This window comes from Penicillium hordei (genome assembly GCF_028827395.1).
Source record: "Penicillium hordei strain IBT 12815 chromosome Unknown utg000003l_segment0_segment0, whole genome shotgun sequence".
Classification (NCBI taxonomy): domain Eukaryota; kingdom Fungi; phylum Ascomycota; class Eurotiomycetes; order Eurotiales; family Aspergillaceae; genus Penicillium; species Penicillium hordei.
In genome coordinates this window covers 3,464,047-3,727,377 of record NW_026623144.1, presented here as the reverse complement: position 1 = coordinate 3,727,377, position 263,331 = coordinate 3,464,047, and the positions used below count along the sequence as shown (strand labels likewise).

The window sequence follows — 263,331 nt, the reverse complement described above, 5'->3', positions numbered from 1 at the left end:
GGAGTGGCACTCTGTTCGTGCATATTCGGGGGCTGTGCTGATGCACGCTGTGGGGTATGTTGGCCTGATTGTCCATTATTTGCCTGTTGTTGAGCATGCTGAGCCTGCTGAGCCTGCTGAGCCTGTTGGGCCTGCTGGGCCTGCTGGATAGCGAAAAACTGCTGCTGCTGTTGAAGACTTGGCGGCTGGCCATGTGGCATTTGCTGCTGAAGGTGCATCATATTGACGGGTCGCATTCCAGGGTTCGCTTGCATTGCAGCCATTTGAGCAGCATTAAGACCTTGGGTACCATTAGGCATTGATACGGGGAGGCCCTGTTGTTGCTGTTGTTGTTGCTGTTGCTGCTGTTGCTGCTGTTGTTGCTGCTGCTGTTGTTGTTGCTGCTGATGCTGCTGGTGCTGCTGCTGTTGATGCTGCTGTTGGAGCATCATTCGTTGCCGCATTAATTGTTGTTGTTGGTGCTGGTGTAATAGATGGGGATTATTCGCGACTATATATTGATCAGGACGTAAGTATGTGATCGAGAAAAACGGCTGGAAGAGATTCAGGTATAGCGGGGGAAAGAAGTCACCGCAGAGGGCGCCGATCGCGTGTTCCATAACCTCAATCTCGCACACCAACGCGTTAAGCAATTATAAGGTTGAATACTAACAATTTTGTTGGAATTGGTTGTTCTGAAGCATATGCGCCTGCGCGGGATTCAGGTGGGAGAGGGCATGAGCATTTGGACCGGGACCACCAGGTCCACCAGGTCCAACTGTCCCAGCGCCCGGGGGCATGCCGCCCATCATCGGGCCCGGTTGGCTAACTTGGGGTCCTCCCGGCGCAGACACACCAGGATGCATTTGCTGTACCATTCCAGCGCCGGGGTGCCCATTTGGATGTTGCGCGGCCATTGGGTGGTTGGGGGGAAACCCATGTTGCGGCATGCCTTGGTGGGCAGGAAATGGCTGCGTCATCATCATTGCTGAGCGACGAAGTCACCACAAATGGGGGACTTCAAAATGACCGCTCGCGATGGCGAAAATGTGGGCGAAACGTGGCGTGGAGCGCGACTGGAACTGGAGTGGAAAGACAACAGGCCGCTTTTAGCGTTCGGGGATGGGCCAAGACGTAGCGAGCGACTTGAACCGGTATTCAGCAGACGCGAGGTGCTGAAGTATCGATCGGGGGCCTCTTGGCCAAGTCACTCACCCGCGCAATGAATCTCTTTTTTCCTTCTGAGAGAAATGGGTGGTCAGTGGGGAGTGATAAGAGGTGAAGATGTCGGGGATGAAGGGTAAGTGACGGGGCTAGGGGAGAGTGGAGGGGCTGGGCTCTCTCTCTCTCTCTCCAAACAGCCATATCCTAAAGAAACACAACTCACAAGTAGTTAGCTTTTCCCCTAAGGAATCTGAATATTAGGGGGCTAAAGGTATAACGCCCAAGTCAGGAATTAAGGATGATCGCCCGGTGGGAGAGAGAGAACTGGGGACGGAGGATCCGGGTCCGTAGGGTGGAGGATCTAACCGAGACGACAACGCGATTAATCCAAAGAGAAACAGGGATAGAGAGAAGGGGAAGGACTATAATGAAATAGGGAAATTGTATAGATCTTAAAGTATAAGCTCCATCTTTGATTTTGATTTTTTGCCCTTTTGGAGGCTTTTTTTCCCTTCTCTCTCCTCTCTCCTGCGCAAAGCCACGCTATTCCAAATTGGTAAGTCACGTGTACATTTGGCGGCTTTTTCTTCACAACTTTTTTTTTTTCTTCTCTTCTTCTTCATCTTTCCTCTTTGTCTTTCATTCTTCTTTCTAATAGTACGTGACTGGGCTCTTAGTAGTCACTCACACTCTTGACTATTTACTGCGGATTGCCCTCTTTTGAAGCCTGCAATCACTGTGAATTATATTTGCTTTCATGGTTTCATGTTCCTCAGGTTTCCGGAACTCTCTTGATGTTGATTGCACCTGACTCCTGAGGATAGCATGACCCAATGCCAATAGTACATGCACCTTACGATGCTTCAATCTCGCCACTAACCTGATAGAGATCAGGTGATTGTACCTTGTGCTTAACGTGAGTTATACTTCCTTCTGATTCCTGCATTTGCAATATCCGTTCAAAGATGAAAAAACACTTTACTTCTTTACCCTCCAAATCGACAATGCGGAGACAATACGGACCTTCCTTCCCGGTCGGTCTGCTACTTGCCAGTATATCTTGCTGAGAACTCATATATTGCAATGCATCTTTACCATGTTTTGTTTTGAACAATTGACTAATATTGTTCTCAGTTTAGTTCCAACCACAAACCACGATGCATAAAAGGATATCGCTCGTTTTAATGGCGAATTGATCAAGTGACGAAAAATTTTCGGATGTAAACTCACAGACCTGTTCTGAATGCGCAAAACCGTGTAGAGATTTCCGTTGCCTTCCTTCTGATGATCAATTCGCTATTACAACTGTGTGTTGTCTGGATATATAGTTGTGGAATACTGGAATGAATTTATATATATATCACACATCTCTCTTGTAGCTTATAGCCAATTCGTACCTGAAATATGCCTGATAAACCTAAACTAAGCCACATAACAAATCGGTGAAGTCTTGCAAAGTTTATCATGGCTGTCAACACTAGTAAACTATTTATTATGGGTGAACATCTTATTCCACACCCTAGTGTGCATACATTTCCCAGTCATTAGGTGGGCCCATCTCTTCAAACCAACGGTGAAATTATGCGGAGTACAGATTGAGCGCAGACCAAATATGTAAAGGCAGGTGAGTTTTTAGTCGCCTCAGCAGTTTCCATTTGTCAATCTAGCATAGTCTTGGTCTGTCAACCTTTCCCTAGGCTCCTTCTCTTTCTCCTGGAGCACTAGAAACGTAAGGTGGTCTTATCATGGGGTCTGGTACAGCGCACCAACCTATGCGGTTATGGTCCCATTCATCCTGCGAGGGTGTTACGACTCGGTGCACGGGATATTTGAAGTACTCCCCCGCTAGGAGCGTGAATGAGCACCCTAAAAGGACTGTGATAGGGTCAGGGAGAGCAGGTCGAACATACTACCGCTAACTATCATTTCTACGAGTCTGAAGTCTAGCGACAGGTTGATAGAACAACAGAGGCACCCATCATCAGTGCGGCTCCTTAGTTGAGGGCCAATATTGTCATGCATTTCGTGTGTTGGTTGGCCATACTTCATGTAGAGTAGGTTTCCTGGGCTGGCATATTTTAGTTGCGTAGTGTTGATCCAAAGATTGTACATAGAAAAGCCCTACATGCTTAGTTATTTACGCCTGTTGGTCAATATGTAAATAGGTCAATCCAGTTTGATGAAATATGGCTTATACACAATACAATGTATACGTCAATGCCGCTAGTGTGCGCCCCCTTCTTGGCTTCCTATAAACAGTCGCACGACAAAACAAATCTTCCAATTTCAGGCCATCCACGTCTTTCCTCAAGTTGGCCAAAGCCCTTGCGTACCGGCCCCTGGAGTTCTCCTCTTTTTTCGGCACATATTATACTGCCTTGGTGGCTATGCGTGGTCATAGTGAGGTGGCATAGGAAGATTGCGTAGTATTCAGAGGTTGGAGTAGGTTATACATGAAGTTCATACGTATACTCAATCCACTGACGTATCCATCTCGAATGGCTCTTACCATATTTGAATTAGCGGCCAAACCATCATCATCGCCGTACATATAATAACTTGGACCCGTCTACCGCCATCTTGTTCCCTTGCACACCTCTAGGTAGGCTATAGTTATGTTCCTGCGGTCTTACATCATAAACTTGATACAGCTCTATTATCATGCCATATGCATAAGGTGAATGTTTGAGGGTCCATGCTCTCGTAAGCTTTTGCTTCGAACGCAAACAGCAGACCTATATGTGACAACTCGATGTACATTACCACCTATATGTAGGTATGTATTACATAGTACTACTGGGTATCCTTACATTAATAGATGTGTACAGTACATTAATATGTACTTCTGCGAATTTCAGCTACATGATTCATGTATGGACGGATGTGCGATGTTGTTTTCAGACCCCGATAAGACATGAGTGCTTGAGATATAGGTATGTACTGAAAGGAAGGTGATGAAGGCTAAGAGGAATGCGGCAAGTGCGAATGCAAGTCGGCTCTATACTCCAGACAGAGGGGCTCGCATTTCGCACGTATGTTTGTGGCGCTGGATGGGACGCAGGCAAGGCATTTTATGGAAGGATATGGTGGTATCGTCAGGTGATGGCAGTAACTCAACTTGGATAGAACTTGGGGCATGGAGGCAAATCGGTGATTTGAATACAGATTCGGTCATCTCATAGGGTAGTGTCGGCATAGTTCGAAGCTGGCCTTAATCGTTTGATTGTAGTACTGGCGTAATCCATACTATAGGGTTGGATAGATTCATATTAGAGATGTCAAACTCGTTCGATCCCTTCATGTTTTGGTCAACTGAAGATTGACCAGAATAGAAGTACCTTTTGAGCCAACACAAAATATATTCTTTTTCCGTTAGTCGTGGTGGAGACGAAGCGGGTACTAGGATTCTCGACTGAAGAATGGATAGAGATGTGCACGTAAGCTTTTAAGAAGTTTGAGCTCAAAGTACCTTTTCTATATAGCACACGTAGTAAAGGTACTTGATAAGATACCAGGAACCTCAGGTTGCGGCGGCGAAGCAAGTAGAAAATATAAGATCACGTGACAAATCATTTCTCTTTCGTAGGGCCCGTTAGGGACCCTGCGCCACGCACGACTTGGTGCACATATCTACTACTCTCGGTGATATCACATAAAGCTCCGGTGACAGTGTCCCGGATGTATTCGTCAATTCAAAAAGTTCGGCTGTCGGTTGCACGCCCTTGTCGATTTGTTGCTCGCCGCCGCTATTCCGCACCGCTGTCCGCGCGACGATTCCATCTCTCACGAACATGGCTCGCGTCACCGTCCCAAGACCCTCACGATGCCGAGTCTACGACGCCAGGGAATGTTGTGGAAGACCCTTCCCTCAAAACTGAGAATATCTCCGACAATGGCACGCCGGCGACATCTCCCTCCCCCGAGTCGGTCAAGTCGATCACCAAAACCTACGGATCTGCCGTACGCAGAGCGATGCGAAACCGAAAGACCTCGCAGCAGACTTCACCATCAATGGCGACCGTCCCCGCGTGGTTCTACGAGCACAATAAGGTGTCTCACAGCAGCGAAGACCGCCCTATGCAATCACTACAACAGGTTCAGATAACCAAGTCACGGTCACAAAAGGAGCCGGAGGAGGTGCAAACCGAGAGTCAGGCTTCCGGGGGAGATCCCGACCCATCTGCGTCTAGTGAACCACCCACAGCACCGGAGAATCGGTATACGGTGGCCGAGGAATCATGGGAAGAGCTGCGGGCCTCCGCCAAAGCAGGGTTGCGGTTACCAGCTGCAAAATATGCCAAAGAGCCTTCGGTGAAGAAATCGCATCTGGTGCTGCACTATCCGGGTAGTGATGGAATACCATTCCTAGACGCGGTGGTGAAGAAGCTTGCCCATGAGTTGGGCACTGACCTGGTAACTCTTAATGCCCAGGACATTGCACAATTGTTCAGCGAGCAAGATCTCGCGGATGTCGGGGTAACTTCGCCCATTCGATCACTCGGCTATGATGTATACCGGCAATCCGTCCCAAGTTCATGGTCGGAACTCGAAGACCCCGAAGGTGACGGCGAGGATGATGTGACTGAAATTGCAGGTGGTCCCCGTGGCATGCGCGGCGATATTGGAACACCTAGGTTCATCACAATCGAGAGCAGCAAAGAGGCGGGTGATATCCCGCTTCCCAACTGGCTTGGGCTCAAAACCCTCCTGGGGGGATCGATCAATGGCCAAACGGATCCGGATCCCGGGGCCGGGGCCTCACGAAGTGGCCAGCGCGCTGAAACTCGGTGGATTCAACTTGTCAACGAGCTCCTGGGTTCATCAGGTCAACCAGCACTGCCAGTCCCCGTTGAAACAACAGAAATTACCGAAACGAAAGCCAGCAAGGCTTTGCCAACTCGAGACATTATTATGCATATCCAGGACTACCGTGACATTCAAAATACCCGAGAGGGTTCCAAATTCATTACACTCCTGCACAAAGTCATCCAAGATCGGAGAGCGGCAGGGTCCAAGATTCTGTTGATTGGAACTACCTCGCAGGAGATCCACCACTCGCCCTCACAAGATGGTGCTGGTCTGCTGCAAAATGTTCTCGATGATCAGTTCTCGAAGACCTTATTCATCACCCCTGCCATGAGCTCGAAAGACGCTGAAAAGGTCTTCGCAGAAGACCGAAAGAAGCGCACCATGGACATCAATATTCGCCACCTGCAGAGCATGCTTCGCTTCCGATTACATGAACAGGCTCTGCCTGTAAAAGATAACATCTTGAGCGACCGCGCTTGGCCGCTGGAACCTTCAACTATCAAAGAATCGGGAATCGAGGATCGGTACTGGTCGTACAATCAAGTGCATTGGATTTCTACCCTTACACTTGGCTGCGCTGAAGCCAACGAGCCCCTCTGCTTTGAGCACATCCGACGTGGACTCGAGCTCATGGATAAAGGCGACCGAGTCACCAATGAATGGCTGAAAGAGAAGTCACCCAAGCAGAAAGATTCGGAAGCAGGGCAGACCAGAGAGCAGCTGATCAGTTCTTTGCGCAAAACGTGCAACACACACGAGAAAAAGCTGCTTAACGGTGTAGTCGACGCAAAAAGCATCCGAACCACATTCAACGACGTGCATGTGCCTCCCGAGACCATCGACGCCCTGAAGACCCTGACTTCCCTCTCCCTCATCCGCCCTGAGGCATTTACATATGGTGTCCTCGCCACCGATAAGATCCCCGGCCTTCTCTTATATGGACCTCCAGGTACGGGTAAGACGCTCCTCGCCAAGGCCGTAGCCCGCGAGAGTGGAGCAACAGTCCTCGAAGTCAGCGGGTCTGAAGTGTACGACATGTACGTGGGCGAGGGCGAGAAGAACGTGAAAGCGATTTTTACCCTCGCCAAGAAGCTCAGCCCCTGCGTCGTCTTCATCGATGAAGCGGATGCCATCTTCTGCTCGCGCACCGGAGCCAGCAGCCGCACCTCCCACCGCGAACTGATCAACCAGTTCCTGCGCGAGTGGGACGGCATGAACGACCTCTCGGCATTCATCATGGTCGCCACAAACCGACCCTTCGATCTGGACGACGCTGTTCTCCGCCGTCTTCCTCGTCGCCTACTGGTCGACCTACCAACCGAGGAAGACCGCGAAGCAGTCTTGAAAATCCACCTGAAAGAAGAACAGCTCGAGCCCTCTGTCGACCTTGCTGAACTCGCCCGACGCACGCCATTGTATTCTGGTTCTGATTTGAAGAATTTGTCCGTGGCAGCTGCACTAGCTTGCGTTCGGGAGGAGAATGACGCAGCGGCCAAGCACACCGGTGACGAGCCTTATGCCTACCCGGAGCGTCGCATTTTGACTCGTACGCATTTCGAGCGCGGAATGGAAGAAATCAGCGCTTCGATTAGTGAGGATATGTCTTCGCTTTCCGCGATTCGGAAGTTCGACGAGCAGTACGGTGATCGGAAGGGTCGTCGCCAGAAGAGTCCTGGGTGGGGATTTATTCCTGGTGCTAGCGGTGATGCTTCGGCTGATTCGGCGCGTGTTCGGACGTGATTTTTTTGTTTCATGCGAGGTTTCTCGCTGGCTTGTATGCTGGGTTATTTTACGTGGATTGGGGGAAATTGGGAGTTTCCCTATGTACTTTTAGCGATATGATAGACCTGTACCATTACTGAAATGTATATACTGCCACCTGTTTCTTAGGCAATAAAAATTTGCATCATTTCTTATTCAGATGCTTTGAATCGGGTTACGTAGTGACTTTTGTCTGTTTTCTTCCACTTATCCCTGAAATGCTACACCCCAAATCTGCTTAGTTTGTGGATAGTACTTTCCTTTTCCTAGGATATTATTTATACCTTTATTCAATGTAGAATCACGCAAGGCGAGTGTCTGCGTGTACGTACATGTGAAGGATTTCAGATCTAGCCTTGTGCTAGACGTCTATATTGACTAGCTAGTACCTAACTAGCTATATCTGCCTAATGATATATTTCTAGCTGTAAACACAACGTATTTGAGTGCTTATTGTACACGGTCAGTTGGGGTTAATCAGTTGAAATATCCCATATCCTTTCCGGTTGGGGATTGCACAGTGAAGCAATGCTGATAGAGCCGCAGACAGAGGCATTTTATGTTACACATTCACTGGATTGTACATGATAAAGGCTTCTTTCTTTCTTTCTTTGAGATAGAGAATGTCAGAGGCAGCGTAAACAAACACATGGAATTCTTGTAGGATAGGAATATAAGGCGAGAAAAGTAGCCAATTGCTCTCCTTCCCCCCTCATTTTCCATCCACCATAATCGAGGATTCACTCCGCTCGCTCTATCTATTAGAACTGCATACATACTTCTGTTACAGGGTACTATTTACCAGACTCCAATATGTCGGTAAGTAGATCCGCTACAAGCACTGTATATAAGTGCTAACGCCTTGCTTTCTGCAGAATCGATCGAGGTAATTCTACATTCTCAACAAAATTATCCATGAAGAGCATATCAACTAACCGATATATACCAGTATACCCGTCGCAGAGGAATGCTTCTCTGCATTCAACCAGCTCCGATCCGGCCCAGAAGCTACCAGACCGAAGTTCATCATCTGCAAGATCTCCGACGACAACAAGAAGATTGTACTCGAGGAAGCATCCACAGAGAAAGATTGGGACCTCTTTCGCATGAAGCTGTATTCTGCAGTCGATAAAGATGGGGACCCGGCTCCTCGGTATGCCATCTACGACATGGAGTATGATCTTGGGAGCGAAGGGAAGCAGTAAGACATTACTCCAGTGACTTGTTGAGTGCAGTGGAATATTTTTTTCCCCGCTAATTCTAGTCGTTGGCTGTGTAGGACCACGACCGTTTTCATCGACTGGAGTCCTTCCTGCGTGCCTCTCAAGGTGATTTGTCTTTCCAACTCGTATGTCCATTGGCGTGGCTATGAAGTGCTGACAGTATTGTAGATGATCTCGCTATATCTTAACAATCGGGAGAAATTGACCATACCTTTCGATCTCAAAATATCAATTGATGCAGACTGCTTGATGGACCTCGAACGGGCGATTGTCGTGGAACAGGTCAGTGAGGATGTCCGTGGGCTGGGTACGAGGAAATGATCAGCGTTGCTCAAGCACCACGCATGAAGAGGGATTATTTCTTTACAAAGTAATATAAAGTAGGAACGGTGGGCTAGCCATTTGAGATGAAATATTGATTTTGAACTGGTCTTTAGATCCTGCTCAATTGAATTTCTTGTGCTTCCAGGGCAAATGTGAGATTGCATGATGCCACATCCAGACCTTCATCTTAACCAGCTTCCAAGGTTGGTATAGCGCGAGTCATTGGATGAATAGCACCACTAGATTGATAGCACCACTTGGCGTTGCGCCACTCCATGCGGTGGGCTGAATAGGTGAGGTCCCTTTTTTTCTTTTTTTTTTTCAATTGCCTTGAATCACTTTGTGTTACTGATTGTAGGATTATATATAAGATCAGAGTATAGAGCAAGCGACGAGTAATCCGGAAATATCCAAATCAAACTACAACATAGATAGATGAATGACGAATGAGATACATTGAAAAAAGAAAAATGTAATCAGGAAAGTTGAGGCTATCTCCGCATTCGGGCACGTGCCATATGACATGAGTCTGATCATCCCGCCACCTGACTTTACAAAAAGACTCAAGGGTTGTTTCTTTGCTTTTGCATTTCTCAATTTTGCTTTTTATTAGAGAGTGCACGGGTAAAAGAATTCGGGCAAGAAAATCTTGCTTCAAAGCTCCCCCACTTTCTCTCCCGAGCAACCCCCCACATCCACAGATCGCGAAAATGATGGCCACAGGGTCTAGGGATACCTCAGTTCGTGAGGCCAAAGTCTTCGTCAAGGAAGTCGTACGTAATGACTGGGATTTCGATGCCGGAGTTTCCTCCCCGTGTTCCGCCGACGGCGCCCTTTGCCACAACCGCGAAGTGTGCGAATGGCGAGTTCGAGAATTCGACACCCCAACCTCGGAACTTGAACCCCAGAGCTCAGATAGCGAGCAAGAATATGATCCGTCCGCCGTGCTGAAGCTCGCCCCGGGGGATGCGGGTATTGAGCGACGTCGCAAACGCCGTCGACAAATGGATGACGAAATGGCATGGAACGAAGGGCTACGCTTATGGATGGCCAGACGCGATGCGTGGTGTGGCGCGAAGACTCGGCGGCAGATTCGGGCGGAGGAGGAAAAGCGCAAGCTGGCTGGTGCACAGACGGATACAACAGACCAGTCCGATGGCGTGGAGCTGGGGGGAAATGACGCGACTTCGTCTGGTTCATCCCAATCTGCGATGCTGGCTGCTCGGGGCAGTGAGAGTATTGGCGCTTCTGATCTGGCGGTCCGGACCGACACTTCGCTTTCCATAGCGGATCGGGAGAAAAGCGAGGAGCTCCAGCAACGAGTGGATATGACTTCGGGACAACAAGATGATCAGGAGGAAGGATTGTCTACCGCACCAGACGAGGGAGCTAAACGGAAGGCTTCGTCAGAGACCAACATCACAGAGCCGGATCAGAAAGCTGCCGCAAACGGGCCTACTCAACTCACATCCTTACCGGCTGTCGAAGACCAAACAGAAGAGGAGAAGGTGGAAGAAGAGCTTGATGAACCACTGTGTCCCGTTGCCCCGCCTTTTATTTCAGACGAGAACCCAGTCCGCGCAACCATCAATCCCGCAATTTATCCTTCAATCTACACCAAGGTTATCGTGCAAGGCATGACCCCCACCGTCCCCGTCAACCTCGCTCATTTGACCAAAGCCATGGTTCAAGGGTGGAAATCAGACGGGCAGTGGCCGCCAAAGCCTGCCGTGACATCGATTGTCCTTGCCGATGATGCCTCTGTGCCCAAGAAAAATACAGATCGCTCCGCCGAGGAGGCGCCACAGGGCAGGAGAAAGAACAGCATTACCAATGCTGTGAAGAAAGTGTTCCATTTTGGATCGCACCCCTTCCATCGCCGCGGTAGCCAGGATATTGGGAATGGAGCCGGGGGCCCGACGGCTTAAGTGGATCCCTGCTATCTATCTTGTCGATCATAAGTAATTGCATGGCTATCAACCCTAGTGCGGGCCGGAATGACTTCAACTAGGTTAGGTTGCTCTGGCTTCATCGGGCGTCTACTCTGGGGGGTTCTATTTATGTTTTCTTGCGTGTTCATAATCTGAACATGCTGGTGTTTGATTTACTTTCTAGCTCTGCGCAATGAAGAAATGACATCTGACGTGTAATTTGGTTCAATCTTATACAGTAAGGAATTTCTGTTGGTTTCCTTCAATGTTCCTTTAATGTTGATAGCTTCTCTTTTTACATCTAGGTGCTTCTCGAGGTGTGTCAAACAGTCATTACCACAACCACAACACTGACATCGCCATCCCGGCAACTCCAACCTGCGGCGTGAACCTAGTCCAGAACCCCAACTTTTCCAACGCTACTCTAAGCCCATGGAAATCCAGTACCACTGGTAACGGCTGATATGCGTTCATGTCGGGCTATGACACCACCTACGCAATCCAGCTATATTCCAGTGCCAGCGGCTCCAGTACTTCCAAAATCATGCAGATATTTAATACCGTTGTCGGCAATACATACAAACTCTCAAAATTACTACAAGGTCCTGACAGGCAGAACTGCTAGCACCATGACGTGCACTTATGGTGAACGTTCTTACAGTGTCAGTTTGGGATCGTCGGTGAAGGATGCCTGGTTGGCAATCTCGATCAACTACGTTGCAACTTCGTCGTCCGTGACTCTGGTTTGTGGACTAACTTCCTCGCTATTGGCTTCCATTGCCCTAGCCGACTTTTCCTTTATGTGTGAATCTTTTCCTATCTATTTCATTTTCGCCCATACTCTTATGATCTTCTCATCAAGTGCGATTGCGCTGAACAAAATGATATAGCAAACCGCCAACCTACTGGCAATCCTACCAAGCTGGATGAATATCCAGATATTCGAGGCATTCAAGACCAGACCTGTATTGATTGGGAGAACACAGCGCTGTTGCAAGTTCCCGGGTCTATATCAAGTACCCCCCATCTGCAAGCCGGACTTCCCTTGAAAGTTCGAACCAATTAAATAACCATCCTCACTTTCAATTTATCACCCTGTACTATCTCCTCCTCCTTCGAAAGGAATTCCTCCATATCCCAAGTAACAGAAATATACCGCGCAGCCAACCACTCCCGCCTCGATTCCGTCAAAAACACAAGCGTATCCGCACAAAGTCTCGGCGTCTCCGTCAACACAACCTGCCTCTCGATAGGCAAACGCTTGCCCATATCCGTCAACACCCCACCAGGGTGCACAGCAAAAGTCAAAATACCGTCGGGTCCATGATCGACATCCAGAAACTCAGTCCAGCGCTGGAGCGCAAGCTTACTAGTCTGATACGCTGAGCCACCAGGAGAAAGAAGATGCGCCGCAATGCTACTGAGATTGACAATGATCTTCTCCCCTCCTTTCAATATCTGGGGTAGAAACGCCCGTGTCACGAGATACGGTCCACGGACATTCACATCCCAGGTCCGCCACCACTCTTCCGGGTCGCTTTCGGCGATCTTAGCTCGTTTCTCTAGATACCCCGCATTATTGATAAGGATGTCGAGACGTGGGAATGCCTCGTTGACTGTTGCAGCGGCCGCTGCGACGGATTTCTCTTCTGTCACGTCTAAGGACACGACTACTATTTGGGGAACTGGCTTCCCTGCTTCGGACGCTGCCTCGCTGAGTGATGTTGCGAGCCCGTCCAGATTGGATCTTGCACCAACTGCGATGCCGGCACACCCCGCACGACTGTAAGATAGCGCTGTTTCTCGGCCGATGCCTTTGGATGCTCCCGTGATGAAGATATACTTTGATGAGAGGTCTCGCTTGGTTGGGTCGATCGCGGGGTAAGTGTCATGATGAGAACGGGATGTGAAGTTGAATCCTATAACATAATGGAGATTAGGTTAGTTTGCGGTCTATTATTAGGTGAAGAGTTGGGAGAAAGTGCTGATCTATATATACCTGTATGGTCTGCTTTCGCCATGATTGCTAGTCTATACCTAAGAAATAATGAATGGGAATGTGGTAGGTTTTGTCTAGAGATAGGATGATGAAGACGTATATCTGAATTTCGTCATCCTATAAAATTATCACGACGTTTTAGTCCTATCTCAATGATTTCGGCGTCTTGGCGGGGCTCGTTTCGGGGTTATCGCGCTTTCGGACATTCAGCGGACGGAGTCCGAACAGCCTCACATATTATACATATTATAAGATAAAGTCCTTATATATAATAATATTGTGTTAATCAATAAAAGACATCTATAATTTATCGGGGTTTTTGGGCGCAGAAAAAACGCTTCTTGTTAAAGGGATATTGGATCTTTGTAAGTTACTGGAAATAAGCATCAACAAGGAAGAGTGAGTAGAAGACAGCGACTCGAAGCCTTATGTACGCAATATACCGATTATTGTAGCTTTCACGGCCTACATTCTACGTAGTTACAACACCATCTAAAAAATAGACATATAAAAAGAATATCTGAGAAGTCTCCGAAAAAGACTCCGAAAAAAGATATCCGGAAAGAAAACCACCGAAAAAGACGCCACGAGGCCGCAAAAGTGGCCGAATATTGTTGTGTATGTAAAAAGAAAGACTCGGAGAGGATCAATAATGGAACAAACATGCATTATGGGTATAGAAGTAGGCAATGCTACAAGGTCCTCTCGTTTTCATCCTCTCAACGGAACAGATCAATCCACGGAAGATCATCGGTGGGCAGGTCATACATATGAGTGACGAAATCTATCGCGCTATCATTAGGCGACATAAGCTGCACAGCAGCAGGCTTGTGGCTATTGTCCCGCGAATGTTTCCGAAGCCATCCGCTTGACCCTGCGCAGAGTAACCTTCGCGAACACTCAGCTCGGACTCAATGTCTTGAGAACGCCTATGGCAAGTGAGATGCGGTCGTCAAACCGGTCATGGGTGCCATACGAGCCGGTCAAACAGCATGCTGACAGCTGTACCAGGACGGCAAAACCAATGCCGCAGATGAAAAACGGCGTGTGTTTCTGCACCGGAATTTGCAAGGTAGCAAGGTTAATGATCTGCTTCGAGGCCACCAGGGCTTTGACACCGTGCATATCTCTGCTGTATACCGATAACAATTGTTGCTGCCGAATAACCTTGCTGGCACCGGGAATGGTTGCCACGAGATCGCTCCGCGGGAAATGAAGGTACATGATGCAGAACTGGATAAACATGGGTCCCTGGAAGAGCATCTCGTCCTCGCCATTACACATATCGGACTTGGCTGCATCCAGGTGGTGCGGCCATGCTGCGAGGGCGCTATCAATTATCTTGACATGGTCCTCATTCAGATCATGTGTTGTCCAGGCGATAGCGAGGACTCGCGCTAGAAGACGCACTACCCACGTTATCAATCAAGTAATTAGTTGCCAGGGAAAATTGCCAATGTATCTCAGTAGATCGACAAAGCAACCTTGGGTCAGGCAACGCTTCTGGGTATTACGAAGGATACCAACCTCACCAATGCCACATACAATAACCTGAACACAATCTTCTACACAGGTACGTTCATATGAAGAGATTTGATGCGAATTTAGTACACATTTCGCTAATAAAGCACCCAGGATACATTGTCGAACAGGCACCGGGACAATGCTTAATTCAACACTTCCCTTGAAGTAAATCCGTCAGTATTTCAATCTTCCTATGGGCAGTGATTGCATTTTGCCACGCCGCTGCAACAAATTACGCAGGCCTCATTCCTCTTCGCTTTTTCTTGGGCTTTGCCGATTCCGCATTGTTGCCTGCAATGGAAACCACCATGGGCATGTTCTTCACTCCACACGAACTGCACCATGTTCAACCCATGTTATGGATATCGTGTGTCGGCTCCAGCATTCCGGCAGCTTTCCTACGGTCTACTTTTCAGCAAATCCACCGTAAGCCCATAGAAATTCTTCATGATCACTAGCTTAACTTGATTTGTTTTTTTCCTTCCGAAAAATTCTAGAACAATCGAGTTCTGAGGTTTTAGAGTCGTCATCAATATTAACTTTCCAACACCAGAAGCTTGTTTCTATATACTAAGCCCTTTTTGTGCAAGGAGATAAAGTAAGCCACTAATGGTTCCTATTGGTCTTTTTCTACCCCCCTCCGTAAGAAGTCTGTCAATGACTTGTTAATGACTTCTTACTATACAAGAATACATCGAACTAACCACACTTTCTTCTACTTCCGCCTCTCACCATACAACATTAACCTGGTGTGATTAAATTGAGCTACCTAAATCTCATCCTCTTCCTCCTACTTCTTTATCTTCTTCTATCTAACATCCTACAGCGTTATCCTCGTGCGTACACATTGAGGTAGCCTATCTTTTCTTCTATTTCCGTTTTTCATACCGCAACGCTATCATTTGTATCAATTGAGCTGTCTAAAACTTGTTCTTCTACACAAAATCTTGCAGTCTTACATTCATTTGCTGTGACGTTGCTTACAAAACACAAAGCATACCTCAGAACTTTACTCGAAGTGAACGTTTTCAATCTTCTCCATCTCTTGCGATCTTACACGTTACGATGGCGGAATTCATCGATATTTTACAGCAAAGGGTCAACAAACTGGCCGAAAAGGTGGCCCAGTACACCAAGAACAAGCAGATCATGGAGGAGACTCATGCAATCGCAACCCTCGTCCGAACTGAAAGCCGGAAAAGAAAAAAACTTCCAAGCAAGGCGGTGACTGAATTAGAACCATCAAAGATACCCGATTTGTTTTTCCTAAAGGAGGGTGACCCTACTGATGATGAACTTCGACCGAAAGATCACGAAATGGTCCCTCTCCCAGGCCATCTTGGTATAGTCGAGTATCTATGCATTTTTGAGGTTATATATACTAACTCAAATAGAAATCGTTCTTGACGATTATGCACTTGCAACAGGCGGATCACCCGCCAATGAAGCCATGTTGAGATCTCGAATTGACGCCATCATGCTGTGCACACTTGCTATGATGAAACGTGAGTGCGTGTATAACCCACGTCTTTCCACTGGATCTATTCAATCTACCGACAGTATCAGGTCCCTACATCTTCAGTTTGAACGGAGTATCAAAACTCCATGGAAAGTCGAGGGCACAGAATATCTACTTTCCGGCGTTGTGGACTACTCGCTCTGGTTTGGAACGCCCCAGAACTACGAAACCAACCTCGTTATGGTGGAAGCCAAGAGAGTTGGGGCCCTAGATAGCGGAATGTTCCAATGCCTTGCATTTATGGGTAACTAATCTTGAGTTACACCTTACAAACACGGATAAATATGCTGAAACAAATACATAGCCATCATTCACCACGCGAGGAAGAAGGCAAATATGAAGAACACATCCGTCTACGGCATTGTTACGGATAGTTTCCGTTGGGATTTCATTCAAATCCGAGGGAACAGCGAGGTATGAAACTGAAAACTCACGAAAAATACTACTATGTTACTAATGAATTATCTAGTACATAACCCGCCGATATAGGTGGAAGTACCGCAAGGTTCAAATTGTCTCCCTTCTTTACAAAATTTTTGAAACCACGGCACATTCCTCCTCCATCCAACCCCAACCGCAGCGCAAGAGATGGAGAGAAGGTTCTGATACCGAATTCACGGCTGAGCTGGAGCAGCCGCGGAGGGGGTAAACTCCTTGTTCCCTTTTGCTTTTCCTTCTACCACATCTCTCCTACTCCAAACTTCTCATCAACCTTCCATCTCACATATGATATGTCACGACATTGATCGCCCACCCCGCAGCAAGTTGCATCTTAAAGACCTGCTAATCTCGCTTCCTTGACCCCGTACTCTGGTAACCATGCCGCGCGCGGGTACTGTGGACTTACAGTCCATTCCCTATTTTTACATAACTGAGCTTCACCTATGCAATTAGTTCCCAATTTCCACAGAGTTGAAATGTAGTCTCTATCAGCGGGGATAGTCCGGGGCACGGAGATCAAATGAGACACGGGATCTTCGATATAAAACATTCTCTAATGATAATACCCAGTACAACATAGGTGGACGTATCCAATGTAGTTTAGCTTATGTACTAGTCCTGTGAAACAATGCCCAAGACATACTTCATAACATCAGATGTTACTGCCTATCACCCCCAGTGATCAATCCAACATAAACATTGAAGTTATACTGAATACAGCTGTCCTTAACAGCCATACCCCCCCGGCCACTCAAAATCGTCTGTCCATCGCGAGTCACCTTGAAAGACTGGGCCCCAACCCCCATAGTCACATTCGAAGTAACAATCCCCGCCGGAACATCAATGCTAACAGGAGCATTATTCCCACTCTGCACAGTCAATGAAGCCGGACTCGTCAACATAGTCGCGACAAAAATACTATCACTGAGCATGTCGGCACCCATTGGTGCTGAAAGGTTATCACCAGTGCACACGACGCCCTTGGGCGTAGGTCGGTACCAGTACACGACTTCGTCTGCTTCCACGGTAGGGGCTTTTGCTCCGGATTTGTAGGCTGCAATATACGGCTTGAATAGGTTGCGCCAGGCGTCGTGCGGCATGTTTTCTGCCCACTGGGAAGAGCCGTCGTCACTGTGGTGGACTGAGTACGGGCCGATGTAGTGGGATTCGCCGTAATCTGTATAACTGCGGTTAGGAGGGAGTTTTCTGGAGAGTTTCCCGGGGATGTGATGTTAGCTTACCATTCCACGAGATAATCTCAATCAGGTCCGGCTGAAGCGAAAGCATTTGCTCCCAACGTAGTGTTGGCAAATTCTCGCAAACGAAAACCCAGTTTTTGGTGTTGAAGTGGGTTGAGAACCAGGGTGAGACGGCTATTATCAAGTCAGTTTGCTATTCAACGCAGAAACCACAACTATATTCAAGGGTTACTAACGAGCCATATAAGTTTTCCCCGCGAGGAAATGAACAAATCTATCATCCCAGACGGTAGTCATCGGCCCTGGGATGATGCTATTTCCCCCATCTGTAGGCCAAGCCAACCACGAGAATGCACCATCAGCGCTTTTAGCAGGGCCGGTGGTAGCCTCAGCCGGATCTTGGAGATTTGGCAATGCGTAAATTGGATGTGGCGTACCCTGCTTCACTGTATCCCAGTTGAAACTGTCTCCGACAAAGGTACTTACTACCGCGCCTCCCTTATATTGCATCTGCGCTGGGTGACCTGCATATAGTTTCATATACTCTGTAATCTTTGCGGAGTCTCCGTTGGTCCAATAGGCAAAGTCGAAGGAGATGAATACTTTGAAGTTGACTTGCTGGGCTGCATCGTAGGCTAGGGCTAGTTGGGTTGGGGTGTAGCTGTCTATGCTTGCGCAGTTTAGGGCGAATGCGTCGATGCCGATGGATTGGGCTGCGGTCATGTCTTCTTTCCAGTCTGATAGCTGGTATTCTTTTACTATACCAACCTAGATCCATGGAATCTATGTCAATGATGGAGGGTGGAAAGTAGTCAGGTGCTAGAGTGCTAACCATGAAGTGGGCGAAGACATATTTGTCCGACGCCTGACTAGTCAACTCTGAATTGGGAGTTGGGTCAGCTAAAGCTGGGAGGATATGTGCTAATAAGGTCACAGCACTGAAGAGAGATTTCCAAATCATAGTCGCTAAATTTATTGCTTAGTTTTCTCAATGATGTGCATTTCCGAGATTCCCTAATAGATTATATAGTTCTTCATCAACTATATTATACAATATTATACTTCCAAATCGTACTAAACCCGAAAATAAATAAAGCGAAACAAGTGAAATTCCAATAAAAACCTTGGATAATAACTTCAACGGCGGGTATAAAACTTGTTTCCTTCCCGCAGAATATTGTAACACCCGACATTCCATCATATCCACGTGAGATTGTGTAGTATTCGCGGATTTCCCGTGTGATTCCATTCTTTGCTTTTTTGCTTTTTGCTTCTGCAGCATATGGCATCGCCGGTCTGCTTAGTGCCCGTCTATCACGCTTTAGAGAGAGATTCAATGGGGGGTTGAAATGCTACAGTAGTGCTCAGTACCACAGGCACTATGCTAAAATCAGGCTTTATACGCCAGCTGATCGAGAAAATGAATGTGTTGGGCATATGAAAATGTTGGGTACAACTTGAATCGAGGATTAACACCGATATCGCTGTTCAAGGTACTTCTGACGGATAAGGGACCCCCTTACTTGAGGCCGTCTGCTCGTGGCCCATACGCATGATTGAGTTTCGAAATGACGAAATAAACAACCACGGGGGAAATTGTCTTCCGCAGAGTGTTATTAAACTCGCTATATTATCAGAACATGATAAACGGGCTTCGTCATTGTGCTTCATTGGGGTAGCATCCGGCTTCATTGGCGCTATAAAGCTGCGCCAATCACCGTCTTTCGAAGGGTTGGTTACTACTAGGAAGGAAGATTCTCCAATTTAAAGAGAATGAATTCCCTATAGCTTCTGACTGAGAAAATGGCGTGGTGAGGATGTTCATGTTGCATTTCTCTGGCGAATATTAAAAGGTAGGAGCCAGAAAGGATATTGCAGGATCTCTGGTATTGAAACTATGGACTCGAGAGAATGATATATAACAAGTTGGATCCGAGACACTGGTAGATCAAGAGTGATCTAGATCATTACAGTCAACAGAAATTCATCGTCATCGGAGATTACATTCCACGGAGATTGCATTCCATGGTGACCTGCATCTCCAGGCTTGCCGGGTATGCAGCCCTAATTGATTCGGGGCTGTTTGCACTGGACCCGTTGGCATAGATAACCCTTGCATAATCCATGACTCGGCCCTTGCTCAACATCCATTCTCACCCAAGTCACTAAGAATACATAGTCATTATTGTTAATCTATTAGAGATACAGTAAGGCGTACAGGTGCATTGAAACCCAAGGACGATAGCCTCCATTATAACAACATTGTCAATATGGCACAAGGTGACATTACGAATTCTTTTCTAACATTCGTGACACGTTAAAGTTTCTTCCAAGAACGCCGTGTATATAAAAACCGAAAGAAAAACCACCACACGATCAAGACAGTAACTCCAGAGCCTTCGCACGATCAACGAATCCTACCGCCGCATCTTCGAAAGTCTTTTGCGCTTCGCTGTGACTAGCCACCAGAACAGCAATCTCAGGCTCGATCGTGATTTCCTGTGACTCATGACCGGGGCGAATAAAGTAGTACTTCTCCTGATGATAAGACCACTTCCTGAGATAGATCTGGAGCTCACTCGATGCGATGTTGTTGGCCGTGCCGAATAGTTCGGTTTTCCTGCTATCAGAGGATGGCGGCATCGCAGGAAATGTGATATGGGCACTGCTAGAGGACAAATCTGCGTCTGAACCTATGCTTTGTAGACATTTGCTCACGGCTTTGGTGAGATCGCAGATCCACTCAATGTGCGGGAGAATGCCATCCCCAGCACCGGTGGTTCGGTCGATGTAATCTACTACTGGTAGTGCTGAGGAGATCATGTCCAAAAAGGCGGCAAGCATAAGTAAAGTTGGAGGACTTTGAAGACGATGGCGACGGGAGGCAACCACAGCCAGTGCTTGACAGGAGGCTCGGCATACGACATCGATGATATCAATGATAGAAGCCACGCAGGCTGAATCCAGAGTGTCTATATTATACAGGAGGTTCTTGAACTCCAGCGTGATGGTCTGGATGATAGGACGGCTGAGGATCCAGGCAGCGCGGTTGAGAAGCGTCGCTTCGAGATACGCTGGGAAAACACATTGCAAGAGCACGGCGCGGAGAGTGGGTTTGTCCTTGTCCCCAGCTTCGTAGGTATTTTTCATCGATGTGTGCAACTGGTCAACCAGGTAGCTCTGTTGGCCGTCGATGGCGGCGCGCTCGGAAATGCTCTGGACGAACCCGGTCAAGGTCTGGATCTCTTTGCTGGAAGATAACTTTGACTCATATCGTTTGAGTTTCGCAACAATGTAGCGTGGGTCTGTAGATGGCAAAGGGAACGAAGCCGGGTCCGTGAAGAAGGGGTCGATGGGTTTGATGTCGCTGGTATATTGCTGAAGGAAACCGATGACCCGTTGCACGAACTCGACGTATTCTCCTTGAGCAGCCTGCGCGGTTCCATTGCCTAGTTCTTGGTAGTTGTCTTTCATGGAAGTCATCACCCGCTGAAGTATCTCGCCGTACTCTTGTTTTGTTACAGAGAAGTTCCGGCTGCCAGAAATTTCCATGCCCTGCAGCTGCTCACGCATATTAGACGATAGGCTCGAGAGGAGAGATAGTCGCCGAGAGCCAATTTCCTCCAATGTGATTGTATACCGGCCAATTTTCTTATCCTTGGAGAACGGAAGATTGACGAGCAAGGGATCTCCGGAACTTCCGTTCAAAAGCGCCTCCGTGAGACGATGTTGAAACTTCAACATCGAGGAGCGCTCGACCAGCGATGACATCCACATACTCATAACTTGGATTCGGCAATCAGAAACAATCTGCGCGTCCTTTTCGATGCATGTCGCAAGAAACAGCGGTGCGAATTTTCTTGTCTGAACTGTTTGTCGAAGCCGCGTCCAGGAATCATCGCCGAACTCACTCAGATAATTGTCCCAATTTCGGAGGCCATGGCGAATGAGAACCTGCGCGATCGACGCCCAGCATTCTACCACGCTGAGAAGAATCGCATCTTCTGGACAGTGGTCCTCGCCAAAGCAGTTCGAAACGAGACGAGATACAATCGGATGGAAAGCCTTCTCCACATGTTCAATACCCTCGCTTGGAGAAGTTTGCTGGTTCCAAACAGCCTGAATGGCATCCCAGTCACCGAACTCCTGACTGTCCTCATCAGTATTCACTGCCGCAGGAGCATCTGGTGTGGATGTAGCTGGAACATCTTTCTGGATGTACGCAACCAGGACCTGCAGTGCCTCAGATACAACGACATTCACTCGCGGGAGCTTGGGGTTGAAAAGTGCAAGGATAGACTCGAAAGGGGTTCTCAAAACAAGCCTGTGTGCATGCTCCAATCTCGGAGCCAGTTGTACAGCAATCCGCAGCCCGCTAAGCGCATTGCTCAACAAGGTCTCTATCTGCCGCTGGTTCTGGGAGATAGTGCGTTCAACAAGTTGTTGAGAAACCCGATTGTCGCCTGTGTTTTGAGCCTCAATCTCTTTGCGAGCATATGAATGCTGTTGTTGCAGTTCCGTGACAAAATAGCCGTACCAATCTCCAAACGGATCGAGGCCCGAAACCTCTTCATCTGTAGAAAGCTTGAATCGAACAAGCCTTGACCATGAGCGCAAGTTTATGCTGCACGCTTCACGATGTGAAGTGGCAGGATGGACCAGGTTGCGTATAGTCTCTAGTCGAGGGCGACACCCATCAGGCACAGCCCAGTACAGGGTACTAAGAAGATCGTGGTGATTTCTTAGTGCGTCGAGATCTTCGTGCTGCAATGGCTGCTCTTTCGGGTATACACGGCCATGGTTTGGCAGAAGACGCCAGGCAAAATTTCGAATCTTTTTCTTGTCATATCTCTTGGCCAAGAAGCGGAGGCCACTTGCTACGATCTTGAGAAATGTGTGAAAGCACGGTTCCCCTACTCGGGCATCCAGAGAAGGATTGCTATCAAGTTCGTCAAGAAATGAAGGTGAGCCATGAGCTTCCTCGAGCTTCAGGTTGTGGAGGGTGTTCTTGGCGAAGAAGTCGAATAGCGTGTCCAGGATAGGTTTGCATTCCCTCCACCCCCAGGAATTGATAAGGCGATGACATCTGAGGAACAATGTTCGGCAGTAGCTGTTGTATGAAATGGGCTGGGCCTTGGAGTTGGGCTCAAAATTATCCAGAGCTGGGGCGAGAAGCCGTTTGGCTAATTTCCAATTGTCATTGGCGGCTGTCAACTGATAACCAGGGCGCGCAATCCCAATCGGATCTATTTCGTTGAGGGGCAAGACTGTAAAAATGCCATGCCATCCATCCTCCAACCTGCCCACGTCCCTTTCATTGCGAATAAGTCCATTGTTGAAAGTCTCGAGCTGAAGATCTTCAAAGCAGCCCTTGTAGTTGTCTGAGCTGCGTAGAAGATGTTTGGTAACAACATAAGCCTCTGCCGATGGATACTCATCGCGAATCCCCGACTCGCGGCGTTCAGGCTCGTTGTTTCCCTTGAACAACGCTTTAAACTCGGAGGAACCGACTTTGGACATAATCAAACCTGCAACGTCTTTGGCGGATATTTTGACAAGATCCAAAGCTTCAGTCGCAAGGGCAGGGCTGACGAGCAGATGAGAAGCAACTTGATGGATCTGGTTCAAGAAAACCATGTTGAAGCAAGCAACCTTGACAAGTCCACTCTTGTTGTATTCGTCGCTAGTCAGAAAGGCAGCCAACGGATCTCTCACCTGGGAGACCAACCCTATAGCTCTAGTGACAAACCCCGTACGGTCAACCGGGTCGATAAAAACCAGGTTTCTCGTGATGTACTTGATCAACAACCTGTATAACCGCGATGCTACCCCTAGAGCAGCTGTAATGCCAGTCTCTGGGGTGGTAACAGCACTTCGCTCAACATTATCGATTATGACATCAAAGACCTGCCCCATCTCCGATGATACTGTATCGTTCCAGCGACTCCATTTGAATGTCTCATTTCTGAGCTCGATGAAGAATGGAGGGGCATCCCCATCGAAATCCCGTTGTGCGATTCGCAACGAGCGAGTAAATTCCCCGCTTCCTATGAATGTACTCTCATGGAAGAATGTGTTGTCCCGTAGGGATGGTACTCCGAAGTCGACTGGATAGAAGCGTTGCCAATTAAAAAGCCCGCCGACGCCAAAAGACGAAGGACGGGCATGTCCAACGTTCGTTATGGTAAGAGGTTCCGAGTCATCAGAGACTATGGTAGCAGGATCTGGATTCTGAAGGAATTCGTCGGCATCAAGATTGATTCGGTTAGGGGGACGCTTCTTCAATCGCCGTCGAGATACAGGGCGTTTGGGGGCTGGTGCTTGGGTTCGTGCTTTAGCTGAGGCGGCAGCAGCGGCGGCGGCGGCGGCAACAGAAGCATTCATGGGGGAGTTGCCTCCATTACTCAATGATGCACTGTCGGAGACATATCGATCCAAGGTCAAGCTGGGCTTGTAAGGTTGAGAAGTGCGCTGGTTTTTATAGTGCCGGTTAAGAATAGACAATGACTGGTTGAACATGGCCGGAAGCACTTTTTGGCTTTTGCCATGACCAGCCAAACTAGTTGCTGCAGGCCGAATGGTGTTCCTCTTCAAAGATGTTATGGCAACGTTCCTAGGAATAACCCATGTGTGACCGTGCTGCTCTGGTTTTCGACGGAGCGAGGACTCGGCCACTGGGGCTTGGTTTGGTGGGGCTGATACTGCGCCAGATTCAGGCGATGCCTGTTCCGGTTCCACTATGTTGGTGTTTAAAACGTCGGCATCTGCCTCTGCGTCAAGGAATTGGTTCCGTATCCGGCCGATTTTGGAATTCGATGTAGTTCGAGCACTAAGAATCGAAAGATTTGTTATCCAATGCCGGTGTTGGGGAGCACTGGGACGAGGTGGGCTAATCTTGGCCTGCCGAATAGCTCCCCTTTTCCAATCTCGTAAGGACTCATTTGCATCCACTGTGTCCTCCCTTGAGGCCAGTTTCACGAACTTCTGAGTAGGGCTTTGCCTGCCTCCATCTTTACGCGAGCGTGGTCGTCTTGTCGCTACCCTAAGCAGTCGCGATTGCTCGGTTCGAGGCTTGGTGGCAACATCTGGCGCATCCAAGATTCCTATCCCTGGTCGCTGAGCGGTTGAGGGTTTCTTGGTCCTTCGTGCTCCATACGAGGCATCGGTCATTCGGGTTTGTCGAGGTCTCTTCGGCTGTCTCTCCCCATTGAGCAAACTTTGGTTCGATTTCGGCCTTTTCAAACTGTTTGTTTTGGGCCGTGAACCTGCTGAGTTACGCGGAACAGGCCCGAACATATAGTCGATACGATTATCCTCAGAGATATCACCCCCTTCCAGCGCGAAGGGGTCTTCGATGTCAATGGCCCCAGTTAACCTCTGGCTGGAGTCGTCGGCTATGAAAGCATTTCTTGTGGCATTATCGTGGTTGTCCTCATCGTCCGAGTCAGAATCTCCAAGATCAAACAAGCCTCTTGGTTGTTGCGTTGCTGGTTGCCTTGATCGATCACCCTTTCGAATGAGCTTCCGCGCAACACCTTTTCCATCTGGCCGTTGCGAAGAAGCATGGCGATCTAGTTGCGAGGCTTTTTCTTTATCTGCATTTTTCTTCTGATCCAGCCGAGCATGTGACGCGGGGAGCGCTCCTCGAATCATTCGTTGGAATCGTCGAATTTCACGTTCTTCGGCAGCTGACTTGGTTTCTTCTTGATCACTCTGGCCGTTGGACGAGATGGTCCGTACTTCCTCATCATCATCTGTACCCGCACCAGGTGATTGGACCTGGCCGGGTTCTTCTGTTTCCTGTGCCCCCGATTTCGCAACTTCTCCCGGCGGTGACCACCCACGAGGAAACCGAAACCCTCCTTCTGATGCACGAGGGGTCCTTGAGGTTGAAGATAAACGGCCTGCGTGTGGAGGGCTAGATGATAGGTCGTATATGGAGATACCGTTTTGATCCCCAGTAGCTGTAGCTGTATTGTTGTCTCTGATGCCACGAGGTTTGGACGGTTTGTGTAAATTTCGACGTCCTTTGGGAGTTCCAGAATGAGAAGTCTTCTGTCGCTTTGCCAGATGAGCTTGCGAGGGCCGAGGATGCTCTGAGTCGTTGCGTTCCGCAGCAGATTGTGGGCCACGATGCCGTTCATGTCTTATCGGCGGAAGATACTCTTCAAGAGGTGGACTTGACGGGGGTGCATCGGGGTCATATGAATCTTGCCCTTGACTTTCATCGGTAACCTGCTGTCTTTGCTGCGCAGGTCGACCAAAAGGCTTGACGCCCCGCGATTTTAGTTGCTGGTTAAACTTCATATATTCCAGATGGTATGGGTGCAGTTGGATGGCATTGCGCTTTCGGAATGTTCTTTGCGCAGCATGCGGCATTTCTTGCAACACTTCTTCGGGGATATTGAGATGGGGCAATGCATCGTCCGGGTTGGCACCTAGTTCAACGAGCACTGCGTCCCGAAGATCTGCCTCCCTATCTGCCGGTCTTTCTGGTTCTGCCTCCATCCCACCATCTGCCTGTTTTTCCGTAGAATCGTTGACCGCCGGAGAAGCCAAGGATGACGAAGGTACAGAAGATAATGGAGAATCATCATCCGAAACCTCCTGTAGTGGTGATGGTGGTGGTAATTGTGGCGCCTCTATTGGCTGGACATGCTGGGCCACGGGCTTTTTCTTCCGAGTTGGCTGAGGTATCAACATCAGCTCATCCGGCGAGGAGCTCCGGGTGCTTGATGCTTCATCAGGTGTGCTGGCTTTTGAGATCTGCGGCTCTGCCATAACTTCTGATTGTGAAGGTCTTTGGGTCTTCAAGGGTTTCGGCGTAGACTCGCGGCTCGAGGGCTTCGATTGAGGCCTGTAATGTTCCTGCGATGACGTTGGGAAATCGTATATGCTGGCTGTATTTTTCGCGGGGGCATTGGTATTATGTTTCTCGATGCTGCGGCGATTCGTTGATTTCGTAGCCGACGATCGAAGTCCGTAGGTCTTGCGTCCTCTTCTTTGTTTTGGTGTCGTTTCGTCATGCGCGGCATTTGTCAAGTGAGGACTTGCTCCATTCGTGTGTCGACGAGCCACCTCCTCTGTATCTGAGAGCGTGATGGAGCCATTTTCAGCCCGAACGTGCTCTTGTTGCTCGTTCGTTACACTCGTCGTCCCTTCCTTCGGCGAAGATGAAGGGTTGTCGATATATTCGAAATTTTCGACAGCAGGGCTATTTTCGAAATTACCGTTCTTCGAATCTAGAGAATCGAATCCATCTTCCTCGTCCGAGTCGGGGACATATCCTCGTTGTCGCCATGATTCCATTTGCATCCTTGGCGGGGATCCCCCATGTCTCTAAAAAGTCATTGGGTGGTTTTAGGGCGACAAAAAACACGAGCAAAATAATTCTCGGATTGAAATTCGCGAAACACAAGGAGATCAAATGTCGAACAACTATTCAAACTGTCTGAAAGCAGGGAATTTAATTCCGACGCGTGCCAACGGGGCAATTTAGCAGACGCGCCGGTTGCTAATCAGCCAACTGATAACCGATTTCCCGCATCATCTCCGCAACCTCCAACTGCAAATCTCGCCGTCTACCCCCAATTCCTCCGAAATGAGTCGCAATTTCTTCCCTGCCATATTCGCTATTGGCGTGGGTATCTTCACAGGTAAATCTACTCTACAGCAAGAATAGCTCATGTCTAGTATCAACCCCTAACCTCCAATTTTTCCATCTGCTGCAGGCTACTATACCTTCCAGCCAACATTCCAGCAACTTCAATATGAGAGACAACACGCCCAGAAGACCTCAGCTCCGTCTGATCCTACTGCTTTAAAGCAGGACACCAATGCTCCCACGAAATCCGAGACTCAGCAAGATCCCAAGTCGACGACTCGATGACAATGACCAGCCTTCCTCTTGAGGTGGCATTGTGAACACTGAATTTGCCCGAGTACCACCAAGCATGATTGTGCCAGTGGCCTGTTCTCTGCGCACTATGCTCTTAGAAGTCGCGCTCTTCCAGCTCTTCCCCGCGCTCCGAAGCTCCAGCGCACACGGTACCGTACGTCTCGTTGTGCCACACTTGTCAGGTCTTTATGACCGGCCCTGGAGGCCGTTGTATATATAGAATTGGCACAATGCCCAGTTCCGAAGTAGTTGTGGGTCGAAGTACTGAATGGTAACCTAGAACAGGCTAGCCCCGCGTACTTCTAGTGAGGGTTGCCGACTAATTGAATATAAAACCCAATTTTATCGGCATATCTATGTGTACCTAGAAACCTTTGAAACAGTCGATGTATTGCATGACATTTAAACCTTGACATTTGGAAGAGGCATGTTTTGAACGCCGTTCGCAGCACACGCAGAAAATCAACCCTAGTCCCTTGCAAATGATGTAGTCCGTTTCCCGATTACCTTAGTCGAAAATCCTTCCATAAGCGCCAATCCGTTGTAGTTTCCGCATGTAACATCAAACTTCTTCGACCATTTTTCCCGTGGGAACCGTAGGTGCGCCGAAGACACGCCCAGTAGGTGTACCCAGCCATTCTTCCGGCACAGCGACTCCACAGCCATTTTGACCGCTGATCCACCGCGCCATGGTAGGGTCGGCCTTCTCAGTCTCCACGCCTTCTTGGCCGGGGGTGCCATCAGTGGCTTCGGCCGCCGCAGCTCGACCACGCCGCTTGGGGGCCTGCTTCTTTAGCAGTCGATTAATTGTGTCCATCTGTTGTTCATGTTAACGGCCGTTCTCCAGTAGATGTTTAAGGTGACTTTTTGCGTGTACCTTTTCCTCTTCATTCCGCTTCTCACTCAAGTTCTTCCTTCGCCGCGCCATCTCTGCACGGCGCATCTGACGCTCCTCGGCGGTCAAATGCTTCTTGACTTGGGGCTCTATTTCTCATTTAGCTTCAATTTCGACAAATTGTTAACATGTGGTTTCTCACCCATGGGAAGTTGCAGGAAATCATTTCCCAGATTTCCTCGCTGACGCTTGGTGGTTTTGCCACTTTGCATAGCGAGGGCATCACTATCCATGTCGTCGTCTATTTCGTCCTCTTCATCAAGTTCATCAAGTTCATCAACGTTGACGTCTGGAACTGCACTTTCATCCTGATCTTCACCCTCGGCTTCGGCATCATCATCTGTATCGGAGATAGGCTCTTCATCTTCTTCTTCTTCCTCTTCGTCTTCTTCCATTTCCATCTCCTTGGCCTCCACACTCTTGGGCTGCTTGGCGCGAGACGGAGGAGTAATCTTACCGCGCCTGGTAGGCACCTGAGGCTGGATGTCATCCATATCGATGTCGCCATCAGCATCAGCATCAGCGTCAGCATCTTCGTCATCATCGTCATCACCAGGCGCATCTTCATCGTCGACTTCATCCTCTTCTTGGTCGTCGATTTCCTCTTCGTCGCTTGTAGCAACTTCTACGATCTTCTTTCGGTTCCGACTGGAGCGGGGTCCCGAGACAATGGGATCCTCCCGGAACACATTGACTGAGCGCCGTCCAGCAGAGCGGCCAGCACCCGTAGCTTCCCGCAATTTGCTGGAGGCCATTTTGACAGTAAGACGGAGAGATCTCTTTCGATCCCCTGAATTCAATGAAGATCGAGAGACCGAGACTAAGGCAGATGCAGAAGTCGAGGCACGAGTTTGTCTCGTAGACCTGATGGTCATGTTAGCTTCTGGTTCTGGGGTGTCATCTTGTGTCTTTCGCGATCGAAGGGATCGACGGAGAGACATGGTGGCGGCTTTATGGAGTGTGACAGAAGGCTTGGGGAAAATGAAAATCCAAAATCCAAAGCAGTAAAAAGAAGCGGGACACGGAAGGACGATAGGCAAGTGTGTGGCAGTATGAACTAAGCCATTAAGCCTTTTGAGGAGGGGGGGGGGGGGGGCCAGGCTGGAGAGAGATAGAGAGAAGAAAGGAAGGACACCCAATCACTTCATCCACGGAGTGCAAAACGGAGTTGCAAACCGGGAAGAAACAGATTGCTTTTCTATACGGGAATTTTCCAATGCGAACAAAGCGCACTGTTACAGGGGATCAGGCTTTTGGGAGATTGTTTCTCCTGGCTTTCTCTTGGGGGTCTTCGGGGTCTAACCCCGGGCTTTGGGCAGATAGGAAGGAACACAAAACAACAAGATCAACGGGGGAAGCTCCATACTCACAAGTACTTTTCTCTAAAGTTTCAGTTTCTCTCAGGTGTCCAGTCGCTGACGCCGGATGAACGAATGAAGTACTGCGCGGTCCATTCTGCCGGGCGGTATCGAGTATATACGGATGCCATTTGAACTATAAATGATCATTCAATATTCAATTGATCTATTCATATAGAATATAGAAATAATTAGTGTATAGGACTCTATAGCCTCCAATGGGATCCTAGAGTCAGGTGGTATGACTTCGTCTCACATACAGGCTATTTTCGGAGAACGATGCAGGGTATCTTTTGTTTTCTATTTGGACATTTGGCATAGATACATACATACCTAAAAACAAGTAAAATGCAATGTATACAATTTATATTTGGATTGTTCTTAAGCAATATCATATTATCAGTACAGAATACAATGTGAACACATGTGAGTGTTATGGCAAAATGTACGCCAATGTTGATGCCTCAGGTGTAGACCGGCGTTGAACAGCCGAGGTCGGGCTCACATGGCCCCAAGTCCGGGGAAGGTTCCCTCTCCTCTTTACGACACCCCCAACGCCTTCGCTTTCTCATATCTCTGGCGAATGTGCCAAACACCTCATTATGCCCGACGACACATCCAAATCAGCATCTATTCCCTCATGGCAGAGGTCCAATAAAACCGCCGAGGAGTCGCCATCGCCGAACCCCGACGATGCGCCCGCAACTACAGCCTCCACATCCCGACAAGCTCTCCTAGACCAAGCATCCAAATTCTTAGAAGACGAGTCAATCCGTGATGCACCAATAGAGCGCAAAGTCTCATTCCTCGAGTCCAAAGGCCTGAGCTCAGACGATATCGAGCACGTCCTTGGTGTCTCTCGCAATGGAGAGCCGAGCGGCAGCTCAACCACAGCCGAAAACAAGACACCGGAAGAGACACCTTCTACCTCACCCACTCAATCCGAAGCCACCCCTTCTCCTCCCACCACTTCACCACCACCCTCCAACACTATGCCTCGATCACACCCAGCACCAGCGCCAACCGCGGCCCCCCGCGATGTCCCCCCAATAATCACCTACCCCGAATTCCTCTTCGAGTCATCCAAGCCGCCACCCCTCGTGACAATGCGCAGCCTCCTGTATACACTATACGGAGCCGCAGGCCTAGGAGCAAGTCTCTACGGCGCAAGCGAGTACCTTGTGAAACCCATGCTAGCGAACCTAACGAGCGCAAGACACGAGCTCGCCAGCACAGCAGAAACAAACCTGCAAAAGCTAAACGAGAAGCTGGAGAAGACCGTATCCGTGATCCCGGCGGAGTTAACAGCACGCAAGAGCAAACCCTACAGCGACGAAGAAGACGACGACGCCTCGTCAATCACCTCGGATCCAACCGAGCTGTTCCACCGGGACGTCGCAACACAGACGAGTCCAGAGCCTACTACAGTGGTCAGCACCACTGGTGCCGTCAATTCGGCAGACCTGGCGGCCGTCTCTCCATCGACGGCGGTTAATAACCACATCAGTCGCGTTGAATCTATTACCTCGAAGCTGCGTGAGATCGTCGACTCGGAGAAGGATGCGGGTACGTTGGATGACTCGATGCGAACACGTCTCACGGAGTTGCATCATTATTGTGATGGGTTGATCTATAGTGGTCCTACGTACTCTACTGGGTCGGCGTATGGGGTCTGGAATTCTAATACCTCGGGCTCGAACGATAGCTCTGGTATGCGAAAGGCGGAAGATGAGGCTATTGCTGGATTTAGGGCTGATATTCGCGGTGTGAAGGGTGCGCTGTTGAGTGCACGTAACTTTCCTGCTAGTCGGGCTGGACGACTTGGTGGTCTTCCCGTCGGTGGACGGTGATCGGCTTGGGTCGTGGGGTTTTGCCGTGATTGTATGAATGTATATAGATTGCAACGGATTCTCTAGGTGGTTTTCCTACGTTTATATGGGTTTATATATTCATTTGTTTGGTCGCATCCGCTAAATCATAGCCTAGATCCTAGAGTATATATTTTCTTGGCCTGTAAAGTTAGCCCGTAAAGAAATCCATATCCTCATTTGATTCATGCCTATCTAGCAATCTAAAAATAAGAAGACATCATGCAGTAAACACTATCAACCACACCTAAGAAACGTTGGGGAAATTTCGCTTTGCTCATGATCAGACTTATACCCCCAGAGAAGAGGAACGGAAGAAAATACGCAAGACATTAATTATAAAAATGGACAAGGAAGATGAGAAAATTTAGAGCAACGCTGAAGTATAGAGAAAACAAGGCCAGAAATACATAAGTTATACCAAGCCTTTAGCATTCCCTCCACTTGACAAGATACAAGGGTGTCATTTACGGGGTAGCGCGGCTCATGCTAATCAGTCGCTTCACGCCGACCTGTGGTTGTACTTGTTAGTAACCATTCGAAATCATAGGACCGATGTTCACTCACCATCCAGTTGCCACATTCGTCAGTCCGGTTGGTCATGATCTCAACATGAATAGCGAGGGCGGCATTGTAGTCACGTTGCTGGAGAGCGCGGGCCAAGTTCGCCATGTCCTCGACGGTGTTGGGCTTGAGCAAGTCCTCGTTGTTGAGGTGATCAAAGAGGATGTTCAAGCGGCGCTCGGCATCATCAACCTGTGCCTTGAATGCCGCAGGGGCCCGGGTCTTGACGCGCTGCATGTCTGCCGATAGAATCTCGAAGACAGGCTGTGCGTTTGCAGGGATGTGTGAACGGTCACCGGGGGCTGTAATAAGGGTCAATTGGCTAGAATCAATCATTGCTAACAGGAATTACTCACGATACTTGGGAGCCGGAGGAGTTGGCTTCTGCGATTGGGCCGTGGGAGGTCGAGATCCTTGAGTCGGCGGCGGGATGCCCTGGGCCATAGGCGGAGGCTGTGTAGCAATAGGCGTGGTGGGCCCATATGGGTTTGCCGCGGGAGGTTGTGATACTGCTTGTGGGGCGTAAGGCGAGGCAGCCTGGGGAGGCGGAGCTACAGGACCACGAGTCTGTAGTTGCGGGTTTGCAGCCTGGGCAGCCGGGCTTGGTGCATACCGGTTGGTTGGGGGTGGCATGCTGGGAGGAGCGTTGTAGGGCGATGCTCCGCGAGGGATCGATGCCGGGGGAGCCATGGTTGACCCCTGAGTCAGCGGCGGTGACTGAGGGAGAGAAGCGTATGGATTGGCAGGGGGCGGCGGGGAAGACCCAGGGATGTTAGATCCAGCCTGGCCACCAGATAGCGGCGACATCATGCGCGGCGGCGGAGGCACCGAGCCCACCTTTGGTGGGGGAGGCACGGATGGTGCGCGCGGAGCACCAACGGGAGGAGGCCCCTGGGTCAGATTCGGTGACTGGTTGGGGAAAGGAGAGGGGATGGGTGCAGAGGCTGCGGCAGGAGTTCCACGGCGAGGTGTAGGAGCCTTAGCAAAGCCTTCTGGCAAATCATTCCACGCAGGCAGGCCAGTGGCCGTGGTGTATGTTGTGATTGTGTTGGCCGGCGACTGGTTAGATGACGCACGAGGAGGGGGAGGGACACCAGCACCTGTGGGCTGTTGTCCGCCAAATGCAGACGGTGGAGTATAACTGGTAGGTCTCATTCCCTGAGTTGGCTGATACCCAGCCGCCTGTCCGTAGGCAGCGTAGGGGTTGGCAGGCTGGGCTGGCGAGGTCGTCTGAGGGCCATATGGGTTAGCCTGCTGGGGAACAGCAGGCGCAGGAGGGGCATAAATGTTAGGAGTAGCAGCTGTTGGTGGAATAGCAGCAGCGTTGTAAGCTTTCGTTGGCTGGTAAAAATTGGGCTGTTGCGGGAGGGGCTTGAGGGTAGATTTGACTGCGCCAGCGGGCTGGGCGTTCTCAGGTACCTGTCTGGTAGCAAGCTTGATGCGGTTGCGCGCCACCTCAGCTTCAGGGTGCTTCTCGGGGACAAGGTCGAGGTACTTCTGAGCAATTTGCAGGCGTCCATGGGTAGCGACAACATCGGCATATTCAATGTACTTGTCGTACAAGACGCTCAAGCGCCAATCCGAATCCTTGCTCCGCTCCGTATCCTGGAACTTGGTGACTTGGCGGAAGATGGTGACCTTCTCGATCAGGCCCTGCAGAGCACGGACGTGGATAGAGAAGGAAGAGTTGTTAGTGTTGCTCTCAATTCCTTTCTGCTCATTCTCACGGAGCTCCTCAACCCAGATGGCAACAACCTTCTCAAGCTTCGAGCCTGCCAAGAAGCAGAAAGAAGCATCCTTGCGGGCGCTCTTATCGTCGCTGTTCTGGATCTCCTCCTCCAGGCGGTCACCAAGAGCATCGCAGAGATCAGGGAATTCCTTCTCGTCGGCAAAGGTACACAAGGCAGCCATAACTTCCTTCCAGTTGGACAAGTCGGCATTGTGGACCACATCCCACAGATTCTTGCCCACAATAGACGCGAGCAAGCGCATGTAGTTCGGACCGCCAGCCTGCTTAGAGAAGTAGTACTCCTGCGCCTTCTCGATGCACTTCGGGCCACCACAGATAGCAATCATGAAAGCATCGGACATCTTATCCTCCCGGAGGGCAACATCCAGAGCTTTCTCGAACTCTCCAAGGAGCAAAGCCCGAGTAATTTGTTGCTCTGCCTGGCTTTCCGAGCCATTGAAAATTTGGAATGGGTTGTTGGTTTGGGCACCCTTAGAAGCAGCCAGTTCGGAAAGGAAGCTGTCACCTTCGGGATTGGCATCGAACATGGATTGCAAACGCTTGTGCTTCTTAGCCCCAGCAGGTTTGGCGGGAGCGCCGTTGGTGCCCTCGCCTTCCTTCTTGTCCAACCCAAGCTGCGCGAGGCTATCGGCGGCCTCGTCAACCTGATCCTGGAATCCCAGATACTCCACCAACCCCTTACGTGGGTTTTCGGAGATCAAAGCCTGCATCACCTTCCAGTCGGCCTTTTCTGCTTCATTGGAAGCACTTGAAGCGCGTGACTCACAGAGATTACTGATGTCACCCTCTTTCAATGCAGTCTCAAAGCTCTCGGTAGCATTGCCAACACTCTCATCAACCTCGAACGGTGTGATTTTGATACTGGATGTACGAGACCCCTTCTCAGTCAGACCGAAGGAAACGACCCGACCTCCGAAACCAAAAGTAGCACCACAGCGTCGCTCAAGCCAGCGAGGGGCCTTCGGGAGGGAGAACTTGGAGACTTGGGGCTGCGTTTGCGCCTTGTTGAAGAAGTCTTCGCCGTCCAGAGCTTGGTTGTGATCGGCGATGGCCTGAGCATTATCGGTCTTCGTGTTCTGCAGGGTCTGGACACAGATCTTTCCATCAAACGACGCGGTTGCGAAGAAATTCGGGTTGTGCGGGTTCCAGCGGGTTTGGAAGGTCCAGTTCGTGACAACGGGGAACTCTCCGTATGCTTGGCCCGTTTGCGGGTTCCAACAGATGTTACGGTTATCTTTGCCGGAAGACAAGAGGAGATCTGGATCATGCTCGCACCAAGAAAGTGAGAGCACGCCGGACTCGTGGCCGGTGAGTGTCTATACAAATCACATCAGTATTGAATCACACCAGGGCTCTGAAATGGTAACCTACCCGCTCCGGGGCGTGGGAGTTGCGCAGGTCCCAGACATATAGCACTGGGTCTGAGTCGAGAGGAGACGATGTAATAAGCTTTGTGGGCTAGACATAAAAATGGTTAGCAATCCTGAAATAACCATGTAGGAGATGCCAACATACCCTCTCGGGGTCCCACGCGACTGCGCTCACAGCCTTCCGGGACTTGTTGTTCAATGTCAGACTCTCCTTTTTCGTCTTGACATCCCAAACCGTCACAAAGCCAGAGCTGCTACCAGTGACCAGAATGTGAGGAACCTTTCTGTTCCAATCCAAGCAGTCGATATCATCTGTGCGGGCCGCATTGTTGCCCAACCGGAATGGGTTCTCGATGTTGTTTAGATCCCAAATGAACAGCTATCCAGTAATTAGCCACATATTCAATCCGTAATCCGCGAATAGCAGCCTACCTCTCCCTTTGCGCCACCGGTTGCCAGAAGGTTCGGGTGTTTGGGGTTGAACTGAAGGGTCTTGATGGCGCCGCTGTGTTTAGTGGTTCTTGAGATCAATGCATCACTGAAATTGAATGATCAGCAAGATATTCCGGGGAGGTAGTTTATATGTAGAGTTCAACCAACCTAGATCCAGCCAGTAGCTTATCAGCATCCCACAACTCCAGCGAGCCATTCTCCAAGCCACCCGCAATCACACCCCGTTTATTGTCTTCGGACGTTGTCCAGGCCACATCATTGAAGCTAGTTGAATTATTCAGTCAGCATGCTTATCTTCATTCAAGTTCACAAAAGACCAACTTACCCAGAGTCAGTATCGACCTTAGCTAGCGGCTGCAACTCCTCGCTCGCATCTTCGCGGTCAAGGCCAAGATCCCACAGCTCGAGGCATGTCTTGTTAGAGAAGTCGACATCGACAGCGCCAGCGCGAGTTCCAGTTGCGATCAATGGCGACGCAGCGCCAGGCGACCAGGCGAACGTGGCCGTCCTTGGGATTTCCCTTAGACGCACCATGATGATGGCAGAGGAGGTATGGTTTGGTGAGGATCGAGACCAATAGTTTGTGTGAAAGGTATCATCCAACGAACAATGAAACTCAAGCAATAGGGAAGCAGAGGAATCAAGAACCACCCCCTATGAATAATTGAGCAATGGGGTGATACTCTAGATGTTCCAAGTATAGCAGTAACCAAGTGGCCTCCTGGACTTGGAGGGACCGGGGAACGTGCGCTAGACCGCTTTGAGACTCGCCAAAACACTCCGAGGTGAACTGCACGTGATATCAATCTTCCGTTCTGGGCTGATAGCAGGATACAGCTGGGATTCAGAGTCTCGAACACAAAAGCTTTCTTTGTTGCTGTACACACTTTTATCCTCGCTTATTCTACTATTCTGTGCGATCTCGCCACATCGCCACCCAATTCAAAGACCTAGCGAATTTGGCCCGAAGCGCAACTACACATCATGAGCGAAACCACGCGACTTAAGAGCACCGTCTACGTGGGTGGTCTTGACCAGGGAGTGACCGCGCACACACTTGCGGAAGCTTTCGTTCCATTCGGTGAAGTCGTTGATATCTCGCTGCCCAAACCGGACCAACCCAACTCGGCTGAAGTTCACCGCGGATTTGGATATGTGGAATTTGACCTGCCGCAAGATGCCAAAGAGGCTATCGACAATATGGATGGTAGCGAGATCTACGGGCGCACCATTAAAGTTGCCGCTGCAAAGCCACAGAAGGATGCCAATGAGGGACTAGGCAGCAAGACTGCGATCTGGGAACAGGTGCGTTGGGTTCAATTTTATATCTGATCGCAATCTATACTAACCGCTATATTCTATAGGAGGGTTATTTGGCCAAGCATGCTGTCAGTGAGGAGGATCGGGAAGCGGCGGAGGAAGCTCAGGCTGCAAGCAGTCGTCCCCAAGATCCTATGCAGGGATTGGAACAATTGGATGTTGCTGGGCCGAAGCCCGAGTGAAGCACGCTACACTTTACGATAGCTACGACGCAGATGACAAACAAAAGCACAAGTCTCACACGACAGTACAATTTCCCAATTACACCACAGGATTCAGGCTCGGGAAGCCGGAATATGTACACGGGCGCAATCTCGAACCCGTTCCTTTTTTGCTCCACTGGTTTTTCTCAAATCATGCCCATCGGCTTCAAATTCTCCTAATCAACAATACAAGCGGCAGAGATCCAAAACTGCAGATCGCATTCTGAGAGCTCAAAGAAACATGGTGGTACATTTAGTGCTCACGGCTCTCGGGGCTGTTGCGGTAGAGACGCAGGGTCTTGTCGGTCATCAGCTTCTTGCTGCAAGAGTAGACAGCGGCGCCAATGGCAACACTAAAATCAATATAAGTTAGCATCAGGGAGATATATGAGCTTGACTGCTAGTGAAGGGAGATAGGGGGATGAAATTCCGGCATGTGTCGGGCATGTGTTCCCGGAATCATGCGGCAGATAGTATCAAACAGGGTAGAAACGTACGCAAGGACGAAGCCTAAATATCAAACAGACCATTAGCTCAACTTCCGATCGCGAAGTCTTGACTAGCACATACCGATAGGGAGCAACTCGGGGGGCACACGCTTGAGCTGGCGCAGACGCTGGGAGATAGTGTGAGCTGTAGGCGCATGGTTAGTTCAATGGCAGTCCCTATAAAAGTAGAGCCAATTTTATATGACTCTGTTGATCAACCAGATCTAGTGATCTTAGAGACTCATACCACTTTGTTGCTCCTTCTACAGACATGAGTTAGTAACCGAGAGATCGTATGATCACAAGACCATTGCCGAAGGAAAGAACATACAGGAGTAGGGAAAGCAAAGGCCCGAGTGGGCTGCATCCGCAGCATGCGAGTGGGATACATGTTGAGATCTGTGGTTCAACCCTGGAGTAACAGAAGAAGAGTGGGATAGAGGACGAGGTTGGAACACCAGCTTTCCGAGAACGTGACTGGCTCGGGTGTAAAAGCGAGACGCTCAGTGGCTCTCGCTTGACCGCCCGCGGTCATATCCGGCACTTCACAGCTTCAATCACCCAACGTCGCTCTTCCCGGCTCACTTTCTCCCCTCCTCTCTTTTCACTCCACTCCAATTCCTCCTCTCGTGTGTTGTTTCTCTTGAAGCTACACATCGCAAATATGGGTGCCATTCCGGAAGCCGACCCCGATGAGGTCCTCGAGACAAAGCCCTTCAAGTTCGTTACTGGTAAGTCCACTAACCCCCTCCCGAGAAAACCGGGGCCAGGAGCCCTATAGAGAGTCAATGGCTAATTCAAGCTAATTTATTTACAGCTGGTACGTGAACCTTGATATTTTCCCGCTTGTTTCGCTCGTCGCATGCGCGTGGACCGATTTCCTCCGATCGGCTGATGTATGGTGTAATTGACAATTTTCGATTGGATCGCAGGCTACGATGCCCGTTTCCCCCAGCAGAACCAGTACGTGATAAGCTGTTATCTTGGTGTCCTTTTTATATTTATCTAACGTTAATTTGCTCCACAGGACCAAGCACTGCTGGCAGAACTATGTCGACTACTACAAGTGTACCACTGCCAAGGGCGAGGACTTCCGTCCCTGCAAGCAGGTAATTGCGACACTCAACAATATTCTGGAATCCCACTGGCTTCTAACACCTTCTCTCGCAGTTCTACCACTCTTTCCGCTCTCTTTGCCCCAAGGCCTGGACCGATCGTTGGGACGGTCAGCGTGGTACGCATCTACAAGCATCCTCTACATATGTGTTTACTTATACTAACATGCGTTTACAGAGGCTGGCAACTTCCCTGTCCACCTTGACAAATAGATAACCAACAGCGTTTTTTGGTTGGTCAAGTGAGCCGTGTCAAATTTTATTGTATCGACAAGTTCCAATGTACTCTACTGGGTCACGCGAGGACACAACCCCTTCATTTCCTAAGTCGCCCTGTCCATATAAGGCAATAAAGGGTGCTTTTAAACGCGTCGTATTGTAAAGAGAAATGCATTGTTAGCTGGTGCTTGTTCTGACTTTTTTGAAGCATGGGTACCCAGGTAGTCCCCTATATCCTTCATGGGTAGACGCTTGCAATAATTGCGAACCATGTCTTGGAAAGACAACTTATCATGTTGAGCACATATGTAGAAACCATGTCGTCCTTGCGGAAATGTCCTGAATGCGATTCAGTGTGTATGTATCTAATTCTATGTAATCCCAGCTCTGACAAGAAAAATACATAATCCAGCACACTGTACAAGACCATAGGGCCATGTTCTAGATATGCTCCACGGCCGTCTCCGACCATCCTTCGAATCTCCGATGAAAGAAATATCTGAAAGAATGCAAGCTATATACAAGCCAAAATGAAAATGGTGCGCGTGAGTGTCGAAGCGCACAACCCAAGTAAAAAAAAAACCCCCCAGAGAAAATGACAAGAAATCGTATATACTGAGAATATGTCGGGTAGAAGGCGTAAATGCTGTTGTAAGATTGGGAGTAGGCGCAAAAAAAAAAGTCACAAAAAGGAGTGATCACTCTTTGTGTCTTTAGATACCCTTCAGCTTGCGGTATAACTTTTTGTGCTCCTCAAGGAAGAGGAAAGTGGCAATGGTATGGGGACCAAGACGGATAAAGCTAGGCACCCAGCCACGGAAAGTCCATCCCAGGCCTTCCTTGCGGCAGATATCACGCAGAAGACCAACGATAGTATGACCACCGCCCTCGGCATGCGAAGCCGTCATAATACGGGTCTTGATCACGTCCACGGGGCTGCAGACAGTAGTAGCAACGAAACCCGCCATGAACGAGGCCGTGAAGTGTGTGCCCAGATTATCAGCCATGCCGGCCTTCTCAATACACATGCGCTTAAAGGTATCGTAGGAAGCGAGCTGCGAGGCAGTCATGAGGATTGCGCGGGTGGAGTTAGGCCACACTCCGCGGAAGAGAGAACTGAATCCCTCTGTCCGGGTCATCTGGACGAGTCCGTGGATTGCGTTTCGATAGTTACGTCGCTGGGCGGGAGGGAGAGATGCGTCGTGTTGCATGCGGACGTTCATCACGTCAGCTGGGTTTCCTGCTATGCCACCGATGAATCCAGAGGCAGAGGCAATGCCGATGAGAGTGACCATGCTTGGTGCGCCGGCGGGGTTTGAGGTGGGCGAGGCAATGCGCGACTTCAATTCTTCGTAGATACCGAAGCGCGTTGTAGAGTATGTGATTTGACGTAGCATGGCGGCTGACAACTGTACCATATCCAATCCGTCCTTTGTTAGCCAACTTGTGCCCTTTTACTTTAATAGCCATGGGGCATTCGCTATCGAGTGGATAGTGGATTTTGGGATTGCACATACACCACTGTATAACCCGGTGACACCATTATTCTTCACGATGTGTACAAACGTTCCGACCATAGTCTTCGGCGCATCAAGCGCACGAGTCTGTAACCGGACCTATTATGCGACGAACAGATATCAGCGTCGGGGCTCGGTAAGTTTCGGACGGTTAGGAGCTTGCAATTACCTTAACTGTGGGCGCAAAGTCAGCATATAGTATATAATTGAGGGAAGATATAAGAACATACCTAAATCTAACGGGTGCGTCACAGATGCAGCGAAGCATGAGGCCGAACCCCCAAACCAAAACGGGTAATGCACCTGCTTCGGCTTTGACTGGGGCGTCTGAACGGGCACGACCCGGGAGTGAGGAGAACCCTCCAACATCTTACCACTGTCTGCCATCTTGCTGGATAACAAGACCCCTCAAATATACACAGTTAAAAAAAGGCGGGGAGAATGATTCACAAAATGGCTTTTTTTTTTACTGGACTTTTCTCGGCTTTTACGAACGTGACTTGACGTAATTTTGGCCCTTTAAATACCGACGGAGACAAATCAGATCTCCGAAATCACTCGGCCAGCCGCCGAACGGAGAGAAGCAGCCAATCATGTCAATTTTCTTGATGGGGGGTTCACCATTTTCTTCCAATCAGATCCTCGGTTTTGCGATCTCTCTTGTATGGAACATACAACCCTGGCCTAGAAACCCCTCAGGAACCCTGAGCGATCTGCTTCGGTCGTTGAAATAGATGCCGAGGGCATCCTTACGCCTAAAGTTATAATAATTACTTCAATAGAGCTAATATGATAAGATCGGCTATGCGGATCTTCGGGGTTTTTACGGGTATTGGGCGGTTGGCATCGGACTACCGAGGGCTGCAGGAGGGGCAAGATATCATATGCATAAAGGCTATCTGGGGAGTAACGATAGTTAGGAGTGATGTAATCGGGGTATAACAGGTATAAAATATCCTAATGACGGAATTAGGGCTACTCTGTTTCAACATATTGTTTTGCAGCTGCTTTCTCGGCGCAAATAGGATAGTATTTGTATTCAGGCGATGTTGCACATGAAATTTGAAAAGTAAAAGGCCGAAACAAGAAGCAATATCAGCTTTTGTTCTGAGCCAAGTATGCATACTAAAAGAGATATATATTTTATAGAGTGATACAAACTGCAAAGTACACAGAACGTTTAATCTATACATGTGAAAGTTGAAATGGCTTGAGCTGCCAGCTGTAGCAACCACAGAGAAAATTAAACATATTTAAATCATAAGTCTCTCTCTTCTAGAAAGAGATAAATGCTAAAGCTGTTTCTATATTTTTTTGTGGTGTGTATGTACCTCGGGGACTAATTTCCCCGATCCGAACATGTGTTGATAGCGTTGGTAGACAACATTGAATTCTCACAATGTCCAACCCAACCATGAGGCTATTCGCTACCGGTCGAGCCCTGCGTGCAAGCAGTGGCCGTTGGTCAATTGCCTCAATCAGACCCCAAACCGCCATTCCGCGCTCCCTCCAACTGACTCCCATCTTCTCTCGCAACCGCGAATGGAGCTCAACCACAGCTCGCTGGAGTGAACAAAAAGCACCCACTACCCTCCCAAACCCTCAGCAACAATCGACCCTCAAACTCGAAGGAGATACGTACCCAACCGACCAGTGGACCAACACCCCCGATACGATCCTATCCCATATCGGACGACGACTCTACCTCGACGACAACCACCCTCTCGCCATTACACGCAAACTCATCGAAAGCCAATTTCCATCCCCGAGCTTTGGAAACTACTCAGAGAAGAACCCCGTCGTCTCAACAAGAAACAATTTCGATGTCCTCGGCTTCCCCGCGGATCACCCGGGCCGCAGCCGCACAGATACCTACTACGTGAACGACAAGACAGTGCTGCGCACCCACACAAGCGCCCACCAGCAAGCGTATTTCCAGCAAATCGCCCGCAATGAACACACCCGTCCAGAGGAGACTGGATACACCGTGATCGCTGACGTCTACCGTCGCGACGCAATCGACCGCAGCCACTACCCCGTTTTCCACCAGATGGAGGGTGCGATGCTATGGAAGCGACCGGCGACGAACCCACTCGCTGCATCGGCCGAGACAGCAGCGAAGATCATGGCTGATGTGGAGAAGATCCCGCGCCACGACGTCGTGGTGGAGGACCCAAACCCGACTATCCATGCCCAGCGGAACCCGCTGCAGGATAAACACCACAGCGCCGAGGAGGTCGAGGCCGTGGCCACGCACCTGAAGCGCTCCCTCGAGCGGATGGTTATCAAGATCTTCACGGAAGCGAGCAAGGCCGCGGCGGCGAGTAGCGGTGGCGCGGAGCAAGAGCCGCTTAAGGTTCGCTGGATTGAGGCTTACTTCCCGTTCACTAGCCCTGGCTGGGAGCTGGAGGTGTTCTGGCAAGATGAGTGGCTGGAGATCCTGGGATGTGGAATCATCAAGCAGGATCTATTGATCAACTCTGACGTGCCGGACCGGATTGGCTGGGCGTTTGGACTGGGTCTTGAGCGGATTGCTATGCTTCTTTTCAATATTCCCGATATCCGGCTGTTCTGGTCGCGGGATGAGCGGTTCTTGTCGCAGTTCCGGGCTGGCCAGGTTGCTCGCTTCGAGCCTTTCTCGAAGCACCCGGCTTGCTATAAGGATGTTGCTTTCTGGTTGCCTCCTTCGGCTGTGACGGGTGGTAACAGTGCTGCTGGTGGGGGTGTGCCTTTCCATGAGAATGATGTTATGGAGATTGTTCGTGGGATTGGTGGGGATCTTGTTGAGGATGTCACTCTCATTGATGAGTTTACGCACCCCAAGACTTCGCGCAAGAGTATGTGCTACCGCATCAACTACCGGAGCTTGGAACGGACTTTGACGAATGAGGAGAGTAATGAGTTGCATCTGAAGGTCCGGGAAAAGCTGGTTGGAGAGCTTGGGGTTGAGCTGAGGTGAGTTTGGAGATTGTTGGGTTATATTTTGTACTATACTGTGATTATTATGGAGAATATGTAAGATGTAGCATTCCTCTCACTAAGCTAAGATCGATATATGGATACTATTAAGCTAAAGTTCCAATGGATATAAAACTATAGCCAGCTTCGTCTTTGATTAGAGTGTAATTTAGGGATTACCAAAGGGTTACCCAAGGCGGAAGGAGAATGAAGACACCAGAGGCTATGACAGTGCCCCGAAGAAGTGTATATTATACAGTGAGGAGGAGAGAGTTATCAGGGGGCATAGAGGTACAGACGTCACAAAACAAGTGAAAACACAACCACCAAGATGAGACAATCCGTACGCCTCCAGATACATGCAACAAGGGTGTGTATCATACAGCCGAATCCAAGAGACGAGCAGAAAGATGGCAGGGAAGAGTAATTTTCCGGGGTCCAAAAGCCAGCCGTATCCGAGCATAAAACCCTATCGTGATCATGATGTATGACATATGGTACAGAAGAAGTAAAGAAAAGTGAAAATGCGGAAAGGATCCAAGAAGGTCGAAGGATTAAGAATCGAAGTTATTGTCGACGATTTAAGCGTTCTTGACGACACCGACCTTAGCAGCCTATAAGAGAAAAGAAAGCAGTTAGTCACAATACTCTAGAATGTGTGGTTTTAGTAGGTCGAACTCACCCGCAGAACGCGGCCGTTAAGACGGAAGCCCTTGCTCTGGACGTGCATAACATCACCGTCCTCGAGACCAGCAGCCGGGGCCATGAAGGTAGCCTCGTGCAAGTTAGCGTCGAACTTCTGGGCCTTGCCGTCGACCTTCTCGGCGGGATCGAAGCGCTCGAGACCGTGCTTCTGGAGAGTGTTGAGGAGGATTTGCTGGGTCATGTTGAGACCAGCAACGAGATCGTGGAGGTCCTTGTTCTCTTCGGTCTTAGCAGCGGCGAGCTTTTCCGCGGGCACGGCCAGCAGCGCGCGGTCGAAGTTGTCGATGCTGTCGAGAAGGTCCTTGGCGAAACCCTGGATGGCGAACTTGCGGGCGGCGTCCATGTCGCGCTTGTTGCGCTCAACGAGGTTGCGGGATTCGGCGACAGAGCGGAGCCATTTGTCCTGATAGGAAATTTGGGTTAATATTCGTATGTGAAAGAGCTGCGGAGCTATCCGTAGTAGTGAGTATGGGGAAATAGCTTACCTTGAACTCAATGGATTCCTTAGTCTTCTGTTCGAGCTCCTTCTTCACGGGGTCCTCAGCCTCTGCGTTCTCTGCGTTCTCGGCTTCGGTGGCTTCCTTGGTCTCTGTTGAGTAGAGACGAGTAGACCGGGGAGCGAATGGCCGGATAGCCGGGAGACGAGCTTGTTGTGTGGTCCGTCGCAGCGCCAGCGATGCGGTGGAGGGGGAGGAGGCGGAGAGGATGGAGCGGGCGGCCTGAGCCTGTCTGAGGATGGTCCGTTGGAACATTATGAATAGTGATATGTGGAATTGAGAATGGAGACTCGGTGAACTGGGGACTCATTTGTCCTCGGACAAATTTAATCGGGAATCACCTGACCGCCTTGGCAAGGAAAAACGCTGGGCCGAGGGGACCTTCTCCTGGCTTCTCCAAGGCTATTACGTACTACGTCTGGGCATGGATGCATGGGTTTGAATCATTTCAAGATTAGTCGCATATGAACTAGCACCTTATTGGCCTGTGACTTGCAACTATTGCCCAATTGGCCGTTTGCAACCACCCCGGGTGTACAAAGGATGGAATTCTGACATCAATGTATACAAGCTGAAGTCTATTACTCAAGGCTTTGCATAAGTTGCTTCAGCATAAGCACCTGGCATCACCAGACATTGAAGCAAGAGAATGTAAGCTGTCTATACCATTCATTCCTCACCGTGACATATCGATTACTGCTTTGAGGAGCCATACAAGGCAAGTGATCCCGAGGGCGTACCCAGCTTTATTTACTCTTTTTGGGTTAGCGCCATAGGTAATTTCAACGCAGAAGGCATTTATTCTTCCAAGAAGAATTTTGGCGTATTTATGCCTAGGATATCTTTACAAGTTTAATCATCAAGCCAGTGATATACAGTTTCTTGCTATAAAACCATACTGACCGAAGCTAGCCCGGATCTATATCATCTTGCTAAGCGGGTCTACAACCTCTAGGTGCATGACCTGCGGGGGTTCTTGTTCTACATGTAGACCTGAAACCCGACTTTAGTCTGACCAATCGCCCCACGATGAATTGCCTCAGTTTATTGAGCCAGTTGCTGTGACCGAGATAGCCCTGTTAGCTAGATGATGTTAGAGAAACAGAGGCGGATAGGATATGTGATCAAAGTCATAGGCGGGTCTTTCTCATCAAATTGAAAACCTAGCAATTTCGTTCAGAGTAAAGAAAGCTATTTAGGTGGCGGCATGGTCAGCCAGGTCGGATATCTTTCATGGCAGGATCCTAACGACCTGCAGCAGCTGATTCCGACCATTATCGATCGGAGGATTACTTTGAGGCGAGGTTTATTCCATGATACTTAATTATTGGATACTGATAATTCGGACGAAATCCTCACCGACACCTGGAAAACCACCATCCAGATGCAATAGATATTGCTTCCTCTCAACAATCACGCGTGTCCCTCCGGGATGGGAAAGTTCGGTTCATTTTGAGCTTGGGACTTGAGAATTCGCATGATGGCACGGCCTTCCTCTCGATGCTGCCTCCTGTTATAGTCCAACCCGTAAGCAAGTACAATTCCCTCTTCAGACATGCGTTTCTCCCTAAACCACCGTTTTTCGGCCAGTGTCAGCTCCCCCACGCCGGAGGCTCGAATCAGACCGGATGCTTTGAAGATTTCAAATCTGCGCCGCTCATGCTCGGACCAGAATGCGTGAATCAGGTAGGTCCCGTTAGGACACAAAGGTGAGATCCCGAACTCATGGCCTGATGGAGGCTGGTGGGTCTGGACTTGGTACAACATGGGGCCTTGACCCATGGGCTTGAAGTAAGCCTGGATAGAACCATTAAAGTTCGCCACAATAATACCGGAGATATCTGGGGAACTGGGGGTGGGTATGACAGTGTAGTCTTCCATAATGGGCTTTCCGATGATGTTACAAAGCATTGCGGGGGTATGTAGCACGTTCTTCAAGCGGAGGAAGCTGTGCGAATGTGGACCGGTCTGAAATGGTGAGCCCCTGGTGGAGAGAGTGATAGTTCCCATCCCAATGACTTCGACCCAGCCTCCAGCGATATCCGTGACATACGACTTGAAGGGGATGTAGTCATCACCGAACCAACATCGATCCTTGGCGGTACTCGCTTAGTTAGATGGATGCATCCAGCTCTGCGAAGGAAGGAATACTTACTGGGTGTCGGAGGTGCTGGACCAGACCCAGGAGGGACATGGGGGAGGCGGCCTCTTGGGCTTCTTCGGCATCGACGCCATGGTAAAGCGACGGTTTATTCAAAGTTAACCCCGAGAAACTGGGAGAGTGTGTTGCGAAGTTCGGTTGTGATTCTAGCAAATACAGATACAGAGGGAGATCCGTATGCTGTATTTGCTGTGGAAAGAAGTTGAAATGGAGGAGGAAGGAGATGAGAGAGAAGCGAAAGGGAAGGGAGCAAGAGAGGAAGGAAGCAGCAAGAACGGATTGTTTGTCGTGCCTGAGAAATCACTGCCTCAGACCTTAACCACTTTCTACATGCAATACAAGCGGACAACTCATGGACATTATCCACTACCTATTGTCTTTAGAGACCAGGGGTTTCTCCCTTATAAGGAGACTCAGTATTATATGAACCAACGCTGTCTCCCAGACATAAACATAAAGGCAATGACCAATCTCATGAAGCGATCATGATATGCGTCAATGCTGTTATTTATCATATGAATGAACGAGCTTGATGATGCTAGTCCCATCGGCCAGAATCTCTTTCTCTTCCTCGAGTTGATAACCTCCCCACCGTGGGAGTAAAATTGTCCAGACATACCAGTAGAGAACACCCGAGAGTACACTGTGTCTGTTAGCGAGATAACTCTCACATAGAAAAACTGTCACTCACATTCCAATTCCGACAAGTGGATAGGTGGCATAGAATAAATTGAGATCCCGCCAATTCGCCGGCGGGATGAAAGGTGCTACTAGCAGGACTAAACACACCGCGACCCGTAACCAGACAGCCGGTAACCACGCTTTGAAGGGCCGTGGAAGATGAGGCTCCCGGTAGCGTACTACCAGCAGACCGACAGTGATTGCCAAGGCAAACATCTGTCCAGGGTATCCCTCCAAGTCGAGGATGAAGTTATAGATGTCCCCTTTGGGCGGTAGGGCGAGGACCGACATGGAAGGGATATAGTGTACAATAAGTCCACCCAGTGGAGTCCCAAATGGCCGCGAAGACCCCAGAACCTTTGGCCATGGAAGAAAGCCTTGTCGGGCTATCTCTTGACACACACGTGCCTACCAAATGTTAGTGTTTATTGGCTTTCATTTCCATGTATCCAAAAGCGTACCAGGCCGAAGGTCACCACCATCACATTCCCAGCAGCTGAAATGGCAATGGCCAGTGGGAAGAATATTCTTCCGACATGAGGTCCGAATAATCTTTCGAATAGCAGTGCGCCCACGAGTTCACCACTATTTTTGATCTCTTCGAGTGGAATTACCAGGAAGTATGAAAGATTCGCAAGGAAGTATAGACCACCAGCTGTGATGAGTGCAGTGGGACACACGGTCTTCACTATTCTCACGGGATCATGAACTTCACTGAGGACATTGTTCACATTGCTTAACCCAGCGTAGGAATAGTAGACTTTGAACAAGGCCGAAGAGAGCAAACTCCAGCTCCAGTTCGATCCTTCCCACATCGAATCCCAAGAAAACGACCCGACACCTCTTGACACTGGAGATATATTATCAGTATCTCCATACATACCAAGAAAAACCACCCAGACTCCTGTCAAGGACATCGCGGCAATGAGGAAGATCTTCACCCAGCCAAGAACATTCTGAACAAAGATGCCGGTCTTCAGGAAGCAGCCGTGGACAATCGTAATGGCAGTCAGAAGGCCAACTGCGAGCAACTTATGCTGACTCTCGGTGGGCTCAATACCAAGCGCGAAATATGTGTATTTCGAAAAGATAATGCAGTTGCTCGCCGTGAACCCCAGGAGCACTACCTGGGCAGTTATAAGGCTTGATGCGAGAAACCGCGGTCGGGGATAGGTATACTCGAGGTACACCTGCGAAAAAAGTAAATGATTTTAGCCGGGGTATTTCTGAAATCCCGCAGCAATACGCTTTACCTTTTGTCCCCCTGAGCGAGGTAGCATGCATCCGAATTCCATGAAGACGGCTAGCCCGCAAGCTGATAATATTGTCCCCACCAGCCATACTAATAGAGACAATCCGATGCTTCCGGAGGATCTGACAATTGAGCCAGGTGTTGCGAAGATACCGCTCCCAATCACTTGCGAAACGACTAATATGTATGCGCTTGACCAGTTGATGCTCTTTCTGTAGGGCGTCCCTGGGAGGGTATCGACGTATGGCGCGGGGAATTCATCGGATGAGAGGCTGAGCGGTTCTTGTTGAGGGCTATAAGATAGATTGTTGGGGTGAGCTGATGAATCTAGGAGAGGCTGTCTCTCCTGGACGTCCATATTGAGCTGTTGTAGATGGTTGTGTAGTTTGAACAACTATTTATTTGTAGCAGATCGTTGGAAATCATTCTATGATTGAAATAAATTCATCCAGAGAGGAGAATTGAGGAGATAAGGTGCTTTTACACATGGTGCTTGGAAATCATAACAGATTGGCTGGCACGTCATTCTGGCCGACTGTTGTGTATTGGATTTTTGTAGCTGGGTGGTTTACGTCATTGGAATGTGATTGTATATTCAACTCACTCACTCACATGAGATCGAAATAAGAGCCTATTACGCCTTTGGCTTTGAAATCAATGTGAAAATATGACTGGATACTCCATTCGAGGCAGATATAATGATCCGTACCTAGTGCTATATATAGCACATGATTATGTAGAGAGGAAAGAAATACCCAAAACAAGTAACAAGTAACCAAAAAGGAGCACATGAATATTCCGCCTAATATAAAGCGCAGGTGTTTACATTCTGAAAACCTAAGCTTCTAAAAACCCAGGTTAAATATAAAGAGTCTCTAACTACGTAACCCGTCAGAGTACATATCGGCTGTTTTCAAATTAGTATCAGATCCCAAGATCAAGTTAGTGAAAACTTACAAAGTCAAATTCTCCCTGTCAGTCAAATCCAGTTGACTATTATCCACTACTCGAGCGATTTTGCCCCCATCCGAATCAACCGTCTCGACAACTCCATTGCTAGTGACTTGATTAGCTTCCGCGAGCTTGTCGCGACGTTTATTTTCTCGGCTCAGGTAGATCCGGAGCACGACAACAATGATCGAAGGAAGGATTGCAGCGACCTTAAGAGTTGTAAGCTAAATGTCCCGCATGTAGATTTACCAAAACAGAGACTTACCACAAGCAAAATAATCCAAGTTGGTCTGTATCGAGGCTTTAAATCGCTGTTAGTATGACCAACCCAAGCCAACTCAAACAAAGCACTCACCTTCCATTCCGGCCGGAATAATTGCGGAGAGATAATATTTCCCAGTCCGTATCCAATATGATAAAGCGCAATGACGGTAGTTTTCTTCGTATGACCCGCCGACGCATTAGCAGCCCAGATCATCACAACGGCATATGGGATACCGGTTGTAGATCGTATCCAGATTCCAGCGATGAGACCCCATCGATTAGACCAGGGTAAAGCTGTCGGGCAATTAGCAGTGGGTTGCATTTTGAAAAGAAAACAGCTACTAACCTAGTAGAAGGATACTTGAAAGAGCGCCTGGAATGTACGCAATGAGTGATATCCATGCTCGACAGTTCTGTGATGTTCAGTCCACGTTCACATTAAATCCCCAGGCCTGGCTTACCTTGGTGTTATACAATGTGATTGCAGCTGTGATGAGAGAAACGAACGATACAGCCCCCGACACGGTTCCCAATAGTGTTGTTTGAAGGACGGTGAAACCAAATGACTTGATGATCAGTGAATATTGATTTGTTACTCCGTTTGCCATTTCCTGGGACCAGGCGTGTAGGAAGAAGAGCCATGTTTTGGGGTCTTGAATTGCTTCGATAAACCTAAGCGCTCTAGTTAGTTATTGAATCTTGAAAGTACTTCAGATAAGGAGGCCTGACTGGTATCTTTTGAAAACCTTTTGCTCGATTCCCGAATGGTTTTCTTTGATCCGTAAAATGGCCTTTGCACGCTCCTCGGGTGTCAGGAACTTGGCATGGATAGGACTATCAGGAAAGAGGAGGTAGACAAAGACACCGAAAATGACCGTGAGCAAACCAGTGATAACTGGAATATAGATCAGCAACCCGAAGGATATACCGGGGGAACAAACATACCCATGAACCATTTCCACGGAGAAAAGCTGCCGGTATCAATCCAGAGAACACCATAAGACAGCAAACCCGATGTGATAGGGCTTGCATTACCAATTGACCACATAACCGGCATCATAACGGCCTGCTCGCCATAAGTAAAGAACATGGACATGGAAAGCAGGAATGCTGGAACGATGGATGCTTCTGCTACCCCAAGGAAAAAGCGAACAACAAAAAGAGACGCAAAGCTGTTGCAAGGGATGTGCAAGAGGGTGATTCCGCCCCTTTAGATCCAGTTAGTAACTGATATACCATTATTCGAGGACCAGCGAAGAACATACCATACTATCAAATTGCCAGCCAGCCACTTCCCAACAGGAAAACGCTGCAAAGCCCAATTCTGTGGCCATTCAGCCAAAAGATACCCGAAGTAGAAAATCGAAGAGAGCCAGTTATATTGATTCGAGTTCAGATGTGCATCTTTCATTATCCCTAGGATCGCAGAACTTCCAAGCTGCTAGCATGTTATTACTGGACTCTCATATTTGGGGAATTGAATTAACATACCGTTTGCTTGTCGACATACATCAAGTGATACCCAATGCAAAGAAAGGGCAAAATCCGCCACAAGCACTTTTTGCGAATCTCTTTTGCTTCTTCGGGAGTTGGGTCTGTGACTTGAATTTTTGAGAATAGCTTGAAACTCTCATCGGCAAATTGACCGGGGAGCTTTGGCGCAGTGTTAAACTCATTATCACTTTCTTCACTGGCTTGTCTTTCCGCCACAAAGCCTGACTTATGATTTTCTACCGCCATCGTATAACGTATAAGCAATGAAGAATACAAGCAGCGCGCATAAAAGGCTTAATCAAACACAGATAATCGTAGCCCTACACAGGTACTTATGATGCTCACCGGCCTGCAGATAAAATTGCGCAATGTCCCCAACCTCCGTCGTCTTCACACCACGGAGAACTTTACCTACAGATAAGAGGAATTAGACGTGGGGTTCACAACAGTCTTCTCCTAATATGGAAGGTCGTTCACTAGTATCTTGCTTGGCAGAAGAATGCTTGGTTATCAGAACACGATCTTGACTTATACAAAACGTGAGTATGACTCCAAAGCACGCCTAAAATCGCCATTGCGGGGTTGCGTCAGCGCTGCATTTGTTGGCGTGCTTAAATACCCCGGTCATCGCCGCGATAGACCCAAACTATAAAAAAAAGTTGTTTTTGCCAGAATCCATTTTATGTCGTAGTTGATCCTTGCTTAATCGACGGAGATCTAATTATATCAACATGACAGACAAGAAAAGCCAACCTATTCGCGTCTTGATTGCGGGCGCAGGCATTGCAGGTCTTGCGACGGCTATATCGCTAACACGCATATCAACTGTTCCAAACTTGGATATCCAACTATATGAACAGGCTCCAGAGCTCTTGGAAATAGGAGCTAGCATTGCTCTCAGTCCAAATGTAGGTATCTAGCGCATTATTTTGAAATGATTAGACTATCTAACCGTGAATGTGAAAATATCAGGGCATGCGCACACTGGAGAAACTCGGCGTCCACAATGCCCTAAGCGACGAAGTCGGGTTTAGAGGCCCGAGTGGAATCCCGCAGATCTTCCGGTATAAATCCACCACATATACCCGAGTTGTGCTGCTCAGCATGTTGACTGATAGACCAACAGCCACTGGAAGACGGACCAAGTAGTGTCCACAGACACTCATAGCAACGTCTCTGATCCCCGTCACCATACTACTCGCTTCCACCGCGGCCATGTGCACTCAGCTCTGCTAGAGCATGTTCGCAAAGAGTCGATCCACTTGGGTAAGAAGATTACACGCGCGGAAGCTGATGAGGCTGGTGTTTCGTTGTATTTCGAGGATGGGACAAGTGCTCACGGAGATATCCTCATTGGGGCAGATGGGATTCGATCGGTTTGTGATATGACCTTGGTTAACAATGCGCTTTTTGCTAACTCAAGTTCAGAGTGTTAGACAATCGTTCATCCCGGATTATAAACTACGGTTTAGTGGGAAGATATTCATGAGGGCGACGTTTGATGCCTCGTTGGTAGAGGGCAAGATCCCTGATTTACCAGCTGATTCGACACATTGGGTATGTTATCTCTGTTCTCGGGTGTCAGAATGATTCCTAACAATAATGACAGTGGGGTCCAAAAGACAACTTCTTTGCGTCTCGGCTTGGTAAGTGGAAAAGAATGAACATTTCATGACGGCATAAATCTGACAAAACCCAGGCAAGAACCAGTACACCACTGTCGGTGCATACGATGACCCACGCTCGGCAGAGGAGGTGGAGAAAAGCATTGCGTGGGATCAAGATGGCAATGTGGAGTTTTTGAGAGACAGATACAAGGTATGGTCTAATGTTCCCAATTGACATGTCCGAACCCACTTGACTCACAGCTCTTAGGACTGGAACCCCACGGTCAAAGCTCTGACAGAGCTCACACCATCCACGAATCTCTATCCCAATTTCGCAGGAGATGCTCTACCAAACTGGATCTTTGGGTCACGAGTCACTCTAATCGGAGACGCAGCCCACGCTCATGGCGGTGCCTTCGCAGCCGGAGGCTCGCTGGCACTAGACGACTCTTTTGCCCTTGGCCTTGCATTCAAAGAAGTGTTCTCTTCGAAGAATGCCACGTTCTCAGCTAGAAATATCAACAAGGCATTACGGCTGTACAGTCAAACCAGGCAGCCACATACAGCTCGGTTGCTGGGGATTGTGCACAGTCAGATCGACAAGAAGAGTACTATTTTTGCGACACCCGAAGAAGAGGATGCTGCGCTTGTTGCCCGACTGACGGGTAGGCCAAATACGGAGTGGCTATCGGAACACGATGTTGAAGCTGCGTTCAACGCTGTTGTTGAACAAGAAGGGGCGCAGCGACAGGTACGCTTTGCTGAGTCGGAAACAAAGATAGGAGAGATTCAGCTCCAGGGCAGCAAGTTATAGATTAGATTCAGTGGTTGCCTCGTGGTTCATTTAGCATATAGATTAAGCTCATAGAGGGATCGTGTTTATGCTATGTGGTCTTTTGTTTCTTGGCACTTTCACTTTCAACTGATAAGACATCCCGAGACATCTGTTTCTAGGAATCCATGTATACGAATGGATTTTGTGACATTCGTCCTAAAAAAAAGGCTGGGGTCTGGTGTTCTGTACAACTGACAGGAACAAGTGATCTAAATTTTCGATCGCACGAGGCTTGTGGGCCGGGATGTGCCACGAAGATTTGTGCCAGTGCCATAGCCTGCTTTGCTTTCATCATGTCTCGGGGAGCGATAGGGTATACGATCCATGAATAATCAATTGAGTAGCCTTGCTAAAGGCAAATACGTATAGTCCTAGGCTGAGGCTTACTATTGTAAAGCACCGGGTTCGTTATTTAAGGCTTGGGGTAAAAAATGCGGGTGGCACTGCTTGATAGTGGAGGCCCTAATGGCGTAGGCAGAATGATAAAAGTACACGCCAATGGGGCTTAGGAAAGGCTAAGGATGCAAAAGATGCTAAGGATGAGCTAAGGGTGAAAGCCTCCTACAAGCAGTACTCCGCGCAACGCGGTACATCGCACTCCGTCTTCCGTCTTCGGATGTTCCGGCAGAAAAGGGGCGGAGTTTCTGTTGAGAGGTCACGGGGTTGTGGCTGGTACAGGTCAAAGGGGAAGATCAACTGAATGCAATGTGTGGCGTATGTGGCGCATGCACGGCATTCTGACTGAGAACGTTATAGTTTATTCCAGCAAATTAAACAAAATAAGAGGAAATAATAGGAAATAATAGTAAATAATAGTAAATATAGTAGATCACAGCCCTTTCAAGTCCTTTGATCTGAACGAGTTAGGCTTAGGCCGGGAACAGGTGGATCGCCAGGAACCTGGAGGAGTGGAATGTACGCGGATAGGTAGAGGCAGTGCAGATGGCAATGGCTGCGCCTCAAGACTTTATTGAAAAAATATCTGAGTATTAAAGAGAGGCAAATCCAGAGTCTTTGGTTCAAATTCAATCAATTCTAAATCATTCTCATCTAACAGACCATTGGAAATTCTAGAACATTTCTTTTTAAAAGAGTTCTTATCCGGTGGCAACCTCCTTTATCTTCTCCTTATCCAACTTCCTCCAACACTCAACCCCAATACATACAACACACATACAAAATGGCCACTTCAGCTTCACCTCTATGCTCGCTGGCTCCATCGCCCACATTTACTGGCTCATCCCACAAACCACGACCATCCCTATCTCTCGATATCGCCAATATGCCCGCACTCTCCCAACCAACACCGCCCTCCAACACCCTCCTAATCACTGATCTCCATGATCTACTGGTCTTCCAGCCCCCAGCCCTGGAAGAAATCCGCAACCAAATCACCTCCGTGGCACCCCTCAACTCCTTCTCCCCTCTCCCCTCCATGCGCCGCATCGTGTGCTCTTTCCACAACGAGTCCGACGCCACCGCCGTGCGCAAACTGCTTGACGGCAACCGTCTCCTCAACCGAGACGTCCACCCCCGGATCTACTTCGGCGAGCCGACGGCAATCCTAGACGGCGGCCGACCAAAACTCCTCGAAGCCCCGCAAGTCTCCAAGATGTTCTTCATCTCGCCGCCGCCCAGCCCCCCACATGGATGGGTCGTGCGCAACGAGGACCCGCCTAACAAGGAAGTCCACGCAACGGACCTGGCACACGCTCTGTCCATGCTAAAGACGGACCAGATGCAGCCTGAGACTTCTACAGTCGACCCCGCAACCCCGGTGTCTATCTCCTCCGACAAGCGCACGCCCAGCTGGCCGCTAGCGGGCTCCCAGCAGCGTAGCAGGAGCAGCACTATCATCTACAACCCTGAGGACCATGGTGGTAGTCCCAATCTTCCGGCTGTTATGGTTGAGGATATGACGCTGGATATCGAGGATGAGGATGTCGATATGGATGCGATGAGCCCGATTGAGATGTCGGCTAACCAAATGCCTCCTAAGACTTCTCGTCCGCCGATTGAGTTGATGGAGTAGATTGTTCTCCGGGGATGTTGCTCTTTTCTACCTTCTGCATTTTTAGCGAGGCATGCTTGTGTTTTGTGTATAGTCATTGCATTCTGTGGCATGCCAGGCGTTGGGAAAGGATGGGCATTTTAGCAGCTTTTTCGAATACGCTTGATGTTTTTTTTAATTGCTTTTTCGCAGGACTATGGTTAATAAGATCTCAAAATGAACATGTCTGATATTCATTCCTGATCTCTCCGAGTAGTAGTCAACGGGTTGCGTCTGATAATCTATACTAACACTCTAGACCTAGCCCGATAATGTAGTCATAGAAGCTAGGATGATAGGATTGAGGGATTCTGTAGTTATTCTAACCCCAAGCTGGTTATAAAGTCCGCCCAAGTCCGCCCCGTTAAGAATCAAGAGTATGCGGGTTTGTGTGCGGGTTTTCATGCTTGGTTTGTAGCCTAGGACATTGACTGAGGTTTATATTGTTGTTTCCACCCGTATGAGTGCCCTCTCTAGGAAGATATCTGGCAGTCTTAGCAAACGTTCCATGTTATTTAGTATTTTCAGGTTCACTGGACCAACGAGTAGATATTTGAAATACAGAGACCAGTCATTCTCTAGGACCAGAAGACCGTCCCCAAGAGCAAAAGATACAAAGAAACGGAAAACTCCAGAGTGCGCCCCAATTCACCAAATCAAAACTCCATTGCGCATGCTCGAGCTCTATTTTTCTTGGGTTATGAACGTTCAGAACCCGTAGCTGCTTTGTCCGTAAGGCGTAGCACCGTACGGTGTCTGTGCACTAGCGCCCCAAGCACTGGCCGCACCGTTTCCGTAGGCAGTCATGTTTCCGTCAATGCCCTCAGGAGGCTCATAAGCGTCGGGATCATTGGCACCCATCATCTCGGCATCTTCAGCGCCTCCGCCATGTCCATCCTCACCCTCACCCAAGAGGACAGAGACGGTGGTTGCGAGCTTGCGCTGGAGAGACACAATACCCTGCTGGATGATCATGTCGGGCTCAAGGTTTCCAATGCTCTCCACGTCGAAGTAGAAGCAGTTAGGCTCGGCGTCGTAGTCAAAGGGCTGGTCGGGGTTGGCAGCGGGTTCCCAGGCAGCATTTTCAGAAATAGGCCTGTAAAAAAAAAAAAGTCATTGTTAGCAGATAGGTCGAAGCAACCTTTTTAATATCAAATCAATGCTCAAAATACATACCATTCCTTCGCCGCATCCTGCTCATACCAGTAGTCCACATGGCGCAGGTTGTTGTTAGGGTCATATTCAAAGCCAACGGCAGCAGTAGGAGCCCACTTGGCATGCTCCTTAGCGGTTCCCTTCTTCGCCAGACAAGTCATCTTAATCTCCTGCCCTTTGCGCAGCTTGCAGATCAAGGGACCCTTGTTCTCCGGGTCAGTGGTAACAGGATCACCAATCTTCTCGTTGATCCGCTCGCCGACGACAATCAAATCCCGCGCGTAGACAGACATGATGCCACTACCGCAGCGCGCGTGCAGAGACAGTGTCACGCTGCAGCGCACACAGTGGTCTTCGCAGTCGCAGTCTCGTGTGTAGTCGAGGTCTTGGTCGCAGTTGTACGAGTTCAAGGGAATCATGCCGAGACGGTGGGCGAGGAACTCATCGGGAAGGACTGAGGTGTTGCTTTCGATTTCGATTAGGTCGAGTGCCAGAGTGGGCACCTCGGCGAGGATGGTTCGTCGGAGGGAGTTGGCGAATGCGAGGTCGACTGCGGTCAATCTGAAGTCGACGCGGTAGGGCTCTGCCTGTGGGATTTGTGAGTTCTTTAACCTGCTGATCTGAGGATGTCTTGGCTTACTTCGCGGACGGTCACTTGGGGTCCTGTGGGCTCGAGATCCATTTCGTAATCCATGTTGGTATGTATGCGGCAGCGCTGCTCGCCGCCACCCTTGTCTGGAGCTGGAGGTGTTTATCCGTGGGTCATAAAATTAAAAGGGTAGATTAAAAAGTGCGTGTTTCAATGGTGAATGATAGGGTAATAAGAACTGTTGTGGTAGATGATTCAGGCGCGAAGTTGTTGGCTTGAGGGCACGCGGATTTGCTCCCTCCAGGGTTCGGAGACAGCTTTTTGCGCTTTGCCTAATCGGGTCACACCCTCAGTGAAAAGCCAATATCAAGTCGTTCATTTTTTTTTTACATTTACATTTACATTTACAGTTACAATAGAATAATTTTGCTTCTCTTCTGTTTCATTTTCTTCTTCTTTTTCTCAGATTCGAGAGCGGAGGAAGTGGTTCAGAATTGATTCAGTTGGGTATAGACACTGGATCTATCCAAAAGACTTGGTTTCTAGAAAGAAGAGCTCAAGTCAAATCTGGCAATTGAAACAGTGCAAGCAATGGATTCAGATAAAATAGTCTGATATCACAGTTGTTAAAGTAAGGTATCCTCCAGTATCAATGCAAAAAGGTCCCAAAGCCTTCCTGTTTGCAAAAGGCGTCTATCATAGGGAGACAAAGCAAAACAGGCTCAGATGGTTCACTCGCAAATGAAACAACGGACGGGTAGCGGCAGCCCGTCAAAGATGCAAAAAAAAGGGGGTGAAGAGGTAAAAGGTAGGCAAAGCCAATAGTAGAAGCGACGAAGCTACCGTTTTTTTGGAGTTCATGTCAAGTCATTATCGAGGAGTAGCTCTCTCGGAATAGTGATGCACATGGAGATAGAAGAATGAGGAGGGGAGAGTGTTGGATGTGCAAGGGAACCGGATGTGCACGCGATAGGGGTTACCGCTTCAACGAGCTGCGATTCAACGCTTCAAGTAGCTCGGGTCGATTTGCGAGGGCGGTGGCAGCGTGTGCATAAGAAACCCACTGGCGTCTCCGCTTGTGCATTTCGGGCCACTCGGTTTCCTCTCGCTCGACGGTGACTTCAAAGAACTGGTATGACGCTTTGGGCGCTTGCGCGGTGAGAAGGCCGGAGGGTCTCATGTCCGGGATGAGTCCCAGATCTCTGATCACGATGCAGATGACACCAGCTTCTTCCCAGGCCTCACGACATGCAGCCTGCTCCGCGGTTTTTTCATCAAGCTCCCATCCACCCTTGGGGAGCACCCAGCCTCCGGGTCCTGCGGACTGAATCATGAGGACTTTGGTCTTGTCGGCGGAAATAGGGACAACGCCGGCTACCAGTCGCTCGCCTTTTGAGCCGTACCCTATGACAAGCCGTTAGAGTCAGGGAACACAGGGACAGTGTAGACGTAAGGGGGACGGGTTCCCCCCACGTGCGTGGCCGTAAAGCGACATCAGCGAGAACTCACGTTGGTTTTTCCGCCCAACGCGGGCTTCCATCGACCGTATTTGAGCCATTGTAATAGACAATCGGATATCTTTGGAATTACTCCAGGTTTGGGGTTTGGAAAGTTCCCAGAGAAGTGAAGAAAGAGAGAAAAGGAGTGGGAAGGCCAAGGAAATCAAAAAGGTCAAGAAAAACCCAATAGATGATGCTTTCGCAAGCTCCCTCGGAGCCTTTTAGGTCTCTGAGGTGAGAGAGAAGAAGCTCCCGGTATCTGTGGTGTAGAGAGCGGGAGCACAGCACGAAAGCGGTCGGGGGAAATTTTTTTTTTTTCTTTGGATATTGCGGAGGTGGGCAATGGATATCAGGTCTTCCCGTTCATGCCTGACGGGGGATTGGAATGGTAAGTGGAAATAGGCATGGTTTTCAAAAGAAGATCTAAGAAATGAGAGGTTATTGAGGAATGGAGAAAAGAAGAGAAGTGGGAATGGAGGGGCACGGCGGCGCAGTCCGGGAGAATAGTCAAGGTACGGGGGTTTTTTTTTCTTTTTCCTTTTTTTTTTGCCTTTCTCTTATTAATTTCTTTTCTTCTTTGCATATTTACATTCACTTGTCTGTGTTATACATGCACTGGAGTCACTGAAGTCATTATATAGCCACTATAGTCATTATAGTCACTAGACTCACTATAATGAGTAGCCAGTTCAATGACCTGGAGTTTTCTCCTTTTTTGACTCTATATATGGTCATGTGACTCACCATGAAGCACTAGAGATGTTTCTATATTTGCTATCGACTATATTTAGCTATATCCTGCCATAATCTACTAGAATCTGCCATGGTCTACGGAGTACATTAATTTTATACCTATAAGTTACCACTCCGATCTCCGATAATTCCAACCTCACCCTCTAAATGTGCGTCGGGTAACGAGCCTCTTAAAACCTACGGGATTTGCTGGTACCGAGATGGAAGAAACTCGGCCGATTTGACCAGAAACTATAAGATCGGCCCTGTGGCTGAAGAGAGATGAGATACATATACCGTTTAAAAAAAAAAAACTATAGACTTAAATAACTAGAACAAACGTACACCTAAATCAAGTCATACCCCCCCTTGCCGTATAGAACACGCGATTTACAATCCCCGCCGACTTCGCTAGCCTCATCTTTTACTCCCCATGACTACAACTCACATCCACTCCCTTCTGCACGCCTACACATATTTAATCTCACGATGCAACGGGTTGACGCCGAGCGCGCGCGAGAATTGTCGCTGTTCCGCCCACTAGGTACGTCCCACTCTCCCGCAGCGAACCACTGAGATAGATCTCTGTTACCCCGTGGCGCTTCCACTGGCCCCGGCCGCTACCACTGAAGGGAAATTGGCGAGGGTCTCAACACCAATGATCTGGCCTTTGATCGTCCAACCCCTCTTATGCAAAGACTAATGTAGTGTGATTCTCTTAGGTTACGAAAAGAACTCGTGTGGTTACTGCCAGTCCAGAGACGGAAGTTTGTTGCCCCTCCCCCTGTTCTGTTCTTTTTTTTCTTTCAGGGCTAGAATGGTTAGGCAGGGATGCTGACATGTAAAAGGTGCATCGTACTACGTCCGCTCCAATTCCGTACTCCCGGGGCATTATGAAGAGCTGATCAATGGCGGGTGGCGACGGTAAGATCCCACCAGTTGAATTTCCCTGTAACCCATCAGACCACACTAACATTTTTAGATCGGGAAATCTTTACTACAAACAAAATCTGCTTCGGTCTTGTTGTCCTCACTATACTCTGAGACTGGAGGCATCCGTTTATCGGCCCCGCCGTGATCAGCGTAAGGCCATCAACAAGTGGAACAAATTTATCCTAGGTCCGGAGTATATGCGAAAGGCAGCCCGGCTTTGTCCACAAACCCGCGAGTATGTAATCTTATATTTGTCAATTTACTATCAGATCATTTACTAATGAATGCATAGAGAGAAAAAGCACCGCAAGTGCAACTTCGACCTTCTGTCAGCTGTCCATCAAAGCGAGTACGGCCACATCAAACGGCCCATTGACCCTGCTACCAAGCATCCCATTGAACCAGCGCACCGCTTTGAAGTCACCATTGAAGGGGACTCTGTGTCTCAGGCAAAGTTTGAGCTGTTCCGCAAATACCAAACCGGCATCCACAGAGAGGATTTCTCTGAGTTGACACCTAGGGCCTTTCAACGCTTCTTATGCTCAGGTATCAAGCGAACTCCGAATCCACTGACAGCCACCAATGCCTCTGAGAAGAAACTCGGCTCATGGCATCAATGCTATCGTCTTGATGGCGAGCTCATTGCTGTTGCAGTATTGGACCTGACCCCCAACGGCGTTAGCTCCGTCTATGTTTTGTAAGCTGATGGCTGACGGTACCCCGAAATACCGATGTGACAAGCTAATGTTACGCACACAGCTATGATCCCGCCTACGAACAATGGGAGATTGGCAAGCTGAGCGCCATGCGTGAAATTGCCTTCTCGATCGAGAATCGGTATCAGTACTACTACATGGGTAGGTCGCAGTTGTGGAACTAAACCCCTGTTCACGCACCTCTAATCGAAGTATAGGGTACTATATTCACTCCTGCCAGAAGATGCGTTACAAGGCCAATTTCCGTCCCCAGTACATCCTCGGTATGTTTCCCTCGTGTCCTTGTCTTAGTACATATATTTTTTTGTACTACGTGAAAATCATGCACGGCATCTGACCCTTTTCTCTGCTACTCAGACCCTGAATCCGGCGACTGGGATCCGCTCGCTGGCGAATTGACGGAGAAGCTTAATTCCCGTTCCTATGTCTCTTTGTCTCGGGACCGAAGATCCTCCCCTGAGCCTGTGGTCCCGGAAATTGACGGGGATCTAGAAGAGGTTTCCCTCTTTGATATCGGTATGCCCGGTATTCTTACTGCCTCTCAAGTGGAAGCACTGGACCTGGATCATTGGCTGCTGTGCTTTGACGGCGGTTTTGTTCACATGAATGTAAGCACTCAATTTTTTGAGCCCCCTTGAGCGAGAGGAACATCTTTGCTAATTCCAACTAGAATCTAGTCAATTGGGAAACCATGTCAATGACTGAGCCAATGTCTATCAAGAGAATCGTCGCCGAGTTGGCCGCAGTCCTGGGCCCTAAAATTGTCCGAAACAGTGCAGTGGATTTGATTGGTTAACCAAGATCTTTCACAGGCAAGCTTTGAGCCTAGGTTTACTACCACCAGGAAAGGGGATGGAACAAAAGTAGATTAATTGTGTAGAATAGTTGATTCACACGCAATTCAGTCAAGTCCGCAAATCAAGATAGTCTCTTCTAGTTTCCTTAATTTCAGATCACGACGATGGAACCCTTAGCAGTTGACTTGGTAAGTCTATAGAAGTCTTCAAAATCAGGTAGTATCTGCTATACTCAGGGTTGATACGTGACGTGTGTACTGCCCAAACTCCAATGTCACCAATCGCGCCTTCCTCTTCCCGCGTACCTAATTAGGAACCCCTACTTTAGTATTTAATCCACTCTCCTAATCCATTCTCTTCGGCAGTAAAATATTTTCTCTCTTCTCTCTTCTCTCTTCTCTCTTCTCTCTTCTCTCGCTATCTTAATACCCATACCCTTTCGCCTGGGCCTTTGGCACCCTTAGAGCCAAAATCCCTTGACCATCATTCTTCATATACGCTAGCCCTCAAACGGGAGGTGCTTGGCCAGGTTTGATGCCACAGAGCGCAGGGCCTGTGTGAAAAAGACCCGAATTCCAGTAAGGAGCACCTTCTGGACATCGACAACTCTCTACTAACTCTACAAGTACCGATCCCAGGATGGGATTAAGTAGACATTTCCATCTATTGGACAGCTGCTGGAGGTCCTTTATGATGGGGTCGCGGTAAACCAATCGAAACGGAATTTTATGGGAGAATAATTGCAGGATTCAAGTCCAGCCATCTTTCCACGCGCTGCGAAGATTTTGGTGGTCGAAAGATTCTATCAACAAAAGCATGCCTTTCTTTTCCAACAACCCCGAATACGCTTTGGACTCTTCTTCACACTCGCAGTTCAGTATCGCTGGAACTCGGTCAATTTTCTCCACCAACCAACACAAACCCCATATACGTTTTACTTCATCTCGTTTTCCCTTCAAACGAGCAACCTTGAAAACATATTCAATCTCGTTCCAGCATACAAACACCAATGCCGTCAAGAATGGCCACAAGCTATCAAAATGAAGATAAGAGTGAATTCGAGGTGAAGGGTCACTCAAAGTGGACCTTCCTACCGGTTGAGCGCGAAGTCACTACGCTGCAACGGGCCCTTCTCGAACAGACCTGAGTGCAGAACATCAGATAGCGGAGACCTGTGATAGCCTGCGTTAAGTAATTGTATAGTACAGGCAACGAGAGAGACCATTAGCTCTATTTGACAGCAGAGACATATATATCCTCTTTTGAGAGACGAAGGTTAGAGGGCGACTTCAGGCCCTATAAATAGTCGTGGGCGTACAGAACTACTAGGCTTCCTCGCCCATAGCAGGTAATACTTTAAATTGACAGCTTAGGAAATTCCTATGCTTCCTTTTGCATCACTCCCATCTACTTGCCCTTGTCCAGCTCATTTTCCTTTTGTGCTCTTCCATCCTTCTTTCGCTGCAAGTCCATACTGGAAGTTTACTTCGCACCAGTAACATGTATCCAGTTTATTAGACCAATCATACCAAAATTGCAATATTTCTTCTCATAAGCCGGAATAGTCGGCAAGCACCAAAAAAGGAATACACCGTATAACCCAGGGACAGCACAAAGTATAACAGCATAATCTAATGTATCGCAAGCGAAATTCAGACCGGAATGTTACCGCTAGAACTAAACCGCAGCCATACCCGAGGGCAAGATGGGTAGCACTAGTGACACACCGTAATGATTGGTCGTTTTTGTAGCCTTGGACGTTATCGGTCGCTTTGACTTTTCCCTTTTGTGTATCTTCCTTGATACACATATATGCAAGTAGTCAATCCCAAAGGTTGGCATGGATCTGGGTTCTATTATAGAGCAATTTCAGTTTCAAAGACTAACAGAATTCAGAAAATGAACTGCCTGCTTCTGGATAACCTATATAGCACCCGAGAAGCTCAATTGAGATACCCAATGAGCCAAATTATAATGTATGTTCATGATAATGTTGGTACATACAAGGAATAAACAACAGTAATGTAGACATGATCGCGTACCAGAAGTCTCTACGATTGGATAATGTCAAGTATTCGGCCAATAATCACAACCATCTAAAATTAACCCTGTAGCTTGTGAGACATATTTGCGGTTCTTTCGAAAGAAGCTCGAGCTCCGTATAAATTCGACTGACTGAGATCTCTTTTCTATATTCGTTTAGTCGCCTACTCCAACATAAGATGCACATCTTCCAATCCCTCTATAAATGTCTGGAGCATGTCTGCATATATATCAACCAATTCGTCTTGGAGACCTTAGCCCAAGGTCCCATCTCATAATATATAGACAGGAAAATGTCTAACAAGTCTTGGTTTTCCTTTGCCGTTTTAGTGCTCACCCCATGCTTTTTACTCACTGAGTAGAACTGGGCATGACCTGAGCGCTCTGGTTTGCTCACTGAGCAGTCTGATCATACCATGACTTGAGCAAAGCGCGGGAGCAGCGTCAGCAGCTCACCTCAATAAAATGCACCACGCTAGCCTCATCCAAATACAGTTGGTCTCCAGAACCTTTGACCGTTGTTCCCTCAACGAAAGGCTGGCATTATCAAATTGGTGGTCGATCCCAGTTGTTTCGCCTCCAGCTGGGAATATAGTTGCAGAAAATATCTAACCCTCAATATTTGGTTCTACGATATCTAGAAATATCTCAAACTCCAACTAGATGGTTCGTAAATCCTATATAGCTTTTATTTCTTTTCTTGTCATTTCTTGTCATTTCTCTTTTTAGTTTTATTTACGCTTGAATAATATGGGCTTTGGCTTGGCACTAGCACGTATTTGGCAAAAGACTCAAGACTTACCCTTCCTCATCTCTTCTCCCCTCAACCACCAAGTCAAATTTCACACAATCGAAAATGAAAACGATCGGTTAAAGATGAACGACCTCCGAAATAGCCTTTGCACCTACCCAGACTGGGGATATGTCATCTATCGCACTTCCTACTCTGCTGAATCAGATACTCTATTCCCAGACGCTATCAGATACATTGAGGCCTGTATTAAACAAGCATTCTTCCAAGAAAACAAAGAAGATCCTACAAATGAGCCGAACGAAATTTGGGCCAAACACCGGTCGACTATCGTGCAAGACCCCGCGCAATTTAACGGGGCGTCTCTCGAGGCGATTCGCGCTCATTTTGAGGCCTGGGTGAACGCTCAAGACATGCGTGACGATTGGACCAAATGGCGAATATGCATGATTATCGATGAAGAGTCTCTGCAAACGCTAAAAGGTACATCAGTCGCGGCCCTTGAAAATGAAAGGCTAGAGAATTCCGATGATAAGCTACGATGTGTAAAGGTTCTGGAAGCATTCCCGTATACGGATCAGTATGACAGATTCCCGGGCTGGATGAAATGCTGGACATATGCGCTCTGGGATCTCTGGGCGATGATGGGAGATGGTGATGAGATGAGGCAGTTGTTTGACTGTATTGATGATTTTCCATTTGAGGGGGTGTACTGCGGAGGATTTAGTGATGTTTTGCAATTCACACGTATAAGGCAAATAGGAGTTAATATCAATGACCTGGCTTTGTCAATTAACATTTTAAAAATTCCAAGCTATCAACTGTTGCGATAGCTAACACAAACAGATCTTGGATACATGTTTCGATTGCAGAGTCAATGTTATATCCCTCTACGCCTTCAGCCTTGAAAACTTCAACAGACCTAAAGAGCAGGTCGATGTTCTTATGAAGTTGTTAGAAGGGACATTTAGAGAAATGGGCGAGAATGACTCATCAATGAAGAAACACAATCTTAGAATCCGGGTATTTGGTCGTTTGGAATTGCTAGAAGACCACGTTTTAAGGGCTATTTCCAAGACTATGAATGCTACCGAAGATAACTGGGGCAAGATTGTGAATATTTGGAAACCGGGGTATAGTTTTAATTTTGTTGAGATGGCAAAGCAGAAAAAGAGCACTGGCTTATATGTGATTTGAGCTGTTTCATACTGGCATTATGCGAGACTATTTTATCAGCCTCTTCATTTTCGTGATATCTTCCAAACGCCTTGCTCGGGCCTATGGCCTCTGTTCAAACCCGTCAACATCGCATGTACCTAGAAAGGAGCGCGATATTGACGGAATGCCTCCAGCGTCGAAGCTCCATGCAACATATTTTGCAATAGAGTAGGATAGTCCCACCCACACCCAGTCGCTGCCATGGCAGTCAGACTAGCCTGATCCTCACGACCTGGTCGACCAGGACCGGTCATGTTCTAGCAGTCGAGGTCAGCATATAAATCGCAGTCCCTATTCAAATAAAGACACATACAGGTTTCATATTGATATCAAAAATAGCAAACTCTGACCCATGCCGGAATCGTCGAACGTCAATGCGGATGGGAGCCGTTGCTTTGATGAGACTTGCCACCTCTTCGCATTGACGCATCACCTGGTCATAATGTTGGTCCCGCATCTCGTCCTTGGTGACAACGCGAGAGTTTGCAGTAACAGCCACTGTGCCATTGTACGGCGCGATACCTTGGTTGTGGTTGAATCGGGCCACAGGAGGCATACTCCAATACTCCGCTCGGTCGAGGGATGGGGGCATCACGGTGATTGTGGCTTCCTCGCCAGATAGAAATTCCTCTAGTAGGACCACGGGCGATTCTCCGAACAGGGATTCGACATGGTCTTTCAGCTCAGAAGGAGTATGGCAGACTTGCACTCCATGGCTCCCGCGACCACGAACCGGTTTCCCGACAACTGGGTAGTTGGGGATTGACTGAAGTAGGACATCTAAGTTGTCTCCTTCATTCACAACCCACGATTGAGGTAAGGTAAACCTCCCTCGCTGACGCAGTTTATCGTTCAGGTACATCTTGTCATCGAACTTCTCCACCAGACCCGGTGGTTGGCCTACGACCTGTAGAGTCGGAGCATAGCTATCCAGGCAGGATGCTGTTTGGAGAGGATGGGAGGAGAACACGATCGTATTCGCCCACAAGTATATGGCGCCTTGGCTTACTGCGGAATATATCCCTTCTTCCGAATCCGGGAAACACCAACCCTCATCATGCTGGGCAGTGGGAGGGGAGGGCTGGGGCGTGATGACATCGATTCCCTTAGAACGTAATGTGTATGCAATATCTGCGCCTGAATCCTGATATCCTGTGACAATTCAGCGCTAGCAATTATCGTCCAAGGAAATGTTTTGGGGTATCTTACCACCTGGTTTGCGTGGTTTGCGGACTCCGTTGATTGTAGGAGGGTCAATTGCTTGGAATAATACTGCGACTATAGGTTTGCTAGAAGAAGTATTCCATTCCGATCTTTGGATGACCCCTATGGACCGTGAGGCTTTCAGCATGGCGAGACAATTGAATGAGTTGTAAAGTTAGAGTAAAGCTATGTATAGGCACCCCCGCCCCCACGCTGTCTCCGAGTGTGGGGGTAACTTCTCGGACCGATCCTACTTTATATGAAGTAGGTATAGTCACCCATGGCGTTTCAAGCTATGCTTGTGTTTATAGCAAAACCCAACAGTTCTCCCAATTTCATCTTGTTCTTGAAAAAATGCCAAGAGATAGTAACACAGATTACCTAACTAGGCTACCTTTGTGCAGAACCTCTAGGCAGAAATTTGGGTGTATAGTAATGTATGGTGTGCATGAAAGATATGTATGACTCTAAAATGACAAGCCGACTAAACGTAATACACACTTTTGATATTATGTATGATAAAAAAAGGAAATCTAGCATCCACACCCAGCGAGGCAAGAATAGTCAGTGACTTATAGGGCTTTGTCAGGTCTTAGATATTAGCCTTTCGGAAATCTCTTTGATGTTTCGCTTTTTAGTAGTGAGAAATATGCACTTAAGTCTAAGAAGTGCTGTGATCACGTAGAATACTTCAGGCCTTTGCTGTCTCACTGCAAGGCTATATATTCATCCCTCTTTCCCTCTTTTCCGCTGGCTCTTCTCTTCATATAAAGAATCAGTACAAGCAGCGATGGAATAGACTACGTTCAATATATCCTTACAAAGGCCTGACATGACTCACTATATATATATGGTCAAAGTATTGTTTCTCCTGTGCCCCTTTCCTCATTGCCCTAGATCCACATTATATAAAATAGATATAAAGCGAGTACCCAGATATCCATGGTGTGTCAAATTGTGCCTACTAGATTTATAATACCGTGGAATCTAACGACTACAATATACTCATTTTGTTTGTTTCTCAGATTCCATCTTGTGTGGATGGGGGGTATTGTAAGTTCAAAAGACCTTACTTGCTTTCTAACCTTCTTTCTTTCTTTATGCCACTCCAAACAAATATCCAAACATCACCATGGCCACTTGTTCTTTTAACAGACCTGGATAAAGCTGACCAAGACAAGCTTGCTGGGGTTGTACAGTTGATGCTCGAGGATGACCTCAAATATTATCCGAAACACTACTTTAGAGCCAACGTCCAAGCCACCTCCGATATCAAAATTTGGTCGCCCTCCCGATGGTTCCTTCGCTCTATCTTTCAGCAGGGCATCAACCTGGATAGCCAAGGCAATATCCATGGTCTTGCGGTCCTAGCATTATGAGCCGGTTGCCCATGAATCATGATGAAGCAACCAAAAGCCATCTCTCCAAAGGTCGTGGCACCCGCTGTGACCCAAGAGGTGGAATCTCTGTGATTATAATATCTACAACAGATCTCCAGTCCAGGGCGATGCCGAAAATCCGGTTCTCGTATACGACTTTCAAGTGTCCTAGTTCCGATCCGCCATCAAAGACTGGGGACCCCTATGGTATTGTGGATCACAAGGAATCGGAGGCTTCATGGTACATGACAGGATGGGCTATCTTCTATGTTCTATCATGACCGGAGTATAGAGCTCGTCCCATGGGGGTAACACAGAATCAGGACTCGATAACGGCCTTTGAGTACTAGCCGCCATAGTTCCTTTGGCATCCGGACCAACCATGCTTGCCATGCTTGTCAAAGAGGCAGTATTTCCCAAGACCTGTGGGTTTGTCTGAAATCGTTTGACAGACGAAGAGGCGCAGAGAATCCAGGATATTATGTTGGGAGCACGTCATCCTTCCAAGACAAAGTCCGGTATGCCGGGGCAATTCACCTCCCACGCCCGACTCCCACGCAGATTCTCCGATATCTCCTGATCTTCGCAGGTCCTATCCGGAGGGATATGCATGCCTTGTGGCATGTTGTCAATTTGAACCATGCGGATCAGACTTGTCAGGTGGCATGACTAACCAAGCCGGTATGACTGACGATCAGTCGCAATATATATATGTATACATATATGGGACATTGGCAGCCAGATGTACATGGAGCGTTAGCCCGATGCGTACCCTACAATGGGTGTTTCTTGTTCAAAGAGCCTTGAAGACGCAATTTTCTGGAAGCAAATGCTAAAGAGATTTTTGCGTCCATAAACACTATATCAGCACTATATAGGAGGGCTCGAGATTTTGCAGCACTTTCTTACCTTGACGCCAGGCCTCCCCGGCGAAGAGGAAAGGAAAGAGATAAAGCTGTCTGACAAAGCAGCTTTGGTACAATGGCACCCCGAAACAGAGGCAATGGCAGAAATCCTAAGAAGGATAGAATCCGACAGCAAAGCCAAGATCCCAGCTTCCGAGGTGATCGATATCGACCTAGAACTTTACGTTCTTTTCCCGGGAGGTGCTCCAAATCGGCCTAGCTGATATGAAGGAAAACCAGGTGCTCGATTGTTTTCCTCGGGATAGCGAGGGGATGGTATCTTCCTCCTCGCCCCTCTCTGCACCAACTGGCAGCAAAAGGCCCAAAAAAACAGCAAGCCAAAGCCTATTTCACGCAAGATGGGGCCTCTCAATGCAAAGGAGGTGGTCAAAAAACCCCAAGAAGCGGGTATTTCAAAGAATACAATCTTCCTCTCTTGGGCATCATGGGGATTTGACTTGTCCTATTTAAGGGAATGGCTCGAGCAAGAAGGCTTTCACAACATTCTCCCCGGTAATGAGAATGTTTGCTTTACCACGAGTTCAGGGCTAACTTGAAGACGTTGACTGATACGAGCTGCTACCACGGCAAGGCATTTCCACTATCCCTGCAGTGTTGGCATGGTTGTGGTTTCTTTTTTGTCAATGAACAATTCGCGGTTGATCAAACCGCTATCCTGGTTTCGGTAAAGCAATTATCTTGGGGACTCGGCACACAACCTACTGGAGTACCTGTCATTTACATGGGTGCAGCCTTTTTTCTTACTGACATGGACTTCTTTTTGGATGTCTTTTGAAACGTCGCTTTTATATACATATCTTGGTGTTAAATCTAGAAGAATGGTCAATAGCTATAGAAGACATGCTAGACTTATTACTCTACGACAATATAACGGAAATATAAACGGTACAAAAGACTTATCTATATATAATCAGGGACTTATATAGGAAATTTGCATAAGAACAATGACTATGAACAGCAAAAAGATTCATTCATACAACCACAAAAGAACCCCATAACTGCACGGCGCCATGAAGTGAAATCAAACCAGCTGGCGCCACATATTTCTATCCCTTTTCCTTGCAAAACCTATTTCGCCACGAAACCAAGCGCAAGGGGAAAAAAACACAAAAGCAGTCATTCAAAGAGGCACAGCAGGTAAGCCACCAATTCCCACGAAAAAGACCGCAGCCGCGGATGCCCTGCCACATATGCCCTAGAACGCCAGAGAGGAGACAAAAGAGCAGAGACAAAAGAACCCAACCAAAGGATGCTATGCCAAGATAAGAAACGAGGCCAAAAGAAGAAACAAGACACTAAGACCAAGACTCAACTTAAGCCTTCACTCATCATCATCTCTCCCCTCCAAACCATCAATCATAGCCCGACTGGGCTTCCTCCCTGCCCCATAAACAAGCTCCATAAGCTTCGCTTTCTGTCTTTCCCGAACAGTCCGCAGGTAATCGTACGTCCCCTCCAACCCACGGATCTGTCCATCGATAACAGCTTCAACGGGTCCAAGCATTCGGCCTGCAGAGCCGGAATTCCCATTCCCGCTCCCCCCGCCCCCATCAACAGACCCGACAAAGCTGACAGAGTCATTCCGACGCACAAGTGGGCTGACTAACTTCCTGCGTAGTGTCTCGAGGTTAACCTTCAGTGTGAGTAGTCGGCCGCGGTGGTCAACGAGGAGGTGTTTATTAGCGACAGTGCGACTGCGCACATTCGCGAGGAGTTTCTTATTCTTCTCGTATTTGCGAACAGCCGCGGCATCCGGCCCTAGCACGCGCGTCCACAGGGAAGAGAGCATCTCGCCCTCTGCGCGTTCCTGGGCGTCTGATTCGCGGACGACCGTGCGCTGAAGATTGAGGAATTGGCGGTCGATGGACTCGAAGAGCGCGAAGAGCGCCGTTGAATGGGTGAGTTCGCTGTTTATTGATTCTTCCAACACGGAGAGGAACTCGGTGAATGTGCGGGTTAGGGTTGTGCGTGTGCGCTGCGCGGAGGTTGGCCCGAAGACAGCCATTACGAGGTGACCAAGGGGCGTTGTTGTTGTTGAGGTTGCAGAGACACCGCCGCTGTCGGAAACTTGGGCCGAGCGTTCGAGCGCGCCGAGGCGTGAGAGCATGTTGTGCATGTTGTCGAAGACTATTGTGGGGAGGGTGCTTGGGGGCTGGGCGGAGAGGGTTTCGAGCTCGCGCTTGGCCCAGTCCATTACTATTAGGATGGAGTCGATGTCTGAATCGACGTTCGCGAAGAAACGGGTTAGCTCGAGGGAGAGGGACTTGAGTGAGTCGGAGAGCTCGTCTAGTTGGCGCACGATTATGGGCGCGCTGGTCATGTTTGTGCCGCGGACGGACTCGCTCAGGTCCCAGACTGCGACGCCGGTTTCTTGCAGGGTGCCGATTTGCTGAACGCCGTTCTCTGAATAGTATATCAGTGGTTCGAAGGAGCGCGCGAAGCCGGATAGCTTTACTAGATCGGGGATCGATTGTGGGAGGCCTGGGAGGACCAGAGCGCGCATGAACGCGACTGAAAGGAGGAGGATTATGATAGATAAGGTAGTGTTAGACTTGGAGCTGGTCATGCGCTCGAACTTTGAGCGCAGATAGCCAAACAACGCGGCAATGGGTTCTCGGTGCTGGACTTCTGCACGCACTGCAAAGCGAATGTCTTTAATCATTCACAACAATCGTTAGTATACCCGCGCCTGCAACTGAAACCAGATCAGACAGGGCCTACAGTTGCTCAGATTCTCCGCACCAAAGCCCACCCCGTCGTCCTCGGGACTGTGGCGTGGTGTGCGCCCTGTACTCGGAGCCGGAGGCGGACTTGGGGATCGTCCGTGAAGGGGGGTATCTGCACCCGCCGGTAGAGGCACATTAGCCGCGACAGAGATGTCGCCCGGGGTAGCGCGATCGACCTGTCTACTCTTCGTGGGACCCTCGGATGCATCCTCATACTGTGGACTTGGCTCACGCGACTGGGACGGAGAGACGCTGAGCCCGATTGTGGGCTTGAGCTGCAGGCGATCCGTAGTGAAGTTATCCTTGCGCAGATAGGGCTGGTGGCGGTACCATCCACTGCCCTGGACGTATTCGGGTTGATGGAAGCCTGGGGGTGACCAGCGCTCCTGGGCCGGGTCCTCGATCTCTCCATCCTCCCCATCTGAGTCCTCAGACCGGAATCCGGAGTGTTGGGATGGCAGCGCGAACATTGGGGACCTATGGGGGTTGGTATTGTTCTCGAAGTCTTCGAGCGACGCGTCCAGGGATGGATGGTCGTCGAAGACGTTGTCTAACTCGTCCAGCATCCCGGACGGCGTATCGCGATAGTCGCGCCTCGGAAGAAGAGGCACTGCAATTCTCAGCGACGAAGCGCAGATCAATGCCTATGAGTGGCGATCACTTGCGGATGAACCGGTTTGACTCCTTAGGTAAAACTAGGGTGGTTAGTATATGCGCTGGGACGGTGTCTCCCTGCGCTAGCCGTTACAGAAGAGATCTGAGCAATCAACCCCACGCCAAAGATGCGATAAGGTATGATGCGATGCGATGCGACAAGGCAGGTATTGGATTCTAAGGTGCAACACAGGATATGTCTGAGATAGGCACATTCGATAGCTGATGTTGGACAAGATTGCGATCAGGAAACGCGCTGAAGATTAATATGGAACTGGGATCGAAACGCCTCGTTGAGCAATGGAGGAATCAGGAATGAGAAGACGAGAAAGCATGCATCCCCTCACTTGTATCCAAGTCGAGGAGGTTGGGCCAATCAGCCTGACCCCTGCCGGGTCATGTGCTGAGACTCGAAGCCAACACGGCGTGTACACATCAGATACCGTAAATGTACAAGGATGGTACTGCGCGAGTACTTTTAGATTGTATAGTCCCTGCAGCGACCATCAAGGTCCTCATCAAGTAACTGTCAAGTATCTCCGTGCCTGACCGCCCATGTTTGCCCAATCAGTACAGCCAGGACCATCAACCAATCATAAGACAGACCTCCTTGATCATCCGAAGAATCTCAAACACTTTGGAATAAGCGTGCATGACCCCCCCGTTTGCAGTGCGTTTGTTCTATCAAATATCAAATATCAAACCAAAAGGAACAAGAAGAGGAGAAGATCAAATCTATTTTGAGTCATGGAAATTGTAATAAAAATACAGGCCCGGTCCCTTGGGAGACCCGGTAATCAGCCCATGGCGCCATAATCCCAGACTTCTATGGGGAGAAACAGAAAAAAAGCCGGGGAATAAAAAAGAACATCAGGTCGTTTATGCGGTGTTATCCTTGAGCCAGCTGTGTGGTTGTTAGTTGAGTAGTCAAGGGGTGTGTGGGTTCGCGGGTAACGTACGTGATGAGATCGTTGCGCTCCTTGGTCTTCTTGAGACCACCGAAGGCCATCTTGGTACCGGGAATGAACTTCTTGGGGTTCTCGAGGTAGGAGAACTATGGAGATATCGTTAGCGGCCGATCGAAGCTGAGCTGAAATCGGTGGTTTGACACTTACCAGAGTGTCCTCGTTCCACTCAACACCGGCCTGCTTGTTGGCGTCGGTGTAGGCGTAGCCCTCGGAGGAGCCAGTCTTACGGCCGAAGAGACCGTGGAGGTTGGGGCCAACCTTGTGGGGACCGCCGGCCTCGGTGGTGTGGCACTGAGCGCAACGGGTCTGAAAAATAAAAGAGCTGTTAGTTTTCCGTTCCTTTCGTATGCGCGTGAAGTAATAAAGAACTCACCTGGAAGAGCTTAGCACCCTTGGCGGCGTCACCTGGAGAGAAGGTGAGATTAGCGATCCTGTCGGCTTCTTTTTTGGCTTCTTCGATGAGGGCAGCTTCTGCACGCTCGGTCTCGCGCATGTCGATGATCGTCAACGTGCAGAACACATCGAAAGTAGTCATGTTGAAAAATTGATGCGTGGTATGTTGGGAAAGGTTGCGGTGATCCGCAATTGAGTGGTTGTTAGGTTGACGAGGCGCCAATGGTAGTAAAGGCGAGGAAGTGTTGTCAATCGTCATCCCAAGGTAACAAACAGTGTTGCCATTGTGTTGCCATTTTAGGAGTTGGGATACCCTTCCTTCCTTCAACCTCGATGGCGCCTCCCCAACCTCCTTTCAGCTCAATGGGGGAATATAGATAGCTTACCAGGAGCGAAAGATTCTTGCTTCTTAGGAGGCATTGTGAAGTATTATGAAAGAATAATAAAAAGAGGTTATTATGACACTGTACTGTACAGAAAAAAAAACTGGGAAGGGGAGAAAAGAAAATCTGGTTATTTGTACTTGGCCCCGACACGCTTTCTCGTAATCTTCCGCTCCGCCAATCAGAAGTCAGATGATTCAGGTGAACGGGCGCAACCGGAAACTTCGGTGTGGCTGTTGTACACTGACGACTTACACTTCTGTTTTGTCTTGCGTTTATTGAGATTTATGCTGGGGACAACTAGCAGTTCACCTTATGGCAAAGAACCAACGTGTACCCTCTACCATCTTCCGCCCCCATGATCTCATAACTCATCATCACCTGAGTAGTCCAGAATATGGTTCCTGACTAACTCACTTGTTTTGTGGCATATGCAAGCTTCATGGAGCTTTAAAGACTGGAACATTCAATTCCTATCTGGATGCCCCATGGCGACCGAGCTCATATCTCACGCGCGTTTACCCCCTTCCTTCCACCCCCCTGGAGAACTGGAGCAATCTTCCGATCCACCGCGGCTTCGAAATGACAGGGTTCTCATTCGCCCGAACTGATGCCCCCGGTGGTCCGATGTGTGGATCCTGAGGCAGAAACGGATTATTTTCGATTCATTCTCGGTGAATGCAATTTAGCTTGTTGCCGAGGTTGCAGTAGACTTGGACAATGACCTTTCATTAGGTTGATTTATGTAAGAAGAAACAACTCTTGATTACGGAGTACTCCGTACAACCTAGAACTATTATCAGACCATTTCAATTGGTGGGAAACACAGGAAACAATGAATATTAAAACACGTGAATACTATTCCCCAAGGTCAAGTGGTCTGATAAAAAAATTTTTTCTCCCCGAAATATTTAGGGATATGCGGTTAAACCGGGTGAGAGCTTCTGGACTCAATCGGCATCCGATATCCCGGTATAGTCACGTGATATAAAACCTTCTCCAAAAATTGCATCTACGGTTCCACATCTAGATCCGTCAACAAGGCCATCCAACCCCTCCACACGAGCGAAAGGGCAGGAAATAAATCTCCAAAAAGAAATGCCAACTCCAATCCCCGGTTTCCTCCTCCCGCGAGGTCCACCTTCAGCATTGACCCTGCGCGCCCTCCAACGCCAAAGCGCGCGACGGAGCTTCACCTCGACCAGCGCTGCGTTGAAGAAAGCCAGCAAAAGCAACACCAGTGCCAATTCCAAGCCACGCGTCCTTGCAAAGCCCGATAGATTCCGTCCGCCTTCTCACCCCCAGCGTCTCACGACCCCATCTCCGAAAAACGCACCGCCAGGCCAACCATTTGAGTATGGCCCGCGCACGACAGAGAAAGAGCGCGTGCAGCAGAACAAGACGCAGTACCCGGGAATGTTCCCGCCGGAGGGAACGGTGATGTTTAAGTTCCTGACGAGCAAGTGGATCCACATTTGGATTGCGATGGTGAGTTCCCGATTAGCAAAGAGCCAAGCTCTCCAAAATCTCCAAGAAAAATCAAGTAACTAACCATTACACAGAGTGTCTTAATCTCCTGCGCAGGATTCACCTTCACAACAAACTTCAAAGCAACCTCACCGTTCGCACACCTGCTACCATCCTGGTCGAGTCTGCTGACCTCGCCCGTCGGCACGATCTCGCAGGTATTCTCTGTGTGGCGTATGCATGTGGAACACAACTCGATGCGCGTGCGGGAGCAACGACACCGTCGCGTTGAGGATGCCGAGAAGCGGAAGCAGTATCGCATTGCGCATGGGCTTGAGGAGGCGGAGCCTGAGAAGAAGAACGAAGATAGTAAGGAGATTGATTTGCAGTCTCCTGTTGCTGCTGTTGAGGGAGCGGCGGGTAACGAGTTTGTTGATTGGGAGGGGAATAAGAGGCCTGTTAAGAAGTGGTTGGGGATTTGGTGATTTATAGGCTCTAGAGCTGGTGCATTTATTTCAACAGGTGATATGGCTACGTATCTACGTATGGAGGTATGGCATAGGCCACATGTGCTGTCTATGTGGTTGGCTGTGGGTATCGATGGGCACTATCGTACATGGAGGACACCCCTCCAGCAGTGACGTTGATTAAATGGAGTTCAATCCATTTTGTACATTTTAGGGAACTGTCAATCCAGCTACAATAGGAGGATTCTCTCAACTTCAATTGAATCAACGATGAACAGAAACGATTTAATCAAAAGACAACGCTTTTCTCCAAACTCCAGATGTAGCGACCTATCAACTCAGATATGAAAGTCGCAACCTAAAGCAATGCTGTACTTTATTACTCATACATGGCCATGAGAGATGGATCAAAATAGGACATTCATTGCACCTCAACTCCCTCAAGTCCCTCAAGGACCTCCTCGCCAACACCGCCCTTGCCGAGGACAGTCTTAACCATGCGTGCAATGACACTGCGCTTGACACCACCCCTTCGGGGGCGCCAGACACCCTCGACCTCCTCCTGACCACCAGTCTCCTCGCCAGGCGCCGCAGTAGTACCCAGCATATTCACATTCTCGGAATTGGGGATACCAGGCTGAGTGAGGCGGGAGGGGGGGTCGATCGAGCGGATTGAGAGCAATTTCAAACTCTCGGAGTCACTGCTACGCGTAACTGAGATGGCCAGGACCGCGTCTGCGACTGCAATTTCTTCACGGTTGGGGTCAAAGATGACGTTGTCACCGACGGAGATCACGAGCAGCGTTACAGGTGGGCGGACGGGGTATGATGGAGCGGCAGAGAGAGGAGATTTGGAAGTATTGGAGCGGGGGTAGAGATACTCTGCAGCATCCCAGTCGTCATCGAAGAAGGGGTCTTCTTCACCCGTGGACTTGAGTTTCGGCAGCTTGGTGCTGAGGAGGGCGAGGTGGGTTGTGAGCGAGAGGAGGGGGAGGGGGTATGCGAGAGGTTGGGAGAGGAGCAGGACCTAGAGATTAACATGTTAGCAGTGATCACTTTCATGCCTTTCTTTCAAACCACGAAAAAAAAAAAAAGAAAGAAAGAAAAAGGCCATAAACCCAAACACAGAGAGCGATCGTCGAAACTCACATCAATATACAAGCGCCAATGCCACCGCTTGTTAATAACAAGTCTCCCCTTCAACCCACCAGCCATCTCCTTCGCCGCATCCCCATTACCACCAGCAACAGAACCAACCAGACTTTCCCGCATCATCTCACTCAAAAACACAGGCAGGGCATCATCGTCCCTAAACCCGGGGATCTCAATCGACATCTGCACCCACTCGCCCTGTCCCGAGACAGCAGCCGAGCCCTGCTCACCCTCACGGTTGAGTGCGTCACCATGCTGCGCCAGACTGCGCGAGTCGAGTGTGTCGGCTGCGAGAACGGTCTTCTCAACTTCTGCTTTCACGCCGACGATCGCTTGTGTGCCATCTGCGAACCCGATGCGCGCGCTGCCGTTCGTGCCGGGAAGGATTGTGGTCTCAGCGGATAGAGGGCGGAATTGTGTGGGTGAGCGGCCATCTGGCCGGATTGGGTTCTTGGGAAGGCTGAGGGAGGTGTAGAGGTAAGAGAGTTCGGCGGGTGAGAGGTGGGGGACTTGAGAGGCGGAGGAGGCTTGTCTTTGATTTGACATTTTGGCGGGCTTGACTTTGGTATGTGGCGGGGGAAATAGATTGCTATGTCTTGGAGTATAGAGCAAGAGTTCGGTTGCGCGAGGTTAAGCTTGTAGCTGTTGGCGGGCGGTTTGATTTTGTGATCGGCCCGCGATTTGTGAAAAGTGCTTGCCGGAGCGTGTGCTGGATGTGCTAAGGTATTGGTAGCCCAGATTTGAAGCTACGGCCAGTATAGTTTCGACTGGTCAGGCGGTACTGGGGAGCAATTGAGGAGAAGAAAAAAAAATGTTGGTAGAGTCGAGCAGAGCAGTCTCAATCAGGAAATCTTGATGGGCAACGGATAATCATTGTTCCGCTGATATCGATCCGTGGACGGGGTACGAGAAATGTAGATGCTCACCTTTGATTTTTTTACATTCACTATGTAATCTCAGGATAAAATGGCCTAATAATTCTACCCTCCCGCGATGTTATTCGTTTGCCACTACTAGCTCCTATACTAGCTATTCGATAGAAATTTGAAAGAAAATGTGAAAGCAAAATTTACGCAAAACAAGAAGTGTAAGGTCCTAGTATAAGGTCTTGAGTAGATTCAATGCGTATGTAGTAAGATGTATGTATGAGCATGGCACAACAGCCAAAGGCGGAGGTATATTACAAGAGTATAGAACGGACTGGATCCAAGCCAGAATACCGAGGTGGGGAGGAAATGATACAAGAAATCACAGCAGGAGAAAGGCTATGACAGGAATATGTAGATGCAGGGATAAATAAGTGAGAAAATGATAGACAAGAAGAATAAGGATGGGAATGGCTGTAGCCGACAATATACAAGCGGAGGAGAAAAGGGGGAAATTATATGGACAAAAGAAAAAGAGCGCAATATTCATCGAGAATGATGTTTAAATGTGCAAATCCGATAACAGAAATATCGGATGAAGAGAGGGTGTGGAATACCTGAGAAGGTAGAGGGAAATGCCGTGTATGATGCGACTCGCGCATGTGGTATCAAATGTCAAGGAAAGAAATCACGCCCCTGCCTGGTAAATGATAAAACGAAAGGACTCCAAAAGGAAAATGAAACGAGGCCCGGATCCATCTATAAAAAGGGCTGCAGGGGTATGAATGTGGGGGAAATGAGAAACTTGCAAAAACGGCCAAAGCCCAGTGCCTGTGGAAAAAAAAAAAAAAAAAAAAAAAAGATAGAACACCCTCCAAATGGCCAGACCTTGTAAAAATATATATAAAAAACCCAGAATCCATACGCCGTGAGCTATGTAGGTTGCTCGGTGTTTCTTCTGTCGTTGCGCAATTTTGCCAAATTTTTGTGCTTTTCGCAACTCAAAAAAATGTGATGTTGAATGTGATGGTTGGGACATTTAGATATAGTTGGATCCACGGGCGAAGTAGTCGGATCTCTTGTTGTGAAGCTCGGCCTCCTCGTAAGGAGGAGTGGGCCAATGGCGGTTTGTAGCCGCGGGATCAATCTTGTGAATGTTCAGCTTGCTAGGTGTCGACTGTTGACCAAACGTAGCACTGTCCTTGGCCGTGGGTGACGGTGTAGGATAGGGGTTCTGCGGTACAGGCGAGTTGTCTGACCGGCGAACACCACTGTGCGATTCGGCAGCCATTGATTGAGTCTGAGCCAGGCGTCTAGCCGCCTTGCTAGCAGAGTGCAATACCTCATCAAGCAGCTCGTCTTCCTCTTCAGGAGTCTCGTACCGGTGAACCGGGTGGGTAGACATCTGCATGGCACGGCGAGTCCTGCTAGAGATAGGAGCGACGTTGCTGCCGGTGGCTTGAGGCATGGACTGACGCTTGGTCTGGCCGTCAACGGAATTGTTCAAGTGCACCGGGACGTTGCTGAGTGTGGATGAGTCCAATGAGTACTTGACACATTGAAGAGCCTTGTCCAGCTCGGTCAAGTCAGAACCTTGCTTTGGTTCACTAGTAGGTCCATCAAGGGCCACTGATGAACGATTCGACCAAGGGATGCAACCTGCGTTAGCCTCGACGTCATCAGCAGGCGCTGCTTGGTTACGTCCAGACAACCTGCGGGCGCGCTTGCGCAGATGGGAGAAGAAACTCTCCTTTGTAGGTGGGGTGTTGGTCCCGGAACCATTGAGCATCCTTTCAGCCTCTTGACGATTCTGGTCCGAGTAGTGATTTCCATGGGAGTTGAGGGACAATTGACGGCCGATCTTTGAGCTAGCTGAGGTGTTGGAAGACTTGGAAGCCTCACTGTGTGCCACAGTGGCGTTCGCCTGGGCTGTAACGGAGTTGGAGAGAGGGGAGACAGGGCGGATAGAAGGAAGGATTGGCATCGGCGCACCGCTTGCCCAGGTAGCCCGCTTGGTGTTTACGGGACGCACCTTCACAGGCTGGATCTCAGGCACAGTGACTTGAGTAACAACTGGTGGCCGGGCGGTGCTGTCTTCGGCAGTGTGTACAGGGCTGTCCGACCGAACGACCAATGATCTCCGGAACCAGGAAGGCTTGGAAGACAATGTAGGAGAGTCACCAGGAGTAAGATTTGGTGACCTGAAGCTCTTCTCGGACTGTTTGCGGCCAAGCAGTCTCGACGAGGTAGAGGACTTGGGCCGTACCGGATCAACCGCATCGGCGAAGTACTCGTGGTTAAGCGCCTGGGTAGACGTTGGGCGGTTCTTAGGGTCCCACATGAGACACCATGTGACGAACTCACTGAATGCCGCGGGCCACATCGGGGGCTGGAGCACGGATTCCATCGCATGTGGTGCCATCTTGGGGAATGTGAAACCAAGCTTATGAGCCAGGCGTGATCCTTCGCGCCATTCACCACCACCAATCTTAGCGCCCGACTTGCTGTACCAGTTCCCTGGGCTACCCATAATCTCACACACACGCCAAACTTGGTCTACCTCGTTGCCTCCTGGGAATAGGGGCTTCAACGTGGCAATCTCCACTGCCATGGCGCCCATTGCCCACATATCGACTGGGGCCGAATATTCTCCTGCTCGTAGAAGGACTTCAGGTGCGCGGTACCAGCGCGTGGAGACGTACGTGGTGTATGGTTGTTTGGAGTGGGTCTCACGAGCAAGACCGAAGTCGGCGATCTTCACGGTGTAGACAGGAGGAGTAGAGGGAGGGGTGACGAGGTTAGAGTAGCGGCTGAAAGCGGAATCATTGGGGGCGGAGGTTGAGACGAGAATGTTCTCGGGCTTAATATCACGGTGGAAGAAGTGGTGTGCGTGGATGTGGTCCAGGCCGGACAAGATCTGGTAAAGAATACTCTTGACGTGCTTGCCTTCAAAGTATTTGTGATCCCGGGCCTTCATCAACTGATACAAGTTGCCATCCATGTATTCCATGCAAATGTGAAGCTTGTGGGAGAGGGGGTCGAGAAAGATGTCGAGGGCAGGGACGAGGTGGGGGTGAATGGGTAATGTTCGGAGGAAGATAACTTCCCGCAGGTCTAGACATGGGCCCAAGGAATTAAATGTCTTCTTCATCGTTTTGATCGCAACCTAACCAATAAGTCAGTGGAGGCTCAACACACCAGCAATCCTGCTATTCCATACCATAGTGCCTCTGCGAGCGATGTGAGCACCGGCGGTCCGTACACGTGCGACAGCAACACTACCAAAGCTTCCATCACCAATCTCCTTGATGACTTCGAAGCGGTCCTCGAGGGTCGCCATGGAGGTATGTGACCCCCGGGTGGGTGCATCATATGTGACGGTCATGTTTGATGTCCCTTCAAATCTGCCAGCAGATCGGGAGAGGAATGTGGAGGAGGGGTTCTAAGGAGGGTTCAAGGTCAGCTTCCCGACGTTCTCGGAAGATCAGGTGTTCTTACAATTATGTAGAGGGGAAGGTTTCGTAGTATCCCTGAGTGAGTGTGTGTATATGGGAATATCAATTGCAGCAGGTGATCATGTTCCGAGTATCAGTTCGAGCCAGACGATTGGGTTCCCATTGACGGAAAAGTAAGGAGTGACGAGGTAGTTGGAGGGGGAGTGACGGTGGTCATGTAGTGGGCGATCCGGGAGGATTGAGGACCGGGCACGATGCAATAAAAAGGAAAATCCAGAATAGGAGGAGACCCGTTCTGGTGGAAACTGGAGCGATCGGAGGACCGAGGGTGAGCCCCTGACGCGGTGACAGCTTGAGCTCCTAGACGGGGGCGTGGAGACGGTAAATTAACGACTTTAGGTCGTTGCAGATCAGTCCACCGTGGCGAAATGCTTTGAATATGAGGTCACTTGGAATATGTATAGGATGAAATAGTAGAAGATTTAGAATCAGAGTATAAGAATAATAAGAATAAAGAAAAGAGAAAAGAAAAGAAAAGAGCGCATCGCGCACATAAGTGCGCATATAGTAGAGAGAGAGAGAGGGGGGGGGGGGGGGTTCTGCGTATGGAGAATCTAGAATTACTCACAATACTCAAATTACAGAATTACTGTATCGAAAATAAAATAAATAAAATAAACTATTTACAAAAATAAACCAAACAGAAAAATCACACAAAATTATAAAATAAATCCGAAATAAACCGAAATAAATCAGCTAAAACCCCAAATAACGGGTTGATCCGTTCTCAACCAATGGGACGCTCATCGTGGAAACGGGTACCTTAATTTTCAATTTTACCATACAAGTCTCGCAAGCTAAAACAACACTTCCAATGAAAAAAAGAAAAGAGAAGAGAAGCCTTAACTATTATATTAATTAATACGGACTATTCATATTCATATTTCATATCAACTATTATCACAGTCATACTTGCATATTCTCTAATCTACCCTATATGCTTATCACATATAATTCCCTATGTATCATCTGACCGCCGATGCACGGCGCCTAATAATTAAGGAGGTTGGGCATACAATAATTGTGTGCAGCCTGTAACCGTTGCCCACGCAGCCCTAGTCTGCGTTGTTTGGGGCGTGTTAGAAGGGGTTGGGCCGTCTTGGTAATTTATTTTACTCGAGCATTAGAATTGGCTGCCTCGAACTTTCATTCCAGGACACTAACATACTTTAGTAATCTCCAGTTACAAACAAGGACATCTCATCTTGACTTTGATACAAAAGTACACCCTGATCACCTTGGTTACCCCGTCTTTGTACGAGTCACTTCCCAGCGGAGATGTACTCTGTTCTCCGTAGATGTACCGGATTTACCAGATGTACGATGTACCGGATGTACCAGATGTAAGATGTACTACACAGAGACAGCTCGCAGACTGGGCGAGAACAGCAAGGAGAATCCTTTCCCTCGACATCTCATGTTATGTCATGTCCTACCTTCGGACTTCTACTCTCTGCCAGTTGCATTCTCGCACGGATAGTAGAAACACTGGTTTTATTATTCGGCTTATAATGGACCATCCTTGTTTCAGTGCCTCGTTTACGGAGTAGTTCGTGTTGGCTTCTTAACTTGAATTAACATTGGTTGACCGGATCGTCTGTGCCTCATTTTGTTTCCGCCACCTGATCTCCTGATGCATCGGGGGACTCAGAGAGGAGAGGGATCTCGCGGTCTCTTTTCTGACTGATCCTCCGACTTGCATGAGGCCAATCATATACCGGGGTAAGATGCCGGGCCATGTGGAAGAGAATTAGTAAACTAGGTTCACGGCCGGACGGAAAGGTTCGCGGAACAGGTAGGTAGGCTTAAACCGCGGTGGGCTGGGAGTTGCATATGATGGGTTCTCTTTTCTCTTTGTTCAAAGGTACCCGGGTCTGGACCCCGTATGCTTGGGAGATCATTGACGGGTTCCTTCCCAGCCGTTTTCCCTTGGGAACAGCGTAGGATTCGCTTGTCTACTCGGGGTTTCTTTGTTGAGAGTTCCCTCTCAAAGACTTAGTGTGTCTGTTGCCATGGATGCCGGATGTGTTGTATTACAAAGTAGAGTCCAGAACGTCTTACCAGTATACTTTGTATACTCTGTATATGTTGTATGGTCTACGGAGTAAGAGACTCCAATCAAAGTGATGACAGTAAGATCAGAAACCAAGCCTGTTATATCCACTTTACGAGAAGACTCTAACCGCGTCATTCCGGTTTCTCCACTAATAAAGCGAATGGACGTTCGCGGTCCCGATAACATAGACGATGGATTCCAACTCTTACACATTACGAAAGAGATGGAATTACCTGCAGAAAGCGGATTAAAATGCACCTGTCAGATGGACGAACCCTGGGGCAACCGTTGTGGCCGAGGATCCCAGATTTATTTGGACTCTGCAAGGCTACTACATATGTAATTTGAAGGGTATTTGACTAGTCTCTTTCAACTCATCAACTCACAACATCCATTGTTTCAATGTTCGGCGTTTCGCCCCTTATCCGATCTGCTGGGATTTCAGGTACATAAAGTACGCAAATCCAAGGGCCGTACCGAAAGGGAACCAAGGTTCAAATTAGTGGGCCAACTCACTTTTCTCGATAGATTTTCCTCTAGACCGCACAATAGTATTACCATTTGGGCATGAAAACGGGAAGAGTACACACCGCGTACAATAAACGATGGAGATTGTATGTTGTACACAGAAATACCACATTTACTTTGAGAACATATTCCACTTTCTCTCACTTTCGAGTCGATGATTCGCTCGGTGGGTCATTCTACTCCACGCGAACCAACCCCGAGCCAATCACCACCGATCAAAGATCAGTAGTACGATGGAGTCTATGCGCCAACAATGCCATTGGCCCCATTATCAAAAACAGCCCACTTTATCCAGTTGTTGTGCCTATGATGACGCTCTCTTTATCCCTCACAAATGCCTAGTCACGCACCGTCGGTTCGGGGGACTACGGAATGCTCCACGGTGGGCCTCATCTAGGCCCAACCACCCGCAAAGGGCCGCTATAGGGGGGAGGGTCGCAGTGTCGCCACTTAGGAAAGGGAACTATTTGCTTCCCAAACTACCGGGAGGCGCCCGTGTTCCTTTGGCCTTCGAGAAGGTGGTTCCTGAATGTGATCTTTGAATATCCAAATTTATGGTCAACGGTCTCCGAATGATTATCTTTTACCTCCAGATAGCGTGATTATTACCTGGGCCTTCGACTCCAAAAAAACGAGAGCTTGTCGGGGGGCCAAATCCACCTCGACCTCGTTGGCCCCTCTAACATGCAACTAAAAAGGTAATCCCCCTTCTCTAGAGATTAAACAAGCCGACCAACGACCAACAGACGATCACAGGGATGTTTATCCCGGACTTCCTAGGGAACTTCCTAGGGAACTTCCTAGCGACCGTTGGCAAATTACCACAAGATTTAGATTTTCAACTCACCGCACTACCTTGGACACTAAATCACGTCGGCCCACTTCAAACGCCGAAATGTCTGTGTGTGAAGTTCCAGAATCCGTGGAAGGCACGGGAAGGTCAACCCCCTTTGATCGCTGGGACTGTCAGATCTGAGTCCCAGTACTCTGTAGATTATCCGCCCCAACTGCGCACGAGGGGCTAAATTAGCTTGGATTGGCCTTTTAAATTGTTTTCATTAAAGTGGTCCCACTGTCACTCCAGTAACCTTAGATTTTATATGAAGCTTTCGCGCATCAGGAAGGTGTCTACGGCACAATATAGCAGATCGCCTGTCACCTGTAGAGGCAACTAGCACTAGCCCTCAATTCTATCTAGCGTACGGAGTACACAATTGCGGTGCACACGAGAGCAATGCCACACTTACTGCATGCCATAGGATCTTCTTTATATTTAGATCGCCAGCTAAGGCGGCCATAATAAGTTTTGCGTACCGCGGTCATATATCGACATTGTGAAAGTGATAGATGCCCCTCCCTTGCCCCTGTCGTACTGCCCAAACTGGGTCCATATGTGTGTCATACCTGACTAGCTTATTCCATTGATCTGGGAACTAATGTCCGTGGTCCGGTTGGGTTTGAAACTAGCCCCCTGTCGAGATTGAGGATTGCCCCTATGTCGTTAGCAAGAGGCAATCAATTATGCTTTGCGCTTCTACTTGGGGATCTTGCTCCGCTTCTTCTATGGGGTTCTAGAAATAAAATGGAGTGCTTTCTTCCGGTGCCTTGGAGTGAGGTGTGAATGCTGTTCGATTAATATCTCTCCTTTTAGAATGGTTTAGAAGAGGCTTCTTTACTCCGTGCTATTTCTGTCATTGCCCTACTAAGGAATAGACTTGATAATATCCAAGTTGGTCTTGAGAATCCATAGATGATATATGTTGGATTTCTAAGATATAATACCTTCCAAGAATAGCCGCTTATGCGGCCTTGTTGTTGCCCTTCTTAGTAGTCTTTCTATGTGTCCTTTTTTTTATAGATAACCCCCTTCCCACCCCCGCCCCCTTTATTAGCATTGTAGCTACAAGGATGGGAATAGTTAGCCGCAAGATAAATAAAACATAGTGAAAAGGACGTAAAACATGGTTTCTCGAAGTGAGGTGAGAATGGTTGATTTAATGTTACTCCTTTTTGGTTTTGCTGGAAGTGCTGTTGCCCTGCACCACAATACACTTGATCTCCAAAGTGGTCTTGATTATGTTGTGTATTTGCTTTCTCCGCACAATGCCCTTCATGTTGTTTGGTTGATGGCTTTGATCGTTTGCAGTATCTGCATGATATCTACATACTCAGTTGTGTGCTTAGCTATTATATCTACTTCAGAATTGACCACCATACCCTGAACTAGCCCTCTTTTTCTAGTATCATTTTCACTTTTATATCTTCAGTCCTCGTTTATAGCCCTGAAGCCAAAAGAACAAGCAAAACCATGCCCATGATGGAAAAGCAAATTTGAGGTGATTGAATTGACCAGCTCAAAATCCTCACTTTCAGAAAGAGCAACCAGTGCAGCTTCCCTCATTGTGCCCCTGCTAATATAAATCAAACATTACTCTCTTCGTTTTCTCTTCCTCTCTCGCCTTCACTACACTCACCCTGTGTGGTCTCCTATCTATGCAATTTTTACTTGAGTCTTCTGCCTTTCTGAAATACCACCATTTGACCATGCCTCAGCGACGGAGACGGCCTGTCATGAGTCCGTTTGCGCAGGGATACACTCCACAAATGAGAGAGGCGTTAGTGGACCAAATCTCACTTTGGGAAGTACAATGGTCGCTAACAAATCGATAGCGTGGACCGAATGCCGATTCCAAACGAGTCAGTATTTTCATCCCCCTTAATCTTCACCTGCTCACTGTCACAGAATCAAATGTTGCGTCTGCAAGCGGCGTCGCCCGAAGTCCCTGTACTCGAACAATCAACTCAGCTATCTCCGCCAGGCGATGTTCGATCATGGGTACAGCAACCTTCGTGACCAGCAGGTTGCTAAGTGTGGCCCATGCACGAATGCTCAGGTTTGTGAGGAGCTGTGTCATCGTTGCGGTCACTACCGTGCCATCGACCAATTCGCTAGAAACCAACGGAATCGCGAGAATCCGGTATGTCTTTCCTGAGCTACATACTTTGACTTATTCTAACATTTGGTTGGTCTCAATAGCTCTGCCAGCCCTGCATGAACTATCAGATGTCCCTCGATCCTGCCGATCAACCTCTTGCGATCATGGACAAGGTTGTGGTTGAGGATAAGGGAGAGGATGAGGAAGACGAGGTCAACTCTGAGTCTGCGGGTGGTTCTGGATCTGTGGCTTTGTCTGGTTCCGTGGGACACTCTGACTCTGTCAAGCTCTCTGGACCTGCGTGTTGGCTGGTAAGTGATCAGAACTACATCAACTCTGGCCAAGTTTTGGTTTGACTCATGCACATATTTTTGCTGCAGGAGAGCCTAGAACAGGGCACCGAGCGAGCTCTTGTCCTGCAGAATGCTTCCACAGATAGTGAGAATAAGGATAACGGGGGCGGCTTTGCAAGAGTCAAGGTAGGTGACTTTATTCCAAGGGAGTTTTTATCGATGGACTTTTAACAAAACTTCATATCGTATAGGCGCACCGTGGTCGTCAGGAGCCTGTTCCTGACCCCGAGCCCGCCCCAGGCTGGGCACCGGGTACTCGCAAGGTCAACGATGGCACTCCTTGGAAAGGAGAAAGGTTTCTCTAATAATTTCCAACACCGTGCCAGTGCATTTTTTACGAACAAACCTCGAACTTATGATTGACGATGCTTCTCTATCTATGAGCACTTCGGCTGCTAATTTGCGCCTAGTATTGCAGTCCGCGGCTTGCTTTTCTTCTTCTTCTTCTTCCTCTTCTTCTATCTCTAGTACTCCTGGTTTCTCAGTCGCTTTTTCATACACACGGTCTTGGTTCTACCCATGATGTCTCCTATGTACCCAGAAGCGCTTTTTTTGCTCTTTCTTCGCGGAGAGCGAGTTCCCAGTGATTGCAGCCCTGTGCCTGGTGCATGTCTTACAGGCAAGCTTTTTCAATTTCTGATTGACAGTGCTCTTATTTACGGGGTGGGGTGGACTTTAAGTCCACCTCTGATATAACCCTGTCTACTAAATTTTTTATTTTATTTTTCGCTTTCTTTTCTCAACTCATAGGGTTATGTTTCATGAAGACCCAGGTATCAATCCATTACTTTGAATGTTTTTCATTTTCCCTTTTTTGAACCCCTGCATTGCCATGGTTATGACATCGGTGGTTCCGTCAACCCCACCTACTATAAATAAACCTGTAGTTCGACTTCATCATAGTTCAGGTATCAGGTATTCAGGCAAGTTCCAGCTATTTCGGGTAATTAGAATGACTATAAGGGCAGTGGCAAACTGATTAACCTGTTGAGAATTTGCGATAAACTTTTAATTTGTTCGTTCCAATAATGGTGTCAGGTACATTTTATGAGAGGGCAACCATATCGAATATATAGACAACCCTTGAACTACGAAAATAACCTGATCTATCGATCGGAGCCCTAACCGTCAGATCCCGACAGTTGGCAATGACATAGCTCAATCTTTGGAATCGTATCCTCCACAACTCTGATAGGCGTGAGAGAAACTATAATTGCACACATTGCATGAAAGATGCATGTTCTGTTAGTCTGCCGATTGTGTGGCTCTGACCCAGTCAAGCAATATGACAGAACATCTGTGGGACTTAAATATATAACAAAGGGCTAACAATATATTAAAGAGCGACCGGCATAATATGTGACGTCGAGGGAGTACAAAGAGAATGAATCTTAAATCTGTCCCTTAGTGACGATGTGATCGCCACAACGTTTCACTCGCCCCTCCCCCTCTCCACACCAGCCCCTCCATAATTTTGTGGTAATTTGTAACATCTCTTCACTTTTTCTTCCTAGAACTTCTCTTCCAAGTTGATTCATCTATTTGCAGAAGATTACACATCTTTGTGCAGAGAGCAGTTCAGCCACATCCGAACCTCCGAACCCCCCGTATGGCCTACAATGAAAGTTACGCCAGGAATACATATCAAACGGGCAAAATGAACCCAGATCCAAACGAACATAGGTACTCGCCTACACCCCCATATCCATCCTACCACGAACCAGCCCACCTGAACATGCCGCAACCACAAGTGCCGTGGACTAGCTCGCCAGCCTCAAACCCAACTCCAGAGCCCTACCATTATCCGGAATCACATCGCTCCTCCCCAAATATGAACACCGGGCACATAGACAATGCAGTGAGCTCTGCATTTCATAGCAGTGGCTCCACAGGCTACCTCTCCCCGGAAGTTCTATCGCAGATCACAGCAACAGTGATTCAGCAGCTCAAAACAACCGGGTTAGACAACCTACAAGGATCTAGTGCGCCCCCGCCTCGCTCGCAATCACAGCAGCCACCATGGCAAACAGATGACTCCTTGCGGCCGCACGCAGAGTCCCCGCCTGCCATACCCCTGCCGCGAAGCAGTTCAATCCCACCGCCTAGTTCGGCCTCTGACAATATCCATACTGGGAATTTCCAGCCACACGTCTCTCCCGGTTACACTAGTGATAGTCACCTCAGCCCCAAACCTACCCTCGATCCCCTTGCGAATAGACGGGGCTCAATATCGAGCCAGAGTAGTGATCGGAGTCATCATAGCCACCATAAAGCGGAACGTCCGAAACCTCCGGATCGGGACGCTACTGTTATGGAGATGACTACTCTAGAGCGGATTTGGGGGAGGTTGTTTGAGGATGGTAAGGCGACGAAGAGGCTTGGTCAATTCTTACGTGGGATTGCGGTTCATCTGGTATGTGGGATTTTGTCTGTTCTGTGTCCTACGGATTTTGATGGCTAACTTGACTAGATTGAGGACTATCCACCGGGAAACACTATTGTTATCCCCCCTCACAAATTGCAAAAGTTCTATCGTGATACTCATGATCCGAATGACCCTTATCCATGGCAAGGTTGGTGGTTTGATCTGTTCATCGAAATGCCATATTCTGATCAAATATCTAGATATCTTCGACGATCGTACATCTTCAATATCGAGACTCTTCCGCGAAATCAAAGTCGAACATCATCTCATTCAAGATGATATAGAAAAACGCCCAGATATCCCAGGCCTAACTCCCAAGGGCTTCGAGACCTGGGCAACCTTGATGATCCTAGCAAACCCAGGACGCGAATACGAGCGGCTCCAAAAGGCAGTTCTTAACATGCCCATCAACAACCCAGACGACAAGAAAGAGCGTTTCCCAAAAGAAATCCCGCGCAGTCTCTTCCCAGAAATCGGAGATATCGCAATAAGAGAAGACATCGAGGACCGCATGATGGTCCACTGCGGCGTCGATCTACCATACATCACCCCCGAAGAACGCAACCAATCCGCCGCCCGATCAACCCGCTCATCCACCACAACTGCATCACCCACAGAGCGAACCCACTCATACGAGCGAGGGCGACCCCGCCCCACAGCCTCGATCCCAAAACCAGCTCAACAACCACAATCAAGACCCGCCTCGACCGTCACAGATGACGGAGAAGACGAGCCCATCCCTTCAGTGCCAATCGAGCGCGAACGCAAGCCTTACAGCGCTAATCCAGGTGTCGGCAAAGTCTATGAAGAACAAGCACAAAGTCGCAACCACACGGGCTCCTTCTCCACGTCCCGGCCATCGGAATCTACTCACAAGGCACCGACATCGGGCACAAATCCAGCACACCGCATGTCCGACTCCTATGACCGCGACCCGCACTACTCACGCTCGGGATTGGGTCATTCTGCTGATAAGCGGTTCTCGAATTCGCATGACCCCCGCAGCTCGTCACTGAGTGTGAACCACCGCGGTGGTAATGGCGGTGGTGACTATAGGCATTCAGAGGGTGATTTGCATGGTCGTGATCATGCGGCTAGATATGCAGGGCTGTCGGCACATGATTTGTCGTACAGCGAGTCGCCTACTACGAATTTGCCTGAGGATGATATGCGCAGCTACCATCATGGTGGTCGGGGTAGTAATGAGGACTATTACCGGGGAAGTAGCCAGGGTGGGGGGTCTGGGTCTTGGTATGACAAGTATGACAACTATTACCGTTGAGATGGGTTACTTTATGGTTTGGTGTCTTGGTTTCTTCTTTGGTGATTGCATGTCAAGGTCATTTTTCTGCTATTCTGGCTCTCGATCTAACTTTGGTCTTGACTCTGATTCTTTTCAAGCTCGGCGTTGCATGGATACGAAGATACCCCTTCTTTCCGGGGTTGTGTATGACTGACGATATCTCATATTTCATGATTAACGTTCTGCTCTGTTCCAAATACATGTGAGATATAATAATTACATCAATAGTGGCATCAGGAATGAAAAAAAAAGTGTAGCGCATACTCAAGTCGAACCCACCTCACCCTTCCCCCCAAACCCAAACTTCCTCATAACCCTCTTCCCGTCTTCTCTAACTTTCCTAAGTTCCCTCTCCCTCTCATTCTCCTCCTTTTCATACCGACGTGCAATGGCCTTGGCATGTCTCTCCTCACGCTCAATCCTCTTCCTAGCAATCCTCTCTGCGCGCCTCTTGTCCTCCAACGCGCGCTCATCACATCTCTCAGCATCACCACGCAACGTTTCAATCTCCTCGTCAGTTAACACCCACGGCACAGACAAGACCTCAATAAGGAACCGCAAACGGGTATCCAGGAACTGCATTTCGGCGTTCGTATCACGCACGAGCCAGAACCGCTCGAGGTGTAACTGCATCTGCGAGCGGAAGGTAGACAATGTACCCTTTACTCGGACTACCGTTCCTGGTTGCAGAGCTGAGATATCTATCTCGTCGTGGTCTTTGGAGGTTACGTGTGTTTCTTGGGTGAGGTTGGTGGCTGTCGGTGTTGTGAGAGAGAATGAAGACCATGGTGTTTTTTCTTGGCTTGTGCTTGAGGTTGTCTGGCTAGTAGTGCTGGGTTTTGGTGACGTCTTCTTTAATACGGCTATGTCGATTGTGGTGCCGCTGCTGTCATCCAGTGTTAGGATTGTGCGTCGTGGGATATCAGTTCGCGCCACTATGATGCCTACTAGGCTGACGAATTGGATTGGGTGGTTGTTGTAGAAGAAGATGTTTTGGCCTGTTGGGGTCTGTTAGTTATGTGGGGATTTCAATGTATACATAGGCTTGGCTGTGTTTGGGTTGGATGGGAGGGACATATAGGGTAATAGGACGACAGAATATGTTTGGATATGTTGGGAAAATATGACAGAGCATTGGAACAAGCATAAAAAGTCCAGATATAATGAAAATGAAGCACAGACAGCCTGGTGGAACATATCAAATAGATTGCTTCACACTAACGCATCTTTTCGAGCATCCACGCCAGAGGACCCGAAAATATGCACATAGGCGCTACACGCATCGATCTCCAGGGAACACGAAGAATTGGCAGCAGGCTCGAAAAAAGAAATAACATACCTACAAAGTCACTCGACTTTCGGAGACGATGGACATCAGCTGCACCCATTTTCACCCAGGTAAAATGCGTTGGTGACGCCTTGAAGCAGAACGCGGGATAGAATATGAGGTTCTCATTGTTGACTGTTGCCATTGGTTCATCTTTTTTTTTTCTCTGGAGGTTCTTGTTTTGGAGATATCAAAAAAGATATGTTAAGAGTTGCATCCTGCACTGGAAGCTGGAACCGTTGAAAGTCAGGTTGGTGTCACGTGGTTGTATATAAATAAAGTCGTGGCTTGTGTTCTTTCCTGTTTGTTCAATGCTCAAAGGAGATCTTTTCTGGGTCTTCATGGCGTGAGCTTTAGTGTATCTCGGTGACCTCGGTGATACTCCGATTGATTTACTCATGGCCACTATTTTCACATTCTACGTCATTGTCTCAAGACGACCTTAACTAGCCCATGATGGCACTGGAGCACATAATCGCTGAATTCTGTACCACTTTTTAATACTGCTACCCCACAATCTCTATAGATAAATATGCTTATCTCCCTCCATCATCCTTTTCATCGGATTCCTCGGCATGGCCTCCTGCCTCTTCCTCTCCTCAGCACTAATATCATCAACGTTAGTCTCCTTCTCCCCCAATGCAGCTCTAACCTCCTCTGCTGCATTCTCATGTCCCGCAAAAGCAACTGTCAAAATCTCTCTCTCCAACCCACCAACATGCTCCCAGTCAATGCCCGCTTGAGTCAACATCCGACAACCCTCCGACTCTCCAACAAACGTGCCAGGCTCCTTAACCCCAAAGTAAACCTTATGGATACCTTCTCGCTCACCCTCCGCTGTCCGCGTAATGCGCTGCACACACGGCGCATTCCCAGACAGCCGCTTCCCGCACGGCTCCATCGTAACGTACATGATGAGCTTGCGGCCGGGCTCGACAGGGAGGACTTCGCCAACTTGGTCATCCGGGACTTTGTGGACTGCGGCGTAGTTGGAGAAGCAGCATTGCTCTGCATGTGTGTTGCCTGCGAGCTCCATTGTGTACCCCGTTGAGAGAATCCGGTCGTCTGTGAAGGTGGGGTCGTTGTCTTTGCGGGATAGTAGAACTGCGCCGACTCGGAAGTTCGTCGGTCTTGGGGGTGATTGCTCCGCTAGCGAGAGGCATTGTTTTAGGTAGGGGATGTGAGGGGAGGTGCTTGTCGTCATGGTGAGTGATGTCAATTGCGATTTGGTTGGGTGTGCGCGGTGTGGGAGGGGGTTTGGTAAGGTTGGTGTCTTAGATGTAGAATGTTAATTTTGGATTGGATTTAGACGGTCTCTGTAGCTCTTGAAATTCGAGGAGAGTGAAGTGGCGCTGTCGATGAGCTCGGGGTGCTTGAAAGTGGGATAGACAAGGCGGGGAGCAGCAGCAAAATGACGAAATGGCCCCGTCGCGTCTAAATCGCGTTCCATTATTTCTACGACCTACGCTACTGTAATAGCCAGTTCTATTGGTCTTTTGATCTATTAAATCCCAATTCGGTGTAATATCTAAATTTTACCCAGTTCTTCCTCTTGGTGCTCGAACAATTCAAATCCGCATATTGCGTCACCCAAGTCCTACAATGGCGAAAAACGCGAATCGCGAAAACCATGCCTCAGACGAAGAAATGCCGTCTGTCGATGAAGACCTCTATAAGATTCTAGGCGTTGCATCCGATGCAACCCCAGAAGCCATCAAAACTGCATACAAGAAGAGCGCTCTGAGAAACCATCCCGGTATGCAAACACGCCCAGTTCCCAAAATATCCAAGATACTAATCTCAGAGCAGACAAGGTGAGCGAAGAAGCCCGCGCAGACGCCAACGCAAAGTTCCAACGAATCGCACTGGCATACGGTGTACTCTCCGATGAGCGCCGACGAAACGTGTACGACCGGACTGGCAGCACAGACGAAGCCTTCGGCGAAGATGGCGACTTCAACTGGATGGATTTCTACCGCGAACAGCTGTCAGCGATGCTTGACTCGCGGGCGATCTCAGACTTCCAGAAGAAATACCAAAACTCAGACGAGGAGAGAAAGGACCTGCTCGCTGCGTATGAGACGCACGAGGGCAATATGGATGCCATCTATGACACCGTGATGTTGTCTAATGTATTAGACGACGATGAACGGTTCCGGGGTATTATCGATCAGGCCATTGCGGATGAGGAAGTGGAGGACTTCGAGCGATACTCCAAGGAGCCCGAGAAGAAGAAACAGCAGCGTGTGAAGAAGGCGCAGAAGGAGGCGCGTGAGGCGGAGAAGTTGGGAAAGGAGATTGAGGATAAGAAGAAGAAGAAAGCTGGGGGTGTGGCGAAGAGCTCGAAGGCTGCAGCGAATGAGGATGATCTCTTGGCTATTATCACTAAACGTCAGCAGGATCGTGGCGTGGGCTTCCTCGCTCGCTTGGAGGAGAAGTATGCGCAGCCTGGGAAGAAGCGTGCTGTAGATGATGAGCCTTCTGAGGAAGCATTTGCTGCTGTTGGGGCTCGGAAGGGGACAAAGCCTAAGTCGAAGAGGGCTAAGGCTTGAATTAGGGACTTTGTTTCCTGTAGGATTCATGTGTCATGTCTAAGCGTTTATCATGTGGGTTTAATAGGAGTTTTGTAATTGCATACCACGATACCTTTTCATTATTCTGGCTATAGCACTGACATGGTGAAAAAGACATAAAAAGGATATATAAGAAGACCCTACTAAAACAGCTTCAAGAGACCTCGAAAGATATCCAAAAAAATATATATACACTTGGACATGGTAGAAGAACCTGGGCATGCAGCCACTGTGGCTGCAGTAAAAAGCCTCACCTTGGGCTCCTTCTCCTAATTCTTCTTTTTCAACGTTCCTTTTAGTCCTCTCCTTTTTGTGTTCTTTATGTTCTTTCTCTTTTAATCCCAATGGTGCAGAATCCGATTGCCGAATATCATAACCATCTGTCGGCTTGATTTAAGATCTTTCTGAACTACCAGAACTGCCAGAACTGCCAAACCTACTTCCTAATCCCTAGCAGCTAAACCCCAAACCCCTTGTTAGCACCGTCATAGGGCGATCTGCTCCACATTCCTCGGTACTTGGCGGAGTTGAGTTGAGTTCCCCACAGCCCGGAGGCGGTGCCACCATGTCGTACCACACTGGTCGAACTTCTCCTGAACAACTGAAAAGCTTGGAAGGTCGATCGACAATATCAACGACCCAAATAAACGAGAAACAAACAGGTCTAAGCCGGACGCAGAACTTGCTGATTGCCCCGCAGTCTAAGGGTGCGGGCGGGACAACCTATTCGCCTAGAGGCGGAACCCGCAGTCCAGTCGAGCCACTCGTATCTTCGCCTTTGCGCATCAGTTTTTCAGATATGGCATCCGCTCCAAGTTCGCCGGAGAGGCACACCGCCGATCGCGAGGCTCTTCCTCGTAGATCATCCGACCATGTTGTTGAAACTGTCCGCTCAACTACGGGCCTTGGTATTGATGATGCAAAATCTGATGTCGCTTCGACTTCTCTAGAGCAGCCACACGTCAAAAAGCGATTTTTGCAGGCTCGAGATAGATCCCAGAGCCGCAAGGGTGTGGCCGCCATTATGTCTGGTCGTCTCTTCCCGAGAAGCTTTTCCCGTGGCAGAGACTCATCACGGGGTTCTTCCCAGCGCGGATCGTCTCTCGACTCTCACGATACGCCTTCACCTGAACGGGGTCGTCCTAGTTCCTCTGGCAGTCATTCTGTTCACGTTGAAACCTTGACTACCGCCCCTAGTAGTTCAGGAAAGGGGAAATCACTCAACATGCACGATACATTCAACAAGTCAGACGAGGTATTGACTAAACCCCATGGAAGCCTGCCTGATTATATCAAACCGACGGCCGTGGAGGAGGGAGGGGAGCGAATTGCCAAGGATGTTTTCGATCGCGACAAGAACATGATTGAAAGTAGTGAAGATGAAGCCAACGATACTTCGAGCGATGAAGACAGCACTCTGGAAGGTGTGCGAGGCCGCAAGAAAAAGAAGGACTCGGATATCACATCTATAACACCAAGCGACTTTGAAAAATCCAAGGACGATGATTCCAAGCAGCCCGAAGAACGTATGTTGTTTTCTCGGAGCTTCTATTACATAGGAAATCCAATGTACTAATCTCAAATTGTATAGAAAAAGTTCCTGAACCCCCAAGTGGACGACAGGAGAAGAAACCGCGAAAATCTGCTTTGAAAGCCGTGGTCCATCCTCAAACCAGTTTCGATATCCCCACCCCGCGTGTTCAGTCAGTGGCTGGCACACCTTACGGCTCAGAGGATGAAGCCGAAATCGGTGACATTCATCGTGCCCAGAAGCTCAGCATTTCCATGTCAGCTATTGATAACGGTGTCCACAACCGATCCATCCGAACAATTGTCCGCGGGAACTTTTCAAGTCCGCAGGATCAAGGTGATGGGAGCCGTCGCCGCCGTCGGAAGTATTTAATCGCAACCGACTTGAGTGAAGAGTCAGTCTATGCCCTCGAGTGGACTATCGGGACCGTTTTGAGAGATGGAGACACGATTTTCGCCATCTACGCCATGCATGAGGACTCCACTACTGCGTCAGCGGTGCAGGTTGGCGAGGGAGCAAAAGTGATGAAAGATGCAACGGCTGTCGTTGGCACCCAGACGAAAGAAGCCAACCAGAATTATGGATCCCGTACGATCCTGGGTCGACTTGGCCCTAGTACTGCCAGCAGGACACATTCTGCTGATTCCCGGGCCTCGTCAATCGCCGAGGCTGAACGGGTGAGGGCAGTTGAGACTGTGTCTCAGACCTGCGTGAAGCTGCTGCGGAAAACGGTCTTGCAGGTCCGTATTGCCGTAGAAGTGATCCACTGCAAGAACCCAAAGTCTATGATCACCGAAGCTGTAAGTACTTTCTCTGCTCTCAACCTCCCTATTATCTCTGATCCGTACTTACAATGACTCTCAGATTGATGAACTTGAACCTACACTTGTCATTGTCGGTGCACGGGGTCAGAGTGCACTGAAGGGGTGAGTGATTTAAATTTCTAGTTTAGTATCGTGCTGCTGGTCAATACTAACATTGCCTTTAGTGTCCTTCTCGGTTCGTTCTCAAACTATCTTCTTTCTAGTTCCTCTGTGCCGGTCATGGTCGCACGCCGAAAGCTGAAGAGGCATACGTGGAAAGACAAGCTCAAGGGCACGACGAATGTGCGTCTATCCAATAATCTAATTACTCCGAAGAGTCTTGCTCAAGCCAAAGTGGATTAATTCGGTGCACTCTGTTTCTTTTACTCTCTACCTTGCATTTCTATGGATCGGGTCATGGCGAGGCGCGCGGATTCTCACTGTCTCTATTTAACGCGTATGGATACCCTACTTTTCATGGGCCCAAGATTTCACATTATGATGACTGTCTCTCTCCTCTCTCCCGGTTTACTTCCCGTTTTTGATTCGGGCCTATGGTATTATTATTGCTTGTCGTGTTCTTAATTGCTTAGTATTGGTGTTTTAGAGGCATGGCACCTTGAACAAAAGAGGTTGCCCTACACTGGACTTGGTATAATGTAAAATATAGGTCTATTTCTATACTATTACTTCATTCATAATGTGACTATCAAATCAAAGTTTATACGTAGAAAAGTCGCTTTTTTTTTTATCGCTTTCGTATACACCGAAAAAGCTCTTAAAAACAATATCCAAAAAGACCACTGAAAAGACCTTTGAAAAGACATGATAAGGCCACCTAAACGGCCGACTATTTTTGTATTTGATAGTATAAATTGAAAATATGCTACCCAGTAGTCCGAGTTAGGCTTAGCTGAAGCGCCCAGGGGAATGGGGATGCCTAGATCCCGAAGAGCTGCTTGACGCCACAGCCCCAAGAGTCAGACATTGTCTCTGATTTACACGCATATAGAGATGATCTCCTTTGGAAATTCAACCTATCTGTTGGGATTTGGGATACGATATGCCATCTACATTGGGGCAACAACATAACAATAAATGTCTGAAGGTAAACGATACGGCCGGAAGCAAGTGCCAAACAACATTAAGTGAAAAAGTGTTGTCTCACTTTGGGAAATTCGGCTTTTTGTGGAGTTGATGCATAATATTCTGGATTGCAAATACTTTTTTTTTTTTTTTTTGCTTTTTGCGAGTTGCCAAATATGCATGCGGTTTGTTCTCATACTCTTTTGGTTTTGGTTCGATAACCTCTAACAACGATATAGTCACCACAACGAAGAGGACTTGGAGCTAGTATGAAACTACATGTACTTCAACTGGGAATATTGTCATTTCGACTAGCTGGGGTGACTGCGCAGTTTCCACCATCCCTCAGTTTAGACGACGTTGAGGTCAAACTTGTCTCATCGCCCGCCAATACCAATATCACCATTCAGTACAAATCACCACTGCCGGGTACTTGCAAAACGGCTTTTAGCTCCCAAAAGCAGTATACGGGTTATGTCAATCTCCCGCCTGCTACTCTATCTCTGGTCCAGCAGGATTACCCCATCAACACGTTCTTTTGGTTTGTGGAAGCCCGGGAGAACCCTAAGAAAGCTCCACTTACAGTCTGGCTCAATGGTGGACCTGGGTCGAGTAGCATGATCGGCATGTTTCAAGAAGTTGGACCCTGCGAGGTTGTTGAGATTGACAAGACTCGGCTGGGAACCCGAGCTAGGGCTTGGGGTTGGGATCGCAGCTCGAACATGCTATTCATTGACCAGCCAAATCAAGTTGGATTTTCATATGATACACCCACCAATGGATCCCTCAATCTTCTCTCTGGATTGCTCTATTCTCAAGCCAAATCGGTTCCGCCGAAGCAGCCACATAATACCTTTTTGAATGGTACATTCCCTTCGCATGATCATGACCATACAACCAATACCACGGCTAGCTCCTCTCAAGCAATTTGGTATGTTTTGCAGGCATTTCTGGCCGAATTTCCACAATACAACCCTAGTGGCAATGGGAATAACTCCGTTGGCATTAACTTGTTTACTGAAAGCTATGGGGGCCACTATGGGCCAGCCTTTGCGACATACTTTGAAAAGCAGAATGACTTGCTGGATCAGGGAAAGCTACAAGCAAACAAAACCTTGAAGATTGATCTCACCTCCTTGGGAATCATCCAGGGCTGCGTGGATGATACGATACAGGGGTCGTCTTACTCAGATTTTGCACATAGCAACTCATATGACATCAAAGCAGTCAGCCTCACAGATTACAAGAGCATGAAGCACTCTTTCGCAAAAAGCGGCGGGTGCCGGGAACAGATTGAGAAATGCCGCAAAGCAGTAACATCCAAAGATCGAAACAATACAGCAGCCGACGAGTGCTCATCCGCGGTAATATACTGCAACCAGTATGTGGTAAACCCGTTTGAAGCTAGCGGCCGGAGCCCTTACGACATCTCCCAGGCATCTCTAGATCCTTTTCCGTCAAATCTCTATCTAGAATATCTGAATTCTGCAGCAGTCCAGTCATCTATCAAAACACCCGTCAACTTCAGCACGTCCAACCAAGACGTGAGCTATGCCTTCACAATGACAGGTGATCGCGCCCGAGGCGGCCAAATAGCACAGCTGGCCTCGCTGCTAGCAAAGGGCGTGCGAGTCGCGCTGATATACGGCGACAGCGACTACCTCTGCAACTGGCGGGGAGGTGAAGCAGTTTCCTTCGCTGTAGCCGCAGAAGCCTCCAATTACACATCCTCTTTCAATTCTGCAGGATACATCCCCATCATCACGAACGACAGTTACATCGGCGGCGTTGTCCGACAGGCTGGGAACCTCTCCTTCTCGCGAGTCTATGACGCAGGCCATGAGGTCCCGGCTTACCAGCCGGAGACGATGTTCACGCTATTCAGTCGTATCATCCAGGGTGGGAATGACCTGTCTTCTGGAAAACCTGCGGATCTGGCTACGTTCAGGTCTAAGGGTGATGCTAACTCAACGGCAGTCAATCATGCCCCGCCCATGGCTTTGCCGACCTGTTTCTTGCGGAATGTGGTTGCCACGTGCAGTCAGGGTCAGCAGAATATGCTTCAATCTGGGAGTGGAGTTATTATTAATGGTGTCCATTATGAGAGTGAAGCACAATGGTATGCGAAAGGTACCCGGGCTGGTGATGGTATGCTATTTGGCGATGCGGGTGTTCCGGGTACAGAATCTGTGGAGATGATGGAGATGACCCCCAGTGCGAGCAAATTTAGTGAATTGCCTTCTATTGGGGTATTCACTGCGACCACCACACCGCGGATGAAAGAGCAGCGCTCGATTTCTGGGGGTGTTCTATCTAATGAGATTCCTGGAAGATTTGGATTGGTCACCATCATTGCATTATTTGTGTTTATAGTAAGAATAATTTGAATGAATGATTAGAAGATGAACATCCAAAGCTGCCAAGTAGTACGGAGTACAAGGTGCAATATAAAAAGCACTCGGATGCCAAGAAATGAAGACCCGGTCTACGCAATCTTGGACCGCATCACGTGCAACGTCACCGCCCAAGCTCCCCCCATCGAGACAGCTGGACCAACCCCCCAGTCCCACCTTTGCTCTCTTCCCCATCCTTGCCTTTTCTACTCTGAATTTCGCCCGCGGAGGATCAAATTCGCCATGGCCGACTTTATTGACCCCCGGATGTCCTCCATCAAGCCTCGGATGCGCTACAATACCATCGGAGGTATCAACGGACCGCTGGTTATCCTCGACAATGTGAGTCTATAATGTTCCGATAACATAGGGGAATTGTATACTAAATATGACATTCCAAAATAGGTCAAGTTTCCCCGTTATAACGAAATTGTCTCGTTGACGCTCCCAGATGGCACAGAGCGCAGTGGTCAAGTGCTGGAAGCCAGAGGTCTGTCCCCACATTCTGCCGTTCAGTCTAGGAGTATGAAAGCTGATATTATAACTAGGAAACCGGGCTGTTGTGCAGGTGCGGACTAAAAGCTCGGCCCCTTAATATGCAAGACATTAACTTAGCTCGTTTGTGAACTAGGTGTTCGAAGGCACTACCGGTGTCGATGTGAAGAAGGTACAACAACCAGCCTATGGAAATGATTTGAATGTTGCGCTGACATCCCGTTCAGACCAAAGTCGAGTTTAGTGGCCACAGCTTGAAGCTTGGCGTTTCCGAGGACATGTTGGGCCGAACATTCGACGGTTCGGGACGAGCTATCGACAAGGGTCCTAAGGTGTTGGCAGAGGATTACTTGGATATCAACGGCCAGCCTATCAACCCCTACTCACGAGTATGCGCACTGTCACCGTTATACAATAAAACTGGCACTACGGGAAGCTAACGGACGGACAAGGTGTACCCCGAGGAAATGATCTCGACTGGTATCTCCGCTATCGATACGATGAACTCTATTGCTCGTGGACAGAAGATCCCTATCTTCTCGGCTGCTGGTTTACCGCATAACGAAATCGCCGCGAGTATATGTCGCCAAGCGAGTCTGGCCAAGCCCACGAAGGATGTTCACGACGGCCACGAAGAGAACTTCTCTATCGTCTTCGCCGCCATGGGTGTCAATATGGAGACTGCCCGCTTCTTTAAGCGCGATTTCGAGGAGAATGGTAGTATGGAGCGTGTTACTTTGTTCCTGAACTTGGCCAACGACCCGACTATTGAGCGTATTATTACTCCTCGTCTTGCCCTGACCACTGCCGAATACTACGCCTACCAGCTCGAGAAGCATGTCCTGGTTATTATGACTGATATGTCGGCCTACTGTGATGCCCTGCGTGAAGTTTCCGCTGCCAGAGAAGAAGTCCCCGGTCGTCGCGGTTACCCCGGTTACATGTACACAGATTTGTCCACCCTGTACGAGCGTGCTGGACGAGTCCAGGGCCGCAATGGTTCTATCACACAGATTCCCATTCTGACTATGCCTAACGATGGTGCGTTGCTTAAAATTTGCTATACCCTTTTTGTCATTGCTTCTCCACTTCGGGGGTGGCGACGTTGACATGTTTACTTGTCCTAACCCGAATCATACTAACTTATACCCATCCACGCAGATATCACGCACCCTATTCCCGATTTGACCGGCTACATTACGGAGGGGCAGATCTTTATTGATCGTCAGCTCGACAACCGCGGTATCTACCCACCGATCAACGTCCTGCCCTCTCTATCCCGTCTGATGAAATCCGCAATTGGCGAGGGCCGCACTCGCAAGGATCACGGAGACGTTTCTAACCAGCTGTACGCTAAGTACGCCATTGGTCGTGATGCCGGTAAGCAATTTGCCCTAAGGAAACCCTCAATTGCATTATTTTGCTCTTTCCTAATTGGATAATATCTCTAACCAATACAATCAGCCTCCATGAAAGCCGTCGTAGGAGAAGACGCCCTCTCCTCGGAAGACAAGCTCTCTCTCGAGTTCCTCGAGAAGTTCGAGCGCACCTTCATCAGCCAGTCTCCCTACGAGGCACGCACCATCGAGGAATCCCTCGACCTTGCTTGGAACCTCCTGCGCATCTACCCCAAGGAATTGCTTAACCGCATCCCCAAGCGCACTCTCGATGAGTTCTACGCCCGCCACGCTCGTAAGATCCCTAACAAGGATACCAACGATAACTCGCATGAGAACCTGATCGACGCATGAGGTGTCGTGTGTTGAGCTGAATCCTGTGTCTTGGGCTATATTGAGGTAAACTATCGCCGTGCGAGGAGGTAGAAGTGGAAAGCTAGAGAGCCCTGGCTAGGGGATTAGTAAATCCCGTTTTTGTCGATGTCAATTGCATATACTCCTATCTTTTCAATGTTGTTCTTGTTGTGCGGCTGTTCGTATCTTTCTTGGTTGTTTTTTTTTTTGGTCTTTTCTTGCTCGAGCATGATACAATATCAAATCTATTCCAGGGGCTATTTTTGCTCTTTACAGAATTATGGGGTGATCGGGTTGTTCGTCGATTCTATGTGTATGGTGGTCTTTTTGTAGGTGGTAGATAATAGACTGCTATTGTTCCGAAGTCCAAAGATGTTGGATGCTTGATGTATTAGGCATTAGTCAGGCATCCAATGAGGACAGATCCTATTTGTATGTAGTTAGCTATATTGCTCCCTCTTCTCCCTTTCTCTCCTGATCTCCATCGTACGATCCGTAAGAAAAGCTAGGTGCGGTTGTTCGTATCTTGATTGCTCGAGCATGGTACATTATCGAATCTATCTACAAAATTATGAAATGACTGGTTTGTTCGTCGATTTTTTGCGTATAGTGAATGAGTGGTCTGTTGTAGAGTAGGAGAATAAACTGCTATTGTTCTAGAGTTTAAACCTATCTATGGTTATGACGGTCCGGAAAAATGAAAACAAAAGACCGAAAAAGGGATATCCAAGTGTTTTTTTTTTTTTTTACTATTAACCCCAAAAAAAATAAACCCCAAAATAAGGAAATGAAAGTCTGCAATAAAAACGCTTTTTTCATGACCTCCCGCAATGTAAAGCATAAAAGCACGTAGGAATCATGAAAACCTCGTCATAACGACGGCCGAAAAAAAAAAAGGAAATATGAAACAGTATTGATGGTTTATGCAAGATCAGAAAACCATTCAGAAAAGTTCGAAAGCGTCTAGAAACGCAGATCCCAGTCAATCTTAGGGCCCAGGCGGGGAAGTTCGTCGGCGACCTGCTGAACATCCTTGTCACCGCGACCACTCAGGTTGAGAACAATGTTCTGGCCCTTCTCCATTGTCTTGGCGATTTGCATGACGCCCCAGACGGCGTGCGAAGACTCCAATGCAGGGATGATACCCTCGTGTTGGGCGAGAGCACGGAAACCAGCAAGGGCCTGGCTATCGTCGGCGGTGATGAAGGTGGCACGGTTGGTATCCTTCCAGTTGCTCAGCTCGGGGCCGACACCGGGGTAATCGAGACCAGCAGAGATTGAGTGAGTATCCGAGATCTGACCGTGCTCGTTCTGTAGGACGTAGGTGCGCACACCGTGGAGGACACCGTGGGAACCGCCAGAAAGGGTAGCGGAGTGGCGGTTGGTATCGACACCATCGCCGGCAGCCTCGACACCGATGAGCTTGACACTAGGGTCATTGGAGAAGGGATAGAACATTCCGACTGCGTTGGAACCACCGCCAACACAGGCGATGACGGCATCGGGGAGTTTGCCAATCTGGGCCTGCATTTGCTCCTTGGTCTCGTTTCCGATCACGGATTGGAAGGTACGGACGATGGTAGGGAAGGGGTGAGGTCCAATGGCGGAGCCGATAATGTAGTGAGTGGTATCAAGTTCAACGACCCAGGCGCGGAGAGCTTCGTTAACTGCATCACGGAGGGTGCGGCTTCCAGCCTCAACAGCGACGACGGAGGCACCAAGGAGCTTCATACGGAAGACGTTGAGACCTTGGCGGCGTACATCTTCGGCACCCATGAAAACGGTACAGGCCATGCCAAACTTGGCGCAAACTGTGGCGGTAGCAACACCGTGCTGGCCAGCACCAGTCTCGGCAATGATGCGGGTCTTGCCCAAGCGACGGGCAATCAAAATTTGACCAAGAGCATTGTTGATCTTGTGACTTCCCGTGTGGTTAAGGTCCTCACGCTTCAACCAGATGTTGGCACCGCCAACCTGTTCAGTCAGACGTTGGGCCAGGTGAAGGCTGCTAGGACGGCCCATGTACGGATAGTAGGAACGGAATTCTTCCCAGAAATTGGGGTCGTTGTTAGCAACATCGAAGCCGCGCTCGAGCTCGCCCAAGCAATCCATAAGGGACTCAGGGACATACTGTCCACCGAACTCGCCGAAGCGCGAGGGCTGGGAGGATGCATCCTTTGTCACGTTGAGGGCCTCAATCTGATCAGCGAGACCAGGTCCGGCGGGGGTGTCGGCATCAGTAATAACTTTGGTGGCTTGAGCCTGGCTAGAAGGCTGGGCCTTCTCAATGGCCTCGAGAACGTTGATCTCGCGAGTGAAGGCGCCGGTGGCATCACGCTCACGCTTGCGTCCAGTAATGCTGGAGAGATACTCCTCGGCAGCCTTGGCGGCCTGGCCAGCAGGGGCCTTGCCAACGCACGTGATGATCTGGCTACCAATGACAACACCCTCGGCCTGCTCCTGGACAGACAAGAAGTGCTCACGGGTGCTGACGCCGAATCCCAATGCAGCAGGGACATTGCCGGAATATTCATGGACGCGGTTGAGAAGCTCGGGGATATTTGCGCTCAATGAGCCAGTGGCACCAGTCACACCCATGCGGGAAACAACGTAGATAAAGCTATCTGCGATCTTGCAGAGGAGACGCATGCGAGCATCAGAGGTGGCAGGGGCGATGAGGGGAACGTATGAGAGACTGAAGCAGTGTAAGCATGTTAGACAATCATAGACAAGTGGTAAAGATTTCAAAGAAAAAAGTAAAGATCGAGACAAACTCACCCAGCGCTTGAGCAAAGGTCGCGGAAACGGACAGCCTCCTCGGGGGGCAAGTCAACCATGATGAAACCATTGACACCAGCCTCCTTGCAGTCACGAAGCATACGCTCCTCACCATACTTGAGGACAGGGTTGAAGTAACCCATGAGCATCAGAGGGGTCTGGAGACCCCGGCTGCGGGCAGTGCGGACGAGCTCAAGGACGGTAGTAAGGGTGACACCATTCTCAAGGGCCTTTGTATTAGCAGTCTGAATGGTTGGGCCATCAGCGATGGGGTCTGTGAAAGGAATTCCAAGCTCGATAATATCTGAGATGTGAGACCAAATGTCAGTAAAGATCGTCCCTTTGAGCAACGTTCACTTGGGGTTGAATTACCAGCGCCGCCATTCTCGAGACCAAGGAGGATATCAACAGCCTCCTCGACGGTGGGATATCCTGCAGTGATGTATGCCACAAGGGCTGCACGTTTCTGTGCCTTGCACTTCGCGAAAGTCTGCTTGATAGCTTCCATGATGAAAAGCAATGCAAAAGTGGCGGGGCAAAAGAGTGTGGGGATAAGAAGAAAGGGAAAAGGAAGAGTCTAATGGGGGGCAAACAATCCCTATATATATGTGCAAGATGAAATAATCGCGCGTGAATAGTTAGTTGAGCGAGGAATGGGATAAGAGGATGTTATAAAAAAAAAGCAAATGATCTGTATGAGTCAAATGCAATTACCCTTTTTCGAGGCCGGTTTCGCCGGCCCCACATCACGTGCCATGATAAGATAGTAGGTCAGCTGACCTTATCGTCTCTACATAGAAGGAGGTGGGACTAATATAGGGTTGGCTGTTTCACGTGATACGGTTAACATCTGTCACTGATCAAGCTGTTCATCACTACCATATCATAGGGGGATATGCCATTTAAAAGGTTGTATGTACATATAAATGTCTCCTACACAATTATGCTTTCTGTACCGTTTTCGTATACACCTAAAAAATACACCGAAAAAGACATCTAAAAAGAACGTCCAAAAAGACCACTAGAAAGACAGTGTAAGGCCACATGAATAGCCGACTATTCTTCTTAGGATTATCATCGAAAATAGAAGATAGTGAAAGAGAGAGAGATCGTAATTAGTATAAAATACAGTACTCAGTTGTTAAAAAACGAAAAGAATACTATTATGAGAGGATCAGCATGATCCACATGGACAGAATTGTTACTACAACATGGGGAGGGTACATGTACGTTCTACAAGACACAAGGTTAATTAAGAAGGATTGAAGTGAAAGTAATCTGATGATCTGCAATGCAACAACTATGATTCAGAATAGGTAAAATTAAGGCAGAAAAGTAAGGATAATAAACGGTCCAACCGCTCAAGCCCCAAACTCCAGAACAATGCAGTAGGTAGTAAGTGACAACAACCCTCAGCTGAAATAACAAGTGGTAAGTACCAAACCAACTCCGAACAAAACTTTCAAACAGAGAAGTGAAAAGTAAACAGGGACCAGACGAGGGAAACCCGAGACATAGGAAGAGGGCTCCATAGTGTCAGGACGTCCTCACCCAAGTACCCCATCCAAAATGCACCAAGGAATAGGACGAAACCGCCAAGATTCCAAGAAAACAAAAACCCCAGTCTATCCCATTCCCAATCCAAAACAGAACCCGCGAATGCAAAAGGAATGACAAGCATGCGCCCGCTATGCTGAATAGTAGTACAAAAGCCCAGAATGTATGTTTTTTATGCGCAAAAAAAAAGGAGTGGAAGCCGCAATGCCCAGCATATAAAATATGCAACCCAAGGAAGGAATGAACAAGACACCGTCTAGATGCGAGGAACAGCTCTCAGAGAGGAGCAAAGTCCAAAATGTCAAAAAAAAGTCAAAAAGCAGATACGCAAAGGTCGCAAGTTTGGGTGTGTGGTGAGAGCATCAGCCATAATAATGTTGCAGTGTAAGGAGGGACGTAAAATCATAATCAATGTGCGAGATGTGAGGTCGAGTAGATACAAGGGCCCTTCCTACCTTTTCAGGTGGGAAGAGAGCTTGTCCCCAATGAGCCGGCAACCCGCTGTCTGGGGCTTGGTAAGGAGTGACAGGAAAAGTAAAATCGTATCTTCAAAAAAGGCGGAGGGGAAGTATGAAAAATATAATGGAAGGAAAACGCAGCAAGAAATCAAATAGGGGGACCAGCCGCGAGGGGGATCAATGGCCGCCGTGGGCTGTATCGTGCATGTTGTACGCGGGATCCAAGTAGGTGTAGCATCCGGCATTTCCTGGTGCGCCAGTTTGAGGAGTATTGGGGCCGAGAGGATGCATGTCCCAAGATGGTCGAGGGGCCGGGGCTGCAAGACCGTGGGCACTCTGGGGGTGACACATGGCCGGATATGAATATCCTCCAACAGATGTATACGGCTGGGTCACAGCGATCATGGATCGGAGGTCGGGTGCCGAAGACAAATGGGAGGCAGAGTGGTCGGCCTGGGAGTAGTTCTGAACTGGCATGCTAGTATAGTTATGGCCAGCACCAGCGTCGGAGATGGACTGCGGGGAGTTGGCAGTGTGAGGTTCGGTACCAGAATCGGAACCAGTGCCATGGCTAGTGTATGTGGTGGTCATTGGTGTGGGGAGAGCACCGGCGGTGGAGGAATAGCTGGCAGACTAGACAGAAGAGGAAGGTTAGTAACTTGTCAAGATGAGCTGTGAAGTTTCAGAAACATACGTATTTTCCAATGATCTTCTTCAGTGCGTGGCTCAGGACCTTCCAGGGGAAGACCTTGACATCCTTCTCGATGTTGCGAGGCTTGGGAGCAGGGAAGCCCATGATCACCTTGAAGAACTCTTCGCTGTCAACCTTGGCCTTGGAGACGGTAAGAGGGCGGAACCCCTCCAAGTTGCGACGAATACGATTCTTTTCTTCAACGGTGAAGCGCACAGCCACGAGGGACTCAAGCAAATAGATGGTATCCACGCTGGTTACGTAGCATTCATTCTTCTCCTCCCATAAAATGCAGCTGATGCAGATACTGCTCGGGGCGCGATCCTCCGGAGTAACAGCCTTGAACTCGCCCTGAATGGTGCTCCCAGTTTGCGACCGGGTGAATTGGACCAGGCGGCGTTGGGATGTGCGTTCTTCCTTCGACCAGCCTTGTGCCATAGTATCAAGATCCCCGTTGAGCTTGAGAATAGCCTTGGTGGGGTATATAGCATAAGGGTTGAAGGCTGGGTTGTGGGGCATGGAGTGCGTTTGGATGGTAGAAGTGCGGATGAGAGTGGGATTTGAAGCACCACGTTGGGTGGGAGCTTTGTGCTGAGGAAGACCATGTGTCAAGGGGACACCTGCGCTGCGAGGATCATTGCTCACGGAGGCAAAAGAGGGGCTCCAGGCTGGGGTGATAGGGGAGGGGACACGGAGGGCGGGCTGAGGAGTGGCAGAGACAGAAGAGTATTGGCCAGAGCCAGCCTGGGGAGAGGATGCAGCGTGATATGGTGCGACAAATCCGGCCATGGCGGGAAGGGGCTGCAAGTAAGGCGAGTAAGAGGCAGACACAGAGCGGCTGTGGTATCCCTCGTGGTGCTCAACCTTGGGGATCACGGATCCGGTGTGTCGTTTGGCAGATGCCACAGGAACATCGGAGTATGAGGAAAACTTCCTCTTGCGGGAATCCTCTGATGGCGAAGGGTGGGAAACTTGCTCATAAGTATATACACCAACCTGAAGAGAAGTAGCAGGACAGTCATCCTGAGTCTCCATTGAGACGGACAGAGGAACAGCAAAAGATGGGGATCCAGTAGACAAGAACGGAGGTACATCAGCCGAAAGACCGTACTGGAAGGCGGAGCCCTGGAATCCAAGGAAATGCGGGAGTGATTCACACTTCTTTGAGCCAAAAACAACATACAAAGCTGCGTATGAGGAAGCGTGGAGGTCATAGGGACACTGAATCTGGACCATCACCCTAGTTCCTTCACTACCCCGCTGGGGATTGTAAGTCACAATTTCGGGTAGCTGACGGTGGCGTGTACCCAACATGGGCGAATGAGACTCTTCGTACGAGCTAGCATATTCGTTGGGCAGATATGGAACGCAATCCGAGATCTGACTTGCCTGATCGGCCATAGGTGAGGGAACCATCGGGGTCGTCACGTAAGGTGATTGACCGTAGTTCGAGTAAGAAGCAGCATCCTGCAAAGATCGAGTGGAACCATAATCTGTGTTCAATCTTAGCACACGGGATACTCCCAAAATCCCTTCAAACCAAGTTCTTCAAAATGTAACGTACCTATTATGGCGCCGGCAACGGGCTTCTGGAAGGCAGACATTGACAAGATGGGCTCAGACTTGGCCCACGGGCCGTCTGAAAATGCACCGACAAACTGTGATTCTTCGGAGTCCGACAGATCCAACGACTCGCCGAGTATGAGAGGCGTTTGAAAATCCGGGTCAAACTGTGACGGAACAAGAGACAGGTCAGCGGGAAGGTTTCTCACACTGAAAATAGGGCAAGGATTGAGAAGATTCAAACAGAACCAAAACATGCGGTCCCTCCACAAGGGAAAGGAGAGGGAGAGAGACAAAGTCCAAAGGGTGGGAAAATCTTACCAAAACACCGTGTGTCTTCGAATAAGCCAGCTTGAAGATGTTGCAGCGAGTGCAACGAGATAGAACCTCCTGAAGCGAATGACTGGGAATTTATTCCAAACGATTGTAGGGTCGAAAAGCACAAGCAAAAAAATGGAGTGCTCTCCGAGACAGAACGAGCGACAAGATGAAGCTGCTGTCAGTCTCACAAAATTGGCAACAAAAGGCCTCGAATCACCATCCAGGAATAAACCACTAAGGCTGAGACTAGGAACGGCTGGTTGCAGAAATAGACTTAGATCTCGACCGTAGTGCCCAAAGGTTCATAAAGAGAGGTAGAAGAGCTAGTTGACCGAGATGTCCCAAGGAAAATGTCCACCGCCAATTGTGACTGACGGGAAGAGCCGAGATTGGTTGATGACGAGAGCAACGAATGTGGACTGGAGAGGTTTCGCTTTTCTTTATTTTCCTCCGCGAGGTGTTTCGGGAAAGACTTCACGAAGATTGGGCCACAATGAACAAGATCACAATGATAGGCTACTCAATTAATGAGTATACGAGAACGTTTTCAGACTATGGAAACCGGATCGGTGCATACGGGGAGGGGGGAAGGGGAAATGAACTCACCGAGATGAAGCAAGTGAAAAAATGAAAAGGTTTGATCTGAGACCAAGTTTCTGTCGTTCAACCAAGATAATATGCAAGATCCGAGGGTCGTTAAAACCTGAAGAAAGAGTCTGATGTCAACAACAAACACTTGGACAATAGCGGGACGGGGAAGCTATCCGACGGCTCTGACAACTATAGTCATTTCCTGTCGTTGGTATAGTTCAAAGAATACAAATTCCAGCTGCAAGGAGAATAACCAAAGACCAAGAGCCGAAAGAGGAAGTATGCAAGGCACGAGGGGAAACAAGTGAGACCGTGGGCAAAGGGAGGGGTGCACATTGATACTAACCTTAAGCTGATGAACCGATCTGCCTGAAAAGTTCCTTTCTTGTGTCCAATATTTCCTTAATGACCCTGAGACCCTTTCAAACAGAGGCGATTCCGGTAGATCGAGAAGTGTCTTCAGCCGAGACAATCGAACGATTGGTTGGATTTCAGTTGTCCAATATCCAGTATCAGTATCCAGTATCCAGTATAGCCTGTCGCAAGTACAAAAGCCCGAAGAGAATCCTTTTTTTTTTTTTTTCGAAGGTGGGATGTTCAACTGAGACCGCGGAGCAAACGGGGATCTACAGAGATATCGCGCAAACGCAGTGTCGGGACAAATAACACTTTGTCGACCCTTAGTTCCAAATCGGGGTTTCCAATATAAAAGTCGGAAAATCCAGGATTCCAGCAAGGCGAAAGAAAAAAAAAAAAGGATTAAATATTATAGGCGAGATATAATTCCGATAAACGTAGCGAACGTGGTTCTCGTAGCAGCGGATAAGCGAGCGTAAGAGCGAACGTGGTGAGCGAATGTGTGACTTAGAAAGTCATAATAAATTTCAAAGGGGATGGAAAGTGGGATGCAAGGAAGATGGGACCAGAAGGGTTAAAAGCAACTGATTGAGGATTATATGGATTATTATTAGCAGACAGAGCAGGTCAGAGTACAATTTACGACCTAAACTGTATAAGGCCAGCAGCTGTGGGGGTGTGATTTTTAGTTTGGTTTTTTAGTTTTTTTTTTTTTTTTTTTATATAATATATATTATATTTTTATTATATTATTATTACATTTTGGTCAGAATTCATGAAATATTAATATAAAAAATTTAATTAAATTGATCCTCTCAAAGGAGTCGGACTAAAATACTAGTGGGAAATCCTGGCGGGGGATGCACAGAGGGGGGAAACTTGGCATTGGAAGGTATTATTACCTATGACATACATACCTAGATGTAGAAAGTACTTTACCATGGTCACACAATCCAGGGTTTTTAGAATTATCGAGTATCAAAATATCAGGGCGGAGCATCGACAAACGAGGTCGGAAGCCACTAAAAGCCGACTTACTTAGGTATGCTTTCCGAGATGTCCGACCAGTCAGATCCACTTATTCTTTTCTTAGATATGATGTTAAATATGGACATATGTTGTGATATATAAATCTTCTATTTCAAACCCTCTGGAACTGATAACCAAAAACATGATATCGCGGACGAAATAAAGGAACGTGATGTTCTCGGGATAAACACCAATCTGGTAGCGCAGGTCTAGCGGCGCAAGCCGCCAGAAAAAGAAAAGTGGAGAATCATCCAGCATGTGGAAAAAAGAAAAAGTTTTTATGTCTGCAGAATAGAAATGGCCTTATTGCCATATAGAATTCAGCCCGATGGTTACCTTTGCTGTTATGTATGTGGTCTTTTGCCGGGTGACTTTACAAGCATAGCCTCTTTGTTTTTCCCAAAGGGTCGAGTACTGTAACCCTCAAACCATGTCGACAAGGTCAAGGTCGGTCCAATCAGGGATTGTGTCTATAACGAGCACTCTCTCCGAAAGGCTCCTCTCTTCACTATGTCCCTGCCAATCAAAAAGCTTCACCGGCAACCTTGTTATGTTTTTTTTTTTTTCCTTATATTTAGCTCCCCTACTTCAGTTTCGGGTACTTTTTCACAACTGTAATCAGGGTTGTTATTTTTTCCATCCAGTACTTTTCCTTACAGTGTAATAGTTATGATCTGAGGTTGACCCCTTTGTCAGCATCTCCTTACGCCGAACCTTGGATCATGTGTGCCGAATGAAAGTGGAAAAAGACCCTTCTTTCACTCTTTTCTCCAGATGCTCCACTTCCGATCTCTACATAGGGTCCGTCACGATCGTACATCTCGTGTCGTCATGTCGGTCAATATGATAATTCACTTTTTGTTTTTTTTTCTTGTTTTTGGGGGGGGGTTTTCTTTCCCCGACACGAGGCTGCATGTATGGAGTGTACTCCCACGACATAGATTCTCAGTACTCCGTACCACAGATGAGTGAAAGTAAATCCCCAGATATTTCCCGATCAAGCAAGATCGTAACCTTGCCAGGTTCCAAGGTTTTCCAGATGTATTGGGATCTTTTGGAAACTGTTAGCTTACCGTCATCTGACTTTGACACGATTACGCCGCACCTTGGTAATCCAACAGGTTTTCCAAGAACTAACTAAAAAAAAAAACCAAAAAAACACGAAGGGTCTAAGTTTAGCACACCTTGCATTTTTCAGGTGACTCGGTGGCCTGACTATGCAAGGGTCCCATTCTGTGATTGGTTGTTCCGGTCCCCTCTAGACCCGATCGGGTATCACTCTTGAACCCGGGCATCCGTGCTCCCTCGAGGTGACGGGACCGTTCCATTATCAGCTGGCCACTTGGGCACTCTGCACTGTCACCTCATCTTTTCGGTTATATATTTAGATATATATATCTTCTCTATTAGTTCAATATGATTTACAACATGCGTAAACGTTAGGAAATATATTCAGATATGCATGTACTACATGTACTAACTATATGTACACAAATTCCTATTCCAACGGCTCCCGGCCCACGGGCTCCCCAGTGTTGATCAACATCCCTATGCGTAGGAGATCATTGTTCTACAGGATAAGTACCCGATGCAGCGCATCAAGGTCTGCAGTTCCGTAAGAACGTCAACCATGTTATTGTCACAGATGCAGATGCAGACGCAGACGCAAGTCGCTGTTGAAAATAGAATCCAAAATGTCCGTAAGGATTTCTTCAATTCTTGGAATTATACGGTTTGCCTCGATGAGATCATAGAGACAAGGGTTCGATCTATTCGGAACTTTGGAACGGAAAGAAGTTTATCTCTTTCCTTTGAAAAAAAAAAAAAAATTGAAAAAACATAAATAAATTGAGAAATTGAGAAATTGAAAAATAAATGGATAAAACAGGATAAAAAAAGGATAAAAATAAATAAAAATAAAATAAAACTACGCTAAGCCCAAGAGGCGTTAACGGTTCAAATGCACAACTCCCGATTGATTATTTCGTGCAGCTCCATGTTACAAGAAAGGGATAAAAAGGGGCCACGGGGGATAAAAATGTGTTCAAGTTCCTATCGATAAGCTATGGGCTTGACTCCGCGATTTTGCCACGTTAAAGACAGTCCCGTACAAGTGGACACGAGCTTCTATGGTACGGAATACGGAGTACTACAGGCTACGGAGTATTCGGAGTACTATTTATGAAATCATAGCGACAAGTCAACACTCGAAATTCGGTAATGGGGCTCATTCGAAGACAGTGGAGCGCGCCATGATCAGCAATCTGACCAAGAAGCTTCAATCGGATCAGCGATCGCGTCCAAAACGGTCAACGGCTTCTTCAGACATCGGTTAAATGGATTATTGTTTGATACCTTCCTTCTTTCCTTGCTATTCGTTACAAGGTAGTTAATAATGTTCCCTACATGCATGTTAATCTAAATGTATTCAATGTTGATATTCATATACTCCCAACCACCCACCCAACCACCCCAGATATCAAACAGAGCAAGGAGCATCTCATGAAAGGGACCAATCTATATCAAATCCCACTTATCCCTTTATAAATTCTACAAAAACCCGCAATGAACAATCTTATTAGCTTGTACGGAGGAAGGAACGGGGGAATTTTTCCCAATCGGTGTTTACATACCTTTAATTCGGTCAATCTTCGGGAGCAATATCCAATCCCCACCTCAAAAACCGAACCTCCGCCCGAAACCTCCGAATATCCCCAAAAAGGAAAAAATAGCGAAAAAAAAGAATACAAAAAATCAAGACGGTTACCCAGAAGCAGACCTTGTAACCCCATTGATCAACCTCCATCTCCTAACTAGCGTTTCAAGCCACAAATAGTTTTCAATTCCGTTGGCTCATCCACATCCGAAGCTTCCAAAAAAAAGCGGATCACTAGAACCCAGGGCTTCGGACCTGCAACCTTGTTTGGAGCCGTCAATACTATACTGGACACTACCATTGGCAGACAAGGGCTCCATCCATATATCCATTATGATATTATTGAAAGCGGGTAAACATCACCCACTAGGGCTTCGGGCTCTCCGGTTCCTGCTTTTATCTTTTATTGTTTATCTTTCTGCCTATTGGAAAAAACCCCGCGCCTATTAAACGTTAATCTATGAATTTTCTTTATTTTTTATTTTGTATTATTTTTTGATATGCTTTGCTTCTTCAACCTTAGTCCTTTATCCGCCTTGTCCGTGCCAATTCGGGAGTAAAGGGTTACAGGTTAACTGGCTTCGCCCTTCCTAGCCAATATTTGGAATATGCAGGTACAATCACACTATTGCCTGCACGTCTACTTCGTATCCCGTCAATATTATGTACGTGATCTCGCCACTCGTGCCTGTGTGTGTGTCTGTGCCTTTCTTGCGCGTGGGGAAGGCAACAGTGCATACCGAGCACGGGTTGAGGAGGATTATTAAATTGTTGGGTAAGGATCTTCGTCGGCAATCCCTTCGAGGGATTGAAATTGAAATCCCAAGGAGAACAAGATGTCAGGGCTAAGTGAAGACCTTGCTGCATGGTGGGATGGGATTGGTGCGCGGATCATAGGGAAACAACTCCTCGGAGTGAAACATCGTCAGAGACACTCACGGCTCTTTCCCTCTCTTTGCGATGGTTCAGGTTCACCACCCTTACATTTTGTATTTCAGCTCCTCCTGGTTCTGTTCGCGAAGGGGCAAGACAAACGGAAACGATCCTCGATTTTTTTTTTTCAAAAAAAAAAAAAAAAAAAAGAAATAAAAGAAATAAAACAACCGGTGTCGTTGATGGGTTCGAAGATCACCGGCTTGCTCTCGTTCACATGAGGTTCTGTACTGCACCATAGCTCGGAGGAATGTGACATGGACCCGCTTTTCGTCTTGGGAGGTGGTCCGACTGCTCACTTACATCTCTGTCTGCTTTGGAGAGAGAAAAAGATTAATGTTAGGTATCTTTATTCTACGTGAGAAGAACCCGTCTTTCGACGTCGGGTTCGTATATTGTACCCCCTGAAATTAAACGATAGAGGGGAATCAAGTGCCACTCTACCCATGATGAATGGCTAATCAAAATCGGAAATCGTGCACGCCTCAGAATCAACTGCATGTCTTTCATGGCCTTCTTTTTTTTGACCTCCCTGCAAAGAAGATCTTCTCCCACAGGGTAGCCTCCTTCGTCGACGATCCCTCCATGGCAGAGCGAGGTGTCAATCCTCCTTATTAGCTCCATCCTCTATAGCCACTCACGAGCAGAGAATTATATAACGGTGGAAACCGCTGATGCTAGCTTTAACATACCTTCCTTAGCCCCTCGAGGAAAAAAGCGGTTATCAGTTATCAGAAGCGTACGTCCATACGAAGGACATACAGAATATACAACTTACACATACCGCCCGCGCTTCCGGGGAATGAACGTTAATGGGTTCCGCGGATTGCGGTTTCAGGCACGGAGCTAAAAGTTAGCAAGTTTCGCCCCAGCAGTCCGGTTAATACTATCGGCTATATTTGCCTGCACTATCCTCTGTTCTCCGGTGGTAGCCTTGATAATATTTGATAACAATGAAACACCGGATGAGAAACAAGATTATCGCAGGGATTTGCGGTCAAAGTTGACAGCAGGGAATCAGTTTCACCTTTCAAACCGGTGTTTGTGGATTTGTCGCGGTCATATTTTTGCGTAGAAGATTGGCTAACAGACATCTCCATATGGATCACCGATGCATCCTCCCGCCGCATCTGAATCGAAGTCACTCGAGCTGCTATGTTTTAGTGGGGAGGGCAGAATTGGAAGGATTGCCAACAGGGAGGGTTTTATCAACTTCCGTAAGCTCTTCGTTGCAGGATGTCTTTAGCATGACCAATGAAGAGATTGCGCTACTCTAAGGCTGTTGCTCTTGTACCCACTTGGGTCTTCATTGCTCTCATGGTTACTGCGTGTATAAAAAATAAATAAAATGAAAAAAACCCCCCTTATATCTGGGCGCGGTTTAAGTGTAGATCTTAGCTGATTAGCTGGTGTCGTGGATTTGATGCGAGATCCCGTGTCCTTTGAGTTTTGCTGTACTATCTTTACCTCATCCTCGTATCAAGCATATTTAGGCGAAAATATCTCAATATTATATTTCTTTAGCCGTGCGAAAAAAAAAAAACGTGGCGGCTTGGCTCGTAACGTGTAGCTCATTGGGTGCTAGATACGAGTCAGGGGCTGGGACAGAGAGATCTTCATGGCGATCCGGTTCGAATTACAACATACAAGCTTGGGCGGAATCTGGGATTGGAGAGATACTGGAGGTATGATTAGATGAATTTTCAGTGGGGTATAATAGTATATCAATTTTATCTTGGCGGCTTAAAATTTTAAAAAAGAGAATGGATTATAGTAGAAGTAAATATATGTAGGTAGGAGTATATATATCACCACATCACACCAAAAAAGAATTCGACAATTCCACCCCGCCAAACGCCGTAATGACAAGCGTTACTCAAATTCCGATCAATTCGATCCCTCAAATCAAGTCGCGGATCGAAACCATTGAAGTTGAAGTATGGTTTCAGGTTGATGGAACCCTTCGAACAATTAACTCTACCAAGCTGTCACTCCTATAGTGAACCTATTAAACTCTATTTTTCGAGCTCCATCGGGAACCAAGTTTATATCGAAGTTTCGCCCCCAAACTCTAAGTGGGAACTAAACGTTGAGCCTATAATGTACGGAGTATTCGGTAGTCTATCGGACTCCGTAGTATATATCATACGGTAGAAAGGCACTCCGTAGAAATATATCCGTGAAGTGGAGTAACGTATATAATCTCACCAATCAGAGCAAAATAAAATTTAATCCCGGGCTCCCGGACCCATTCTCCGACCTTTTGAGCACATCCAATTTTGGCAGCACTTTCGCATCAATCCAAACCATACCAAATCGAGTGCGCTGCTTCGCTGGTAGCTCCAGTCAACCACTTTTCTTTGGTCAATTGTCGCGCCCTACCCCGTTCTAGTTCGGATTCGACGCTAAATCAGACCGGGACAGAGTTCTGACTTGAGTAAAGTGCACGGTCTATGGGTTTCTCCATTTCTTTCCACTTTTTTCCATGCGCTTGTCTCCACTTCAGAAAAACGTGGATTGTTTATGTACATATTGTGTCCCGTCAATGCCAAGGTAGACGCCAAGGTAGGCAGCAACTTTTATCGGACGGTTTATTACGCCCATGAACCATTAACCTTTGTTAAGGTTAATTTATATTGGTATCAGCCTTTTTATTTCTATGGTACATTATGTACATTATACCACCTATATCTTTATTTTGGATATACAGATACAAAGTCCTGTTTTCTTTACTTCATTACTCCACCTGCATCCACTGGATTAGATTAAAAAAAAGGCGCAAAAGGGGGGGAAAGAATCGAATAGAATAGTAACCCGCACCAAACATCCATAATTCTCAAATTACACATATTTACTCCATGGAAAGAATGGAAAACATGGCAATCTATGGAGTAAACGGCATAGTACATAGTAGCGACAAGTCTAAGCCTAATTCGAAAACTGCTTAGCACCAAAGAAGAAAAAAGAACCGCACCCCCCACCCCACCCCCCCCCAAAAAAAACACACAAGACCATTCGGCACATATCCGAGTCGGGGTGAGTCGGGGAAGGCTGGTAGACCCTGAAAAGCGGTCCACGAGGTTGATCAAGTTGCCATTGAGAGCGTTGCGCTAGCTTCGCCAAGGCAAACCTTTCAGGGCGAACAAGAATATTGTACATACCGCTTTAGGGCTGTCTCACTTTTTAGTTCGCACTTAAAATTTAGTATCGTGCTTAGTATAGTGTACACCGTAAAAAAAAAGGAGCTATTATTAGCGAGCGGGAACAATTTTGTGGAGTACGGAGTACTCCGGACTGACAACGACAACTGACTATGACACTGCGTTATGCAGTAGGATGCTGGAATAGGGTTTGGAGGATCGTGACGTGGGAGTTCGTTGCAGATTGCTTATTGCTTAATGTTTATTGTTTAATGTTCGTTGTTCGTTGTTCGTTGTTCGTTCATCTACTCGAACGGATGAGACTAACTGCCCGCTGTACCAGTGATTTTAGCGCGTTTGACATTTAGACGGGTTTATTTACGTTCGGTGAACACTAGCTGTGGTTATGTGGTTATGTGGTCTAGGATTTGATGCAACGGTGGTAGTCTGTAGGTATGTGCGCTGTCGATCACTGAAGAAGGCTAAGACATCACACTAGTTATACTAGTTCATGGGACGATTAGGGTTATTTTTTAGAGTCATACCATGCGGCAGCATATGCCCCAAAAAGGCAGGCACTGTATTTGATAAGAATAGACTTGACTTTTATGTGGAGAGCTGAGATGAGACACGATGATCACAACCGCACGGGGCAGAACCAGGTCGGAACTCTACCGACCCACAAACTTCTAGAAATAGAAGATCTCCAAAGGACTATTGTATCCACTAAACAACCTCTTTCTGGATGCTTTGCCAGTAATAGAAGGCTTTGCCAAGAATAGAAGCAAACGAAACGTGAGGGATGAGGAAGTGATTCTCGGGAATCCTCTAGAAGATGGAGGCACTCTCTTGGACGGTCCGGTCGTAACAGACGGGAAAAAGTTTGGACCAAAATCCATAGAGTTCGGGTCTATCGTCCCGCACCTCAACCAGCCATTTGGCGAATGCAAACTCGGTCTGGAAAGGATTCGGGCTTCGATACGGAGCGACCTGATCCATGTTAGTGTGGGGCCCAGGTACGCTAAATCAAGATGGCAATAACTCACCTCGGAATATCGCTGTAGAGCCTGATGATACTTCTCCGAAAGACCAAGCTTACGAAGAGTCGGCATGCGGATTCCCTTCGCCGCGATGCTGTATGCATGGTTGATATTTTCTCGCTCGGCAAATGAAGACTCTCCAATCACGAGGCCCCCTGGCAGCTTCTTATGCTGATGGGCGTGGGCAACCTCGATAAGACGAGTGAGCAAGTCGGCTTCCCAGTTCTCGAAAAGAGGATGACGGAATTCTTTGATGTGTCGCTGGAGCAGCCACAGTTCACGCTTCAGTCGGACTGTATTGGCTTGCAGCTTTGCGAGTCTTCGCTCGATGTGCTTGTTGAGGGTTTGTAGGGCATAGTGAGTGGCATCAAACGACTGTATTGACTGTCAGTATCAACAGGGAACTTCATGCGGTCAATGTTTTCCCGATGTGGCAATACCTGGAAACTACCTTCATCCCACGAATCATCTAGGAAACGCTGGGAGTCCGATACATGAGGCATATGACCATTTCCGCGAGAAACGGAGCGAGAGACTCGCCGGATGGGGATGTGGTCCTTTTTGGAGTTCATGTTGGGGGTGAGATCGGAAATGAATGAAAGAATTTGTGATACAATGAGCGAGCTCGAGATTGGGTTACTCGATTGGATTCTAATAAGAGGGGATGAGAGATAAAAGCGGCGATGATATGCTGAAGATGCAGATACATTGTGATGTGGTGATGTGGTGATATGGTGGTGCGGCCCAAGAGGAAGGGACGAAGAACACTCGTAGTTGCCGCAAAATACCTCAATGGATATGTATCATATGTATAAATGGAGAGCCATGCAGGCATCATGACTTCAAGGGAATTGTAGCAAGATCATGCTCACAGCTTACTGCCCGTAGACTTGCCAAACTCAACCACCAGTTTTCCGAACTGTGTGCCCTTCTTCATGTCTTCAAACAGCTCGTTGATTGCGGCCAAGTCATCTAGCTCAGTCTGCAGAACTCGCGACACCACAGGGCGGATCTTATTAGCATTGATGAAGTCAATCATCTCTTTAAACTCCTTTCGGGAGCCCATCGTGGATCCGCGGACGTCAATATTCTTGAGGACAGCAGACATCGTAAATGTCATCTTGGGAGACACTGTCATTCCATATATAGAGAGGACACCACCAGCCTATGAATGTGAGTACTTTCATCGCTAATTGAATAATGTCCCGTGGCACTCACCTTGAGCAACTTGACAGATTTCTCAATAGAATCACCACCGGCACCATCAATGACGGCATCGAAGTTCTTCTTCCCAGCTGGGAGCATACCCAACAGCTTCTTTTCCCAACTATCTTCCTTATAACTAATACCACCGGTCGCACCTAGCTCAACGGCCTTCTGGATCTTCTCCTGGCTCGAACTCGTCACAAATACATGCGCACCTCTGGCAACCGCAAACCGCAACACCATCAGAGCCACACCGCCACCAATGCCAGTAATCAAGACAGCAGCACCATCTCCAGAGTTCTTCTCACCAGCCTTGGTAATCAGAGCTCTCCAGCCTGTCAAGCCCGTCAGGGGCAGAGCCGCAGCCTCGGCATCAGAGAGATGCTCAGGGGCCTCCTCGACTTCTGAGTACTCGATAGTAATATATTCCTGCAATGTCCCTTTATCATAAAACTTGGTGCCTCCCATAATTCGATTTCCACTTGCATCCTCCGGCCCGTCAGGCGAATCCTTCCAGCCAACACTGGGGGTCAAGATCACCCGCTTGCCTTGCCATTTTTCTGAATCGGGGACGTTCGGGCCAGTGCCGACAACGGTACCGACTCCGTCTGAAAGCAGAGGCACATCAAAGCTCAGGCCGGGGTAGAGGTGTTGGCGGAGGAAGACGTCGCGGTGGTTCAGCGCCGCAGCAGTCAGTTTCACCAGTAGCTCACCCCCTTGCGGGGAAGGCTTGGGCACGGTGCGAAGGGAGAGCGGGTAGTAGACTTGGCCTGGCTTGCCCGGCTTGCCGTCAATCGGGGATATGTAAATTGCTTTAGACATTTTTGGTGCTAGATGAAGATATGTACCAAAATAAATTGACCTTTGATGAAACCTTGAAACCTTTCGAGTCAGGGCGCTTGTGCGGGGATGCTTAAATGCTTATCGATAGCCGAGGCTAGATTTGTTGATTATGCGTTTGCCGACTGTCCGAGGCGAGACTACTTGAACAGTCGATGGAAATTGGAAACAATTGTCCATATATTCTGATATATTTCAGAATGCACAGCTCGAATTGAAATAAAATGTAACTAAAAACACCAAGATCCATAGCATGTTCGCCTTACATCAGAGCGCATGGGGTGTTCTTAGTCGCTGCTGTTTTATAGTAACCTTTGACGGTTTCTACATTGCACTTGTGTGCTGTATATCTCGCTAGTGGATCGAGGGAGCTAGTCTAGAGTTGTTTATGTCTGTTATCTGTTACTGTTTCTACATTTTCTAGTGATATATGTTCTAGCTTCGAACAGCAAAGTAACGTGTTATTCAGCATATCCATGGAAAAATCACGGACGTCAAATAGCATCTCCCATTACTTTGGTGTCTAGCCTTTTTGCAGGACCAAAAATAATGGCATTGGAACCAGTATAAACAAGACAGGCTAAGATGAAGCTCTGACCTTCAAGGCGAAGATTTAGTCATATCGAACATCACTACGCATGGTATAATTTGAGTATAGCTTATAGATTAGCTGTACCTCTATCCTAGCGACTCATAGTCTACGCCATATCAGAGCTTAGCATAGCACTGATGACTCTATAGGTGGCAGCGCATCAAACGCACTGACTCAGCAACTGCTATAAAAACACAAAAATTCACTTCGATCCTTTTCCTCTTTCAACTTTCATCCCGCTGACAGTCGTCAAGATGTCCACTTCGCATCCTCGTCATTGTTTCCACCTTTGGCTTCGTCAGTTTCTTCGGTCCCCTTTGTGTCCTCCATAGTAGTATCGACAGCGGCGGCTGTGGCAGCAATCAATCAAACTGAGTGTAGGATGGTCTTACTTCCTTGTAGTTTAGCTTCGAAAGCTTCTAAAGTAGCGTAACCTCCTCATCCCTAAGCTTATTTTCGGCAGCTGGCCGACTACGAGCGGCTGGGCAAGACTTTACCATGGCCTTTGCGGGACCATGGTTGATAGGAAGGATGGAACTTGATGGAACTTTATAGAGATGGTTGATGGGATGGATGACTGGAGTTGACTGGAGTCGGGTAGGGTTTTATGTCTCTGTCTGTGGAGCGTGCTGAGAGTTTTCGAGTTGTATTTTGTTCTTCTAAACTACAACAAAGGCTTTTTCGAAGATTGGAAATGAGATAGTAGCAAAACGAGAGTGATGTGAGAGTAAAAATGACAGAAGATGAAAACATGTAAAATGTAAAATGTAAAGGAGACGTTGGCATCGACATTTAAACACTGTCATACTCGAGGGTACTCGAGGACGTGATGTCTACGCATTAGAATCGTTCTGTATGCAACAATAAAACTCATACCATGATCGATGAAGTTATTGACCACATAAATGGATGGTATCACAACCTAACCATAAAGCATAGACTACAATAATGCCAAATGAAATATCAGATTTGAAGCCTTTATCATACTTTCTGGGCCTCTCACGGGGAAACGACAACCATTCCAACAGTTCTCTCCATATCTGGGATTGATATCCCAACTCAAAGAGGCCATAGACCAGAAAAGAGAAAAAGAGCAAGAGAAAACAGCATGGACAGTCCTTCTAATGAAATACCTCCACCGATCCACTGAAGTAAAGTCTCCTCACTTCCTGCCGCACACCCAGCCAATCCCACGCTCAAACCTCGGACGACAGCGGTGATGAAAAACACAACGTGTCTCATCCACATCCCCTGGCATGGCCTGAGTGGAGGTCTCGGTAGCAGTGTCATCTTCATAATGGGTATAATATCCGGAGTCATCCCCGTGATACCCATCCATGAAGAAGCAGATACAATGTGGAACATCAGGTCTGGTAGACTTGGATGGAGACACTGGCTTTGGATGAGGCACCTGCTTATGAGGAGAAGCGGACCGCTGGCAAGTGCATCTCGGGTCTGGTTTGACCCGCGGGCTGTGACGAGTCTTTTCACTCGACCGGGGAGAGTGAGTCGGAGTTGAATTCGATCTCGGCACCCGCGAAGGCACAGGCATCGAAGCTCGGCAAAGCTCCGGGTGGCTTTCGCAATACTCTGCCTTGCGACAGTGGTGGCGTTGGACTATCAGACCGGGGCGTGGTGCTGTCGTGAACGATGCACGGGCGGAGTTGTATCTCTGGCCTGGCATGGCAGGTGGACTGGGAGGAGGTGTGTGGGCCTCACATTGGCATATATCCACCCGCAGGTAATGTTCTGGTTCGCGCTTGGTTATGCGCTGGCCGGTGCGACGTCTTCTGGGTAGTTCGTAGTCTGAGAAATCACTGCTGTTTGGCGTGGTGGGACGTGTGTCGTTGCGCTCGCATCTTGTTGATTGACGGCTACTATAGCGTTTTGTGCCTGATTCAGAGCTAGAATATCCACTGCTGTTTGGCGTGATTGGGCGTGTGTCATGCGAGTGACATGGACATTCACACCGATTGTTGCAAGTGCAGGGTACTTTCTCCACCTGTGGAGGGGACCCAGGCTCATGTCGGATACCATGGCATCTTCCGCAGTACCTTCTGGTTGCCTCATAACCAGAGGATTCAGTGTTGCCTGGAGATTGGCCGAGTGTCCCGTGAGGGTGAACCTCGCATCTATTGCCGCAGGAGCAAGGTGCCGTTTCTGGAATGGGAGACGGCGACGGGCATCGACTGTGGACACAAAGATCCATCTCAGGTCCATAACGAACTAACCTGATCCGCCCGTTTCGAGAGTGTCTCTTGTCCATTGGCTCGCCAGCGAAGTACCAGCCATACTCCGTCTTGTTGGGTTTGAATCGGCCGGTGAATCTGGACCGGGTCATCATCTTTCATCCAACTCGATGAGCTGTTGGATATCGGAAGACACGGGAGGGAAAATGATCTTTGTTGTGCAAGAAAGTTTATAGTTCATAGAAACCTGACTGGGTTGACTTGGGGCGAAAGAACTGTGAAGAGGGAATTGCCGGAGAGGGGGATGTCCATTTTATAGAGTCTTGATAACATCTGTGAAGCTCCAAGAAAGCTCTGAGACTAAGCCCATAATATTTATTTGGGCTAAGACATTCATTTTGTTGTTTTGCGTCTCTGTGTTACTCCTAGAGCGAGCAAAAGCGATTAAATCCCAGAAAGCATTGTCTGGTGTAGAACGAAGCATCAAAGGACAAACAGGGGTAGTAGAGATATACAAAGGGCAACACGACGATCTAGCCCTATTGACAAGTACAACAAATAATGGAATTCTTAATCCAACCGGATTCCAGCCCGAATCTAAAGACATAATAAGACCGTTGAAACTTTTCAAGACAGAGCATGTTTTCCCAGCATTGCAGAGGTTGGGGAGGAAGGGATGATATTGGATGCAATCAACCCCCCTCTATTGCATCTGTGGCACGTCTAGATGCTCTCCTTTGTATTCTTTTAGACAAAGGACTAGATCCCTACATATGTAACTGTTCAACTGTTTGGAAGGTAGAACTCCCAATCAAAAGAGGAGCGTGGCTGTTGTGTGGAATACACGTCTATTCTGTTTTTTTCCACATCTCTCTGTTTGCGTCAAGCCACCTAACTGCATACGTACTTACTATCTATAATCTTTTTGGGGTAGGGGAAAAGTAGAAATCAGGCTCAAAATGCATTTTGATTATTTAAAGACATCGTTATCATTCTTTTATACAATGTCTCTTTTTCTTTGCTGCACAGGGTTGGGCACAACGGTGCAGACCAAGGTACATGGTACACTGGGCAGAGTATGGAGAGACAGTGTTGTGCGTGTATCAGATACCTACTTCTTGGCGGTATGTAATTGTGGTTTCATCAATACCCTTTACTCACCACTCTTAAACGGCAAATCACGCGATCACTAGCAAACCCATACCTGGTATTTACCATAAGGCACGCGTATTGCCACGGCCACCGCTTAATCATTTTTGCTCTAGGAAACTTCCCAAGCGAAATCGAAACTCGATCTCTCTCTTTCTCGACCTTGTTAGTCTGGCGCTCGCATATCTGCATTACCTCTCTTACAGCTCTCCGCTTTTTCGATTGACTAGCTCCTAGCTGTCATCCTCCAACTCTACACCAATTTTCCAATCTCGTGTCTTGCAACTCATCCGTTCGCATCACACATTTCTTGCAAGCCCGCCACAGGTTTCGCGATAACTATCTCAGAATCGGTTTTTACGTGGGGGATCAATATCCGACCATACAAAGCCTCTTTACAACAATGCCTACACCACTTCCATCGAGTTTCGCTTCGGCCGCTGCTGGCAACACCCAGGACCCCAGTCGGAGGGGGGACGGTTCGACTAGCGGAGAATGGTATGCAGACGCCGTTTCACCTTCCCCTAAAACCTTCCATTAGCTATTGTCTAGCAGACTCGGTCCAACATCGTTCCATGCTGCCCTGGCCGTCAATGTTTTGAGCTCGAGATATCCGATGCTAACCTTCAATGCCCACTAGGTCTCGAAACCGCATGAACGGAGCTACGCAGACCTTCCGCCGTCCTTCTGTTGCTACCAACCCTTCTCACCACCGGGATAGTAGCCAGCCTGCATCTGCTTCGACACTCTCGGCCGGCGGCGCGTACATCCCTCCACACCTGAGCTCAAATTCTTCTAGCATTGCACGGAATGGGGACGCCCGGTACTCCAAGGATCAACTTCTAGAGCTGTATAAATCGCAGCGGGAGGAGGGTACCTTGAGTAAGAACGTGGAGGGATACTTCGTGGCCGACTGGGACCCCCACACTGTGTCAGCTCCTGCTAATGGAGCATGGGGGAAGCGGGACGACCACAAGAACAACTCTGCGGGGCCTGAGGTTTGTTGGGATCACGGCGGCCAGGTCGAACCCCTCGGAATCACGGGTATGACCGAGGACGAGAGAGAGGTTCGTGTTGTGTGCTTTCGGGTCCGAGTGAGTGCTCTTACTAAAAAAAAGCTTAATAGATGTTCGCCGCTTCAGTCAACTCCCCTCTGAAGCCACCCCCTACAAACGCCGCGAAGGAAAACGTCATCCCGGGAACTGGAGGTCGCAAGTCTTCGATCTCCTATCCTCAGGGCCATATCAATAACTACACCACCTCATCCCCCACCGCCGGTCGCCCGGGTCCCCGACGCCGGGAAACGGGAGAATCGATTGGCAACCCCATGTCCCCTACCGGTTCCAACTCCCGATTTTTCCGCGATGAGGCTAACACTGCTACTCCTCCACCGGCCTTGTTGCGCCGCAAAACTGATTTCCGAGAACCCAACCCGAAGGTGGAGGAGAAAGCCAAGGATAGCAGGGAGGATCCTGCCTCTCCCTTCGGATCTCTGAAACGCAGCTCCACCAATCCCATCAATACGGGCGTTAGTGGACCGAACTCCCCCTGGGGTTCGGCTTCGCATAATGCCAATTTCTCCCCGATGGGTGCCTTTGGGGCTTTCTCTCTTGGTTCCGGCTCCGCCTCTGGTACTCCCACGGCCGAAAAGAAACCGGGCTACGGAAGTCTCCGCGGAGAGAGCAGATTCAAGGGTTTGCTGTCCAAGGATAGCTCCGAAGATATTGCCGGCTCCGCCAAGGAAAAGCCCATGGGTAACCTTGAACGTCTTGCTGAAAATGACAGTGATGGGCGCTCGCAGTCGCCCTGGGGAGATGCCGTCAAGACTCGTGTCAACCGAAGCGAAACTAATCCGTTTGATGAGCCTCGCAGTGGCAGCGCTGCTCTTGGCGGGTCTCAGGATGTTGAAGGTCCTGCTCAATCTGATCTTGGGTTTGGCGCATTCGGCATGACCTCGAGCATTCCTGGATTCCGGGAGTTGATGCAAAGCCAGGAGAACTCACGGAACCCAACTCCCAGCCTGCTCCAGGGCCACGAGCCAAATAGTCCAACCAACACTAATCCTTACCAGAGCCCGCATGGTGACCGTCATGGCGAAGGTGCGGAACCCGAAGATGTCGACACTGACGGGTCGGATATCCAGCCTGCCCAGCATCCCGGAATCAGCGGACTTCGGGATCCCTCCAACCCCTTCGGCTCGATGAGACGGGTTGGCTCAGGGATCGACCTCCCCACTGTGGACCGCAGCCAGAACTCCAGTGTCAATGCCAACCGCACTTTCTCTGGTCTCGGTGGCCTCGGTGGTCTGTCTTCCCTGGGTGGAGCTTCGACTTGGTCATCTGGTGCTGCTGTCGGGACGCCCACTCGTGAGCGTTCTGCATTTGTTGGTGGTTTCGGTGACCCCATCTTTGGTTCTATGGGCGATCTTCAATCTCCTAGCTTGTCAACCCTCGGTGGGGGTGGTTTATTCAGCCCCCACGCGGGTATGACTGGCACTGGAAGCATCGGTCGATCAAGCAAACTCGGCGCCCTCTTCTCTTCCATGCAGGACGACCAAGGAAGGCCCGACTCCGTGGGCCTAGATGGACTCGACCCCTCGCAAGGCGACAAGGCGGGTCAGGCGAGCCACCCTGGCTCAACGCCTGCATCGCAAACACCTGTCTCGGCCGTTGGGTCTATTCCAAACCTGGCTGGTCATGATATTCCTTCCAGTCAAACCCCTGGCGCAGGTATCCCTGCTTCTCAGCAGCGTACCATGGTCATGCCGGATAGGATGCGCTGGATCTACCGGGATCCGCAAGGCAATATCCAGGGCCCGTGGACTGGGCTTGAGATGCATGATTGGTTCAAGGCGGGCTTCTTCAGCCCAGACTTGCAAATCAAGAAGCTTGAGGATACCGAATTTGAGCCGTTGGCTCAGCTAGTGAGACGCATTGGAAACTCACGGGAGCCGTTCCTTGTGCCCCAGATTGGCCTTCCTCATGGCCCAGAACCGACTGTTGCCCAGTGGACTAACACGACCGCTGGATCTGCTCAGCCGCCCTTCCCGGGCAGTTTCCCAAGCTTCGGCACTACCTTGACCGCCGAGCAGCAAAATGCGCTTGAACGACGCAAGCAGGAAGAACAGTACCTGATGGCTCGACAGAAGGAGCACTTGGCTCAGCAGCAGGCAATCATGAAGCAGATGGCTCCTCCTGGTGCTCCCTCAACCTCCATGAACCCTCCGCTGCAGCACCAGTCTAGTGCACACAGCCTTCAAAGCCAGCCCAGCTTCTCAAGTATCACTTCACCCGTTGGCTACCAGCCATCCCCGATCCAGGCTCCCATGCAGCAGCAGTCCCAAGGCGTCCCCGGATTCTTCGATGGTGTTGCACCGAGACAGGGTGGTTTGAACGTGGGCCCCGGAATGCTAGGAACGGATTTCGGTAGCCAGGATCAACTTCCCGCTTTACTTGATCGCCTGAACGTCGGCCGCCAGGATCCATTCGCCTTTGGCAGTGCTGGTTCGTTCTCTGGCCGCCAGCCCGATAACTTCTTGCAGTCGCAACAGGTTAGTCAAATGCTTCAGGATCGTGCTCAGCTTCAGCAAGAGCAGGAAGACTTTGACAAGGCTCATGAAGATGATCCATTTGACCAGCACGCTCGCGAGGAGCGTCTTCGCCAGTTCCATGCCCTTCGGGCCCAGGAAGGCGAGATGGGCATGCGCACCGCCGAAGGCCTGCCTACCCACCCTGCCGCTGCATCTCAGCAACTCGAAGCGGAGGTTGCGGCCGAGATGGAGGAGGCAGCTCAGCAGTTGACCGACTCTGTTACCGGTTCCGAGCCTCTTACTCTTTCTCAGCAAGTCCATAAGGCTGCTTCTGCTCAACGCCAGCAGCAGGAACATGATCAGAGCCATGGCCCTCCTGAATCGGTCTGGGGAAACAAGGTTGACCACGCCATGCCCCAACCCTTCCCTCCCCCACCATCCGCGTCGCCTCTCCCTGCACCTACCGCCCAGCGTAACCGCCAAAATGTCGCCGAGTCTTTGGCCACTGGGTCCCGCTCCCAGACTCAGACTCCCGTTGACGCTGCGCCCACCTCTGTCGCGCCCTGGGCCAAGGAGGCAAATGATTTGCCCAAGGGTCCCTCTCTCAAGGAGATCCAGGAGGCCGAGGCTCGTACTGCCGCCCAGCGCGAGGAAGTCGCCGCTGCGGCACGCCGTGCCCAATTCCTTGCGGAGCAAGAGCGTCTCAGCCAAGCGCAGGCACAGGCAGCTCCTGGCCTTCCCTCGTCGGCCAACTGGGCTAGCGCTGGATCTCCGGCCACCCCTGCCTCGACTGGCTCCCCTTGGGCCACCAAGACCCAGCCCACACCCACCGCCACTAGCGCTAAGAAGACTCTGGCTCAGATCCAGAAAGAAGAAGAGGCCCGTAAGAACCGCGCGGCTGCTGCTGCCGCCGCCGCCATGGCTGCGACCCCCAGTCCTCCCGTTCCTTCCTCTGTTGGAAAGCGCTATGCCGATCTTGCTAGCAAGGGTCCTGCTCCTGTCGCCGCCGCTGGCCAGGGCTCCAGTGCCTGGACCACCGTCGGTGCTAGTGGCAAGGTTAAGGGCGTTGTTCCCACTGCGCCGCCCCTTGGACCCCGCACGGCCAGCGGAACTGTCCCAATTTCGCCTCTTATCGCTAAGCCTCGGCCTGTGACCACTACCCGTGCTGTGCCAAGCGGCAACGCCCCGCAGTCCAATCCCAACCAGGCCGTTGAGGAGTTCACCAAGTGGGCTACTCTGGCTCTGAGCAAGGGGTTGAACAGCAGCATCAATGGTGAGTTCTATGTTTTTATTCAATCCACACCGTGTCCATACTAACATATCCTTACTAGTTGACGATTTCGTCCAGCAATTGCTCTTCCTACCCGCCGAGGCTGAGATTATCTCCGACTCCGTCTACGCCAACTCCCAGACTCTAGACGGCCGTCGTTTCTCGGAGGAATTCATCCGCCGTCGCAAGCTTGCCGATAAGGGCATTGTTGACCCCGTCTCGCCCAGTGCTTTCGGCGAGCAGAAGAACGGCGGGGGCTGGAGCGAGGTTGCCAAGAAGGGCTCTGCTGCTACCGTTGCGGCTGCTGCTCAGCGTGAGGAAGAGGCTGCTAGCTCGGCGTTCAAGGTTGTCGCTCCTCGCAAGAAGGGCAAGCGCTAAAGGTGTGCATTGGCTTTTCTGTGCAACATGGTTTGCTCTCCTAGCCTTGCTGGATAGCTGAGTCGGATCTGTTGTTTCTACTTATGTGAGATACGTGTCCATGTTCGTTGCGTGTCTTCGCCGTGCTTGTTTTGCATCGCATCATACTCCTAGCAGCATTGATATCGGTTCTGCATTGTACTTGTTTTCCGGATGTAGAGAGTTATCTGTCTTGTAGCAATATCGTAGACCCTGGAAACCTTGGAAGCTGGTTCAGCACATTCCGGTTGTGAGAGCTGGTCTCCATGGATGTCTATGGACTTTAGTCGAGGCTACCTTCGATAATCCATCGTCTACCACTATTCGAAGTAAAATCAATAAGAATTGTAGCAATCTTTCTTCAATTATCAGCCCACACATCTATTTCTCATTCTAGGTATCCATGGATTACGCAGCCCCGCGCTAGTGGATTTCTCTTCTTCAATTACTAATTTGAGAGACAAGACTACAGTCATATATCGCATATTACTTTTCACAATGATTTCGTTACTCGAATTACCCAACGAGTTGTTCCTCCCGACAAGCAAGAAATTGAAATCCAAGGATCTCTCACACCTACTACAGGTGAACCATTGCCTATACAACCTTCTTCTTCCCGGCCACTATTAGCGAGATGTGAAGTCCTCGAAAAGCCAGGGCTTAATCAAATGCGCCGCTAATGGCAATGAAAGAGGCGTACGACGTTTTCTCTGCTGGGGGGGGGGGGAGCCTACGGGGGGGGGGGGAGCCTACGTGGATGTCAAAGCTGTATTCAACTTTCATAGACGAAGAGGGTATTACCACTTTCCACCTGAGCGTTTACCTGGTATGCCACCTAGGATTCCACCTATGCTTCCTCCTGGGCCTATGTCTAAAGGGCAAACACCCCTAAGCATAGCCGCGAGCGCTGGACATGATGCAGTAGTGAGCCTGCTCCTGGATCATGGGGCTCGCTTAAACGACCGCGAGGGGGAAGGGACCCGGAGTCAATCATACCATCCTGCGGTCGAAGCTCTTCTTGGGTGCCATGAGAGTACCCTCAGGCTTCTTATTGAACAGGGGGCTAAGACAGAAAGTCCCATGATGTTGTTCGGAGGGTTGATTAACTGTGCAGTGGCTGGTCAAATGTCGATGCTGAAGCTGCTCATCGAATTCGGTGTTGATATAAACGCCGGAATCAACGGAAATAATCCATTGCTTTGGGCAGTGTGTAGAAAGCCAAACTATGCATCCATGGTGGAGGTCCTTCTCGATAACGGAGCGAACATTGCCTTGGTTCGTGGTGACGAAGGGAGATTGCTAGGTGCGGCAATTGGCAGTGGAACCATCGAAACAGTCCATTTGCTTGTAAAGCACGGAGCAAACTATCACGAGAGCTTGTTCGATTCGGCGATAATCCGATATACTCCCGAGACAGTTCGCCTGCTTCTAGATCATGGAGCCCGGGTTGATTTCGCATCCCTAACGTCGGCTGTAAGGTCCAAAAATTGCGACATACTGGAGCTGCTTCTTGACCATGGATTTGATCTCAATCTAAGGGATTCGAAGGGATGCACTATTTTGCACCACGCCATTCGCCGCTGTGGAATACACCCCTCTATGTTCCGGGGATCATCAGCGACTATGTGCTGCTTTAGCCCGAGTCGAGTTGTTCGGTGTCCACCGGGATGTAGTCCACCGCACGTCGTAGCGTATTGCCGGGGCCCAAAAGATGATGACGGCACTGCAAAAGATATGGTGAGGTGTCTTGTTCGACGTAGCGCAGATGTGAATGCTATGGATAGGAAGAGGCAAACACCACTTTACTTTGCTTGGAAATATGCTTCACCTGGGGTGCAGCAGTTGTGGAAAATGGGGCTGGTTGGGCTGCTATGCTGACGATATACTAAGAATAGAAATAATGTATGTAAATTCTGGGTGAGGAAGACCCTTGGATGAGGATCTGTCAATGGTTCAACTTCCTTTATAATTACAGGTGAACTCTTAAACTTTTCAAGCTAGTTTATACTCATGTATCTGTATCATTCTATGTAGCAGAGAGTACGTAACCTTGAAGCGAGCTAGTCATAAGAATGACGTTAGATCTTTAATCATTGATCTTGCTTGAACTTTTATATTCGATTTCAAGAATAAGACTACTAAAACATGAACTCCATGAGATCGCTATCAAAGGGTATCGCATCCAAACACCATCACGAACTACATAGTATGGCAACATCCAAAATATCAACAATTACTCCAATCGAATGGTCTCAACTGCTTTCAGGGTGGTTATGAAAAGAAAAAGAAACGTTTCAGACCCCGATATTCACATTCGAATGTGGCTTTGCTTCTCCACCGCGACGGTGGTGCTTAAGATCGACAATACCGAAATAGCTCGTGACTGCAAAAAGTACCCTATACGCCACACATATCACAATTAGCTCTCCGTTCATGTATACTGTCATAAGACCAAAAACTAAACTAAAATCAAATCAAATCAAATCAAACCACGGATTCTCACCATTCAAAAGCCCCAAATACCGTTGCTGCCTGGAGCGAGCTGCATGCACTCCCATGACACCGTCTCGGCGGGGGTAACATCGCCCCCATAGCGATAAACCCGGCAAACCAGAAGATCATGGTGATCACTTCAACGGCAGGAATCGCATAATGGTGTGCAAGGCGAGGGAACCATATTGGTGAAAGGGCGAGGTAGGGCACTGCCACAAAGGCAGTCCAGCAACCGAGGAAGAGGAGGAAGTTGACGGTATCGAATGACCATCCATTGTAGAAGGTTGACACCACTGCAGAACTTGTTAGTTTTAAGAAATTTTCGAGACTTGGTTCTGAACGGACCATATCCTGTCAAGCCAATCACGATCACGCCAAAGAGTGCTTGCACGGCTCGGACGGGGTATATCCACGGGAAGGCCATTTTCGATGGATGTAGAGGTTGATGTGGATAAAATGTAAATTTAGGTGTGAATATTAATGGAAAGTTCGTAGATTTATCTGTAAGATTGTCAGAGAGAAAAAAAAATATCTTATAAAACAAGGTATGGCAAATGGTATAAAAAGGTCGGGCAGCCACCGGCGTCGTGCGAGCGTCATAAACATTGGCAGGCTTGGCTTTTGCAATAGGGCTGACGTAGGGGGTGTATTTCTACCTTGGAATAGATCCTTTCTTTATTTCTTTGACTGGCTATTACTGTGTTCCTATGTTTGTTTTTCTTTTATATATTGTATATAACCTCTGTCATTCAACTACTGCCTAAACACTGCCCTTGTTATTTATATACCTTTCTGCCTATCTACTGGTAAACTAGTAGAATATTATGCTTGGCTAAATCATGCATGTGAAAGCCATATGACGCCAGGCTGCCGATCACTGTGGGACTTAAGTCTATACATTTTTATAGTTAACATAGTTATAGATGTGTGTTTTGATTCGATTCTACTTGTCTCTAGGAATTCTATTAATGATAAATGGAAATTCCAGCCTAATGCCTAATGCCCAACTAAATGTTATATAAGAACACAAAGATACTCTGTTTCTCGCATCTGGGACGTGGATTCATCCCTACGGTGGCTGTGTGAGGCGCAAGGGCCGGGTTTACCCCCACCTCCGGAAACTCGAGCATCTATAACCCTAAAAGGAACAAAAACTTTACTACGTATCAGGCCCAACATATTTCTAAAGAATAGACTCGTATAACGAGCATATAGGTGTCATTTGTATCAATTCGTCGCTCATGCGCCTGTACAGATTTATGCAACCCCAATTACTTCCCAGCCTCCATGATATGAACATAGCAAATCAATAATCACGGAAAACAGCCACCATGTCATCTAGTCGAGATACCTCCGCCAGCAGCAAGGCTTCCTTGGCCTTCCAGTTGCGAAGATGTTCTAATTCCGCCTCCGAGAGGAATTCTTCCTCGTGACCCTTGACGTCCGTTCGTTCCGTCTTCTCGAGGAAATCTCTTTCACGCGTGCGTTCAAACCTGATGCGTTGCAGGCATCGTGACATGGCTTTGTATGTATCCTCCAGGATGCTGCTGCACACGCGATCTGGATCGTAGTACCACAGGTAGATTGTCTTGGAAGGCTGACGCTGCGCGTCACGCGGCACTTCCTGCAAGTCTACAAACCCACCGGTTTGCATGCTAGCAAGCGTTTGGCGTAGGTCTTTGAAGGGCAAGAGACTGATTTCCTGAAGTCGTTTCTCATCCAGCTTGCCCTTGGAATGCAGGACGCGGACCACCCGCAGTGCCACATCTCCGTACCGCGATTCGATCATGCGTTCCAGTTCTAAATGACGAAGCTTGCGGGCCAGGCTTCGGAATGCAACTCGCCACGTAGGGAGACCGGAGATGACATGTTTTGTGGTAAGGTTCAAGGGAGGTTGTGAGAGAATACCAAGATGTTGGTCGATCTCATAAGCGCGATTCTGTTCGCTCGGTTCGTCATCATGTCCATCACCATTCACACCGTTTGTATCGTCATCCAATGGTCGCTTGCCGCGTTTGTTTAACACCGTCGAGGGTTCCATCGGGCCAATACATCCTGTAAGATCCAAATGTGGGTCAACGTCTTCCACGATTGAGCTCAATTGGATTGGAGCAGAGTATTGTTCGCCTTCTTCTCCTTCGCGGGGGATCTCATAGGAGTCTCGGCAGCGGGCTGTTTGGTATTCAATGCGCCGAAGCAGACAGTCGTAAATCTCGACTGAGGCAGAAGGTGCGTCTTGCTCAGCAAGCTCAAGGAACCGCGTGTTTCGAAGCGCCACGTCAAGTTTCTCGTAGTTCACCCGAACGATAAGGTTGGACTGTAGTAAATGTTAATGGTTGTTTCGAGGCCGCGGCAAGGAAGAACAAAACGAGCTTACATCCATTGGGATTGAATCAACGCCGTCTTCATCTTCGGACCAATCATTATCCTCTTCCTCCTCGTCCTCTACATGGTCCCCGTTGACACCGTTGGTGCCATTCGGGGCCTGCTTGTTAGACTCCGAGTTGCCGTGATCGCGTTTTCTTTTGGCGCCTTGGGGGACACCGTTGTATATTAGGCCCCGGGTCAGATCTCCTTCAGTTCTTTCCTTGACCATATCCTTCGCCTTCTCCTCAATCTCCGCCGCTTGTTGCTTGCCCTTCATCAATTTGACATCTGGCCTTGATGCGATGATCCGGGAAGCATCTAGCCAGTTGTCGTTCGGGCTTTGGAAGTGTGCCTCTCGAAGGCGATGAATATACCCGTGCGAGGCGAGACTCTTCAAGGTGGGGTGAAGGCGCACGGGTTTCTCGCTTACATGATCGCCGTTAGGAGCCGCGGAATCCTCTTCATTTTCCCCGTCTTGCTCGGTGTTAATTTCATCGTGGCTGGCGCCATTCAGAATGCGCTGCCTCTTGGATTTAAGTTCGGGAAGTGTCTCGAGGTGGGCGATGGAGGAGTGACCGAGCATCATGATCGCTTCCAACACCTGCGCAGCGTATTCCCCTAGTCGACTTTCAACAAGCTGGAGAATCTTTCCAGATCGCACGAGGGAGTACGCGGCTTGCGGATTAGCTTCGTAGTAGGTATTGCCGTCATCGAGGGAAGTGAAGTGATAGATCAAGTGGTGCTGGATCATGGCGGAGAGGCCATGGTGCAATTGGCGATCTGTCAGGCGAGCATAGAATTTCAATCGAGGAAGAGTCAGTCTTTCGTAACGTTGGAGTACGGTAAAGATGCGCTGCGAAAGGTTGACTAGTTAGTCCGGTTCCTTCCCCGCTGTGGCAAGTGAAGCATGACAGCCCCAGAGTCTGCACAAGATGACTCACAGCAAAGAGCTCTCCAAAATTGTCTTCGATCAAAAGCATACAGAGCTCGGCAGAGCACTAAGTTCATATCAGTAAGTAGAGCTCTCTCGAGGTTAGCGGGACAGTCGCATACCTGGGATATCATGGTGGGCTAAAGATATTAAAAGATTCACCAAGCCTCGAGAGGGGGCAATTAGGGTCACCGAGGGTTCATGAAGATTTCCAAGCTAGCAGAGATCTGCAAGTCCAAAAATCCAATGCGCGATGAGATGCTGGTCCCTCCGTCCTTTTGTTCTTTTTTTGCTTATCGGTATATTCACGTGATAGGATCAATCAGGTGATCCAACTTCATTTGGAAGAAACGTGTTCAGGGAGACTATGGGAACAATAAAAAGAGATTCAAGTCAATTTGAATACAAATTATATCAATTATTCAAATATACTCAATTAGAGACTATAAACAATTATATCTAAGACAATAGAATAACTCCTTATATACTCGCAACAAAAGTAACTCCGGTTCCGTCCGGGCTTTTGATTACTTGAACGCTGATTGGCTGGAGTGACGAGTCGGGATCTTGAAGCTTTTCGTGACCTCCCAAACTGCCTCTTCCCTCTTGCTCTCTCCGCATCCCACCTCCTTCCCCGCCTCATTTGCGCCTCTTTACAAACCCAATTCGGGTTTATATCTTTTCTTCTTCTCTCACATCTTCTCGGCACAGGCGACGATGCTGTCGCGGTCTTCCCTCAGCCGAAATGCGCCGCGTGCGTTCGCCGCCGGCCGTCGGTCCATGGCCTCCGCTGTCAACCCGGCCTTCCAGTACGATGTCTCCGAAGCTTCCGGTGTGAAGGTCGCCAACCGTGAGGTTGAGGGCCCTACTGGCACCCTGGCTCTGGTTGCAAAGGCTGGCTCCCGTTACCAGCCCTTCCCTGGTTTCTCCGATGCTCTCGACCGATTCGCTTTCAAGGTTGGTCCCATGACATCAATTGATTTATCTCAAGCATATTTGACAATACTAATCACTCAATTCCTCAACAGACTACCCTCAAGCGGTCTGCATTGCGGATTACCCGGGAGACTGAGCTGCTGGGCGGTGAAATCTCGTCGACACACTCGCGCGAAAACATTGTCCTCCGCACCAAGTTCCTCTCCAAGGATCTCCCCTACTTCACAGAGTTGCTTGCCGAGGTCGCTTCCCAGACCAAGTTCGCAGGTGAGTCCATCCCTTTTTGATGAATGATGCTTGGTGGAGCGCAATTATAAGAGTACCCTTTGCTGACTCGAGCCCCCTCGGATGATATCAGACCACGAATTGAACGAGGTTGTCAGCAAGCTCCTCAAGTACAAGCAGCAGGCCGTCCACTCCAACCCGGAGACCGTTGCTGTCGATGCCGCCCACGGTGTTGCTTTCCACCGCGGTCTGGGCGCCTCCATCACCCCCTCCCAGTCTTCCCCCTACGAGAAGTACGTCTCCGGCGATGCCCTGGCCGAGTTCGCTCAGAGTGCCTACTCCAAGTCCAACATCGCTCTTGTCGCCAGCGGCCCCAACTCCGCTGAGGTCTCCAAGTGGGTTGGCCAGTTCTTCAAGGACACCCCCACCGTCAACGCCTCCAGCAAATACAACGTTCTGCCTTCCGTCGCCTCCAAGTACTATGGTGGTGAGCAGCGCATTGCCTCCAAGATCGGCAACGCTGTTGTGATCGCCTTCCCCGGTTCTAGCGCTTTCGGCACCGCAGGCTACAAGGCCGAGGCCTCCGTTCTCGCTGCTCTTCTGGGCGGCGAGTCCACTATCAAGTGGACCCCCGGCTTCTCCCTTCTGTCCCAGGCCACCAAGGGCTTCAGCCAACTCCGCGTTTCCACCCAGAACAACGCCTACTCCGATGCCGGTCTTTTCACCGTCACCCTGTCCGGCCAGGCCGACCAGGTCGGTGCCGCCAGCAAGAACGTCGTCGACGCCCTCAAGAAGGCCGCCGCCGGTGAGGTCGCCTCCGAGGACATCAAGAAGGCCATTGCCCTCGCCAAGTTCCGCGCTCTGGAGTCCGTCCAGACCCTCGAGACCGGTCTTGAGGCTACCGGCTCCGGCCTCGTCCACGGCAACAAGCCCTACCAGATCAACGAGATTGCTCAGGCTCTCGAGAAGGTCTCCGACCAGCAAGTCAAGGAGGTATGTTATTTCTCTCTCCGCATTCCGCATTGTTGATGTCTTGATGCTAACAGTTACCCGTAGGTCGCCAACACTTTCCTCACTGGCAAGGCCACCCTCGTCAGCGTGGGTGACATCCACCAGCTCCCCTTCGCCGAGGACCTCGGTCTGACCGTTTAAAATCCCTGTATACATTACACCGTAGAGAGGGAAGAGTCTGTTTCCCTTCAATTTGGATTTGATGTGACCACTTGTGCCTAGATTCATTGCCGATATCTCCTTTGTTCTTTTAAGGGTGTAGTTGACTGTAATACAATTGTACCTTATCCTTTGTTCCTATTTTCTTCGGTAGACCTACGGATTTCCTTGGCTCGTGAGAGTCATGACTCCCGGGGTGAGGTATAATGTCATGGCAAGGATCGATCATTACTCGCTGCTCTATGTATCTATACCCTTTCGTTAATTCCCCATGTTTCCACTTTTATAGCAAAAATACCTAAATTGCGACCTAATTATTCCACCAAAGTAGATGAAGGTCTAGTTTATATATATATAGATATATATTCGCTCAACACACTATCAACCTTCCGGTTCTCGTAATCCTCTCTTACGTAGAAGAGTTCTCATACCACCCGAATGACCGAGGCTGCGGATATATATTGATTTCTTCCTCACGTCTATTGCATCTATACCATGCAACGGCAGCACAAGCACATTATTCCACGTATACGTAAATCATTCCTAGCATTGCCTATAAACGCTGAGCTAGCAATATGAGTTCTGGAATTCGGAGAATCACTGATTCTATTGATATAGGTAGAAGTTTATTGGGCTACATCACTTGTCTAACTAACAAAAATCAACAACTATAGTCCACCACAAATCCTATGTATGGTTCTACTACTATATATATTATATAACAAAAAACAAAAAGATATGATAAGAGTGGGATTTGAACCCACGCCCCTTTCGAGACACGGAGACAGTTGTGTACCATCGGGATCAGGTGGACCTGAACCGTGCGCCTTAGACCAACTCGGCCATCTTACCAATTGGATGAAGTGTTTCTGTACTTTTGGATTTATAAAGGGAAAAGGTCGATATATTACAGTGGAAGACAACTAGTTCGGCATACCAAAGGCTAACGTTAGAGCTTGTTTTTTTTTTTTTTGCGTTTTTATTTATTCAATGAAAAAAGTTAAATATTGACACTAGACCCTACATATTTAACCCTAATATTCTGTTAGATGACAAAAAAAGTAAGACAAATCAGTCATAAAAATCAAATTTATCATTTTCATGCAAAGCTACCCCTGTCCGACAATGCTACGTGACCCAGAACCGCAAAGAGAATTGTCTCAGAGTCGTAAGACACCATAAGACGCCATAAGACGCCGAAGATGGGAAAAATGATCACCAGAGAACCCAACAACACAAGAGTGGACCCATCCAGTAGGGACACCCCAGACAAACTAGAAAACCATAACTCCATGAAAGCCCATATCACATATCCATACCCTCATTATACCAGAGTCATCTCATCCACTTACCGTTCCATAGTGCCACACCAGTAATCAACCCGCAAATCCGAAAGACTGCGCGTCGGCAAACCCCAAGTGCGCGCAAGCCAGAGTGCTAATCCACCAACCACCCCTACACTCCCAACAATCTGAACAAGCATCCAGCTCCGGTGGCCAAGCTCGTCAATCCAGCCAACCACGCCGAGCGGGTCATGCGGACTGAAATTCGTGAAGCGATATGCCCCGGAACCAGCATGTGATCGCATGACCTGGAACCCACCACTCTTCTCCCGGATAGGGCCATGCAGCCCGCAGAAGCCCGGGGTCTGCGAAAGAGGCACTAACGAGCCGTCCACAACACACTCGCCCAGCCGCTCGGTGAGCCATACAGCGCGCTCACCGCGAGCCAGCGAGGTATATCGATCGCGCTCGTTCTGTAAGCTGCGCTGCAGATCGGTCGCCCACTGGGCGAGGCGGACCTGCGCCATACGCTCCTCATTCTGGGTGTGGTCTGCGATGCGGGCCATGGCATAGCCGGGTGGGGAGTCGAGGGAGATGGAGGTTCCCGAGACGGAACGCCAGCTGCTAGATGCATATGCGGACCCACTGGCGGCAGGCATTGAGGGTGGGAATGAATACGAGTCCATGCGTTGCTGAAGGAGTTTCTTTGCAGCGGAATGGCGCATCCAGGCTAGGTTATCGCGATCGAACATTTTGTTGACTAGGGCGTCTAGTTCGGAGGGCACGAGTGGTTGAACATAGTCTGGACTCATTAGGGTGCTTGCATCCATTGTTTCAGTGTCGATTGTTTTCTCGGAGGAGACCGCATATGGGGGTTGGGATTCGAGCCCGTCTGGACCGTTCGGGGGGTCACCGAATAGGAATGGTTTGATTCCGGCCTCACGAGCTTCTTCGTGGAATCGGAATTTCAAGTGGGTGATTTGAGTTTGGGTGAGGGTGTCTGCTTTGGATATTATTGGGATTACATTGCTTAGCTCACAGAGCTTGCGGATGCATTCCACGTCTGTTGAGAGGGTGTCTATACGTAGAAACGTTAGCGACCGGGTTAATTTTGCAACTTTTCCTCGGAAATAGAAAATAAAGAAACCCTACCTCTAGAAATCAAATATAAGATGGCATCCACCTGGGATCCACCATTCCCGGCTAATAAGTTTTGGAAATCAACACTAGACCCACTGAGTGCATTGGTGGCACGGAAGAATTGTTGTCTCATGTACTGCTCGATAGCGTCGCTTTGGCCTGCCCGGCTTAAGTTTGTTGCAGGTGTGTCCACGAAACAGAGGTTCCTCTCTAGTACAATTTCCCCGATGCTCTTTCGACGCTGGAGCACGCGCGAATCTTCCAGATCCGACCACCATGACGGATAAGGTTTGGTGCTAGCATAAATTTCTGCGGTAGCAGTCAATGTCCCCCGAGATCGGGGCCGGGAAAGTCTGCGGCGTCCCAAAGAGGCCACCTGCGGGATGGTGTCGACATGTACGATATCGTCGCATGTCTGCACAATAGACTTGATCAATGAGGTCTTACCGGAACCTAAATTTTTTTTTGGAAACAATTAGCTTGTGTGAATTTCTCTGAAAGTGTTGCAACCTACCGGGAGCACCAGCTAGAAGAACCTTGAATCGGCCCATGGCTTTTCCTCGCTCAGTAAACGGTCGTCGACTTGGCATTTTGATGCTTGGCATGATAAGCTGGGAGGCCCCACCTGGAGCCAAAAATGGAGACCCATGGAGCATTTCGTCCTCATCTTCGGATCCGATCGCCTGACTATTGATTTCATCCGTGATAGAAATATCATCGAGTGGCCGCAAGGACTGGTTGGATATAGACTTAGGGCTGCTGGGCAGTGAGGATGGGTCATCGGGGATGCCCAATGTAAGCGGAGTCAAGGGCCGAGACATTGCATGAATGGGAGATGCATGTACAGAGGATTCCCCGGTGTCTGAGTTTAACGGCTTCAGCGTTGACCGGCGCTGTGCGAGGTGGGATTCTAAATCGTCGGTTGCCTGCTTCAAGCTGTCTGCAGAGTGATCGCGGGGCAAGGATGTGAATTCTGATTGGGACAGAGAGGCATCTAGGCTTTGTACTCCATACACATTCTCTTTGACGTCTTCAGGGCTATCTAACGATATAGTGGAATCATGATCCGCGATATTTGGACTGCGCGATAAGAAGAAAGTCGCAGGGGTGGCAGTGCGGGGATCGAGGGATGGAGAGGAGGGATGGTCGGAGGATTTGCGAGAGAATGGGAGGTCCGGAATAGGTCTCATTATGAAGGCATTTCCCATGGGAAAGATACTGAACAATCTTGAAAGAGTCAACAAAGGTCAAGCTCTCTAGGACCGGAAGTTTAAAGGTGATCATGTCATGGTCAGTCATGTCACTTGCTCAGGTAAGCCAACATCACGAGGTGATAAACCCCTCTTGATTCATGCCTGAGGCATCCATGCATGGATTTATACTGGGAAGTTGCTTAATACATTTACTTTGCATATATATATATATAATTTAATGGACTTCAAATGTAGATTATTAGTTAGTAGTTATTAGTTAGATATAAAATGTAAAATATAAAATATAAAATCAATATACCAATTTATCAATATAATGTCCCCCGGAACGTCCTCCGTACTCCGTATCTCCACTGTGGGTTAAAGAAGGGAAATTGGACTACGAAATACTTACACGGAATACTCCGTACATATATGTACTTATGTAGTAATCAAGCTAGTACTTTTTTTTTAATCAAGGTTCTCTGCACCTATTAGCACACGCGCATCTAGCGCAGAAATAAGACTAAAAGGGCGCAAAGGCAACGCCCCGTCTCAAGATCTAACACAGTGGCAAGGTCTCATTGCCGACCACGGAGTACTGTCTCCGCCCCGAGTTGATTCTCCACTTCATCTCTCATTTGAATTTCCTCGGATTCTCCTTTTCTCCGATCTTCTCTTGTGAAGGTTTCTACTTCAGCACCTTCTTTCTTGGCCTCATTGGCCTGCCTACCCGGATATCTCTCTTTTTACACCAAAATGGAACAACCAGCCATGTCATGGCCGGAGCAGCTACATGAGAATAATCTCATCACTGCGCCTGGTGAAGAAGAATTCTCCAACTTGTTCGAGTTCAACATGCCTTTTCCCGAAATCGAGCACGGACCAGGGAATATGCAACATTCCCATTCCCTACCGACCACCACCGGCCCGGACTCAGATATGGCTCACCTACGATCGCATGCCGTGCAATACTCGGGCCAGATGGAGGGCCTCATGGATTTCAATGATAACACACAGTCGCACACCCAAGGCCACCCAATGCCTTACTCAACTCCCCACATGACCCCGGGCTTTTGCGCGCAGCAATCACCCATGTCGCAACCGCCTTCGCACCAACAATACATGCAGGGCCACAACATGGTCCCTCCTACCCCGAACAGTATTGAGATGCATGGCAACACTGCCCGATACCCCCAGCGCGTGGATGAAACCCCGGATATGTACGATGGCTATTCACGCATCAACGAGGAACAGGTTAGTTCAGACAAAAATACCAAGATGAATCTGCTGGCTAACGAGTAAGGCCCTCTACACTCCTCTTATCTCACCGGCTATGACGCCTCTGGAGAACCAATTTCGACTCCCCGAATACACAATCCCCGGCGAATACTTCACACCTCTCACCTCTCCCGCCCTGGAGGCCCAAAATGCCGAATCCAGCAGTTACCAGTATCATGCAAGACAGGTATCGGATATGGGCTTCGTTCCCACTACTGCGGAGGTCAACCCCCTCCCCGGAACCTCGGCTCCACCTTCTCCTAGCATCATTCGGAAGCCCAACACTCGTCACCGGCCATCACCGGCCACTACCCGACTCAATAACACACGGAAGGTCAAGCAATCACCTATTATTCGGGCGCAGCGCAAACGCAGCACTTTGGCAACCAATTCGGAGGAGTTCTACAATAGCCTTACCCAGGAGATGAACTCCACAAAGCCGCAAAACCAGGATATCCGCTCACTTCAGCTCAGCAGCAACGAGGGTTCTGGCCAGGACTCAGTATCCCCCGAGCCATTATCAGAACCGATGATGCCCCCTCCCGCTCTTCCTCCCCCTCGGATGTCCCCTGCAATTGCTCCCCATGTTAAATCTTCCTCGCCCGGTACTGCTGCCACCCCTGCGCTTTTGATGCGCATCCAGCGGAATCAGCATTCGCAAGACCCCGCAGGACAGTTCCGCGGTCAAGCGCAGCTCGCAGAGCCTCCAGCCGAGTTCCCAGATGACATAATGGAAGATATATCACTTCCAGAGGCGGCCGCTCCTTCGCAGCTGCGTCCGAAACCCAACCGCATCGATACAGCCGTACGGACTCCGTCGATCCCCTCGAATGGGACACCTTTCTTGGATCCTTTGTCCGCGACGTACGATAAACCTCCCAGCGCTTCTCTTGCTCCCAGTCCACGCACAAGTGCAATGCCATCTCCTAGTGGGCCGGTCCCTCGAAAAGATTCCAGGTCCGCGTCTAGTCGGAAACGACCTAGTATGAGTTCCACCCAGGCCAGCCCACAGTTGCGGCCCAAGATTAGTCCCAGCATCCAGCCACTTATGAAAGGTAGCGAGGGTGAGTCTTGATCCGAATTGTATTCCATGACTGTCATACTAACCGTATCCTAGGCATGTCACAAGATGCGCTTTACCTCGCATCAAAGTCCAACTACCAACACATCCTCGACGGCACTTTGCCATCGGGTGTGAGCTACCCAGAGGCTCTGGCAGAGAACCTAAGCTCTAAGCGGACGAATCACAAGCTTGCAGAGCAGGGACGCCGGAATCGAATCAACAATGCGCTCAAGGAGATTGAACTTCTTATTCCGCAGGAGTTCATTGATGCCCGCAACGCCAAGGAAGCTGCAGAATCCGGTGGCAAGGCCAACGAGAAGGAAAAAGAGAAAGAAAAGGCCAACCAGGCCATCAGCAAGGCCACCGCCGTCGAGATGGCCATTGATTACATCAAAGCTTTGAAGACAACTTTGGACACAACCACTGCCAAGTTGGCCGCCGCCGAGGCCAAGCTGTCGGGCGAGCCCTCTAAGGAAAGCTCAACGTCAACTTCCACTCAATCTGAGAAGACCCCAAATGATGTTGCCGACTCAGAGACGAAGAGTCCGGCGTGATCAGACCGTATTAACTAATATGACCAAGTCTTCTACTTGCCTACATAGTGACGCAATCTATGGACTGGTGGAAGATCAGAAAACAGGATAATCCCTATCCGCGGGTGGAGGTTTCGCGCAATTATGTTATGGATCTATGATCTATGTTTTAATGTGATTTGATAGCGTCGGGGTTTGAACTACAAGGGTGGCTCGTCTTTGCTTGTACCATCTATTTTTTACTATTTCTACCTACCCGGTAACCTCTGCGGGTCCTTTGATTTTCTCTTCATTTCCGCTGTAATGCCCATCGTATTTTGTTCAGTAAATAGAGACAAGCATCTGGGAGCTACCCCAATAAGGAACAGCACACTAGTTCCGTCCACGTGTAACCCTGCCCTGTACCCCTCTAGATTGTCCCCCTCTAGATTGTCCCCCCCTAAATGTACCGACGATCAATGCGACGGTTCATTGTAATATATTCGCTACTTTATAACTACGTGGCAAATACTAAATGGAACCTACTCTGATTGACCACCCAATATTACCTTTTAAGCTATAGGTATGGCCGCTTCGGTTACTACACGTACTTTTGTATGTCACCTCCTAGGTACCCGCCAAACTGGATAAGGATCTTGCTCATAAGTAGGAGGCTATTACTGCAATATTAGAAAACTATATACTAGGATCTAGCTCGTGGTTATCAAAAACATGCTAAAGATGTGGCACCGGAGTGAACACGAAGCCTTGAACTGAACTGAGTGTCAAAATCATATTTCCTGTCTGACCTGTTTAAAATTAAGTGCATATATATTTTACATTATGATGATGGTGATGATGGTGATGTCTTCCTAGTGGTAGACTTGCTAGTATCCCCTGTAATAATGGCCTATGTATAGGTTAAGTGCAGCAAAAGTATCTGCTATGCACATATACTGAGGAGAAAGCTTGCAACGTGTACTCGAGGACTTAATAGTCTCCAAAAATAAAATTCTCCTGAGCTAACACGCCACAGAAGCTAACAAAAGCATATCTCATTCCCGTATATCGCCATTCCTTATTCGTTATCCCTAACATCAATAACGGTCGACTTGAATTTCCGAGCAGAAATCTTGCGATTGAACAAGATATCACTTTCACGGTAAGAGCGACCCTTGAGCTCAGGAAGGAAGAAGTAGGCCGACACAAAGCAGACACAAGCAGTGCCTCCCCAGACGTAACCACACTTTCCAGCGAGATTCCATCCAGTAGGGTTGAGCATTTGTGAGGCAAGGTAGATCATGGGGATCTCGGCGACATAGTACGCGGCACGACCCACACCGGTACTCAAAGCGCGAAGACGGACGGATGACGTCTCGGCAATGATGGTGTATGAGATGGGTCCGAGACTGCCGGCAAACACGAAGGAGATGATGATTCCCAAAATGGCCTGCGCGTAGTTGGTCGCATGATTCTGGTGAATAGAGGCGCAGACGCCGAGAAGCATAAGAAGTGTGATGTTGGTAGCTGTGCCCCAGAGATAGATAGTTCGGCGACCAAATGAGGAGGCTAGAGGCAAAGAGATTATGTTGGCAACCAATTGAAGACACGAGTTGATCAGATTAAGTTGGAATGAACGGTCAGGACCCATGCCGGCCTCTAATATGGAGTCAGCCATCCACTGCGGGTTGAAACTTGGTCAGAGAGGGAAAGAAGTCACTCACGCTCGAAGAAGTAAGTTGCCTGGTTGGCAATCAAGTTACCGGCGAAGTTCTGTGACGCGTAAATCAAGCAGGTAATGATTGTTCGTCTTAAATCGGTTCCCTTGAGAAGGTCAAGGAGAGTTGGGGAACCACCCATTTGAGCTTCGATCTCAACGGTTCGCTCTATCATGGCGAGTTTCTGCTGAGCATGCTCGTGAGAGTCACTACCAAGACGCTTGAGGGAACGAAGGGCTTCATCTTTGCGTCCGCGGCGAATCAGCCACCAAGGTGACTCGGGGGCGAAGAAGAGGAGGACCAAAAGGGGGGTCTAGAAGGAGTCAGCGCCTGTAAACACGTGATTTCAAAAGGAGAGGACTGACAGGGAAAATCCACTGCAAGGCAAGAGGCACACGCCAAGCCCACTGATCATTGCGCTTATTGTAGCCGTAGGTTGCGGCGGCGACAATGATTGAACCAATGGACCAACTCATTTGCAGAGTAGCCGTGCAGGCACCTCTCAGGGAGAGAGGCACAATCTCACTGGCATAAGCAGGGGAGTTTGCAATAAAGAATCCCCAAGGGACACCTTCTAAGGCTTGGCCGACCACAAGGAGGGTGAGCGAATTGGCCTAAACGGCGTTAGGGAATGAGCTCAGCAATTGGAAGGGGGTGGCTTGCTCACAAAGAAGGAAACAAAAATTGTGGCGTTCATGAGGAGCAAAGCGAAGATGGTAGTCTAAAGAAAGTTAGGAAATGCCCCGAAGAAAGGTTATCGACTAGAGTATTGTGGCTCACCAGGCGATATCCAAACTTGTTTGTTATAGGACCAGCTAAAAAAACGCCGACGAAAGCGCCGCACTGGCCGGCCTGAAAGAGGCTGCTCTGCCATTTGGTTGGGATAGTTTTACCGTGTCCCTCGACGTCGACACCATAATGATCTTTGAAAGCGGTAAGCGCGACAAAGTTACCATTCAGGAACATATCGAACGACTCCATAACCTGATTGGGGATACATCAGCTGATACGATCTTGAGATCTGGAGATATGGGGGGATCTGGGGATCTGGGGAACCCGAAATGCGGGGAAATCAATAAAAAAATTAATACAAAAAACTCACGATAGTGAAGCACATGGTAAATGCCCATAAGCAAGCCCAGGGATGGCTCTTAATGGCCTCCCACGTAGACATCTCATGTTCGCGGTTCTCGCCATCGAAGGCATCGTTCATGAGATCCGACTTGACCAAGATCTCAGATTGCTCAACGGCGGCCTTCTCGCCGTGCACTTCATCGCTTTTGTCGAGATCCGACGCCATTTTTGGAAATATTTGCTATCTCCAGGCCAAAAAGGGGATGGAAATCAAAAGCTCGGAGAAAAAGAAAAATAAGGATGAGCTGGGGGTCTTATATTCTTTGATCCATATGCGCGTCTCTTGAGCTGCACGGTATGCGCGTGATACGTGGATTAATTATGCCACCTGAGACCTGGTTAAACAAGTCAGCGATCGAATAGACAAGCAGGGGTGCAACCTCGTCCCGCCGGGGTTTTACCCATTTCCCGAAACCGAGCACCACGGTCACAGAAGCAATTTACCCGAACCTGGGCAGGCGCCGAACCTAATGTGTTGGAGGCTTAGTTGCGACTAGAAAAGGTTAGCCATCGCCGAGGGCGTTGGGAATCGGCTGACCAGAGAGTTGGTGGCGTTTGCGAGTAACCGGCTTGGGAGGGAAGGCCGGAGGAAGTTTAAAATACAGTGAGCCTAGGCGTTTGACTGGTCAAAGTATGGGGGGCCCTATGTCTGGGGAATCCCCGTGAAATTTGGATGCGGGGCCCCGGAGAGGGAGAAATAAAGAGAAAGACAGGTTCATGGTGATGATTGGTTCAGAGAAAACATACAGGGGGCGGATACGACATGGCAGGATGTAAACGACTTGGTCTCAACCCACTTATAGACTAACGGGAAACGCCACAGTCTAATCGGCTAAATGACTGCATATGGTTACATCTCACCGCTAAAACATCTCAGTCTGACCCATCCTCACCTGACTATTTTCATGGGCATTCCATTTCACCATTTGTGGGTCAGTTTGTGGTGGCGGTTTGGGTTATGGGGTGTTAAGAACAGGTCAGAGATCTGCCTGAAAAGCTCGGACTCCCTGGGAAAGCCGAGGTGCTACACTTCCATGTCGGACTGGGGTTTGTTTTGCTAGGGCTCTAGCGTCTAAACAGTTATGTACTGTTTCTTTGTTGGTTCCATAATAAATAACCATTGAAACACCAGACGAAAGAAATTATCACAATAAGAGCAAATCAGGTCGAATTGAGTACTCGAAAATAGTCCTTTGCCTTAAAAACGACCTATATAAACACGGCCGTTCTTACCACCACACAGCACGCTTCACTGCCGCACGTACAGCATAAACCAACAAACTCATCCGATCTGGCCATTTAACTCATCCAAGCCGTCAATTTACATAGCCAGGCCGCACGTCATGCCGTACGCACCTGGCGTATTCAGGGAGAATGGTCGAGCCATCCTCGAGCCTTATCAATCAGGCCCAGGGTTGCAGTGGATCACAGTCAAGCTTTTCGATGGAGACCGCTACCTTTGCGATGCAGTTTTCATGCACAGGGTGATTGAACGCCTCCAGGGTGAAGAAGTCGTGGTCAACTCGGAATCTAACAAGCAGGCGAAGAAGCCATTCAAAATGTCATTTCCGGTCGTGAATTCCAGCCCTCGCTGTCAGCAATGGATTGACAGTGTTGTAGAGATTGCTAAGAGCTATAAGGATGGTTTTGTAGCTGGGTGCATTTTTGTGGATTATGACTATGTTTTCGGTCTTGCGACTCCTAACACTGCTTCACTGCCTCGGCGAGGGACGGTACTTATAGATAGCTGTTTGCTGTTCTATCGAGTTTTCTACTTCACATACCCATGCTTTTAACCTAAATCAAATGACATCAATTAATTCAAGGCATTATTAAGAGTACAAAGCGTCATTTTTAGGGATTAATATTGATAAAGACCAAGATAACTATGCACAGAGATGTACATCTTGAAGACGAGTTTATTGTATCTGCATAATTGACAAGGTTACAACCAATTCCAAGAACCTAAGAAAAGTGATAAAAATAATATACCAAGTGGCAAGATGCTCTGTTGGATCCTGTTTGGGATTCAGCTATGCCGTATGTAGGGTAGGGTTTAAGCCCCACACGTGACCCACTTAGATCAACCGAATTTTACTTTATCTAATTTTATTTTCTCCTCCATGACTTTTAAATAATGCAATGTTCTGGTGTCCTGGAGTCGAATTCTTCATTCATTAGACTGATGTGGTTTGAACAGAGGCGAGGATAGTGGTACTTGCACATCTAATCAGGTGCCCCAAGCTGAGACAGGCTTTACGTTGAGACCAGGCACTGTGAGAAGGAAATCATATAATGTGGGTCGTCATCGACGGAGTTGCGACATAGGACCTGTGGCCCAATGGTTAAGGCGCCGAGCTTATGTAAACATCCCTCCTGGGAGTTTTCATGCCTGTTCCTCGGAGATTCGTGGTTCAATCCCGCGCAGGTCCACTTTTTTTTAATCCATAGATGGAGTCGTATGGAGTAAGTTTAATAAACTAAAATATAACATGGATGGAAATGGATGGAAATGAAAACTGATGGTTTTATATGAATCTATGTTGTACATATTTAACATATTTGCATAATCTTAACCTATAAAACCTAGTAAATGTTACTAAATGCAAGATTATAAAGTGCCACCTTTATGAGGGTAGAGGTTTTTGGTTGTGCTTTGTTAATAGAGAGAGGTCTTGAGAATGGAGACGTCAAGGTGCCTGATTGATTGAGAGCAATGAAATCTATGGCCGTAGATGTTAATTCTATGCAGAGTATGAAATTCCAAAAAGTTGTATGGTATAGCTACTGCTTACGAAGGGAATGCCTATTTAGCATTTGGTCTAACTAGTAGATTGCTACTATCTTAGGTGCCCAAGCTCCAAACTCCAGTCATTCTCATCTATCCGAAATACCCCAAAACTACACATTAATACTCATGCTAGTTTCTTGTATCAGCACCCCAAAGCGTAGTAGAGCCATTACTATTCGTCGATGCGAGCATAGTACCATCAGGCGAGAAGGCCAATGATCGGATCCGATCATTGGGTACAATCTCTGAGAGTTTCTTTGCTGTTTCAATGTCCCACAAACTGAGATTGCCAAGTGAAAAAGAGTGACTGAGAGATACTGCAAGTAGTTTGCTGTTAGGGGAGAAGGCCAAGCCCGTGGGGTTCTGTGTGCCGGTCTCGATCTTCAGCACAACATCTTTCGTAGAAAGTTCCAGTATACAGATATGCGCTTTTTTCGCATTATCTAGATATGCCAAATATTTCCCGTCGGTGGACAGACCTATGGTTTTGCCCAGAACAGGTAGCCTGAAAGTACGGCTGGTGAGATCCTGGTCAATATCTAGCATCTGGTATTTGTACAAACACGCAAACCAGACAGACTTTGAATCAGGAGAGAAGCTGAGATAGCTTGGTGAGTCTTTATCTCGAAAACCAAAGTTGCAATTGGCTATGCGACGTTTCGATCCCCCGGAGACCTCTTGCACAACTACTTTGTGATTGATCGCATAGGCGATCATCCTGCTGTCTGGAGAGAACACGACAGTATGAGGGTAATCGGAGAGGTTGGTATGCCCGACCTCTGTGAAGGTGACGGCATCCCACAGCTGTATGTAGGTAAAAATTCCACATGTTGCGATCAATTTTCCGTCCGGCGAGAAGGCAATACACAGTTTCCCCTTTAACCCAGGTAGCTGGGAATATGATGAGGTATTCCAGAGTCTGATAATCCCCTTGTTCCCGGCCATAGCAAAAACTCTGCTGTCGGCTGAAAATGAAATTTTCCCTGCGAAGCCTCGGTGAATAAATTTGTTCATCGGTCGGACCACGCCGCCGCAACCACTAATTGTCTGACGGTGCACTGCAACATCCCAGCTTTCCGTAGTTAGAGCACTCGGCTGATCATTGGGTTTTTGATGAAGGGAGTCACCCAGCGTAAGCAAAGGTCCTGTATCCCACGACCCAAATTCCGACTCAAAATCTTCAGCCATTTGTTCAATTGGCGACTGAGGGCTTGGCTGTGTAAAGCCGGGCATCTGCGAGCTCGAAAGATGATCGTACATCGGTCTGAGGCATTCATGCAATATTGCCATATCAGCCGAGGGCCTGTCCTTCGGTCTCGCACGCATCAGCGAGGATATAAATTCAATGCTGAGATCAGTTGTGCCAACCTCAGCAAGCAACTGAGTTGGAAAATCCTCGGTTCTTGTCGCATATTCGAAAAGATGCCCCAAGACCTCGAAGGCAGGTCTTTTGAGAAGCATGAAAAACAGCATCGCACCAACAGCCCAAATGTCAGGAGCATAAGCAGTCCCCCGCTCGGTGAACTTATAGAGCTCTGGAGCTATATACCCAGGTGTACCCTTTAGAGTAGAAGCTCCCGATGCTTCTTCGACACGCTTACTTAACCCAAAGTCCGAGAGTTTGACCCACCACATGTTTGGTGGGTATGACTTGATCAGGATATTCTAGGACATGAATGTCAGAAGAGAAGAGGGAGAAAACCTTTCCTGTAGAAAGAGGTATCGGCGAGTACTTACGTTTGGTTTCAAATCTCCATGAACAAACTCATTGCCATGCATCATAGTGAGTCCTTCCAAAATCTGAAAAGCAATCACTTTTGCCTCGGTTTCTGGAAGTGGCGGTCTGTTATTTAAATAGACCAGCAGATCTCCATGTTCAAGATATTCCATAGCGATAAAGAGATAGGTAGGGCTTTTAAACCACCCGAAAGACGTGGTAAAACATCGTTCATACTATATATCTTTAGACCCAATTTTGAAAATTTCTTTCAGAGTCTGGGGGAGATACTTTTGGATGTGAAAACCTAGTTATAGCTTCCAACTCACGATGATAGTTGATATCACTATAAGCCGTTGGAAGCTGCTTGACTGCTCGAACTTTCACGCCGGAACGACCCCCTTCGATGCATCTCTCAAGCCATACGTTTCCATATGTACCGCTTCCAATCTCCCGTTGCCGTTGCCAGTGTTCCGCTCGAACCACAAGCCGGCGTCCAGAAGCCAGGTCGGATTCATGGTAGGTATGAATGGTATCACTGCAACCAGGCAGAAAGCGCGTTTCTAGCTCAAAATCGCGAACTATATCAGGAATCCGAGCCATCTGGACCTTTGGAGTTTTCAACTTTACAGAACTTGAGCCTCAAGCCCAATAAACCCCTGGCCCCCCGCATTTCATATTACGTCAGACGAATTTCAGCAAGGAGAGCCCCATCACCTCTTTACATATCACATTTGTTTCGTTTCGAAGCCAAGAGCGCCAAAACCTATCCTATAGTCCAATGTTGAAGAGTATACAATTCTGGTCCCGGCCCGGCCTGACCGTAGCTAAGCCACACTACGACAACGTTGCTTAAAATCTAAGGGATATTGTGAAAGAAAGTGTTATCATCATTGTATTGATGCTATTGTAGATTTTGTTTCGATAACTTCTCCAATCTTCCGTCTCCATTGGCAGAAGTGGACCTTTTCTGTCAACTTACGGTGATTCTCACCCTTCTGACTAGGGTGACCCTGACCTTAATTCACCGTGACACGATTGCTTTCTATATTAACCTTCTGCATATCATTGCCTTCCATTGTTTTGATCCTATTTCATCTTCTATATGGTCAGGTTGGGGTTATGTTTTACTACTTCAATTTGTCTTTGGGGTTTTACAATATATATTTATGTTACAAGGAGTGCATTCCTATATCGCACAGTCACCTTCTTGAAAAGATATTATAAATATAAATACATGTGGTATAACAATATTGACATCAAGTTTTCTTCTCATCCTCACACTCCGCATCCGCTCCCACCACATTTTGTGTCGCAGTGTTCTTACCATTCAAGAAACTCACTGCACCAGGTCCCGAGAATTGCTTGCGACCTGTTGTGATCCAAGTGATACCGCTGATGAGAGCAACAACACCAATTGCGGCGCTAGTATAGTTCATTGATTCGTGAGTAACCGGATTTTCGCTGGGGAAGTTGAAGGTGATTGCTGCGAAGAGAAGAAAGAGGAGTCCGATGATATTAAGCGCAATGGAGACCGGGACAGAGAATGAGTATGGACCGTCGAGCTTGGTTACATGACCGGTATAGTAGCCAGCTAGGCGGCTGAAAAGGGCCATTGCGTATGACAAGTCTGTGAATTTTTTTTATTAATAAAGAAAGCATCGAATGCAGGGAATCAAACTTACAGAAGCCTTCAGTTGAGATGGCGATGACTGTCTCGAAGCCAGTGGTAGTACCGAATTCGATGGCATCGAGAGCAAGTTGTACAACGAGAGTGAGAAGCACGGCGTTGACAGGCACGTGGGTTTTGCTCTCCACCTTGCTGAAGAACTTGGAGAATGGCAAGCCATTATCTCTGGCAAATGCGTAGACGGATCGCGAGCCTTCGGCAAGAATGTTGTTTCCTGCGACGATCACAATCACAGAGATCAAACTCGACAGAATACAAGTAGCCACCTTACTTCCAGTGGAGTCGTAAATAATTTGAATCACAGGCACCCCGGTGCTTGTGTTGGCAGTGGCCTCAATATCGCCAATACAGAAGCAAAGAGTCACTAGGAAAGCGAATCCAGTCACGGCACCCAGAATAACAGCGAGAACGATAGCCTTGGGTGCCTCTTTCGACGCGGACTTCATCTCCTCGGTCATATGAGAAGGGGCATCATAACAACACATGCCAAAGCAAGCTTGGAGAACACCGATAATCGCAGCCATTCCAGTGCTAAAGCCAGTTCCGTTTTGGAAATCCTGGAATACGAAAGAAGCGGGCTGCTTGTGGTCGTTCATGGCAAGAATTGTGGCAGTGACGATGACGAAGGAGGCGACGTTCCAGATAAGAATTGCTTTCGAGATCCGATGCAAGAAGTGTGAGCCCCAGAGGTTGACAGCGGCAGAGAGGAATGCGACAAGGTAGGCAACAAGCACGGTTTGCCATCTTTGAATCTCGAATTCGGGGAACACGAGGTTTGCCATCCCCAAGACGAAGTTGGACGCAATTGAGTTGTTCGTAGCACCCATAGCCAAGAGACCTATTTCCAAATCAGTACCCATAGGTAGGTGTTGGCGCACCTTAAGAAACAAGCTTACCGATTAGCATGAACCATCCTGTCACGTACGAAAGGCCTCGAGCGATTTTCGGTGGAGCGAGTGCCGCAACCCAGGAATATTGACCACCTGCTACCGGATACATCGAACACATCTCTGCCATAGGGATTGCGACGGCTAGAGTCAACAGACTAACGCCGAGAAAACTGAAGACCATAACCGGAGGACCGCCGGAGGTTACTCCAACGATGAACACACCACTCAGTGCCGTCCATCTAGGAATCGATTAGTGTAAACTTATGCTAGGTCATGAGCGATGAACTCACGATGTTACAACACTGAAACTAAAGCCAATCATCCCCACCAAACCGAAAGAGCGTTTGAGCTCTGCGCTGGTTAGCCTCGCAACACAAAGTATCTCTCCTCTTTAGACATACCCTGCTCATATCCCAAATTCTCCAGACGAACATCTTCACTCGGTGTGCCTTGAAACACTTTTTGATTCTCGTCTTCAATTGACATGACTGCGAGTGGCAAAAACAATAAGCTAGAATGAAGCCCAGCAAAGGGGGGTTGAGACAACTTATCAACGAGGAACATCCAGGAACACCCAGATCACACCCCATACTTTTTGTCATAACCCCAGAGTAACCAAACCGACAATGTGATAAGATAAATGTTCTTGACTTCCTAATTGAGAAGGTCTGCGCGATGACTGTGGGGCCCGGCTGCCAACCAGCTTCTTTGCGGGGAGAGAAGCGCCTAGGGACTTGATAAGCCTTGGAGGCATTGGGTAATTGGAAGAAACATTATCATTTATTATGTGGCGTTGCTTAGTTTTTAGCTGTTGTTGTACTTTGTAAATGTATACACCCTCTTATCTTCCACTTCCCTCTTCTATAGGCTGTCTCCATTATTGCCCCCATCCAGACCCATTCTTCTTAGCGTGATCTCCTGCCCTTTTGAAAACATATATCAAAATAAAATGTATTATAGGTCCAAGATATAACTATTTTCTAGAGCTTTGTATTACTTTTAAACTTAAGGCACCTTTGCCAAAAGGCCCCTTAACTCCTAATATGTATCATACAAAGCCACCGGAAGGCTCCGAGAAGGAATATTCTGTAAGGATCACTGAATGAATTCAATATCCCTATAACCACCTCTCTGAGGCTAAATCTATATCAAAATCTGTTGCACAAAGTATACTTTTTTTTTTTTACCGCCTTGGTATACACATCTAAAAAGATATGACAAAACCGCATAAGTGGCCGACTATTCTTATTTTGACTTATGAAGAATCTCAAAGAATATACTAATTGCACATACAACAAGATGAAACAGTTATCTGGAAAAATGGATCGTCGGCCGAAACCCCTCTTATGGGATTTGATTGGCTCTAAGGCTCAATCTAAACCTGCATCTCACCTAACTAGGGCACCCGAAACGCAAAGATTCGGCAGCTAGGCAAGTTCTCCGAGGTTGGCCAATAGTTGCAGATTGCATGAGAGTTTGAGAACGGGCAAAAGGGCCAAGTTTGATCGTGATGGGTAATGTGTAGTTTTATAAAACCGAGACACGTGAGCAAAAACTATATCCAAATGACATTTGGTGATCCCTCGTAAATCTTGGCGATGGTGTCACATTAGCGGAACGCTTCCGCACGTTACCAAAGACCTGAACTGAACTGAACATTCATACCTAGACAACTTAACACTTCCCAAATTATCTGTGCCGACATTTGAACCCAATTTCTCAGTTATATCGACAGCCATGACATTCCAAACCTCAACCCACGACCCCGCAACTGCTGACGGCTGGCATGGCGTCATCCCGAGTGAGCAATTCCCCGCCGAGAAAGGCCGTTACCACCTCTATATCGGTCTCTTCTGTCCCTTCGCCCATCGCGTAAATTTTGTCCGTCATCTAAAAGGCTTGACCGAATTCATTGACATCAGCATTGTCAAGCCGTACCCAAAGGGTGACGCCAAAGGTTGGCCAGGATGGCGGTTCCCAGCCTCTGATGATGAGTATCCTGGTGCGACAGTTGATCACCTGTTTGGTGAAGACTACATGCACAAAATCTATTTCCGAGCCGATCCGGATTACAAGGGACGGTATTCGGTACCGTTGCTGTGGGATAAGAAGACGGGAACGGCGGTTTGCAATGTATAACACTTGGCGAAGTCTGGGCCAGTAAATCTGTACTGATCGGATATCGTCGTTAGGAAAGTGCTGAACTTCTTCGATGGCTCCCCACGGCGTTCAATGAGCTACTCCCACCATCGCTCGCTACAATTGACCTCTACCCGATACATCTGCGAGATAAAATCGGCGCAGTCACCCCATGGCTGCAATCTGATGTCAATGCTGGAGTATATAAAGCAGGCTTTGCATCCTCGCAGGAAGATTACGACAAAAATGTCATTCCTGTATTCGGGGCCTTGAACAAACTCGAGAAGATTATTGCAAACAATGGTGGCCCATTTGTGCTCGGTCGGGATTTAACTGAGCTGGATATCCGGTTGTATGCAACATTGATCCGTTTTGACACGGTGTACGTGCAACATTTCAAGTGCAACCTAGGCACCATCCGACATGATTATCCGGTTTTGAATAACTGGCTCAAGGGCATGTATTGGAATGTTAAAGCGGCGAGGGACTCGACAAACTTTCTACATATCAAAGAAAACGTATGTTGACATACCTATTTGATAGTAATTGACATTGATCCCAACTGACTTGATACAGTATACAAAGAGTCATGGGGATATCAATCCAAAGGCAGTCACGCCTATGGGTCCTTTCCCTGATGTCGAGGAGGGGTTTGAAGAGGATTGGAACAAGTTGGCCGTCGGCGAGGTCAAGCACCCCGCTGTGTTGGATTATGAAACTACGATTCCCGATCTCTAGTGATGAATATTGGCTGTCAAGGTGTTTGATGTTAACTTATGCCCGCCTTCGGAGTCATCCTTCTTCGTCTTTGTGTATATACTTTTCATCTTTGCTTTTTTTCATTCTCATATTTCCCCTCCTTGGTATGCTCAATCTCGTATCAGATAACACCATGAGATCGGTCTTAGAGTCTGAGCCCTAATATTATTGGTTAGTTGGGATGGCGTCCGTCATATGTGGTGTATAGGAGCGGAGATAAGTATCCGCCATTTTCAACCGGAAATTCCCCCCCCCCCCCCACAAATTGCAAAGAATCCGTTCCACCCGTCGGAGACTTCCAATATTTTTACCTAATTCTTTGACCGGAACTTACAAGTATGAATTCCCCAAGTTTACCAATCAGAACACTATTTCTATACAGCTTCTTATCAAAGATAGACTTGACTGAAAGACCACGCTTTAAGGCCGTTATACCTGGGCGTTGTGTTGTGCCTCACACGATGTATATTAACGATTCACTGGAATAATTCTATGCAATATGAACTAGGCGTGTTTGTGGGAACCTTGATCATCTGCTGTATCGACTGTCTTGTGACATATTTCACAAAGCCACATCCTTGGATATCAACTATGCTAGCTAAAACCAGTAAAATCACTCAATAGAGAATCCCACTGGATGTCGTCGACAGGGAGCATGTCGCCCAGATCGCCGTAGGTAGACCCATCCGGCCAGAGCTGGGGTGTCACAGCAACCTCATCGGTGTGAACGGCTGTCATAGACGTATCCTGGCTTACGTCTTGGGACAGCGCACTTCCAACAATTGCCCTGATTTGATATGGATAACAACGTGCTAGCAGCCGCATCTTAGAGCAAAGGCTCCCCACAATGTCCGTCTCTTTGTCTGCAGCAGACAGTCCTTCACATTTCGTCTCCAGCGCGTTGGCAAGCTTTATGACAACATTGGGATACTCTGCTGCGTCAACAACGGCTTGCACCTGGGCTTCCATGGAAGAGTCGGTAGGGCCAGTAATGAGATTGAGAAGGGTCAATACTGCAGTGGGCATGTAGCCCACAGCGGCACATATACGAGCACTTGTTGAGATTGTCATCTGGGAAATCTCCGACACTGGTAGGTTTCTGACCATGTGAATGAGTTCCTTGCTTCGCTGGATTATACCCATCAGCATAGTTGTCCGGACTGCGCTGGCAGGCTCCGCAATCCACAGTTCGCCCCGAAGAGATAATTCCTCGAGCCGCATCTCCACGTATTGTATCTCAGTGCGTATTGCATTCGCTGCAACGGTCAGTCAAGCTCCACCAGCCACTTTGGGTCCAAGACACACCTGTTGATGAAGGGCAGCTTGAGATATCTTTTTCTACACATACCCTCACGCTATCAAATTTCCGCCTCAGAGAGCCGCGCGTAACTTGAACGAGCACACTTCCACCGCTTGGCTGCATTGAAGCGTAAACTTCATCCACCGTTGCCAAGAACGACTGTAGATGGATAAATGGCGCAATCCACCGATCTGACAGATGCCTGGTAGATGCTATACTCTCAATGCACTCATCGGTTCGAACATCATGCTTCATGATAATCGGCCGGCCAAGTGTGCCACATAAACTAATATATATTTAGCCGAAGCCACATCTATCAGGGCAGACAACCTCACCCAACCGACAGCCAATACGTACCAAGCAGCGCCCGCTGCTCATCCAAATTCGGACTAGACTTTCTGTGAAGTCCCAAATCATACAAGATAGAAACACAAAGCTGAATCAACAGCAAAAGTTGCGGGTGGTATCTCTCTGCAGGATATGAGTACCATGCGATGTGAACCAACAGACCACGGAGCAACTCGAGATTCCTTTCGGACCGTGCCACAACCCTCAACGTAACATGCCTCATAATCTCCTCGGTAACAATTTTGCGCAGAGGATGCGCACTACCCATGGTCGCGGCCAAAATGCACAAAAATAGAAAAGGCTCTCGGTCCCTAAGGCGAGTGGCTGTCTCGCCGTTCGCAAGCAATACAAAGGGAAACGTGGACACTAAGTCAGTCTGGAAAGTCGCAACCAAGCGTTCAGCTTCGGCTTCACTCAAAAACCCTTGATCTACGATAGACGGCTGGCCCTCTAGAATGGAGCTGGTCGGCGGATCGAGGCCGTGGGACGGGTCTTGGGCAACCTCTAGCAGCGCGGCAATGTTTGTCGAATCCAGCTCGGGGTCACGAGATGAGCCCAAGTTGTTGGTGAGCGGATTAGAAGTATCGGGCGAAGACCGCCCGTTCTGTCGGGTTAAGGCAGCCAACTGCGACGTCAGCTGGTCGACCTTCTTTTCTAGCACCTCCACACGGCTACATTTATAATTAATACCACAAGTACCATGTGTGTTTGGGGGAATTACCTCGGTGCAGCCTTATGCTTCCGCTTGGTCTGCGGAAGGTCAAGGTACGTGCATGACTTTCCCAAACGGGCGCACCGCTGGCACAGGTTGACGGCCTGTGGCGTGCATTTGGCCTTGGCAGTCGTGCACGCCACGCATGCCCTTCTCTTGACTGTAGCTATTGTGGCATTCATGATGTCGCATAAGGAACGGGGCAGGAAACGGAACGACCGGTTGACCCTTGGCCGGTGCAGTTGGACCGGGAAAACCGGACCATCCGGTCGGAACGGTTTGTAATCCGCCGAAGTACAGTCAACTATATAAAAGGGAAATACATCGAACGAATGTCGCAATGGTATCAGCAATAAATCAACACATTCATCACTGAAATATATATATATTTACTTTGAATAAAAATCAAAAATGTCTTCATACGCCATCACCGGAGCCTCCAAAGGCATTGGCCGCGAGTTCGTGCGCCAACTCGCTGCTGATACGACCAACACGGTCCTGGCTATTGTGCGAGACCCCGAATCGCCCGAAATATCTGAGCTCGCCTTCAATCATCCGAACGTGCACGTTATAAAAGGCGATGTTACAGACCCAAAGTCCATTCTTGAGGCTGCCTCGGCCGCAGCCGCCGTCACAGGTGGTAAACTAGATGTGCTTATCCACAACTCCAACGCCGTTGATATGACCACCATGTCCTCCAACCCGACTCAGATTCCCTTTGATGCTCAAGCCACTCGAGCAATTTTCGACCTCCCATTTAGTACGGCTATTTATGGCGGTATATGGACGACAAACGCCTTCCTACCTTTGATTGAGGAGGGTATCCAGAAGAAGATTGTGCACATCTCCAGCGCCATGGCAGATTTGGATTTAATCAAAAAGAGTGGTGTTAGCTATGCTGTCGCGTACTCTGTCGCAAAAGCCGGGATGAATGTCCAAGTCGCCAAGTACGCAGCAGAACTTGCACCTAGGGGCATCAAGGTGTTGGCTTTAAGCCCTGGATGGGTTGATACATGGGAGGGTGAGTGGCCTTTTTTTCACAACAAGGCAATCATGGACACTAATATCATCGTAGGAGAGAAACCTCCCCCGGTAGTGCAAGGGCTCGAGGTCATGCTGAAGCAGTTTCAGGCAGTCGAGCCTAATCTCAAGGGGCAGATTCAGCCCGAGGAGAGTGTTAGAAAGTGCCTCCAGGTGATTGAGCGTCTGGATGCGGAGACCAGTGGCCTACTCCTAAGCCATCATGGAGATAAGGAAAGGTGGGTATGAGGGCTGTGGATATGGATGAGTTGCATCGGAGTTTGTATCTAACTTCTATATATGTGAATTGAATGGACACTCATAAGGATAGGATCATGGACAGACTCCCAAAGAGTGATAGAGCGCTTCAGAGGGTCTTTGGCTTCCTTATATATGATTTGTGGAATCTGTCATATTATTCATCAATAGCCCAATGGCTTAGGAGAACATTAAACTAAATTAGGACAGCACTTAGTATCATACCACTAACCTCATGTTCTGTCATCTTCTCCCACACGTAACATCGTACATACAGCCACAAAGGGTGTGGAAAACAGGGCTTCCCGTCCGCTCAGCCGTACTTGACACACGCCGGTGAGCTAGTAGTTCTATATCGCTAATACTATCTATCCTAATATCCTTAAGCTTCCGCACGACCCAAAATCCGGCCAGCCCCATCCCGCTTCGACATCGCATATCACGTCTTCCCAATTTTCAATCTCGTCAAATTTGCATTGGTAGGCGACAAACACTGGTGCATAGAACTAGAGAATTTTCAGCATTTTACAGAAGAGTGGCGATCTGGAATAACAGTTCCGGAGGTAGTGTTGCCGTCATTATGCTAGTGAGGTATCTCAACGGAACATAAACCTGCGGAGACAATTAGATTCTCTAGTAGCTATAGATAAAGAGCAAAAGGCAGAGAAATTTGCATGAATTGAGATCTCTGTAAAAAAGAAAAAAAAAACCGGACGATGAGAAAGGAGGGAAAGAGGAAGGGAGTGAGGCTGACGCCAAACTATCTGAATCGGTTTGGGGGGTCATCTGACCCCCCAATAGGTCCACAAAGTATAAAGGGCGACGTTGTAAACGGATTGCGTGGTTCATAGACTGGAAATCGAGAAGAGAGGAAGAAATTTATAAAGAAACTGTGTTTTCCAGTGAAATCCAGTGAAAAGAATGGAGAATGGCGGACAGTGGTGGGTTCATTCATCAAGCTACAGGAATGAATGGTGGGGTATGAGTCCTGTCATGCTAGGTTTTTTTTAATAAAATAATGAAGTAGGTAAAGATATATAATATATTCCGGTATTAGGATAGGGTTTCCTTTCGAGGCATTAGTAATTTAATACTAATTCTATACTAATTCTATACTAATTCTATACTAATTCTATACTAATTCTATACTAATTCTATACTAATTCTATACTAATTCTATACTAATTCTATACTAATTCTATACTATATACCTTATCTCTTTCTTCGAACCCGCTAAATTACATGGTAAGAATTGTATGACTACTAATATACCAACCAGAATAAGATCGTATATAGACTGCGACAAGGCCCATGGATGGGAGCTATTCCTTGTGTCTATGGGCCTTAGGCTCCTAGACTGGGACGAGCCCCCGCAACCCCGCACAACACAGTGTGCACGGACTCGGGGTGAATTAGGCTTAGATCCCTTGTGCTGAGAGCCAGGCCCTTTTCAACATCTTAGACGGGCCCCTCGTTGCCTTTAAACATATTGCTTAGTCCAACTCGAGGGATAGTTCGCTGGGTGCCCGAAAGAGTCGTCCTTTTACTGTAAACTCCTTTCTATCCAGCCATGGCGAAGAGACGTCAAAATCACTCCTGCGAGCAGTGCAAGAAATCCAAGAAAGCCTGTGATGGCTACCTCCGAAATAGTGGCGATGCCGTATTCATGGAAGCTGAATTGCTTAATCTCGGAATGCAGGATGGTGCGTTTCACGCTCCCCCGACAACCTCCTCCCTGCCACCCACCCATCCCTTATAGTGTTCTCACGCAAATATGAACGGCTGGCTAAGAAATATTCACCTCAAAGATTTAGGCCTAGTCTCTCCATGTTCGTACTGCATCAGGACAAACAAAATCTGCGGTCTGAACCCTCACTGGGGCCAAGGTCATCGTCCAACGAACGGGCAGGGCCTTTCGCGCTCTGAAAACATTGGACTGGATGATGAACGACACCAGGACAAAAGGCAGCGAATCCAGCCACCAGAGAATGAGATCGAGGCGTCAGTAACACCCATTTGTATGGTGACTTGCCAAAATTCATCCAAAGAGACTTTACATGCGCCTCTCCCAGAAAATAGCCTGGCTGGTTGGGACGCGCTGTCCACGCCTGTTGCCCCTCGTTTCATTGGCCATTCAAACATCGTGGAGGCTCTTGCGGGATATGAGAATTGTTTGCACCCAGGGGACTCAGGACAAGTAAACGGCATAGCTGTATCTGACAACAAGCACGTGGACCAGACCGAAGATAACGGTTTGGATAGCCTCATGGATTTAGAAATGGCCGATTCTGCCTCTAACGACTCTCACTACTCGGACTTTAATTCACAAAGCCTTATTCCTGATACCTCTCAAGCGTCTTCGTACAGTCCTAATCCGGCTTACTCCATATCTTCAGCGTGTGAGAGGGGCCAAAGCGAACTGTCGAGAAACCACAAAAAATGGAAATATTTCAGCAACTCGCAAGACTACTTTGTCATGCCACTGTCTTTATTTGGTGCAGGCCATATTGCTATGGAAAATTCCAACCGATTACTCATATCTGAGAGCCTTCTGCAAATTTACCATGATGTTCTAGAGAACAACCTCAGTTGCTGGCTGGCAGAAGATACATGCCCATACAAGATGGGTCCGAGGTGGCACGAGCACCTCTCCGTTCACCAAAGTCCGGTTTTAGGAGGGCAAATAACGCCTGAATGGGGCGTATCATGGTCAAACCGCATGTACCATCGTATCAAACAGCTTGACCGATCCGCTCGGTTGACAAAGCTGATTCATCTCACTGTATCTGAAAATCGAGCAGCTTCTAAGGCCCTCGAGTTATCTATCATGACATTTGCTACGCAGTGGGCACAGGGGGGACGGCGCTGGGATGGTCATTGGCTGGTAAATAGGCATGAAGATGAAGGGCTGCACGATGAGTTTGGGCAAACTCTACATCGATCCGTTTGGGAATGTGCAAACCAGGCGCTTCAAGATGTCTCCCAGGTGGAGTGTTTTAGGGTGGTTTTCGCTGAGCTGATTTTCGGTCTTATACAGAAGCCGTCGTCAAACAACTCTTATGATGCGTGCACAGAGAGGCAAAGCACTGCGGATCAGAACAACAGTTTGAAGTGTTCAACGTTGTCACGGGTCATGAAAATCATTGATCGGGAGGGACCGCCCGTATTTATGGAGCGAGGGGTTCGCAAAATCCACGCGCTCAAATACCGATTCAAAGCGCGCCAGACAGGCTTTCAAGGTTCTGTCCACAACCACAGCACCAAAATAGAGGAGCAAGTCTCTCGAGGGTTCAGCACGGAAGAGGCCCGGACGGTCGGTCTCTTGTACTGGCTCGCAATCATGTTTGACACGGTCTCTTCATCCATGAATGAGCGGCCAGTCGTTGTTTCTGATGAAGAATGTCAACACGAAGCTGCACAGAAAGCAGTGCAAAATCATATCCAGAACCCAATCTCTAGTAGTCGATGGGAACTTGACCTCTACGCCCAAGAGGATACGGAGAAGGCATTAGCCCTGCGTTGGCCTTGCCCGTACGAGGTTGTGACTAGAGCCGTTTCCAGGTCAGCAGCTGTCAAGGTGCTTCTCTTCCGCTACATCTCATATCTTCAGAACTCTTTGAGAAATGCTGAGTGCAACCAAATCGTGGAAGAGATTATTCAACGCACGATACGTGTGTATCGCTACTGGGTGAAGACGCACGGGGCTTTATTCCGTGACCTAGTGCGGCACTACGATTCAGTCCCTCCGCGGATTAAGAGCTGGTTTCCGTGTATTGGTATCCCCTGGCATCTTGGTTCACTCATGCTGGCCGACCTGATCGAGTTCGTGGATATGAACAGACTTGGTTGCAATGACGCCATGGTAGAGCGTCAAAACACCTGCATGGTAATGAAAATCCGGAAAGAAACCTCAATCGACATGGCAGACCTTGCAGCTGTCCTGACACCTCGGCCTTTGGGGGGAATCGGTTTAAACCAACTGCCGGGGTTTCACTTCGCCGTCAATGAAAGCCCACTTTTGACTGAACCCTGGACGGTGCTTCTCGTTAGGGCATTTACAAAAGCTTCAATATTTCATTTAAAGGAAACGGAAAAGCTACAGAAGTACCAACGTTTCGTCTTTGATCATGAGAGCATAGCGCTTCAGGTTAGCTTTACACGACTCGAGAATTGTGTTACAGCACTCCGGTTCCTGGGTGCTAAGTCGGAGATGGCTGAGGCTATTTCCATAGTACTATCTGAATCGTTGAATAAGTGCCGAACCCCGAACTAATTTCTTGACAAGCCAAGATCAGCTCTTTTGAATCTCGTATATCCGTTTGATATGGGATTATGATAACAAAATTTTACACAATGTATGCTTATTCTGGTATGCTTGTATGCTTGATTCGTTTCACACATATATCCGTAAAGAAAAGAGCATGGTATATTTGCGACCCCCCTTCCCGGTCATTCGTGGTTGGGTAGAAATTCTCGCATAGAGAGAGTACCTCAGGGCAGTCGGGTCCGCTTTGGTTTTTAGATTTGGCTTCGACCTCCAATCGGCTCCGCACGATCGGGACCGGATTCCCAGTCGGCTCCGCTGGGTATACGGAGATCAGCGAGGCTATATCTTTGGTTTACCATAAGGTCTAGAAGCTACTCAATTAAAATTTAGCGTAACGCAGATTTTAGATTTAGATTTAGATTTAGTACGGATGAAAGGATAAGATGTAACCCAATCAACGCCGTGTCTCAACTATTACATGACTTCGTTCTACAGAAATATTAGGCGACTTGGCGAAAAATCGGCAAGGCTTTCAGTTTGTGTCCGAGGTACTACCTGTGCTATAGGATAGTACAAATATTGCACCGATATATGGTAACCGGCTTTTTTTGTCATTGAAAAGGAAATTGAGTAAACAAAACCAAAACTATAACATCCAAGGCACCTTTGCATTATTTGACATTGGTCTTTCACTGAATATCCATCTCTTACGTTCGATTTTGCGTGACCAATCAACCCGCATTTCGAACCTCTTGTACGCACGCGCGAACAGGGTATATCAGGTAGAACTGTCAACAACCTCACATCTTAAGTTGCGATAATCCCGGGACATGGCTAGAGAGGTCACCCACGGGAAGCCGCAGAGGAAAGTCCACGGCTTCAAGCAACAAAGAAAAGAGTAGATACCATCCACCGAGACATGCTGCGAATAGTACAGCCCCTCCGCCCTGAAAATGAGATTGATTGCATCAATACCGAGACATTGGAAAAAACACCGCAAGATAACTCACTATTTGCAACTTCTCGGCCAGTGCTGTCTCTTTCATGGCTAAGTACCAGTAGTCCGCGATAATAAAGCCAACACCAATGACCACAGTAAAAAGGATATAAACAAGGACAAAATTGGTCCGGAAGGCGCATATCAAGTAAAAAAAGCATAAAATATTGAAGCAAACTAAGAAAAATCCTGTAAAACGTTTTATTTCATTAGACTCTTGTTCACGCTTCGCTTAAAAAAAAAATAAAAAAAAGCAAGGCCGGAAAAACGAGGTAGTTGACGAACCAAAGCTGGCATTGAAGCCCTCCGTCTCGAGCCCTGCAGTGGGATCACTAGGCGACGGTGAATAGGGTGCATAAGCATTATACAAGGGCTGTATAGTCGCGGCGAGGGTAAGGTAAAAGCATCCTGAATCATTGGTGTCATCAGTAATTAGTGACACATGCCTGAAAACGACCATGGCCGCGATATCACTTACCAAAGGACATGAACACCACGGATGAAAAGGTGTTACCTATGATACACTCTAGCAACCCACCAACAAGTAACAGAATGCCCCCGAAAAAAATGTATCCTCCACTATACGAATAGCGAGTTAGTGTGCACTCCCGAATATGAACTTAGACTGATGCCAACTACTGACATATGAGCAGCCCCATTATGACCAGCTCCTCTCCAGCCCATCAGGGAAAAGCATAGAGGGGTCAAGGCCATGACAAAGCCGGCGATAGCTCTAGACTAGTGTCAGTCGTTTCCTAGCAGAGGTGACCTAAACACGACTGCCATACATCGGGGTTGGATTGCCAATGATACTCCGAAGGTTCCCAGCAACTGGAGTTTTTGGATTCAAGTAAAGCTTTTCAAATAGTTCTGGAGATATCATGATGCTTCCTGTAGACCTGGTCCCCTCAAAAGCAGAAGGAGATGTAATATCTCCACATTCTGCATGCTGAACGTCGTTGGCAAAGTTGGACATAATATCGGCTTTACTCGCATCGGAGGTTTGAGTCATCTTTATTGACGAAGATAGGAAGGGGAAAATAGAAGTGTGGACAAAGATGGAGTGTGAAAGCAGCTTCAAATGATTTCCAGGCATTATATAGCTTGGCAATTTCTTTGCTGATCTGTTGTAGATCTACATTATCATGGGCCTAAACTATTGAGCCGGATAGATGGAGAAGGACGAGGAGCTCCCACTAATCAACATGCGAATGGCTTCCGAAATTGCTAACCCATATCATGGACCCCATCTATGGTCGGAAGAGCGGATGCACTGCAAGACTGGGACCTGGAGCTGAACCTGGAGTAGTGGAGCAAAAGTCGATCATCCGATCCGGGGCCCCGTAAAAGGAAGATGACAAACCAGTTGCAGGTACAGCCATCTTGCCTCCTGCGAATGTAATTGGCCATTCTATCTATCCTAGTCACATGTGGACGTCGGTCCTAAGTCGGAGCCGCTCCGCGCCTCGAGAAGCTCCCAATTTCACCGAAACAATGAAGATTTTACCCCTCAGCGGTTCCAAACAAGTCCACCAAAAACCAAGATCGCACGTTCAGGTGGATTGGCTTAATAAGATGCCCTGGGAAACTTATAAATCTTCTCGAGCACCCCTTTTTCCCGATACTCATACCATCCTAAGAGAATCCAATCCTTCCTATTCAAGATTTCTTGCTTCGTTATTGGAAATTTCAACTCCTTTCTCAGTATTTCCACAATGGCCACCCCAGATATCCAGCAGAACGTTCCCTCGCACATCCGTGGAGTGCCTGGCTCAGTCAACATACCAGTAGCACGCTTCCCAGTACCATCTAAAAGTGTCATCCGTGAGCCGGAGCAGATTGCTTCGAACCTTGTTAACGCTTTCAATCTTGCATTGGCCAAACGCGACTTTGGCAACATAGCGAGCTTATTTGGGGACAACGGTTTCTGGCGCGACCATCTAGCTTTATCATGGCAGCTTCGAACGGTCCAAGGCCATGAACCCATCGTGAAATTCCTTGAGAGATGTTCTGAGTCCAGGGACGGCATGCGACTCCAGAAAATCTCTATTGACAGGAGCACCTCGGTTCGCGCTCCGAAAGTGTGCGCACTTGATGGAGCTGGCGAAGTTCAAGGCATCCAATTTTTCTTCACCGCGGAGACGGCTCATGGTTCTGCGGTTGGAATCGCCCGCCTCGCGCCGCAGAACGATACTTGGAAATTCTACACCTTGTTTACTGCTCTTAAGGAGCTCAAGGGTTATGAAGAGCTTCTTGGACATCGGAGACCCAAGGGTGCGGAGCACGGTGGTCACCCGGATCGCAAAAATTGGGCGGAAAAAAGAGCCGATTTTTCTGCTTACACTGATGGCCATGAGCCCAGTGTACTCATCATCGGTGAGTTCCTATCTAATCATCGTTTTTAAGAACCCCACTGATCCTTATTTCAAAGGCGCCGGACAGGGTGGTTTGACCGCGGCGGCGAGATTAAAGATGCTAGGAGTAGACTCCCTCATCATCGATAAAAACGACTCAGTCGGGGATAACTGGCGACTGCGGTATCGTCAGCTCGTCCTACACGATCCAGTGTGGTACGATCATATGCCTTACATGGAGTTTCCAGCGAATTGGCCTATCTTTACGCCGAAGGATAAGCTGGCTGAATTTTTTGAGTGCTACGTCAAAATGCTAGAACTCAATGTTTGGACCAGTACGGCTATCACCCAGTGCGAATGGGACGAGAAAAATACCAACTGGATCGTGAACCTCTCGCGCCAACAGAAGAACGGAGCCACCGAAGTGAGAAGCTTCCGCCCCCGTCATATTATCCAAGCGACCGGTCATTCTGGAAAGATGAAAATGCCTCATATCCCTGGCATGGAGAACTTCCAGGGTGAGCTTCTTTGTCACTCTTCGCAATTTCCAGGCGCCCAGAGAAATAGCCATGGCAAAAAGGCTATCGTTGTGGGTTCGTGTAATTCGGCCCACGATATCGCACAAGATTATCAGGAGAAAGGCTATCATATAACTATGGTCCAGAGATCGACAACATGCATTATCTCCTCGACTGCCATCAGGAAGATCGGTCTAAAGGGTCTTTACGAAGAGGATGGTCCGCCAGTGGCAGATGCCGATCTCCTTCTACATGGCACTCCTACGCCAGTCATGAAGGCGCTTCAAATCCATATCACTGCTCAAGAGGCAGAGCACGATAAGGAGCTTCTAGATGGGCTTTCAAGAGCCGGGTTCAAGGTTGATCGTGGTCCCAATGGCGCCGGACTATTCGTCAAGTATTTCCAGCGCGGTGGTGGCTACTATATCGATGTCGGGGCCTCTCAAATGATCGTGGATGGGAAGATCAAGGTGAAGCAAGGTCAGGAAATTGCTGAAGTTCTGCCTCGAGGGCTAAAATTTGCCGATGGTTCTGAGCTAGAAGCTGACGAAATCATCTTCGCTACTGGATACGACAATATGCGTTCGGAAACAAGAACGATTCTGGGCGACAAGGTGGCTGATAAGGTATCTGATGTTTGGGGTTATAATAATGAAGGAGAAGTCAGGACCATGTGGCAGGATAGTGGGCACCCGGGATTCTACTTTCATGGGGGCAACCTGGCAACTGCAAGATACTATTCTAAGGTTCTGGCACTCCAGATCAAAGCTCTTGAGGAAGGTATCTACCGTTATGGTGAATTCTAAGCGGACGAGTACATGGATATATAGGGAGGGGAGTATGTGCTTATGGATCGGAATCACATCGTCTTGCTAGGATTGTGTTGTCAACATCTACATAAACCCTATTTTTGCTACAATGCTTGTTAGACCCCATATACCCTTTCTACAACTGTGTTATAATTTGAAATCGACCTGCTAGCAATGTACTATCTTGTCAGATACCTTATGAAAGTAAGTTCGAAATTGTTGAAAAATGGGGAAAGACAAGTTGGTGAATAAGCTAGCACTCCCGCATTGTAGGTTGGAGGAATGTAAATTATAGATGCCCCTGAGATGTGAGTAATCAGTCAGCGATCACTGATGAGGCACGTGATTACTCTGGTCAGCTTACTAAGTCTGAGCCCCGGACTGAAATCCAAGTGAGCCGCCGGGCGGACTCCGCTGAAAAGCGGCAGTTAAGATAAAAAGCCCCACCCGGCAGATGAAATATGGTATAGGTACTATAGGACTAGATTTTAATGTTAATAACTATATAGTGTATGTTGTAGTTAGTATGATTATAGTATAATTCTACTAAGGATTACCTATGTATCTAAAACAGATAGATAAAAATATTAACTTATTTTACTAAATTCTTATTTTTTACTTATAGATTTGTATTAGAAGATACTTATAGTTACTAATATTTATATTAACTAATATTTAATAAATAGATTAACCGCTTTTACTGTACTATATTTACCTATGTAGTCTACCATGTATGTTGTATATGAATTCAGGAACATGTGGAGTGTAACCAAATCACGCCATCTGCACCCCGCCATCGTCCTTTCCTTTTCCCTTCTGCTTGATCTTCTTCGTTTTCTTCGTTTTCTTCGTTTTCTTCAATTCAATCTCAATAGTCTTAGGTATCGGTATGCTTGATAGTGTCTTGTCCTAAATTCACATAACTTCCCCGCATTCTTGAACCATGTCCAAGAATCTCCACTTTGACACTCTACAGCTTCATGCTGGGTAAGTATCCCGTCTCCCAATTCGAAGACCAATCTAACAGCTCAAGGCACGAGCCCGATTCAGCCACAAACTCCCGCGCTGTCCCAATCTACGCGACTAGCTCTTACGTCTTCAATGACTCGGCCCACGGCGCGAGGCTCTTCGGCCTCAAGGAGTTCGGCAACATCTACAGCCGAATCATGAACCCCACAGTCGATGTCTTCGAGAAGCGTATTGCCGCCCTGGAAGGTGGTGTTGCCGCCGTTGCTGCCGCCTCCGGCCAGGCTGCCCAATTCATGGCCATCACGGCCCTCGCCCATGCCGGAGACAACATCGTCTCCACCAGCAACCTGTACGGCGGCACCTACAACCAGTTCAAGGTTACGTTCCCGCGCATGGGAATCACTACCAAGTTTGTCCAGGGTGACAAGCCTGAGGATATTGCCGCGGCTATTGATGACCGTACCAAGGCTGTCTACATCGAGTCTATTGGTAACCCCCGCTACAATGTCCCGGACTTTGAGGCCATTGCCAAGGCTGCACACGAGAAAGGGGTTCCAGTTGTGGTATGTTATTTGTCTAGAAATTGTATGAGGATGCAAATCTTACGATCTTACTTTTAGGTCGATAACACTTTCGGCGCTGGTGGCTACTTCGTTCGCCCAATTGACCACGGTGCCGATATTGTCGTGCACAGTGCTACAAAGTGGATCGGTGGGCATGGTACCACCATTGGTGGGGTCGTCATTGACAGTGGAAAGTTTGACTGGGGCAAGAACGCTGCCCGGTTCCCCCAATTCGTTGAGCCGTCCGAGGGTTACCACGGGTTGAAGTTCTGGGAGACCTTTGGCTCGCTTGCTTATGCTATCCGAGTACGCGTGGAGATCCTGCGCGACCTTGGTTCTGCCCTGAACCCCTTCGCTGCCCAGCAGTTGATCCTCGGCCTCGAGACTCTGAGTCTGCGCTGCGAGAGACACGCAACTAACGCTACCGCCCTAGCCAAATGGTTGCAGAAGAACGAGAATGTGAGCTGGGTGTCATACCCAGGTCTGGAGGATCACCCTAGCCACGATCTCGCAAAGAAATACCTGCCCCGTGGCTTTGGTGGTGTGTTGTCTGTGGGCATCAAGGGTGGCGCTGCCGCTGGTGCTCAGGTCGTGGACAACTTCAAGTTGATCTCCAACCTTGCCAAGTATGATTCATTCCAATTCACCCCCCTTTAACCTTTTACTAACACACTGCAGTGTTGGTGATTCCAAGACTCTGGCCATTCACCCTTGGTCCACCACCCATGAGCAGCTCACGGAGCAAGAGCGTCGTGACTCCGGTGTCAAGGAGGATGGAATCCGCATCTCGGTTGGGACAGAGTACATTGACGACATCATTGCTGACTTTGAGCAGTCGTTCCAGGCATCAAAGGCTTTGCCGGACCGTACTGCTTGAAGGTTCTGATACATGTGGATGCTCTCATGCATGAAGATGGAATACCGAATGGACACTACATAGCGGCATGGTAAACATAGTTATGAACTCGATACGGATATCAATGAACATTTTTACAAGATAGATACTACAAGTAGGGCACGTCCGTATATTTTCCATAGGGAAAATCACAAGGCTAAGCCGAAAAAATCTTACAAGGGAACCATTGAAGTCACGTTAACGAGTTATTCGAATTCTCGTAAAATTTGTTTCATCCGAATGTGTCCACCTATTTCAATCACCATTGGCGAGACGTCATGCACAACTATGAAAATTAAAATGGTAAGAGAAGTGCAGAAAAAAAACAAAAACCTCCCCCCCGCCGAATGATATGCCTCGAGATAAGAAAAAAAAAAAGAATTAAGCCCAATCCCCCAACGCCTTTGCCATGCGCGGTGCGCGCAACCTATCTGGACCATATGCACGCATCAATGAGGAATCAAGAAAAATCAATTGCCCTGACCACCAGAAGGAGGCTGGGCACCGGGCATACCGGGCTGAGCGCCCATCATGAATCCGGGAGGAAGCATGGGCATGCTGGCAAAGTTGAAACCATACGAAGGAACTGCAGGCGCGGCTCCCTGATTGCTCATGTTAGGCATGTCAAGTTCACCACCTCCCATCTGGGGACCGCCACCGTATCCATCACGCTCAGGACGGCGACCGCCGAAACGAGTATCCTGGGGGTTAGGGTTGGTGCGAGTGGAAATAGGGCCCCGCTTGCCGCCAGTGTCAGTGGCGATACGACGGCTGATAGCCTTAGAAGAAACACCAGCGCCAATCTCAATGTCGGGCTCCTCAACAATCATTCCAGATTCAATGGGACGTCCACCAGTTCCACCATACTCCGCCGAAAGCATCCACTTGCGATCAGCCTCAGTCAAGCGCTCAATCGGAATGATACTAACACCAGTTTGGTAGTCGCTGCAGTCACGAGGACCAAAGCCAACACCCCAACGAGTCTATATTGATAAAGTCAGTGATAAGATCCAAGGATAAGGTCTGATCACCCCGCGGAGGGATAACCAGAAAGAAAAGAAAACGAAGAAAACGAAGAAAAAGACTTACCCTGAGTTGCATCTCACCAGTACGGTAAGACTCCATTCCATCACGTGCCTGCATGGCATCGGTACGGCTAACCATCTTGATAAAAGCGTGGCGCTTGTCCACGTTTACAATGCAAGTTTGAACAACACCAAACTGACCAAAGAGCTGACGCAGGTGAGTCTCGGAGGAGGTGACACCACCAACGAAAAGAGTTCGGCTCAAGACTTTGATCATACCCTGACCAATCGAATAGTCCCATTCAATGAACTTGGGTCCAGGGGGAGGCAGGTTAGGATCCTTGTTACGAGCAGGTGAAGGCGAGCGACGTCTACCACCACCGCGGCCGCCAGGAGGGCTACGCTGGCGATACTCATTACCACGACGGCCTCGTGCATCACGCGGGTCTCCACGACGACCAGGCGATTCACCATATTCTCCATAAACAGGGCTGTCACGACGGCGAGGGGGGGAAGCAGTACGGCGTCTATCCCAGCCTGGAGAGCGAGAGCGGCGACGATATCCAGTGGGCGGCGAGCGAGGGTATTCACGGCCACGATCATCCTTATTCTGGGCATCCGGGTGACCCCATCCACCAACGTTTTGTCCTTGCATCGGGTTGAATCCAGCCATCGGTCCTCCAGGCATCGCAGGCATTCCAGGCATACCAGGCATACCTGGCATGCCGCCCATACCACCATTGTTGGTCATGCTGAAGAGTTGCAAGGCAGTTCCCCACTGGTCTTGAGGGATACCCTGGGCTGCGAGCATCTGAAGAAGCTGGAGCTGCTGTGCCATGGCGTTCGAGTCGGGTGCGGCAGGCTGCGCAGCCTGAGGAAGCATCGCGGTCAACGGGTTCGCGGCGGGCATCGAGATTGGAGTTCCACTTTGACTCTGCGGTTGAAGGGCAGGGTTCTGAACCATGCCGGGCATACCGGCGAAGGGAGGCGCGACAGGTCCACCGGCGCCAAGTGCGTTCATGGCAGCGGCCATGTGCGAGCTTGAGTCATTGGCGGGAGTCACAGAGGCCGAATTGAAAGCACCCATAGGGTTGGCCGGTGCAAGAGACGGAGGAGCAGCAGGCGCGGTAGTGTTCTGCTTGGCCATGTCGGCCAAAGCCTTCAAGATGCTCGAGGTATCAGGTGCTGCCGACTGTTGCGGGATTCCGATCGGATTGGCGTTCGGTGCAGGGGATCCTTCGGGGGTGTTTGATTCGACGTCTAGTGAATTGTCAGTATCATCGACATACATTCCCATCCTTGAGGACTTACTTTGAGCAGCGTTCAGCTTCTCCTTGAATGAAGTGAGCATCGGGGCTGGGAAAGTCGCACCACGTTCCCAGATGTCGACCAGCTTCTTGATCTTGTCCTAAATTGTGACAGGGTATAGGTGAGTTACATATTCGAAACGGTCTGATCAAAGGCGACATAATCTTCGGATTGAAGTACATCGGGGCAAGGATACAATGTGCAAGGCTTAGCCTGCGCCAAGGCTGCGATGCGGGGGCATGAGGTTTATCATGATACAGGTATGTCCTATTGCGTACCTTTTGGTCCTGGGGAGCATTATTGATGATGTCTGTCATCAAGATGGGCAAGAGATCAGTGACACGCTTGACACCGGCGGCGAAAGTTCCATCAGGTGCATCACCGCCAGGAACCTGGCCGACCTTGCGAGCGGCCTCTACCCACTGCCGAGTTACTGAGTCTACCACATAGAGCACACCCAGCTTGTGAGAGCCCGGGGCCTTCTTGAAGTGAGTGTAAATTTTCTGAATGAGAACTGATTCGTTCTGCGGGCAGGGTTAGCATATCATGGATCACAGCGGGACCAATGAGATGAATCAATCGACGAAAGGGGACAAGCGTACCTGCACGTTGGCATTGCACAAGTTTGTGATGCCGCCAATCTTTGAACCGGATACGCCAGGCGGCTTAAGAGCCAGCATGGATTGGAGAAGATTCTCCAGTTCAGCTACTGCGGAAGACATGGCGGGAAATACTACCGTGAAGTCCACGCGTAAGGGGAGTCGCAAAAGAAAGAATGAAAGGGGTTCCCAGTCAAGGCTTTATGCAGATGGGAGGAAGCAATCGAGAGGTCCCGGCTACTGCGCTTTGTGACGCGACGGACAATCTCTCGGTATGAAAAGAAGATATGTTTAATCGAGTCCCTGGCGTTTTCTTCACTACAGACTCCACGAGCGCATTCACTGTCGACCAGAGAATAGCCGCCTACAGCTGGAATACAGCCTAGCGATATTGTGTCCAGGAAGGGCTGCCTGGCGCCGAGTACGAGAGTACGGGGAGTACGGGAGATGTACAGCCTAGAGCGTCTTTTGCAGTGAGATCCCAGAGAAAAACCAGATCAGGGTTTACGGAGTCCAAGAGGATCCAGTGAAGTCCAGCGCAGTCAGCGGGTGGACTGAAGTTGAGAAACTGATGAAATCGAAAAGAAAAAGGATTGCTGAGATGGGGGGATGAAGATGAGGATTAATGGAAGGATCATCAAAGGGGACAAGCAGACTTTGCGACTGACGCTAGTCCTATTATGGATTAATCACGTGCTGATTACCACTTGCATCTTTGGTTGTTGTACGTAACCGGAGGTTTTTGATCTTATATCTGCCCAGGTGGAGTTGAAGACCTAACAAAGGCGACTAAAAGAGAGGCCGAGGTGACTTGTTAAACCCTAACAACCGCAAGGCTCGTGTCAATAAACATTGAGTTTTCAAGTATTGACCTTGAAAGAGATTCGGCATTTGTTTACAAAGTCCCTTTTTTGTATCATATTTGGTGGTTATATATATGGTTGAGAGGAATGATTATAAGCTCTCTATTGAAGTAATGATTAAAGCCTACTAAACAATGGAAATTGAAGACCTTTTGATTCCAACAATAATAGTAAAGCACAGCATCTTACAACATACCCCATACATTATTATTATTATTACAGTTGATTACAGCTGATGAGCCGAGGGACCCGTGAGCATGTCCCTTTTTGCCCATACATTTCTGCCCCTGGCTCCCGCCCTATAGCTCCCGGCCTCGGTGAACCATTTCAGAAAGGCCATTGTACAACAGGTATATTTTTTGGTATAACGATAGACCTAGAATTTGCGATCTACAATTATCTACTCGAATTCATGGCATCCAATGCATTATCGCATCGGCGAGCACGGAGTATGTAGTATGTAGTATAATATCCATCTGATAAGGTCCCTACCGAGGTTTTCCATATCGGACGGATGGCGGCACGGAAGAAAATGGCGACTTTTCGACGTCATTACCTGCCGCTCAGTGTATTTGCAGTACCGCCCGCGAAATTTAGAAACATGAGAACCGGGGCAAAATGTGGGAGGATCTGAGTACGGATATTAATGATTAAATAGTAAATTGATACATAGGTATCTATTATTATAAAATCTTATATAAATACATAATCTCTTAGATCTAGGTAGATATGTAGCATTACCATATTGTATGTTGTAGTAGAAAAGAACACATATTCCAAATCAAATTTCCGTATTTCGCAATCCGCTACGTAGTGAGCATCACAGATCTGCCGGCAGCCCGAGCCCGTGCTCTTCCGTACCGTTGAGGAAAAATTACAGTAGAGACGACCTCGGGGGAGCTATCTATAGCTGACTGAGCTTCCACGGCGTCCCGAAAGTGGCCCAGTTACCGTACCGACCGTACCGGCTGTAATACGGCCAAATGGGAAAAAAACCGAGAAAATTCCAGGCGCAAAAGAGCTCCTCCCCGAATTCTTTCCTTTCTTTCTTCTTCTCCCCCAGGCTTTGTGACCACTTCTCCATTTCCTCCATATTACCCATTTTATATATCCTGTCTGAGTCGACATGGCTTCTTCCCTCAGAATCGGTACTACCGCTCTCCGGTCTTCCATCGCGAAGCCGGTGCAGACCGCTGCCTTCAATGGCGTGCGCTGCTACTCTTCCGCTAAGACCAAGGTATGATGCTCTTCAGATTTAACCAAACTTCAACGGAATGCTAACTTAGTTCGATTGTCTAGTCCCTCAAGGACACCTTCGCCGACAACCTTCCTGCCGAGATCGAGAAGGTCAAGAAGCTCCGCAAGTATGTGGCGCGCCCTTTTATTCAAAATCAAACACCAGCTAATCATAGTATTTCAGGGAGCACGGCAACAAGGTCATTGGTGAGGTTACCCTTGATCAGGCTTACGGTGGTGCCCGTGGTATCAAGTCCCTCGTTTGGGAGGTAAGTTAAGAAATTTCACAGCCCCTAGCAAAGGATAACGCTAACCTTGGTTTTTTTTATTAGGGATCCGTCCTCGACTCTGAGGAGGGTATCCGTTTCCGTGGCTACACTGTAGGTTCTGATTGACCCGGATATTGTTTCCTGCTTGCTCACTGTTAGTTCTAGATCCCCGAGTGCCAAAAGCTCCTGCCCAAGGCCCCCGGTGGTGAGGAGCCCCTTCCTGAGGGTCTCTTCTGGCTTCTGTTGACCGGCGAGATCCCCTCCGAGCAGCAGGTCCGTAACCTGTCTGCCGAGTGGGCTGCCCGCTCCGATGTTCCCAAGTTCGTTGAGGAGCTCATCGACCGTTGCCCCAACACCCTCCACCCCATGGCCCAGTTCTCTCTGGCCGTGACCGCTCTCGAGCACGAGTCTGCCTTCGCCAAGGCCTACGCCAAGGGTGTCAACAAGAAGGAGTACTGGACCTACACCTTCGAGGACTCCATGGACCTCATCGCCAAGCTGCCCACCATTGCTTCCCGCATCTACCGCAACGTCTTCAAAGATGGCAAGGTCGCCCCTATCCAGAAGGATAAGGATTACTCCTTCAACTTGGCCAACCAGCTTGGATTCGGCGGCAACAAGGACTTCGTTGAGCTGATGCGTCTGTACCTGACCATCCACTCCGACCACGAGGGTGGTAACGTCAGCGCCCACACCACCCACTTGGTTGGCAGTGCCCTGAGCTCCCCCATGCTCTCTTTGTCCGCTGGTCTCCAGGGTCTTGCCGGTCCCCTTCACGGTCTCGCTAACCAGGAGGTCCTGAACTGGATCACCAAGATGAAGGAGTCCGTCGGCAGCGACATCAGTGACCAGTCCATCAAGGACTACCTCTGGTCCACCCTTAACAGCGGCCAGGTCGTCCCTGGTTACGGCCACGCCGTTCTGCGCAAGACTGACCCCCGTTACGTCTCCCAGCGCGAGTTTGCTCTCCGCAAGCTGCCCGATGACCCTCTGTTCAAGCTCGTCAGCCAGGTCTACAAGATCGCCCCCGGCGTTCTGACCGAGCACGGAAAGACCAAGAACCCCTACCCCAACGTCGACGCCCACTCTGGAGTCCTCCTCCAGTACTACGGTTTGACCGAGGCTAACTACTACACCGTCCTGTTCGGTGTGTCCCGTGCCATTGGTGTCCTTCCCCAGCTGATCATCGACCGTGCTCTCGGTATGCCCATTGAGCGCCCCAAGTCTTTCAGCACTGAGGCCTACGCCAAGTTGGTCGGTGCTAAGCTTTAAGCGCATGAATTTTCCCATCTCTTCCTTTTAATATCATCCTTGGGGCCCGTTGAAAACCCGGGTTAGAAATTTTGTATTATCTCCTTTGTTTGACCGTGAGAGTCTTTGGTTATTTTCATGCTGTATGATAGGGACTTGATCGGTTCGAGCGGGCCTTGTAACAGAACTTCCATGTCAAATCATTTATGATTTCCATTTAATTTTTTTTTTTTTTTCCCATCCAGTACTTTTGTATGCAGATCATGGCTACTTATTCCGTGCATGCATATGTAGATACAGATATATGTAGATACCGGTGAAAAGAGAAAAGCCTAAAAGTGCTAAAAAGTGCTAAATGCGGGACAAAAGATACAGCGTAGGATATCACACGGTCTGACGACTACCTGTGTTGAATCGATCACATGCGGATATTGTTGGGAACACTCAACGTCTCCACATGTCAACAGAGAGAATATTTAGATCGATAGGATACATATATTTGTAATAATTGTATATATTGTATGTATTGTACATATTGTAAAAGTAAACAAATATATAGAATAAAATAAAAAATAAAAAAATAAACCAGTCTAGTATGTACTTTGTGAACTGCTCCGAATTACACTGGTGGATTCCTTCCGGTATGGGAAGTACCGAGTACCCAATGGTATGAGTGGAAACTCTGGAGATCAAATGTACCAGGTACGAGTCCTCCTCCCAGCTTACTGTCCCCAAAGCTTTGATTTCCCCGACCCTATAAGACAATCTACCTTCCTCTCTTCTTTCTCTTTCCATTCAGACTTTCCACTTGCAAATTTCATCCTCTTTCGACTTTCTTAGTCTTCCCCCCTCCCTTTCTTCAAACGCACGAAGCCCCCTATATCCCTTGGTCAGGGCCCCTTTCAGCGCATCCATCATCCCAGAATGTCTACAACTACGTCCGCGGCCTCGGCCCCTAAGCTCGAGAAGAAGCCCGTCAAGTTCAGCAACTTGTTGCTGGGCGCAGGATTGAACTTGTTTGAGGTTACATCATTGGGACAGGTATGGCATACTTCTAATCATTTAGTAAACAAGGCAAACTAACCATCCCTTAGCCGCTGGAGGTGATCAAGACAACCATGGCCGCAAACCGGGGCGATAGCTTCGCAGGCGCTATGGGTCGGATTTGGGGCCGTGGCGGCATTTTCGGTTGTAAGTGTTCATTCAATACCCGCTTCCAATTTCTCCCGACCTGCCCTAGCTAGCGCGTGGGGGCACCGGACCCGCCAGATGTGAGGAACTCAAAAACTAATGGCGAGATCGGATGTTTAGACTACCAGGGACTCATTCCATGGGCCTGGATTGAGGCATCTACCAAGGGTGCGGTTCTCCTCTTCGTCGCCTCCGAGGCCGAATACTACGCCCGCACCTTCGGTGCCAAGGACTTTGTCGCCGGTATCAGCGGTGGTATGGCTGGTGGTGTCGCTCAGGCCTACGCTACCATGGGTTTCTGTACCTGCATGAAGACCGTCGAGATTACCAAGCACAAGATGGCCGCCACCGGTGTGAAGCCTCCCGGCACCTTCGCGACCTTCATGGATATCTACCGCAAGGAGGGTATCCGCGGTATCAACCGTGGTGTCAACGCTGTCGCCATTCGCCAGACTACCAACTGGGGTTCCCGCTTCGGTCTGTCCCGTCTGGCTGAGTCGGCTATCCGCAAGGTTGCCAACAAGGAGGAAGGCGCTAAGCTGTCCGCCGCGGAAAAGATCTTGGCTTCCAGTCTCGGTGGTGGTCTGTCCGCCTGGAACCAACCCATTGAGGTTATCCGTGTCGAGATGCAGAGCAAGACCCCTGACCCTAACCGCCCCAAGAACTTGACCGTTGGCAAGACTTTCAAGTACATCTACGACAGCAACGGCATCCGTGGTCTCTACCGTGGTGTGACTCCTCGTGTCGGTCTGGGCATCTGGCAGACCGTCTGCATGGTTGCTCTTGGTGACATGTAAGTGTTCCACTTCCCCATTCCCCATACTTTTCCCGTTTTTCTTTTGTTATTGTGATCCACCTTTTCCTTTTTCTTTTTCTTTTTTAAATGAAACCTCGGGCTAACCAGATCTCCTTTTCACCGAACAGGGCCAAAGAAGCAGTCGAAAAACTGACCGGCGACAGTGTCACCGCGAAGCATTAGAGAAGGTTTGAGATACCCTTCTGCCGTGCAGTGGTTTTCGGAATGGAAGGTTTTTTTTTTTTTTTTCTTGGTTTTAGTCTAGATGTATTTGCTCATAACTTCATGATTCGTCTGGTCCTGTGGACAGACCCGATACCCATTGAATACATTTACGGCTTTCCTCTTCTTTTACCTAGGTGTCTTGTTCACTTGAACTGTATCAATCTCATAACCTCATTATCTCTCTATCCTTCGATTCCCAATTCGAACACCGGAACTACAATTCCGATTTACACTAACGTACATGGACAATATTTCGTACTCCATAACTAATCCAGGAACTAATTCTCCGCATTTAATTCTCCGGACCTTTGATTTCGGCCACCGAACCCCGGTTTTAGTGGGCTCAAACCCCCAGACAACATCATCCGATGTTCGGTGCGCGAATCGGCCATTCAACTCTTCAGTCCGACAACTGATACTACTGCAAATAAACTAAGAGAATCCGATGCATATCATGACTTCCCTTAGATCCTAGAGTTTACGCTAGATAATTTATCTGTGCCACTCTTGCATGAGACTTGCAGTATGCAGCATCTACGTGGTGTAGTGGGCCAATGCGGGCCTGACCTCGGCTTATGGAAATCAGAAAATGCATTTATATGGGATTCCGTGTATCCGTCGGCTACTCCGTGTACAATACCGATTGCGGAGGGTTTCTCTCATGTCTACATTTTTCGGGATGATTCAGGGTGTCGGCCGAGATTACGCATGCACATATTTCCGAAAAAATACGGAGAATTGGTGATCCTGGCACATAGTGCATTCCTAGGTGGTCTCTATTTCTGTTTTTCATTCATATAGCCATATTCTCATCGACACCTCATCTTCACTGGTAAGATGGCCGAGTTGGTCTAAGGCGCCAGGTTAAGGTATACCTTAACTCCACAACTAGCAATAGTTTCCTGGTCTCGCAAGAGGCGTGGGTTCGAATCCCACTCTTATCATGTTCTTTTTGTTTTTTGTTCATATTCCTCTTGATATAATGCTTTTCTACTTGCTTTTTTTTTAAAAAAAAAACAATAGTTGAACAATGGGTTATACATACGATAGTGATCACTTAAAGGTATTGCCTAAGTGTAATTTGAGGTTTCCTAAACTGAAAGTGTGCCACCACACACAACCATTTTTAGCAAGGTTGTTGCAACATTTGCCTGTTAGTTATATATAGTTAGATATATAGTTGTATATATCATGTAGACTGTAGTATATTCACAAGATGCTTCTACTATATCTATTCATAAATCTAATAACTATGGACCCATTATATTTGTCAGTGCAAGGAAGTAGTAGGGTTGTGCTTGCTGCCTGAAAGATATAACTACAGGGATTGTACAAGGATACCTCAATTGATATACGTTTTCTGTTTGACTCTACCTAGGTATGATATAACGTCAACCCCGCCATAGGGGCATACCAACCAAATTATCTGCCCAAAAAATCCTTTAACCAATTTATACACGGTACAAGCGGCAGGGCTAGGAGATATATAAATAGAGGTACATATGTAGTGTATTAACGTTACCCCCCACAAGATCGCACTGATTATCCTCATCCTAGCCCAACCCCGCGCTTCCGATGAACCGAATCGATCCAACCTCCAAGTCTATGGGTACGGCTTGAAATAAAGATGCCACCACAGCGCCCACGGACTATCCCATGCTCCTGTTGTACTAGGTTGTTTGTCGACAAGCAAGCCCTTAATACCCACTTCAACGATATTCACCAAGCACGTCCTACTCCCCGAGCAGTCCCTAAAGATAGAAGCAATCTTTCTCCTGTTAAATCCTACCCATCGAGTCAGAAAAATCCAAAGTCCTTGCAAGGTATCCACCTAGCGAGCGCGTCCGATATAACTGGTCTCACGAACAACCATGATAATGCCGGCCGCCAAGTGTGTATTGCGCATCTTACACGCTCCTTTTCTTGCTGTTTTCAGGAGAATGGGGGTTAGGGTCAGTGTATCAGTTTAACCCCAACTAAATATATATGAATTATAGTTGGCCCATCTCCGAGGCTCCACAGGCCATCTTCCAACGAAAACCTCGTCGGCGCAACCATACAGAAATGCAATCAGGCGATGGGGGAATTTGATACAATTTGTCCAGGAGTCCGAAAAAACAATCGACACATCCTCTCCAACCAGAAACAGAAACAAAATGCCAAGTCCAAACACCAGGCGAGGTTCACAACCAAAGCCAAAAAGGAATAAATCCCAATTCAAGCTCGAACCAAACACGGGGCAGTGGATGGGTATGGCTGAAGACCTGGACTGGGGCCTCTGCGATAAAGAGTGTGGTTGGTGCGGACATTGCATGGACGGCGTTAATATTTGAATTGTCGAAGAAATGGCACAGGAGTATTGCTCCCCCTCGCATACACATTGATACTACCTAGGTATCTTCATTTGATCAGTCATCTTTATTGCGAACATCACATAATACCGAGGAGGTGAGACCTTTTCCCATCTTCATCTTTAGGGTATACTTGCTTGCCTTTCTATTTTGCTACCAACCCTGCTAGTATTGCTGGCATCCCACGAGGGTTAGCTAGGAATAACAAGGCCGAATCCAATACAGCCTCAAGGGCTTACCGTAGAGTGTAGTACACACCAACTGCGGGACGTTTCGGGGTTATAGACCAATATATTTCTTTAATTATTGAACCAAGGGTAGTGGGGACGCTTATGCGGCCTTGTGATGTCTTCTTAGATGTTCTTTTCTGTGGAAAAGCATGAAATGTGCAAGAGACCTTTCTAGGTATAACATTTGACCAGAAACACAATAAAAGACAACCATCCCAAGTGTTGGAATCTCTCAAGAGCCGGGAAATATTACCTAGAAGTGTGGCCATGATAGTGAAGCTTTGTATTTCGTAACAAAGCAGGAGCGAAGGGATTAGGTGTATGGAAAGAGAATGATTAGTTACACTGAACTAGCTAACACACACACACACACACACAGAGAGAGAGAGAGAGTGAAGTAGGGGTTGGAAGGTGGAGGGTGCACTCCACATCTATCATTATATATTAATTTCTTATGTATGGGTTTACGGGTTTGAGGGTTTTTATGGGCTACAGAAATGGGCTGATTCCGCACTCTTTACGATCAGCATCTGTATACTCTATGGGATGTACTATGTGGTCCCAACTCGGCGTTTGGCTTCGAGTTCTTGCTTCAGTTGGATGAAGCGCCTGCATAGTCATACGCAACTAGTTAGACTGCAACATGTTAATTTAACTTTGATTGATTGATTGGTTGGAGCGCAAAATCGTTATTTATTTCCCCTAGGATTGGGGGTTTTGAGAACAGCTATGTAACTGAAAGGAATGGAGGTTGAGGATAGTTGGATGATCAGGAGTCGTTCAATGCCTGATTGTTGCCTGTAGATAGTTAGAGTGTATTCTGAGCCATCTGAATATACATAGATATATGATTATCACCTAGTGTATATTTTCCAACAGACCTGAGGAATAGTTTGCTGGTCTTCGCCTGATACTCAATGAACGGAAAAGAATCATTGTAGCTATAGCCAACCCCAATAGCACTGTAAACGAAGGTAGGGGGATATCAGCCAAGAAGACGTTGATGTGGAACAGAACGAGATATATATTTTTTATTGATATTGAGGCGGTGGTTGATATCGAGGTGGTGGGGGCATTACAACGGGCTTGACATTGACTGGTTCTCTGCGGCCGCGCCTACAGGAACAAATCAAACATCCAAATATGAGCAGTAACAAAGCTCCGCCAATACCACTAGAAAGTCCAATAACCAACGAAGGATGATCCTGAACCCATGATGAGACATCATCACTTGGCCGGCCATTTCCCCGGTTTCCTTGTCCAGTGTTGCCAGTGTTGCCAGTGTTGTCAGTGTTTCCAGTATTGTCATCATGTGTCTGATCACATCCATCCCCTGTTCGCAACTGGCATGTCAAAGAGTCGCAGCACCGAGTCTCTTGTTCGTTACAGGCACCGTTCCCACAATCGCATGCCTCGCCGGCTTCAACAATACCATTGCCGCATTGTCCGTTAGTATTAGTGGTATTGCTACTCCGAGAGTCCACCAAGCAACGCCCGTCAACCCGCCCAGAGCCGAGTCTTGAACAGACATTTCCAATCGTGCAGGGTGAGAAGCGCGTCATACCAGACCCAGATACAGGATTCATGAGGTACTGCCCGCCAGCATCGCAAGTATTTGACGAGAGTGAACAGCATTGTGTCGAGTCACTTCCACATGTACTTGAAGTACAGTCATGGACTGCTCCGAATGTATGCGCCGACTCGTGGCTGTTTTTTTTATATTTTTTTTTTTGTCAGCTAAAAAATATCACTACCTGGTAATCAGCTGGTATGACAACTTACGCAAAGACCTGCCACTCATTTGGTGTTCGAGCAACGACATTGGCACCAGCCCCTCCATTACTAGAACCAGAGCCTGTATTACACAGTGCTCCGATCCAGGACACCCCAATCTCCCCTGCAGAAACTGAACACCCAGTCAACAAGGTCCAGTATGCATTTTCATCGTTCACGGAGCTTCGCCACCTTGAAAAGGCTTGAAGGCGCGTGTTAAGATCTCCCTGTGAGCAGGGGACATTCCATGCAGTCGTATCTGAGGTACTGCTCGGGCATTCAGCGTCACTTATTGTCAAATTCTGTACGGCAAGAGAGATATTAAAACTGTTCTCAAATACAACAGATGCAGTATTGACCATATTTAGGATGTATCGCTGGGCAGAGTCGGAGGAATTGAAGCTTGCAGTGTAAGTGCAGTCTGTCATGATGCCAATGTTTGCAATCTCTCTTGTGTTCGGACAACCGTTCGTACTGCCGATCGTTGAAGTGAAATCCTCGTTACCCCAACCATTCCAGCTTTGTCTTTTATGCAAGTGTGTTTCGGGTACGGTTGCGCAGAGCGAAGGGAGTGACGATCGGCTGCCAGTTGTGAATGCCGATTCGTGCTCATGGGCTTTCATCGCAGTCGACCCATCATCAAGGGTCTCAAATTCGAGGGCATACTGCGAACCCATAATTGTAAAAGCTCCATCGAAGAGTAAGTTCTCTTCATGCTGCGTCACGGCAAGCCTTGCCCATCCGACATTCTCCCGACTCCCCCTAAGGGTGTCCTGTATCCAGACTGATCCTCTTGTAAATCGAACTTGAGTGTTCGGCAGTGCACCTGCCTCGTTGGCCTGCCCATGAATACCGGGGTACCGGATCTGCACATCGTGTGATATGAGATCATCGTTGTTTTCTAAATCAAAGCTGATGGTTTGGTTGTATGTCTCAATCCTCGCGGTTATGCTGGATTTCTTTGTATCGATCACAGAAGAGAGCACTGGATCAATAAGACGGAATGACACCAGATCAACTGTAAGTAAACAGAGTCAGGCTTATGCTTAGCTGGGACAGTTGAGACTCTCACGGGAATCGTATACTTACATCCAACGGCCGATATTGGTACAATCAATGCAAGCAATGTTAGAATAGTAAAGGATAAGATCTTCATCTCAGATATTATGCTTTGGACTTGACGCCCCCCAAAAAAAAGGATCGACTTCCCTGTAAGCAGTAACGTGCAACAATATATAGATTTAACATCCACATCCATAAATTTCCAGCCCCACCGCTAGGCGTCAAATCATATATGGTATCTCTCTGCCATGGCTGAGATGTAAGCAAAGATCCATAACTGAGTATCAATAGAACAAAGGATTTTAGGCGGGCATAAGCACAATTGGCCGCCAAGTGAGAATTGGACGCGTGGCTAGAATAAGAACCGTATGTTGTATGTTGTAAGACCCATAGCCCAATATTTGACTGGGATCTAACGCCTATAGTATGCACAGTGGAGACCTTGGCTTGTCAGCCACTTGCATAAAAAAAATAAAAAAATGAATAAAACACACAGAGAAATGCTGCTGCCTTCCTCAGCCACGATCGAATATCTTCGCGTTCTAGAAAAAGTCTCAAGACCTTGACGATCTGCGGGGATGTTGCAAAGTGCTGATTAGTCGAACTTCGTTTATGTCAACATAAACAGTTATCGGAGGCCGGATAGAATCTATAAATTGTATTTCGATTTATTGTTTTTCGACGTGTAAAATCCTATTCTGGATAATCTACAGGTTATTTGAATTGAACAATCCTTTGTAATCCGAGATAATCCGAGTACCATGGGACCCTTGAGACCCTTTGCCAAGCATCTCCGCTATATCAGCATCTCCGACAAACCCTGCTTAACTCCATGCCAAGGCTTGCCCCAGCCACCACCACACGTATCTTCCAAGCGCAAAGGATCTCCAATCAAGAGTCTAGCTTAATTTCGGGGATCTTGGAGCCCTACATGACTTCATGGCTCTCTAGGCAGTTGAAATAATGTCGATGTACAAGAAGCAATAGCGGCTTCGAAGTATTTCCGGCCACAATCGCGTTTGATAGGTTGCGGGTCGTCAATAAGGAGCAATGGCTTGAACATGCGCATGCGCATCGAATATCATGCCGATTGCCCAGTGGCTAGGATTTGACTGTGTCTGGCCATGCAGCCAGACTCCGTCCGAGTACGAAGTGTTGGCGGTGTCGTTCAAGTGAGATCCTCAAAGCCGACCGTCACATCCAGCAACATGTCGGAATATTTGATGTAGTAGACGCAGATCTGTGCTGGGTACGAGCAGAATTGAATACTGTGGTGCTTGATAGAAATGTTGAAATATGAAAATGGTATTACAATGCGATCTCTTTCGCATCGTGTTCGTGTAACAGGTATATATAGACTACTCCTCGGGATAAATCTTTAAGTACAAGATTACCGAAATCGCTAAAGATTCCTATCCGTCCGTGGATAATTCTGCAGCTTATCCTTTGCCAGGGGAGTCTAGCGGGGAAAGTTCAATATCACCATTACAACTGCAGTCACCTTCAAGTTCTACGGTGGAGACTACTGTGAAACACATCTACCACCAGGCATTAAGGGACAAGTCGACCTAGCTATAATTGCATATGTACGTATCTATCGTTGGATGATGAAACGCGGATCATCTAGCCCTACCCGGTATTATGTAGTAGGCTTACAATATAGGCGACATACAAAATGCCTCTCTAGTTTCAGGGTCCATGGCTGCTCCTTCGACATGGATCAATTTTAGTTATAGACTGTTTTATCAAGCTTTCAATTATGCAATGGGTTCCAAGATCCCATTGCATTATCCTAACATCTGCCACAGATATTTCTCGCCCTAATTGCGCCTATTTTGGGTGGTGAGGGAGTTATGAAAGCTGAAGAGGCTCAGAACGAAAGTATTTTACCCATTGCACAGTACCTTCGTCTACATTATACTGACTTCTATTAAGCATTCTTTCATATAGCCATATTCTCATCGACACCTCATCTTCACTGGTAAGATGGCCGAGTTGGTCTAAGGCGCCAGGTTAAGGTATACCTTAACTCCACAACTAGCAATAGTTTCCTGGTCTCGCAAGAGGCGTGGGTTCGAATCCCACTCTTATCATGTTCTTTTTGTTTTTTTTTGTTCATACATCACTTGGTTTTTGGCGTAGTTGGACGAATGAAGTTTTACAGTCGAGAACAGTAGGTGTGGTGGGTTGGTTCGGCAAGAAAAAAATCCTTCCATTTTTGTGCGTTCATGTATACGTCGGCAAGGGCCTCACTTTAACTTACAATTCTATCCATAGCTAGTATAGATATAATGTGAAAATCCTCTTATATCCTGATTGAGATAGTGTATTAATTTAGCCATGGAGAACCTCAAAAATTGCAGCTGGAACTTTTCAAGTCCTACATTTTATTAACTTTAGCATGTGTCAGATCCAGTGGAAAAGGCACTCGATTTTAGAGCCTGATGTATGCAGGCGATGGTTAAACACCGCTTCACATACTACTAGTTGCTGTTGGGTCAAGCCTTCTAGACCATGTTCTTGACCGTTTTTAATATAATCCTTTTTTAACTTTCCATTCGAAGTTCTCGGGTCTATTTATAGGTATGCTGATTTTTATGAAAGCATATCAAAGCTGCAATCAATGCTCGTGTGAGATGTGCCATCGTCCGTCCTATAAATTTTGGCGAGTGATGCGATAACCTCCCAAGTCTGACTAGTCTCATGGTCCAAACACGGACTGGTTTTTTATCCTATATCCCACTGAATATGCCCAGGTATAGTCCCATGGAATGTATAAGAGGTATGGCTATACTGGTTGCATATAATAATCGATTTGTTAATAACTGTTCGGGTTTGGGGATATAGCTGATAGTGAAGCGTGTGAGATGTATAGTAGCGCAGAACTGACGACAGAAGTCCCCTTGTGGTTTATCATTGAAATACCTGGTTATGTAGATGGGTAGAAACTCTTGGGTATCTTAGTAGGAACTTTATACTTCATATTTATTCACCAGAGGTATCATACAGGCAAGGTACAGTAACAAGGTCAGATTCCGATATCTATGACGCTATGGCAGTATTTCTCCATGGCTGATCTCAGTTAGATAAGGCTTAGGGTCGGATCATTACTCTGTTTTGAGGTTTTATATCTTATTGGTATCATGGTCGAGGATGGGGCGAAAAGTTAAAAAAGGCTATTCGTCTGTCTCACAATACCTACTTATATATATATATGTTAAGGTTATTTCTCAAGAAAACAGTCGAAATCCTACGAGGTACATGTATAAAATAGCGTCTGACCTTAAAAATCACAGGATCTGTCTGCAATTTAGAACCAACACCAAGTTGGTTGAACTCAATCTGCAAAACGCAAAATTTTCAATTCAACCGTCCATCCCAATTCACTTAGGCTGAGAAAAGCTTTATATCGTGATAGAGATGAGCAAAAACAAAAAGAACATGATAAGAGTGGGATTCGAACCCACGCCTCTTGCGAGACCAGGAAACTATTGCTAGTTGTGGAGTTAAGGTATACCTTAACCTGGCGCCTTAGACCAACTCGGCCATCTTACCAGTGAAGATGAGGTGTCGATGAAAATATGGCTATATGAACGGAAAATAACCAATAGACCCTTAGGCTTCTAGGGTCCTAGACACTGGTGCTTTCAAGAGCCTTAAACAATCTTAGCTCAATCAAGAATGATAATCTCGCTACCTTATCAGTTATGGGTTTATATCTCAACAACTAAATCTCAAGCGTCCCTTGATTAGGACTTATTATAGACATGAGAGTAGACATATCTAGCTCAATAATTATTCACATTTACTCTACATGTTTTGTTAGATAGTATACACACATAAATCAAGAAAACACCATAATACACCATAATACACCATATACCGTAGCACTGGCATATGAGTCAATCATGCCCACTGTCGGGGGTGGCGCAGCACGTCCATAATCTCTTTCTCGCTGGTCTTATCCTCTGCCAGGTCATCTTCATCCACGGGCATGTTCTCTGTTCTTGTGCCAGAGACAGGGTCCATGTAAGCCCAGCTAGCGGTGCGTGGGAGACTCATCAAGATACTTTCAACGCGGGCACTGGGAGTGCGCAAGCCAAAGCTAGTTCCACGATCATAGATAAGATTGAACTCCACATAGCGGCCCCGACGAAGCTGCTGCCACTCCTTCTGTTCTGGGGTATACAGCATGTCTTTGCGTCGCTCAATGATGGGCACATAGGAAGGAAGGAAAGATGCCAAACCGTCCGAAACGAAGGAGAACAGCGTCTCCTGGGGGTTGGAGGAGGAGCCAGTGGAAGTTTGAAGGAAGTTGGCATCGAGGTCATCGAAGAAGATACCTCCAACGCCGCGGCATTCGCCACGGTGGGGGATGTAGAAGTACTTGTCACACCAGGCCTTGAATTTGGGGTAGTATGTAGCATCGTGGCGATCGCACGTATCCTTAATGGTCTTGTGGAAGTGTTGAGCATCCTCCGGGAAGAGGTAGGTCGGGGTCAGATCCGTGCCACCTCCGAACCACCAGTTCTTGTCCCCATTGATAGGGTCTTTGGGGTCCGATGTTTCGAAGTAGCGGTAGTTGAGATGCACCGTCGGAGCCATGGGATTGTGTGGGTGCAAGACCAGCGAGAGACCGGCGGCGAAGAAATCTAGCGAGTCCACATCTGAGCCAATAAAGGACTTGTGGTCGGCACGCATCTTCTCAAGGGCTGGCCGGGGCAATTTGCCGTACACCACGGAGACGTTGACACCCGCCTTCTCGAAGACGTTTCCGTCCTGCAGCACACACGAAATGCCGCCACCGCCATTGGGGCGCGACCAGGTGTCGGTCTTGAATTGTTGCCCATCGATTCTGCCTAGTTCCTCGATAATCTTCTGCTGGTGTTGCTTGATGAGCTTTTCCATCCGTAACCGCATTGGCGAGGACTCGTTGATCTTCGATGATTGCTTCAGGGCCTCATCCACTTCAACTATGGATGGAGCGTCGAGTTCCGTGACTTCTTCTGTCATCTGGAATAAATGAGCAAATTGATCTCCTTTTGTTCTGAAGTTCTGAAGCGCTGTGTCATACCATTGAGTATATAATTCCGCCGATGAAAGGCACGCCAAAAGCGAGGCGCAAGTATGGTCTCCAGACAGTGAATGGCTTCGGTTCACGCGGTTCCTGCCCAGTAGAATATCCGCGGAATGAGGGCCCAGCGCGACGACCGGCAATGCGAGTGCTTCGAGCAGACAGCTGTCCCAGTGACCTCCGCAGAGGCGTGTATGCTCGAGTGGCCATTTTTGGGGATAGGATTGGTTGCGCGAATGGCTGCCAGCACAGAGTATCAAAAGGTCAATGGCCAGAGCCAAGAGAGTGATAACCCAAATTTGTACGAAGAATGATTTGAGGAAGAAGTTGAATTGAGTCAACAATTTAGCAAAACACCACGCAACCTCGGTCTCAAATCGTACGACTTTCTTAGAGATGAGTTTGATCTGTTTGGTTGGATGAGATAAGCACGATAAGCGGCCGGGGAGAAGTTGAAATAGGCACCAACGGGGCAGTACATGTAAGCCCCGGTATTGGTAAGATTGCTTTCATTTAGATGTTAGTTACTGATACATGTAACTATTAGTTAACAGCTCTCTTAATCTACTGATATAGTATGTAAATAACATATGTGTTTTGCTATTCACGTGAGTAGAACCATCGAGACATCTGATTTCTGCCGCGTGACTATTGACTCACCGCCCATAGATCCCGTGATGGTATTACCGTAACGTCAGCGGGGGAGTCGCCTTGTCATCCTCTATCACCCCTCTTCATCTCTCTCTCTCTCTCTCCTTCTACTTTCTGCAAGATACTTCACACCCAGAGCTTCCCATCAAGGAAGCTACTACTGCTACCAACTTCGCACCAGAGCTTCCTGGTGTTTTGATCTTACTCTCCACCCGACCCGCTCTCACTTATCCACCCTTATCAGTCACGATGCGATCCAAGTTCAAGGACGAGCACCCCTTCGAAAAGCGAAAGGCTGAGGCTGAGCGCATCCGCCAGAAGTATGCAGACCGGATTCCTGTGAGTATCTTCGATCCCAGGGGATTTCCCCGAAGGAGGGTGGTTGGCTGCAACCGACCTCTCGGACCCTCACCGCTTGTTCGGTAGCTAACGGACTTATCAACCTACAGGTCATCTGCGAGAAGGTCGAGAAGTCGGATATCGCCACCATCGACAAGAAGAAGTATCTAGTGCCTGCCGACCTCACCGTGGGACAGTTTGTCTATGTGATCCGCAAGCGCATAAAGCTTTCCCCCGAGAAGGCTATCTTCATCTTCGTTGATGAGGTCCTCCCTCCAACTGCTGCGCTCATGAGCAGTATCTACGAAGAACACAAGGACGAAGATGGCTTCTTGTACATCACGTATGTTTTTCCTTTTCTTTTAATAAATGAAATCATACTGACATAACGGTTAGATACTCGGGCGAGAACACATTCGGTGACCTGTAGAGGTTGTTGAGTCTCTCTCATTTGCTTTGCTGTTCGGCCACTCTAACCTGCGCGAGTGAGTCAATGATGGATGAACGGGCAGGCGAGGAGGCTTCTGCGACCTTGGGATACTGGTTTTTGGGTCACTGGCGTTTCATTCGGTGTTCTACGCATTTCCTTTCTAACTTTGCTTGGTACCTATGCTCTTTAGCTGCAACTACAATCATTATGAGGCTTTCTTTGGTTGTGGTAATATTCTGGGATTCTTTTGACAAATTTCTTTTTAAATGTTTTGTTTCTGTCGAGCAATGACGGGACACCTGGAAACAAACCACAGATCAGGCTAGATAAAGTGTTTACACTTGAGAATATGAATTCTTTAGCCATGGTCTAGCAATGGGTGGACCTACTCTATTTTGTAGAACTCCCTTGTAGTATTGACCTAGATATAATGTAGTGGTCCATGGTTACCATGGGATGTTTCCAAACACTAACCCTAAATAGTTCTCCAACCCCACAGATATAAGACATGAGCACTGTCCAGGCACAGGTTTCACATCACTTCCAAGATTATACTATTTACTGTATACAGTTAGCATGTTGTATTGCAGGAATCCATTCCAGTCACTTTCACCTGACGAATTCCGATGCATATTTTCATAGCACTGTGGGGTTATTTAGGTTATTTACAGGGGTGAACAATGAGTCTATAACCAGAATTATATTATAGAAAACCAAGTGATTAGACAGTATAATTTACTTGATTCCTTTTAAATCGCGTTCTATTATACATACATATGTAACTTAGTACTTATCAACAACTCCTTGGCTCTCCGATGGCGGCTCCAAAACGGGACTAGTGCCAAATCTGCCTCGATAAAATTTAACTCCGAGCACATGTTCCTGAATTCATCGGCGTTCTCATTCTCTTGCTCTTTTTTTTTGGGATTTCTTTACTATTGGAAAATATGTCTCCCGCTATTGCTACCAGTGCTGGCGCTGCCTCCAAAGATGTCAAGAGAGAGTCTGCCACTGCTCGTCTCCTCGGTTCCGGTAAGGCAGATGTTCCCAAAACACAAAACTCTTTACTGACCTGTGACTCTTCTAGGCTCTGCCGGTATTGCTGAGTTGATGATCTTCCATCCCGTACGACCTTCTCCGATTTGAGAGATATTACAACCAGACACTGACATCCTCCATAGGTTGACACCACCGCCAAGCGATTGATGAGCAACCAGACCCGGGTGAGATTCGGATTGTTTACAAACGAAAACGTATATATTGCTGACGGGATACTTGACAGATCACCAGCGCTACCGCTTTCAAGGAGGTTGTCTTCAAGGAGCACGTCAATGCCACAATCGGTCGCAAGTTCACCTCCCTGTTCCCTGGTCTCGGATACGCTGCCGGTTACAAGGTTCGTGACTCTCGTCGACAGCAAAACAATAGGCGAACAATCAGCTCATACAATTTGGAATCTATAGGTCCTCCAGCGCATCTACAAGTACGGCGGTCAGCCTTTCGCCCGCGATTACCTCGCTCAGCACCACGGTGCCGACTTCGATAATGCATTTGGCAAGGGTACCGGAAAGGCCATTATGCACGCCACTGCTGGAAGGTAAGAACAATTTGGACCATTGCACGTGAGGATACATCTGACTCGAAACCTTTTAGTTTGATCGGCATTGGAGAGATCGTTCTGCTCCCTCTCGATGTTCTTAAGATTAAGCGCCAGACTAACCCCGAGGCCTTCCGTGGCCGTGGCCTTTTCAAGATTGTTGCCGATGAGGGTATGGGTCTGTACCGCGGTGCTGGCTGGACTGCCGCCCGTAACGCCCCTGGCTCCTTTGCTGTATGCTTTCTCCCGGCCTGCCACCACTGAACCACCACTAACTTTTGTTACAGCTCTTCGGTGGATCTGCTTTCGCCAAGGAAAAGATTTACAAGTTGACCGACTATAACACTGCCACCTGGGCCCAGAACTTTGTCGCCTCAGTCTGCGGTGCTAGCGCTTCGCTGGTCGTGTCCGCTCCCCTCGATGTCATCAAGACCCGTATCCAGAACCGCAACTTCGAGAACCCCGAGTCTGGCTTCAAGATCGTCTCCACGATGCTTAAGAACGAGGGCCCTACCAGCTTCTTCAAGGGTCTGACCCCCAAGCTGCTGATGACAGGTCCCAAGCTGGTCTTCAGCTTCTGGCTGGCACAGACTTTGATTCCCGCTTTCGGCCAGGTTGTATAGAGACCATGTTTTATAATAGTTGCATTTCCCCTTTTATTTCTCCTTTCTTGGGCTAGGTTAACTACCTAGACTTTTGTATTTTTCATAGACATCTTTTATTTCTTGCGGGGATCTACTTAGGTAGCTTACATTTTCCGAATGCGATGAACTCACTCTACTTCAACAAGTTCTATTTGGACGACATATATATTCTATTGCTAGAAATAACCACAAGAATAAGACGGAATGTATAGTGGGAATATCAACATCCAAAACCAGTAAACGAAAATAAAACGCATATGTGAAAAAAAAAACATGGCACAAACTCGATTCGTGAGGCATTCTACTAACCAGTAACAGCGCTTCTTTGCTTTGCTAGCCAGCCCTTGGAATCTCCCGTGCTGGCTCCATGCCGATATCGTGATACCGTCATATTGTTGTTCTGCCATCGGCTTTGAAGGTGATACCAAGCCGAGCCCACAAGGTTGAGTTCTCGGGCCTGGCTGTCGATAATATTCTGAAGCTCAAGCTAGAAAATGTCATCAGCATACTGCTAGAACGTAACAGAATCAAGGGATAAAACATAAACAGGTCCATCTTTGACTTACCTCTCGCTCTTTGGAAATGCCATCGTCCAGATTTTCTTCGTAGTTCTTCATACGTTCACGAAGTGACTTGACCAGCTCGTTTTGTTGCTGGATGTACTGTAGAACCAAGCTAGAATTAGCAGACGGAAACCGAATAAGACGCAGCGAGGATCTTTTGTGGAAAACTGACCTCCGCACGTTGAGCAAGTCGTTCAACGTTCTTCTCCAAGACTCCAGCACATTGCTTCAAGAGCTCGAAGCTCGATTTCTGGGGCACTTCGCCACCCTCGGTATTGTGGGTTTCAAACTCGCCTAGGAGCATCTGCATCTCGTTCATCACTTCCTGATCTTCGGAGCTGATCTCGCTTTGCTTGTTGTCGAGCATCTTGCGCAGTTCCTCTCGTTCCGCACAGACTTCGCGCACCAGAGTTTGGCTGGCATCAACTTCAGCCTCCAGGTGATGGACGTTCTGTGTAAGGCTTTCCCAGTCGTCCCGGATTTTTGTTAATTCAGCTGAGTTGTGCGCTTCAAGTCCTTGGACCATCTCGACCTGTTCCGCATTGACAAGGCCAACTTGAAGATTGTAAGTCACATGTTTTCCCTCGGATGTGTAGAACCAAAGCAATAAAACACTTACGTTCAGCTTGTGTATCAGACAAGTCCCTCTTGGCTGTTTCCAAGGTGTCCTGGACCTCTGCAATCTTCTTAAGAGCTCCGGTATAGTTCTCGTATAGTTTCCAATAATCGTCACTGTGGAGTGTATTAGATATTCTGTTCATAGAAACGAAATGTTGGGCAATCAAACCTTTGGGTGGAACCAGAGCGAGCCAGGTGCACGGATGCAGCGAAGTTTTCAGAGAAGCCTCCAGTGTGAGAGGCTGGCTGCTGCTTATTAGTAACGGTAGGGGCCTGTAGAGAACATATGGTACACATACAGCTGAGGGCGCTTTAATCGACTCCATTTCCCGCTTCAAGTCATCATTATCAGATTTACTGTCAAGAGTTAGCATCCAATAAGGCCGTGAAGGCAAATTGTATACATACAGTTGAGATTCCTTGACACCGAGTGCCTCGAAGTCCTTGTGTAATGTCCCTTGCATTTTAGGCGTCTCAGAGCCAGGCGACGCGCTGCCCGGCAAGCCGTCCATTTCCCCGAGGCGTTCACGTAGTTCGGTGATCAAAGCGTCATCTCTCTCGTGCTGTTCGTCCGCACTTTCCAGTCGCTCCGTCAGAGCATGGTTATTGAACTCGAGTTGTTTCTTCAAGTTCTGGATCTCATTGCATTCCTGCTCGACTTGTGGCAAAAGCTTGCGGTATTCTTCCAGCTCCACATCACGCTCCGAAGACCATCGCTGCTGCGCGTCTGACTCTTTCAGCTGTTGCTGGAGATCTTTGATCTGGTTCTTGAGGGTCTGGTTCTCCTTCTCAAAGTCTTGGCTGGCTTGCAGCTTTTGGCGGTATTTCTCGGCCGCGTTTGCCTTGCGCGCGAGCTGATCCTTCTCGGTACGGAGCTCATCATAGTCATCCTGCAACTTCTGATAGCGCTGGTTTTTGACTCGTAAGGACTCGACTGTCATGCGAAGACTGTCGATTTCGTCCTGGGCCGCGGTCAACTTCGCTTCTTGAGAAGCAATTAGATCGTCCTGTTGACGAGTCTTGCTCTCCAATGCCTTTGCATTGTGACCAATATCACCTTTTCCGGATTTCAATGTAACTAGCCGGTCCTCGGTGGAGGCGAGGCGGTTTTGCAGGGTGTCATTGTTCTCCTGGAGACGCGCCAGGCGATTGTGTAGATCCTCCAACGCCTTTTCCAACTCCTTTTTCTCGTGTGTTAGACGGTCGTTCTCCGCAAGCACTTTTCCGACGCGTTCTTCGAATTGCAGTTCCAGGTCCACAGGGCGATCGTGCTTGGCCAGGTCTTCCCTGAGCTCGTCAGCAGCGTCCATCGGCTCGTATTGGCCATTGTGCGCCTCCTCAATAATATCCCTGAGCCCCTCTTGTGTCGAGGTGCTTAGTTCCTGAAGTGTTTGCACGTATGTTCCGGCGTTGGGGGAGCTGATGGCCGCGATCAGGAGAAGCTTCAGCAATTTGTTTGTTTCCTTGGAAGAGGCTTTTTCGGCGATAGACTCGAGATCAGGCGATGGATCGAGACCGGAGGGTAGGATGTCATCGTTTTGGTGTCGAATGTAGTTGAGCAGTAGTTTATGAATGTGCTTCAGGTTCTGCCACTTGGCCACCCAATGGTCGGAGGGGTTGCGCTCTGGGATTTCCTCAAGGAAAAACTGAGGGTCAATATCCTGGAGAATCTCCCACAGAATAATTCCATCGGTCAATTCATCGGTGGTTCGGAGGGTTTTGCCCAAGGAGAAGCTGTTGATCCATTCCAACAGAACCTTGGTCACCGTGTGTTCCGAAGCCATTTTGACGCGTTTTAATCAAGTGTCAAAGAAGCCAGCAATTCCAGCAATTCCAGCATTTCCAAGACTCAAAAGCGAGGGATTACGCAGGATGCCTCGGTGGCTCTCGAGGGAGTTTCCAGATCCACGCGCCTTCGGGGCCACGGGAGTCAACTAGCGGGGGGAAGGATGATCGCCCCTACAATTTGTTAGGTTGTCTATGCTCTTTGATTTGCTACGAACATTGAAGTACATAACTCATGCCTTGAATTTTAAATCATACATTGTGACAGTGAATATATTGTATGCTTTTTGAGTAGATCGGAAAAAAAAAACTTCCAATAAACCTATATGTTTCCCCCCGAAAGCCCTTAGCTGAAGCATAAGGGTTCAACCATTTCCATTTACTCCACATTGTATACATCCAAACGCCGAGGTTGTATTAAATCACCCATCACCCAAGCCTTTCTGAAAATGTGTTTCTGATTGGTTCATCCCAACGTGGGTTTGCCTCTGGTCATGATATGCTCAGAGATGCTCAAAGCTATGAGATTCGCAAACCCACAGTATCTCATTGCAGAGGGTATATTAGACTGCAGCTGTATAGTCTCCGTACGCACTGACAACCTTATCTTCTTCGATATTCGGTTTGTATTGAGTATCTTGCGTGGAGAGGGTTTGGAGAGCGCTCACAGGAGCCTCGGCGGCGAAGCCACTAAAGCCATAGTTAGAAAGTGGGTTATAAGACAATATCTCGGTTGAATTTGTACTTGATCAAATCTGGATAAGAAAAATATGTTAGTATATGATATCTCCATCTCTGAATGTGGGTAAGGTAGAGCGTAGAACTTACGGTACTCATGCGTGATGACGCCACCCTAGAAGTGTCAGTTCCGTGCCGTAACAGCCTCATGACAACAAAGAAGCACTGCGTACTGAAGCCACCAGACAGACTTTGGCTTGGTTAACCACCGAGTCAGGCGTTCCCTTGGGGAAAGTAACGATGACGGACTTGAGCGATTCCGCTAGTGCCAGTGGTAGAACTAGCAAGGCAGCAAATGTAAGCTTCATATTGAAAAAAAAAGGTAATAATATCTCTTAAATAAGTTGGGGATGTACAGAGTAAAAGTAAAGTAAGGAAGTAAGTCGTCTGACAAGGAGCAGTTGAATGCGTCATTCCACGATCACATGACTATATCTCTCTGACAATCCCTTTCTCTTTAGCACTTCCACTCACCACCTCAACCACTTCACCACTTCGCTTCTCTCTTTCTTTTTTTCTTTTTTGTTAACCTTCAATTTTACATTGCTTCACTACTCCACAGCGCTGTTTTCTTGCATTTACCCATTCTTGGTAGTCCCCCTTGTTTCTTCATTTTCCACTCCCCGCATCTGCTTGGTTTTCGCACGAGGCTTTTCGGCCTAGCATTTCTTCCCTCGTTCCATGACCACCCATCGGCGATTATTTGACTGGAAGGTAGATACAAAAGGGCACTGGAAGGTCACGGGTTGGGTTGGACTGAGAGCAAGCGTTTGAATACTATTGTTTTCTCAATTCTCGCAAAAATAGCTAGCAAGCATTTACAAGTTCCGACTATTTCTCCATCTTTGCGCTGATCCAAGAGAATTTGTTCCTTGGAACGAGGACAAGGATTAAGAAGAAAAGAAGACAGTCTCGATAGTCACAGGGGAAAGGACAGGCAGAAGCCATCCAAAAGGAAGAAGTGAAAAGAAGAAGAATCAAACTCGAAAACACACAAGACTCAGAGAACAAAGAACAAGAGCAGGAGAGGAAAAAACCAAAAAACCAAAAAAAAAACCACGTGCTGAACTTCGTCTTGATATTGATTTCTGCCCTCGACATCTCTGATAAATCCAGATCACCACTCCTCCCACATCGCCATAATGTCCGGCCTCATTTCCGACGAAATTGCGGAGGATTACAAGAGCTCCTTGGAAGACCTAACCACCAATGATGGAATCCAGATCCGTACTCTGACCGTCATTGCCAAAGAAAATACCGAACACGCAATGGCAATTTCTCGCGTCCTGGAGAACCATATTCGATCAGTAGGTGCTCCTGATTTTGTTGTGGCGTAGTACAGGATGAGTACTAACCACTATGTAGACACCACCCCTGCAGAAGCTTCCAGCCCTCTATGTAGCCGATTCCATTGTCAAGAACGTTGGAAGCCCCTACACCCTCTTCCTTGGCCGCAACATGTACCAGACATTCATGAATGTTTATACTCTGGTTGATGGAAACACCCGAAGGAAGTTGGATGAGATGCTCAACACATGGAAGCAGCCGGCCCCAGGCTCCCTGGACACGCGCCCAGTTTTCCCTCCCGACATCACACGCAACATCGAGAGTGCTCTCATCAAAGCACGCACTGCGGCTTTGCAACAACAACAGGCCAGGGTCCAACCGGACATCCTCGGCCGTAGTCGCGGAAATGGGACTCCGACTGGGTGGACCAACAGCCCTTCACCTCAGAACATGTCTCGGCCTTCACAAAACCAGTATCCCAATATTGGCCATTCCAATTCGGTAAGTCTACTTGCGTCTGCGTGTCATGCCACTGTCACATTCAAAGCTAATATGGGTTTCACAGGCACCTCCCCAGACTCATCGACAGGATATCGATTTGAGCTACCTCAATCGAGACGTGGATGCCTTGATCGCTTCCGCAAAGATTGATTTCGCTAACAGTCCTTTTAACCCCGTCTCTCAACAACGTTTGAAAGCGTTGGTGGATCTCCAGGCCATTCTACAGAAACAACAGCTTGCTCCAGATCAGTTGAAACTTGTCCGCGATCAGGTCTCTGCGCTTGCTGCCACAAGACCGCCGTCGGTTGCCCCTAATGCCGCTACGAATGGCTCGGCAGTGTCCGCTCCTCCACAAATCCACACACCACCAGCGCAACCAGTCTCGCAGCCCCTTCAGCAACTACTAAACCATAACACTCTCGCCGAGCTGATCAAAGCTACCGCTTCACGTCAACAGTCTACCCCGCCACCTCAAATCCCGGCAGCGCTGCCTCAGATGCCCCAATATCCTCACCAAAGCGGCCCTCCACAGCCAGCACCGGAGAACCCTCTTATTGCGGCCTTGAGGGCACGTGGACTTCTACCTGGTGGACCAACACCCTCATCTCTTACGCCTTCGACTTCGACACCAGTTCCCGGGCGATCTAATTTGCCGTTCATCTTGCCCCATGGAATGCAACCTACCACCCCCGCTCCAGCTCAAACTCCAATCCCCTCCAATGGATCCTCTGGAGTCCCCATGAGCACTGCATCTATGAAGATCCCCCGATTCGGACTGATTGTATCTCTTTATGATTCCCGGCCCAACCGATGTGGAACTTGCGGCCGTCGCTTCTTGACCACGGACGAAGGCAAGGAAATGAAGGCCAGGCATCTGGACTGGCATTTCAAGACTAACCAGCGCATGACCGAGTCCTCCCGGCGGGCTCAGAATCGCAGCTGGTATGTTGACGAAAGGGTATGTTCATCCCTTGTATTTCTTCAAGTTTCATCTCTAACTCCAATAGGACTGGATCAAATCTCGGGAGGCTGGCGACGAGAACGGCGCCACGGATCCCCAAACCACCAGCGAAGGAGCTGCAGGCGTGGATGGCAATACCAAGCAAGAGCCGCCAAAGCCGTGGATTCGAGCTCCGAACGATGCCACTCTCCGCAACACCCCATGCCCCATCTGCCAAGAGAAATTCGAATCGACCTGGTCTGAGGATGTCCAGGACTGGATCTGGCAAGACGCAACCAAGGTCGGAAGTCGGGTGTATCATGCCAGCTGCTATTCCGAAGTAACCAAGGGCCCTGCGCCCACGCGTCAAACACGGACCAGCACGCCTGACTCTGTCCTGGGCAAGCGGAAAGCTGAAGTGAGTTCCTTTGGGAGTTAGTTGATGTCCAGAGGAGCTAACTATACGTAGGGAACTGAATCTCCAAGCCAGAAGACGCGCATCAAGACCGAGATCTAATGATCTTTTTTGTACCATACTTTCAACGTGATTTTTCCTGCATTGCATAGGGAATAACTCCCTGGCGTTAAATAGCGAATTGGGTCTTTCTACTTCCAACAAACCGTATATCGGCTGCCACAACCCGCTAAGCCGCCCCGCTCGGCACATCCCCGCTATAATTTCCCCATAAATTCCTCTCGACGTAAACTTGTCCTTTCTTCAATCTGTTCTCCAAACGTTGTCTGTTGTCCTGAATTGACTATACCCAAGTTTACTCTCATAATGGCGCCACACATTGTTCGATGGGGTATTATGGGTATGAAATCCCGACCATGAGAGAAAAACAGAAAAAGCTAACTGATTGATAGCCACTGGCTGGATCGCTGAAAGTAAGATCTTACTTCTACAATATCCTGTATAAGATAAAAACCCATGAAATAACTTATCCCCTAACAGCATTCACAAATGATCTTCTCATCGACCCCAATGTCCGCGATGCCTCTGACGTAGCCCACCAAGTCGTCGCCGTCGCCTCCTCCTCATCCAAGGAAAAGGCTGAGCAATTCATCTTGGCTCGGGGAATCACAACCCCCTGCACCGCATATGGTGACTACGAGACTCTTGTGGCCGACCCCAACGTCGATGTTATCTACGTCGCGACCCCGCACTCCCACCACTACCAGAACGTCAGACTCGCGCTGGAGGCCGGCAAGCATGTTCTCTGCGAGAAAGCCTTCACCGTCAACGCTGCTCAAACTAAGATCCTCGTCGAGATTGCCCGCAAGAAGAATCTCTTCCTTATGGAAGCTGTCTGGACTCGCTACTTCCCCCTTAGCATTCAGATCCGTGAGCTCATCCAGAAGGGTGAGATCGGCGAGGTCCTGCGTGTCGTGGCTGATACAAGCTTCGGCGATGACGTTGAGACGAAATGGGGTACCACACACCGCATGGTAAACCCTGATTTGGCCGGTGGTGCTCTCTTAGATTGTAGGTTCTCCGGGATTGTTGTTCATTGATTGTTCCCCCATACGAAAAGATCAAGAAAACCCTGACTGATTTGCTCTTCCAGTGGGTATCTACTCCTTGACCTGGGTCTTCCAGACTCTATACCACACCCTGCCCCGAGACCAGAGGAAGCCACCTACTGTCACCTCGCAGATGACTCCTTATCACCTCACCGGCGCAGACGAGTCTACAACCATGCTTCTGAGCTTCCCTACAAGCACTCCCTCCAATGGTCTTCACCCGCAACAATCGCACGGTGTGGCCCTGACCAATATTCGTGTCTCTGCAGATCCGGATGAGAAGGGCTCGGCTGGTCCTCCCATCCGTATTCAGGGCACTCAAGGCGAGATCCAGGTATACGGCCAGCCTTTCCGACCAGAGAGCTACCGTATCATTCCCAAAAAGGGTGCCGGTGAGATCCGTGAGGTTCAATGTCCATTCCCTGGTAATGGCAAGGGTATGTACTGGGAGGCTGATGAGGTTGCTCGTTGTCTCCGCGATGGCAAGCTCGAGAGTGAGGGCTTGCCATTGGAAGAGAGTATCGTGATTATGGAGGTTATGGATGAAGTGCGAAAGCAGGGTGGTTTGACCTATCCTCAGAAGATTGAGTCAACCGAGTATCCTCTGCAACTTTAGGTATGAGTTTACATGGCAAGTTTAGATAATACTAGTATTAGGTGAATACCTACACCACATCTACCTATGTGTGTTGCATTGAATCTCCGGAAAGAAAGATCTCCGGAAAGAAAGACTACAAGATTTACCAAAACATTCAATTGAATGCATACCGGTCTTGAGTGTATTCGGTACTCTAAGGTACACACATACTATACATGGCGGTCAAGGGGAGAAACCCACGTCTATATGTGGATGAAAACACCACCCATGCTTCCGGTGTGCCCAATTAAGAAAAAAACATAAGGAAAAAAAAAGGTGGACATCACGGAGCCTGGACTGGTAAATTGTCCCAAATTACCCCCCATATTCCCCTTTTTAAAATGCAATCAATCCAACAGAATCGCTTACTGGTGGAAGACTCCAAGAATGCTCTTCCAGACCTGACCAGGCTCCTGGCTGGCATCAATGCCGCGCCAGATACCGGTCTTCTTGTAGTAGTCGACAACGGGGGTGGTCTGGGCGTGGTAAGTAGCCAGACGCTTCGTGAGGGTGTCGGCATTGTCATCGGAACGCTGGATCAGCGGCTCGCCAGAGATGTCGTCCTTCATGTCAGCCTTGGGCGGGTTGAAGATCTTGTGGTACGAGCGGCCAGAGGCAGGGTGGACCAGGCGGCCGGTGATACGAGCCACCAGCAGGGAGTCGTCAATCTGCAGCTCAACGGCGTGCTGGAGCTTCTGCTCACGGGCAATGAGCATGTCATCGAGACGCTCGGCCTGCGCAACCGTCCGGGGGAAACCATCCAAAATGAAACTGTCCACCTCTCATGTTAATCCTGGCCGGGTTTCGGAAGAAAATAAATACGGAAGGGAATGTAGAGGTACGCACCCGTTCTTGCACTCTGGGTTGTTGTCCAGCTCACTCTTGATCATGTTGACCATGATCTCGTCGCTAACGAGACCACCCTGGTCCATGATCTTCTTGGCTTCCTTTCCAAGGTCGGTCTTCTTTGCGACCTGGGACCGCAGCATGTCTCCGGTGGCCTATTTAGGAAATATATCAGCGGGAAGAGCTTATGCTGTACTCAGGCAAACTTCCTACTCACCAGGTGGCACGCGCAGTACTTTTCCTTAAGGTTCGGGGCTTGAGTACCCTTGCCTAATTGAAACTGTTAATATACATTGCCTTTTTCTTCTCCCCAGTTATAGTTCAATTGCATACCTGCACCAGGAGGGCCCATCAGGATGATGCGCATCTGCTCGGCAGCGGACTTGGGCTTGCCGCCATTGGCGAGACGGCTCTCAAGCTCAGACACCTTTGCCTCCAGCTGGTGGATGGTGTTCTTCAGACCGGAGACGGCATCTTCAGTAATGGGAGCCATTTTGGATTGTAAGAGGGGAGAGGGTTGAAGAAGGGAAAGACTGTAGACGGGGAAACGGAGAAAATGGGGAAAGGGAAGAATCGCGAGGAACTTAGCGCCCGAGGTTCGGAAAGCACGGGCTTCACCAGGGAATGGATTTGAATTACTATAGTACACACAATATAGAGGCGATGTATACCAGTTATATCCTGATATAATTGAATGTTTAGGATCTATACATGTTTTATATCTTATATTCTCTATCTTTTTCTGTTTTGTATAATAGTATTGATCCATTGATGTACAAACATAACATACGTATTCTTTCAAGCTTCCTCTTCACCGGACAAGGTGGCTGCTTACTAAGTTCTCCAGCCTCAAGATGGCGCAGCTCTGTGGCGGAGAGCTCTCAAGAGGACCTGTGCATCATCGCTCTCCATCCACCGCATTCTTCTGTCTCGCGTTGGTTTGCTGTTTCATTAGATTTTTATTTGATCTACGAGCTTTAATCGTCCCTTATAACTCTCGATCTCTTTTCACCTTTCCTCCCCTTCACGATGCCTGCCACCACGGCGGACACGCTATCCCTCGTCAACCGCTCCGTGACGGTTGCCCCGTTAGTCCTCCTTTCCGTCGCAGATCACTATGGGAGAACGGCAAAGGGTACCCGGAAACGCGTTGTAGGTGTGCTGCTGGGTGAGAACTCGGGTGATAATGTCCGGGTATCAAACAGTTTTGCTGGTAAGTGCAAGCTTCGGTGAATCAAACCCATACAACAGACGAGCTGACATCTGTGTTTCTTATCTCTCTAGTCCCGTTCGAGGAGGATGAAAAGGACCCATCAGTGTGGTTCTTGGATCACAACTTCGTTGAGTCGATGAGGGATATGTTCAAGAAAATCAATGCTCGCGAGAAGCTAGTCGGCTGGTACCACTCGGGTCCTAAGCTACGCGCTTCGGATTTAGAGATCAATGAGCTCTTCAAGAAATACACGCCCAACCCCTTGCTTGTTATTGTCGATGTACAACCGAAGGAAGTTGGTGTCCCTACAGATGCTTACTTCGCTGTGGACGAGATCAAGGATGTGAGTTTACATTGAATCCGAGGAAGCATCCATCAGGCCACCAGGGCTAACCAAGTCTATTTTTGTTTCACTTGCAGGATGGCACAACAACCTCCCGAACATTTGTGCACACCCCGTCGATAATCGAGGCAGAAGAAGCAGAGGAGATTGGCGTGGAGCACCTCCTCCGAGACATCAGGGACGTCGCAGTCGGCACACTTTCCACCCGTATCACGTCGCAGCTGCAGTCACTGCAAGGATTGCATCTGCGGCTACGCGATATCGGCCAATACCTCCAGAAAGTTCTCGACAAGGAACTTCCCGTCAACCACGCCATTCTGGGCAACCTCCAGGATGTTTTCAACCTCCTTCCCAATCTGTCTACCCCACCGGCGACGCAGCGGACTAACGGCCAGGAGCCGCAGATCGAGAACAGCGAGTTGGCACGGGCCATGAGTGTCAAGACTAATGACCAATTGATGGCTATTTACATCAGTAGCTTGATCCGTGCTATCACGGCTTTCCACGACTTAATCGATAACAAGATCCAGAACCGACAGCAGCAAGAGGAGAGTGACACCAAGCGAGACCAGGAGGCCAATGGAACTAAGGGAGACAAGGATGCCAAGAAGGCCGGTTCGCCAAACGGCGACCAGAAGGAGGAGCAGGATAGCTTCGACAAGAACAAGAAGAAGAACTAAGGGACTCTTAATTTATTCTCTTCCGGAAAGAATTGTCAATCCAATGAGTGAAGCATATGACATTTCAACCGAAGGGGGTTTTTTTTTCTTCCTTATATTAGCAGTCCAAGTCTGTCCATTTCGCACAGCAAACCAAGACCTTGGTTTCTCTGTAAAGTGTATATTTAAGTACATCTAAAGTAACAATACTACCATTGGTGTGTCTACCATGCAATCATCCTGCAATCTTAAGGGCACCGGGACAAAGCCCCCCATTCGTGGCCCGCCGACTTCTATGTTCAAGGAGTGATTGCCCGGACACAAGCAGATGGTTCATGTGGAATGGACAAGGGTCTGTAGGACCGTTGTCATCTGCGGATACCTGGGATGGTTCTCATATGGTCGCTTCGGCAGCGGCCGCGGGGCCAAGGACTCTTTGCCCAAATACATAATATTCGTACTTCAATTTGCGTTTGGTTTGTCAAGAGCCAAGCAAATCAACCACCCCAACCAGCACACCAGCCTGCCAATTCCTCCTTGGAAACGGCGCATCTGCCATCCCCGTCAACCCCGAACAGCTCAGGGCACCGTGTATATAGAATACAGGCTAGGATATGTTTGCAGGTAGGAGGCGACACCCGAGCCGTACCACGAGCTAGCGTTCCGCCAAATGAGTAGGCCAACTGATTCAGTTCGTTTGTCGGATAATTCGCCGGGAGTTGAGAGTCTCGGTATGCAGACAGGGTAAATGTAGGGCAGCTGCAATTCCAGGCACGCAGCCGAACCTCGTAGCCCTTTTCTTGGGAAACCGAGGAACCCGGAAGTGAAGGCGGTGCCGAGGCAGATATCACAATGAAAATATCCTCATGGGCTTTCTCTAGAGATGTGATACATTGGTCGGAGCGCATAATTCGACGGACTAGTTTGTGGTCGAGAATATCAAGGGCAGGGAGGAAGTCATTTGGGAATAGACAGTGTAATGTTAACATCAGTGGTTTTAGGGTCTTTGAATGTCCGGTTTGTGCCAATTCTGTGATCAAACGATCAATGAAGATTTGAGGAGAATTAGAATCCATTTAGTGTGATGGAAAGAAGAGGTAAAGAGAATAGGAAAAAAAAAACAACATGATGAAGATTGAAACCAAAAAAAGAACAAAAAGAAAGTCCCGAGATATCCCAACTTCAACTTCAACTTCTACTTCTTCCCCTTCTTTCCCTTTTCCCCTTCCCATTTCCATTTCCATTTCCATTTCCATAATCCTTCGCTTTACCTTGCACCTTTTTCTTAATTTTATTAAATGTCGAATCTTTTTCCTTGACTTCTTCCTCATCTGCTTTCTCTCCCTTCTTCCTCTTCAGTCGATTGTAGTGCATTCCTTGAACTTCAAGATCCAACGCCTTTGCTCCTTTTCCTGCATCTTCAGTCAAAATTATCTGAAGTCGTCCACGTTGTTTAGTCCAGTCGACTATATCCTCATTGGAACCGGTACTAATATCAGAACCAATGGCAGAGGAAATAGCAGAGCCAATAGCAGAAGTCGAAGTCTTTGCTGCTTGGGCTGTATGGGCTGTTTCCCTCTTCTTCTCCCATTCATTTGCCCATTTCTCCCACTCCTTGCGCCTGGCATCCGCTGAGCGAGCTATATAGCTATCGACCACCTTGGGAACCATCACATCCAGTAACTTCCCTAATTCCTTGGGACCAAAGACATTGAAGCCCGATTCGGGTGCAGGACGCTTAGGTGCAGGATCCTCAGGTGACCCAGAACCAAAATTTGAGAACACACACCCGTCATCCAACGGATCGGAGTTGATCTCCAGGGCATTGTGTTCTGGGGTTCGCTCTGTCTGGGGGTTCTGCGCCTCTGGGCGTCTCTGTACTTTGTCATTCGTGGGTAACCGGCGGTATGTAAAGAGATAACCAGTGGCGAGATGGTTTGGGTTGCCTCCAGGCCCTTCGGGGTCCCAGTCCAAGATTTGTAGGTCATTTGCGTTGCTCCATTCATCTCCTTTACCTTTGACACCGATACTGTAATGACCTCGTGTTACATCCTGGCCATGATGCAAAACCACCGAGGTCAATTTATACTGGACGACTTTTCGTTGGTTGCCCCAGCGTTCATCCATGAACCGCGTCTCGATAGTGAACTGCTCGGTCAGATATACCTGAGTATCGATCTTCTCACCCATCACACTGGTACGGTTGAGCTGGACCAAGAGAAGCTCAGGGAAACTTCCAATTTGATCTTTGGCTGTCTTGGTGCCTCCACACTCCGTACACACACCGAAATCATCCTCATGATCAAAGTGGTTTTCGATTATATCGCCCAAAGTAGGCTTCTCGGGCAGTATATCGCCCTCCTCTCCGGATAAGTTGATCATCATAAACCGTTGCTGTCTTGAGATGTATCTTGGGTTACAAGGGTTTTCCCCAGCGCATCTCGCTGCCATGATGATTTCGACCTCGAACATATCTTCCAAGTCTTCTTTCCTGGAGTCTCAAGTCAGTCTTCTGTGAGAGATGTGGGGAATACGGGAGGAATTAACATACATCATAGGCTTAGTGCTCTTTTTAAGAGCGGCGTAAAGCACGTCAAAGTACTCTGCCGGGTCTTGTTCCGAGTCTACCCCGGCAGGTTTCCAACCATGCAAGAGCGAGCGTGTTAGGGATTCAAAGGCAGGCATCCAACTTTTAGCTTCGGTTTCACCTGCCCAATACCCTTGAGCAATCTCAGCCAGTTGACAAACTTGACATTCACTGGGACCGTCTTCAGAGCCCAGAAGGCAAACATGACCTTTCGGGGCATGGTGCTCCTTGTACCAGATGAGCCAATTATAGAATATGGGCATATGTAGAATCATTTGGAAGACGACATTTCGATAACAGTCAACTCCGGCATTTGGAAAGCCCACAGTGGTTTTATTGGGCAAGTTGGGATGCCAATATGTGGGGATGACGGTCTATCTTTTTTTGTTAGACTGTGTCGATGTTGAGGTTGACTCTCGGACTACCACTTACTCTCACCGTCCTTTTCTCCTTTCCCGACTTTATCCTTGGCTCTGTCAAGTCTTCCACTTCCCTCTCTCCTTTTTGCTCTTTTTCCTCTTCTTCTGAGTCATCGAATACCGGTGAGTACTTCTCCGGGACTTCCTCGAGTTGTTTAGGTTTGGCCATGATAGAATATGAAGTGCATAAATGATGTGAAGCTATTGCTCACTTGAGGAATTCGCCGTTTAATTTATCTTGCATTGCAATCGATTTTCATTGATTTCATGAAAGAAAAGATGGACTTCGACTTGGAATTGAAAGAATTCATGATAGAACCAATGAATCAACGATATTGAAGGCAGTGATCAAAGGAAGTCAAGGAATCTATTGAGACAACACCAGAGGCACTCATTCAACTTTCATTCAAACTTCATTCTGATTATTCTGATTATTCTGATTATTCGGTTCTTTCACCGATTCCCAGTTCTAGGATATTACATTTGAGTCGAGGTCGGGCTTACATCCTGAACTTACTTCCTTTGATTTCCTTTGAATATGTCCATCTCTAATAATAGAATAAATAGAGGCTGTTCACTCAAAAAGAGAAAAGTTGAAAATGAAGGTGACTTGGGCATCCCTGAGATCAAACCTGTCAGGAAACAATTTCGGTTCCAATTTCCGTCAAATTTCAGGGCCCAGTGGGACCCTAAATGAGTTGGAATCAGCCAATTTCCTTGAACGATTATTTTCCCCCCCGGCTTTTGTATAAGAATGTTCGAGACCAGTCAAGATAATCTTAACTCTATAAGTGTAAGGAGAAAGAATGAACCAGTTCCACCTATAAAGTGTCTATAAAGTGTTTCTGTCTAGAAGAGACTTGACCCCCACAAGGCAGCTGTTTCAGATGTGGAGTCAAATGAAATCGGAAGAAAGGTTGGTGATTGGTCGTCCAAAGATCCGGCCGAAAGCTCTTACCGTATATATTTTGTACTTTGTATAAGGACAGGGTGTATAGTCTATGCATGGATTTTGAGATACATCCACTCTCGGAACAAGTACGACCTGCCCCGATGATCCATAGCCAATATTGGATATATATATACATATACTATATATGTATATGTATATATACAAAAAAAAAGTAAGGTATTGACAGCAGGGTTCCTCGCATCTACCGAAGATCCACCGTTGAGCGCATTGCCCCCAAATCCAAACGGTTGAGCGCCACTTCAGCTGAAGCAGATGATCTCAATGATCTAAGTGGAACCCGTAAAATTCTCCGTTCACGGTGCATATGTGGCTAGTGGTAGGTACATCAGGTAAGAGACAAACCTATAACCTTCAAGAGAAACCCCCCTAATATCAATACCTGAAATGATTGAAAGGATCGGAAGGATCGAAAGGACAGAAAGGACAGAAATGACAGAAATGACAGAAAGGACAGAAATGACAGAAATGACAGAAATGACAGAAAGGACAGAAATGACAGAAATGACAGAAATGACAGAAATGACAGAAATGACACGAAAATAATGAGGTTCGAATCACTAAAAAAACCGGGTCCAACGGGTACGTGTCGGATATTTAGGGCGATCGCGATAATAAATAGAAAAGAGAAACACTCTGCGCAGCGCCACCAGCTCTTCGCTACCACGTAAGTCATAGTTATGATGATCAGACGTTTGCCCCTCTTTGAAACTCCACACCGTTATTTCTTCATGGTTGGCTGAGCTGGTCTCCCCCCACCCCCTGTGCACCGTTTGACATTCTGCGCGTATCATCACACCTGGCTTCTTCCCGTGTCTGACTACCTAACACCTTTCGTCTGAGGTCTCGGGACATGGCCTGTGATTTCTCTCTCTCTCTCTTTTTTTTTAATAAAATATCTCAATTCTTACCTTGTCATATCTCCCCCTTCGGACATAATCCGGGCTATTGGTCTACGGATTGTTCCCGTTGCTCCAAGCGGATCGTAAGGTCGATGAAGCCGCTGCCGAACGGGGCGTGTCTGTGCTGGCTTCCAAGCCAAGGGAGGCAACGATCGCCTTGCGAACGTTGTACATGATCCACTTACACACGTTCGACTCTGCCTTTTTTGTTGCCTAACAGGAAAGTTGATAGACGAGATTTGGAGGCCCAGAAGTAGGAACAGGTTGGGTTGCTGATCCTCGGTGCATTGACTGAATGGATGTTTCAGGGAAAAAAAAAAGATCGTCGTAGGAAAAGGGAGGTCATATAATATACCTTTAATAATATATCATTATATAATTTAAATAGAGAAAGGAACTCGTGTTCGGTCTCGGCGTCTGCCCGGTTTCTGGGTCCAACGGGCATGACGTACCTAGAATTCCATTGGGAAATTGGCAGGAAATTGGCAGGAAATTGACAGGAAATTGACAGGAAATTGACAGGGCTATTTAACGGAAATTGAAATGACCCACAAGTCCCTTAAATCTTGGAAATGCATGAACGCGTGCCCCGTCGTTCAAGAGACGGTTTTGAGACCTTAGCCTAGGCCTTGAGGATAATTATCTTAAATCTAGGTACATGATCTATATAGTATACAATAAGATTCTTCAATTTCACCAGTCAAAAAAAAGCAACAAAAAGCAACAACAAAGAGGGAAATTTATTACATGTTAGATTCAAAATTCACCACTTGTATTTGCATATAAATCTCTTGTGTCTCTTGTGTCTCTTGTGTCTCTTATGTCTTTTATATCTATATCTTTTATATAAAGAAACACATGGACACCCGAGAGTCGGGAACCCGGAAAAGCCCCGCAAAGAGCAAGGGGGAAAGAACCTTGGAAGTGAAGAAGAGAAAAAAATCCCCGACTGGTTCGAAGGTTGAGATATAGTAAAATCCCCGTGAACGTTACAAAGTACGTCCCCCAAAGCCGTTAAACGATCTGGAACTTTTAGGGGCTAGGCTCTGGACCGGAGAAGACCGTTCTGTTCTCATTTAACTAAGGGTGATGCGGGTCTCCGGATTTTATTTTATTTATTTTAGATTTTATATTTTATATTTTAGATTTTAGATTTTAGATTTTAGATTTTATATATATTATATTAGATTATTTTAATTTTATATTTTATATTTTACTTTTTCCTTTTTCCTTTTTTCTAATTTCTAATTTCTTAAAAATCAAAATCAAAATCCCCCAAAATATACCAATTAGGATTAATTAGTAGAATTAGTATAGAGCATACATGTACATAATTTAGTATGGTAACGATGTCCTCCCTACCCTGTACTCTATACCCTTCTCCCATGGAAGGTTGCCCCTCTTCCTTTTCTAGGTTAGGATGAAACTCTGCAGGTCATATCAAACATTTACCGTCTCTACTTTGCATACTTTGCATGCTGCGTATACTGGGTATACTGCGTATACTGCGTATCCTAGGCATCCTAGGTACTTTGTACTTCAGTCCTTAGAAAAGTCAAAGGCTGTTATTACTATTATTTAGATATTCTATCAACTATACACCTCAGCTCTCAAGACTTCACAAAAAATAGAACTAAAAATAAAAACCAAAAATAAAAATAAAACCAAAACCAAACCAAAACACAGATCAAAGTAGAACAGGGGAAACTGACCGCATCTTTAATTAAAACCAGTGGATATGGATGTATTTATTTTTTTTTACCTCTGTAACAGCCGTTACCCTTAATAGTCCACCCCCAACGGTCTAAGACTCTTCTTTTCTCCTCTCTCTTCAAGATAGGTTTAGATCAGCTGTCACTTCTGGATTCGTTTCACCTTTCAAGTTGGATGCTTCATATGGTCCTTTTCTCCCTTTTCTTCAATTCTACAATTGACTCTCTCTTCATTAACATCTCATATCCTTCCTTCCCCCTCCTTTCTATTCTTTCTATTCTCTGATATCCTGGAGATTTCCACAAATTCCAATTCGAAAAAAAAAAAATAGGCTGGAGATTCTACTATTGATTCGGGACGTTTGATCGTTCTGTCGTCATATTTGGGACAAGACTTGGGATCACGAGAACCTTCCGTCTACTCCCTCTTTCTTTTTTTTTTTCCCCCGCCCCTTCCCCCTCCAGTCGGGGATCTCCCTGCTGCCTTGTTTTCTATTTGATTCACCGGTGCTCATCCGCGCATATGATCGCGTTACAAAATCGGCCTATATTGCCTCCAGTCAAAGTGGATATCTCACTGCTACTTAAGCCCCAAGATGAGGAAGAAACCGCCCCGGCTCTGAACACCGGGTACCCGCCCAGAACCATAGGACCACCGCTGGGCTTGGGTCCCATGATGACTATGCCGGGCCCGGCTGCCATGGCCATGCCACCCTTGACCAAGACCGGCCCGTCGGGTGCTGCCAAGCGCCTGCAGCCCTCGCATACTTCCGAATCCCCAGCAAAGAAACAGTCTAAGTGGTCGCCAGATGAGGATGCCTTGATCATCGAACTGCGTGGCAGTGGGATGAAGTGGGAGGATATCAGCAAACGACTTCCCGGCCGCAGTGCCATCAGTTGCCGTCTTCATTATCAGAACTACCTGGAACGCCGAAGTGAATGGGATGAAGATAAGAAGAACAAACTAGCCCGTTTATATGAGAGGTAGGTTTTGGGAAGGGGGAAAGCATCTCGGAAAGGAAACAAATCCACTAATCTCACACTCATCTGATAGATTCAAAGCCGAAATGTGGTCCAAGGTAGCGGAGGAAATGGCTATCCCATGGCGTGCAGCAGAGGCCATGCACTGGCAGTTGGGAGAACAGGAGATGGCTCGACGCGCAGGTGTAGTACCATTCTCTCTCTCAAGTGCTGCCATCGATCCCCCCACCACCAGAACACGCCGCGCCAGCACTTCTCTATCCCGGCCGAGAAAGGGATCTTCCTCACGCGCAATCCCAGGCCATCTACCAGGTCTTCCACCTCAACTTCCCTCCCTTGAAGAGCTCACTGCAGGCGTTCCTGCATATGCACCCGCTCCACCTCCCCCGAGAGAGTTCTATGGAATTGGACGACCGCCGGAGATGGGAATTCCCCCACCAGGTCTCATGGGCCCTCATCCTGGCATTCCCCCTCGAACCATGCCCTAGGGATGAGATGACGAAGATGACGCTTACACGTCTTTCCTTGAGTTTCCCCTCTTGTTTTCTTCTTCTTTTTTCTTCTTTTTTTCTTTTGTGGTTTTCTGTTACGAATTGCATAGCGCCGGTTGGAGGTATATCGTGATTTGTGGGGATACTGAATCGTATAGATGATTTCTACCCCTCGGTGTTTGTTGCGTTCTTTCCCTTTGTTCGCAGAAATTTTTGCGGGGCCAGCAAGTGCGAATTGATGTGTTTTTTTTCCTATGACTCCGAGGCTGGTTCTCGGAGCGCATATCACATTTTTCAAACGTCATGAGCCGTTTTGGGGGTTGCGATCGCCCACCAGTTATCTTTCTCATACCCAGATTCTAGCACACGGCCGCCAGCATTGCCGATGTCACGCTCCAGCTCGCCTTCCGCGTACAGGTGGTAGTAGCGATGGAAAGTCTGAGGTTGATCACCCTTACGAACCCAGGGGACCATTCGGTCTTGCTCATCGCCCTTGTCCCAACCTCTACGGCTATTTTTTTGCTCAAGAGCCCAGGCGTATATCAGGATCTTCCCACCCTCCTGCGTCTCTGAGCCATGCTTCACAGTTCGCAGGATCTCAGCGACAGCTTGAACTCGCCGGGCCGGAGTGGAAAGATGGTGCACCACCGCTATCGAAATGGCAAAGTCAAAGGTTGCATCCCGGTGTGGGAGGTCAAGGATATCGGCCACTACAGTCGAATGCGGCTGGTGCTGCATAGCAATCCGAGCCAGGTTTTCAGATCTGCCATCGGGTTAGCCCATACTAAGCTAAAGGGATACAATGGATGGAATGGTATCCCAAGGAAAGAAAGCAGTCTATAGAAAATCCAAAAATCCAAAAATCCAAAAAGTTCAATAATTCATATCAAACACATACCTATCTGAAGCAACGATAAAAACATCTCGATTGACCATCAGGTTTTTGCCATTCCCACACCCTACATCTAGACCCACTGCGCCTGGTGCTAGGCTGGTGAGAAATCGCTCGACTATAGGCCATGGCTGGAAAAGTGGTTAGTTGGGAACCCGGCGGAGTTTTGAGGTAGCCGGCTCACAACACACCTTGTAACGGGTGGCGGAGAAATGCTGAGCAATCTCTTGGTACACCTCATGGACATTTTGCTGTTCATACGCTTCGCCTGTCTGTTGGGACGCCATGATGCTCTCGTTGTGAATAAGGTGGGAGCTGTTGATGAGTTGAAAAGTCAAGCGAGAACGGATATCACGTGGCTCGCGATTTGTAACGGGGCATAATATCTACATCATATTCAGATGTAGAATTACAGAAAGTATCAAGTATAAAACGTGAATTATGTCGAGTTTGACTGTATTATCTATTTTTTTTAAAAAATAGATAATAATACTTAGAAAATGCTCAGTGGCTGCAAAGTCATATATAAAAAGGATTATCGTCAGTCTTGAAGTATGACCGCGGTTCCTATGATAATGCAAGCTACTGTTATATAGTATAGAATATATTGTACAATGTGTCAAGACATAGCATATCTTCTGATGGACCTGGTCTCGATAATATAGCTCGATTTGAATTGCTCTATGGGAATAACTAGACATGTCCTTCTCACACGCGATAGCTCATACAATAAATTATAATTTTCCAGTATTCCAAGGTCAGTATTAATTAAATGCATATACTTGCATACTTATATACTTGTGTATTTATTGTACATATCGTACGTAGGTAATCTCTATCAACTAACTATAATAACTACAAGTAAGCTATCGCTTACGATGGATTTCTTACAGAACGTTGACTTCAAGATCCTACACCTCGTTTAGGCAATTGTTTATCTATATAACGTGCATTAAACACCGGTTTCCTTTAGTTTCACCTTGTCCTTCGTAAAGTGCATAGATCATTTGCCAATTCCATTCTGAACTGCGTGTAGCATCAAGCGGTGCCTGTTCCTGGCGGAGTCTGCTTACTAATAATCGCTTCTTCGAGGGGCGATATATTCCTTTTCCTGTCAACCACAGGGGAGCACAAGATTAATTGTAAGTACTACCCCGTTCAAAGATTGCCTTTTTTTTTTGTCTAGAATATGTTGTGGTTCGTTCTGCCATAAAATGCCACAAATTTGCCCTGGAAAGCTGGAAAGTTCCAGCAGCTTCTTGTAAACTTCTCAGGGGAATTTGATATTAGCAATTCAGCATGCAATAGTGCCGAATGCATAGTCTATTCTTGTTTGTTCTTTTTCTTCCTATATCAAGAACCTACGTTGATTCATAGCCCACTCTAACATTTCTTTCTAGAAACACGCAAAGGCAAAACAATTGATACACAGAGACAACATGGCGTTCCAGCCTACCCCGATGGATATCTCCGTCATCATCACCAATGCGGCTTTAGCAAAGCCCGGGAATTCGGAGCCTCGATTCCTGACTGAGCGCCGTATCACCCCAACCTGGACGGTGATGCAGGTCAAGGCAAAGCTGGAGACTATGACGGGAATCCCACCAGCATGCCAGCGCCTGAGGGTGAAAGTCCCTGGTCGACCTGACCAATGGGCCGATGGGGACGACCGCCTGATTGGGGATTGGGGGTTGGTGAAGGGGTCGGAGATCGAGGTTGGTTCTCTCTTTTTTCTCTTTGACTCTACTCTGGCTGCTTTACCGGACAGTAAACGCCGTGTACTTTGATTCGAGTTGTCGGGGGCAGAGTTCTATGTTACGAATTCTGAGTATATGCTGATTTGTATCCTCACCAGGTCAATGACAGCCGCCCACAAACCATGCGGGCTAACTTCACCGACTTGTCATCGGTCGAGAAATATGTGCTGCCAACCGAGACATACGAAGCCCGTTCGGACTCCGTATTGGCTTGGAAGAAGAATCAGAAGCTGGGTCGGTTTGATCCTAACGCTCTATCCCCCGAAGATGCTCTACGCCATCAAGTTGAGAAAGACCAGAACGAGGTTCAAACGAGAGGTTCGTTGAAACAAACACGAGACTCAATGCGATTTTCTTTTCTTTTCTTTTCTTCTTTCCCCCCCGTTGACCTAATGATATCTTGGCAGGAATCACTATTTCTAAACGAGCCATCGTTTTGCCTTCATCTCCACCGCATATTCGACGCGGCACGATCCGCTTCGTTGGGCCTGTTCCGACTATTCCTATTACCGGTCCGGGTCGCGAACTGCAACAGGATGCAGAACTTCCGGCAGATTTCCAGCCAATCTGGGTCGGGATTGAGCTTGACGAGCCGATGGGGAAGAATGACGGTAGTGTGGGCGGACAGCGCTACTTCGAGTGCTTAAGCAATAGGGGTGTCTTTGTGAAGCCCGAGAAGGTCGAGGTTGGAGAGTTTCCTCCATTGTGTCTAGACGACGACCTAGATGACCTAATGGAAGAGATCTGATATTCTGGGTATGTATACTGAATAAATTTCGATATTTTCGAATAAATGAGGTTTTGGTTCCAGCTTCTCTCAGTTGCTCGTCTATCACCAGTTATCACCAATAGATACTGCATAATTAACCGGAGATACAGGCGAAGAAGAAACCCCCCCCCCGGGAAAAACGCCAAATCCCCTGGTAATCGTATGAAAACAAATCGCTCAAGAACTGATAAGAATAAAAAGACATTTAGACACCCACAAAATAAGATTCCAGGGTATCCACGTAGAAGAAAAGTATCATGGCGCGTTGTCAATGCCGACAGACATGAGAACAGGAGTTGGAGGGCAAAGCTAATGGAAGTGATCATTTGCCTGTCTTCTTCTGCTTGCCCTTGGGACGACCCTTCGCTTTCTTAGCTGGGACATGAACAGGAGCGGTGGGCGTGTCGGCTTCGAATTCGCTCTCAGGGCCGGTATCATGAGACATCTGCGGTGCGTCGTCTTCATTCTCATTCTCATCGGGGACACAGCCTTGCGTGAAGAAAAGTCGAGCCTCCTTTTGATGGGTGTTTGCAAAGCTATAATAGTTACCTAGAGATGGGATCCTGGTGTCAGTTAACTGATACGAATCAAGAGGCCAGCGGAAATGAGACTCACCGCGAGGAACTTGGAAAACACAACCCTTTCCGGCACTAAACTGGACACCTGAGATATCCACTTGAACACGCCCGTGACAGACATAAAAGACCATGTGCATTTTCTTCGAGTTCTTAGGTTTCTTGACTCCATCAGGTGGGAGCTCCACAACTCCAGACCCGATGAATGACGAGCTAAGCAGCTTCGCAAATCGGAATGTCGAGTCTTTGACCTCTCTGGTTTCGATTCCAGAGGGAGCATATGCAATGTCTGTATCAATATGGATTTAGTAAAGGAACCAACTATAAAGGGCTTGAGGGTTCATACCTAGGACTTCCTCCTCCTTCGAACTGGTCTGTGTTTTCCCGTCCCATTTAAGGGTGTAGCCATGAAGAACACCGCCTTCCTTCTCCCAGAGATCAACATCCTCATCCTCGTCTGAAGAGTCATCCTTTTGTTTCTTGGACTTGGACTTGTGAGACGTTGGGCGTTTCCCCTTCTTCTTCTTTTCAGGCTCTAGCTCCTCGGTGCGAATTACCTCTTTAATGGTTGAAAGAGGGTACCGATGCCCCTCGGCTGCCTCCCCATCACCGAAGACGCACCGTTCATTGCGCCAGTATGCTAGTGGTCGGACCGAAACCCGCCCGGATCGAGTATGAGTCGCACTGTTGTCGGTAGGATTCTCACGCTTGAGGATATACAAACTTCGGCCTTTCAAAGGGCCTGTGCGGTTGGCGTAATTCTCAACCACTCGATGCAATTCCGGTTCTAAAGGTTCACGCACCGGTGGAGATGCTTTGGTGTTCCGCTTTTTGGTTGGTCGGGGGTCGACGTCTTCTTCGACATTACGGCGCTGAGACTTTCCACGTCCGCGCGGTGCAGGAGGGTTCGCCTGATTCTTGTCTACGTTGGCGATCTTTGGCGCGGCCTTCTTTGTTGACTTCGAGGCCACAACGGGTTCTTCCCGAGGCGGAGTCGTGTCAGCCGTAGATGAATTATCATCAGGATCGTGTTGGTCTTGCCCGGGAGAATCGGGTAGTTCCTCTGCAGCAACTGAATCAGAATCGACATTCAGACTGTCGCCGAAATTTTGTTGTACTGCGGTGAATGCATTGGCGTTCTCGTCGCCGTCGGAAAAGTCGGAAAAGTCATGTATGACTGCGGGCTCAAATTTTGCTGCTAGTTGGGCTTTTGTAGTAAGTTTTTGCCGTGTGCCGTTCCTCTGGTTCGAGCGTCCCACGTTCACCGAGCGAGTGGAAAGAGGAGATGGATCTTGACGGGATTCTGCCTGTGCGTCCGGGTAGCCTTTGCCATCGGACGGACTAGATGACTCAAGATCCTGCGGGTCTGGGGTTGATTGCAACGCTGGAGTCCTCCGTGGGGACCCAGTGAGGCCAGTCTTCATCGGCGACCGCGCGGCAGGCGGGGGGAGAAAAGAGGTACGTGAGCCATTTGTGCCTTTGAGGAAATCCATGGGATCTGGCGCATTGCCTATAGGATTTGCATCAGCACGCAACGAGTCGGTAAAATATAAGGTGCCACTGTATTGGCCCACCTTCGTCCATTGACATGCCCTCGGATCCAACTGAAGATTCATTTTCCACGTCTTCAAAGCCATTCAACTCCACAGAGGATTTTTCAGGAGATGAAAAGAGACCGTCTACTTCTTCCATTCCATGTTCGTCGCGTCGACCCTCTTTCAGAGATATGCCAGTGCGCCTAGACGCAATCAGTATATATGTCCAGTGAAATTGACCATGACATATTCACCTTCCCTTGGTTCCCACATTGGAGTAGTCGAAGTCGCGGGCCTTTCCGGGCCCTCGTGCCATATTGAAAGTTGAGCACCGGGATAGAATAATCAAATATTAAGGAGAGATTCAAAGAAAAGTAGTCAAAAGAGACAGAGACACAAGGTGGAGGGGAGGAATGCGGAATTTAGGCGGGAAGAGCAACACGCGCCCCCGCTAATCCCGAACGGTCGACGCGTTCACTCGATCTTCTACATTTGCCTTCGTACTCTGGACACTTTCTTTTCTTTCTATTCTTTCTTTTCTTTAACCCTCTTCAATTTTTTATATGCCTATTATGACAAATGATACTCCCTCCGTCAATCCTCCCAAGGAATCGTCTACCTTTATTCCTCCTAGTGTGATTTCAGAACCCCTTCTCTCCGGCGAATCCTACGCGTACTATACCCCATGCCCAAAAGCAATCACGCCCCAAGAGATCTCACCCACAATTCATCATACAGTTGAGAGTACACCATGTGTCTTGGGTGTCGATGAAGCTGGCCGTGGTCCAGTCATAGGGCCAATGGTCTACGGTGCCTTCTATCTCCCTCTTGATCTCCACCACTCGCTTTTGACTGAAAAACATAGCTTTGACGACAGCAAAGTGCTTACACCTGTTGTGCGAGCCAATTTGATGCATCTATTGAATACACCAGGAGACTCGTTGTTCGAGTCCTGCGGCTACGCGGTCAAAGTACTTTCGGCACGCGACATCTCTTCTGGCATGATGAGATCACCCACCGCAGTATACAATCTGAACGCTCAGGCCATGGATGCCACGGTGGAGATCATTCGAGGAGTTGTTGAAGACCGTGGGGTGGATGTGCGAGAGGTATACATTGACACGATTGGGAACCCCACCACATACCAACAAAAATTGGAGCGAATTTTCCCATCTCTCAAAATCACAGTGGCAAAGAAAGCCGATTCCCTGTATCCCTGTGTCAGCGCCGCCAGCGTGGCAGCCAAGGTGACGCGAGATGTTGCACTGGAAGTCATGTACGAGGCCGTGCTTCGCGGTGAGCAGTCACTTAGTCCAACCCCCGAGACTTGGGGAAGTGGCTATCCCTCGGACTCCAAGTGCGTCAGCTGGCTTCGACGCAACATGGACCCTGTGTTTGGATGGGGCAACGAGTGTCGGTTCAGCTGGGGCACCACGAAGGAGATGCTTGAAATGAAAGGAGGAGCACGAGTCGACTGGCCCGACGAAGAGGAGGAAGGGGAACCTCGGCTGGATGAGTTCTTACTGTCATCAGCCTCCGGGAAAAGCACGGGCAAGGTTGGATTACGGGATTGGTATGGCCACAGGCAAACTGAGGTTCTCTGAATGCTCATGCTCCGTGTAATGTGATTAGACATGAACCTTAATAAAACATTAATGATACCCCTTGTGCTTGCTTAAGCAAGAGTGAGAACAAACGAAAGATGGAATAGCATAAAAAGACTCGTACATAGAAACAATGGGTATCATGGGTGAAAAGATCTGGGCTCATCTGTGGAAATTCACAGTGTAGCAGTCGAGAAGTAGAAGTTGTCCCAGAGGTATTCATAGTCCTCCACAACACTGCTCACCAAGTCCAATAATGGCTTGCCTTTCATCTTTCCAGTTAAACTATGCAGCCACGACCTGTTTCACAATATCAGTATTCAAGGATGAACCTAGAGAGAGAGAGGCAGAGAGAACAGAGTCGGGGTTCTTACTTGGTGATGTTTTCATAAAATGCGCCTCGCATCATCCACCAGCCCATTGACCATCCACGCTTCTTCAGCTCCTCTCGCTCAAGCCCTGTAAGTCCACGCAGACCGCCAGCGACCCGTTCACGGAAGTCACGCTTTGCGAGCTGGCGGCAGCCATACTCCATCCCAAATCCAATAACCCATGGCCGCCAGCTTCGCTTATCACCACGCCACTTTTGCATCGCCATTGCGTAGACAACAGGCCGAAGGATGTATAGTACTTCAGCTAATTGCCCTTGTCCCGTCGCCCGGTGGAGGAGTGTCTTAGGGGGTTTGATGTCATCTGCTGTAAGCACTTTGGAAATGAGATAGTTCGACACATCGTTTACGTCGGGGAGAGACGGAAGGGAAAGTCCTGTGCGAGGCATCGTCCAACTCAAGTCTGAAGACCGCTCGCCGACAGGAGTGTCCATTCCGTTCCAGTCACTTCGTGGTTCCTCTTCTTCTGTAGTTCTTGGATCTACCTCGCGCTCTGGAAGTGGAGGGCTGACAAGCGGTCTGGAGTTGGTCAATCGCAAAAGAAGTAAGCGGCAGACTGCCTTTGCGAATTCAATAAATATGACCACGCGCCAACGGGTTTTCTGGCCGCGCCGCCGTGCCGCCATCTCCCAGAGAAGCTCAGTATACTGGAGCATTTGTAGCGCAAGCGCTACTTGGTGATAGAGCGAGGAGCGAGAGGTCCAGTATTTGGTATACCGGGAGTGGGGAGTGGGCGGCGGCCGGGGTACAGTCGATGGAAGCCTATCAACAACTCGCGAAACAAGAGAGTCATGGTATAACGATAACAACTGGACACTAGAGTGCACTGCAGGGGGGTATCAGTAGACGCGCTCACAGGCAAGTACAATGTTACACTAACCACATTCTGATGGTATTTCTGATTCGCGGTATCGCCCTGATAGAAGGTATTTGTTAGATTCTTCAACAACGGCATGATCAAACCGAATGAGAACTCACCTGGGATAATATAAGTCAAAGATCTCAGCGCCGACTCGACTTGACCAACCGAGCTAGCGTTCTTGGTCACGAAGTCTTCATAGATAGAAAGCCATTTGGATGGTTGCAAGAGCACCGGAGGTATTGGATTCTGAATATTGCGAACAGTTTCCATCTTTAAGCTGCAAGCATGTTGAGATAGCTGTGACGGAGGGGGATGAGATCCGGGGGAGGGTGATCTCGGGAGGTTACAGGGGGGCACGTGGTTTCGTGTCCGCCAAGATGCCTTGGGCCGAGGTTGATGCTTTTGGCCTTTTCATCCATACATACTTAGATCCATGCATTACAATTGAACTGACGGTTCGTGGTAACTTTTATGATGTGTTTCCAACCATAGAATAATATCGAACAGGTCATACATGAGGATAGAAATATGTAAATCTTATTCATCCGCCCATGTCCATAACCCCCCAGGGCGCATAGCCTCTCGATATCGCTCTTCCACTCTCTCACGCTCCAACCTCTTGGCAGCTTCAAGATCGTCCTCCTCCTCTTGTGTATCTGGCATATCAGTCCTCCAGAAGCCAGGAGGGGATTGAGCTCGTTGGTGAGTATGCCGATGTCGTCCATACTGGTTGGCCAGCGCCCTGGCTCTCGCTTCCACCAGGAGATTTTCACGCTCTTTGCCACTCAAGTTTCGAAGCAATTGTGTGTCTTCTCCGACAAACTCCTCGAGAACTGCCTGATCTTCTTCCTCTTGTTCTGCTCCAGATTTACCGGGGAGACCCCCAAGGCGGGCCATGGCTCGGAACCGATCCCCACAACATCCCGGGCGAGTGCAACCTGATAGGCATTTGCGGTCATCCTTCTTTCGGACAACTGCATTATATGCGTAATCAAGCCCTTGATTTCTAGCTGGGTTGATTTTGAAATGTCCCAACCCAAGACGACGAAGAGGTCTTGCCCTGAATGGTTCATCATCGGGGTCTATGTCTGGAAACATTTGACTTGACATCTTGGGTGTTGTTTGATCACTGTGCGGTGTATCGGTCGCCCTTGTTTGGTCTGGGCCGGAGACTCTGCTCGACAAATGAAGTGGCGATTTGGAAGGTACCGATCGTTCTAGAAGATTTTCTAGACGTCCCTGTGCAGACTCACCATTTGCCTTTGCTCCCGAAGATCCAAGATCGACACCGGAGCCGATTTTCGAAGACGTCCATAAGGATATCGCATCGTCACCATCTTCTGCCAGAGCTGGTATTGCGCGTCGCTCTAGATCTTGAAGGCGTTTTGTGGAAGACCCCAATGCAGATAATGTGGCCCTGCGTGTGTTGCCATCAACTGGTTGGAGTACAGATGACTGTTGGGATGTTTGCTGGCCGATTGTAATTCGCTTTGAGTGACGTGCATTGTTTGTATCGTTCTCTGAATTCCAAGCGTCTACATTATTGACATCCCGGTAGGCTTTCCGTTTGATTGGTGTGCTTATCCTGTCTCCTATCTCATCGAGATCTTGCGTGCTTACAAATTGCTGTTCACTGTTGTGCATTGAACCTCGGCCTGGACTCGAGGACAAGATCTCATTTTTGACAAGTGTAGGGCGCTCCGATCTGGTGACCGCCGGCTGAGTATGCTCGAGATGTTTGTCGGGAAAGGTTGTGAAAAGCCCCTGCCGAGTCTGCTTCTGGCGGGCATCAGATAAGAGACATGTTGTACCAGAAGATTCCGAGGGTTCCATATCGGGTCTAGGAGAGCTAGACTGGATGGAAGCCGACTCCGATATTAGGCCATGAATTAGTCTTTGGCTATCATCTTCAACTTTTATATCTGCATGCACATCATCTGCACGGGACCTTCGCAACCTGATGGCCTTGGTGGGAATATCTGGACACTCTTCTCTTGAACGTTTCTTTGAAAAGCCTTGGGCCTTCGAGTGTTCTTCGTCGACATCCTCAGGGTTGGGACTTTCCAGTCTGCGGAACGTGACGGGTTGGCCATTGAGAACAAGCGAGAATTCTCCACGCTCTAATTGTTGATCCCATCGCCGTAACTTCTTTTTATGCTGCAACACGCGGGATTTGAGACTACTCCAAGTTTGGATGAATGTCTGTAAATTTGTATAAAGCGCGGTGTATTTGGCCTCAACCCTTTTCCGAGACTTCCGAGCAGCGCGGTGATCATCACCATCATCCAGGTCACCTCCCCACAGATACTTCGGGTCAAATTCGGTCTCTAGATTGGCATATTTCCCGGGAAGTTCAAGATCCCGTGGATCCATTTCATATTGTTGCAGCTCACTCCGGAGTACCGTGATATCATGCTCAAGCTCTCGAATTCTGGTCTCTGACCGCCGCTGAGCTTGACTGGCTATTGATTCTTTAATTTCTGCCTCTTTGGCGTGTGCATCAATATGGGATTTCATGTGTTTGTAGGCATTGTCAAAGGAGGCATCACAGGCATTTGCCACAGCAACGTGGAGCTCCTTGATCACTTCCATTGTGAGGTTTCTAGTGTACCATCGAGGAAAATGACATGAATCATGAGAGAAGGAAAGTAAAAAAGAAAAGAACCCCCAAGTTGTAGACGTTCTAGTCAGGCAGAGCGAACAAACGCGACGCGTCGTGGCCAAACAGGCACACGTGAGCTTATCACTTACTGATAAGATTCCCTGGTGGCTCTACGCCGGCTCCACCTGCAATTATCCCTCCGCTTTCAACCACTGTGTCCCTCCGAGCGTGCGGAATGATTTCTCCGATTGATTTAACTAGTCTGCTTGCAAGTTTCTCTTTTCGTTAAATCCTGAGACAGGATGTCCAAACGGTGCAGAGACCACTGGGACTCCGATCTATCGCAAAAGCGGACCCGTACTCGGAACGATATTGGGCCTATTGATCGTCTGTCTCGTCTGAGCAATGAGTTGCTCCTCCATATCCTTTCATTTTTACCAGTATCATCCCTTAGCGTGTGTCAAAGGTATATATACTCCTATTATCCTCGGTCCTTGGCGGTTTCGCTGACTTGCTACCTCAACCAGGTTATCGCATCGCTTCTATGCTCTTGGCGGGGACTCTGAGATATGGAAAAGGCAATATTACTCGGAATGGGTGCGGCCCCGTGCCCGCCGCCTCGCAAATACTAGACGCACAACCCTTCCAGCAAAGACTGATTATTCGCCCAAGGTCGCAACATGGTTCGATCATGGGCATTTGGCACAAGAGGGCAATTGGAAACGGCAGTATCGGCTCCGGCATAATTGGTCCAAAGGGCTATGCCGGTTCACTGAGGTAGAGTTTCCTCAGCCACCATGCCCTCCTACGCTAGTCAGATTTTGTGCTGGGATTGTCTTCACCGCAGATTCAGCGCACGGGCTCCGGGCTTGGACCACGAGAGATTCAGCATGCTGTCTTGCAAGAATTCCTTTATTGGCTCCATCAAAATCATTCCCTCTGACTCCAACCGCCTTGGCGGTCAGCCAGATCCAAGATAAGATAGAGATCTCAGTCGGTCTGGAAAATGGTCACTTCAGCCTCTTCGTCTTAAATCTTCAAACGTCCCAGCTAGAATTGCAGTCCTCTCATGTCGGCTGCAGTGATTCTGCTATAACGGCAATGGCCCTCTCGTTGCCGTATTTAATGATAGTGTCCCAGCACAAAGTTCTGACCTTGTACAATCTGCAACCTGGCACCCATCGAGCAGGGGAAACCGCCGAGGCCTCGGGGCCCCGCCAGGTTGCCTCCCTCAAGGCAGATAACATTGTTGCACCTATGACAGTATCTCTTAGGGTGGCATCCTTTGAAATTGTGGCTACTGTTGTGTATAGTTTCTTCCACATTGGCTGTGGGTGGTCTCTAGGGATTCAAGAATTACGTCTAGGCAAAGACGGACAACAACTTAATTCCCGACTGGCTACTACAGTGGATTCCCAATTTGGGTTGAGGCCACTTCAATCCAGAAAAAGGCGACATTCTGCAGCCGGGTCGGTCGGGGATCAACTTCGTATCGACCCTGGGGCACCGTCTATCATACATCAACAACCGCCAACCTCCATGTCCTATTCCCATCCGTATTTGCTGACTTCTCATGCCGACAACACGTTGACTATGTACCTTGTGGTATCTACATTGGAATCTCTGTTTGTCCAAGGCGGCCGGCGACTTTGGGGCCATACCTCTTCCGTATCTGCTGTCCACGTGACCAACCGCGGGAAAGCTGTCTCTGTGAGCTCTCGAGGAGATGAGATTCGAATATGGGAGTTGGAGATGGCGATATCATCCCTGGGCCGCAAATTTTTCGAGGAGCACGGTGTTCAGCTCAACGCTGAAAACAAGGATGAGGAGCCCGAGCCCGAGCCTGGACTAGGAACGATCTACCACGATTTGAACGGTGCAAATGTGGAATCCGAGGAATTGACCCTGCCTATCGGATTCGACGAAGAACGGGTACTTCTCCTTCGAGAAAAGACCGGAACACAACTACTCGAGTGTTACGACTTTACCTGACACAGAGTATATCTATGGATATACATATATGTCAAGATATGCCAATAACAGTGGGAAAAAGAAAGAACCAGTCCCTAGGTAACTTTTGAACTTTGCATAAGCCTAAACCTGTTGATGTGTGTGGGCATGTAGCACAAGGTACTCAACCCTGTGACTGGGGACCCTGGCAGGACAGGGGTTCCCTATATAAGAGTCGGGGGACCCTGAAATTTTGGTTCTCTTTTTCCCCTTCTATTCTCAATCCATTACACCTTAAGAGATTTGAGAACCCTCTTTTTTCCCCCATCAAAATGGATAAGAGGGACAGGCAAACAGGGATTTTCTGAATCCATGACTTCTATATAAGGAAACTGGGACATAAGACAAAGGCATTACTGATGAAGAAGAAGAAGAAGATGAAGAAAAAGGACAGAAGATATAACCCATGTCTCTCAGGGCGGTCAGCTTTTGCGGGAAGATTTCTCCCCGCACTACAATATTACTTACTTTTTTTTTTTTTTTTGCAGACTCTTCATTTTTACTTGACCTTTTTGATTCCCTTTCTTTTCTTATAAACCTCTCCCACCCAATATTCAAATATTCAATTATGGACTTCCCCCCTGCTGGACGTGGTGGCTGCTTCAACTGTATGTTCTTTTTCCTCAACTGGGAGTCATTTTAATTCAGTGTGAATACGTCATATTCGCTATGAAGCCTGTGTGGCATTCGAATTGGATATGGATACTCTCTTGTGACTTCTATTGCCTCTTGCCTGCCTGTTTTTTTTATATATATATTTTTATATATATTTTATAACTAACACTCTTCCTTCATAGGCGGCGAGGCCTCCCACCAGGTAAATACAACCTTTGTCTAACTTTCCTCTGAAAATTTGAACGAAAAGGAAAAAAAAAAGAAGAACCTGAAGCTTATCCGCTCTTTGTATAGGCCAAGGACTGCCCTAAGAAGGGAAACCCTACCTGGTAATTCCCCTTCACCTTGGATTTGTCAATTCAAAAAGCTAATCCAGTCTTCCAATAGCTACAACTGCAACGGTATGCTCATCCCAAAATCGTCCATTAGACATTTGGATGGGTTTTTAGAACTTTGCTAATCAAGTCAATCACAATTACAGGCCAAGGTCACTTGAGTAAGTTGAAGTTGAAGCTCGCAACCTCTGGACTGGACTAACCTTTCAAAAAAGGCCGTGAATGCCAGGAACCTGCCAAGGAGAAGACGTGCTACCGTTGCGGCCAGACCGGACACCTTTCTCGCGAATGCCCCCAGGGTGGCGACAGCAACTACAGCGGTGGTGGTTCCCAGGAGTGTTACAAGTGCGGACAAGTCGGCCACATTGCGCGCAACTGCTCTCAGGGTGGTAACTACGGCGGTGGTTACAGCGCTGGCGGATACGGTGGTGGTTTCGGTGGCCCTGGTGGTGCCGGTGGTCGTCAACAGACCTGCTACTCCTGCGGTGGCTTCGGCCACATGGCCCGTGACTGCACTCAGGGTCAGAAGTGCTACAACTGTCAGTGATCTCGGGTGTCTCTTCTCGAGTGTGTCTCATTTTGTCTGGAATCTGCTACTAACTCATCATTAGGCGGCGAAGTCGGTCACGTCTCTCGCGACTGCCCCACCGAGGCCAAGGGTGAGCGCATGTGCTACAAGTGCAAGCAGCCCGGTCACGTTCAGTCCGCTTGCCCTAACTAAGGTGTTCATTACCCATTGCTTGCATTGCTCTTTTGGTCAACATCTTTCTACAGTTTCCATGGGATTGGACATTTTTCATGCATGCACGAAACGAATTTCTCTTTTTTCCCCTGAAAATGTATGATTAGAGATCAACAACTGACAAGGTTGACATGGTCTAACTTTTGATGCCTCTTATCTAGGTTGTTTGGTAATTTTCCCGGGTTGTATGATAACGCGTATAAAATGTGAAGTAGGGGAGCCTGACATATACGAGTATTTGCACGTTTTAAATCCTCCCGGCCTATCTCGTGGGGGAGTCGGCGCATTTACTATGTAGCTCAAATCGGTTCTGATTCCTTTTGAAAATCATATCATACCTTCGCTCCTGGAGAGTTGGGATCCGCATAGCGCTCGTAGCTTGTTACGAACTGCAACTGCACATCATAGCCCTCTTGTACTTGGGAACATCCCCACAGAAACGCTCTTCCTCTTCCCTGTGAAGATCCCATCTATCGTTGAACGGGTTCAAAGACATATGCATGATCCGGCCAAGAATATCTCGGTCTCCCTTGCGCTCCACACGCTCGATGACCTCGTCGAGAATCCACCCTCGAGGCACAAACTATCAATGGATTATTCAATCTGCACCGGACTTCAAAAGAGAAAAAAATAAACAAGGTTTCAACCAGTACTTACATTCGGGTTGACGGATTTCATGGCCTTTTGTCTTTCCTCGTCGTTTGCGGGGCCCCAGTCCTCTAGGACGCGAAGCCGCCAACTATCCAGCCATTTCGCAATACGATCTCTAGCTGTAGCCTCGGTGTATCCAATCCCACCGAAACCTTCAGCGTGGAAGAAGACCGAGGCTGCTTCCCTTCGGCCTTCTTCGGTATCCAGATTAGACAGTGGCATCCCCGAAAGCCGACGGAAGAAGTGGTTGAAGTCTAGTTCGAGTGCTTCGAGTGTGTCAAGCATCTCTGAAAAAAGAGTTTGGAAATCTGACTCGGCTTGTGTTTTCAGTCCTAGCCTTTGGCCCATCAAGCGCTTGTATTCGTTTAGGAATACTGCTTTGAACTCCTCACCCACACGCTCAATAATCTTCTCCGCGCGTTTGACGAGTTCAGGTTCAAACTCCTCTGTCACCCCATCGTTAACGAAGCTCTTGTCGTCAACCCGATTTCCAGCCCCGATCAACTCGCCTAGTGACTCCCCGAGTCGGACCAGATTCCACCAGATGATGCTGGGTTGGTTGCGATAGGCGTATCGCAGCATGTGGTCATCATGGTTCGGAGTGTACTGGGGATCAAAGTTGTCCATGAACGCAAACGGGCCATAGTCCAGCGACAAGCCGTAAATGGATGTGTTGTCAGTGTTCAGCACGCCATTCATGAAGCCGTAGGCCTGCCACGCAGCCACTGTCGTAGCATTGCGGCGAGCGATTTCTCGATACAGTCTAGCAAATCGATTTTCTTGTACGTCCTGGTGTTCTTGTACTTGATCACCAGGAATACCTCTTTTGGGATTATCGATTTGTGTGGAAGACTGCTGGTCCCGCAGCGATACAATTGCGGGAAGGGATTCCCATCCGCCAAAGACGTCTTCTGCGACATATGTCGCTAGCTTTCTGATCAGCTCGCGATCTCCGCGAACGCGAAGAAGATCAAAAGTGCCGATTCTTAGCCAACTCTCAGCAAACCGAGCAACAATTGCTCCTGGTTCAAGACGCTCTCGCAGTACCTTGGTATTGGGAACTAAGGTGAGTGAGAGTGCCCGAGTGGTTGGTATACCGAGGGCAGAGAGAGCTGGCAATCTTTCAGTGGTCTGTCCTCGAGTTTCATGCAAGGTTTCTTACCTTCTGAGACCACATATTCACGGATACTTGACCGGAGGACAGCTTTACCATCTGCGAAACGCGAATAGGGTGTTTTGCCTGCTCCTTTCAGTTGCAGCTCATACCGCGTATTTGTCTGCGGGTTGGTACATTCGAAGAGACTGATTGCACGCTAGTTTTCCGGTCATTAGTATGTCTAGGGAGCCAAGGACTTGGTTGCATGTCAACTTATTAACTTACCCCGTCTCCAAGTTGTCCGGCCCATGAACCGCTACATGTCGTCAGCCGTTAACGTTACATCCCTAGCTCCTTTCGTAACTTACAATTGCCACCCTGTTCATATTAGTCTCTTTGCATTTCTTATGCATGACGATGTCGATACTGACCTCCATAACACTGTGCCCATGGGTAGATTCCACCCTGTTCCTCGTTCCACCAAATCTCATTCCCCGCGACCAGTGCCTTGAATCGTGATGTTTGTTCCTCGCCTGGTTTGAATCCCAAGTCTTTCATCGCTTTCAAACTGACTCCCAGTAATTCTGGGTCATCGGTCTGCTCTGGGCGAATGTATGTGAACAAAGCTCCTTTGACCATGCGAGGCCCTAAAGTTTCCCTTGGGGCCGTATGCGAGGATTCCGGTGTTTCAAAAGCCGGATCAGAGGGCAATTTAGAAGTGAAAACATTGGATTTCGGTAATTCAGCCAGGGAGACCCCGGCAGTTGAAAGATGTGATACCATTTTGTTTAATGGATTCCGAACCGACGGTGGCCGAAAGCTGCGTGAAAACATATACCAATTTCTTGAACACGCAAGCACGCGGAAGTTCATAGACAGGGACCTAAAGTAATTCAATATGAATTCAAGTGAAGGTTCTAAAAGTATTGACGAAGTATGCAGAGGGAGCTCCCGGGATTTAGAAATGACATAACTTGATCATTATTAATCATTGCCCAGGCCCGCGGGCCCATGGGGCAGATGAGGTACAGCCTGGACAGGTCGAGGTATCCACCTACACCTTTCATCATCCTACAGTATAATTTGTCCTTTTTAACACAGAAACACAGATTGAAACCATGGCAAATACTATTGCATCTATTCCTATATTGGACCTCAATGATGGTACCTCGATCCCTATCGTGACTCAATCCGTCATTACACCCTCGGAATACGGGCAAGGTTCTCTAACAAATTCAGCTTGGATATGGCACTGGCACCGCATGGTTTAAGAAGTCCGACACCGGTATCAATCGTGAATTGGTCGAATCAATCAAAACGGCAACGAAACTAGGATATCACCACCTCGATGGAGCTGAAATCTACCAAACCGAGGAGGAACTGGGACAGGCAATCAATGAGAGCGGGGTATCTCGAGAGAAACTCATGGTAACAACCAAGGTCATCATCAATGTCGCCGATATTCCTCAGGCCATTGATACCAGTCTCAAGAAGCTCCAGCTTGACTATGTGGACCTGTAAGTGAACTCCAATGTGGTGTGAGTTGATGGCTCGCTCGGGAACCGCTTTTGACAATTGGAGCAGGTACTTAATCCATTCTCCGTTCTTTGCAAAGTCCAAGGAAGAGCTTCAAGCTGCCTGGGCTGCTATGGAGCAAGTAAAGGCATCTGGGAAGGCCCGGTCTATTGGCGTGTCCAATTTCCTTCGAAGTGACTTGGAGACGATTCTCGAAGCCGCTAAAGTGGTACCATCTGTGAATCAAATTGAGTTCCATCCTTACCTTCAACATGGCAATCTTGTTCCTTACCAAGAAAGTAAAGGTATCAAGACTGTTAGTTATGGTGGTCCCACTCCTGCCACACGGGCTCAGGGTAGGCCATTAGACCCTCTGCTTTCTTCCTTGGCCACCAAATATGCAGTCAGCCAGTCTGAGATCCTGTTACGCTGGACCATTGACCGTGGCTGTGTGTCTATTACCACCAGTGGCAAAGAATCCCGCCTAAGCAGCTATTTACGCACATTTACGTTAAAACTGACACCTCAAGAGGTTGAGGAGATCTCGAAGATAGGAGAGCAGAACCATTACCGTGCATTCTGGCGTGAGAGGTTTGCAGAGGATGATCGTTCCTGAATGTTGAGGCTTCAGGAACAAAACCTGGCATAAGAAACTTTTATAGATTCATTCCCTAACATCTTATCAAGATGACAAAGACATATACATCCTATATATACATACATGTATACATAGCTATGTTTATAGGTATATGAACCTTTTTATATCTTCAAATTTTCATCAATGGATAACTATACACTTGTACCTTATACCCTTGTACTGTATGTAATGAAATTGTACGGTAACGATAAGCTGATAAGGAACAGGAACCGTAACCAACCTAACGTAACCTTCTCCAATTCATCTGTCTCTTTCATTCTATCCGGGGACATTTCCCATCTCTCGCTCCTTCATGGAAAGAGGTCACCCTCTCATTGTGACACATCCCACTTTTTCTTTGTTACCTCGACTGTGTCTATTTCTCCCTGCCAATTGCGCGGCTTCGAAATCCTAGGGTTATGGGAACCCCCCCCCCACGCGCGATAGTGATAGGATGCCCTGATTATTCGGTACCTGAACAAGGCCGGATCTTGTACATCCAATATCCTTCACTTGACTCAATGCGTTGACTATCACCAGGCAACTTGCCACACCGACTCGAGAAACAGAACTCGGTGATAGTGCTTGAAGCGCGTATGATACCAGCATCTCTTGTGGAAGGACAAATCGCGAAACCCTGCGCACTGCGATGTCGGTGAACGAGAACCGCCATTCCCAAACCACTACAACCCCCCGAGCTGCAAGTTCCCCGACTTCGGACCGTGAAGTGCTTGACCAACGATTGCAGCGCCTCTCCGACGACGTCCTCCCCCCGTTCCATATTTGCTCACATTTCCGACTAAAACGCCCTTTAACCTGGGGAACCGGTCCACCAACAATTGGGCTGTAGGGCATGACAGACCCTTCAGCTTGGAGGAGCAGCAACTACAATATATGACCTTCTTGACACACCACGACACAGACTCATTGCTTCTAGCTGTCGGGGACTGGTCAGACGAAACGGGGCGCATGATGGCCGATCGATCAACAGTCCCAAGCGCTGGAGAAATTTCAAGGGAAACCGTGACCAAAAAGAAAATTAGTCTCAAGGACTACAAGACTCAGAAGACCAGCGTCGCTGTCGCATCCCCCATTGGCCTCGAAGCGGGTAGCCGAGGCGCGTCAAGCTCTGCCAAGTCTGAAGAAAGAAGACAGGTGACATCTTCGGAGTCTCTCAAGCATACTGATAAGACTAAAATGCCTCGACTGCCGCCGAAGTCACATGTGCGTCTCTCTCCTGAAAGAGCAGGCCAGAAACGGCCATCTGGGTCGGAACCTGAGTTCTCTAACACCTCAGCGACGAAGAAGTCCGAAACACATCCTACAAAGAAACCGCGACTGTCTCCCGAGAAAGAGACACGCCGAGAGCCCAGCCCTACCAAATCGCACTCCCCCAAGCTGCCCGCACTTCTTTCACCTACTCTCCCACCGACATCGGGTGGCCCCAGACTTCCGCGCTTGCTATCTCCAACCCTCCCCCCAGACATCGAAAAGGAGTTGGCCCGCCTTGAGGATCGTTCACCACCTCGCAATAGTCGGGCAGGGAAGGGATTGCCTGCCAAAGAATCCCATACCCATGAATACTCAAGAGACCACGCCCGTGCCGACCCACAGCGGACGCAGCTTCTTACCAAACTGCGGTACGGAAGAGCGAACCGAAAACGTGTTGAAGCCTTGCTTAAATTTTCTGGTAAAAGGAAAGCGCATCTGTCGGATTCGCCGGTCAGCCAGGATACCGATCGTGACGATGTCTCCCATTCCAGGAAGAAGGGAGGGGATACCGGTTCATCTCGTGGGCACACATTCGGGGATTCGAAGGGCAAGAAACACGAGACTGGTGAAGCCCTTGGCCCTCAATACGGTCGCTCAAAGGATCCGAAAAGCTTCCCCGAAAAGCCTCGAACGCCGGTTCCTCAGCCACACTTCACCTCTCATTCAATCGCCCATGACAAACCCAAAGCAGCTTCCATCACTCCGGTGAAAGACCCGAAAGACGTAAAACCTCCGAACTCTCGTCGACAAGATGTCGGAGAGAACGATGGCACTCCTTCTTATACCGCCAACAAACGTCACTCGGCCGATCCCGGGTCAATCATGAAAGCTTCGCCGACACAGGCAGATGGTCGTACGCGCAATGAGCGGCAGGTATGGTGGGATGAGTGGCAAAAGTATGCGGGCATCGGTCGTGAATTGAAGCATGCTGCAGAGCGACATACGTCTAAAACCGGGACCTCGGTCACTGACGAAAAGCTAGCGGTTGTGACTGCAATCGAAGCGTTGTTGTCATTTATTATGGCGTTCGTAGCGAACGACCAGGCCAAGGCTTCATCACGCCAGGTCGGGGATTCCTCAACATGGCTGTCTATTGTGCCATACTGGCGTGTAGTCAGGAAGAACAGTGTACCATATCCGGCATTGAACAGTCTCTGCTTGCTCCTTGGGGCTGTCTCCTTCACTGCCATTCACACTCTCGATCTTGAACGCCTCGCGATAAGCCCAATTCCTGGAGAGCACACCCCGGTCCCCACGCCTGGGAGTGACGGACACACAGCCCTTTTGGATGAGAACAGGAAAAGCAGGAAAGAATTTTCAGAAATGAAGGCTCGTCTTCCTGAGTGCTACAAGGAGTCCCAGAGACTATGGATAGAGGGCACCCGGGGTCTGTCTGAAGATGTCCTTGGCCGTGAGTTCCCCACGATCTGGTCCCAGCGATCTCGAAATTACTCGGAGCGAGGCCGATCATCTCTCAGGGCTGGTGACTATGCTGGAAGCTATTTCCTACCACTTGGTGGTACTACGCCACCAATCGAAGTGGTTCGGTTTGGCTGGTCCCTACTAAAAGAATGGTGCTCGAAAGAACGAGTGGAGTGGAATGGACGTCTTGGTCTCTAATTCATCATTCATATTTGTCTCTTTTTTTTTTTTTTGGTTTTTTTTTGGTTGTTTTGTTCTTCCGTCGCTCGGAATATGCTTCGTCTGGCTGGCGTCTCAGGGGCGAGGGCTTGTTTTTTTTGGTTTTTTTCCCCCCCTTTTCCCACAGGTCATTGCCTTTCCCTTTAGATTTTCTCATGATACCACGAGCCCTGGATTTTCATGTAGCTATTTGCAATTCGAATATACCATGGGGGACGCAAAATAATACATTACTTTCTCAGAGAGCTGCTTTGGTATTACTTGCCACCGAAATGTAAATGCAGAATATATTTGCTTGTCCAGTCTTCTTGAAAAAAAAAAAAAAAAAGAAAAGAAAAAACCACATGAGAGTCAAGAATTTCGCTAAAGCATATGGAAATATTATAAACGCTCAATTGTACAAAGAGACGGTGCATGAGTTAGGGACTTAGAAGATTCGGAAAGGCAAATCTCCCCCACCCTTTCGTTAGACCTCTTGATATTCATGTCCGAAGCGAGGTTGCGAATCACCAAAGAGCCAACCAGCCTCACGGCAATACCGGGCTTCTCTGCCGTAAATACCGACTTCGCTTGCCCAGCAAATGACCGCTGCATCTACAATATCTGCGATCACACCTTCCATTGCACCCAGTGTAGTCCAGCCAATTGTTCCAGCAATGAGGCCGACGACGTAGGCATAAAGGCTGCCACGAATGGTGCCACCGGACGCAGAGGTTGTCAGGCTCCGAGCAGTGGTCACCCAGCCACCAAATCCTAAGGCCAAGGACATCATGAAACGGGCAGCGTAGAGGATCAACTTGGACAGCCGGTATGAAAGTAAAGACTGCGAGTCCCCGGGGGACCGAGAATAGGAATGGGGGTGTAAAGACGTCGAGGCCGCCGATGGGGCAAGAATAGTCATTTGGCTCAACCCCCGGGAGGAAGCGGCAAGAGGCTGCGAATGAATCGCTGCATAAGTGAGAGAAAGAGGATTGGTCAAGTAAGTAATTGGGGTGGGGACGAGCGAATAGGCGAACAGACTGAGCAATGAGGAGATGCGACCTGGTAATAAGAGAAGAGGAGCTCGAACCAATAGGCCCAGTAGTCTAGACAAAGAGATCGTGCCGAAGAGAGTTGTGCCAGCGTGAACGATGGCTGCCTGAACAATTTGCCTCGAGGTGGGGGCAGGTGTGGCTAAACGATGGAAATACCACTGGCTCACTGTCGCAGCAGTGACAGCACGCTGGATGCCTGCAATGACACCGATTGACCATAGATAAACAACAACGAAATAGATGCCGAGCCACCAGCTACCCACGTCAATAATGAACGATTTTGAGCTAACGAGATGACCGCCCAAGAAAACGCGAGTGAACATCAGCATCCAGATCCATGTCCAGGAGACAACACAGACTAAGGCACTCAGACCAAGAGCAAGAAGCTCGGGATTGGCGGCCAAGATTCGACAGGCAAACTCAAGAATGCCTATGGCCTTCCCTATGGACTGACGGCCACGCACAACATTGTAGATCCACGTGGTAGCTACGAGGAACGGGACAGCAGAGCCCCATCTCATCGCCTTGTCTTGGATACTCGTCCCATGCCATGGTCCCTTGAAACTTGAGATGAAAGGATATAAGGAGAAAGAGTATAAGATAATGGGAACGGCGACTAGAATCACATGGACCAGAAGTCGCACATAGGATCGTAGTAAAGCCAACCAAAGAAGGGACACAAGAATCGACACAATAGTATATATCCCGAGGAGGAAGAAAGATCCATGGACAGTCATGTATATTGTATCGCCCCATCTTGATTTGTCCCCAGATGGCGTAGATGTGTGGAGCCACACAAGAAATGCAGAAGCAAACAATCCCGCGAGAGATATCAAAAACAACTGGCCCCAAAAGGCGTCGTGCACTGTGTTTTCTGAGGCTAGCGGTGATATCGATGCTGGGAATGAGCTTGCTGAGCTGGGCGGCCGTCGAGCATCTTGTGATAAAAGCTCAGCCTGCTCTACAGTAGGTCCATGCTGGCTGTGACCAGAAGGATCCTTCGGTAGTCCTCGTTCTCGGAATCGTTGGACAGGTGGATCGCTGGCACTGGGACTAGATAACGCCTGGTCATCGTCAAGATCGGTCCGTAAAGAATCCTCCAGACCGACATCAACCAGATGACCTCGAACTTTGCTACTGCTTGGTTTGGATAGAGATGCCGGTTCATTCTCAGGGGCTTCTGCCACAGACTCGATAGGAAAAGGGCGAGCACTAAAAACACCTTCTTCTCCCCGCCATGAGCTCTTGATGCCTTTGCCAGGACGATCATCATATGGTGAGCTTTGCTCCTCGAAACCTGAACGCTCAGAATCGTCAAGTTCAGAAGATTCCTTCAAGTTGCTGTCGCCAAAATGCCGTCTTGATCGTTGGAGTGCATAGAAATCAGCGATTTCTCGCTCACGTTCTGTTTCGTCATCCTCCTCTCGGAATTCATCAGTGGCACTGAAGAACAGGGGAGCTTGTTGAACCGAGCCACGAGGGGCAAAAGGAAATTGAGATGTTTGGGATGCACCCGGTCGATAAGGATCGCTAGGTCGTAAGAAGGAGCGTGATGAGGGGTGCCGAGGGTTGCCTTGGTGTTGATTAGGGCGGCTACGACCCGTTCTTTGAATCTCATCTGGCCGAGAGGTTACTCGTGACTGTGACTGAGCAAGAAATCTTGAGGCATCTAAGGTGAAGGTGAAGTGTTAGCCATATAGTCATTTAGTACCCAGAGGTCTTCCAGTTCCTACATTCAGAGAACATGGCCCGTTATCGCAATAAAAGGAAGTACGGTGAGTGGGACAGGACTAGTGATAAATCACTTAAAGGGAATATGGTGAGGAAATCAAGTACGGTCGGATATTAGAGAGGAAGAACTTTGGATTTAGTTTGAGATATGTCAAATCTAGGAGAACTGGGAATAATAAAAAAATGAAAGGGCTATATGTTATAGGGTCACGCAGCTGATGAAAGCGTCATATGGGCACGTCAGGCTTGATAGATGACTCAGCTGATAACCATCCATATCTCCAAACGTACCTACATTGGTAAACCGACCTTCGCTTTCTTTGCTCATATTTGACTCTGGAATTTGAAATTTCTACTCTCTCCATGTCACAGCCATGGGATTATATTGCTAAGCTTGTCTGCATTGGTGACTCTGGCACTGGCAAGTCCAGCGTAAGTGCTATCGGTCTTTGACCTTGTGCCTCACGTTAACCCAACACAATAGCTCACCGTCCGACTTTGTGAAGGCCGCTTTTCCCCATCTCATGATGTGACCATTGGAGTCGAGTTCGGGTCGCGAATTGTGCCAGTTGGTCCTCCAGCTTCATTAGAGTTAGGACTTGATGAGCCTTCTCCCGGATCGTCAGGTGATACATTTCCAGAAGCGTCTACCACCTCCGGACTTCCTACCCCTCCACGAAAACCACAAGGTTCTCCCAATCAGAAACGCATGAAACTCTCCCTGTGGGATACCGCTGGACAAGAGACATACAAGTCTATCACCCGCTCTTACTTCCGGGGCGCCTCTGGCGCTCTCCTAGTCTTTGATATATCCAGGCACTCGACCTTTATTTCCTGCACCCAGTGGCTACAGGATCTACGGCATATTGCAGAAGATGGCATCGTTGTCATCCTGGTCGGTAATAAGACTGATCTGACGGGGGCCAGTTCTGGATCAAACCAAAGGCAGGTCACCCAGGAGGAGGCCGAAGAATGGTGTCGCATGAATAATGTGGTTCGCTATGTTGAAACGAGCGCCAAATCTGGAGATGGTGTGGAACGAGCATTCCTGGAAGTTGCCGAGAGAATATATCGTAACATCGAGACGGGAAAATACGACCTCAATGATCGACGGAGCGGCGTGAAAGGATTCGGAGCCTCAGGAGGAGCAAACACCGGAGTGCCTAGAACTGTCACATTGGGGATGGATGATGCTATGCGCAAAGGTGGCAACGGTTGGACCGGAGGGTGTTGCTAAATTCGCAGTCCGTAATAATAAATAGTCAGTGGCATATGGCCCCGACACATCTTCATATTCCACTAAATCGTTACCAGGCACCAAGCGTGACTAGGACTGTTGGAATCAGAACTCAACTATCTCTAATAACATGGCATTTTTCTTTACAAGTACAGAAAATAAAGTTGAAATTATCCGTGTTGATGTAGGATCCAGTTTGGGGTGGTCAACACGAGTTAACAAGCAGAGGGGACGAAAACACGTCATGAAGCCATCAAGCGATCCATAATTAGTTCACATTCGCCAGTTTCCATCCGGGTAGCCAGCGTAGATGAGTCCATTGCTGGTTAGAGCCCTCCATTCCAAACACGATGGCCCGGAAATGAATGAACAACCCGACAATGACCACATAAAGCAAGGCATATACCACTGCAGACAATCTGGGGTTCATCTTCCGTGTCACCCAATCAATGCAGAAGCCGAAGTTCAAGATGGCATAGTATAGAGCCGGATAGTAATGGTGGACATAAGTCACGCGGGCCATGATGATAAAGGGAAGGTAATGCAACACCCATCCGATAACCGGGTACAAACCAGAGTAGTGAATGTGACTAATTTCCTCATTGCTGAGATCATTGTACCCCCTCTGCCAGCGCAGAAGGTACCAAAGGAATAGAAGACCAAATCCACCAAGAGCCGCAGTGCTTCCCCAATAGACCAGAGGGTTTCCTAGGAGATAGTATTTGACAACACTATCATCCCAAGAACACATGCGCAGGCCGACATTGAGAATCGGCCATTGCCAAAACTTGGAAGCCAAGTCATCTTGCTTGTCAGGATCAGGAACCAGAGCGTTGTTGGAGGTCATCATGGCCACATTCAGGTGGATGAAGTCCTTCAGGAATGGCGATTTATAGGAGCCAGGGTCACCGGGGGGCACTATGAATAGGTCAATAAGTCTGATTGGGCTCGTCAATATCAAGTTTTTGGAAAAGGCATAAGCTTACAGCGGTCGTTAGTGTGAGACTCAACATTCCAGTGAGTATACACATCGCCGGGTTTGTTTTCTTTGGTACACGTTGTTTCAATCTGCTTGAAGCCCCATTGGGGTAGATTGACATTTCCTGCCCGCAGATAGCAGCCTAGGACCGGATGGCGGAGTCGGAATGCTGTTGTGAGTGTCCGGATCCTAGATCGGTCCCGAGATGCAACATCATCGACCACCTCCACTTTCCAGTGGTCTTTATCGTCGCCAATGGTAATATTTCCGTAAGATGATACCTCGTGGTGTGATTTAGTGATTGGTGCTGGAATAGCGTGGGAATGCAGGTTGCGACCTGTCTGTCCGTGGATCAGCCGAATGACATCGCCATCACCAACGAACCGCAGATCAGCAGTGGCATCGTAGTCCGGCTCCTGTCGGTTGGGGTAGATGAACCAGTCGTTGTTGGCATCTTTGTGGTGGTAGCAGGTGACTTGCTGCTGCATAGATCCCTCTGGGAAGGTTTGAACGTGGGAGTGCAGAAGCCCTCCTCCGTAGCCCATATTTTTGAGTGTGATACGCGACCCAATCGCAAGCTCAAGAGGGCTGTCTCTGCCAACCTCAGTACCTTGTAGATTTGCTTGGAAAAGCGAGCTCATCTGAGCATCACCTGGACCACTGTTCGCCAGCACTAAGAAGTGCAGATAAAAGGAAAACATGTAGACCAAGATTGGAATGACGATCAATCCCACAACACGAGCTACCAAGTGCTTTGCGAGCACAGCCTGTTCAATCGCATCTATATTAGCCAACTGATCGGTGAAGGACTTTTCGGGAAGGGGGTGCTGAAAGCAGGCACTCACCCGTGGCATCTTCAGGTCGCCAAATTTATTCCAAAGGTCATCAATAGTATAAAGACCGACGAGAGCAGTGCAGAAGAAACCAACCCATTTGACACTGCAGACACATCCAATGCTCAAGCCAGTCAAACAAAGCCAGGCATACCATTCCAGTGAAAAGCTATCACGCTGTAACCGGTGGAATCTTGCCCAGCACATTGTGGTAGTAAATGTGAAGCAGAGCAGCATGGAGTCAAGAAGTATAAACCGAGAAATTGTCGCGTAGGAGTTCTCACACAGCACCATCAGGCTGATCAACCAGACTGTGGCTCGACGGAAGTTCAACTCTCGGGCAGTGTAGTAGGCAAGGGGAATGCAGACTATACCAAAGGCAGCATTGAAGGCTCGCATAAAGGTATAGTTCACATCTTCTGGATATTTCTCGCCAGACTTGAATTCAAAAGACCCATTATAACCAGCAAGATACCCGGATAGGCCAACTAACATCTTTCCCAAAGGCGGATGGACATCGAAGTAGAACTCGCGTTTGAGATAGTGGGAACCGAATTTACCGAAGTGGGCCTCATCCCATGTCACAATGTTGGAACGACCGATCTGGTACAGGCGGGTGAAGAGGGCGAGGGCAGTCAAGATGATGGGGGCAATGATCGGCTCCCAGCTAGCTAGCACATGGAGGAACGAGGGTGACTGTCCAAGGGGGGTTAGAAGAGCGTATATCATGATGTTGAAAAAGGCTAGCTCACCTGTGTTCTAAGTTTCTTCACATCTTCATCATTGATCCGGTTTGAGTCCACATGAAGTTTGCTAGTATCAGGAACATTTCTTCGACGAAGGTCGGATTCGGGTTTGGCGCCCGTGCTCACGGCAGTGTCTATTCCCGCCATAGTGTGCCTTGCGGTGTTTTCAAAAGAAAATGTGCCAAACGGAATGGAAGAACAGTAGGCAGTTAAACTGGGGAATACCGAGGTAGACCGATAATAGAAAGGTGGATAGCTTAAGCGAACATAGCCATTCCCCTGGGCAAATGAGTGATAGAATGGGCAAATCTAACGGATGGACCGGAAGCAATGCCAGGAGTAGATAAAAAAAAAAAAAAAAAATGAAGAAAATGAAATGAAATGAAATGAAGTGAAACAAGAAAGTAGGCTGAGAGAATAAAGGAGAAAGTGAGATCCGTGGCCTCAAGGAGGATAAACAAAGTCCACTTTTAGCGGGCCGTTTTCAGAACATGGCCCTTGTAATTCCCAGTTCCAACATCGGTACCTTACCTACATACCTACTCCGTACACTATAAATATACTATTAATATACATACTAGAAATATCCGTTCATGGTTATGGTATTTTCAAAACTTACGTACATAGTGCATACTCTGTAGTGACATAGGTATGTTGTATTTACAGGAGGCCATTTATATCCATGGATGCTACTGGTAGATATCATACATACATATACATACATAAAATGTATATAGATAAGGATACTATACATAAAACCTATGTACCGCGAACGTGAACACAACGAAATCAACAGAAGACATTGGTAAATAGGGAAAGGAGAATATATAACATCGAATTCTTTGGTCTTTCTTGCTTCCTTTGTTCAGCCCGAGGCCACAATTATCCGTAGCCTTTTCATTGCTCGTCTCCTTCTCCTTGCTCCAAACGTCTATATTGACTGCTAGTAGCGCTGGGGCCCGCTCCTCGGTTTCGACCGACCATGTTTGAGATCCAGCCACCAATTCCTTCGCCGCGAACGCTGCCCTGGTGAGAATCCGAACGTCCGCGTTTGCTGGTCCCTTCATGGCTCGAAGTCGGCGGATCAATATCTAGACCAGGGATAGAATTCTCTGCCCCAAATTGACCATACGGCCGACGTAGGTCAAGCGATGGAACGGGTGAACCAGCACCCATCAGCGAACCCCGCTCGCCTTGAGTGGCGGGTGTCGGCATGGTGGTGGAAGCATCGCCAAAAAGAACGTTCATATCTTCTAGGCGGACTCCACTCGTTTCGGGATACAAAAAATAAACTGTGGTGATAGTCAGTATGCTGCTCCCTAGTGGATGACCAAGGGTGAGGGATCCTACCAAGCACAAAACTGCATGCACAAAAGAATGCATGGACCAGGTATAGCCGCCACTTGATAGCTTCCTGAAGAACAGGGGTCACCTCGCCCACGAGCCAATTGAATGCCCAATTTGAAGCGGTGCTCAAGCTTGCACCTTTGGCACGAATACTCAAAGGCAAAATCTCTGGGGGGTATAACCATGGAATGGGGCCCCAAGATGCCCCGAAAGCTGCGTTATAGAGCATGACGAAGATGACGGTCAAGGTTGGGGTAGCGGGAATTTCAATGTAAATAAAGTAGGAGATAAGAGAAAGCGAAATGAGCATGGCAATAGCACCCGAAAGTAGGATCGGTCGCCGACCCCAGCCATCCACGAGATACCACGGTGGTATGGTAGACAACAAATATGAAATACCGTTGATTCCAGTCATCAGGATGGCATCCCGTCCAGCCCAGCCAGCCTATATCGAAGATTTGGTCAGCATAATCCTGAATTTACTTTGGATTTTGTTTGAATCCGACATGGCGTCGCGGGAGGGAGACACTGGATTCATAGCAGCATATGGTATTCATACCGATTCAAAAACGAGAGGCGCATAGTATGAGATGACATTGATCCCGTTGAGCTGAGCTAGAGCCTGGGCCGACATGGCAATCAAAACACGCTTGCGATATCGGCGGAACATGTCCGAGTAGGATCGCTCACCCTCCTGGCGCTGAACGAGGACGTTCATTTTGATCTCACGATATTCTTGGCGGGCCTTGTCATTAAGAAGATCGCCTTCGCCATAAAGATTCGCGATCACCACCATGCCCTCCTCATCGTGATCATTATCAAGAAGCCACCTAAGTAGGGAACTAGGAGTTAGTCTAGCAGAATTTGGAGGAGGTTTCTACTCACCTAGGTGATTCACAGATCATCAGACTGCCAACTCCAAGCAAGGCACCCATGATACACTGGAAAAGGAGTGGGAGGCGCCAGGAGTAATCGTTATCGATAAAGCTACAGAAATAGTCCACCCACACACTAGTCGCATACCCAGCAATATTGCCGGTGAATTCGATGCATGCGAGCTTCCCACGGTTGTGGGGAGGCTTAAAATTCGTCAGCATACCAGACGAGAGAGTGAGGAGGGGGCAACAAAAGGCCTCAGGGATTGATGGAAAGATGGGATTACAAACCGAAATTTCAGACTGGTAAACTGGCACAATGGTAGAGAGGGCACCAACGCCTAGACCAGCAATGACACGGCCGACTATCATCATGGGAATACCTGTGGCAAATGTTTGAAGAGCACCGCCAATGAAGAACACTATGGAGCCATAGAGTATAGTCCTTCGACGGCCGATCATATCACCAACACGTCCCACAAGGAGCGAGGATATGAATGCTCCAATTTCGAGAACTGCAACCACAGTACCAATTGTAGCCCGAGAAGGCTGGTTGAAGTAATCTTTGAAGTACCAGCCACTGCATCTGTTAGCCACATTCTGCTCCTAATCTCCATGGCGAGTCTATGCTCGGGGGATAGACACGAACGTTATGATGCCCGACATTACACCCTGGTCATAGCCAAAAAGAAAGACACCCAGTGATACAAACACACTCGTGAAGTAACTACATGCAAACTCGAATCAGTGGTAATACTACGGTATTTGGCCTTGGGGCACTCACAGTAATGGCTTTCCGACTAAGCCGTGCATCTGAGCGTTTGGTTCATTTCTGGGGGTCATTATGGCGGCCAGGACGCGTTCAACCCTCGAAATATGCCGCGGGGGGGGGATTTGGTATTCTGATCTTTTCAATATCGACCCCGGAACGCTCGTTGTTCAAGTTTGAAGGATAGTGGACGCGTTTGGGCTGCTTCCTTCGCTCCTTTCGACGCAAGAGCTGTCGGTCTGAGGAGTTGCGAAGGTGAATCTGCAGTGGATCTTCAGCCTCGGCGAACTGCTCGGCGAGGTCACCGGTGTCTGACCAGATTGAGTAGTCAGACCCGACCGAGCGAGCAGACGAGTGGGAAGACCTTCGACTACCCTTCTCGCTGGACTCTAACAACTTAGCCGAATGTGTCGAGCGGGAATCAGAGGGTATGGACTGGATGGACTGAAGGGGTATGTTAGAGGCGCGTGGGGGAGAAGTCGGAGAAATGATGGCGGTATTGACGGGCTGAACCTCGCAGCCCTTTGTCCCGGAGAAAAGAATGCGGAGTCGATAGAATTAATGATATCGATAAGAGGTTCTCCGCAAGGAGTCAGCAACGGTATCACCTAGGTACAACCTTGAAAGTCACTGTATTAGACCGCGATAGGGCGCCACTCAGGCGATGTGGCCGCGGGCGACTAGCTACGTAAAGTCACACGCGACGCAGTATGACGAAGTACCGTCAAAATGGGGTGACGGTCAGGCGGAGATTTGGAGAGAGGGGGTGCGTTTGGGCAAAAAGTAAGGGTCCCGAGCCAAGTAAGAGCATTACACAGCCAAGAAAAGTCAAATATAGAATAGAATAGAGGGATTCAGATGATTTTCATCAAATGTCCGAGAAGCTAGGTTAAAATAGTAAGGGGATCAAATGGAAGTACGGAATAGAGGAAAGAGGATAAGTAAGTCTAAATAATAAGAGGAGAGACATCTAAAATGTACTATGTAATGCCAAGTGATACCTCGGTATTTAATTTGTACGCATACGGGTTACGTACTAGTCTTACTACGGACTAGATCGTATCATCTAATGCGGGATGGATCGACAAATGGGTTACTATTTACGTACACATATATAAACTAGTTAGAACTAAGTACTACTGGGTAAACTATGACATGAAGAGTATATATCTGTCAAATGTTGTATGCAGAATCGGTCCAATTGTAAAATGAACCGAAATTTTCTTTGGTTCTCGAATGTAGGACAAAAGTATTTACCCCTATATATAGGTGCCTACAATAACCCACGTTTACGTTTCGAGTCCCACTATATTGTATCAGTGATCAAAGTTATCTTGCCAGGGATCCGGAGTCGGGTATCGCGTGTGTATGTACATAAATGTATGTAGGTCTAATGAAGCAAGATTCTATCCCTGTAACGCCCTCCCCAGAATGAACAATCGAAAAGAAGAAAAGCAAAGCAAAAAGATAGGTGTCAAAGAGCCAAGACGAGGGAGGGATAAGAAACCCTGTCATATAACCATTAAGTGAGAAGGATGTCATATCCGTCACTTTGGATATGGACAGCGTCTGCTGGATTTGCGTACCGTCGGCGCACCAATTCAAAAATGATCAGGCCGGCACTGGTGCTAGGTACTTGGCGAAGAGAGCTCCCGATGAACCCACGGAACAACCAGGAGGGCCAGCCTCCGGTCCGGGCAGCCTTTCGCTTGCACCTCTTGAAGGTCTCTTGATAGGCGTGGTAGTATAATTGTATCATCTTCTGTCGCGAGGGTACGAAACTGGCCTGGTGATCCAGATATTCCAGTCGACCCAGGTGAAGGTCTTGAATCCTACTTAGAGGATGCTGGATGGTCTGCTGAGCGATCGATGCCACAACACCAGCCATCATCAGGAAACATGGCTCCAATGCGTAGTGGGGTTTGATGAGTGGCACACCGCGATCACTAGACTCGGACGATGAAAACATGCCGACATGATCGACTTTCAGGGAGCCATAGTACCAAGTGACGAAGGAATAGTAGGACTGTGACTTGATGTATTCGAACGAGGAGAAGAACACAGCATAACCGAGTGAATCCCGCATAAACGACAGGCTCCAGCCTGCAAAGACCCCGCGGAGACCAATCTGTTTGAGCTTATGGTGGCCATAGTGCCACATACTCCGGTACTGACCCTCCAGCATGTCACTGGTTTGAAAGCGAACCTGTAACGCGTCTAGAGGGGCGGCTACAATTGACTGAATTGTGCCGGCAGTAAACCCAGCTGCAAATGTTGCAGAAGGAGGAGCCGGGGGCCAGACTCGCTTGACCCCTTGGGACACAGGTTCATGCAGAGCTCCTAAAACCTGGAGATAGGATGTGTAGAGAACAGCACCAACCCTGGTATATATAGTTAGCACTTTTAAATCACCTGGGCCCCTATCTTGGGGAATATCTCACCCTGCATTTGCCATCAACGGTGGAAGCACTTGATTCGGGATAAACCGCCAGCCATATGTCCGAACGGCGTGAAGCAATAATCCCGGGGTTGTCGTATGCAGAGACCATTTGCCTTCGGCGACACGGGGGTTCACAGCTCTTGCAAATGCCTGTTTTCAAATGATAAGTAACGAAGGCTGGTGATGGGTTGATTGTATTTTCTCATCTATTGTAGATGGTGGGAGGGTGTACCATATAACTAGACGAAATATTGTCAATACAAAGATCATTAGGTCCACAGATACTACATACTCGACACGCATACGAAAGAAAGCTTTGATCGGTGCTCTGAAATAGAAGGCTACCATCTGCGCACTGAGAGCGCGAACACCTGCGGCAGATGCTCCGGTAGCTGCATCGTTGCGAGAAATCCTTCGCGAACTTCCTGGAAGTTCGCCGAGATGGGGCTCGAGAAGGATGGGAGCTATCGGAGACTTCATTGTTTACGGACAACTAAAAAGCCACAGTGTACATCGTAGGAAAGGGTATTTGTGGGGTCTCACGGAGAGACTAGCTCAATGTCGATAGTGAATTCCGAAGCGCAGGTGATGTGGGTGGTAAAAGAGGGCAGCATCACAGGGTGTGATTGTTATCAAATCAAATGACCAAGTGAAGGCTCACATATGCCATGTTTACTTGAAAGTTGAAATAAAAAGAAATATTCACAAAACATGTTCGGATTCAACAAGAGAAGAGAGATGAAAAATAACGCTAGTACAAAAGTGGTAATACTTTGATACGTTAATCGAGAGAGACCTCAGGCGCAAGAACGCGCTTTTCGCGTTCGCTCTCCTCTAGGCCGTCCCTTTCTATCTCTATCTTTTCTTCCACCACCCAGCTCTATCGGTGTCTTGTCTCTCATCATCTCAGCTGTCGCATTGATGCTGCCTTCATTTCCTATTTACCTTCTTCTTCATCCTCAACAAATTTAACACCCGAACGTACCTACGATAGCTCCTACGCTTCTCCACCAAGCTCTCCTGCCATCAACCCAGTTTCTGACTGCGGCATATCTTGCTCGCATCAGGCCATCACCATGGCTGAGGAGATTGCTATTGACAATAACAACTTTTTCAACCGTCTTTCTAGTTTCTATGCGTCATGGAAGGCCGACAAGCGCTCTGGTAATGCCCTCTTTGGCAATGCAGGGTCTATAGTCATTCTGATGGGCAAGACCGACGAGGAGAACTCATTCCAGAAGAACAATGCGATGCATGTATGTGAATTATCTTCGAAAGTCCTATCTCCCATAGAGGCCCATGAGCTTCATGACATCGTTACTAAATGAAATTGTGCTTAGTTCTGGCTTCTCGGGTATGAATTCCCAGCGACACTGTTTGTTCTCACAACCGAGGCGATTTACGTGGTCACCACGGCCAAGAAAGGTGATTAGCGATTCATGAACTTTTGCGCGCCCTATAGCTGATTAAACCAAATTTAAGCGAAACACCTTGAGCCGCTGAAAGAAGGAAAGATTCCCGTCGAGATTCTGGTCACTACCAAAGACCCAGAATCAAAGACCAAAGCATTTGAGAAATGCCTGGACGTTGTCAAGGGCGCAGGGGTGAGCTAAAATAATCTTTGGATCACTAGGTTGATTTTCCACTAACCACGACAACTGCAGAACAAAGTCGGTACCTTGCCCAAAAACACCGCTTCGGGACCCTTTGCGGATGAATGGAAACGCACATTTGCGGAACTATCGAAAGAAGTGGAGGAAGTTGACGTAGCACCTGCACTCTCGGCTGCTTTTGCAGTTAAAGATTCCGATGAATTGGTTGGTTTATCTATAACAGTGTGTTTAACAAGTGAAATGTTTGCTGATACAGCCTCAAAAGGTTTCAATCCGCAATGCTTCCAGAGCTTGCAGTGGCCTTATGTCAGAGTACTTTGTCGATGAGATGTCACGTTTGCTCGACGAAGAAAAGAAGATGACACATAAGGCCCTTGCTGCAAAGGTTGATGCAAAGATTGACGATGGGAAATTTTTCAACAAGCTGGCGCGGCTGCCCTCGGAATTTGATTCTCAGCAAATCGACTGGGCCTACGGGCCTGTTATTCAAAGTGGAGGCGCCTACGATCTCAAGCTCACAGCGACCCCCGACAGTAAAAACCTTGAACCCGGCATCATTTTGTCTAGTTTTGGAATCCGATACAAGACTTACAGTTCGCTCATTGGGCGTACTTATTTGGTTGACCCAACCAAATCACAAGAAGCAAACTATGCCCTGCTGCTAAGCCTCCATGAAGCAACCATGAAAGAGGTTCGAGATGGTGTGGTGGCTAAGGATGTTTACAACAAAGCGCTGAGCCTCGTCCGTTCTAAGAAGCCTGAGCTGGAGGGACACTTTGTCAAGAACGTTGGCGCCGGGATTGGAATCGAGCTTAGGGATGCTAACATGGTCCTTAATGCCAAGAACAACCGCGTCTTGAAAAACGGCATGACGCTGTCTATCACGGTTGGGCTGACTGATGTGAAGGATCCGGACTCGAAGAATGCCAAGAATGGTAGCTATTCTATGGTCATCACCGATACTGTTCGTGTCGGGGAAAGTGGGCCTCACATTTTCACCAAAGACGCCGGTATTGACATGGACTCGATCTCGTTTTATTTCGGTGATGAGGAAGAACCGGAGAAGCCTGTGAAGGAGAAAAAGGAGACGAAGTCTAGCGCGACTACTGGTAGAAACGTTACAAGAACCAAGCTTCGTGCTGAAAGACCCACTCAAGTCAATGAGGGAGCCGAAGCCCGCCGTCGAGAGCATCAGAAAGAGCTGGCTGCGAAAAAGACAAAGGAAGGCTTGGACCGGTTCACCGGTACGACAGGAGACGACAACGGGGTGGCACAGAAGAAATTCAAGCGCTTTGAGTCTTACAAGCGCGACAACCAACTCCCTGCTAAGGTCAAAGACCTTACAGTTTACGTCGATCTAAAGACTTCAACGGTGATTGTGCCTATCATGGGCCGACCTGTTCCCTTTCATATCAACACCATAAAGAACGCCAGCAAGAGCGACGAAGGAGAATATGCCTACCTACGCATCAACTTCTTGTCTCCGGGTCAGGGTGTGGGTCGAAAGGATGACCAGCCCTTTGAGGACTTGTCAGCTCATTTTGTTCGCAACCTCACCCTCCGGTCCAAGGATAATGACCGCCTCGCACGAGTCGCCCAGGATATCACCGAACTTCGCAAGACGGCATTGAGACGAGAGCAGGAGAAAAAGGAGTTGGAAGATGTTGTTGAGCAGGATAAGCTGGTTGAAATTAGAAACCGGCGTCCAGTGAAACTCCCCGACGTCTACCTCCGACCTCCTTTGGATGGCAAGCGTGTTCCGGGAGAAGTCGAAATCCACCAGAATGGTCTTCGGTATCTATCGCCCTTCCGTAATGAACATGTCGACGTGCTGTTCAGCAACGTGAAGCATCTGTTCTTCCAACCATGTGCCCATGAATTGATCGTTCTGATCCATGTGCATCTCAAGACGCCCATCATGATTGGAAAGCGAAAGACGAAGGATATTCAATTCTATCGCGAGGCTACTGAAATGCAATTTGATGAAACTGGAAACCGACGGCGCAAACACCGCTACGGAGACGAGGAAGAATTCGAAGCCGAACAGGAGGAAAGACGGCGGAGAGCTGCGTTGGACCGCGAGTTCAAGGCCTTTGCCGAGAAGATTGCGGACGCTGGCAAGGATGAGGGCGTCGATGTCGATATCCCATTCAGGGAAATTGGATTTACCGGTGTTCCAAACCGATCCAATGTCTTGATTCAACCGACCACAGATGCCCTAGTTCAGCTCACTGAACCTCCTTTCACAACCGTCACGTTGAATGAAATCGAGATTGCCCATCTAGAGAGAGTTCAGGTACTGTTTCCCGCTTACTACCATTTTGTCGGGCTGGTTTACTAACTTGTGCGCAGTTTGGACTGAAAAACTTCGACATGGTCTTCGTTTTTAAGGATTTCCGCCGGACTCCTGTTCATATCAACACGATTCCTGTTGAGGCACTGGAGGGTGTTAAGGACTGGCTTGATTCTGTTGATATTGCATTCACCGAGGGTCCGCTCAACCTGAATTGGACCACGATCATGAAAACAGTCGTCAGCGATCCGTACGGCTTCTTTGCCGACGGAGGGTGGTCTTTCCTATCAGCCGAGTCAGACTCTGAGAACGGTTCAGATGAGGAGGAGGAGTCGGCTTTCGAGTTGTCCGATTCGGAGCTTGCAGCCGGGGACGAGAGTTCCGAGGAAGACAGCGAATTTGATGATGACGCGAGTGCCGATGCTAGCGAGGAAGACTTCAGCGGTGACGAGGAGAGTGGAGAGGACTGGGACGCGCTTGAGGAAAAGGCAAAACGTAAAGACAAGGAAACCGACCATGAAGACAATGACCGCGGGATCAAGCGCAAACGCTAATCGACCATTTTGTTGCCACTGGGGCCTCAAATGACTTTTTTTTTTCTTGCTTCCTTTCTTGCACTTTGTGTTCCAATCTATGGGCAAACTGAATTGGGCCACTTACGCCTTGCATCTCTCTTGATTGGCCTTCCATGGCCTTTCCAATGCTTTCAAATGCTTGTACGATTTGACTCGAGCGAGCCCCCGGTGGACGGGAAATCAGAAAAAAAAAACACATTTATGGTGTTAATCGGGAGGAAACTAGTCTTTTAACGTCCCTTAACTGTACTGTATCCAAATATTCACGCATGATATTCGTTCAAGGTTTCTTTAGACAGGTAACATTTCTCTAAATGGCAGCAACGGACTAGCCTAGCCGGCTGGCTTCAATTCGTGTGTACATTATAGCTTCGAACGGACTCCATACAGAGCTTTCATTGGACTTGTTGCCAGTCCATGTCGCACTATTTCCCTTCACGCATTGATGCCCACATATTCCGCATGCGCTCTCCTTGTCCAGGTGTGAAGCTCTCATAGCATACATCAGATGAATAATCCATAAAGTCGTGGACCGCGTCCAGGCCAGGAGAGTCCGGACAAGAATCCTTCTGGGCAGGGCACCCATCTGTCGGGGTGGACTGCTGTGGCGTGTCACTTATGTGGTCACCAGGATCATCCACTGAGCAAGATTCCCCTTGGAATGTGTGCAAAAGGCCATTCCAGTGTCCAATTTCGTGAATGGCAGTTCCACCTCGATTGTAAAGATCCAAGGAGCCACCGGGCATTGTTTTGGCCAAAACATTGCAGCCATCCTTGACATAGTGTGAAGGCGGGCTAGTAGCATTGACGCTCGAATCAGGCAAGGTACAGAATCCAAGAACGCTCGATGCCAGGTCATTGTTGGTGGCTGCGCCCCTATACCCGAAAGCGCGTCCTGCTTGTCCAGGCGAGGCTTGGAGATCGGTCTGGAAGTAAACGTTCAATGTCCGGTAGCTTCCTTTCCGAAGGGAAGCTTTCATTGCCACATCATCCGCATTACTTGCCCACTTATCATTGACATGACGAGTCACACCTTGCAATCGATAGGAGATGCCAGAGTCTGCATAAGATTGTTGTAGGATAGAAAACTGTGGAATAAATCAGCACTTGAGATACCAGATGAAACAGCAGCAAACCTACTTGAGAATTGATCATATCATCAGTGACCTGGCTGGACTCCGACTTGCTGCTGACGATATGGAACCAGGTCTCAATCTCGATTGGGGCCTTTCTGGCCTGCGAAATAGCAGGATTGGCTTCATCCGACTTGAGACGCCCTAGTGCATGCAAGAAATCCGCACTGGGGTCTTCAGTAGCACAGGCGCCTCTCTTCTGGAGGGCAAAGGGACTGCACCGAACCTGCATAAAAAGAGTGACAAGTACGACGAGTTGGAAAAATGAGTGACAGACCATGGTGTTAAGAAGCCCTGGTTTTGATTCCCCCTTCACACCTGTTCCAAAAGAGAGTAAAAACAAAAGGAACAAAGAGTCAAGAAAAGAACCATCTTGAATTTGACCAGTATAGGGGAGGGTAGGTTATCATATAACCTGTTCAATTCCATAAAGAATGCTGCGTCATGCGGGAATGCATGTGAGCAAGGGGTACAAGCATGTAAAGGATCGGAGAAAATAAAACGAATTGGGATGTCAAAAATTTGATGAGGTCATTGAACACAAGGATTATTTACATTGGCATAGTGAAACAGAAAGAAAACGCCAAAAAAAGGGGGGGGGGGGAAGAAAAGGTCTCAAGGGGCATTATCCCGTCCCGTGGCGATGGCAGCGCTCGGTTGATTGGAATCCCAAGTAAGATAGGTGTGGTCGCCAAGTTTTCTAGTAAGAGGTTAGTCGTTTGGAACTTCGATTCAAAAAAAGAAAAGAAAAGAAAAGAAAAAAGATCATACCTCGGACGCACCAAGTGCGCAACAGTAAACAAAGCCCCGAGAACAACGCAAATTCCACCCACAACCACATAGGCGATTCCCATGAAGGGATTCTTGCCTCCAAGCACTGTTCGGGTAGAGATCAGGATCGACTTGGTTCCATCGTATTCGGTGACATTGAAACCTAAACAGTTTAGTCAAATGTGTGTACAAGAGGTGGTAAGTATAACACATACGATCAATAATCTCGATGGAATATTTGGCAGCAGGCATGCCGTGAGTATCGTTACGGCGGGAAAGCTTGCTGAACGATGGCAAACCAGCCGTTCTCATCCAAACCATGAAAGCTTCATTTTCATGTAAATTGGGATTCTCTTTATAGACACCGTTCTCGCTGGCCCAGACCCAGTTTGGTGGCGGCAGTACGTCATCCATATTGTACTTCGTGTTTTTGATGAGTTTCTTGTCACTGTCCCACGCAATGCCTTTGGTGGTCATTTCATAATACTGTTTTTCATTCTCGGATGCATTCGGATCTAGGATTTGCGGTCTCCCAATCGTGTCGTTGAAGAACGAGTTTGCAATCAGTCCACATGGATAGTATACCTTCTCTGCCGTGGTGTTGACCGCTAATGGGTCACATGTGCCACCCTTGATGGTATTGTAGGAGACAGCATCTCCTTTCAGCTGATTTAAATCAAGGGACTGGACATATCGGCGGTGGTTTTGATAGAAGTTGGTGAGGCGGTAATACATGAAAACCGGTGCTGGAAGCTCATTCGGAACCTCGAAAAGAAGAGTGCAAGTAACGGCGCCCGAGTCAGACTCATTGACGGACTTGCGCCAGGTGGGCGCCGATATGGCTTTAGAAGACTTGAAGGTCGCCGAATAATGAGGAACGGAAGCATAGCTGTCGGTCGGTGCCTGTCTAGAGCAGTCGGAGTAATCGATGGAAATTTCTTGGACCTAGAGCACATGGCTCGTCAGAGCTGTTCTGTCAGGGGAGGTATGAAACTAGGCATACTAGAGAGCTTGCCCAGAGGAGAACACCGCCAATCGGGGCAAAGATAACGCCGACGATGAAAAACAGAGGTAGAACGCTTTTAGGGGTTAGGATCGGTCTAGTGGAAGGTTAGCAGGGTAGTCCTAGGGCAGATACAGGAATCTCAAGCTCACTGCCATGCTTTCAATCTTTGTTGGCGGAAAGCAGTATCTGGTACGAACGGGTTAGTTGGGAACAAAGGGTTAATGAGATCCCAGGGACCTACTGGCTGGTCGACGAGACTTTGACTTCTTGTCGCCATCCTCCCTTGCACGCTGCTGTTCCTCGATGGACTCAGCACGAGTCACCTCCTGAGACATGGTTGACCAAGATGATGAGAAGAAATTGGATGGTCCAGATTCGAGTGAAGCGGAAGATGATACAAGGGATACGTCAAAAAAAAAGGTGGCACCGGGGCCCCGAGGCTGCCGGATTACGATTGCGCCCCACCGCTTTATTTTTGGTTTTAATTACAAACTATATATGTTGTACATACTAATATCATACTAATAATTAAAACATTGGTATATATGTATAGTATTATATATTGTTTAAATCAGTTACATTTAGCTCAATTTCATATCAATTTCATATCAATTCATTGTGATGTAGGAAAACCATATCTGGTCAGGGTATCAAGCCTTATCCTATGTGCTATTGCCTTTCTGAAACGAAAGGGGGGGGAGGATCATCAAGCAATAAAATTCAATCGCAATAGAGGAACGAAATGGAAAAAAAAAAAAACACCTGTGGCTAATCAAGCCTGCCATTCTAGACTAAAGCGAAACGGAATTGAAGCACCCAGACGCCATAGCCAGCAGCCAAAGTCGAAAAGAATCAAAGCCCGTGGGGTGTCTGTATGCAAGAAAAGAGAAGAAAACCAAGAAAGGGGGAATCTCAAAAGAAAAACAAGAAAAAAGAGAGCATGTGTCATGAGGGGTCGTAAAAGCGAAATAGCAAAAGAAACCGAAAGGCCAAGAGGTAAGATGGGTTGATCCAGGGAACACCCATACATTGGGTCTTGGTCAGGTGCAGAGAGCTGAGAACACTCAAATCTGGATTAATAGTAGAGGGCTGTATTGCACAGTGATAAGACACTGGGGTGGAGAGGTCAGTTATTGGAAACGGTGTCTTTATTGGCTCAGCCTGTGATGGGAGGCGACACACACGGGGCTGTGATGAACTGGCGGCATCATTATCACGGTATCATCAATACACGTGGCCTGGGATATCATGCTAGATATTGATGGAAATATTCAGCTTTAAACCAACCCACACGTTCGTAAGCGGTCCAAAGTTTGCTGGCTTTGTTGACATCGATCTTGCAAGCCTGCTGGGCATCTGTCTTGCGAAATTCTTTGCCAACACCAAGAGCTCGAACCCGAGCTTCAAAAATTCGACGCTTGCTGCATAGATAGGTCGCACAGGAAAGTCTCAGGGTGGAGGCAAGATTGAGCTCGGCGGGACTGAGAATATTTCTGTCCGGGTCATTGCTCAAATCCAACATCTGCCCCTTCCAATCAGCCTTCAATGCTTTGGCATTATTGCCTAGCGTATCTGCCGGGGGCGAATAGTCCTTGAGTGAGTGATAATCCGTGTCATCGCGATTGGTACCCAAGGCACGCGGTTTGGTAAGCGGGGTTTGGGGGGGATCAAAGTTGTCAAACACCTGCTGCTTGGGTGTAGATTTAGGGGTGCGTTTGACCCGGGTTCGCTGCACGCGCGGCTGAGTTCCTGATCTTTTCACTGGCGCAGGAGCAATCTTCTTCAACTTGGGTTCGTAATCTCCTGAGCGATAGCGGTTCATCATGGCCATCTGGCGCTCAAGCGTCTCCCGTTCCTCTCGGGCCCAGGCGCCCGGATTGCGATTGTACTGGGTTGAAACAATAGGAACACAGGAGAGTGCGAGGAGATATTCATCTCGTGTGGGTTTGTTCAACTTATTGCGAAATATTGCCATATGAGAATTCATGTGCTCTTCGACAAGTGCCTCTGCAGATGGAGGGTGAACGGGGCCAAACAACGGCTCATCCGTAGCAACGTCAGTAACGGAGTCCTGAGGGGGGAAAAGAACAGGGTCCCTAGGAGATCCCAAATCCCTTTCAATTTGGTCCGAGGCGTGGGAATTGCTCTTCTTGTTCCCCGTATAGGGAGTCACAGGTGGCGATGGGAGGTCCATCTCTGACTGGGTTCGTTTTCGATCAGCTGAGATGGGTGGAAGCTGTATGTCACGAGTTGAAGAGTCTCGCGGCTTTGCAAACGGTGAAAGCGAGACAGGAAAGCTCTCGAGAGGCTTGGTCTCTGGGGGTGACATCAGGCTAGAAACGGATGGGAGGCGATGCATAGTGGTCGGCTGTTTGGCTTGCTGCCAGCCAGTAGACGAAGTCATTCCAGATTAATTACCGTTGATCCAACGATAATTGGCAAATAAGAGGTTAAAGTGGTCAATGGTGTCCAGGACTAGAGTTTCCGGAAGGAGAAGGGGAGGGGATGAATACACCAGGAAGAGTGGGAAGATGGATGGCGAAAGCTGATGAGCGAGTGTTTATGGAAGTCAATGGAAATTGAATCACCAGGCAAAAACAGGTGATTTGTCAGGTCTGCCTCTTTGTCTCTGAGTGGCGATAAGCCAATATGACCTAAGTCTCGGCGTTAAGGCTCCAATGGCCGAATGAGTCAATTTGATGAAGAGGGTAATGGTCCATCGATAGAGAATGGACCAAATGAAAATGGAGATAAAGTTGAAAGAGCAGAGAAGAGAGAAGAGAGGAAGAGAAGAGGGAAAGGGAAAAAAGAAAAAGGAAATGTTGGAAAGCGAACTGTGAGTCAGTATGGGGCTGAGGGTGTGATGATAAACTGCGGGGTGGCGCTTAATGGAGATTCCGAGTTTCTCCAAGGCTCATGAGACCAATGGACTGACATTAAAGGGGTTAGTTTGGTTTTCGTTGGGAGAGTATCAGAGCGCAAAAGGGGGGGGGAAGAGGGAGGGGTGTTTGGGCGTCATTTGAACAGAGAACCAGCTGATCTCATCATTTGGTACGTACTCCGTACTTACTTCGTTTTCTTAAGGTAATGATACATACAAAAGTAATTTTGGTACTTTAGGTCGATATATAATCCCCCTACATTGTTGAAGTAAATATACTCAATCTCTACTAGTACCGAAATGTAACTTTATGGTAACTTTCGGATTTAAACCTCTGGCCATCTTATTTCCTGCCTAAGTCCACATGTGACAACATCCCATGCGGGCAATCACCTAATAGGATCGGCCGCAGGAGAGGTTAGCCAATCATTTTATAGCATTGACCCCTGTCCCATGTGATCAATCGTCCTTATCTTTGATTTGCTTTCTTTCCCTCTTGCTCTGCTTTTCTCCCTTACAAAAGCTAACTTCTTTGAGGGGGGATTCACCTGAGCAATTTTGAATATAATTGAATAGTATTTAGTGACGAGTGACGAGTGAGGAGGCTTGGGGGACTTGGATCTGACTCATCTGTATTCCTTCTTTGGTTGGCACCTTGAGTCATAGCTACGGCTGCCTGCGCTAGGCGCCTAGAATATTTCCTTTGATCCGTATAGGAGTGATGTCATCATACACTACGGGTCCATACAATCTAACATCGGCAGAGCCGCTCTTGTGATTCCAAGGTTTTCATTATCAGCCACGCGTAGGCAGCCTTTCTGTGGGGCCAGGAACAATGCATCCATTGCTTTCTTGGCAAGGCGGGGCCATGAATCCCACTTGTTTGAATATGCTACTAGCTATATACAACATAGTTGATACGATCATGGGTAATAAACTTAGAGAATATGAAACACCATGAAACCACCCCCCCCCCTCCCCAGCATTTGTTACAAGATCATGTGACTGGAGGAGATTCAAATCCCCTACAATCATGGCATCATAATAAACCCCCTATAAACCTATAATTTTCCCTTGAAATGTAACTGGATTACGACTTATTGTTGAGCAATGCGGACAATGGTTAACTAATCCTGGATCCTGACAGAGTGTAGATCAAAAAATGGAGTGTAACTTCTACTACTCCACCCTCCCAATTTGTCCAGGGGATCGCTAGATCGACATACCCCCCTCCCCCGCCTAGACCTAGCTTTATACCTCCCCGCGAGGCAGAATCTCAGAACCTGCACCGTACCTCAAGAGGTGTAGACTTTCGCCCCTTGATCAACCCTAAGGGTCGGAAGAGTCAGTAGAGGGTAGAACGCGACATTGCAGATAGACGGGCAGGTGGGCATGCCTATAGACGGGCACCACCCTATACGCCCACAGGCGACAGGTGTTACCAGCCAGTTCTTTAACAAAAGGAGTGGATTTCAACTAGGAAACTAAGTACAGAGTAAGAGAAAGGAAGCAAAAGATCCTCTACGGCAGGATCCTTTATAGGTCCTACTAGAGGTCTGCATAACCCATAAAGCCCATAGCCCAACCCAACCCAACCCACTAATGGGTCGGGGTTTGGGCCCACCCTTCGAGCCCATTGGGGCCCCCATTATTAACCAAACAATACAAACATGCCAATTTATCGCAGCTGTATAATTAATGCATTTTTTTCCTATTTTTGGGGGGTATTAAAATTACCGTTTAAGCCGTATATGAAGCTATATATAAATCACTTATA

General features: G+C 48.3%; 106 protein-coding genes across 106 annotated transcripts in view; 49 read left to right on the top strand and 57 right to left on the bottom strand.

Moving 5' to 3' along the window:
• Positions 1–965, bottom strand: part of N7537_006617 (LIM domain-binding protein) — a gene marked incomplete at both ends in the record, with an annotated part of 2,721 nt that extends 1,756 nt beyond the window's left edge. The window contains 2 exons of the mRNA XM_056897674.1: positions 1–490; positions 653–965. The exon at positions 1–490 is cut by the window's left edge and continues 661 nt beyond it. Of these exons, the coding sequence (XP_056753459.1) occupies positions 1–490; positions 653–965 (803 nt within the window). The remainder of the gene's footprint in view (positions 491–652) is intronic.
• Positions 966–1,004: 39 nt separating this feature from the next.
• On the top strand, positions 1,005–1,205 carry N7537_006616 (uncharacterized protein; the record flags this gene model as incomplete). The annotated part of the gene is made up of 1 exon (XM_056897673.1): positions 1,005–1,205. The coding sequence occupies one exon, from the start codon at positions 1,005–1,007 to the stop codon at positions 1,203–1,205; it is 201 nt and encodes a 66-aa protein (XP_056753458.1).
• A 3,616-nt stretch (positions 1,206–4,821) lies between these two features.
• N7537_006615 (ATP-binding protein) lies at positions 4,822–7,692 on the top strand (the record flags this gene model as incomplete). Its single annotated transcript, XM_056897672.1, has 1 exon — positions 4,822–7,692. The coding sequence occupies one exon, from the start codon at positions 4,822–4,824 to the stop codon at positions 7,690–7,692; it is 2,871 nt and encodes a 956-aa protein (XP_056753457.1).
• An 834-nt stretch (positions 7,693–8,526) lies between these two features.
• N7537_006614 (uncharacterized protein) lies at positions 8,527–9,257 on the top strand (the record flags this gene model as incomplete). The annotated part of the gene is made up of 5 exons (XM_056897671.1): positions 8,527–8,532; positions 8,589–8,599; positions 8,663–8,914; positions 8,993–9,041; positions 9,105–9,257. 5 exons carry the CDS (start codon positions 8,527–8,529, stop codon positions 9,255–9,257), a joined length of 471 nt encoding a protein of 156 aa, XP_056753456.1.
• Positions 9,258–9,970: 713 nt separating this feature from the next.
• Positions 9,971–11,188, top strand: N7537_006613 (DUF4050 domain-containing protein; the record flags this gene model as incomplete). Its single annotated transcript, XM_056897670.1, has 1 exon — positions 9,971–11,188. The coding sequence occupies one exon, from the start codon at positions 9,971–9,973 to the stop codon at positions 11,186–11,188; it is 1,218 nt and encodes a 405-aa protein (XP_056753455.1).
• A 1,065-nt stretch (positions 11,189–12,253) lies between these two features.
• N7537_006612 (SDR family NAD(P)-dependent oxidoreductase) lies at positions 12,254–13,212 on the bottom strand (the record flags this gene model as incomplete). Its single annotated transcript, XM_056897669.1, has 2 exons — positions 12,254–13,110; positions 13,191–13,212. 2 exons carry the CDS (start codon positions 13,210–13,212, stop codon positions 12,254–12,256), a joined length of 879 nt encoding a protein of 292 aa, XP_056753454.1.
• Positions 13,213–14,090: 878 nt separating this feature from the next.
• N7537_006611 (uncharacterized protein) lies at positions 14,091–15,562 on the bottom strand (the record flags this gene model as incomplete). Its single annotated transcript, XM_056897668.1, has 2 exons — positions 14,091–14,599; positions 15,559–15,562. The coding sequence occupies 2 exons, from the start codon at positions 15,560–15,562 to the stop codon at positions 14,091–14,093; spliced, it is 513 nt and encodes a 170-aa protein (XP_056753453.1).
• Positions 15,563–15,779: 217 nt separating this feature from the next.
• Positions 15,780–16,882, top strand: N7537_006610 (uncharacterized protein; the record flags this gene model as incomplete). The annotated part of the gene is made up of 4 exons (XM_056897667.1): positions 15,780–16,056; positions 16,109–16,477; positions 16,538–16,647; positions 16,703–16,882. The coding sequence occupies 4 exons, from the start codon at positions 15,780–15,782 to the stop codon at positions 16,880–16,882; spliced, it is 936 nt and encodes a 311-aa protein (XP_056753452.1).
• A 451-nt stretch (positions 16,883–17,333) lies between these two features.
• On the bottom strand, positions 17,334–18,834 carry N7537_006609 (glycoside hydrolase family 71 protein; the record flags this gene model as incomplete). The annotated part of the gene is made up of 4 exons (XM_056897666.1): positions 17,334–17,851; positions 17,916–18,047; positions 18,110–18,641; positions 18,706–18,834. The coding sequence occupies 4 exons, from the start codon at positions 18,832–18,834 to the stop codon at positions 17,334–17,336; spliced, it is 1,311 nt and encodes a 436-aa protein (XP_056753451.1).
• A 1,415-nt stretch (positions 18,835–20,249) lies between these two features.
• On the bottom strand, positions 20,250–27,188 carry N7537_006608 (uncharacterized protein; the record flags this gene model as incomplete). The annotated part of the gene is made up of 1 exon (XM_056897665.1): positions 20,250–27,188. One exon carries the CDS (start codon positions 27,186–27,188, stop codon positions 20,250–20,252), a length of 6,939 nt encoding a protein of 2,312 aa, XP_056753450.1.
• Positions 27,189–27,474: 286 nt separating this feature from the next.
• On the top strand, positions 27,475–27,762 carry N7537_006607 (uncharacterized protein; the record flags this gene model as incomplete). Its single annotated transcript, XM_056897664.1, has 2 exons — positions 27,475–27,529; positions 27,605–27,762. The coding sequence occupies 2 exons, from the start codon at positions 27,475–27,477 to the stop codon at positions 27,760–27,762; spliced, it is 213 nt and encodes a 70-aa protein (XP_056753449.1).
• Positions 27,763–27,857: 95 nt separating this feature from the next.
• Positions 27,858–28,173, bottom strand: N7537_006606 (uncharacterized protein; the record flags this gene model as incomplete). Its single annotated transcript, XM_056897663.1, has 2 exons — positions 27,858–28,073; positions 28,144–28,173. The coding sequence occupies 2 exons, from the start codon at positions 28,171–28,173 to the stop codon at positions 27,858–27,860; spliced, it is 246 nt and encodes an 81-aa protein (XP_056753448.1).
• Positions 28,174–28,333: 160 nt separating this feature from the next.
• N7537_006605 (PAPA-1-like domain-containing protein) lies at positions 28,334–29,607 on the bottom strand (the record flags this gene model as incomplete). Its single annotated transcript, XM_056897662.1, has 3 exons — positions 28,334–28,588; positions 28,649–28,755; positions 28,809–29,607. The coding sequence occupies 3 exons, from the start codon at positions 29,605–29,607 to the stop codon at positions 28,334–28,336; spliced, it is 1,161 nt and encodes a 386-aa protein (XP_056753447.1).
• A 1,019-nt stretch (positions 29,608–30,626) lies between these two features.
• On the top strand, positions 30,627–31,874 carry N7537_006604 (peroxisomal membrane protein PEX14; the record flags this gene model as incomplete). The annotated part of the gene is made up of 1 exon (XM_056897661.1): positions 30,627–31,874. The coding sequence occupies one exon, from the start codon at positions 30,627–30,629 to the stop codon at positions 31,872–31,874; it is 1,248 nt and encodes a 415-aa protein (XP_056753446.1).
• Positions 31,875–32,359: 485 nt separating this feature from the next.
• On the bottom strand, positions 32,360–36,563 carry sec31 (putative protein transport protein (SEC31); the record flags this gene model as incomplete). Its single annotated transcript, XM_056897660.1, has 8 exons — positions 32,360–32,404; positions 32,460–32,758; positions 32,813–35,522; positions 35,578–35,664; positions 35,722–35,955; positions 36,009–36,114; positions 36,177–36,293; positions 36,355–36,563. 8 exons carry the CDS (start codon positions 36,561–36,563, stop codon positions 32,360–32,362), a joined length of 3,807 nt encoding a protein of 1,268 aa, XP_056753445.1.
• A 450-nt stretch (positions 36,564–37,013) lies between these two features.
• Positions 37,014–37,531, top strand: N7537_006602 (RNA-binding protein; the record flags this gene model as incomplete). The annotated part of the gene is made up of 2 exons (XM_056897659.1): positions 37,014–37,334; positions 37,394–37,531. 2 exons carry the CDS (start codon positions 37,014–37,016, stop codon positions 37,529–37,531), a joined length of 459 nt encoding a protein of 152 aa, XP_056753444.1.
• A 274-nt stretch (positions 37,532–37,805) lies between these two features.
• Positions 37,806–38,431, bottom strand: N7537_006601 (uncharacterized protein; the record flags this gene model as incomplete). The annotated part of the gene is made up of 5 exons (XM_056897658.1): positions 37,806–37,905; positions 38,050–38,062; positions 38,123–38,185; positions 38,288–38,303; positions 38,372–38,431. 5 exons carry the CDS (start codon positions 38,429–38,431, stop codon positions 37,806–37,808), a joined length of 252 nt encoding a protein of 83 aa, XP_056753443.1.
• A 46-nt stretch (positions 38,432–38,477) lies between these two features.
• Positions 38,478–39,380, top strand: N7537_006600 (cytochrome c oxidase subunit VIb). The gene is made up of 6 exons (XM_056897657.1): positions 38,478–38,771; positions 38,858–38,860; positions 38,973–39,003; positions 39,068–39,149; positions 39,211–39,274; positions 39,334–39,380. The coding sequence occupies exons 1-6, from the start codon at positions 38,705–38,707 to the stop codon at positions 39,366–39,368; spliced, it is 282 nt and encodes a 93-aa protein (XP_056753442.1). The 5' UTR covers positions 38,478–38,704; the 3' UTR covers positions 39,369–39,380.
• Positions 39,381–39,517: 137 nt separating this feature from the next.
• On the bottom strand, positions 39,518–39,846 carry N7537_006599 (uncharacterized protein; the record flags this gene model as incomplete). The annotated part of the gene is made up of 2 exons (XM_056897656.1): positions 39,518–39,625; positions 39,691–39,846. The coding sequence occupies 2 exons, from the start codon at positions 39,844–39,846 to the stop codon at positions 39,518–39,520; spliced, it is 264 nt and encodes an 87-aa protein (XP_056753441.1).
• A 241-nt stretch (positions 39,847–40,087) lies between these two features.
• N7537_006598 (uncharacterized protein) lies at positions 40,088–41,278 on the bottom strand (the record flags this gene model as incomplete). The annotated part of the gene is made up of 4 exons (XM_056897655.1): positions 40,088–40,783; positions 40,892–40,990; positions 41,061–41,065; positions 41,122–41,278. 4 exons carry the CDS (start codon positions 41,276–41,278, stop codon positions 40,088–40,090), a joined length of 957 nt encoding a protein of 318 aa, XP_056753440.1.
• Positions 41,279–42,290: 1,012 nt separating this feature from the next.
• On the top strand, positions 42,291–43,850 carry N7537_006597 (phenylalanine--tRNA ligase; the record flags this gene model as incomplete). The annotated part of the gene is made up of 1 exon (XM_056897654.1): positions 42,291–43,850. The coding sequence occupies one exon, from the start codon at positions 42,291–42,293 to the stop codon at positions 43,848–43,850; it is 1,560 nt and encodes a 519-aa protein (XP_056753439.1).
• Positions 43,851–44,418: 568 nt separating this feature from the next.
• On the bottom strand, positions 44,419–45,339 carry grpE (mitochondrial nucleotide exchange factor MGE1). Its single transcript, XM_056897653.1, has 3 exons — positions 45,040–45,339; positions 44,532–44,957; positions 44,419–44,463 (listed from the first exon to the last, which is right to left on the bottom strand). Exons 1-3 carry the CDS (start codon positions 45,304–45,306, stop codon positions 44,431–44,433), a joined length of 726 nt encoding a protein of 241 aa, XP_056753438.1. The 5' UTR covers positions 45,307–45,339; the 3' UTR covers positions 44,419–44,430.
• A 1,125-nt stretch (positions 45,340–46,464) lies between these two features.
• N7537_006595 (uncharacterized protein) lies at positions 46,465–47,286 on the bottom strand (the record flags this gene model as incomplete). The annotated part of the gene is made up of 2 exons (XM_056897652.1): positions 46,465–47,155; positions 47,207–47,286. The coding sequence occupies 2 exons, from the start codon at positions 47,284–47,286 to the stop codon at positions 46,465–46,467; spliced, it is 771 nt and encodes a 256-aa protein (XP_056753437.1).
• A 430-nt stretch (positions 47,287–47,716) lies between these two features.
• N7537_006594 (putative methionine permease) lies at positions 47,717–49,503 on the bottom strand (the record flags this gene model as incomplete). Its single annotated transcript, XM_056897651.1, has 4 exons — positions 47,717–47,855; positions 47,904–48,301; positions 48,355–49,083; positions 49,147–49,503. The coding sequence occupies 4 exons, from the start codon at positions 49,501–49,503 to the stop codon at positions 47,717–47,719; spliced, it is 1,623 nt and encodes a 540-aa protein (XP_056753436.1).
• Positions 49,504–50,036: 533 nt separating this feature from the next.
• On the bottom strand, positions 50,037–52,100 carry N7537_006593 (Major facilitator superfamily domain general substrate transporter; the record flags this gene model as incomplete). Its single annotated transcript, XM_056897650.1, has 10 exons — positions 50,037–50,052; positions 50,103–50,305; positions 50,362–50,397; positions 50,452–50,654; positions 50,707–50,773; positions 50,822–51,032; positions 51,090–51,255; positions 51,306–51,568; positions 51,626–51,798; positions 51,852–52,100. 10 exons carry the CDS (start codon positions 52,098–52,100, stop codon positions 50,037–50,039), a joined length of 1,587 nt encoding a protein of 528 aa, XP_056753435.1.
• Positions 52,101–52,585: 485 nt separating this feature from the next.
• N7537_006592 (uncharacterized protein) lies at positions 52,586–54,275 on the top strand (the record flags this gene model as incomplete). Its single annotated transcript, XM_056897649.1, has 7 exons — positions 52,586–52,762; positions 52,827–52,918; positions 52,981–53,230; positions 53,283–53,411; positions 53,464–53,500; positions 53,554–53,672; positions 53,730–54,275. 7 exons carry the CDS (start codon positions 52,586–52,588, stop codon positions 54,273–54,275), a joined length of 1,350 nt encoding a protein of 449 aa, XP_056753434.1.
• A 1,201-nt stretch (positions 54,276–55,476) lies between these two features.
• Positions 55,477–56,328, top strand: cbpA (putative calcineurin binding protein; the record flags this gene model as incomplete). The annotated part of the gene is made up of 1 exon (XM_056897648.1): positions 55,477–56,328. The coding sequence occupies one exon, from the start codon at positions 55,477–55,479 to the stop codon at positions 56,326–56,328; it is 852 nt and encodes a 283-aa protein (XP_056753433.1).
• A 726-nt stretch (positions 56,329–57,054) lies between these two features.
• N7537_006590 (DNA-directed RNA polymerase II core subunit RPB3) lies at positions 57,055–58,195 on the bottom strand (the record flags this gene model as incomplete). The annotated part of the gene is made up of 3 exons (XM_056897647.1): positions 57,055–57,442; positions 57,523–58,088; positions 58,142–58,195. 3 exons carry the CDS (start codon positions 58,193–58,195, stop codon positions 57,055–57,057), a joined length of 1,008 nt encoding a protein of 335 aa, XP_056753432.1.
• Positions 58,196–59,066: 871 nt separating this feature from the next.
• On the bottom strand, positions 59,067–59,648 carry N7537_006589 (NUDIX hydrolase; the record flags this gene model as incomplete). Its single annotated transcript, XM_056897646.1, has 2 exons — positions 59,067–59,494; positions 59,600–59,648. The coding sequence occupies 2 exons, from the start codon at positions 59,646–59,648 to the stop codon at positions 59,067–59,069; spliced, it is 477 nt and encodes a 158-aa protein (XP_056753431.1).
• A 1,162-nt stretch (positions 59,649–60,810) lies between these two features.
• On the top strand, positions 60,811–62,766 carry N7537_006588 (arginyltransferase; the record flags this gene model as incomplete). The annotated part of the gene is made up of 9 exons (XM_056897645.1): positions 60,811–60,865; positions 61,044–61,088; positions 61,170–61,245; positions 61,304–61,489; positions 61,547–61,951; positions 62,014–62,111; positions 62,168–62,233; positions 62,328–62,578; positions 62,641–62,766. The coding sequence occupies 9 exons, from the start codon at positions 60,811–60,813 to the stop codon at positions 62,764–62,766; spliced, it is 1,308 nt and encodes a 435-aa protein (XP_056753430.1).
• Positions 62,767–63,583: 817 nt separating this feature from the next.
• N7537_006587 (uncharacterized protein) lies at positions 63,584–63,914 on the top strand (the record flags this gene model as incomplete). The annotated part of the gene is made up of 2 exons (XM_056897644.1): positions 63,584–63,660; positions 63,764–63,914. The coding sequence occupies 2 exons, from the start codon at positions 63,584–63,586 to the stop codon at positions 63,912–63,914; spliced, it is 228 nt and encodes a 75-aa protein (XP_056753429.1).
• Positions 63,915–65,686: 1,772 nt separating this feature from the next.
• N7537_006586 (uncharacterized protein) lies at positions 65,687–66,692 on the top strand (the record flags this gene model as incomplete). The annotated part of the gene is made up of 2 exons (XM_056897643.1): positions 65,687–66,292; positions 66,408–66,692. Coding segments are annotated over 2 exons (891 nt in total), but the record flags the coding sequence as incomplete, so codon positions are not given.
• A 185-nt stretch (positions 66,693–66,877) lies between these two features.
• Positions 66,878–68,130, bottom strand: N7537_006585 (ATP-grasp fold subdomain 1; the record flags this gene model as incomplete). The annotated part of the gene is made up of 3 exons (XM_056897642.1): positions 66,878–67,036; positions 67,093–67,931; positions 67,989–68,130. 3 exons carry the CDS (start codon positions 68,128–68,130, stop codon positions 66,878–66,880), a joined length of 1,140 nt encoding a protein of 379 aa, XP_056753427.1.
• A 984-nt stretch (positions 68,131–69,114) lies between these two features.
• N7537_006584 (uncharacterized protein) lies at positions 69,115–69,361 on the top strand (the record flags this gene model as incomplete). The annotated part of the gene is given in 2 exon segments (XM_056897641.1): positions 69,115–69,124; positions 69,138–69,361. The coding sequence occupies 2 exon segments, from the start codon at positions 69,115–69,117 to the stop codon at positions 69,359–69,361; spliced, it is 234 nt and encodes a 77-aa protein (XP_056753426.1).
• A 2,247-nt stretch (positions 69,362–71,608) lies between these two features.
• N7537_006583 (uncharacterized protein) lies at positions 71,609–73,579 on the bottom strand (the record flags this gene model as incomplete). The annotated part of the gene is made up of 2 exons (XM_056897640.1): positions 71,609–72,939; positions 73,009–73,579. 2 exons carry the CDS (start codon positions 73,577–73,579, stop codon positions 71,609–71,611), a joined length of 1,902 nt encoding a protein of 633 aa, XP_056753425.1.
• Positions 73,580–74,546: 967 nt separating this feature from the next.
• N7537_006582 (c-type cytochrome) lies at positions 74,547–75,448 on the bottom strand (the record flags this gene model as incomplete). Its single annotated transcript, XM_056897639.1, has 5 exons — positions 74,547–74,571; positions 74,627–74,721; positions 74,783–74,941; positions 75,009–75,040; positions 75,415–75,448. The coding sequence occupies 5 exons, from the start codon at positions 75,446–75,448 to the stop codon at positions 74,547–74,549; spliced, it is 345 nt and encodes a 114-aa protein (XP_056753424.1).
• A 1,061-nt stretch (positions 75,449–76,509) lies between these two features.
• Positions 76,510–77,363, top strand: N7537_006581 (uncharacterized protein; the record flags this gene model as incomplete). Its single annotated transcript, XM_056897638.1, has 2 exons — positions 76,510–76,899; positions 76,974–77,363. The coding sequence occupies 2 exons, from the start codon at positions 76,510–76,512 to the stop codon at positions 77,361–77,363; spliced, it is 780 nt and encodes a 259-aa protein (XP_056753423.1).
• A 403-nt stretch (positions 77,364–77,766) lies between these two features.
• On the bottom strand, positions 77,767–79,043 carry N7537_006580 (exosome non-catalytic core subunit RRP42; the record flags this gene model as incomplete). Its single annotated transcript, XM_056897637.1, has 2 exons — positions 77,767–78,372; positions 78,495–79,043. The coding sequence occupies 2 exons, from the start codon at positions 79,041–79,043 to the stop codon at positions 77,767–77,769; spliced, it is 1,155 nt and encodes a 384-aa protein (XP_056753422.1).
• A 1,359-nt stretch (positions 79,044–80,402) lies between these two features.
• On the bottom strand, positions 80,403–82,803 carry N7537_006579 (serine/threonine-protein kinase; the record flags this gene model as incomplete). Its single annotated transcript, XM_056897636.1, has 2 exons — positions 82,584–82,803; positions 80,403–82,529 (listed from the first exon to the last, which is right to left on the bottom strand). Exons 1-2 carry the CDS (start codon positions 82,746–82,748, stop codon positions 80,403–80,405), a joined length of 2,292 nt encoding a protein of 763 aa, XP_056753421.1. The 5' UTR covers positions 82,749–82,803.
• Positions 82,804–88,006: 5,203 nt separating this feature from the next.
• Positions 88,007–89,056, top strand: N7537_006578 (uncharacterized protein; the record flags this gene model as incomplete). The annotated part of the gene is made up of 6 exons (XM_056897635.1): positions 88,007–88,077; positions 88,133–88,159; positions 88,206–88,440; positions 88,500–88,709; positions 88,779–88,877; positions 88,943–89,056. 6 exons carry the CDS (start codon positions 88,007–88,009, stop codon positions 89,054–89,056), a joined length of 756 nt encoding a protein of 251 aa, XP_056753420.1.
• A 1,304-nt stretch (positions 89,057–90,360) lies between these two features.
• On the top strand, positions 90,361–92,458 carry N7537_006577 (uncharacterized protein; the record flags this gene model as incomplete). The annotated part of the gene is made up of 3 exons (XM_056897634.1): positions 90,361–91,164; positions 91,222–91,324; positions 91,377–92,458. 3 exons carry the CDS (start codon positions 90,361–90,363, stop codon positions 92,456–92,458), a joined length of 1,989 nt encoding a protein of 662 aa, XP_056753419.1.
• Positions 92,459–92,743: 285 nt separating this feature from the next.
• Positions 92,744–93,951, bottom strand: N7537_006576 (OB-fold domain-containing protein; the record flags this gene model as incomplete). The annotated part of the gene is made up of 2 exons (XM_056897633.1): positions 92,744–93,477; positions 93,819–93,951. The coding sequence occupies 2 exons, from the start codon at positions 93,949–93,951 to the stop codon at positions 92,744–92,746; spliced, it is 867 nt and encodes a 288-aa protein (XP_056753418.1).
• Positions 93,952–94,326: 375 nt separating this feature from the next.
• Positions 94,327–95,010, bottom strand: N7537_006575 (putative DRAP deaminase; the record flags this gene model as incomplete). The annotated part of the gene is made up of 1 exon (XM_056897632.1): positions 94,327–95,010. One exon carries the CDS (start codon positions 95,008–95,010, stop codon positions 94,327–94,329), a length of 684 nt encoding a protein of 227 aa, XP_056753417.1.
• A 398-nt stretch (positions 95,011–95,408) lies between these two features.
• Positions 95,409–96,358, top strand: N7537_006574 (DnaJ domain protein; the record flags this gene model as incomplete). The annotated part of the gene is made up of 2 exons (XM_056897631.1): positions 95,409–95,562; positions 95,616–96,358. 2 exons carry the CDS (start codon positions 95,409–95,411, stop codon positions 96,356–96,358), a joined length of 897 nt encoding a protein of 298 aa, XP_056753416.1.
• Positions 96,359–96,944: 586 nt separating this feature from the next.
• On the top strand, positions 96,945–99,076 carry N7537_006573 (universal stress protein family domain protein; the record flags this gene model as incomplete). The annotated part of the gene is made up of 4 exons (XM_056897630.1): positions 96,945–97,905; positions 97,971–98,710; positions 98,775–98,836; positions 98,899–99,076. 4 exons carry the CDS (start codon positions 96,945–96,947, stop codon positions 99,074–99,076), a joined length of 1,941 nt encoding a protein of 646 aa, XP_056753415.1.
• An 899-nt stretch (positions 99,077–99,975) lies between these two features.
• Positions 99,976–104,446, top strand: N7537_006572 (H(+)-transporting V1 sector ATPase subunit B; the record flags this gene model as incomplete). Its single annotated transcript, XM_056897629.1, has 10 exons — positions 99,976–99,984; positions 100,039–102,171; positions 102,199–102,534; positions 102,598–102,682; positions 102,741–102,760; positions 102,824–102,859; positions 102,915–103,076; positions 103,140–103,728; positions 103,849–104,067; positions 104,152–104,446. 10 exons carry the CDS (start codon positions 99,976–99,978, stop codon positions 104,436–104,438), a joined length of 3,876 nt encoding a protein of 1,291 aa, XP_056753414.1. The 3' UTR covers positions 104,439–104,446.
• Positions 104,447–105,401: 955 nt separating this feature from the next.
• Positions 105,402–107,724, bottom strand: trpB (tryptophan synthase TRP5; the record flags this gene model as incomplete). Its single annotated transcript, XM_056897628.1, has 3 exons — positions 105,402–107,133; positions 107,217–107,520; positions 107,589–107,724. 3 exons carry the CDS (start codon positions 107,722–107,724, stop codon positions 105,402–105,404), a joined length of 2,172 nt encoding a protein of 723 aa, XP_056753413.1.
• A 1,684-nt stretch (positions 107,725–109,408) lies between these two features.
• On the bottom strand, positions 109,409–111,742 carry medA (transcriptional regulator medA; the record flags this gene model as incomplete). Its single annotated transcript, XM_056897627.1, has 3 exons — positions 109,409–109,864; positions 109,926–111,415; positions 111,487–111,742. 3 exons carry the CDS (start codon positions 111,740–111,742, stop codon positions 109,409–109,411), a joined length of 2,202 nt encoding a protein of 733 aa, XP_056753412.1.
• Positions 111,743–121,340: 9,598 nt separating this feature from the next.
• N7537_006569 (uncharacterized protein) lies at positions 121,341–122,124 on the bottom strand (the record flags this gene model as incomplete). The annotated part of the gene is made up of 3 exons (XM_056897626.1): positions 121,341–121,502; positions 121,559–121,927; positions 121,993–122,124. The coding sequence occupies 3 exons, from the start codon at positions 122,122–122,124 to the stop codon at positions 121,341–121,343; spliced, it is 663 nt and encodes a 220-aa protein (XP_056753411.1).
• Positions 122,125–122,420: 296 nt separating this feature from the next.
• On the bottom strand, positions 122,421–123,580 carry N7537_006568 (putative alcohol dehydrogenase; the record flags this gene model as incomplete). The annotated part of the gene is made up of 2 exons (XM_056897625.1): positions 122,421–122,717; positions 122,771–123,580. The coding sequence occupies 2 exons, from the start codon at positions 123,578–123,580 to the stop codon at positions 122,421–122,423; spliced, it is 1,107 nt and encodes a 368-aa protein (XP_056753410.1).
• Positions 123,581–125,352: 1,772 nt separating this feature from the next.
• On the bottom strand, positions 125,353–125,874 carry N7537_006567 (uncharacterized protein; the record flags this gene model as incomplete). Its single annotated transcript, XM_056897624.1, has 1 exon — positions 125,353–125,874. One exon carries the CDS (start codon positions 125,872–125,874, stop codon positions 125,353–125,355), a length of 522 nt encoding a protein of 173 aa, XP_056753409.1.
• Positions 125,875–125,954: 80 nt separating this feature from the next.
• On the bottom strand, positions 125,955–126,410 carry N7537_006566 (uncharacterized protein; the record flags this gene model as incomplete). Its single annotated transcript, XM_056897623.1, has 1 exon — positions 125,955–126,410. The coding sequence occupies one exon, from the start codon at positions 126,408–126,410 to the stop codon at positions 125,955–125,957; it is 456 nt and encodes a 151-aa protein (XP_056753408.1).
• Positions 126,411–127,383: 973 nt separating this feature from the next.
• On the top strand, positions 127,384–127,765 carry N7537_006565 (uncharacterized protein; the record flags this gene model as incomplete). The annotated part of the gene is made up of 2 exons (XM_056897622.1): positions 127,384–127,503; positions 127,658–127,765. 2 exons carry the CDS (start codon positions 127,384–127,386, stop codon positions 127,763–127,765), a joined length of 228 nt encoding a protein of 75 aa, XP_056753407.1.
• Positions 127,766–127,931: 166 nt separating this feature from the next.
• On the top strand, positions 127,932–132,705 carry N7537_006564 (GYF domain-containing protein; the record flags this gene model as incomplete). Its single annotated transcript, XM_056897621.1, has 4 exons — positions 127,932–128,026; positions 128,169–128,595; positions 128,655–132,330; positions 132,389–132,705. The coding sequence occupies 4 exons, from the start codon at positions 127,932–127,934 to the stop codon at positions 132,703–132,705; spliced, it is 4,515 nt and encodes a 1,504-aa protein (XP_056753406.1).
• Positions 132,706–135,017: 2,312 nt separating this feature from the next.
• On the bottom strand, positions 135,018–135,640 carry N7537_006563 (MARVEL domain-containing protein; the record flags this gene model as incomplete). The annotated part of the gene is made up of 3 exons (XM_056897620.1): positions 135,018–135,120; positions 135,227–135,509; positions 135,562–135,640. 3 exons carry the CDS (start codon positions 135,638–135,640, stop codon positions 135,018–135,020), a joined length of 465 nt encoding a protein of 154 aa, XP_056753405.1.
• An 882-nt stretch (positions 135,641–136,522) lies between these two features.
• On the bottom strand, positions 136,523–138,648 carry N7537_006562 (uncharacterized protein; the record flags this gene model as incomplete). Its single annotated transcript, XM_056897619.1, has 4 exons — positions 136,523–137,533; positions 137,594–138,436; positions 138,525–138,581; positions 138,637–138,648. The coding sequence occupies 4 exons, from the start codon at positions 138,646–138,648 to the stop codon at positions 136,523–136,525; spliced, it is 1,923 nt and encodes a 640-aa protein (XP_056753404.1).
• Positions 138,649–139,051: 403 nt separating this feature from the next.
• Positions 139,052–140,978, top strand: N7537_006561 (ubiquinol--cytochrome-c reductase subunit 2). The gene is made up of 4 exons (XM_056897618.1): positions 139,052–139,471; positions 139,543–139,717; positions 139,809–140,668; positions 140,732–140,978. The coding sequence occupies exons 1-4, from the start codon at positions 139,232–139,234 to the stop codon at positions 140,825–140,827; spliced, it is 1,371 nt and encodes a 456-aa protein (XP_056753403.1). The 5' UTR covers positions 139,052–139,231; the 3' UTR covers positions 140,828–140,978.
• Positions 140,979–142,193: 1,215 nt separating this feature from the next.
• Positions 142,194–144,458, bottom strand: N7537_006560 (uncharacterized protein; the record flags this gene model as incomplete). The annotated part of the gene is made up of 3 exons (XM_056897617.1): positions 142,194–143,206; positions 143,281–143,721; positions 143,783–144,458. The coding sequence occupies 3 exons, from the start codon at positions 144,456–144,458 to the stop codon at positions 142,194–142,196; spliced, it is 2,130 nt and encodes a 709-aa protein (XP_056753402.1).
• A 759-nt stretch (positions 144,459–145,217) lies between these two features.
• On the top strand, positions 145,218–147,356 carry N7537_006559 (phosphate-sensing transcription factor PHO4; the record flags this gene model as incomplete). The annotated part of the gene is made up of 3 exons (XM_056897616.1): positions 145,218–145,715; positions 145,765–146,803; positions 146,857–147,356. 3 exons carry the CDS (start codon positions 145,218–145,220, stop codon positions 147,354–147,356), a joined length of 2,037 nt encoding a protein of 678 aa, XP_056753401.1.
• A 1,036-nt stretch (positions 147,357–148,392) lies between these two features.
• Positions 148,393–150,332, bottom strand: N7537_006558 (putative MFS maltose transporter; the record flags this gene model as incomplete). Its single annotated transcript, XM_056897615.1, has 6 exons — positions 148,393–148,973; positions 149,039–149,345; positions 149,398–149,646; positions 149,700–149,753; positions 149,813–150,016; positions 150,135–150,332. The coding sequence occupies 6 exons, from the start codon at positions 150,330–150,332 to the stop codon at positions 148,393–148,395; spliced, it is 1,593 nt and encodes a 530-aa protein (XP_056753400.1).
• Positions 150,333–151,509: 1,177 nt separating this feature from the next.
• Positions 151,510–151,962, top strand: N7537_006557 (uncharacterized protein; the record flags this gene model as incomplete). The annotated part of the gene is made up of 1 exon (XM_056897614.1): positions 151,510–151,962. One exon carries the CDS (start codon positions 151,510–151,512, stop codon positions 151,960–151,962), a length of 453 nt encoding a protein of 150 aa, XP_056753399.1.
• Positions 151,963–153,086: 1,124 nt separating this feature from the next.
• On the bottom strand, positions 153,087–154,739 carry N7537_006556 (protein kinase family protein; the record flags this gene model as incomplete). The annotated part of the gene is made up of 2 exons (XM_056897613.1): positions 153,087–154,622; positions 154,695–154,739. 2 exons carry the CDS (start codon positions 154,737–154,739, stop codon positions 153,087–153,089), a joined length of 1,581 nt encoding a protein of 526 aa, XP_056753398.1.
• A 1,194-nt stretch (positions 154,740–155,933) lies between these two features.
• Positions 155,934–157,740, bottom strand: N7537_006555 (putative GABA permease; the record flags this gene model as incomplete). The annotated part of the gene is made up of 5 exons (XM_056897612.1): positions 155,934–156,304; positions 156,360–157,202; positions 157,261–157,493; positions 157,545–157,605; positions 157,656–157,740. The coding sequence occupies 5 exons, from the start codon at positions 157,738–157,740 to the stop codon at positions 155,934–155,936; spliced, it is 1,593 nt and encodes a 530-aa protein (XP_056753397.1).
• A 1,251-nt stretch (positions 157,741–158,991) lies between these two features.
• Positions 158,992–160,131, top strand: N7537_006554 (putative cell wall organization protein/glutathione transferase (Gto3); the record flags this gene model as incomplete). The annotated part of the gene is made up of 3 exons (XM_056897611.1): positions 158,992–159,387; positions 159,447–159,911; positions 159,970–160,131. 3 exons carry the CDS (start codon positions 158,992–158,994, stop codon positions 160,129–160,131), a joined length of 1,023 nt encoding a protein of 340 aa, XP_056753396.1.
• Positions 160,132–160,746: 615 nt separating this feature from the next.
• Positions 160,747–162,694, bottom strand: N7537_006553 (uncharacterized protein; the record flags this gene model as incomplete). The annotated part of the gene is made up of 4 exons (XM_056897610.1): positions 160,747–161,408; positions 161,458–161,738; positions 161,788–162,471; positions 162,522–162,694. The coding sequence occupies 4 exons, from the start codon at positions 162,692–162,694 to the stop codon at positions 160,747–160,749; spliced, it is 1,800 nt and encodes a 599-aa protein (XP_056753395.1).
• Positions 162,695–162,923: 229 nt separating this feature from the next.
• Positions 162,924–163,781, top strand: N7537_006552 (SDR family oxidoreductase; the record flags this gene model as incomplete). The annotated part of the gene is made up of 2 exons (XM_056897609.1): positions 162,924–163,533; positions 163,588–163,781. The coding sequence occupies 2 exons, from the start codon at positions 162,924–162,926 to the stop codon at positions 163,779–163,781; spliced, it is 804 nt and encodes a 267-aa protein (XP_056753394.1).
• A 930-nt stretch (positions 163,782–164,711) lies between these two features.
• On the top strand, positions 164,712–165,226 carry N7537_006551 (uncharacterized protein; the record flags this gene model as incomplete). Its single annotated transcript, XM_056897608.1, has 2 exons — positions 164,712–164,769; positions 165,087–165,226. 2 exons carry the CDS (start codon positions 164,712–164,714, stop codon positions 165,224–165,226), a joined length of 198 nt encoding a protein of 65 aa, XP_056753393.1.
• A 338-nt stretch (positions 165,227–165,564) lies between these two features.
• Positions 165,565–168,063, top strand: N7537_006550 (uncharacterized protein; the record flags this gene model as incomplete). Its single annotated transcript, XM_056897607.1, has 1 exon — positions 165,565–168,063. The coding sequence occupies one exon, from the start codon at positions 165,565–165,567 to the stop codon at positions 168,061–168,063; it is 2,499 nt and encodes an 832-aa protein (XP_056753392.1).
• Positions 168,064–168,857: 794 nt separating this feature from the next.
• Positions 168,858–170,066, bottom strand: N7537_006549 (uncharacterized protein; the record flags this gene model as incomplete). Its single annotated transcript, XM_056897606.1, has 6 exons — positions 168,858–169,004; positions 169,068–169,285; positions 169,340–169,462; positions 169,533–169,633; positions 169,698–169,787; positions 169,843–170,066. 6 exons carry the CDS (start codon positions 170,064–170,066, stop codon positions 168,858–168,860), a joined length of 903 nt encoding a protein of 300 aa, XP_056753391.1.
• Positions 170,067–170,769: 703 nt separating this feature from the next.
• On the top strand, positions 170,770–172,732 carry N7537_006548 (flavin-containing monooxygenase; the record flags this gene model as incomplete). Its single annotated transcript, XM_056897605.1, has 2 exons — positions 170,770–171,430; positions 171,486–172,732. 2 exons carry the CDS (start codon positions 170,770–170,772, stop codon positions 172,730–172,732), a joined length of 1,908 nt encoding a protein of 635 aa, XP_056753390.1.
• Positions 172,733–173,678: 946 nt separating this feature from the next.
• N7537_006547 (O-acetylhomoserine aminocarboxypropyltransferase/cysteine synthase family protein) lies at positions 173,679–175,144 on the top strand (the record flags this gene model as incomplete). The annotated part of the gene is made up of 4 exons (XM_056897604.1): positions 173,679–173,722; positions 173,769–174,267; positions 174,325–174,893; positions 174,946–175,144. The coding sequence occupies 4 exons, from the start codon at positions 173,679–173,681 to the stop codon at positions 175,142–175,144; spliced, it is 1,311 nt and encodes a 436-aa protein (XP_056753389.1).
• Positions 175,145–175,632: 488 nt separating this feature from the next.
• Positions 175,633–178,217, bottom strand: N7537_006546 (Nrd1 complex RNA-binding subunit; the record flags this gene model as incomplete). Its single annotated transcript, XM_056897603.1, has 5 exons — positions 175,633–176,145; positions 176,252–177,447; positions 177,499–177,595; positions 177,774–178,019; positions 178,098–178,217. The coding sequence occupies 5 exons, from the start codon at positions 178,215–178,217 to the stop codon at positions 175,633–175,635; spliced, it is 2,172 nt and encodes a 723-aa protein (XP_056753388.1).
• Positions 178,218–180,083: 1,866 nt separating this feature from the next.
• On the top strand, positions 180,084–181,734 carry cit1 (citrate (Si)-synthase CIT1; the record flags this gene model as incomplete). Its single annotated transcript, XM_056897602.1, has 5 exons — positions 180,084–180,194; positions 180,257–180,321; positions 180,378–180,462; positions 180,526–180,573; positions 180,628–181,734. The coding sequence occupies 5 exons, from the start codon at positions 180,084–180,086 to the stop codon at positions 181,732–181,734; spliced, it is 1,416 nt and encodes a 471-aa protein (XP_056753387.1).
• Positions 181,735–182,637: 903 nt separating this feature from the next.
• On the top strand, positions 182,638–183,883 carry N7537_006544 (putative mitochondrial DNA replication protein (Yhm2); the record flags this gene model as incomplete). The annotated part of the gene is made up of 4 exons (XM_056897601.1): positions 182,638–182,754; positions 182,808–182,904; positions 183,025–183,697; positions 183,829–183,883. 4 exons carry the CDS (start codon positions 182,638–182,640, stop codon positions 183,881–183,883), a joined length of 942 nt encoding a protein of 313 aa, XP_056753386.1.
• A 4,401-nt stretch (positions 183,884–188,284) lies between these two features.
• Positions 188,285–189,435, bottom strand: N7537_006543 (uncharacterized protein; the record flags this gene model as incomplete). Its single annotated transcript, XM_056897600.1, has 2 exons — positions 188,285–189,297; positions 189,369–189,435. The coding sequence occupies 2 exons, from the start codon at positions 189,433–189,435 to the stop codon at positions 188,285–188,287; spliced, it is 1,080 nt and encodes a 359-aa protein (XP_056753385.1).
• A 3,812-nt stretch (positions 189,436–193,247) lies between these two features.
• On the bottom strand, positions 193,248–194,625 carry hem13 (coproporphyrinogen oxidase; the record flags this gene model as incomplete). Its single annotated transcript, XM_056897599.1, has 2 exons — positions 193,248–194,354; positions 194,416–194,625. The coding sequence occupies 2 exons, from the start codon at positions 194,623–194,625 to the stop codon at positions 193,248–193,250; spliced, it is 1,317 nt and encodes a 438-aa protein (XP_056753384.1).
• A 690-nt stretch (positions 194,626–195,315) lies between these two features.
• N7537_006541 (autophagy-related protein 8) lies at positions 195,316–195,835 on the top strand (the record flags this gene model as incomplete). The annotated part of the gene is made up of 3 exons (XM_056897598.1): positions 195,316–195,405; positions 195,516–195,748; positions 195,802–195,835. The coding sequence occupies 3 exons, from the start codon at positions 195,316–195,318 to the stop codon at positions 195,833–195,835; spliced, it is 357 nt and encodes a 118-aa protein (XP_056753383.1).
• A 947-nt stretch (positions 195,836–196,782) lies between these two features.
• N7537_006540 (putative mitochondrial GTP/GDP transporter Ggc1) lies at positions 196,783–198,055 on the top strand (the record flags this gene model as incomplete). Its single annotated transcript, XM_056897597.1, has 7 exons — positions 196,783–196,867; positions 196,923–196,960; positions 197,017–197,058; positions 197,118–197,231; positions 197,299–197,432; positions 197,489–197,666; positions 197,720–198,055. The coding sequence occupies 7 exons, from the start codon at positions 196,783–196,785 to the stop codon at positions 198,053–198,055; spliced, it is 927 nt and encodes a 308-aa protein (XP_056753382.1).
• Positions 198,056–198,380: 325 nt separating this feature from the next.
• N7537_006539 (putative microtubule binding protein HOOK3) lies at positions 198,381–201,041 on the bottom strand (the record flags this gene model as incomplete). The annotated part of the gene is made up of 7 exons (XM_056897596.1): positions 198,381–198,563; positions 198,643–198,738; positions 198,812–199,194; positions 199,259–199,371; positions 199,427–199,503; positions 199,557–199,614; positions 199,666–201,041. 7 exons carry the CDS (start codon positions 201,039–201,041, stop codon positions 198,381–198,383), a joined length of 2,286 nt encoding a protein of 761 aa, XP_056753381.1.
• A 564-nt stretch (positions 201,042–201,605) lies between these two features.
• Positions 201,606–202,088, bottom strand: N7537_006538 (uncharacterized protein; the record flags this gene model as incomplete). The annotated part of the gene is made up of 4 exons (XM_056897595.1): positions 201,606–201,732; positions 201,788–201,797; positions 201,871–201,895; positions 201,954–202,088. The coding sequence occupies 4 exons, from the start codon at positions 202,086–202,088 to the stop codon at positions 201,606–201,608; spliced, it is 297 nt and encodes a 98-aa protein (XP_056753380.1).
• An 834-nt stretch (positions 202,089–202,922) lies between these two features.
• On the top strand, positions 202,923–205,025 carry N7537_006537 (putative mRNA cleavage factor complex component Pcf11; the record flags this gene model as incomplete). The annotated part of the gene is made up of 5 exons (XM_056897594.1): positions 202,923–203,087; positions 203,146–203,568; positions 203,633–204,526; positions 204,576–204,926; positions 204,978–205,025. 5 exons carry the CDS (start codon positions 202,923–202,925, stop codon positions 205,023–205,025), a joined length of 1,881 nt encoding a protein of 626 aa, XP_056753379.1.
• A 264-nt stretch (positions 205,026–205,289) lies between these two features.
• N7537_006536 (Gfo/Idh/MocA family protein) lies at positions 205,290–206,648 on the top strand (the record flags this gene model as incomplete). The annotated part of the gene is made up of 4 exons (XM_056897593.1): positions 205,290–205,323; positions 205,376–205,396; positions 205,464–205,994; positions 206,077–206,648. 4 exons carry the CDS (start codon positions 205,290–205,292, stop codon positions 206,646–206,648), a joined length of 1,158 nt encoding a protein of 385 aa, XP_056753378.1.
• Positions 206,649–206,999: 351 nt separating this feature from the next.
• adk1 (adenylate kinase ADK1) lies at positions 207,000–208,180 on the bottom strand. Its single transcript, XM_056897592.1, has 4 exons — positions 207,849–208,180; positions 207,733–207,785; positions 207,516–207,670; positions 207,000–207,440 (listed from the first exon to the last, which is right to left on the bottom strand). Exons 1-4 carry the CDS (start codon positions 208,006–208,008, stop codon positions 207,035–207,037), a joined length of 774 nt encoding a protein of 257 aa, XP_056753377.1. The 5' UTR covers positions 208,009–208,180; the 3' UTR covers positions 207,000–207,034.
• A 364-nt stretch (positions 208,181–208,544) lies between these two features.
• Positions 208,545–209,751, top strand: rpn8 (proteasome regulatory particle lid subunit RPN8; the record flags this gene model as incomplete). The annotated part of the gene is made up of 3 exons (XM_056897591.1): positions 208,545–208,728; positions 208,800–209,071; positions 209,149–209,751. The coding sequence occupies 3 exons, from the start codon at positions 208,545–208,547 to the stop codon at positions 209,749–209,751; spliced, it is 1,059 nt and encodes a 352-aa protein (XP_056753376.1).
• A 476-nt stretch (positions 209,752–210,227) lies between these two features.
• N7537_006533 (uncharacterized protein) lies at positions 210,228–212,905 on the bottom strand (the record flags this gene model as incomplete). The annotated part of the gene is made up of 4 exons (XM_056897590.1): positions 210,228–210,760; positions 211,002–212,221; positions 212,282–212,691; positions 212,750–212,905. The coding sequence occupies 4 exons, from the start codon at positions 212,903–212,905 to the stop codon at positions 210,228–210,230; spliced, it is 2,319 nt and encodes a 772-aa protein (XP_056753375.1).
• A 3,938-nt stretch (positions 212,906–216,843) lies between these two features.
• N7537_006532 (MYB DNA-binding domain protein) lies at positions 216,844–217,789 on the top strand (the record flags this gene model as incomplete). Its single annotated transcript, XM_056897589.1, has 2 exons — positions 216,844–217,304; positions 217,375–217,789. The coding sequence occupies 2 exons, from the start codon at positions 216,844–216,846 to the stop codon at positions 217,787–217,789; spliced, it is 876 nt and encodes a 291-aa protein (XP_056753374.1).
• A 297-nt stretch (positions 217,790–218,086) lies between these two features.
• Positions 218,087–218,971, bottom strand: N7537_006531 (tRNA (carboxymethyluridine(34)-5-O)-methyltransferase; the record flags this gene model as incomplete). Its single annotated transcript, XM_056897588.1, has 3 exons — positions 218,087–218,555; positions 218,691–218,815; positions 218,876–218,971. 3 exons carry the CDS (start codon positions 218,969–218,971, stop codon positions 218,087–218,089), a joined length of 690 nt encoding a protein of 229 aa, XP_056753373.1.
• A 1,152-nt stretch (positions 218,972–220,123) lies between these two features.
• On the top strand, positions 220,124–221,189 carry N7537_006530 (TBCB family protein; the record flags this gene model as incomplete). Its single annotated transcript, XM_056897587.1, has 3 exons — positions 220,124–220,399; positions 220,540–220,759; positions 220,849–221,189. 3 exons carry the CDS (start codon positions 220,124–220,126, stop codon positions 221,187–221,189), a joined length of 837 nt encoding a protein of 278 aa, XP_056753372.1.
• Positions 221,190–221,532: 343 nt separating this feature from the next.
• Positions 221,533–223,636, bottom strand: N7537_006529 (Cupin domain protein; the record flags this gene model as incomplete). The annotated part of the gene is made up of 5 exons (XM_056897586.1): positions 221,533–221,759; positions 221,826–222,074; positions 222,132–223,295; positions 223,360–223,523; positions 223,575–223,636. 5 exons carry the CDS (start codon positions 223,634–223,636, stop codon positions 221,533–221,535), a joined length of 1,866 nt encoding a protein of 621 aa, XP_056753371.1.
• Positions 223,637–223,892: 256 nt separating this feature from the next.
• N7537_006528 (ribonuclease H2 catalytic subunit RNH201) lies at positions 223,893–224,924 on the top strand (the record flags this gene model as incomplete). Its single annotated transcript, XM_056897585.1, has 1 exon — positions 223,893–224,924. One exon carries the CDS (start codon positions 223,893–223,895, stop codon positions 224,922–224,924), a length of 1,032 nt encoding a protein of 343 aa, XP_056753370.1.
• A 176-nt stretch (positions 224,925–225,100) lies between these two features.
• On the bottom strand, positions 225,101–226,445 carry N7537_006527 (peroxisomal membrane protein PEX16; the record flags this gene model as incomplete). Its single annotated transcript, XM_056897584.1, has 4 exons — positions 225,101–225,224; positions 225,299–226,139; positions 226,194–226,229; positions 226,292–226,445. The coding sequence occupies 4 exons, from the start codon at positions 226,443–226,445 to the stop codon at positions 225,101–225,103; spliced, it is 1,155 nt and encodes a 384-aa protein (XP_056753369.1).
• A 267-nt stretch (positions 226,446–226,712) lies between these two features.
• N7537_006526 (SAE2 C-terminal domain-containing protein) lies at positions 226,713–228,767 on the bottom strand (the record flags this gene model as incomplete). The annotated part of the gene is made up of 1 exon (XM_056897583.1): positions 226,713–228,767. The coding sequence occupies one exon, from the start codon at positions 228,765–228,767 to the stop codon at positions 226,713–226,715; it is 2,055 nt and encodes a 684-aa protein (XP_056753368.1).
• Positions 228,768–229,079: 312 nt separating this feature from the next.
• N7537_006525 (WD domain protein) lies at positions 229,080–230,769 on the top strand (the record flags this gene model as incomplete). The annotated part of the gene is made up of 2 exons (XM_056897582.1): positions 229,080–229,243; positions 229,305–230,769. 2 exons carry the CDS (start codon positions 229,080–229,082, stop codon positions 230,767–230,769), a joined length of 1,629 nt encoding a protein of 542 aa, XP_056753367.1.
• A 586-nt stretch (positions 230,770–231,355) lies between these two features.
• On the top strand, positions 231,356–232,458 carry N7537_006524 (uncharacterized protein; the record flags this gene model as incomplete). Its single annotated transcript, XM_056897581.1, has 7 exons — positions 231,356–231,395; positions 231,585–231,604; positions 231,697–231,731; positions 231,790–231,803; positions 231,884–231,898; positions 231,953–232,276; positions 232,349–232,458. 7 exons carry the CDS (start codon positions 231,356–231,358, stop codon positions 232,456–232,458), a joined length of 558 nt encoding a protein of 185 aa, XP_056753366.1.
• A 371-nt stretch (positions 232,459–232,829) lies between these two features.
• On the bottom strand, positions 232,830–235,051 carry N7537_006523 (uncharacterized protein). Its single transcript, XM_056897580.1, has 6 exons — positions 234,658–235,051; positions 234,595–234,604; positions 234,512–234,542; positions 234,293–234,443; positions 233,137–234,242; positions 232,830–233,062 (listed from the first exon to the last, which is right to left on the bottom strand). The coding sequence occupies exons 1-6, from the start codon at positions 235,007–235,009 to the stop codon at positions 232,862–232,864; spliced, it is 1,851 nt and encodes a 616-aa protein (XP_056753365.1). The 5' UTR covers positions 235,010–235,051; the 3' UTR covers positions 232,830–232,861.
• Positions 235,052–235,329: 278 nt separating this feature from the next.
• Positions 235,330–236,357, top strand: N7537_006522 (aldo/keto reductase; the record flags this gene model as incomplete). Its single annotated transcript, XM_056897579.1, has 3 exons — positions 235,330–235,407; positions 235,466–235,743; positions 235,811–236,357. Coding segments are annotated over 3 exons (903 nt in total), but the record flags the coding sequence as incomplete, so codon positions are not given.
• A 670-nt stretch (positions 236,358–237,027) lies between these two features.
• Positions 237,028–239,270, top strand: N7537_006521 (uncharacterized protein; the record flags this gene model as incomplete). The annotated part of the gene is made up of 2 exons (XM_056897578.1): positions 237,028–237,152; positions 237,248–239,270. 2 exons carry the CDS (start codon positions 237,028–237,030, stop codon positions 239,268–239,270), a joined length of 2,148 nt encoding a protein of 715 aa, XP_056753363.1.
• Positions 239,271–239,757: 487 nt separating this feature from the next.
• N7537_006520 (uncharacterized protein) lies at positions 239,758–242,071 on the bottom strand (the record flags this gene model as incomplete). The annotated part of the gene is made up of 2 exons (XM_056897577.1): positions 239,758–241,994; positions 242,059–242,071. 2 exons carry the CDS (start codon positions 242,069–242,071, stop codon positions 239,758–239,760), a joined length of 2,250 nt encoding a protein of 749 aa, XP_056753362.1.
• Positions 242,072–242,419: 348 nt separating this feature from the next.
• On the top strand, positions 242,420–243,293 carry N7537_006519 (Rab family GTPase; the record flags this gene model as incomplete). Its single annotated transcript, XM_056897576.1, has 2 exons — positions 242,420–242,488; positions 242,541–243,293. 2 exons carry the CDS (start codon positions 242,420–242,422, stop codon positions 243,291–243,293), a joined length of 822 nt encoding a protein of 273 aa, XP_056753361.1.
• Positions 243,294–243,561: 268 nt separating this feature from the next.
• On the bottom strand, positions 243,562–245,998 carry pmt2 (uncharacterized protein; the record flags this gene model as incomplete). The annotated part of the gene is made up of 4 exons (XM_056897575.1): positions 243,562–244,211; positions 244,280–245,039; positions 245,118–245,801; positions 245,858–245,998. 4 exons carry the CDS (start codon positions 245,996–245,998, stop codon positions 243,562–243,564), a joined length of 2,235 nt encoding a protein of 744 aa, XP_056753360.1.
• A 750-nt stretch (positions 245,999–246,748) lies between these two features.
• Positions 246,749–248,916, bottom strand: N7537_006517 (putative MFS monosaccharide transporter; the record flags this gene model as incomplete). Its single annotated transcript, XM_056897574.1, has 7 exons — positions 246,749–247,143; positions 247,202–247,643; positions 247,758–248,028; positions 248,084–248,277; positions 248,365–248,653; positions 248,723–248,800; positions 248,858–248,916. The coding sequence occupies 7 exons, from the start codon at positions 248,914–248,916 to the stop codon at positions 246,749–246,751; spliced, it is 1,728 nt and encodes a 575-aa protein (XP_056753359.1).
• Positions 248,917–250,364: 1,448 nt separating this feature from the next.
• Positions 250,365–251,762, bottom strand: N7537_006516 (putative mitochondrial carrier protein; the record flags this gene model as incomplete). The annotated part of the gene is made up of 4 exons (XM_056897573.1): positions 250,365–251,223; positions 251,284–251,432; positions 251,515–251,521; positions 251,575–251,762. 4 exons carry the CDS (start codon positions 251,760–251,762, stop codon positions 250,365–250,367), a joined length of 1,203 nt encoding a protein of 400 aa, XP_056753358.1.
• A 596-nt stretch (positions 251,763–252,358) lies between these two features.
• spt16 (chromatin-remodeling protein SPT16) lies at positions 252,359–255,742 on the top strand (the record flags this gene model as incomplete). The annotated part of the gene is made up of 6 exons (XM_056897572.1): positions 252,359–252,538; positions 252,623–252,707; positions 252,765–252,886; positions 252,947–253,099; positions 253,161–255,191; positions 255,248–255,742. 6 exons carry the CDS (start codon positions 252,359–252,361, stop codon positions 255,740–255,742), a joined length of 3,066 nt encoding a protein of 1,021 aa, XP_056753357.1.
• Positions 255,743–256,188: 446 nt separating this feature from the next.
• On the bottom strand, positions 256,189–257,176 carry N7537_006514 (zinc metalloprotease; the record flags this gene model as incomplete). The annotated part of the gene is made up of 2 exons (XM_056897571.1): positions 256,189–256,851; positions 256,904–257,176. 2 exons carry the CDS (start codon positions 257,174–257,176, stop codon positions 256,189–256,191), a joined length of 936 nt encoding a protein of 311 aa, XP_056753356.1.
• A 335-nt stretch (positions 257,177–257,511) lies between these two features.
• N7537_006513 (CDC50/LEM3 family protein) lies at positions 257,512–259,008 on the bottom strand (the record flags this gene model as incomplete). Its single annotated transcript, XM_056897570.1, has 6 exons — positions 257,512–257,596; positions 257,668–257,830; positions 257,883–258,612; positions 258,671–258,767; positions 258,823–258,859; positions 258,915–259,008. The coding sequence occupies 6 exons, from the start codon at positions 259,006–259,008 to the stop codon at positions 257,512–257,514; spliced, it is 1,206 nt and encodes a 401-aa protein (XP_056753355.1).
• A 911-nt stretch (positions 259,009–259,919) lies between these two features.
• Positions 259,920–261,077, bottom strand: N7537_006512 (SWIRM domain-containing protein; the record flags this gene model as incomplete). Its single annotated transcript, XM_056897569.1, has 1 exon — positions 259,920–261,077. The coding sequence occupies one exon, from the start codon at positions 261,075–261,077 to the stop codon at positions 259,920–259,922; it is 1,158 nt and encodes a 385-aa protein (XP_056753354.1).
• Between the last annotated feature and the right edge of the window lie 2,254 nt (positions 261,078–263,331).

What these genes read in the sequence shown, in the direction of transcription:
- N7537_006600 (XM_056897657.1), top strand. Translation starts at nt 38,705, where the DNA reads ATGGGTGCCATTCCGGAAGCCGACCCCGATGAGGTCCTCGAGACAAAG. An exon ending in CGTTTCCCCCAGCAGAACCA is followed by an intron (nt 39,004 to 39,067) that starts GTACGTGATAAG and finishes TTTGCTCCACAG; the next exon opens with GACCAAGCACTGCTGGCAGA. An exon ending in ACTTCCGTCCCTGCAAGCAG is followed by an intron (nt 39,150 to 39,210) that starts GTAATTGCGACA and finishes CTTCTCTCGCAG; the next exon opens with TTCTACCACTCTTTCCGCTC.
- grpE (XM_056897653.1), bottom strand. Translation starts at nt 45,306, where the DNA reads ATGTTCCAACGGACCATCCTCAGACAGGCTCAGGCCGCCCGCTCCATC. An exon ending in AGGAATCCATTGAGTTCAAG is followed by an intron (nt 44,958 to 45,039) that starts GTAAGCTATTTC and finishes ATTTCCTATCAG; the next exon opens with GACAAATGGCTCCGCTCTGT. An exon ending in TTAACGGCCGCGTTCTGCGG is followed by an intron (nt 44,464 to 44,531) that starts GTGAGTTCGACC and finishes TTTCTCTTATAG; the next exon opens with GCTGCTAAGGTCGGTGTCGT.
- adk1 (XM_056897592.1), bottom strand. Translation starts at nt 208,008, where the DNA reads ATGGCTCCCATTACTGAAGATGCCGTCTCCGGTCTGAAGAACACCATC. An exon ending in GATGGGCCCTCCTGGTGCAG is followed by an intron (nt 207,786 to 207,848) that starts GTATGCAATTGA and finishes AGTTTCAATTAG; the next exon opens with GCAAGGGTACTCAAGCCCCG. An exon ending in AGTACTGCGCGTGCCACCTG is followed by an intron (nt 207,671 to 207,732) that starts GTGAGTAGGAAG and finishes TTTCCTAAATAG; the next exon opens with GCCACCGGAGACATGCTGCG.
- N7537_006523 (XM_056897580.1), bottom strand. Translation starts at nt 235,009, where the DNA reads ATGGTATCACATCTTTCAACTGCCGGGGTCTCCCTGGCTGAATTACCG. An exon ending in TGAATATGTGGTCTCAGAAG is followed by an intron (nt 234,243 to 234,292) that starts GTAAGAAACCTT and finishes AAAGATTGCCAG; the next exon opens with CTCTCTCTGCCCTCGGTATA. An exon ending in TGAAATCCGTCAACCCGAAT is followed by an intron (nt 233,063 to 233,136) that starts GTAAGTACTGGT and finishes ATCCATTGATAG; the next exon opens with TTTGTGCCTCGAGGGTGGAT.
- N7537_006561 (XM_056897618.1), top strand. Translation starts at nt 139,232, where the DNA reads ATGCTGTCGCGGTCTTCCCTCAGCCGAAATGCGCCGCGTGCGTTCGCC. An exon ending in TTCCCAGACCAAGTTCGCAG is followed by an intron (nt 139,718 to 139,808) that starts GTGAGTCCATCC and finishes GGATGATATCAG; the next exon opens with ACCACGAATTGAACGAGGTT. An exon ending in CCGACCAGCAAGTCAAGGAG is followed by an intron (nt 140,669 to 140,731) that starts GTATGTTATTTC and finishes AGTTACCCGTAG; the next exon opens with GTCGCCAACACTTTCCTCAC.